This window comes from Oryctolagus cuniculus, chromosome 21 (genome assembly GCF_051225735.1).
Source record: "Oryctolagus cuniculus isolate XC-2025 breed Fujian yellow rabbit chromosome 21, ASM5122573v1, whole genome shotgun sequence".
Taxonomy (NCBI): Eukaryota; Metazoa; Chordata; class Mammalia; order Lagomorpha; family Leporidae; genus Oryctolagus; species Oryctolagus cuniculus.
The window spans coordinates 24,946,336-25,230,680 of NC_142887.1; positions in this window are offsets into that span (position 1 = coordinate 24,946,336).

Below are 284,345 nucleotides of genomic sequence, written 5' to 3' on the forward strand. Positions count from 1 at the left end.
CGGGGTGCACGGGGCCACAGATGCCGGGGACTTGGAGGATACATGCCCCCAGCTACCCAGGAGCACACCCCACGGAGCTTCCCAGGGCTCCGCAGCTGGAATGAGCACTCGTTTCCAGGAGAAGCTGCCTGTTCATCAACATTGCCCTGGACTGGGTTCTGCCCCTGCCCACTCCCCGGCGTCTCCTGAGTCCACCTCCTGGCTTTTCCCAGGGGAGCCCAAACTCAGAGAGACATCTAAAAGCAACCAGGACTGCCCACATGTATCTCCTGGTGTCCAAGGCCCCCTGGCCAGATGCTTCTTCGGGACAGAGTCACTGGAAGGTGGCGGAAGTCCTGCCCAGGACACGGTGCTGATACCCCTCCCATTTCACAGGCAAAGAATGGAACAGAGAGGCTGAGGAACCGGCCCAAGACCACCCAACCAGGCAGGGTCACAGCTTCCCAGCTGGAGGCAGGAGCGGCAGCAGGGATCCCACCTGCTCATCTGCCCCCCACCCCCCGCCACCCCCTGGGTAATGACAGGTCCCTCTGGGGCTCAGCTCTGGGATGCCGTGGACGACATCTGGACAGGCACTCAAGGCGCACAGTGAGAGAGGTCTAAGCCCTTGTCCCCAGCAAGAACCGTGAGGCCTTTGCTCCCAGAATTGACAGGAGGGTGAGGGAGACCCAGGCACTGTCGGGCTTGGGAAACCCCATTCCACCCTCCGTGCCCACACTCCCCAGACACCCTGATTGCATCTGATGAAGCCGCCTGGGGGCAGGAACAGAGCCAGAGGCGTCTGGAGCCACATTCGACCCCCAAGGAGCCGTGTGCCCCCCACCCCAGGAGCCTTGGGCCCCCTTCCCCATTTGCAAAATGGGGCAGACAGCAGGGGTGTGAGCAGAGTACCTGCTGAGTCGGCGACGAGAGCCTGGTCATCACTACTCTACTAAGGACCCAGGACGCAGCTTTAAAAAGCAATACATCGGGGCCGGCGCCGTGGCTCACTTGGCTCATCCTCCGCCTGCAGTGCCGGCATCCCATATGGGCGCTGGGTTCTAGTCCCGGTTGCTCCTCTTCCAGTCCTGCTCTCTGCTCTGTGCAGTGGAGGATGGCCCAAGTGCTTGGGTCCCTGAACCCGCATGGGAGACCAGGAGAAGCACCTGGCTCCTGGCTTCAGATCGGCACAGCTCCGGCAGTGGCAGCCATTTGGGGAGTGAACCAACGGAAGGAAGACCTTTCTCTCTGTCTCTCTCAGTGTCTAACTCTATCTGTCAAATAATTTTAAAAAAAGCAATGCATCTATTTATGTATGAGTGTATTTGAGAGAGAGGAGACAGATCGACAAGAGCTACCAGGGGTGCTCATTCACTAAGTGTTCACCGTGCACACAGCCGGATCAGGATGAAGCCAGGAGCCTGGGACCCCACCCAGGTCTCCCATGCGGGTGGCAGGGACCCAAGCACTGGCGCCTTCACTGTTGCCTCCCAGGGTGCACGTCAGTAGGGAGCTGGATTGGAAGTGGAGTTGGGGCTCAAACCCAGCACTTGGATGTGGGATGCGAGTGTCCCAAGAAGCATCTTTGCCAACGAGCCAAATGCCCACCACCCCTGCCACCGCCGGGTCCCCACTTTTGCTGGGTTGAACCTCACCGGGTGCCGTGAGTCTCAGCAGAGACGCGGAGACATGGAGAGACACGGAGACACGGGACTCAGGGACGGCGGGGCTTCCACACCAAGTGAGGCCAGGAAAGTAAAATCAAGCAAGGACGTGCGGGGACATAATGGCTGCTCAGGAAACACTGAGCTGGTTTTTTTTTTGTTTTGTTTTGTTGTTGTTGTTGTTGTTGTTGTTTTTGACAGGCAGAGTGGACAGTGAGAGAGAGAGAGACAGAGATAAAGGTCTTCCTTTTCCGTTGGTTCACCCCCCACAATGGCTGCTGTGGCTGGCGCGCTGCAGCCGGCGCACTGCGCTGATCCGAAGCCAGGAGCCAGGTGCTTCTCCTGGTCTCCCATGGGGTGCAGGGCCCAAGCACTTGGGCCATCCTCCACTGCACTCCCTGGCCACAGCAGAGAGCTGGACAGGAAGAGGAGTGACTGGGACAGAATCCGGTGTCCCGACTGGGACTAGAATCCGGCGTGCTGGCGCCACTAGGCGGAGGATAGCCTGTTGAGCCACGGTGCCAGCTTGAGCTGGGTTTTATAAATATTTACGTATTTATCTGAAAGCCACAGTTATGGGGGGGGGGGGTGGGAGATCTTCCATCCACTAGTTCTCACTCCCCAGATGGCCTGATGTAGGGACCAAAGCACTTGGACCATCTTCCACTGCCTTAGCAAGGAGCTGAATTGGAAGAGTAGGATGCTGGCATAGCAGGTGGCAGTTCACCCTGCGGGGCCACAGCACTGACCCCAATATGTGCTAAACGCTGCCTGTGCTCTCTTTGCCCCACAACATGGGATTCATCACTCTTCTTTCTTTTTTTAAAAAAGATTTATTTATTTATTTGAAAGTCAGAGTTACACAGAGAGAGGAGAGGCAGAGAGAGAGAGAGATAGGTCTCTCATCCAATGGTTCACTCTCCAGTTGGCCGCAATAGCCAGAGCTGTGCTGATCCAAAGCCAGGAGCTTCCTCCGGGTCTCCCACATGGGTGCAGTGTCCCAAGGACTTGGGACATCTTCTACTGCTTTCCCAGGCCATAGCAGAGAGCTGGATTGGAAGTGGAGCAGCCGGGACTTGAACCAACGCCCATATGGGATGCCGGCACTTCAGGCCAGGGCGTTAGCCCGCTGCACCACAGTGCCAGCCCTCGTCACTCCTCTGAAACTCGCATCACACTAGGTGCCCTGGGTTTATATTGGCTAAATCTGGCAACCCCAAGGACAGCTCATTTGACAAATGATGAAGAAAACGGAGATGCACAGAGCCGCAGCAACTAGCCCAAGGCACAAAGAGGCAGACCCCAGGCCTTCTCGGATGTTGGGGGGCCCCGGGGTTCATTCACCTTGCTGTGTTGCCTGGGCCTAGTACGGCCATGGTCACTAAGCTCTCCTGGGAGCCGTGGTGGCTCAGAGTCTGCTGCCGTCCTCAGGGGCCTGCTCTCATGTCTCTCACTTCTGCTGGAGAGCCCAGGAGACTCCAGCACCCCTGGGTGCCCCGGTGCACGGCGCTGGCTCAGTGGCTCCCGGGCAGGGCACGTGCTCTGTGCACAGCCTGGGCTGGGTTCCTTGAGTCCACACTGCCGAGGGAACAGGATCAAATTCAATGCTGGCCGGTGTCAGGCAACCCTGCAGGAAACAAACAAACCCAAGGGGGACGGCGCGGGAGTGGGAATCCACAGATGAGTTCATGCTTGCCTGCCGTCCAAGGCTGTCGCCTCGTGTGAACTGAGCTCCGAGACCTGGCGGGGAGAGCGAGACGGAGCAGGCACTGGGAGACTTTTCCTACACACAGCGGGACGGGATTGCACCTTGCAGACCTAGGGGGTGCCCTGGGCAGCCCTTGTCACACACATCTTGAGGTCGACAGCCAAGGTCAAGTTCGGGAACTGGGCCCACCTGGAGATGCGACTCAGGGCTCCCTGGAATGCCCTCCCCAGCCCCAGTCCCAGCCCCCTTCCCACCTGCCTGGGTCCAGCTCTCTCGTCTGGGCTTGGAAGGCGTCCCGGACCCCACCCAGGACACAGGCACTCGGGCCATGGTGTCTGGATGCAGCCACTGTGCAGGCAGCCAGAGTGAGGCCCCCGGGGTGGGGGGAACAGGGTTTCCCCAAGGTCTCTGGACTCCAAGGCCACAAAGCGCCACCCAGAGGGAGGGCGCCGGGGTCCCGGCTTTCTCAGGAGCCTCTCAGCGCGGTTGTCTTACGTTCCGGTCTCCAGAGCAGAGTGTGCAGCCTGTGCGGCTCCAGTCGAGAGCCCCCCTGGACAAGCCCAGCCCTGCTGCTCTCCTGAGAAGGCTCTGGCAGGAAACGGGGTGCACGGACCCCACCCATGCCGTGCGTGAAGCCAGAGCACACCTTGTCAACCCCAGAGTGGAGCGGAAGCACACGGTGACGGAGGCAGTCTGGAAGAGGCTCCCCGTCCTGCCTGCCAGCCGCGGGGGCCTCTGACTCAGTGTACGGCAAAACAGAAACCAGCTCCGGTTTCCCTCGCACCGGTTCTGGGCGGAGTCCTGGGCCTGCTCCCCTGCCGACTCAGACGCAGGCTCACGCAGTCCAGGCACCCGAGCCGCCCCTGTCTTGTCCCCGGCGACAGACAGCCTGCCAAGTGTTTTCTATGTTCCACTCTACAAGGGCAGGGGGTGGGGTTCAGAGACGTGAAGCAAACTGCCCGGGGTCACACAGCACAGGGCCCAGCAGGCCTGGCTTAAACCTGAGCCACAGCAGGTTCTTGGCTAAAAGACTTTGAACTTGCATTTGACTCTGCAAACCTGAGGGGGGGGGGGTATTTAACGATGTTGAATTCAGTTCCCTGATGGAGCTCAGACAAGAATTCTACCCCTGACCTCAACCTCCAACAACCTGGAGCCCACGAAGTCTATTCAGAGAGGGCTGCTCGAGGCAGTGGAGCCCCTGGTGGCCTGGTGTCTGGGGGACAGGACACACAGAGGGCATCGGCACTGACCCCTGGCTCCCGCTCCCACTCGCAGCACTTGGCAGTTTATGAAGCTACTGCCTCGCTCCTTCCACACGGGGACACTGCACGAGGAGCTCTGACGCTATTCTCCCCACTGCCCAGAAGGGGACATTGAGACTCCCGGAGGGGGGCAGAGCCAGCGAAGGTGCCAGGATCCGGCACCGTGTTCCCCCTGCTACTGCTGCAGCCCTCAGGGACATCGTCCTCAGCTGGGGATCCGCCCTCACCGTCTCCGGGCAATCACCTGCATGGGTGGCGGCGGGTCTGTCTCCTCCTCGCCCCGATCCCAGAGCCTGGCACGGCACCTGCAGAGAAAGCACTCTTGGGAATATTTGGGGGTTTGAAGTGCAATGGACGTTTAGTAAATTAATAACTTAAGAATACATAGTAGGCCGGTGCCGCGGCTCACTAGGCTAATCCTCCGCCTAGCGGCGCCGGCACACCGGGTTCTAGTCCCGGTTGGGGTGCAGGATTCTGTCCCGGTTGCTCCTCTTCCAGGCCAGCTCTCTGCTGTGGCCAGGGAGTGCAGTGGAGGATGGCCCAGGTGCTTGGGCCCTGCACCCCATGGGAGACCAGGAAAAGCACCTGGCTCCTGGCTCCTGCCATCGGATCAGCGCAGTGCGCCGGCCGCAGCGCGCCGGCAGCGGCAGCCATTGGAGGGTGAACCAACGGCAAAGGAAGACCTTTCTCTCTGTCTCTCTCTCTCTCACTGTCCACTCTGCCTGTCAAAAAATAAAAAAAAATAAAAAATAAAAAAGAATACATAGTAAATAGGCCGGCACCGCTGCTCACTAGGCTAATCCTCTGCCTGCGGCACCAGCACTCTGGGTTCTAGTCCCGGTTGGGGCGCCGGATTCTGTCCCGGTTGCTCCTCTTCCAGTCCAGCTCCCTGCTATGTCCTGGGAGTACAGTGGAGGATGGCCCAAGTGCTTGGGCCCTGCACCCCATGGGAGACCAGGAGAAGCACCTGGCTCCCGGCTTCGGATCAGCGCAGTGCACTGGCCATAGCGCGCCAGCCACAGCGGCCATTGGGGGGTGTGAACCAACAGAAAAGGAAGACCTTTCTCTCTGTCTCTCTCTCTCTCACTGTCCACTCTGCCTGTCAAAAGTAATAAAATAAAATAAAAAAGAATACATAGTAAATAGACAAGTGGTTAAGTGAATAGGTTCATCAATGAAGGGCACGCATATGTTTGGATGAAATAAAAGAATACAGATAGATAATAGATGGAAATAGGATGGGTGTGGGAATTGATAAATGGGAGGATGGCTGGATGGCTGGCTGGATGGATGGGTGGATGGATGGATGGATGGATGGGTTAATGGGTTAATTAATCATTAGAAAAATAGGTAATAACCGAGTATGGATATAAATGGATAAGTAGAAAGTAGAGAATTAATGGCTGGCCGGGAAGAAGGGTGGACACTGGACTCAAATAGGTGCTGGTTAACGTGGGGGGGGGTGGTCTGAGGGCATTCCCTGGCTCCCCCAGACAGCGGGGATGCCTCAGCCCACAGCACCCCCTCCGTCGGACTCCCTCACTCAGGCTATTTCTGCCCCTCCGGCAAAGCGGAGCTGTTGTTTGGACGTAGCTGGTTAGAGGAGAAAGCACCCGAGCCGAGCCCTCCCTCCACCAGGTGCCTCTTGAGCCGCACAAACCCACCTCCCGCCGGGCAGCCAGGGATAAAACCAAATCGAAAGCTAAAGAAAGCACCAGCAACTATGCGGGCAAAGACAGAAGAGGGCGCTGGGCCAGCTTTCCTGCTCTGTCTCGGGGAGGCTGTGGACCCCCGTCCACCCCCACCAGAATCACAGGCTGTGGGCGCACAAGGGAAGCTCTCACAGTAGGGGCCACTGTCCCACCAGGGGGAGCGAGGAAGCAGGAAGCCAAAACAGGGCATGGCACCCGAGAAAAGGCGTGAGGGCTGTGCTGTTTGTCTATGGCTGCAAGACGGGTTCCCTAATGCATAGCGGACCAGGCGCTGGGAGCCAAGAACTCCACCCACCGCACTGCTGTGGTTCAAGGTCACCTATGAGGTGGCAGCCAAGGTGGTGACCAGGGCTGTGGTCTTGTCTGAAGGCTCAGCTGTGGCTGCAGCACCCACCTCTCAGGGGCTCACACACACTCCTGGGGTCCGACGCTGGCTGCTGGCAGGGACCTCACTCCTCCCCATGCCTGTGCCCCTGGGAGGCTGCCTCAGGTGGCAGCTGGCCTTCTCCAAGGACAGTGACCCAAGGGAATGCGAGGGGGACTCCCAGCCAGTCACAGAGCCCTGCTCCCAGTCCCGGGGACGGGGTGGAAGCCTTCACAGACTCGGGTCCAATGTCCTGAATGTTGTGATGTGTGGGGGCCATCAGTGCCTTCAGGTCTGGTTTTCAGGGATAGGATCGGCCAGGACCAAGGCCTGGGTGGCTGCAAGCTTGTTATGGTAGGGAATAAGGAGCCCGTGGACTTGGACCACAGAAGGATCCACAGAGGGCAGAAGCACCGCCTTGTAGAGCAAGGTGTGCAAGGGTTTCTTGTGCGCCTGCCTTGCGTAGATTCCACCGAGAGGCTTGGGCAGGAGATGCTGTGGTCAGCCCGCAGTAGCCATGAGGACCTAGAGGACCAGAGAGAGACACACTCAAGGTCTCACATCAGCCAGTGTACACCGGGGCGAGCCAGCCGCCATGGCCGCAGTCCCTACAGCGCGAGCAGGTGACGCCCTGTACAGGTAACATTGCCTCTCCAGGGCATCTGGATGGGGAAAGAGTGGGGGAGAAGGGGGAGACACAGGAGCAAGATGAATGGGAAAGCTGTGGGCACCCAGGCACAAAGTGGTGGAGAGAAAACCAAGCAAGCAACAGAGGGTGGCGGGGGACCCAGGGGGTGAGCAGACACACCCATGGGGGCAAGCAGCTGCGGCAATGGTGTGTGTGTGTGTGTGTGTGTGTGCAAACATGTGGGTGTGTACCTGTGTGTGCATGTGTATACCTGTATGTGTGCATTCGTGTGTGTGCATGTATGCATTGCGATCATGTGGGTGTGTGCACACATGGGTGTGTGCATTCTTGTGTGTGTGCACGCATGGGTTGGGCAGTACCAGGGCTGCAGTAATTCAGTCCATCCCTCGCTCTCCTGTTTCCTATCAGCAGCAGAGCTGGGGGAGGGAGCTGACACCAGACAGCGGGATTCCAGTAAATTCCAGATGAAATAAGTCAGAAGGCTTGCCAGGAAGTTGAGGCGGGATGGCCAAGGCGAGGCGGGGGAGACTGTCCGGAGAAAGTTTAGCACAGAGCTTGGCCGTTCCTCACTCCATTGCCTTAGGCTGCCGTAGGTGTGTGGTGGGGGGCTGAAAGGGGGTTATCTGAAAGGGCAGCCTGTAGCCATCACTGGGGGGGGGGCCTGCCTCCATCAGCTCACCCAGGGCAAGGGCTCAAAGAGTGACTGACAGACAGCAGCTTCGGACCTGGTGGCCCAGCCATGCCCGGGGCAGTGGGATGGTCTGAGCTCCCCTGGGCACCTGCTGCATGTGACGGGTCCTCGGCTGGTACAGGAGCTGCCTGACCCCACTCCCTGCAGCAGTAGAGGCTCAGCGGTGACCTCGTTAGCAGGTGAAGGGTGTGGGGCTCACCGGCAGTCACTCACCAGCCTGCCCTCACTCCCAGCTGCAAAGCAGCAGAGACTGTGCCGCTGGCCCTGCACCACCAAGCAAAGCTGCTCCCAGTGTCTGAGCCCCTTAAATTCTAGCAATGGAGAGATCCGACACCAGCCCTCCAACACCCAAGGGGACACCAGTTGTGAGAACGGCTCTCGTCTTTCCCCCACTTAGACCCATTGCCTGTTCTCACAGCGCCAGGACTGCCTTTTCTTTTGTCTCTTCTTCCTCTGCCTCCATCTCTCTTCCTCTCCATTTTAAAGTTTGTCAGGGGCCGGCACTGTGGCGTAGTGGATAGAGCCCTGCCTGCAGTACCAGCATCCCATATGGGCGCCGGCTTGAGTCCTGGCTGCTCCACTTCTGATCCAGCTTTCTGCTATGGCCTGGGAAAGCAGTAGAAGATGGCCCAAGTCCTTGGGCCCCTGCACCCACATGGGAGACCCGGAAGAAACTCCTGGCTTCAGTTCGGCACAGCTCTGGCTGTTTCAACCATTTAGGGAGCAAACCAGCGGATGGAAAACCTCTTCTCTCTCTCTCTCTCTCCTTTTTGCTCCCTCTCTGTAACTCCACCTTTCAAATAAATAAAAAAGATACTGCTGCTCTCGAAAGAAAGGAAGAAATAAATAGGAAGGGAGGGAGGGAGGGAAGGTGGAATAGTCCAAGTACTCCACGATGCGTGTGGTACCAAATTCTAAGGCTCCACCATATAAAATAAAGTCCTATTATCACACCACTACCGACACAGGAATGACCATGGTGGGACCTCATGCTGTCTTTGTTTAGAAACAGGGGTCTACCCCGGAGCAGCCATGGCACGGGCTTTCATGCCTCTCTCTCCTTTATCCGCAGCAGCCAACCCCTGCTTCCTTCCTTTGGTGACACTGACACGTTGGAAGCGCCCAGACCAGCAGTGTTTCGAAGGCTTCCCCACCGGGGTTCGTCACACCCTTCCTGTCAGACTCCTGGCCAACCTGGCAGGCAGGCTCGGGGCGGAGGGGGATGCGCCTCATCACATCTCTTCAGCAGACGCCTTTGGGGGCCCAACTGGGGGCAACGGGTCCATCGGCCAAGATGGGATCCATCTGGTCCCTCCATCGTCCGGGGTCCTTTTCCGGAACCAGAGTTTGGCCCAGCAGTTGGGATGCCCATGTCCCACATCAGCGTGCCTGGGTTCGAGTCCCTGCTCTGGAAGACCCTGGGAAGCAGGGCGGATGGCTCGGGCCACGGGGTCCCTGTCACCCCCATGGGAAAACCCAGACTGGGTTCTCAGGTCCTGGCTTCCTTCCCAGAGCAGCCTTGGCCCTTGTGGGCATTTAGGAAGTAACCCAGCAGATGGAAGATCTCCCTCTCCCCTCTCTCCCTCTTTCCTCTCTCTCTCTTTCTCCCTCTTTCCTCTCTCTCTCTCTCTCTCTCTCTCTCTCTCTCTCTCTCTCTCTTTCATATATAACTTTTATGTAAAGAACCCCTTTCAGAGTTCACATAATACGCACCGCATGCAGTGACACACTTGGGGAGTGTCTATGCAGCCTGTTGCCTGCCATGCTGTCAGCCAGCAGCTCCTGACCCATGACCGGTCCTTGCTGGAATGAAACACTACAGGGCTGGTTGCAGCGCGAGGGCTTCTAAATGTATCACTGTCTGCACTTCTTAGCCAACGCGCTTGGAAGAGAAGAAGTTCCCGTTGTCCACACTGACTTATCTCACGTGTTAGCCATCCACATTTTTTTTTCCCTCTCGCTCAACTTGGCCCCGATTGGGCTGATGGGAGCCCCTCCAAGCCGGCCCCTGCCGCCTCTGGCATGCGTCTTCCTCAGGGAGGGAGTGTGAGAGCTTCCTGAACTGTCTGACATGATAGAATGTTCTGGGCTCATCGCTTATTTTCCTTGCTTTAAGCCTGGAAACAGCTAGCTCTGCCAAACATCCGGGTTCTTCCCAGAGGGGAATGGTACTCATTCCCGTTTCAGTATGTGTGCTGCCGGAGCGAGCACGGGAGAACAGTGTTCCAAAGCTAGGACCGGAGTCACCCATATGCTTGTGGCCGTCTGGGTGTCCAGCACCTGCCATTCCACCCCAGCCCCGCGAGGTTCTTCCTTGTCACCCCCACTGTTACTCATCTCTGACCCCACAGAAGGCGCCGCGGTTCCCCCAGACATTGCTGTTGCAAACAGCAGGGATCACGTCGCCCCTGAAGGTCAAGGTTGCATTGGCATCACTGCTGCCCTGGGAGCACGCTTGGCTGGAGGGGGGAGGGGGACAGCCAGAGGACCGCACTCTAACAGCACTGGAGCGCATTCCTTGTCTCTGTGGTTCTAGTGGTACGAAGGGGCTTTTACAAGCTCAGAGGAAAATGGGTGCTGTGTGTGCACCTGGGAAGCCCCAAGCTGGTTCGCGGAGTTGGGTCTCGGCCACCCACGTGGGAGACCTGGACCGAGCTCCAGGCTTCAGACCGGCCCAGCCGCCAGCCACGACAGACTCTCGGGAAGAGAACCAGAAGAGAGCATCTCTCTCTCTCTCTCTCTCTCTCTCTCTCTCTCTCCCACTGTCTCCCTCCTCTCTTGCACACACTCTCTCTCTCTCTGTATCTCTCTCTCCCAAATAAATAAAATAAATTTCAAAGAAGAAATTACATATTACAAAAATCTACAGGTGAATTTCACAATATTTTCACAACAAAATAAACATAGCTCTTAATTCCATTTTTTCCATGAATGTTTTTTTAAAGATTTATTTATTTATGTGAAAGGGAGAGAGAGAGAGAGAGAGAGAGAGAGAGAGAGATCTTCCATTTGTTGGTTCCCTCCCCAAATGCCCACAACAGCAGGGCTGGGCCAGGCCACAGCTGGGAGCCAGGAGCTCCACGTGTGTCTCCCCCTGTGCAGCAGGGAGCCACGTTCTTGAACTATTACCCGCTGCTTCCCAGGTGTGTTAGAGGGAGCTGGATTGGAAGCAGAGCAGCCAGGACTCAAACCGATGCCCCAGATATGGGGACATGGGTACCCCGAGCGCAAGCTTCACCTGCTGTGTCCCAGTACCCCTCCTCCGTGAACCTCTTCACATCCCTTCTTGTCCGATGCTGCTTAACAAGCCTCCCCAAAACAAACTGCCGTCTCTCAGCTTTGGGGCATCCGGGTGCGACTCACCTGGAGCGTCTGCCCCAGGGGCTCTCAGAGGCTTCAGTGGAGTTCCAGCAGAACCAGGGTCCCTCTGGGAGCTGGCTAGAGGGTGCTGCTCCCACCTCCCAACACACACACACGGTTGCTGGCAGGATCCCAGTCCCTGTGGGCTGCTGAACTGCGGGCCCAGCCCCGCACTGGCCATGGTCAGGAGCTAGCTTCATGCCGACCGCTGCCCCAACCACACCAGGGCATGAGAAGAACCAGAAAGGGAAGACGCCAGCCCGGTGCACGGTCCTAGCTCTCCCCAGATTCTGTCCATCGGGAGCCAGCTGCTGGGCCCAGCCCACGGTCGCAGGGAGACCATTCTGCGAGGCATGAAGAAGTGAGGCTCCCTGGGGCCAGTGCTGGGGCGCAGCGGGTGGAGCCTCCGCCTGCAACGCCAGCTCCCAACTCAGAGCCCTGGTTGGAGTCCCGACTGCTCCGCTTCCCAGCCAGCTTCCTGCGAATGTGCCTGGGAAAGCAGCAGAGGATGGCCCAAGAGTTTGGGTCCCTGCCACCCACATGGGAGACCTGGAGGAAGCTCCTGGCTCCTGGATTCAGCCTGGCCCAGCCATGGCTACTGTGACTATTTGGGGAGTGAACTAGCTGCTGGAATACATTCTCTCTCTCCTCTCTCTCTCATTCTCTCTCCCTTTCAAATAAATCATTTTAAAAAATAAAAGATAAATGAGAAGGCCTCCTTTGTGTCAGAGAAAGACAACAAGCGCACAAGCCTCGCCGCAGGTGCACCTGAGACCCAGGGCAGCTGATGAGCTCCGACAGCGACGGGCAGCGCCCCGCCCCCCAGGCTCATCCCCGGCCTCCCGAGCCCGTCCCTCGAGAGCATGGCGCCTGTCTTCAGGTGCCATCTGTCCCCAGCTCCTTCAAAGAAGAGCAGGAGCGACGCCCCCAGCGGACTTGTGAGCGCGTGCGGCGATGCGTGCGGTTCGGTACGTGGCCTCCGCGGGGGGCTCATGGGTTCCGTGGCTCTGCCCTGAGCGGGGGCGCTTCCGTCTGCAGCTTCAGAGGAGACGGGACTCTGAGCTCCGGGGCTTTCACACTGCAAGGAAATAAAGTCCGCGGTGGAATTAAAGGATCAGAGCAGAGGAGACAAAAATGGATGTGCGTGAGGCGGAAACCTCGGTCTGCATTCTCCCCGTGCCCAGCTGCTGGAAACAAGCGATGCCGCGTCACGCCCGCGAGCCTGGCCCTGCCCGCAACTCGGAGAGAGGGGATTTGGGCCGATGAAGAGGGATCTCCAGATGCAGCCTCTTCCCACGCCCCCACCCCCGCCCCAGCCTAGAGAGGATGCTCACTGGATGACCACAGCGAAGCCGCAGCCTCCCGCCCAAGCGCCTCTGGCTGCACCGAGCGTGTTTTACCCCCACGGGCACCCAGGGAGCAGCCGGGTTCCTGGGCTGCCAGCGCCTTCCTCGCACCCTCCAGTCTTAGCAACCCAAGTGCTGTCTGCAGTGGAGAATTCACCCTGGCCCTGCCTCCGTGGGCTCCTGTCGGGGCACTGCTGAGAGCAGAAGCGAGAGACACAGGAGCAGGCTCTGTGGGGTTAGACGGACCGGCGAGCTTTGAGTGCCAGGGCCAGGGCCTCGGGGAGCCTCTGTCTGCTCATCTGCACACTGGGATCCCAGAGTTGTTCGCTCTTGTAAGGCTGCCAGGAGAACCCAACGAGTCGGGCTACGCTGCCGATGCCAACTCAATTCGGTTGCCTACGTGGGTGACGGGGACCCAGCTGCGTGACCCATCACCTGCTGCCTCCCTGGGTGCAGGTTGGCAGGAGGCTGGGTGGAAAGTGGAGTCAGGCCTGGAACCAGGCACTCCGCTGCACCGCGTGGGCATCCCAGCTGGCACCAAGTGCTGGCCCTATGTAAGCACCTTTTTTAAAAGATGTATTTATTTATTTGAAAGAGTTACGGGGGCGGGGGGGAGACAGAGATAGATCTTCCGTCAGCTGATTCATCCCCCAGATGGCCACAATGGCCAGGGCTAGGCTAGGCCAAAGTCAGGAGCTGGGAGTTTCTTCCTGGTCTCCCATGTGGGTGCAGGGGCCCAAGCACTTGGGCCATCTTCCTCTGCTTTCCCAAGTGCGTTAGCAGAGAGCTGGACTGGGACTGGAGCAGCAGGGCTGGAACTGGTGTCCATATGGGATGCTGGCCCACAGGTAACAGCTTTACCTCCTATGCCACGGCACCGGCCCGTATGTAAGGGTCTTAATCCTTTTTCTAAGGTATAATAGTTGGAAAACAAGCAGGATGGATGAATTGGAAAGAGGCCAGCATTTCAGTGTAGAAGGTTATGCCATTGCCTGTGACACCAGCATCCCATTATGGGAGCACGGGTTCAAGTCCCAGCTGCTCTACTTCTGATCCTGCTGCCTCCTTTTGAGCCTGGGCCCCTGCCACCCACATGGGAAATGAGGATAGAATTCCAGGCTCCTGACTGCCTGGCCCAGCCTCAGCTGGTGTGGCCATTTGGGGAGTGACCCAGCGGACCGCAGATGTCTCTCTCTGTGTCTCTCCCTCTCTCTCTCTCTAACTCTGCCTTTTGAATAAGTAAATAAATCTTTAGAAAAAATAAAATAAAATGAAGAATTGGAAAATAGCATTTACCAAGTCCTCCTAATATGTTAGACATTCAGAAAAAAAAAATTTCCTAAGACGCTCATGTGAATATCCTATGAGATGAGGGTGTGCGACAGAGGCAGAAAAAGACAAAGCCTCTGAGGTCCGGCCAACGCCGCGGGGACAGGACCACCAACCCTCAGCCTAGCCGCCAGTGCCAGCACGCGTGCGGCTGCCCAGCCCCAAACTTCTCCTGCAGCAGGGATCCCAGAGCCAGAGCGAGCCCCCATTCCAGGCTGCTGCCTGCCTTTTCTGAATGGGTTTTCCTGCACCACAGCCACGCCCACTCATTTGCATATCCCCTGTGGCCTGGGGGCTATGGCAGAGCTGAGTGGTTGCCACCCTGACCACCAGGTCTCAGCAGCTGAAAATATTTGCTCAAGAGCCCTAACTCACAGGCTTCCAGGACCAGGCATTGTCACACCACTGATGTCACTCCTTGATGATGTCAAAAAGAAAAGTGCAGGGCATGAACTGGGGAGCTGTGTGGGGTGGGGGAAGACTTGAACCCAGGTCCAGCCTGGCTCCAAAGCTCCCATTTAATCCTTGGCAGGAGACTCAAGGACGGAGAGTCTGGGCTCCACCTCCTTAAGGATGCTCAGTGACTGGTCCCAGCTGTGCCTCCCTCTGCAGCGTCACCTGGGGACTGGTTAAAAGCCAGGGTCCCCCTGCTGTGGCCAGGGTGACATAAACTGGTCTGGCGTTGGGCAAATATTTTTGGCAGCTCCCAAGGTGACTGTATGCCACTGCAAAGAGTGGGGGACAGAAATGTGGCTCGTGGCCCAAACCTCAGCATGGAAGGGGGGATGCTTACCTGAGCCGGGTCCCTGCCCCGCGGCACAGCCTGCCCTGAATGGTCGCAGACTGCAGACATCGAATGTGGGAGGGAATACACCGGTCCCGAGTGGGACAGCCCCTGAGGTAGTGAGCCTGAAGCTCAAGGCCGCCCTGACTGGGCTGTGGGAACAGAGCCGCAGAATTCGCCCAGACACTACCCCAGGGGGACCCAGAACCGCCCCTCTCTGCAGTGGTAGTGGGGGGATCTCTGGGCCGGCCACAGGGCTGGGCACCCTGCACCCTCTGTCTCATTTAATCCCCACAGCCGCTCCAGGAGGGAGATTCCGTTCCTTGCCATGCTTGACAAACGGGGAAACTGAGGCCCAGCAAGGGGAAGGCAACAGATTCCAAGTCTCCCGGCTGTGAATGGAGACTGTGGACCACGGCGCTCCCGTCCCAACCCGAGCCCATTCCTCCAGGAGGGGCCTCTCTCTGAGATCCCCACGCAGCCTGGCCTTGGCCCCTGAAGATCCTTGCTCTGGATAATAATAGACATGGGCATTCTGTCCCTGCTCCCCCCCACCCCCTGCCTTCTCGGGGCCTCGGCATTCCAGATGGCGCAAGAACCGAGCGATCGGGAGAAGGTTACACAGCGGCGAGGCCTCGCTCTCGCTGCCACAGGTCTAATAAAACAAAACCCCAGCCAAATGAGGGGCATATTTCATCGGGCAGGAGGAAATCTATGTGACATCTCTGCCTGGCGGTTGACCTGCTGCATTTATGCGCACGGAGAGGGTCCGATCCATCACAGGGCCGTTATGTGCCACTTAAGTGGCCTCTCGGGTGGAGGTACCAGAAAGAAAAATCTCGAGGTTCTCTCCGGCTTCCTGCGCACGCTTCCACTGCCTCGCGCCTGGGGCTGGCGCGTCAGAGCGAGGCTCTGAGGCTGGGGATTGATCCACGGCTCAGCTGAAGCCTGGGCCAGTCCCTGCGGGGGCACTCGCCAGCTGGGTGCCCTGGGGCCAGCCTCAGTTTCCCCACCTGGGAGTAAAGAGCGTGGTGTGGGGGGGCGGTAGAAGGTTGGCAGGGGGGAGACAGCGGATAAGCCCCCCACTCCCAACCCGGAACGAGCCAGCTCCTCCAAGGCTTTGCCGTTTCTGCCTGGGTCACTCACAGGTGGCCAGACCATTGGAACCGTCCTCCTAGTCAGTCTGAGGACACCGTGGAACATCCATGGAGAATCCAGTTGCAAGTTTATTTTCGTGCACAAGAAGATTTGAAACGCAAACCCGGCTTTGCTCGTCGCATTCGCTTCCATGAAGAACTCGCTTAGGCATGGATTTTGCACCAAAATCCACGTATCTTTTAAACCCATTCCTGCAGCCCCTGGAAGACGCCTCGTGCACCCCCCCACAGGCGCACACCTTGCACGCAATCGCTGTTAAGTGCATATTCACGCACATACATGGTGGGCTTGCTCTGCTGCCTTCATGGGTCACGGACGGCGTGAACAGACCCCAAAGCTGGAGTCTTTACAGAAAGAATAGAATCCTATCAACATGCAAACGCGCCCTCCCACCCCGGGGACTGCCGGTCTGCCTGGTTCGCCTCCCCTCGCCTCTCTCTGTGTGCTTCGCCCCCTGCGCAGGTGCCAGAGCGTGTTATTCACATTCCAGGGCAGCTCTGAGCTGGGAGATGGCAGGGGGCGAGGTGTGTGCACCCCGGGTCTGCAGATCTGGGGTTCCCCTGTCCTGCAGCCCACCCCCCCAACCAGGGAGGGCGTCTCCAGCAGCTTCCTGTGAGAGCAGGAAGCCAGGACAAGCACATTAGGAGAACACGCCGGGGGCTGCCCACGGAATAATCTGGAAACATTTCACCACTCGTGGGTTCTGTCGGAAGCTGCCTGTGGGTGATGGCGTTCATCCCTGAGAAGAGGTGAGTGGTACGTGCACCTGCGCTTGAGCGAGAGAGCGAGGATCGCCGCCCGCCGCCCGCCAGGCACAGTCGGATCCGCCGTCTCCTCCAATCCTCGTGACCACGGAACAAGGTAGGTCTTACTAATATTCCCATTATAGAGAGGAGAAAACTGAGGCAAGTCGCCCGGCCAGGGAGTCCGAACTCCAGCCCAGGCCTGTCCGACTCCATGCCGTTCCCCTGCTGTGGCCTTGCTCAGTGGACACGAGCAAGACCAGCGCTCGGCGCCCCTGGCCCAGTGTGTATGTGGGGGGCCGGGGGGGTCCCCATGTCTGCAAGGTTGAGGTACTGCACTCCAGGATTTGGCTGGGGGCCAGGCTCTGTGCGGACTGCGCCTGGAGCAGCAGGAACTAAGCCATGGATGTCGGGCGCGTGCAGGGAGAGGTGTGAGTGCAGCCCTGCCCAGGGACGCTTCGGGGGAGGCAGCTGCGTGGAGCACGCCCACGGGCCCTTCTCCCTCTGCCCTCACCCTCCCTGCTGGCTGTGGTCTCTTTGGGACCCCCAAAGGCACCCGTGTCCCCTTGCTGCCAAGGCAACGACCACCTGGGCTTCAGGCATGCAGCCTGTTGCCCCCAGGAGACAGGAGCCCCCTGAGCCCCCTGAGCCCCCTTGAGCCCCCCTGAGTGGGAGGTGTTTCCTGCCCACCCCCTGCTGTCCCCTGGAAGAGAAGGCCGCCCCCATCCTCAGCCTGACCTCCGTGCCGCAGTCTCTCTCAAGCCCTCCTCAGTCCAGAGCCTTCCACGGCTCTCTGCTGCCCTGAGTCCCAGCCCCTTTTGGACTGGAAGGTTCTGGCTTCTTCCTTTGCAACCCTCCAGCTCCTCGCTCCCCTCACACTCGCTCACTCACCCCACCTTGCTTCTACCTGTCAGTTCCATGAGCATGGGCGTGGTCCTCGTGTGCTCTGCCCATGCCCAGCCCTCCACCTCCTGACCACATCTCTTCTACCTGCCAGGCCTCTCCTCCAGGAAGCCGGCCTTGATTTCACCCTACCCTGGGATTGGCTCAGGCACCTGCTCGGGGCAGCTCAGGGTAGAATTCTCCGCTTCCTCGCCTGTCTCCCCGTTAGGCTGTGGACACGCTGGGGGCAGAGTGGGTGTCCAGTGAGCACTTGGGGTTGGCACCGGGTGGCAGAGAGCTCACCCAATTGGGCATCCTTGGTGACAAGTCCACAGCACACCCAGGCTATGACCAACCTAGACGTGGTGGTGGCGGCGTGCATGGCTTAGGCTGAGTTCTAGGCCTGGCCGCGCAGTCACAGCCTCCATCCCCACTCTGTGAGGCAGGTGCTGTCATCAGCCCGGCTTACAGACCTCAGCCGACCTCAGCCAAGGTCACACAGCCCCCGCCGGGCAGGTTCCAGAGCCCCTGCCTTCCCCACCCAGCGTGAGACCAAGTTCTCAGTGATGGGCGGATACGAGGGTGGGGCCTTAGGAACCAGACAGCCAATCTGACTCTGTGCCCAGCCCAGGCAGTCACAGGAACCACCAGCCACCACCCCAGTCCGGGAGCTCCCCGAGGGTCCTGTGTGCCCTCCCAGTGTCCGGCTCACAGCCTGGCTCCCCCGGTCCTGGAGGGAACTTGACTCTGCCCTCCCCTGGGCAGCCACAGTACACACGGGGCAGCTGTGTGACCTGGGGCACGTTGCTTAACCTCTCTGAGGTCCAGAGTCTTCCTTTGTGGTGGGGAGAAGAGCAGTCCTGGCAGCTGAGGGTGGAGTCTGTGAGTGACTCCTTACATCGGCGTAGAGCGAGCCTCCAGGACTGCTGGCCACGGCTGTGCCCCTCCCTTCCCAGGGCGGCTCCTGCCACACGGTCCAATGTCTCCCATGGCCCAGGGAGTTACCTCCCTCCTGGGAGGAGTTGGGATCCCAGCCCTGTCCCCATCTTGCTGTGTGGCCTTACCCCAGTGGCTTGCTATCTCTGGGCCATAAACAAAAGAGAGGAGTGGCCCTCAGAGGCTCCTCCCAGCTCTGCCTGAGCCCCTGACCCGCCCGTGAGGTCCCCAGGGAGCAGGCCCTCGGCCGGGAGCCGGCAGCACCGGGCCCCCGCATCAGCAGGGCTGCTTCTCTTGCCAGCGACCTGGGACTTTTTGGGCTCAGCTGGCACGGAGCCAATGCCAGGGGCAGGCAGCCCAGGGCTGCAGCTGCCTCCAGCCCCCGGCTCCACACTGGGCTTTATGAGGCCTGACCGGCTCCCACAGGGGCTCATTAGCCTGGCAGCCAGCTGGGGTCCCCGGCAGCTCCATTTGCCCCAGGCCCTGGGGAAGGCCATGGCTCAGCACCTTCCCCACACCAGGAGGTGACTCAGGGCCATCAAACTCATCCTGCTCTGGGGGGTTGGGAGCAGGCGGGCTGTGGGTGGCCCTAGGGGAGGACGCACACACGCCCAGGGCTCCACACCTCGTGCTTGGGGTCCTGCTGGCCTCCTGTCCCCACGTGCCACCCCTTAACCCTCTCACCCTTTCCCTATCAGCTCAGCATCCCTGACGGCAGGAGCCTGGGCACAGGTTTGTTCCTGGCTCTGCCACTTGCGTGCTGAGGCTCCCTAGGCACACGTCTATCCCTCTCTGAGCCTCAGTTTCTCCATCTGTAAAATGGGTGTGCTAACTCCTGCCCTGCAGGTTCCCTTAGAGGGAGAAAAGCTATGACCGTGGAGTCCCTGTTTGCCTTGGGACTGGAGGGAGGCCCTTCTTTTTCTTCCTTGCTTCTTATCCATGAACTCACTGCTACCATGATGGGCCACACTGTCCACCCCATGCAAGCTCGTGGCTAGCAATGTCCTCACTGTCGCCCAAGCAGCCACGTGGGACAGGGCACCTCTGGAGGGCAGGTCTGCAGAGGCTTCTGGGAGAGGAGGGCTCAGGGATGCGAGGAGAGGGGCAGAGCAGGTGCAGAGGTCGGGGTGGGGGTGGGGCGAGCCCAGGAGAGGCCACTCTGAGCAAGAGCTGGAGAGCCACAGAGAGGGCCTCTCCCTGGGGAGAGCATCCCTGAGCGTCCCCACCCCCACCCGGGCGGCCTCCCGAGGCTGGCCCCGCTCGGTCTGCACAAGCCGTGCCACTGAGGTTTCTTTGCCAAGATCCAAAGTCACTGTAGCCCCGCAGCTCTCAGAGGTCCATCTGCGACACGGGCACAGGCACATGTGCCTCTGGGTGCTCCCCAGAGACTACAGCGCATGCAAAGATGCACCATCTCTGTGGGCGCTCACGCTCAGCCAACCGTGGTCACCGTAACATACAGAAGCTGGACGCCAGCATGGCCCAGGGGTCGCCCCACCCAAGTCCAAGGCCAAAGGCAGACGGACACCACAATCGGGATCTGAGATGGATAGAGATAGATCTCTCTGCTTCTCAGCTTCCATTCCACTCAGGCTCCTGAGGGACTGCCCCTGGCTCCGCCCCCGTGGAGGCGGGCCATCTGCTTTATTGGGTCTTGCGAGTGTCAATCTTTCAGCAGGTGTTTGGCGCAGGGGTTAAGATGCTGCAGAGTGCCTGAGGTCGAGTCCCAGCTCTGCCTGTGATGCCTGCTCCCTGCTCCTGCGCACCCTGGGAGGCAGCGGATCTGACTCAAGCACCCAGGCCCTGCCCCCCACACGGGAGACCTGGACTGAGTTCCTGCCTCCTGGTTTCCACCCAGGCCACAGCAGAGAGCTGGATCAGAAGTGGAGCAGCCAGGACTCGAACCAGCACCCATATGGGATGCCGGCACTGCAGACTGGGGCTTTAACCCGCCGCACCACAGTGCCAGCCTCTCTGTGTGTCTTTCCAACAATTGTCAACATCATCCCCAACCGTCCTTGCAGACACATCCAGACATAATGGCCACCCCAACGGCCCAGTCAAGTTGACACAAAACCAGCCAGGAGGCCAGCAGCAGGTGCTAAGCGGTATATGACCTGAACAGTCAGCAACCCACAGCGTGAGGGCCAAATCTGGCTAGGTTTCCGTGTTTTGTAAATAAAGTTTTATTGAAACAGGCCCCCCTCCAGCATTTACATACAATGGACTGTAGCTGTTGAGAGATGGCTGCTGAGCTCGGACGACCTCAATAACCTTGAAGCCCAGTATGCTCATTGCCTGGCCTTTTGGAGAGGGGTCATGGTTGGATGCACCAGCAGGGAGCTTTGGAATTTGCTTCCCTGAGCTCATCAGGAAATAGAGCCCCGCCCCCCAGGAGGGCGAGGGGAGGGCCCTTCCTGGAAGGACATTGAGGGGGGCGGAGTCAGGCTGGGTGGCCATCATCATCTGTGTGATTTGGACTCAGCCTCTGGAGGCAAAAGGGTTTTGCCAAAGGCTCTCCGTGGTCCAGCGCCTCCATGACCCGGGGCCGTGTGGACCGAGTCACCTCCGACGTGCATTTACGATTGAGGGGAGCTGGACCAGGGGGAGCTGGCGACAAGGGAACTGGAGAATGTTCCCAGAAGGCACTGGGGTCTCCGCAGCAGATAGATGCACCTGTACCTCTGGGGAGGGGCTGTGCCGAGTCAGGATCAGCCCACACCTCAGTGGGGGTCTGGGCCGTGTAGCAGGGCGGCAGTGGCCCAAGCTCTGGGCGCACACAGCCTTGCGTTCTCATCCTGTCTGGGAGAAATGGGGAACCACTTTGCTCCCGAGTCTGTTCCTACTCCCACTTCTCCCCCTTTTATTTCACCCAGTACTTCAGTGAATGCCTGCCGGGCAGCAGGAGACTTTCTGGGTACTGGGGAGCCAGCAGGGGGCCAAAGGACAAAGCCTCTGTCCACAGGTGACAGATAAATAAGAGAATAAGTAGTGACAATAGTGCAACACCTACTAGGGGGGAAATGAGAGCAGGGGAGGTGGACTGAGCGGAAAGGGGCTGCTGCATCAGACGTGCTGGTCGGGAGAGGCGACTTTGCAGAAAACCGGCCACGATGGGGGCAAATCAACCCCAGCTCCAGGAGGCTGCCGGACAAGAAGCAGATGGTGGGGCAAGGCTCTTGTCATGCTGTCCAGCACATAGCAGGTAGGTGTGCGGGTCGGATGGCAGAGAGCTGGCTGCATGGGTGGATGGATGGACATATGGATGGATGTGGGGGGATGGACAGATGGACATACGGATGGATGTGGGGGGATGGGCAGATGGACATACGGATGGATGTGGGGGGACGGACGGATGGATGGATGGACATATAGATGAATGTGGGGGGATGGACGGATGGACATACGGATGGATGTGGGGGGATGGACGGATGGATGGATGGACATATAGATGGATGTGGGGGGATGGACAGATGGATATATGGATGGATGTGGGGGGACGGACTGATGGCTGGATAGAGGGATGGATAACTGGACATATAAATGGATGAATGGTTGGATGGACATGGATGGATGGATGAGAAGATGCACAGATGGATAAATACTTAGGGATGAGTGGATGGATGCATTGATGAGTGGGTGGGTAAATGTGTGGGTGATGGACACATTACAGGCCCAGTGAGAAATAAGTGACACCCTCAAATGTTTCTCTGAAGAGATGTTAATGTGTCAACTATGCACAGAGGTACGGGCAAGGTCTAGGAAACCAACAAGAAGCCACACAGGGACTAGCAACAGGGCAAGGTGTCAGCCCACTGGCGCTGAAGGGCAGAGGGAGGGTAAGTGTTCCAGAATCTTCTTCCTGATAGGCACCTCCAAGGGGCTATGACTGGGGGTGGACAAGCCAGCCACCGACAAGACAAGGGCCCAGTGCGGGGAGGGAGCCCCCAGCGCTGCAGGCTCACTCCCCTCCACTCTCATTCTCAGCTCAGCTGCGAGTGAGGAGGGGATGGAGCCGAGGCCTCGCAGCCCACACAGCTGAGCCAGTGCTGGGGGGCTGGGGTGGGAGGAGGGGTGTGCGGGGCAATGAGAACACAACCAGCTGAGGCTGAGGTCATTCAACCAGCAGAGAATCCTTCCCCTCTCAGGGCAAGAGCGTCCTTGCCTGTATTATCCTCATTAGTGGGGGGGAGGACTTAATTTCAATTAAAAAGAATAGATCCTTAATAACAACACAATTAACACCTATTTCTCAGTCACACCACAGTCCGATGCCAGTCGACTGCCACCCTCCAGGAGACACCATAAGGAAGAGACAGAGAGGGAGAGAGAGAGAAAAAGGGAGAGACAGAGGGGGAGAGGGGGAGAGGGAGAGAGAGGGAAAGAGGGAGAGAGAGAGCACACTGGGGATGCACCTGGCTTTTAACTGCCTCAACCAGGAAGTAAGCCATCACTTCCTCCCGCATTCTATTGGCCAGAACTAATCACATGACTAGCCACTGAGCTGCAAAGGATGCTGGGAAATGCCATTGTCTTCTGCACTCCATGACTGTCATGCTAATTGCAGAGCAGCCGGGCCTGTCTGATCCCTGGTGTACCAGGATGCCCGGCTGCCAGGCACCCGCTCCTATCCCAGCTGACAAGATGTAGGAAAGAGGATGAAAGCCTGGAGTTTGGGAGTCGTGCGGATCTGGGCTTGAATCTAGCTCGAGACCCTGCTGACGGTGCTAGACCTCACTCGGGGATGAGCGCCTGTCTGGTGGAGAATGACCATGGCATTGAATTATGAAGCACAGAACAGGTATTTGAAGGTTCGTTGAGTGACTTGAAGAGTATCGAGATGAAGACTGAAGACGAGGAGCTCAGTGAAGCCCCTCCCACCAGGCGGGACACGGGGTGCCCTCCGCTAAGTGGACACTGTCCCCTAAGCCATAGGCTGCCTGGGGTCAGGGTCAGCCCAGCTGAGGTGAGACGCTGCTAACAGCCGTGGAAGGAAGGCTATCCTCCTGCTGAGACCACAGCCGACGACACAAAATAAGGAGGAGAGCTAGCACCCTGATTTGTGGATTTCTTTATGTGCAACATCTTACACGGGCATAAAACCGACATTGCATTCCGTTATTCATTTCTCAAATGGCCTTTATCGAAAAGAACGTGAGTGTATGGCGGACTGTCAGCAACGGACTCTGTCGCTGAGGGAGACTCCGTCCTACCTGCCAGCTCCCCCTTGGGACACAGGCTGTGCTGGGACCCCGGCCCCAGATGAAGATACTTAAGCGGGGGCAACAGGTGGTGGTCTGGAAGAATTGGGAGGTTCTGGTCCATACTCCCATTCCCCAGCTGTGTGGTTCTGGAGATGTTATTTGCCACTCTGTGCCTCAGTGTGCCCAGCAATAAGATGGACACGAGCGCGGAACTGACCTCACTGGACGGTTGACAGAATGATGAAGAGCTGGCACACGTGAGCACCTGGAAAGCAGGAGGGGTGCTTATTGTTACAAGAAGATGAGATGGCTGGCGCCGCGGCTCACTAGGCTAATCCTCTGCCTGCAGCGCCGGCACACCGGGTTCTAGTCCCAGTTGGGGCGCCGGATTCTGTCCCAGTTGCCCCTCTTCCAGGCCAGCTCTCTGCTGTGGCCAGGGAGTGCAGTGGAGGATGGCCCAGGTCCTTGGGCCCTGCACCCCATGGGAGACCAGGAGAAGCACCTGGCTCCTGGCTTTGGATCAGTGTGGTGCACCGGCCACAGTGGCCATTGGGGAGTGAACCAAAGGAAAAGGAAGACCTTTCTCTCTGTCTCTCTCTCTCACTGTCCACTCTGCCTGCAAAAAAAAAAAAAAAAAAAAAAAAAAAAAAAAAAAAAAAGAGGATGAGTCCAGGGGTTGAACATCCCTTCAGCACGCAAGTATCGGACACTCGCTAGGTGCAGGCTACCAGGCGGAACAAGACAGGTGTGGCTCCTGAGTGCGCAACCTGGACACACGGCGGGATGCAGGGAGGACAGCTACCGGCCCACAGCCCTCCCTCGGCAACCCCGAGAACTGGCAGGTCACACCCTTACCAGGTTCCCACCGTGGGGTCCATGACGACCCCGATTTGCTAACTTCGGTTGGTGCCGGGTAGATAGAATTGGCTGAGTCAGCTCCACCACGCAGGAAGCAGGGAGCATCCAAGAAGTGCCGTGGGGAAGGGGTTTTGACGCCATGATTGACACTGCTTGGGATGCCAGCATCCTGCATTTGACTGCCTGGGTTTGAGGCCAGGCTCCACTCCCCATCCGGCTTCCTGCTGATGCGTGCCACGGGAGGCAGCAGGTAATGGCTTAAGTGCTTGGGTCCCCACCACCCACACGGGAAACTGAGATGCAGTTGGCTCTGGCTTTCGCCTAGCCCAGCCCTGGCTGTTGCAAGCGTTTGGGAAGTGAGCCAGCAGATGGAAGACCTCTGCTTGCTCTCCCTCTCTCTAAAAAAAAAAGCTGGGCTGCATTCTCACCTGGAGCACTGCCTGCCTCCAAGTTCACTGAGCCGGTTGGGAGAAGCCAGCGCTGTGATGGCTGGAGCGTCAAGGTGCATGCTTTTTGTACCCGATTAGCCAGACGTGACCCCTGGGTCTCAGAGGCTATTACCTACAGTTCCTCACCTCATTGGGCCAGGAAGGAGGCCAGGGACCAGGCCCTCATGGGAGGGCTTTTCCCTGAGGAAACCAGGTCCCCCAGAATCCCAGCCCCTCGGCGAGTCAGAGTGATGTCATCGCTTCCCTAGTTAGAGGCTAGATGAAGCCACAGATCACCATGCACACTCGGGAAGGGGCTTGAATGAAGGCAGGTGTTCCAGGAGCAGGGAAAGCTGGAGGTCCGCCTCCAAGGAAGGGCTTTCGGAAGAGACGGGTGTTGAGCAAAAGCCTGCATAACCAGGACCCCACCCTGCAAAGACACGGGAAAGCAGCAAGTGCCAAGAGCCAGAGAACCTGAGTTTGCAGAAAGAAAGTAGAAGGTGCTACAGGGAGCCCCGAGGCCCTCAGACCGAGGGGTGGGGTGGGGACATGGCAGGTGCGAGTATAGGCAGCAGGGCAGGGGATCATGGTAAGTGTGAGTACAGGCAGTAGGGCAGGGGGACATGGCAAGTGTGAGTACAGGCAGCAGGATGGGGGATCATGGCGAGTGTGAGTACAGGTGGCAGGGAGGGGACGTGGCGAGTGTGAGTACAGGTGGCAGGGCAGGGGGACATGGCAAGTGAATACAGGCAGCAGGGCGGGGAGACATGGCGAGTGTGAGTACAGGCAGCAGGATGGGGGATCGTGGTGAGTGTGAGTACAGGCAGCAGGATGGGGGACGTGGTGAGTATAATTATAGGTGGCAGGGTGGGGGAATGTGGCGAGTGTGATTGCAGGCAGCAGGGTGGGGGACGTGGTGAGTATGAGTACAGGTGGTAGGGTGGGGGGATGTGGCGAGTGTGATTACAGGCAGCAGGATGGGGGACATGGTGGGTGTGAGTACAGGCAGCAGGATGGGGGAACATGATGGGTGTGAGTACAGGTAGGGCGGGGGGATGTGGCGAGTATGATTACAGGTGGCAGGGCGGGGGATGTGGCAAGTGTGAGTACAAGCAGGACCGCCAGAGCCAGGGCTGCAGAAACAGCAGTCAGGGTGCTTGGCCAGAAATCCCAGGCCAGCTCTCACCTCACAGGGCCGCCCTGCACCGCTCCCATCTTCCTCCTCCTCGGTGGACTGCAGGGATCATGTCCAAGGACACAGAGGCCCTTTCTAGCTTGAGCGACCCTGAGTCTCAGATACATCCAGCTAAGCAGCCAATGATGCAAAATGAATTAAAGTGATTATGCCAACCCTGTGGGATCCCGTGGCAGCAAAGAGCATGAGGAAGACCCAGGGGCGGGGTGGGAGTGGAGCCTCTCAGCCCCTAGCCCCCAGCTCCAGCACATCATACCCCTGACTCGCGTTGAGAGGCACGCACACCATGGTGCAGCTTCAGTCAGTCACTGAGCCTCTGGGGAGGATGCTTAGCCCAGCGCCCAGCCCCCATCTGGCAAGCCGCACAGGGTCAGCCTGTCAGGTCAAGCACCAGGCTCCAGTCCCTATGCTCATCCTGGCTGCTCAAGAACAGAGGTACTATGGTGGTTGGGGGTCTTTCTGGGAAACCAGGCTACTCCCCACCCCCAAGCCCCCACCATGAAGAGGGCAGGAAGGAGGAACTTTTAGTTACTAAACATTCCATTGTCTTGGCTGCGGGGTGACCCCAAAGGCTTGGGGCTCAACGAGGAGCCCGAGCGAGCGGGAGGAGTGAGTGTAACCACTGGGAATGGAGATTTGGACATGTGAGTTGGGTGGTGGGTGGGGCACTGTCCAGCCATGGGTACCACGGTCCTGACAGCCCTCCCCCACAGGAGCTGGACAAAGGAATAGAGTCCCAGTGTGTGTATGGGGGGGTGGCTATTGTTTCTGGGAATGGCTTTCTTTGTTCATTTTTGGTTTTGGGGTAAAACTGATACTTTCCAGATGGGAGGGAGGAAGGTCAGGCAGATGTGGAAAAGTACCAGGAAGAAAGGAAAAGTCATCCTTTCCTACGCCCCTTAGACTGACACTGCTGGAGGAGGGGGACTGTGGTGTGGCCCACTTGTAGCCCAGGGTCTCTGTTAAGCAGGAAAATGCACCTGCAGGGAAAGGCACAAAGCTCCTGAGGATGCTCCCAGGAGGGTCACCAACCACCCCTCAGCCGTACCCAGTTAGCCGGGAACCAGGCCTCAGCACAGAGAGGGGGGAACGGCCTGGGCGTGCCCACCACCGCCACACCTGTAGAGCCAGTGCTGACCCCTGAGGTTGTGGACTTGTGACTATGTCTGTGTTCTCTTCCCATAGTCCTGGGGCAGCCAGCGGGCTGCCAGGGGCTCTGGTTTTCAATCATGCTTGGTGCAAGCAGCTGCCACTTGCTCCTGGTACCTCAAGAGGCAAGAGGCATCTGGCATCTGGGTGTCCAGCTAGGGGGTGCTTGCTTCTCTCGGATGATATTAGCCTCATTGAAATCAGTGCTGCTGGCTGCACAGGGCTGAGCCGTGCAATGGCAGCAGAGTCACCCCAGGTCTCCCTGATGTGTCTGAGGGCTTGTCCACCCCCATTGTCAGTACTGAGAGGACTGAGGTCCTGGGAGCTGAGGGGATGCCCACACCTGAGGGTCCTGGCATGAAGACCTGCTCTTTCCTCTTCAGTTTCATTTCCACTGTTCCTCCTTGGGGCTCTGCTCAGCCTTGGTTTTGAACTATGTATGTCTCACCTCCTCTATGCTCATCTCCAGGCTGCTGCCCATGCTGTTTCCTCTCTTTGCAAGCTCTTTCTCCTTTCTGGCAAGTTCCAACATGCATCTGTGGACCTCGTTCAGATGCCCTGCAGGTTAGCTTCCCTCAAAGTAAAGAAGCCATTTCCTTCTTCCTACACTAGAATTATGCCTTTTACATTTATTGTTGTAATCTCCTGATATGGCCTCTGGTTACCCTGGTACGCTGTGGGCAGTGGCTGCGTCCTAATCAGCTCTGTTCACCAGAGCCTCACACAGGAAAACGTCTACTGAACAAATGAATTGGAATGTGCAAGCATTCTCCTTGGAACTGCCCATTAAAATAACAACTGTCACAGTGAGCTGCCTCGCTGTGCACCAGGCACAAATACTAGACACATGAGTGTTTACTATCTTGTCACAGTGGTGCACAGCTGAAGGATTCCAGACTGCAGCACTCTTAATTCTCTTCCAGTGTTCGGTGATGCCCCTTTAAGCAGACGGGAAGTTGTTGGAATCCACACGTGTTGGAACCCTGCCACCTCCAGGCAAGGGATGCACCTTCTCTTTCTTTCTCGGGTTGTCACCAGCAGCATGATGGAGATGATGGTTTCTTGTGATATCTTTTATAGCTGAGATATCAATTATAAATATTTCTCCTAATTTTCTAATGAAATGCCCTTGTCTCAGGGCCCATCAACCTTAGAGCCCGGAGAAGATTGAGGTGATAAATAGGCAAGAATGCCTAGAAATTGCTCAGAGGATTCAAGGATGTTGGCCTGCAGCCAACCTATGCTGATGGTTGTCTTCACAGCCCGTGACTCACAGGGTCACCTTGAACACACCAATTACCTCCTCCAGGCCACCATCTCCAAACCTGTAACGGGGAAGTCCAAGCACCGGCTCCTTCACAGGCTGCAATGAGCGGGTGTCACACAGGGCTGTGCATGGCCAAATGGGAGTGGTTATTATTATTATTATTATTATCATTGTTACAGCAGCTGGAGGACCTCAGACAAGTCACCTGTAATAGTTCCTGCTTCACAGGAGTGCGGTGACGAGTGAGCAAGATAATTACACATAAACTCATGTGGGGAGTGCGTGGGGAGCGAGCCACAGCTATTGTTGGAGTTACTGTTGCCTTTATTATCTTCTTGACAATTTATTTGCGGGGAGGGAGAGGGACTTAGAAGCAAAATTCGGAACCCAAAGGAAACCCCAGAGGTCTTAGAAAGATGGTTTTCGCATTTCTCAGCTGGGTAGATGGAGGACCGAAGGCTTAAACCACGTTTCTGGTGTGCAGGAAGCCCGAATGAAAGCAAAGCCCTGGCGGTGGCCAGCTCGCACTCCTGAGCTCGCAGTGGAAGGCGGCGGCGGCGGCGGAGGGGGGCGGGGGTACAGGTGGAGTCAGCCGAAGTGGGGGTCTGCTGAACGCCAGGGTCTCACCAGGAGCCCCGGATCCGGTCTGTTGCTTGGTTACGGGGACTTGGCTCAGTGGAGGAGCCACTCCTTCCTCTGGTGTGCAAGCTCACTGAGCGACTGGGACAAGTCACCAGGCCCAGGGAAGAATCCACATGGAGGCTGACTTCAAATCTGAACCCCGAACCTCCCTGGACTCTTCCTCCCCAGGAGATAAGGGCGAGGAGAGGGTCCTAGGGAGCACCCAACCCCCAGCCACTCCAGGGAGCCCTCTGTCTGTGGCAGGAGAGTGAAGGCAGAAGCAAGGCCCCAGCGCACTCACCTGCCACAGCCTGGCAACCCCTGCCCTCCCAGGGCTGCTACAGACACGCGGACAAGGAGGTCGTGGAGGACTGGGGCCTCTGAGGACCCTGCCCACAGCGCCTCGGGGCTTCCCCGCGGTGGGCGCTCCAGAACTCCCAAGGTGAACCTGTAGACCGGCCTTTGTCCCCAGCCTCCATGCTCCCTCCTGTCCCTGCCACATGATGACCGCTGCGTGCGGGCAGACCCCGCACCCTCAGCCGGCCCTCTTCCCATCTGCGCCCTGGACTCCGAGGGCTCGCTCAGCCTTGCGGATTCCGGCGTCCTGTGTCTGACATGGACGGCTGTGATAGCAACACCGACCTCACGGGTGAGTGGGATCATGGAGGGACAGGTACACAGCGGCGCTCCCAGGTGGCAGCCACGGTTGGTCCCACTCCCCTTTGCTGTACTTGGCTGCCTGTTTCTTCTATTCTCTCCTGCGCCCTATACCTCCTCCTCTTCCTACTCGTCCTTTCTCTGCTGTCCTCTCCTCTCAATCTTTCTCTTCCTTCTCGCCTCTTCCTCCTCCCCCAGGAAAATTCCAGAACAGATTTTACCAGTGCAGAGCTAATAATGTAAATGCCAGAGCCAGGTGCTGTGGTGTAGCTGGTTAAGCTGCCACCTGCGATGCCAACATCCCACATGGGCGCCAGTTCTAGTCCTGGCTGCTCCACTTCCAATACAGCTTCCTGCTAATGCGCCTGGGAAAGCAGTGGAAGATGGCCCATGCCCAGGGTCCCCTGCAACCACATGGGAGACTTGGAAGAAGCTTCTGACTCCTGGCTTCAGATGGGTCCAGCTCCAGCTGTTGTGGCCATTTGGGGAGTGAACCAGTGAATGGAAAACTCTCTCTTTCTCTGTGTGTGTGTGTCTCCCCTCTCTCTCTCCCTCTATAAATGCCTTTCAAATAAATCATTTTTAAATAGAATGTGAATGCCTGGTAGCCCCAAACAAGAACCTGCTCTGTCCACAAGAGCAGAGCGGGAAAGCTGGGCTTCCCGGTGGCAGGTGCACAAAAAGCCAGAGCTCCTCCCCGTGTCCCGGGCTCAGTCAGCGCGGTCTGCGGCCCACATGGTTCTCCCTTTTCTCCATCCTCCTGCAAGAGAAAGGCACCGTGGCCATGTTGTGGCAATGTGGGCGGGGCTTGGGGGTGGTCTCCATAGCCGGGAACAAAGGTATATGGCTTCTAACTTATTTGAGCAGTTTTCACACTATAATTTTCAGTTCCTTGGGTTACCGAAAACATATTTTCCCCCCTTTATTCTCACTGGAAGACCAGGCTGTGCTGGGGTGCTGGTGGTTTGGTTTGATGTAGATATAGATATAGATATAGATATAGATACACACACACGCACACACACATCCACGCTAATTTCTCCATGCTGTGGAGAATTTGTCACACGCGCAGGTCTGTTTGATTTCATTAAACAGAATATTTAAGCATAAAAATTGTTTAATCGCCTTGTGTCATTATGAGATGAATTTCATTTTGCATACATTTGCATATTTCATCAGAATTAAGGCTGCTAATATGCAAATGAGGGACAGGTTGCGGCTGAGGTGTTTATTGTAATAGCTGCAGGCTGTTCCACTTGGACAGCTTTCTAGGTGGTGGGGAAGCCGGGGGAGGGAGGACTTGGGGTGACTGGGAATGCTGGCTCCCTCAGAGAAGTGGCCCTGGGGCGCTGGCCCGTGGGGAGGGGAGGGGAGGGGAGGGGCGTGGCCCTGGTGCACCTTGCTGCCCCCCCAGGGATGGGGGGACTGGCCAATCAGAGCGGACGGCACTGGGGGGGCGGGAGCCAGCCCAGCCCTCTGCCCCCAGAGGCTCCTGGAAGCCGGTGGATGCTGGGAGGGCCCAGGGCCAGGCAGGGCTCCCCCTTAGGAGGCGCGACAGCCTGCGGTCCTCGGTCGGGAGGCCGCCCCAGCTGCCCCTGCCCTGTTCCTGCGTCTGCTTCTCCCTGCGCGTCCCCTTTGTTTCTTCCTGGCTTTGTGTTTTCTTTGCCTGCTTCTTCCCGGGCCTCCCAAAGGGGCCTGCATCGCGGTCTTCTGCACCCTGTCCGCCCTGCTCTGGCCTCAGCTCCCTGGGCCGTCCTCCTGCTCCTGGGCCCGCCACCCTGGAGGGCCGGACGGGCGGACAGACCCCGGCCGGCCGCCCCCCCCCCCCCCGCCCCATCTCGAGTCCTTGATTAATCCCTGTCCTCCCGCGAAGGTCAGAGATTAGATACATATCATCTTCCTCCCAGGGGCCAAGCTGCCGTCCCGGGAGAGCCAGCTCCGAGCTGGCCCCCGGGCACAGACAGCCGAGAGAGGGTAATGAGCCGGCTGGGAGGAGGTGGAGCCGCCGATTTCAAAAGAAGGCAGGGGCGCGAGCTGCCCCTCATCTGTGCTGGGCGCTCCCGCGAGGGCGGAGCGGGAGGATTCGCAAAACGCTCCTTTGCACGGAGCAGAGTTGAAAGCGGGCGGCGGAGGCGCGGGCCAGCCTCCGGCCCCTTCCGAGGTCTCAGTTCCCCCCCATCTCTGTCCCGCGGGTCCCTGAGGCTTCTGGACAGGAGCAAGCAGGACATGACAAGGAAAGGGCAGACCGTGGTGTTCATAGAATCAACCACTACTTACTGAGCGCCTGCTGTATGCCTGCGCTGGATGGCTATGGTCCGCAACAAGGCAAACGCGGGGCGCCTTGAGCGGAGAACTATGAGGGTGGTGGGCGTGGCTTCGTCCTGGGCCCACTTTCTGGGCCACACCCCCAACAACCATGCCCCCCCCCCCCCCCCGTCCCTCCAGGACCCCCGAGGGTGTTGCTCAGAATCAGGGTTTTGTTTGTTATTTATTTTTTTCTGACTCTCTGAGCCTCTCCCCCGAGCTGCTGGGGCAGCATCTGCCAGGCTAACCGCCCACCGCCAGATTAGCTGTGGAGGCCTGCGTCTGAGAGTCTGGGCAATTAAAGCAGAATTAATTGGCTGGCCGGCGGTCACCTTCCGGTCCTCGCTGGAGGGGGCCGGCGGGCCTGTTTTGCTGAGTCGACAAGCCCCGCTCCATCGGCATCGACCCGCGCAGGGTGGGGCCGAGTGGGGAGCAAGGCAAGCTGGTGGGAGTCACAGGCCATCCCCCACCCCGCCCTGCCTCTAGACTCCCACCCAGGTGACCCCCAGAGCCTGGGTGCCTCTGCGGGGAAACCCAGCTCCCCACAGTGGCGTGGAACCCCCTAGAATAGAACTGTGCCTTCAACGACTTCTGAAACACCCGACACTGGGATTTTGTTTTTAAAGGGATTTAAGTTTTAATCTCTTTATTCTCTTCCCAATCGCCCAAGCAATACATTTTCTATTGATTTTTAGAAATCAAATATGGCATGCGGGCACCGTGGCTCACTAGGCTAATCCTCTGCCTGCAGCGCCGGCACCCCAGGTTCTAGTCCCGGTTGGGGCACCAGATTCTGTCCCAGTCGCTCCTCTTCCAGTCCAGCTTTCTGCTGTGGCCCTGGAGGGCAGTGGAGGATGACCCAAGTGCTTGGGCCCTGCACCCCATGGGAGACCAGGAGGAAGCACCTGGCTCCTGGCTTCGGATTGGCACGGAGTGCCAGCCATAGCAGCCATTTGGGGGGTGAACCAATGGAAGGAAGACTTTTCTCTCTGTCTCTCTCTCTCACTGTCTAACTCTGCCTGTCAAAAAAAAAAAAAATCAAATATGGCAAATATGTGCAGCATGGGTATATGCACTGGGTGGGGAGAGAGAGCGGCCATGGCATACAGCAAGCTGTCCACAGAAGCTGGCGCTGGGGCGCATGTGTGCAGGGGGCGTACGGATGGGTTGCTTCCCTGTAATGCATCCGAAGGGAAACTGGGAAGGCACCAGCGCGCATCCTGCCATCGGCTCCTCGGGTTCTTTCCGAAGAGGCTGCTGTAACGTTAAAGCATGTTCACGGTGAAGGGGAAGACAAAACAGAAGCAGGGAGAAGACCCCTGGACCCCGGCCCCTGCTCCCACCAGGCGCCAGCCAGGACGAGCGTGGCTCTGTGGCTGGAAGCAGGCTTCTCCAGGTCGCTCACCCACTCGGCCTCAGTCTCTTCATCTGTAAATTGGGGCAAAGACACAGGCCCTCGTTCAGCCTCCTTAGAGAATGCTACAAGCCGCGCCTGCCATGGGGCGAGGATCCTGGCCATGGCCTGCCAACCCGTGCCGGCACGACACTGGCCGCAGCCACTCAGCCTCCTGGGGCTTTCAGCGGTGAGCGGGGCAGCTCAGACACCGGCGGCCCTCAGCCCAGGGCCCGGGTGAGTCCCAGCTGGGGCTCCTCACTCCAGCCTCCCACCAGCCCAGAAGGCAGCAGCGAGGGATCCAGGCGCTGCCCTCCTGCCGCCCTTGCAGGAGACTCAGATGGAGCTCGGGGCTCCAGTGCAGGCCCCGCCCTGGCTGCGGCAGGTGGGAGCTGTATGTGTGTGTGTCTGCCTCTCAGAGAAGGGAGGCAGGCAGGTGGGTGGGCTAGAGCTGTGGCTTAGCCGGGTCAGCCTCGGCCAGTGACACCGCATCCCATAGGGGTGACAGTTTGAGTCCTGGCTGCTCCACTTCCGATCCGGCTCCCTGCTAATGCACCTGGGAAACCAGCGGAGGATGGCCCAAGTGCTTGGGCCCCTGCACCCACATGGGAGACCAGAAAGAGGCTCCTAGCCCCTGGCTGTGGCCTGGTCCGGTCCTGGCCGTTGCAGCCTTTTGGACAGTGAACCAGCAGAGGGAATATCTCTCTCTCCCCCTCCCCGGTTCTCTCTCTCCCCCCCCACCCCGGTTCTCTCTCTCTCTCTTTCTCTCTCTCTCTCTCTCGTTCTGTCTCTCCCCCCTCTCTCTGTAACTCTGCCTTTCAAAATAAAGAAACCTTTAAAAAAAAAAAAAAAAGGCAGGAAGGAAGGGAGGGAGACAGATTTTTACAATTTTTAAAGGCTTTGTAGGCTGCCAGGGCCGGGACACCTCCGTCCCGCCCGCGCCGACACGGGTGGGCTGCCACTTCTGCCCTCCCTCCGGCAATCTAACTGCCTGGTGGTTCAAGAGGGGGCAGGAAGACCCCAAAAGAGCAGCTAGTCCGGCCCAGCCCAGAACCCAGGCTGGCAGAGGAGCGGGAGGGAGGCCCAAGACTGAGCCGTGCAGGCAGACGCCCCCGCACCCCCCGGCCCCCACCTTCTAAGCGGGCGCCTCCCTCACCCTCTCTAGGGCTCAGTTTCCCCGGAGCCACTGGCATGGATTCGTTGAAGGAAAAAAATCTTTTGAATTTGCGTGGTTTTATTTTTCTTTTGATAAATTTGCAAACTGGAGGGGTTGTGGCGGGGGCGGGGCGTGGGCAGCCGCCCTGGGAATGGGACGCGCTCAGCGGCTCGGGCCCTGGAACGCAGGCCCCCAGAGGGCTCAGAGGCTCCCATCTGCACGCTGCCGGCCGGCCGAGCCTCCCGCGAGCAAAATTGCTCAGGAAGCACCAAGCTCGAGGGTGGGTGTTTGTGTAGGGAGCGGGGCGGGGGCGTGGCGGGGCGGCCCGGAAACCTGAGCGCGCCGAGCCCGCAGTCAGCCGGGGTCACCAAACCCAGACTAAATAGTCTGCAGGCCGCGCGCGGAGCTGTCTGGAACCCGATCCGGGAGGGAGGGAGGGGGCGGCCGGGGCCGCAGGCGCGCACGGAGGCCGTGAATGAGCCGTGTGTGCTGTGCGTGTTTTCTCATTTCGGTTTCCGCTTCAGAACCCGAAAGGGGCAGAGGGAGGGAGGAAGGGAGGCTGGCGGGCCGCGTCCGTCCCCAGCCCCTCCTCCCTCCGCCTGCCCCTGCCTGGCCGCTGGCTGAGACCCTAGGCCTGGAGCCCAGTCCTCAAGCGCTAGGGGGTCCCAGGCGTGCGCTGTGGCTCTGGGCAGGTCACTGGGCCGCTCTGTGCCTTGGCCTCCCTTACGTGGCCATTAGGGGCGAGCCCGGGGTCGCAGGACACAGCCGCCTTTGTGTGAGGGGACAAAGGGACCGCCCCGCCCCCTCCCGGGGCCGATGCTGCCCCCTGGGCTCAGGTGGGTAAGTTGCCTACCTGGACAGGTGGCTTTGGACAGTGAACAGCATTTGTGACTTCACAGAGCCGTCGTGGGCAGGAGCATGAGGATGGACCAAATAGGTGACTGAGCCGCTGTCTCAGGCCTCGACACTCAAAACCTTTTGAAAGGCAGAGAGAAGAGAGAGAGAGGGAGAGAGAGAGAGAGAGAGAGAGAACCTTCCATCCGCTGATGCATTCCCCAAATGTCTGCAATAGCCAGGGCTGGGCCAACCTGCAGCCAGAGCCAGGGCCTCCATCCGGGTCTCCCACGCGGGTGCAGGGTCCATCTCCCACTGCTCTCCCAGGCACATCAGCAGGGAGCTGGGTCAGAGGCAGAGGCGCCAGGATTTGACCTCAGGCACTGCCCTAGGAGATGCATGCCGCCACAACTGGCGGAGCCCGCTGCACCACTACTGTGCCCACCTGTTCTTCCTCTTCTTAGAGACGAGGGGATGTGGGCTCAGAGAAGCCGAGCAACTCCCCTGCGGTCACACAGCAGGCAGGCGATAGTGCCCAGCTTTGAGTACGGGCCCACCACCGCCTTCCGCCCAGCACGAGTGCGAACGTGTTCTGACTGTGAGAGCAGCAACCCAGACGGCCGTCTTGGGAGAAGTGGATAAACAGCACATGGCATAGACGTACAATGGGAATAATCCACCCCTGGAGACGGAGGGAATTTAGATGCCTGCTACAGGCTGTGTGACCCCCACCCAGGACGTGATGCGGCGTGGGACCAGCCACTCCCCAAGGGACACGTGTTCCCCGATTGCACACGCATGAGGCCACTGGGCAGGTCCAAGTTACAAAGGGGAAGTGGTGTGGGGGCGGGGCTGGGGAGCTGCTGTCTGACAGGTGCAGGGCCCCTGCCTTGTGGGAGCTGTGGGGGTGGGTGGGGCCTGGTGGGCGGAGCCGGGTGGCCAATGACCTGGCCTTGAGAAAAGGGGATGAGAAGTTGATTTGGGTGTAGTTTTTGAGGTCCACGCATGGCTCTTTGCATAGCTTCTCATGACGTGTTCGAAGACCCCCATGGATGCATGGATTTTAAAATTTCACTGCATGCAAACCGATCATTCCGTCCATTTTCTGTGAAGGTTCTCCGCTTCTCTCGGATGATTACACAGGGTGAAGCGGTATCTGTGATTCCCCAGTCCCCCCCCCCTTCCTCAGGCACGGCCGCACCTGAGGGTGCCCCTGCGCCCTCCTTCCCACCCCCCAGCCCTGTGCATCAGGCTTCTTCTCAAGAGCCGGAGAAGACAGACCTCGTGTGCTTCCTACCACGACCCCAGCGCAGGCCCACCCTGCACCGTTGCGGGAAGTCGCCCTGAGCCCATCACTCCTGCTACACACGAGCAGTGTCGCGGTTCAGTTCAACCTAACTGATGAGAAACGAACGTGTTTTGGGGGGCGTATAGAAATCTGGCTTGAGGAACCGCACCAAAGACACCCCAGCCTGGAGGCCGGCGCCGTGGCATGGCAGATTAAACCGCCTGCGACACCAGCATCCCATAACAGAGTGTGGATTCGAGTCCCGGCTGCTCCACTTCCGATCCAGCTCCCTGCTAACACGCCTGGGAAAGCAGCGGAGGATGGCCCAAGTGCACCCAAATAAATACAATGAAAATATTTTAAAACCAGAGGTTTCCCCCTGCTCTCTGAGCTGTGGCGCAAGGGCGTGGCTCTCGCGGCCAGCATCCCTAAGGCTGAAGCCCAGCTCTGCTGTCCTCAGCAGTTGCCTCTGGGCATAATCAAGTCTCCGCAGCCGGGGCTGTAACTCAGGCAGAGTAAGCCCCATCTCCCGGGCAGCTGGCACACAGTAGGTGTGCAGTTAATAAAAGTGAATGACAGGGCCGGCGCTGCGGCTCAATAGGCTAATCCTCTGCCTAGCAGCGCCGGCACACCGGGTTCTAGTCCCACTCGGGGCGCTGGATTCTGTCCCGGTTGCCCCTCTTCCAGGCCAGCTCTCTGCTGTGGCCCGGGAGTGCAGTGGAGGATGGCCCAGGTCCTTGGGCCCTGCACTCACATGGGAGACCAGGAGAAGCACCTGGCTCCGGCCTTTGGATCAGCACGGTGTGCTGGCCGCGGCAGCCATTGGAGGGTGAACCAACGGCAAAGGAAGACCTTTCTCTCTGTCTCTCTCACTGTCCACTCTAACTGTATAAAAAAAAAAAAGTGAATGACAGGAAGGCCGACGGGAGCCATGGCATCTCCTCTGAGCACAACTCAGATGATGTGCACAGTGGGTGCTTTATAGACACAGTAAAGCCCTGTTCACATACACACACAGCCCCGGAGGCCAGCCATCAGGGAGCAGAGACCCCAAACACACACACCCGACGGTCACTTCAGGGTAGCTGGTTGGACAAGGGGTGACGTCGCTGCCTCCAGGGTGCCAGTTCAAGTCCCGAGGCTGCTCTGCTTCCAATCCAGCTCCCTGCCGATGCACCTGGAAAAGCAGTGGAGAATGGCCCAGGTGCTTGGGCCCCTGCACCCATGCAGAAGACCCGGATGGAGTTCTGCTCCCGGCTTCAGCCTGGCCCAGCCGTGGCTGTCACAGCCATTCGGGGAGTGAAGCCTCAAAAGGAAGTTCTCTCTCTCTAACTCTCCCTCCCTCCCTCCCTCCCTCTCAAATAAGTAAAATAAATACTACAATAAGAAGGTGGTTGGCTGTGCGGCTCCCGCACGTTGGAATCGGAGACGCCCATGAGTTAGCCCCGGCCTTGGTCGGGGCCAGCATGGCAGCTTCATGGCTCCCGGGGCTCCAGCCCTGTGCACGCGCAGCCTGCATGCAATTCTTCCCGAGTCCTGGTAGTGTTTAATGATGGTGCTTTGCCCTGCTCGTAAACCACACATGGTAAGCCCGGCTGGGCTTACTCCCTGGGAGCAGGGGCAGGGGGTGGGGAGACTTGAACAAGCTCGTAGGCGGGGCTGGGGGCCCCCTCCCTTCCCTATCTATTGAATCTGCTCCGTGCTGACTTGGTTACAGCCTGCGATTCCAGTTTATGATTCAATAACCCGTTTGAAAGCTTGTAAATAGCACAGTGCTGCGCTCTGCGCCTTTTTCCCCCGAGGGGTTGCCACGCAGGAGGGAGGCGGAGTTGGCTCGCTCGTTCTCCACGCTGGCTGGGTGGACCCCTAAGTGGCTCCCGAGTGCATGAACGGGGCCTCGGGTGAGATCTTGGCCATGGGACCCGGTGGCCCCTGCCTCAAGCATCCCCTGGACAGCGGGGACCATGTCTGGGGGTTCCTGTTCCTCCCAGCAGAACCGGGGCTGAGGATGGCACGGGCACGAGACTCGGCGGACCCCTGTGAGTCCTCGCACCCACACTTCATCTGCTACAGCCCCCTCTCCACACTGCTCCCCAATCTGCTCCTAACCCGCCAGCCTGCTGGTCCCCGGAGGAGGAGGGGAAGGAGGAAGAGGTGGGGGAAGGAGAGCTCTGTGGAGCAGGAGCCAGCCCCAGACAAGCCCAGTGGAGCCAGGAGACCCCGAGGAGCTGCAGGTGCAGGAGTGAGCCCAGGCAAATGGGACACCAGGTGCCCCTGGATGCGAGTCTCTAAGTTGGCGAGGGTTTGTTGAACAGCGGTAACTAACAGATACGCATCTCTGGGAGGTTTTCCAGCTTGTTAACCAGCTGATCGCGGGAACTTGAGTTGGCCAGGTCTTAGCCGTGGGATCCATGCTGCTGGGGACCTGGAGGGGAACTGGAGGGCGTGACTCCCTCCAGGGAACTTTCTATACTGAACACTTCACGCTCATCTAGCTTTTTATTGTTTGAGAAGCAGAGAGACAGACAGACAGACAGACACAAGGTCCCATCCGCTGGTTCACTCTTCCGATGCCCAGAACAGTCAAGACTGAGCCCGACTGAAGCCAAAAGCTGGGAATTCAATCCAGGTCTCCCACATGGGCAGCAAGGACCCAACTACTTGAACCATCACTGCTGCCCCCGGAAGGTGTGCCTTAGCCAGGGGTCCCATTTCCTGATCTGGAACCAGTCTCAGTGAGGCTGCGGTTCGGCTGCACTCTGGGCTCTGCTCCCTGCAGACCTGGGGCGGGGAGGGCTTGATGGACACCTTTTCAGTACCTAGGGTTTGCCAGGCTCTCAGCCAAGAGGGGAGATGCTTAAAGAAGAGTCCCCCAGGGCTGGCGCTGTGGCGTAGCAGGTAAAAGCCCCAGTCTGCAGTGCCAGCATCCCATGTGGGCGCTGGTTCGAGTCCCAGCTGCTCCTCTTCCAGTCCAGCTTTCTGCTATGGCCTGGGAAAGCAGCAGAAGATGGCCCAAGTGCTTGGGCCCCTGCATCCGTGTGGGAGACCCAGAAGAAGCTCCTGGCTCCTGGCTTTGGATCCGCACAGCTGTGGCCATTGAGGTCATCTGGGGAGTGAACCAGCAGATGGAAGACCTCTCTCTCTGGCTCTACCTCTCTCTGTAACTCTTTCAAATAAATGAAATAAATCTTTAAAAAACAAAAACAAACAAAAAAGGAGTGTCTCCCAGTCCAATGACCACAGCAGCCCAAATACAGCTCCTGGACGCCCTTTATCCAAGGCCCACAGTCAGTGCCACTTAGCACTGAGGGCCCATGAAGGTGTCATCTTGGTGCCAACCCCAGTCAATTTCTCATGCCTGCCTGGAGCCTCCAGTGCTCAGAAGGAAAGGGTACAGTGATTGATTAGTAATGTCTGCTACGTGCACAGCTAGGAGAATCCTGGTCTGTGTGCTAACTATCTGCTGCCCTTAATGCATGACCCTCTTATAGGTGCAGCAGCCCGGCCAGTCAGCAGGGAATGACGGGCCATTGAGAATGAGCCTGGTCCACATGCAGCCACGTGCTTTAGGGGAGGGAGGGGCTCCAGCTCTGAGGGGAATCTGGATGGCTTCCAGAGGGGCCAACAATGGGGGCTGAACTTGAAGGAAGGGAAAATGTCAACATCTGTCTGCATCTGGACCCAGCGGGCATATGCTGAGCACCCACCGAGTCCTGTGGGTCTTCCAGCTGGAGGAGAGGCTTGGGAGACCCTCTGGGAAGTCACATCGGCCACAGCAAAGCTGCAAGGGACACCAAGTCTCAAAGGCAGCTGGGGAGGGGGCCCAGAGGAAGCAGCGTGAGGGCAGGCTCGGGAGGGTCCCGTTCTGAGTCTGGCTTCCGTCGCCACAGGGGTCCTGGGAGCAATGGGAGCGTTGCCCTAAGAGCCCTTGCCGTGGGGGCCCCTGAGGAGTCTTCTCCCAGGACCATGCTCCAGCCTCGGCAAGGACCTACTGCTACTTTAAGCGCCTGCCAGCAGCCTGCCTGCCTCCCTCGCCGCCACCTCCACATGCGGCTCCTGACAGCGAGCCTGGTGACACCCCGACACTCAGCAGCAGACACACACCTGGCCAGGTGCCAGCTGGGGGGGGGTCCCTGAGCCCCCTGCCCACTCAGTGCCTGGTGGTGCTCCAGCAGGCTGCTCAGCGCAGACACTGGGCAGGCAGACCCGGGAGCCAGCTCCCCGTCTCCTGCTCAGGTACCTCCCTCTTAGGGCCTCATCTGTGAAATGGGTATGAGGGTGCAATAACTGAATGTACTTCAAAGACAGCCGGGGGGCTCTTTGTGAGACCCAGTGTGCGGCGTGGGGCACAGGGCCTGGCGTGAGTGACCCGGCTGACAGCAGGAGGGTCCCTGCCAAATGCTGTGCCCACCATCTCCCTCCCTCCCTCTCCCCTCCCCCTGCCCTCCTCCTCCCCCTGCAAAGCATTTCTTCCAACCGATAAGCGTTCATTCATTCATTCACCAGAGTCCCTACTATATGCCAAACCCTGTGTGAGGCTCCCTGTGTGACAGCAAGGCTGGCTGGGGCAGGCCCTGGGAGACAGCCGGGTGAAGCCAACAGCTTGGGGTGCCCGGGTCCCACACCGGAGAGCCTGGGTTTCAGTCCTGGCTGTTTCCGCTGTTTCTGCTCCAGCTTCCTGCTAATGTGCACCCTGGGAGGCAGCAGCTGAGGGCTCCCTTACTTGGAGCCTGCCGCCCAGGTGGGAGACGTGCATGAAGTTCCCGGCTCCGGGCTTTGGCCTGGGCCAGCCCTGGCTGTGCGGCTGGAACCTTGCTCTCTTGCACTCTCTTTTCTAAGTCTCTCTGCCTTTCAAACGAAACGAGATAAATAAGCCTGACCAAACAGGTGAGATGTGGGATCGTTCATAAAGCGTGAACAGCTTGGTCTGCATTTCCCGCCCTGACCACAGCCAGCCAGGAAGGAGGGGACCCGAGGATCCTGGGAGCCACCAGCCCGCTCAGGGCGGGGGGTGACAGCCGAAAGCCAGGCACTGTCCCGGCCCCCACGGGAGCCTGGGACCACTTGGCCCGCTGGGACACGCTCAGCAACGCCGCCGGCAGGCTGCACGTCACACGTCAGTCTAGTCAAGGACCAGGGAGTATGCTGTGACCACACAGGCGGCCCAGAGGGCGAGCGAGCAAGCCCGCACGCCAGGAGGGCGGGATGCGGTGACAGTTGCCCTCCCCAGGCAGCTCCAGGCCCTCGGCGGCGCTTCCGGCCCGGCCCAGCCGCCACCTAGACCCTGGCCAGCTACATCCCTCCGACGTCAGCAAGATGGCGGCTGCGTTCCCAGCCCAGGGGCACTGGCCCGAGATGGCCGGTGGGCGGGGTTTAGCCCCCACTTGTCACGTGAGTAGCGTCGGCCAATGGGCAATTCGCAGAGGTCGCAGTGGCCCTTGCACTTCCGCCATCCGGGGCCTTGGAAGGTGACACGCGGAAGGGATGTGACAGGAGGCCTCCATCCTGCGAGCGGGCGGGCAGTGGAGCACCGCCGCGTCCCACACTGCCCGAGGTCCGGGAGGGGGAAGAGACACAGGCTCCCCGGTGCACAGAGGCATCGTGGTACCCGCTGCCTCCAGGTCGAGCGCCCCCAGGCCCCCCAGCCCCGCGGTGGGCTCTGCACCCTGGCCCCTGCGTGATTTTCAGAAGGGAGCAGGAAGAAGCGTTCAGTGTGTTCTTGGCTACGTTTTCCCCTGCCGCCAGTCCCAGAGGCCCTGCTTACAAACCGAATCAGTTATCAGCTAGTTAGGCTGGCGGTCCCCGGAGGTGCCGTGCGAATACAGATAGGGACCCATGCATTATTCAGTGTGAATAGAAGTGAGCAGCCCGGCCAGAGCGAGAACAGCAGCGGCAGTAAGGGAATAATTAGCGAGCTGTCACTTGTCCCTGTCACCGCTTCCTCCCCTAACGCAGGAGGGAAAATAAAAAAATAAATTAAAAAAAAGAGAGAGAGAGGGAGGCGGTGGGGGGAGGCAGGGCGGATCTTCTCGCTTCTGAAGGCAACGGGAGGGTTCAAGAGTGACATGAAAGACGCCAGGAGCCAGGGCTGCGGCTCAGCCCTCACAGGCCGGGGCCTGGGGACCTGGAGACCCCCGCCCCCACCCCCACTCCCACCCGCAAGGGCCCTTCCCGTCCGAGAGCCGCCCCCAGCCTCTCCACACATTGCCATAGCACTGGAGAATTCATTTCTGCCCTCCAAGGCGGGGTCCCAGGAGGAGCCGTGGGGGCGTGCACGGGAGGGCAGAGCCGCGGGCTGCAGCCATGCGAGGTGACCTTGCAGGAGGAAGCCGCAGTGATGCTGGGGGGAGCCGGGCCGCCTTGCGCGGGGACCTTGCGCTTTGGTGATGCCTGAGTTTCCTCGCACAGAAAGCAGGCGTTTGGCTGCGTGGCTCCTTGGTGACTCCGGGAGGGAGGGCTGTTTTGGTTTATCTATTAATGTCTGCTTAGAATTTTTGTGGGTTTTTTGGTGGTAGGTGGCTGGTTTGCCACTGGGCAGGGTGGCGGGGAGCTGAGGTCTGGGTGTGCTGAGGGGGAGTCAGGCTCGGTGGGGGCTTCCCTTTGCAAACAGCAGGGCTGGGGGAGGCAGGGTGGGGGATGTTTGCCTTTTGGATTCGTGCCTCTGCTTCCCCTTGGAAGCGGTCAGGTTACCTTTGGGTAAAAACGTTGCTTTCTGTGGTTCTGAGTGGGGGACACTCGACTCACCGGAGGGGGCAAGGCACTGCCTAAGAACAGCCGGAGAGAAGCCGGGAGAGAGAAGGGACTCTGCAGAGATATTCCGAGGAGCTTCCCAGAATTAGAGTCCTGGTTTTCCATGGGTGGCTCCACACTGGTAAACAAGTCTCAGTCTCTCTCTCTCTCTCTCTCTCTCTCTCTCTCTCTCTCTCTTTCTCTCTTCCTCTCTCTGTTTTGTACAAAACCTTGGCTTCCTTATTGCATAATGAGGGTCACTCAAGGATAGAATATTCTGCTCTGAGAGCCCAGAGATAAATGAAATTCTTTTGAAGTTCCTAACCCAGACCCAAGGAGGCATGGCAAGCATGCCCATGCTGCAAGACCCACTGCCCAAGGCAGACATCACTAATCAATCCCAGGGCACTCAATGCCAGTATAGCCAGCCAGGTTTAGTAGGCAGCCACCACTTGGCAACCAGATTTGCCCCCTTGGAACTGGGGTAGTGGGGATGTTTAACACGTTCCTGGATGTGAGACAGTGATGGATCCTTAAAGGGGGAGAGCAAAAGCCAGGAATCACAGAGTCACCTGTACAAGTATATCCCAAAACGTTTCTGGAAGTGGAATTTGAAGATAAATTTATTTTTATGCAAAAAAAATGTTTGCAGTACATGCATATTTCTCATAATACACATTCTCCATGGCGTTTGGTGAGAAGCCCTTCAAAAATTGTTGCACCAAAATAAACTTTTTTTTTTCAGTTCCATTTTTCCATGCACTTTCTGAAGTCCCTTTGTACCCTGCTGAAAGGATCACCAGATCCGGATCAGAGAAACAAAGAGCGTGGACCCTCCTTGGGAGCCATGGAGGCCACGTGCTCTCAGGCGGGCTCCTTCGTGGCTGTGGCCTCAGTGTTGACATCTAGCAGATGGGTTTCAATGACTGACTCACTGAGTGTTGGACGACACGCAGGGCACACGACACGGAGCGTGCTGTCCCAGCCGTGCCTCTGACCTGCCACCCCTGAGTCTTGACCATCTTCACACCTGGCATTCCTTCACCTTGAACGTCCCTTCTGCCCCTGCAAATGGCCACCCAGGCCAAGTGCCCTCTGCCCCTGGCACCTGCAGACATTAACCCTCCCACGTCCCTGCAGGCTGTGTATCTCTCCCCCTACCCCACCCTCAAATCTCTCTGCCTTGTTTTCACATTTGCTGTGTGTGTTCAGAAACAAATGGCCAGTCCCTCACTGGACTGAAAGTCTACTGGGAGATTTGGCCCCCAGTGGCCAGCACAGAGATCAACCACATGGAAGGAAGCTGCCAAAGGTTTGTTGACAGAAAGAATGATTTTGTGTGTGTCCTTGGGCAAACCCAGCCCCTCTCTGATGTCTCCGGTGCCTGATGCCTGCCAGTCATCCCAGGCTCAGAAGTGGAGGTGAGCAGACTGTGTGCAGGGAGGCTGCAGAAGGACAAAGGTTGGGGGACACCAGTCAGCAGCTTCCTCCTTGGCTCTGCTCCCAGGGCCCCGTGCACAGCAGGTGCTGGGGAAGAGCTTGGACGATAAGGAGAGTGGCCTTTGCCTGGGATCACCAGCCGAGGCAGGGCTGGGATCTGTCATCAAGAGGAGAACGCCGGCGAGTTAGGGATAGAACTTTCCAGATCAAAGCCCTCATGTCGCAGGCCCTCTCCCTCGCCCAGAGGTCTCGGGTCTGCAGAACCTGTACATGTTGCCTGGGAAGTGGGAAGGGCTTTGTGGACGTGGTTCAGTGAAGCCTTGAGAGACAAAGAGGTTATCATGGGTGGGCCAAGGGGGTCCCAAAGCCCATCCCCAGGGAGGTCCCCGGAGGGAGAGCCACGCCCACAGAGGAGGCAGGGCCGTGTGATGTGGAGGCAGCCACAGACCAGGGGAGACTGGCAGCGGCCAGGCGGATGTGGCCCTGATGTGGCCCTGCCAGGCCTCACTGTTGGCCCCACTGAACTGAGGGAGAACACACGTCTGTCATTTTAAGCCACCGAGTTTGTAGCAAATGGACATGAGGTTGGTGGTAGAGAGAAAGGGGGAGGGGAGAGGGCTGGGCTTTTGGGAAGCATGGTCTCTTCTCCTCCAGGGGTCAGAGGGCATGGGAGCAACGTCCCACGGCCACTGGTGGCGTCATCCCTTCCAGAGCCCCATGTCCCTCAGTGGAGGGGGAGACAATGGATCCATCCGGCACAAAGGGAAGAACATTCGCCTCATCAAACCTCAGTTTTCTCACCTGTAAAATGGGAACACTAAATGCACCTACTCCACGTGGTTGTTGTGAAAAGCAGATGACTGGCACCCAGTAGTGCTCACTAAGATGTTAGCTTTACCAATTATTTACTCTGCGTACATCTGTGTGCACCTGACAAGTGCCAGAGACACGGAACCCCGCCATCGTCTCTATCTGTTGGGGAATCTGCCCTCAGTGGTCTCTTGGTTGATCTTCCGATCAGGATACAGACAGGAATGGTTTCGCGATGGGGCTGGATGCTGAGAAATGTGTCTGTAGGTGGTTTCGTCATTGTGCAGACGTCATCGAATGCACCTGCACCAGCTCAGTGGCTGTGACCTCACTCAGCAGAGACTCTCGTGGGGCCGCTGGTGGCTGAGGTCTGCCATTCACCTGTCAGATCGCCGCTCGGCTCAGGACCGTGTTTGCCTCGAGGGGAATTCGGGTTCTCATTTGATCTTGGTGATTCGGTTGGTTCATTTGACACTGCATGTGTTCAATGGATCAAGGTCTGTCACGTCTAAAAATCTGCCCCCTCCATCCTCATGATACCTACCACGTAGGTGTTTTTATGCTCCTTTTTTTAAAGATTTATTTATTTATTTGAAAGTCAGAGTTAGAGAGAGAGAGAGAGAGAGAGAGAGAGCGCTTCTGTCCACTGGTTCACTCCCCAATTGACCACAATGGCCGGAGCTCTACCAGTGCGAAGCTGGGAGCCAGGAGCTTCTCCTGGTCTCCCACGAGGGTGCAGGGGCCCCAGGACTCGGGCCGTCCTCCACTGCACTCCCGGCCGTTTTATGCTCCTGTTGGAACTGGAGAAAGAGAGGCTCCGAAGGAGTGAATGCTCTGGGGACCGGGGCACAGATTCATCACCACCTCGGCCACAGGTGTCTCTGGGACCGTGGGGAGGGCTCCCCGTCTCCAGGTCTTGGCTTTCCCATCTGTGGAATGAGGGGAAGGATGAAGTCAGGGCAGTCCCATGGGGTCACTCACCTAAGGTCCTTTCCTCTCTATTCCGTGCGCCCTGGGGCCACACACTCAACCAAGTGCCACAAGAAACACTTGTCCTCTCTCCCTCCTGCCATCCCCAGCGCCCTGGAGACACGTGGAGACCTTGAACTTGGTAGGGGCCCATCTGGCCTCCCATCATATGGGAGCGTACTCCCTCCCCCCATGGCTCCCGGCACGGCAGAGGTGGCCTGCTGGGGGCCGAGCTTTGTGTCATGGGTGGGTTTTAACAATTCTTAACCTTTATTTGCACCGTGGTCTGTTACTGTTGCGTGGCCAATGAGTGTAGGGGATGGTCTCAGTCTCTGTGTGCATCTTCAAAAAGTTATAGTGAGGAGGTCATGGGTTCCAGAAAAATCTCTGCACTGGCTCGCTCTGCCTCTGCCTCTCCCTCCTCTGTCATGGCCTCCGTCTGTTTCTGTCCCCTGTCTTGCCCATGCGCTCTCCTGCTCGCTCTCTCGCTCGCTCGCTCTCTCTCAATCTCTCTCACACACACTCATGCACCCCCAAGACCCCAGGTGTGAAGGGTGAAGGTTTCTCTAACCACCCACCTACACACACCTATACACACCCACACACATACCTACACACACACACCTACACACACATGCACACACACCTACACACACATGCACACATACACACACCTACACACACATTAACAACCTACACATACCTACACATACCTACACACATACACACCCACCTATACACAGACCTACACACACATGCACACACACACCTACACACACATTAACACACCTACACACACATATACACACCTACACACCTATGTACACACACACCTAACACATACACCTACACACACATCTACACACACCTACACACCCACCACCTACATCCACACTTACACACACAACCTACACCCACCCACCTACACCCACCCCTACACCCACCCACCCCTACAAACACACCTACACACACATCTACACATACCTACACATACCTACACACATATGCACACACATACACACCCACCTATACACAAACCTACACACACACCCACACACTCACCTACACTCACACCTACACACACATCTACACATACCAACACACATCCACACACATGTACACACACCTACATACCTACCTACACACACCCACCTACACATAACCTACACACATGTACACACACACCTACACACCCACCTACACACACACACACCTACACACATCTACATATACCTACACACACACCTACACACAATCTACACATACCTACACACACATATACACACATGCACACCTACATCCACACACATCTACACACACACCTACCCACACACCTGCACACACCTACACACACATCTACCCATACCTACACACACATACACACACATGCACACCCATGTACACACACCTACACACACCCATGTACACCCACCTACACACACCCACACCCACACCTACACACACCTATACTCACACCTATACACACACCCATACACCCACATACATATACCTACACACACATACACACACACCTACACACCCATGTACACACACACCTACACACATCTATACACACCTATACACATACCTACACACACATCTACACATGCCTTCAGACACCTACACATACATACACACACATTTATGCATACCCACACACACATACACACAGCTACACAACCCATCTATACCCACACCTACACACATCTACACATACCTACACCCACACCTACACACACCACACACACCCACATGCACACACACACCCCTACACACACACGCACACCTACGCACACACACACATCCCTGCTGGGCAGCTTCCTCCAGAGGTGCACGTGCAGCTATCACGTCTCCCACCCCGTCTTCCCTCTCTTTCCTCTGCCTTTCCAGCCACAGGGCTCAGCGAAGGAGAGATTTTTCTCTCAAGTACCAAAGTCTGCTTGAGGCTCGGCTTTGTAGCTGGAGGGCAGACCAGGCAGGAGCGGGCGTCCTGAGGGGTGCGGCGGGAGGCAGCTGGCAGCTGATAAGTCAGGCGCATGGCTGGCGACTGGCAGAGCCTCTCACACAAGTGCTGGCAGCCAGGGCTCCCTGTGCAGCCCGAGACGACTTAGCAGGACCAGGGACAGGACGTGGATGTGGCCAGTTCTTCCGCTGGGCAGTCGTGGCTGTGGGTGCACCATGCCTCAACTTCCACTGCATTTATCAGTGCATCCCTCGGCCCGGCCCCGTGTGCAGAGCCCTGGGTGACTGCGTGCCTGTGATCACTGGGTCTTTAACAACTGAAGACACTTTCTGGAGGAGTAGCAGATAGAATCGAGGGCCAACAGGCAGTGAACGACTCAGCTTCGTGTTTCTATGCAGAGAACAAGCGAGGAGACAGGAGCCCAGGGCCGGGGCTGGGAGATGCTTCCTGGGGTGCTAAGAGGACAGGACCCCATGTGCTGAGTGCGGCTGGTGAGAAGGGGCAGACCCACTGATGGGTTTTCATGTAGAATCGGCCGGAACCTGGGGACCAATCAGAGACAGGAAGGGGGTGAGGGCGGTTTGCCACAATCACCAGCTGTTAGTTTTCAAAGCGTAAACCCAAGAGAGCCAGGAGGAAGGAGGGGTCCATGGAACTGAAGACTTGGGTCCACCCCTGGTCTCCAAGTTCAGGATTGTTTCAAATGCCCCAGGCTGGACCCCCACCTCCACCCACCCCTGCCGGAGGTGGCCGTCTCCTTCCACGGGCACCCCCACTCCCGGCCTGGCATGTGGGGAGCCACTGCTGAAGGCCCGTGCATCCTGCCTGCATCTGTCCCTTCCAGAACACGTTGGGGTGCACTTCCTGCAGCCCCCGTACCCCTGCCTGGGGCCTGGGGCCCGCGGAGAGCTCTGGACCTCGAGCTGGGAGCAGAACTAGGGTGAGTCCACTGCGGGTAGATTTTAGAGCCAAGGCAACGCCCGTCACACCCCGCTTCTCCCTGTGGCCCTGTGACAAGCCACTTCTGAGAGGGTGACGGCGATCCCTTAGCCTGCAAACCCAAGTGGCCGTGAGATACTCAGCCTGCGATAAAACACAGCACCCACAAGAAACACCCGCGTTGCTTCAAGCCCCTGGGGTTTGCGTGTCACGTGTCTGCAGGGAGACCCGCTCTACCCCAACTGGGATGCCCACGGCTCATGTCTCTTCCACGGAGCCCCAGATCAGGCCCCCCACACTGGGGCTGTGGGGTTGTTGAGAACTTCACTCACGGTCCCTGTGGGCAGAGGGGAGCCAAACTCCCATGGAAAAGGGGAATTGGGGGGGCAAGGCTGTACTGTCCCTGGACCAGAGGGTCTTAGATGGAAGTGAATGGCAGTAGCCAATCTCTCCATTGTAGCAGCCCCACTTCAATACCCAACAGCCACAGGAAGCTGGGGGCTACAGTGCTACCACGGTGGACAACACAGGTGTAGAAGACTTCCATGGACCCAGAGAGTTCTCTTGGGGACGTGTGGGTCTAGAGTCTTGGAAGCTGAACCCAGCATCCTAGGGATGAGGAATGGGGGACTTGTAGAAATACAGGGTGCAGAGTCTTAGAATGTTGACTCCCAGCATGGACTTGGTCACACAGTGGGACAGCACGTCCCCCTCATCACCTTGAAATGACAAATGCCACCTCCAGACCGCAGCTACCTGCAGGAGGGACCCAGGAGTCACAGCATCCCAGCTTCGGACCCAACAGGGTCCCTTCCACCCCCGTCCACCAGGGGTGCCCAGAGCTGGCCAGGAAATCCTTGCCAGGCTTGGGAGGAGCAATGGAGAGGAAGCTCATGTGGGGAGCTATGGTTGAGGTCAAGGGTCATCTTACCAACAGGGTACTCTGCTGCCAGCTAGTCACTGGGTCAGTACCACTGGGTGACCTTGAGAGAGCTGCGGCATCACCAAGAGCCTCGGGGGCCCCATCTGCAAGGTGATAAAAATAGTTTGCTCGCTCGCTCACTCTCTCTCCCTCCCTCCCGGCCTCTCAGTGATCAGCTCTGTCTTCCCCAGTTGAATGTGAACTTCGGGGAGGCAGGTTCATCCCTGAGTCCCAGGCACCGGGCAGAAAGCAGATAACCAGAGAAGCGTTCATCTTCTCTCCTTTGGGGGTGGGCATGAGAACGGATGCTGAGTCTGAGTCAAGGCCAAGTTCTTCCCTCTTTCAAGGTGGATGCTGGGGAGCCAGGAATTCTATCTGGGTTCCCCAAGTAGGTGGCCAGAACCCCCAGCCTCCCAGGCACAAGAACAGGGAGCTGGAGCAGAAACAGAGTGGTGGGGACTTAGTGACATCATGAGTTTCTGGTCCCAGCCCCACCTGATAGGAGAAGCCTCTAGCTGTCTGCTACAGGAGCCCAGCCCCTTGCTTTTTATTTTTTTATTTTTTGACAGGCAGAGTGGACAATGAGAGAGAGAGAGAGACAGAGAGAAAGATCTTCCTTTTGCCGTTGGTTCACCCTCTAATGGCCGCCACGGCCGGCGCGCTGCGGCCAGCGCAACCCACTGATCCAATGGCAGGAGCCAGGTACTTATCCTGGTCTCCCATGGGGTGCAGGGCCCAAGCACTTGGGCCACCCTCCACTGCACTCCCGGGCCACAGCAGAGAGCTGGCCTGGAAGAGGGGCAACCGGGACAGAATCCGGCGCCCCGACTGGGACTAGAACCCGGTGTGTCAGCGCCGCAAGGCGAGGGATTAGCCTAGTGAGCCGCGGGGCCGGCCGCCCCTTGCCTTTTAGCTGACTTCCAGCAGGTGGGCGTTCCTGGCACCTGACAGCGTCCTAATGGGTCCAAGGCAGTATCTTTCTCAGCTCATCTTGCCCCAGCATCCGGAGACATGCGAGTGCCCTGTCCAAGCCCCAGAGAAGTAAGGGACGTGTCCACGTGCCCTGAGGAAGTCCCTGGCAGCTCCTGGCTGCTGCCGGGGAGCCGTGCTGGGTGTGAGCTCACATTGAGACAGAGAGCGAAAAAGAGGGAGAGGGGATGCTCCTTTTATCGCTGGCTCCCTGCAGCGTGAGCACATGCAAATTTATTCAGAGCAGCTCTGCATGGCATGGGCAGATAGAAGCAAAGGAGGCAGGAATTCATCTCCGTGGCAGGATTTTGCCTCCGTTAGGGGTGCCTGGTGATGTCTGGGAAACCATCACTAGCTCGCTTCCTCGCGCTCCGATTGGTCCCTGAGTTCCGGCTGATTCTATTTAAAAACCCGTCTCTGGAGTCCGCCCCTTCTCACCAGCCCAACTCTGGTACATGGGTCCTGTCTCTGTTGCTCTCCAGGAAGGGTTCTCCGGCCCCTGCCCTGGGCTCCTGCCTCCCTACCTGTTCTCTGCACACCAGAGCTTCCCAAGGTGTCCATCAGATCAAAGGCTTCCTATCATCACGCAAAGCCCAGCCTCCACACCCCCATAGCCAAGGTCTTCTAGGTCTACTTCACTGGGCGTGCTGCCCCCTCCCCGCCCCTTCTGTCTCCTGGGAGCCCTCGCTCCAACTACACGCCACCCACCTTCTGCAACCTTCGGACTGCTGGTCAAGGTGATGGCTCTGCTGGCTCTGCTATGCCAGAGGCTCCTGGGGCAAACCCAGCCCCGGAATCCCCGCTCAGAAGCCGTTGCTTCCCTATCAGGCTTCACTTCCCGCCTTCAGCAGCCCAGCTCTTTCCTCCTTGGCCCCTGTCGTTGGTGGAGCAGCCGTAAGAGTGAGCAGGCGTGTAGCAAGGGCTTGCCTTGACTTCAACGCCCTGCCCAACACGTTAGATGCCTTCCATCACCCAGTTCTCCCAACAGCCCTGCCAGGCAGGCAGGCTGACTGCTGTTCTAGCTCCTTCCATTTCACAGATGAGAAGACTAAGGCTTGGCGACATAGGGAAGCAGGCTGGCGGGGAGTCCAGGCTCTAAGCCGTTACATACTCCACGTGCGTGTCATAATTTAGAGGAACTTGTAGGTTGGAAAGCAACATCATTTACATGAATCTGGCTTCACAGTGATTCCAAAATGCATGAGTTTGTCTTCCTTTATTTAACCACAAGCTTTGTGAGGGCCATGTCAGTTTCCTGGCCACCCCTAATTCTGTTGCATGAAATCCAAAGATCTGAGTTGGATGGGTGGATAATTGGATAGGTGGAGGGATGGGTGAGTGGATGGGTGGCTGGGCAGATGGGTGGGTGGGTGGGTGGATAATTGGATAGGTAGATGGATGGGTGAGTGGATGGGTGGGTGAGTGGGTGGGTAGGTGGGTGGGTACATGGAAGTATGGATGGATAATTGGATAGTTGAACAGGTTGATGGATAGATGGATGAGTGGAGGGACAGCTAGCACATGGATGGATGGATGGATAAATAGTAAGTGGGTGGATTGGCGAATAGATAGGGGGCTAAGTGTATGGGAGAACAGTCAGACAGATGGGTGAATGAAGGAAGTATGGCGGGCAGACGGGTGGAAGAATGAAGGGATGGTTACAAGAGTGGATCAGTGAGGAAGTGGTCAGACAGATGAAGCGGAAAACCCCAGTAAACTCCTCACTGTCGAGTCCAACACTCCCTTAATCCAGGCATTGCATCAGCAACTGGTGCTCCATGGATGAGCCCAGCGACACACGTCCAGCACATCCCCTCTGTCTCTGTAATATCCTCCACCCCAGTCCCTGCTCAGTGCAGAGCCGCGAGTATACGCCTTTCTCCAAACCATCTCCACTCATCTCGTCAGACCTGCCACCCCAGTGCCTTTGCACAAGCTGGGGCCCTGGATTCCCCAAAGGTGAAACTCAAGCCGGAGACCTGGGGCTGGCTTGGCTAACAGACACCCCACGCTACGCGGCTCCCCCACAGCCTTCCCGACCGCCGCTGTCTGCTTCCTAAATAAACCCTGAGACAGAGCCGTGTGGGGTTATAAATCAGCCGGAAAACAAATGCTAACATGTAAATAAATTGCAAATCAGCTGAGAAATTGGTTTCATTTTGAGACGATAAAGCAGATTTCTCCTGGTCTGATTTTGTAAGGCGCCCCTTAAGAATTGTAATATTTCTGTGTGGTAATGATAAACATTAGCGAGTTGCTTTAGAAATGAAAAAATAGACAGCCTCTAGGGATGTGAAGAACATATGCACTTCAAATTTGAAAATCCAATTTAACTGTCCATTATAAGGAGAATAAAAAGGTAAGGATAGGATAATTTTGCAGTTACACAGCATTTGACTAAATCTGATTCCGCGATGACAGGCACACTTTAAAAGCTACAAGTCTGAATGCAAGGAGACAGCAAATCATTTATTTATGATTGTAATCTAGCTCCTGTCTAACAAGTTAGCGACCGCGCCGCTCGCTCCCCGCCTGCAGACGGCAACGGTGTACACTTGTCAGTTAGCACTCTTAAAAACACCCCGCACCGCGTTCCCGCGTTTGCAAGGGGGAAGAAGCAGAGGAGAGAGAAGACAAAAGGGAGAACCCGTGTCGGATCTGCCCGCACGCAGAGACGCCGACGTCTGGGAAGTCGGGCAGGAAGTCACCCGCGTCTGTAGTTTTCCGACAAGGCAGGAGTGTGCAGGCGCCCGTGCACACGCACGCGGACGCGCTGAGCACACGCGCATGCGCCACCCGCGCCTTCATCTGCAGCCAGCGAAGGTCACCGGGCAGAACCTCAGCGCACCGCGCCGGTGCGGGCGTCTCTCTGCCTGGATGCCGGTACCCACGACAGCCCTGCTGCTGGCAAGCAGGTTAAAGATGCCAGGGTTTCCCCAGACACAGGCTTGGAAAGGACTGGATGGCTGATGTGGGAAGAGTCAGAAGAACTGCAGCCACCGTGGTCTCCGAGTCCTCACACCGGGAAGCCACCGGGCAGAGCCCGGGGCTCCAGAGAGGCCACGGTCCCCTGATGTGCGGCAGGGCGCCGAGCATCCCAGAGAGTCCTGGCAGCTCCGCCTCCGAGCCAGCCGGGACCTGTAGCCAGACGAGGGCTCTCAAGACCTTAAAATCTAAAACATATTCCCTTGTTTGGGGGATAGGGACGGAGGCCTTGTGGCTGGTTAAGCCTCCATTTGTAACACAGACAACCCATGTAAGCGCCAGTTCGAGTCCCGGCTGCTCCACTTCCAATTCAGCTCCCCGCTGGTGCACCTGGGAAAGCAGCAGAAGATGGCCCAAGTGCTTGGGCCCCTGCACCCACGCGGGAGACCCGAGTGGAGCTCCTGGCTCCTGGCTTTGGCCTGGCTTAGCCCTAGTGGTTGTGGCCACTTGGGGCAATGAACCAATGGATGGAAAATCTCTCTCTCTCTCTCTCTCTCTCTCTCTCTGTCATTCTGCCTGTCAAATAAATAAGTAAATCTTTCTCTAAAAATAAGTTCATGGAAAATGCATGTTGCGATAAAACTACACATAAATTTTAATTTTTATACCAAAATACCTTATCTTGTAATTACACTTTCCATGAACTTTTTGAAATCTCCTGAGACACTGCTCTCCCCCGCGGCAGGTCTGGGGTTACAGACCCTCCAGGATGGAGAGAGCGAGATAAACCCAATGCAGATGCAGCTCCTTGGCGTTAAACTTCGTCCGCCCCCTATTCGAATCCTGTGCCTGCCCTGTGTGTAGCTGCATTAATTCCTTTGTTTCCATCAGATAGATCTTTATTGAGCACCTGCTGTATACCACAGGTGGGAAGGACACAGCAGTAGCTAAGCCAGTCCAAATCCTGCCTTGGCGGGTGGAGACAAACAGGAAGCCAGATGGGAAATGACGTCATTTGCAGCAGAGCCCGCTGGTGTAGGGGGACTACTGCAGACAGTGGGTCAGGAAGGCTGGAGGAGGAGGTGTCCAGTCACAGGTCGCAGCTCCTTGAAGACCTGGGGGGCGGGGCTTCCTGGCAGACAGAACAGCAGGTGTTCCTACCCTGAGGCGGAATGCCCTGGGTTTGTTCAGGCAGCAGCGGGCGGGGCGTCCAGGGCAGGGAGAGGGGTGCGGCTCTGCCCAGAGCCCCTAGAATGTTTGAAGTGAGAGAACCGCAGGTCTGATTCCACTCGCTCCTGCCTGAGCCGAGCAGCCACACGGAGTCAAAGCGACACCATAATTATTGGCATAAACTGGGCAGCGTAGCAGAAGGCGGGCCCAGATCCTGCCACCAGAGAGGGATTTTCTCCACCACGCACAACTTAGCATTCCTGATTTCGCGCCCACGCCACGACGTTTGCTCCAGGATGACACTCAGTCATCGGGGTGCCGGGGGGCGGCGGGGCGCGTCTCACCCTCGCTAAAGGCCAGGCGTGGGAGAATCCCACCAGGGGCCCAGTGCGCATGCGGGAGGCCGGGGGCTTCTTTCTGGGGTGGTCAGGTTGGAAGCCATGCGCGGCAGCGCTCCGGCGAGCTCCTTTGAGCAGCGCCCAGGAAATGGGCTTCCAAGCAGCTCCTCGCCTGCGAGCCTTGAAAATCACGGGAAGCGTGGTCGTGCCGGAAACTGATGACGCCAACTGTTACTGGCGGAAGTCGCCTGAGCCACCGCCCGCGCGGCAGACCCTGGACCACGGCTCCGATAACCCGTGCGTCGCTCGGGCAAGAACGCATGGATCCAGGGTGGGCGTTTGGCACGGTGCAGGAGACCCAGCTTCCCCATTCAAAGAGCCTGGCTTCGGTCCGGGGTTCTCGACTTTAGACCCAGCTCCCTGCTCCCGCACAGCCTGGGAGGCAGCAGGTGGAGGCCCAAGTCCTCGGGTCCCTGCCACCCATGTGGGAGACCCGGACTGACTTCTCAGCTCATAGCTTTGACCTGGCCCATCCCTGGCTGTTGCAGGCAGTTGGGGGAGTAAAATAGTGGATGGAAGATCTCTCTCTCTCTCTCTCTCTCTCTCTCTCTCTCTCTCTCTCTGCCTTTTGAGTAAAATAAAAAAATGACTATAAAAAGCAAAAGAACACACGCATCCCAAACAGCTGCTCTTGGGTTCACACCCAGACTGGCATCGTTCTCCCTCCCCCTCCCTGACCCTGCTCGGCTCTGACGCGGGGAGCGGCATCACTCTAAATATCTAAATACAGGTGCACTTGTGGGGCGCGTCTGGCTGCCCAAGACGCCATCTCCCTTGCCCAGCTGGCGCTGGCTGTGAGCATCCGGCACTGACCCGCTGGCCTCGGTGGGGTCTGGGGGCGGGTTCGAGCTGGGTCCCCGGGCTCCCTCCGGGCTCCGCTGTCACCTGGGGGTGGGGGGCAGTTACGAGAGATTTGATCCTGCCTTCCACCGAAGCAGGCAGCGCCTGTCAGATGAAATAATTTGTCAGTGATGATTGTGTGAATTCGTAAATATTTATGAATTCACAAGTTATAAATGTGCAGCTTTCGGGAGGGTGGGAGTGGAGGCGCACGGAGTCACAGATTACAATGAATATTTACAGAAACCCCAATCTGCTAATATTAGTTCTTTGTGCTCTCGGTGGGATTGTAACCCTTTCGGGATATGGCAGTTCAGGGAGAAGGAGGATGGCTATCAGGCTGATCTCCCCATCTCCCCCTCTGACCCCCAATAAAAATCATAATAAAATCACAATCTGCCCCCCCCCCCACACACACACACTGCATTCAGAGAACGTTCCTGGTCCTAGGCTGCCTCTTGCCAGCCACGGGAGAGTGGTTGAGCGGGTTTGGGGCAGAATTGGATGGAAAAGGATCTGGGCGGCAGGTGGCTCGTTAGTCCGTGCTGAGCCACCTGCCTGTCCCGAGACCTGGAACATGTCCCTGGGTTCCCCCCAGAAGCTGTGTCTGCCAGGGGCGGCCGTCCCCAGGCTCAGCCCTTGGCTGGGTTCGCTGCCGGTGAAACACTCCGTGCTGGGGAGGCGCTGAGCCGCAGGGCTGCTGTCCCTTTGTTACAAAACACAAGCAAGCATGGGGGACGTGTTCAGGACAGGGTGTCTGGGCGCGGAGACTTCCTCCTGGGAGAAGGCGGAAGAAAACGCAGGAGCAATGCGAGCGGAGAGACGCCGGGTGGCACCGCGTGGTGCGTGGGGTTAGGAGCTTCATGTGACCTTGACCAAGCACTTGACCTTCTCGGCCTCAGTTACTGCATCTGGGAAGTGGGGGCCACCGCAGTGCCCTCCCTAAAGGTGGCTCCTCAGGGTGAGAGGTGGGGACAGCCCCTAGACTTGGCAGGTGACAAGTGTTCTGTGTTTGTGACTCAAGTGCATGAGCGCTTAAATGTGCCCTCCTCCCCCTCCCAAGACTGTGCTGACTTAGGCAGGTGTCAGGAGAAGCCCCCACCCCCAGCGTGGAAGTCAAGGATCTCTGCCCTCACGGAGCTGCCAGGAGGTGGGGGGCAGCCGATGACCTTGCCTGTACCTCTGGGGTCTTTGCAGCAGCCTGGGTCCAGCCCCTGGGTCGGGGTCTTTGGGGAAGCCTGGGTCCAGCACCTGGGCGGGCAGCGGCCCCTCCCATGCAGAGTCCACAGCAGGGCTGTTTGGGTGTTGCCTGCACCCCTGCCAGGGTTCCTGTGAGGTCTGGCAGAGGCCCCGGGGGGTCATGCACTGACCTCCCTGTGGTGTGGGGAGGCGACTAGGGGTGGACAAATCCATCCCGGTGGTCACTCCTTGATGGGCTCCTAGTGGCTTTCTAACAAGAGAGAGATAGACTGGAGACACACACACACACACGCACACATACATGCATGCATGTAAGCACACCCATGCCTACACAGACATGTACACACATGCACTCAGGTGCATATAGGCACACCCATGCACTCATGCACACACACACATGCACACACGGGGAAAACACGCACACGCATGCATGCACATATGCACACCCATACTCACACAGACATGCACACACGTGTATGCACGTGCACATAGGCACACACATGCAAACACGCGTGAGCCCATGCACATGGGCACACACGTGTGGACACACATGTGGATCCATGCACATATTGCACATGTGTGCACGCTCATGTGAACCCATGCACATGGGCACACGTGTACACACATGAACACATGTGGGCTCATGCACATAGGCACACACGTGTACACACATGCAGACCTATGCACATAAGCACACACACGTGTTAATCCATGCATATATGCACATACACACACACATGCACATACACCAGGGGCACATGAACACATGCATGCACCACCCACGTAAGCACACCCATGCATACGCTGACATGCACACACATGCACTCAGGTGCACATGGGCACAGACATACACACATGCACACACACACATGCACACTCGGAGGAACACATGCACTTGTGCATGCACGTGCACATAGACACACGTGCACACACATGCGAACCCCTGCACATAGGCACATGCACACGCATGTGGACCCATGCACATAGACACATTCACACACACGTGTGCACACACATGTGGACCCATGCACATAGGCACACACGTGTGCATACACATTTGAACCCATGCACATAGGCACACACGTGTGCACACACATGTGGACCCATGCACATAGGCACACACTGTGCATACACATGTGGACCCATGCACATAGGCACACACGTGTGCATACACATGTGGACCCATGCACATAGGCATACACGTACACACACGCACACACATGTGAATCCATACACATAGGCACACATGTGTGCATACACATGTGGACTCAGGCACACAGGCACATGCACACATGTGTACACACATGTGGACCGTGCACATAGGCACACGCACACACACGTGTGCACACGCATGTAGACCCATGCACATAGGCACATGCACACACACACTCCCCATCTCTTGACAATGCCATGGCCTCCGCCACCCTGAGACTCTGTCAGCAAGAAGGCCATCCCAGGTGTGGGCCCTCGAAACCCCAGAGCCATGAACCACACACTATCCCTCTCCTGGGTTTTTTTGGTTGGTTTGTTTTAATTTGTTTGAAAGGCAGCACCGCAGCGAGAGAGACAGAGAAACAGAGTGAGGTCTTCCATCCTGTGCTCACTCCACAAATGGCTGCAATGGCTGGGGCTGGGCCAGGCCGAAGTCAGAAGCTTGGAGCTCCATCCGGGTCTCCTGTGTGTGTCAGGGGCCACTGTCTCCCCAGACACAGCCGCTACTCCAACACGGGACTCACTGTGCCAGGATGCCGGCCCTTGCTCCCCGTGTCTCACACCCCATTCCCCTGCAAAGCCAAACCCAGTCCCACAGAGCTCTCGGGAAGGTGGTGACGGGAATTAAAGGCCCCTGGTCCCTAGGAGGAAGCCGTCCTCCGTGAGAGCCCGGGTTGTGGAAAGAGAGACGCTCCCTGGTCAACCTCCTCTCCAAGCTAGAATTTTCTCAGAGCTCAGAGCCCAGTGACTCTGCTGTGAGGTCTGGAGCCTTGGCTTCCCCATCCATATCCATGGCTGGCATCATCCTCCTGTGCCACAGTGGCTAAGACGCCACTGGGGAGGGGGCCGCGTTGTGGCGTAGCGGGTAAAGCCACCGCCTGCAGTGTCGGCATCCCATATGGGCGCCGGTTCGAGTCCCAGCGGCTCCACTTCCGACCCAGCTCTCCGCTATGGCCTGGGAAGATGGCCATTTAGAGAGTGAACCAGCAGATAGAAGGCCTCCCCCTTTCTCTGCCTCTGCCTCTCTGTAACTCTGCCTTTCAAATAAATAAATATATCTTAAAAAAGAAAAAAAGATGCTACTGGCGATGCCCACAGAGCACCTGGGGCTCAGTCCTTTTTCCGGCTCCCTGGTACTGTGCACCTGGGAGGCAGCAGGAGATGGGTACTCAAGTCCTTGGGTCCCTGCCACCCACCAGGGAGACCCAGGCTGAGTTTCTGGCCCTGGGCTTCGGTCCGGCCCAGCCTTGGCTGTGGTGGGCATTTGGGGAGTGAACCCACAGCTGGGAGATCTCCAGGTCTCTGCCTCTCTGCCTTCCCCGGCCCTTCCCCCACTGACATGGTCGCCCTCAGGGCTCAGCTGCGGAGCCCCACCCCTCTGGAGAAGCTCTACCCAGCCAGCCTTCCTCTGTGAGCAGCAGGTGGGGGTTGACAAGAGATGCGGACAAGCCTGGACGGTTCATCTGCTGTCCCAAAGCATGAAGGCAGAAGGTTATTCACGAAATGATCTCTGAAACACTTACCACGCCTTTTCCACAGGTCTCCATTTCATCCATGTTACTGCCCCATTTTGCAGATGGAGAAACTGAGGCTGAATGGCCCCAGATACCAGGAAGAAGCCAGATCTTGGAAGCCCTGGCGGCCAGGGCCTTCCCATGGTGTGTGCATCACATGGCCTGCCACCCGCCTTGCCTTGAACCCAGTACATTAGGGTCAGGCGCAGGTGGCCTCTGAGGTCCAGAGAGGCTGAGTGAGTGGCTCGGGGACACACAGCTGGAAAGAGGAGAGGCCAGCCCCCAGACCGCAGGTCCACGTGGCTCGAGAGTGCACCCAGGCGTGTGAGCCTCACGTCCACCCCACAGCCTGACCCGCAGCTGTGCACCTGCTGGGTGTCTGTCAGGTGGAGCTCCTGGAATGGCACCCGTCTCCCTGGGCCTTAAAAGTCTCCGTGTATAAACAGCTATGTCAGGGAGCAATTATTCACATTACTCACGATGTCTCCATTTTATAAAAAGGATTTATATCAGGGTTGCTTTAAATAGCAAGTTCCCCTAGCATACTTAAAAATATGATTCAATTTATAGCTCGGGATTACACACGCGCGTTTAGGAGGCCGCGCTAGCACGCACGTCACTCATTCATCCTGCTTTTCATTTTTCTAAAATAATTTTTTTAATTTGGAAATAGTGTTAAATTGACAGAACAAAAGTTATAAATTAGTATGAGGAGTTCCCACTACTCTGCATGTAGATTGCCCATGGTTATCGATTTTTAAAGATTTCTTTAGTTTAAAGAGAAACAGGGCGGGGTGGGGAGAGAGAGAGAGAGAGAAAGCAAGAGCGCTTCTCTCTTCTGGTTCACGCCTCCCCCCTCCATTGGCCACAGGGCTGGGCCAGGCTGAAGTTGGCAGCCAGGAGCTCCATCCAGCTCTCCCATTGGGTGCAGGTGCACAAGTACTTGGGCCATCTTCCGCTGCTTTCCCAGGTGCATCAGCAGGGAGCTGGATGGGAAGTGGAACAGCCGGGACTCGAACCAGTGCTCCGATTTGGGATGCCGGTGTTGCCGGTGGTGGCTCAACCTGCTTGCCCTATGAGGGACATCTCCTATTAGCACGATATCTGGTCACAATACATGAACCTTTGCTCGACTTCTGAAATTAGTTTCATTTTTTTTTTTTTTTGACAAGCAGAGTTAGACAGTGAGAGAGAGAGAGATGCAGAGAGAAAGATCTTCCTTTTTCCGTTGGTTTGCCCCCCAAGTGGCCGCTACGGCCGGCACGTTGTGGCCGGTGCACTGGCCGATCCGAAGCCAGGAGCCAGGTGCTTCTCCTGGTCTTCCACTCGGCCCAAGCACTTGGGCCATCCTCCTCTGCACTCCCGGGCCACAGCAGAGAGCTGAACTGGAAGAGGAGCAACCCGGACTAGAACCCAGGGTGCTGGCACCAGTCAGAGGATTAGCCTAGTGAGCCGCGGCCCGGCCAGTTTCACATTTTCAACAAGCCTGCAAGGACCCTGAGATGCAGCGAGAAACATCCCAGCTCCCACCAGCTGGGGGCACCTGCCGTGGTGTGGCAGTGAGATTGTGAACAGGTGAGTTCTCCAACTGGGGAAGGCAGTAATGATTTAGGGAAACAGAGGCTTCCCTCCAGCGGTGTCGGGTGGAGAGACTTCCCTGGAGAAGGGAAATATGAGCCGGGCTTTGTGAGTACGTAGGAGTCCACCCGTGAGAAATCCCACGAGTGCCGGAGAAGCTTCCCAGGATCACGACATGACGTGTACGCACGAGGATTTTCCCTTCACCCACTTCCACACGCAGTTCTGCCTGGCTCTCGTGCTCTTGGCACACTCGGAACTTCGGCAAATATTTCCACACCGTCTCTCTCAATTGGTTCTTAAAGCAGTATTGTGAGGTGAGAACGGTATGGAGGGGCCGGCACTGTGGTGCAGTGGGCTAAGCCTCCACCTGCAGTGCCGGCATCCCGTATGGGCACCGGTTCAAGTCCCGGCTGCTCCACTTCCCATGCAGCTCTCTGCTGTGGCCTGGGAAAGCGGTGGAAGATGACCCAAGTCCTTGGGCCCCTGCACCCGCGTGGGAGACCCGGAAGGAGCTCCTGGCTTTGGCCTGGGCATAGTCCTGGTTGTTGTGGCCATGTGGAGAGTGAACCAGCAGATGGAAGACCTCTCTCTCTCTCCATCCCTCCCTGTCTGTCTGTAACTCTACCTCTCAAATAAATAAATAAATTTTTAAAAATAAATAACATGCACAGACTGTGAAACACGCAGGCAGGCAAGACGTGGGTACCTCCGTGACTCCTCCCACTGCGGTCCCCAGGGCAGGCGGCTCAGCCCCTCCCCTCCCGGCTTTCAGAGAGCACCAAGTGCTTGCTTGCAAAACAAGTGTGTGTTGGTTCATGATTTGCCGGCTCTTTCAACAGTGAGCCGGGGACACAGGGACAACGCCTATCCATGCGTCCTGTGCGTTTCCGGTACTCCCCCCAACCCGGCATTTTATTTAGCCAATCCCCCCATGTCGGCTGAGGAGGTTGCCTCCCGCTGCCTCGGACAGCTTGGTCCCATTCCTGTCCGTTTCCTCCCCCCACTGCACAATCCCCCACCCCATCCCATCCAGAGACCAAAGAGCAGGCAATGGGGAAGGCTCCCAGAAAGAAAACCGGGGCTCTGCAAGCCGGAGCGATACTCCCACCCGACCCTTCTTCCGCACTCATGGCCCGCCTAGATGTCCTCAACAGCGGAGAAAAACCGAGCCCCCCCCGATCCACCGCCTCTCCAGATCTAGGGGGGCCGGGAGCCTTGGGCAGGGACGGAAGGGGAGAGGAGTTGATGCCCAGTGGTTTTGTCTTCCACGCTGGTCCTGCCTCGCGGGGAGCTTGCCCAGAGGGAGGGGGTCCCCGCGGCGGCCCCAGCTCCCCACCCGGCGGTCCCTTCCCAGGCATCGGACCTGCAGGGCTTCTGCAATGCTCGTGCTGGGAGGAGGCACAGCCGGCCCCGCAGAAGACCAGGTCCCAGGCGGGCGCCCCCCGAGATCTGGCAGTAGGGCTGGGCAGTGACTCTAGGATCTGCACTAAGACCTCCCGCTCCTGGAACAAGGAATAGAAATCTGTTGGGTCGCAGCTGGACAGTCTGGGGGTGCAGCTTTCTGGGCAAGGTTCGGTCCCGACAAGAGACTGTGGGGTCCCCTGCTGTGTGCTGGGCCCACTCCTGGTGCAGACGTTGGCCTCTGTCCCCCAGGAGCCCAGATCCCACCGCTAAAGCAGTGGTTGTGCAAGTTCATTCCCAGCGCTCGCATGGTAAAGACTCATGGGTGGGGGCACTTTGGGTTGAGTCACGGCTCCAGATGTGGGCGCCCCAAGGCCCGCCTTTAGGATGAGACAGTGTGGTCATTGACCGGGGGGCTGGGGGCCGGTGGGGGCCTGTGTCCCTTTGGGCTTCACTTGGGAATCAACAGGGCAATTCAAGAATGGTGGTGTCTGAGCTACAGCCCAGGGTATCCGATGCCGCTTGGGCTGGGCTGGAACCTGAACATCAATAGCATTTGTAAAACACTCCCCAGAAAGGTGGAACGTGCACCCAGGGGCCAGAACAGGAACAACATTTCAGGCCGAAGGAAGAGCAAGTGCAGAGGCCCAGAGGCGAGGAAGAGTGCGGCTTTTGTTCCTGCAACAGGAAGGCGTGCAGGGGGCAGGGCTGAGGCACACTGCACACCCCAGAGGCTGGAGCTCAGTAGGGGCCAGATGTCCACACGGAGCCAGTGGAGACAGAGGGGAGTCCATTTGCAGGCTGCCCATAAAACAAAGGGGCCTCAGTCTTCTCGCTAGGAAAATGGGCCAATAGTGTCCCCTACAACCCAGCCCCCCCACCGAGACCTATGGGAGGTGCAAGGAGGAGGTTCCGGTCATGGGTACTTGAGGAGACAAGTGTCGTACTGGTAGGGACAGGGTCTGTCCCATCACATGCATGAGCAAGTGGGTGCCCAACAGACATCTGTCGAATAGAAGAGACGGAATGAAGGGAAGGAGGGAGGAAGACAGGGAGGATGAAGGAAGGAAAGAAGGAAATGGATGGATGGAGGCAGGGAGAAATGATGGATGGGTGGGAGGGTCAGTGGATGGGTGGATTCTAAATGTCAGACCACATCTCATGAATCTGCCGATCTGACGCTTTGGCTCTTCCGCAGTCGTCCCCTGCTTGGCTGTGGGCTTTCATAAGAGTGGAGTAGTTTGTGTGTTTTGTGTATTTCTGCATCTTCAGATGATGGTGTGAGCAATCTGATAGGTAGGAGGTGCCCAGTGAAGGATCCCTGAATGTAAGGAAGAGGGGAGGGAGGGAGGGAGCAAAAGGAAGAATTGTATTAAGGATGGATGGGTGGATGGGTGGATGGATGGGTGGGGTGGATGGGTGGATGGATGGATGGGTGGATGGGTGGGTGGATGGATGGGTGGATGGATGCATGGAAGGATGGATGGATGGATGGATGGGTGGATGGATGGGTGGGGTGGATGGATGGGTGGGGTGGATGGGTAGATGGATGGATGGGTGGATGGGTGGGTGGATGGATGGGTGGATGGATGGGTGGATGGATGGATGGATGGATGGGTGGGTAGATGGATGGGTGGATGGATGGGTGGATGGATGCATGGAAGGATGGATGGATGGATGGATGGATGGGTGGATGGATGGGTGGGGTGGATGGGTAGATGGATGGATGGGTGGATGGGTGGGTGGATGGATGGGTGGGGTGGATGGGTGGATGGATGGATGGGTGGATGGGTGGGTGGATGGATGGGTGGATGGATGCATGGAAGGATGGATGGGTGGATGGGTGGATGGGTGGGTGGATGGATGGGTGGGGTGGATGGGTGGGTGGATGGATGGGTGGATGGATGCATGGAAGGATGGATGGGTGGGTGGGTGGATGGATGGATGGGTGGATGGGTGGGTGGATGGATGGGTAGATGGATGCATGGAAGGATGGATGGGTGGATGGCTGGGTGGATGGATGGGTGGGGTGGATGGGTGGATGGGTGGGTGGATGGATGGGTGGATGGGTGGATGGATGGATGGGTGGGTGGATGGATGGGTGGGTGGATGGATGGAAAGATGGATGGGTGGGTGGATGGATGGATGGGTGGGTGAGTGGGAGGGTGGATGGATGGATGGATGGACAGAGGGATGGAAGGAAGGAAGGAGTGGGAGAGATGAGATGAACTCACAGTTTCCTGAACTCAGTTGGCCCCAGAACTTTCTTTTCTATTGACACAGGATTGTAACACAAGGACTGCACCTTGGGAAAGCAGGCAAAGCCTATTGGTGGCATGACCCATCACCAGGACACGGGCCAGGCACTGCCCCCAGGGAACCTGCAACTCTGACCCACACACCCCTTTCCCATTGACTCACTTGGGACAGCGACAACTTGGTCCCACACAGGCACCAGGCACCACACCGCTGCGCGTCCTCCCTTCGCTGGCCCGGCTGAGCCCAGGGTTGGCTGTGGGGCCCTGGGGGGGCAGCCACTCAGGCTCCTCACAGCCGAGGGTCCTGGAAGTCCCTCTCAGGCAAAGTAGCCCAACTGAGCCTGGAAAGGAACAGGCCGGTGAAGGGAAGCGGGGGGATCTGAGAGGAGTGGGCGCCTGTCTCTGTCACAAGCAGCAAACCCTCCCCTTGCTGCCTTCTCCAAGGGTGCTGCGCACCACGCAGGGTGCAGGCTGTGGCTCCCTGCTCACCTGCTTCCTGATGGCCCAGAAATAACGCACCCCGCCCCCGCCCCGGAGCAAACAAGCCGCCACCTTCCTTCCTCGCTGGGTCTTGACGCCTGCTCTTCCCTGTGAAGGAGTCGTGTTTGCTTTCTGTTCCTCTGGTTCTGCAAGAGGTGTGTGTGCCGTGCAGATCAAACGCCTCTCCTCCCAGATGCTGGTGGGCGCCTGTGTTCTGGATCTTGCCTGTGCCTCAGTGGGGGGTCGGGGACGTGGTCAGGCTGGGAGATGGCAGGACCAGCGTTCATTCATCCACTCACCCCTTCATTCACCGGCACCCGCCTCTCCAGGAGCTCCACTCATTCCTTCCTTCAGGGCTCCTACCAGAACCCCAGACCCCAGACCCCAGACCCAAGTCCTGGGGACAGAGCTCCATGCTGGCTGCCCCAGGCTCTGAGCCCAGTGCCCAGCAGTGCGGATCCTGCCCGGCCCCCACCGGGGTCGGCGAGCTCCCAGGTGAGGAAGCTCCGTCAGCAAAGATCATCACAAGGAAAAGCCTCATCCCATGGAGAAAGCCTGGAGCAGGAGGTGGGGGTGGGGAGGGAGAAGCACCCTGCAGGTTTACAAAGCTCTCGGTCCCACTGTAGGAGCAGACCCCATGTGCCCATTTTACAGAACTAGCTGATGGGAAGACTGAGGCTGGGAGAAAAGGGGCAGAGAGAGCTCAGGACCGCAGCAGTCACGTGAGAGTCCCGTGCTGGGTGAGGGGTGCAGGAGGAGGCCCCCAGCTCCACCTCCTTTTAAGGCCCCCATGGGGAGAGTTGGGGGGTTTCTCAGGGTCCCTGTGTTGTGGGGGAGGAGACAGCGGCTCTGAGAGGCCATGAGTTCCTTCGAGGGCTCACTAGCAAAAAACCAGGACAGAGCTCCAAGCTGGCTGCCCCAGGCTCCGCTCCCAGTGCCCAGCAGGGCGGATCCTGCCTGACCCCCACCGGGGTCGGCGCGCTCCCTGGATCCCTTGGAGAAAAACAAACAGAAAGTCGGAGCCCGACTGGGGCGGGGCGGCGCAGGGCCAAGGAGAGGGGGAGGAGCCCGGGCTGGGGGAGGGGCCCTGAGCCCTCGCCCTCGCCTGGCCCTGGGATCCCGCGACCAGCCTCCGTGCGCTGTCCCCACTGTCGCGGCGTCCCCCTGCTCCTCCTCCACCTGCGACGTTATTTTTGTTTTAAATGGAGATTATGAGCCTGCAAACAGAAACACTGCCTCCCAATTTGGAGTCAGCGGATAATGAGGCCACTCCAGCAATTCCACACTGATGACAAGACAAACAGCCGGTGACTGATTGACAGCTTCCAGGAGGAAGCAGCGCTCCGCTCCCCCCTCCTGGAAGCCCCCGCCGAGCCGGGCAGGCGGGGGGCGGGGCCGAGGCCTGGCTGGAGCTCCGTGGGGGGAGGGGGAAGGAGGCCCCGGTGGCCCTGGCCCCCGCCCGCCCCCAATCTGTGGGGTCCGCACCACCTCGTCAGACATTCGAGCTGACAACTGTGCGAAATTGAAATTGTGCAGTTGATTAAATGATGTATTTAAGGCTTAGCGAAAGGAGGAGGCGGGGGAGGGGGAGAGGAGGAGAGGGAGAGAGGGATGGGGGGAGACCGACTGGGAGGGGGAGGAGGGGGAGGAGGAGGAGGGAGGGGGAAGCAGGGGTAGAGACAGAGATGGGCGAGAGAGAATGAGAGATAGAGAGATGGGGAGGGGGAGAGGCTCTTAGAGTTGGGGGAAGGGGGTGGTTGGAGGGGGAGGGAGGGGGGAGGGAGGAGGGTGCAGAAAGGGGAGATGAGGAGGGAGCCTAGGGGTGGGCAGAAGCCAGGGAGGAGGAGGATGGGAGGAGAGCCAGGGACGCACCTGGGAGGGGAGAGAGGGGATCGGAGAGGAAGGGAGGGAAGGGGTGCGGGGGGCGGGCTGGGCAGGGAGAGGCAGAGCAGGAGCAGCCGGACTGGCCCCCCTGTCCTGTGGGGAGGGTTTATCTCACCAGGAGCAGCAGGCTCACTCACTGATCTAATCAAATTATTCAGCATTAAAAGACTGCCAAGACATTCCAGGACTCCAGCTCCCGGAGCCCCAGCTGGGATCAAATGCTAATCAGCAGCAACGTGGTATTTATTCCCACTGTCAGGCTGCTGCGTGTTTGTTTTCCGAGGCTTGAATACTAAACCACAGGGGCGAGATGGCTGGGCCGGGGGCTGGGGGGCCAGCCGGGGGCTTGGGGGCTGGGGAACCGGGACTGCGGCCAGAGGGCGGCCGCCAGGTGGGCAGGCAGGGGGGCTGGGGCTGGGCACGGGGCCCCCAGAGTGCCCAGAATCCTTCCCCAAGCGGCCTTCTCCCCTTCTCTGCTCTCTCTGGTCCTAAAGTAGCCATGGGGCTGCTACTTGGGACTAGGAAAGATTTAACCTTGGAACTCAGGCTCTGGGCCCCTGGGTCGGTAGCTCACCCGTTCTGCCCCTGCCCACTGTGCCAGCTTGCTGTGGACTCGGTGAGAGGCTGGTGATGACCAAAGCAGGTCTGAGCCCTGCTGTGTGACTTCCTGTGAGTTACTCACCCTCTCTGTGCCTCCACGCACCCCCGCAGTGACACGGAGGGGCCGAGTTCCATGGGGGGATCTGTCTCCATGTTTACCTGCATTAATATGCGGAAGCATGATGGGGTGCTCCCCAACGTTCATAAAACAAATGGACTTAGAAGACGAGTTGGGGCAGGTGCTTGACAGAGTCCCATATTGTACTGCATGGGTTCCAGTCCAGGCTCTGCTGAAGACGCCAGTGCCCTGGTCACTGCACCCTGCGAGGCAGCAGGTGATGGACCAAGTACTGGAGCCCCTGCCACCCACGTGGGAGACCCAGATGGAGCTCCTGGCTCCTGGCTGTGGCCTGGTCCAGCTCCAGCTGTTGTGGCAACGATAAGTGAACCACAGAATGAGAGATCTCTCTCGCGTGTGCTCTCTCTCTCGCTCTCACTCTCTCTTCCTGCCTTTCAAACCAATAAAGTTTTCATCTAAGAAGTTAATGCTGGTACAAAAAACACATAAAGCTCACGTACACAAGGGGTCTTCAAAGTGTTCATGGAAAACAAAAATCCTTCCAAAAATAAAAAGTTTCAGCACCAAAATAAGCTTTTCTTGACGTTCCGCCTTTCCATGAACTTTGAAAGTCTGCTCGTGCCCTGAGTGCTGAGCCTGTGTTAGGGATGATGGAGTTCTCGCAGGCTTGCTGGGCAGCGTGGGCGGTGCGCAGCAGGGGCCCTGGGACACAGGCCATCTGATGGTGATGACGATCAGGGTCGCAAGGCATCAGTGGCTGTGGCAGCCTCGTGCCCCAGCCACGGTGAAGGTGCCGCCTGGGACGCCCGCCTCCCGGATCACGGCATCTGCTCTGAGTCCCAGCTCCACGTCCCGATCTGGCTCCCTGCTGATGCACACCCTGCACAGGGCAGCAGGTGGAGACGGTCGGTCCCTGCTGCCGGAAGGTGGGAGACCTGGGTGGAGCTCCAGGCTTGCACCTGCTCCAGCCCAGCCCCAGGCTGCAGTGGACCATTTGGGGAGGGGACCAGAGGATCTCTGAGCCTCTCTCTTTCTAATAAATAAAAAAAGTTTTAAGATAATGGGGTCTCATGCCTCTCAATGTCACCTCTCAATGTCCCCCTGGGACACCCATGCAGGCTTCTCCGGGACAAAGATAAAGGGACACCCCCCGGGCGGCCCCCCATGCCCATTCCTGCCCTGGGAGGGTGGGGCAGGAGCCCGCAGAAGGCACCAGCCCAGACTGGCCCCGACCGACCAGGGCGCCCCCTTCTCCTGGGATCCCAACCACCCCTGAAGGTCACAGCCCCCAGAGGGGCACTAATTAATTTCCTTTGTTTTTCAGAGTTTCATGGTTTTTTTTTTTTTAAATTACAGCCTTCCCTCCTCTCTAATAAATACTCAACAATTAAAGCTTTTTTTCTCAAAGTGTGATTTCAACATCTCAGTGTCCCTCCCCTCCTGTCACCTTGGCTGCCATAAACAGATTCGTAAGAAGTGCGTTTGACGCCCCAGCTGCCATTAGCCACTTAAAATCCCGTAATTATCATCCTATCACGGGCCTGTTAACGAGCAGTAAAAATAAGGCCATTGAATATGGTAATTTATTCGTAAATTAGCCTAATGAGAATAGGTTTCAGACACTGTTTACCAGGGGCTGCCTATGCCTGGCCGAGGCGGAGAGACAGGAGCCGAGCCTGGGAGGGCGGCTGCCCGCTGAGGGGGGGTGTGCCCCTTCCCATGGCTCTGCGCCCACCACAGCGACAGCTACGCTCTCCCAGGCACTGTGCCTGGGACAGGTGACAGTGCCCGCCCCGGCTAGGCTCCAGGGAGTCGGACACCAGGGACCAAGTCCAAGGTCACTGGGTGACCTTGGGCGTGGCCCTCGGTTTTCTCATCTGCTCAATGGGGTTCACGGGCACTAGTTGAAGATTTGCTAAGATCATCCACTCCCAGCACACAGTAGATGCTTTTCCCCGGGGTGTGCTGCCCCCCATAGGAGTCTTGGGATGTGCCCCCCGCACAGCTCTGGCTGGCACCCTCAGAACCTGTCCTGTTGACCCTGGCTGAGTCACGTCTCCTTGGCCAAAAGCCACGTCCCCCCAGGACTCCGGAATGGGGTTGCCTTGGAACTCGGGGTCTCCACGGCTGTCATGGTGACACCCTTGCACACAGGAGCAGCGTCTCCAAGCCGGATGGGGGAGAGGGAGGGGAGGCAGGCCAGGGGACAGAGTTGCCTCCACCAGTCAAGGGGTGCCTGGGGGTCTCCCAGCAGAGGCAGGAGGCCAGGAAGGGAGACGCGGGAGCACCCGGGTCGTTGATCTGCGGAGACCTGGCTTGGCTGGAACGTGGGGCTGGAGCCTGTCAGGCTGGGCCCCGACACACGAACTTTTGAGGGCCCCTGGAGCACACATTTTATACTTTTTTTGTCCCTAAAGAAACTTTTCTTTGGCTTCCGTTTCCCAGGGACATTCTGAGCTGTCCCGATGGCTGGCCGGGATCCTCAAGGCTCGGCAGCTTGGAGGCGTCCTGACTTCTCGACATCGTTGTCCCCCCACCGGCTCCATCTCTTCCTCCTCCTCCTGGTCCTGCCCTCTCCCCCACACACACCCAATATCACGCTCCCTGACTCAAGGTCAAGGATGCAGTGGCTGTTCTGAGGTCACGCAGCCCAGGACACACGGGACCCCGCCCAGGGGTGGCCCTCGTGCTGTAGCTGTTGGGAAGAGAATCACCCAAGGGGTGGGCACATCCTTGGGCCATCTGGCCCCTGCTGGGGTCCGTCCCAGGCCATGACGGGGGCTGGGCTCCATCTCTGGCTTCTATCTGCTGCTCAGGGTGCACACTGCAAAGGGGGCGCTGGTGAGGCTGGCGCTGCAGAAGCAGAGCCTGGATGAGTTCTTTCTGCCTGAACCCGGGGGGGGGGGTGGGGAGGGGGGCGGCTCAAGGTCTCCCCTCCCCCCATGCATGGTGCAAACGGCCCTGGATTCAGATTCAGCTCCGGCTCCAGGGGACAGGTGAGGCCCACAAGCAGCCATTGTGAAAACTCACTTGGCCTCTTCTCGGGGCAGCCCCCCGGGGCCGTCCTCTCATGGACCCATGGCCTTGACCTCTGCTGGGCCCCGGGCCTCTTTCCTCCACCCCCCAGGGAGAGAGAGGCTATGAGTTTCCATGGGCAATGGCCATGAGGTTTGCAGCTGAATTTTGACCGAACGGATTTCCGAGCGCACTTGGCAAGGATGTTGGCTTCCCAAGCCTTGGATGGTGAAGAAGGAGGGGTGGGTTGGGGGTGGCTGACTTACCCAGGAGCCCAGCTGGCTCTTGGAGGGGGGAAGGAGTCTTTGAACATTCATTCACTCTCTTTCTCGGGGTGCAAATAAACCAGCCCCTCCCCCCAAATTCCTTCAGCCTCTCGTCCCTTCCAGGCCCTTTGGAGGCAGCTTAGTGTCGGCTCTCAGTAGACATGGCAGCAGCAGGGTGGGCTGGGGCTGGGCGGGGGGCTCTCCAGGAAGCTGGGGTCCTGGCAGCCGTGGCCTGCAGTAGCCACAAGACACGGCAAAGGAGTTGATTTTGGGGGGAACTTAAAGAGGCATGGAATTGGGGGAACCTCCAGGTGGGCCTGGCTGATGTGAGCCCTTCCATCCCCAGTAAATGACAAAGTCAAGGTGAAGTCAGGGTCAAGGTCAAGAGCTGAACAGTGCATACTGGGCCAGAGTTATAGAGAGAGGGGCAGAGAGAGAGAGGGGTCTTCCATCCATTGGTTCACTCCCCAAACAGTGGAGCCAGGAACTTCCTCCGAGTCCCCCATGAAGGTGCAGGGGCCCAAGCACTTGAGCCCTCCTCTGCTGCTTTCCCAGGCCATAGCAGAGAGCTGGATCAGAAGAGGTGCAGCCGGGATGTGAACCAGCGTCCATATGGGATGCCGACACTGCAGGTTGAGGCTTGGCCTACTACACTACAGCGCCGGCCCCTAGAGCTGGCTCTTAACTGGGTAGCATTAAGTAAGTTCCTTCATTTCTTCATGCCTCAGTTTCTTGACCTGTAAAGTGGGAGTGAAAACAGCGCCTGCCTCATTGGGTTGATACACGAGTGAAATGTGAACTCGCAAGGTACTTCAAACAGTATCTAGCATTAGTGGTACTGATGATACATGCTAATGCAGGAAACAAAGATTGAAAATAAAATCCTTTTAGGGGCCGGCACTGTGGCATAGCTGGTAAGGTTGCTACCTGCGGCACCAGCATCCCACATGGGTACCAGTTCGAATCCCGGCTGTTCCACCTCCGATCCAGCTCTCTGCTATGGCCTGCGAAAGCAGTAGAAGATGGCCCATGTCCTTGGGCCCCTGAACCCACATGGGAGACCCAGAAAGAAGCTCCTGGCTCCTGGCTTTGACCTGGCCCAGCCCTGGCCATTGTGGCCATCTCGGGAGTGACCTGGCCAATGGAAGACCCTTCTTTCTCCCTGCCTCTCTCACTAACCCTGACTTTCAAATAAGTAAATAAGTCTTTAAAATAAAATAAAATCATTTTCCAACCAGATTGCTTTTCCCACGTACTGGGTGCCTTGTGTTTTCAACAAATAACCATAGGAGATCTTTTTATGAGAGGCAGGGATTTGGGTAACCACACACTGAATTTGCTTAACTTGAGATAATCATGTCATCCTCTTCTGACAGTGGTTGGAAGGGAGTTTGGCCAGGAAGCTTGCAATTATAATGAAGTACCCTCTCAGAAGGATCCAGAAGTTTCTAGAACTCCCCCTTCCCCTCAGTGATGATCTGTTTTCTTTCTTTCCTTTGTTCTCTCTACACCAGGAGACGCAAAAGTGTTTTACCCAGGAACTAGTAGGGGACACATCCCACCATTTTAACATCGCAGGATGGCAAATAGCAAGAACCTCTGTAAATCTACAAACAACCATTGCTCTGAAAAATGGCTTTCTTGTACAACTCTCTCCACTTCCTGTCCAAACAGGAAGTGGCAGCCTCCCATCTTCTGGGCACTGGAGCCCAGGAGCTGTACCCAACATCGCCTGAGTCATCAGAGCCATGGGCGTGGCCCCCACCACGTCTCCCACCCAGTGACCCAGGGCCACCTCTGGGCGCCGGGGCCCAGCCGATGATCTCAAGCTTTTCCCCATCATTTCAGGTGTCAACGGGGCTGGAAACAACCCCAGGGGCTGTGCTGAGACGCAGCCGTCAAGACCTAATTCTGCTCCCCGGCGCTGCTGGCCAACGATGATGTCAGCTGCATCTGTTCCCATTCAACGGCGGGTGCGGCTCCATCTCCCCCTCTCCTCTTCCTGAAATGGGGCCCTCGCTGCTCAGACCCGGGGCGGGCGAGGCCAGCGCCCGGCGTCCTCAGTCCTCGCAGGGGCAGCCTGCGGCATCTGCCACCTTCAAGGGTTCTGGCGCTGTCTGTTTGCAGCTGTGCCTCCCACAGCGTGCTCCCGCCTCTGGGCATCTGCCTGCCCCTGCCCACGGACCCGTTTATTTTCATCACGGTGAACATTTCTTCTGGGAACGCAAAGCTGGCTGAGACAGGGCTCTGTCTCATGGAGAGCGCAGCCGCAGCACAGGGTGGAGGGAAGTGGGCAAGGAGGAAGGCGGCTAAGCCCGGGGCATTTGGGATGCAGCTGCACCAAAGCCTAGAAGATTCCACGAGCAGACGGTGTACAGACCGAGAGACAGTTACCCTTATTGATTCCGTCTGCTCAATTGAAGGTACCTTTGGGCCACAGGGATTGCACGGAGAAGATGGGGAGAGCAAGTGTTGCTCTCGCTCGGGGCCACCCTGCAACCTCCAGCAGTTTCCAGAGTCCCTGTTCGGTGCGCCCAGCCTGCTGCACCTGCGACGGACTGCCAGGCAGAGACACAGACACAGAAAGAGCACCCATCTGCTGCTCCTCTCTCCCCCAGATGCTGGCAACAGCCAGGGCTGGGCCGGGGCAAAGCCAGGAGTCAGGGACTCAACCCAGGTTTCCCTGGAGTTGGCAGAAACCCGATTCCTTAAGCCACTACCTCCTAAGATCCACAGGCAACTGGGGTCAGGATCCAGAGCCAGGGAGCAAACTTGGATGTGGGACAAGGGCACCCTGACCCAGCCAAGTGCCCAACCTATGGCTTCTTGTAAAGGTTCAAGGACAGCCTAGACCAGCCGGATGCTCCCCGGGGCTGGGTCCAGCCCAGCCCAGCTTGCAAAGAAGGGTGAGGGCTGGATGGCCTGGCTGTGTCCCACGGGGCCACTCCCCTCCTTCTCTAAGCCACGCCCCCACACCTGCAGATTCTGCTGGCTGAAACCCTGGGAGTCAAAGGCTACAGGACTCACCACAGTCACTCTATCGTCACAGGGTGGAAGCAGGATTTAGAGCCGGCGGACCCAGCCCCCAGGTCCTTGGCCTGCTGCGTCACCCAGGACTGTCAAGGCGGGGCGAGGGCTGTGGGCGGGGCCACACAGGGAATGGCGACCTACCCCGGAATGATCCTGAGAGTTTGCTAAAGGCTGCTTTACGTGGCCCTGGTGCACCTCGTGACTGGAGAAAAGGAATTAACAGGTAATAGGAAGAAAGAGGAGGTGGAGGGAGGGAGAGAGAGAGGGAGCCAGGAGGGAAGGAGGGGAGAGGGAGGGAGGGCAAGGCGGTCTTCAGGGAGAAGGAGGGCCAGGTGAAACCTGATTTCCACCCTGGTTCCAGTGGTCAAGAGCTTAAGCGCCTCCGTGTTCCTATTTGCTGGTGCGAATCTACTTCTCCCATTCCTGTACTGTGTTCTAACAACCCCACCAGCACGGACGCCAAAGAGCCTGACGCAGAGCTGGCTGGGTGCGGGCCCTGTCCTAAGTACTCCACCACCTTGTTGCTGGTCCAACCCCCCCCTCCCTTCCGGAGGGGGAAACGGGGACCCTGGGTGCCATCCGGTCACGTGGCCAGGGCCACCACGCAAGACAGCGGCAGCGCTGGGACACGGACGCGGGGTCCCACTGTAGCCACCTGGCTGCACGGCCTCCGCCCTCAGACCGGACTTTGTGCTGATGCGCCCATCAGCGCTGCACAGGAGGGAGAACATTGGCACGTGGCGCGGAGGATACAGGAGGTGCCCCGGGGAACCTGCCCCTTGCTGCTCTGTCGCCTCAGCCCCCCAAGGTCCACCCTCCCCCTGAAATTGACCAGCACCCTGCCAGCACTAGGAAGCCCACTCCCTCGAAGGCCGGGCCCTGGGCCAGCCCGGGGGGAAGGAGGGAGCCCAGCACCCCATCATCCTCCTGCCGCCTCCCAGCGCAAATTCTAAGCACTTGGTGCCCAGCCTCTCCCGTGCCAGCAGCCGTGCGGCAGGAGAGCGATTGAGGTCAGGGGAGGCAGACGGGCTGCCCACCACGCCCACCGCGGCCATTTCTCACGCGGTGACATGCAATCTGCGCTCAGGGTCACCTCCGGGGAAGCGATTCCTTCAAGCCCAGCGCAAGCACCAAATGGCGCCTTTGCCCCATCCCGGCGTGGAGCTCAGTGGACGCAGCCTCCTCGGGGACGTACGTGCGGCTAACGCTGCCGCCTTCCTGAACAGGGGCGCAGGGACTGAACAAATTCATGCGCACGGGGCCCCGGAGCCCGCCGGGCAGTCTGCAGAGGGCACCTCCCAGCCAGCCCAGGAGCCAGACCAGGGAAGAGGCTCGCGGTGCCGGAAGGGGACACGCGCTGCCCCTCGCGGTCACTTCCGTGTGCCGTGCAACGCGGGGGTACAGACCGCTCCGGAGAGCAACCCCAGCTGCTCCTGCACCAAGCCTGCCTGTGAGGACTCCTGGAGGTAGGGCCGGTGAGGGAGGAGAGGGCAGGGGAGGGGAACAGGAGGGGGATGGGGGGCAGAGGAATGGCAACAGACAGAAATGAGAACGAGAGGCAGGGAAGACTGTGGAGCTCCTTTGACGCCGGAAAGCAAGAGAGAGCAGAGGGGAGCAGCCCAGGAAGCAGACCTGGGGGAGCAGGGGGCCCAGGGCCCGCGGGAGGGGCCCAGAGGGCACGAGCCAGGCTTTGTTTCCACTGGGAAGGAAAAACCCTCTTTGTTACCAAAAGCCTTGAGTGACACGAGCGGCTCCCCCCGCACTGCTTTCTAGTAGCACCCAGATTCGTGTGCACACACACACACTCCAGCACACGGGCACTCACAGGCATGCACACTCATACACGCTCATACACACTCCAGCACGTATGTGAACTCACAGGCACGCATGCTCACACACAATCCAGCACGTATATGAACTCACAGGCACACACACTCATACACACTCCAGCACGTATGTGAACTCACAGGCACGCACGCTCATACAACACTCTAGCCCACGTGCAAACACATGCATGCACATTCACACACTCCACTGCACACACACTCACACCCAGTCACATGCATCTGTACCCACACACTGCACACGCACATACGTGCACAATTGCACACATACATCTTCATATGTCCATGCACACATACTCAGACATGCACATGTCTTCACCTATATGCACATACATGTACAGTCACACACACACACCCACACTCATCTGTGCACACACGCTCACTTGCATACACAAGTGTGCACTCTCATGTGTGCACACACTCACACGTGCACATACACACAGCCATGTGTGCATACATGCCGTCATGTGCACATACCCATAAGTGCACACACTCACGTGCACGCACACAACCATTCCCTTCCCCCAACCCTGGACACAGCTCAACCCCAGAGTGGAGACAGCAACATGTGGCCTAGGCCAAAGGCAACAGACCCAAGCCAGACTGGGCTGCTGGGGGCAGCAAGGAGGAGGAAGGAGGAGGCAGAAGGTGGCCCAGATTGGGAGCTCCAGGAGCCCCAGAGATCCTACCGGGAGGAGCCATGGCGCCCTCCGTGGAGCCGCAGCCCCCAGGCCTGCCCTCCACCTCCACCCACTCCCACCCCACCACACCAGCATCAGAGTCCACTCTGCCTCTGGCCATGGCCTCAGCTATCTAGGGAGCCAGCCAGACACAGCTTCAAGGCTGGGGACCCCTCGGCAGAGAGTGGCTGGTTTCTGCCACCCCTGCGTCCGCTCCTCCCTCTGCAGGAGTGGGCAGTTCCCGGCCAGCCTGGCTCCCAGTGATTTGCCAACATCACCCCATGACGGCAGTGCATCCAATTGGCCCCCACGTCTTGTCTGCACGCACGAGCGTCTCCATCTCACCGGCTCACCTGTGCCCGTGCTGAGTGTGTGTAGAGTGTGGTTTGTTGTGATTGAGCGTGCCAGGGCGCTCACCAGCACAGACACACCAAAGTCGATAAAGGGGCCATTCATCCTGCACAAGAAAATGCAAGTGGGCGGGAGACGCTGGATGCTCTGTTCACGGACATCGCTGAGACGCGTCCTTCCTCGACAGCCGCGTCTCCTGTGAACGGCTGGGAAAATAGTCAAACACAGACACCATTGACAACGCCAGACTGCAGCCACTCGGACGCTCACAGGCTGTGCTGTCGGGGTATGCTACACGTCCGGTGCTGGGCTGGTGCCCAGAGGAAGCCACAGGGTGTGGGGGACATGGATGTCCTGGCCTCCGGGTCATCCAAGCTCTGCAGAAGTCACTCATTGTCTTGAAGCCTCAGTTTACTCATCTGCAAAATGGAAGACGAAACTCCCGGGGCAGGTGGGGGGGGGGGCACCAGGATTCCTGAGAGACATGGGTATCCAGGGCTGAGCTGAGCGCCAGCCCATGTGAGTACTTCCGAAAGTTCCCGAAGATGCGCAATGAAAAGATAAGTTTGTGGTGGGCATGCAGACTACTGTTAAGCTGTCCCGGCTGCTCCACTTCCGATCCAGCTCCCTGCTAATGCGCCTGGGAAAAGCAGTAGAAGATGGTCCCAGTCCTTGGGCCCCTGCACCCATGTGGGAGACCCCAACAAAGCTCCTGGCTCCCTGGCTTCAGCCTGGCTCAGCCCTGCTGTTGTGGCCATCTGGGGAGTGAACCAGTGGATGGATGATCTCTCTCTCTCTCTCCCTCCCTCCCTCCCTCTCTCAAATAATTTTCACCAACAAAAGGTAAGCTTACTTTGGTGCCAAAAAATCGCCCATCATTTTTCATAGTAAGCAATTTCCTGTGAACTTGTTGAAAATCTCCCAAGTGCTCGGATTTCGAGAATTCTCTGCATCCAATGATACAGCCTCGGAATTCCGTTTTCCCCGATTACGCTGATTTTTCCTGGTGGTGGGAGATCAAGAGCCACCTGGCTCCTTGTTGGCCCCTGCACAGGCAGAGCACCTGCTCCAGGCCAGGTGGTGGCTGGGTGCGGAGGGCGCAGGGATGAGAGAGGCAGACAAGTTCCAGACCAGTGGAGACGACGGGAGACAGCCTCAACACTGACAACTGTGCATGTCCTGCAGGAATGAGTGACGGAACCATGGAGGGAGGCGTGGAGGACTGTGCCAGGCGATGGCCGGGGCAGCAGGGCTTCTGCTGGCCGCGGTCAGCTGACTGGAGCTGAGACCCATGTGGGGTGAGCAATGAGTCTCGCCCACTTCTTTCTCTGCTCTGGATTGAACACGCCTTGCCTCCCAAACTCCCACAGGAGTTTAAGCCCCATGGTCCCAGGCTAGCAATATTAGCAGAGGGCAGAGACTTAGCCCCCGCGGTGTTTAGGCTACGAGGGCGGCACCTTTGTGACGGAATCCTGGTGGCCTTGTGAGGTCAGAGACAGACAGGTGGACACGTGCATCCTGGCCTCCCGCGGTGCGCTGCCTGGGGGATGGCCAGAGGCTGGGCCACTTTGCCTGTCACTCTGGACCGCCTGTTCTAAAGGGGAAATGCGCATCAGACCACCTGGCGCCCCTGCTGGGAACTCCCTGCTCTCAGAGCCAAAGCCCACAGTTCTCATCTCCCCGACCCCCACCTCACTGGTGTGGCAGCCGCAGGGCCTCTGCCTCCCCTGTCCCTCTCTGCACCTGCAGTGCTCCTCCCCCACCTCATCCAGGTGTCTGGGCTGCTCCAGCAGGCAGGGAGCCTGCTCAGTGCCACAGCCCCACTCCCATCCCGGCCCCTGCTCTGTGTGTGCTTCCTTGCAGTGCTTGGTCCCTTCTAATGCCATCCTATACCCGGCCCCTGTCTCTGTCTCTGTCTATTATCTCTCTCTCTGTCTCTCTCTGTGCCTCTCTCTGTCTCTCTGTCTGTCTCTCTGTCTCTCTCTGTGTCTCTCCCTGTCTCTCTCTCTGTCTCTCTCTGTCTCCCTGTCTCTCTGTCTCTCTCTCTCTGTCTGTCTCTCTGTCTCTCTCTCTGTGTCTCACTCTGTCTCTCTCTCTGTCTCTCTCTGTCTCTCTGTCTGTCTCTCTCCCTAAGTATGCTAGCTCCTCCTGGCCAGGCCCTTTGTTTGGGGCTGCGGAGACGCTCCGGGAACACTCATCGAACATCGAACGGGTGGCTTCTGTGATTCAAGCAACAATTAAATCAGTGACTGTTTGACCTTCGGAAGATGCCAGAAGAGGAAGAGGAAGAAGAAGGAGGAGGAGAAGGATTTATTTATTTGAAAAGTAGAGTGACACGGGGTGGGGTGGGGGAGATGGAAACTTCCATCCAAAGGTTCACTTCCTAATTGACCACAGAGCCAGGTCTGCACTAGGGGCCAATCTAGGAGCCTGGAGCTCCATCCAGGTCTCCCACATGGGTGGCAGGGACTCCAGTATTTGGACCATCTTCTGCTGCCTTCCCAGGCGCGTCAGCAGGGAGCAGCCGGGACGGGAACCAGCCCTCTGATATGGGATGCGGGTGTTGCGAGTGGTGACCTAACCGGCTGGGCCACAACGCCTGTGCCCAAGGGTGGCCTTCCAGTGAGAGCCAGAGCACCCCAGCCACAAGACCTGGCCCTGCACCTCGAGCGAGAGTCTGCCACTGTCCCAGGGTGCCTAGGAGTCGGCCAGAGAGAAGGAAGTGCTGTGGACATGAGCTGCTGGAATCCTGGATCTTCACACACAGCCAGACCCTCCCCGCTTGCCCTCTGCATGCTCGCCAGGTGGGACTGCACCGACCCCGGGGCCCCAGGGGGAGCTGTGGCAGCCCCAGCTCCAGGGCACCAGACTGGGGTGAAGTCACCCCAGGGGAGGGTGGAGCCCCAATCCAAGGGTGCCAGCCTCCTAAGGAGGAAGAGATTCAGGGGTGGAGGCTGCTGTCTGCGATGCCAGCGTCCCATATGGGAGCTGGTTCCGGTTCCAGCTGCTCCATTTCCCATCCAGCTCCCTGCTAAGGCGCCTGGAAAAAGTATCAGATCATCATCTGATATGTGAGGACGCCGCCCTCAAGTGGGAGACCCCGATGGAGCTCCAGGCTCCTGGTTTCAACCTGGCCCAGCTCCAGCTGTTGTAGCCATCAGGGGAGTGAACCAGCAGATGGAAGATCTCTCTTTCTCTCTCTCTCTCTCTCTCTCTCTCTCTCTCTCTCTCCCCCTCTCTCTCTCTTTCTCTCTGTCTCCCCCTCCCTTCTGTAACTCTGCCTTTCAACTAAATAAATAAATAAATCTTAAAAAAAAAAAAAAGAAAAACAGGAGGAACTCTGGACAGGGACACACCGACCAAAGGAAAGAACCGCTTGCAAGGACAGAGTGACGCAGCCCCAGGACAAGGAGCAGCTGGGGCTTCCACCCCAACCCTGGGAGCCTCCAGAGTGGGGCTCAGCCCTGCCCTCACCTTGGGCTTGGACTTCTGGCTTCCAGGAGGAGGTGAGATGCCATCCCATTGTCCACTGGGTCCTTTTGCTCTCATTTGCTGCATTAGCCCCGGGGCGTGTCCCCTGAGTTCTGCTGGCTGTACAGGAGTCCCGGGCTTAATGGGCACCCGGAGGAATTGCTGGGGCTCGTGGGACCTGCTGGGAGCCACTGCTGCGGCCTCTGTGTGCCTGTGTGCCTGTGGCTGAGCCTGCGATCTGGCCACAGAGACCTGGGTGCGGGAGGAGCCCTTGGAGTCGCTCCCTCCCGCCTGTGCGGGGCCCACAAGTGCCAGTCAACAGCGACCAGTTAGAGCTCTCAAATCGCCACTTAAGCCTCGGAGCAGCCAGTCTCCTCTCCTCACCGCACCCCTGCAGAAACGCCCTCTCCTCTCCCCCTCCCCCGCCACTGGATTCTTCTAAAGCAGCAGAATCCATTGCCCCCACCGCCGCTGCCCGCCTCCCGCCTCCCCTTCCCGCCGGCCTCGTGCCCCTGCGCGCTGACACCGGGACCCAGGAGCTAATTGTAGGAGCCGCGTCTCGGAAGGAAACCACAAACAGGCGCTCGCCCACGGTTTACGACTTTATAACTCACCAAATAAACCTGATTCCTATAACCATAAAACAAAGCCGAAATGAATTGGACTTGGACCAGGGAAGAGCAGCGGGAGGGGGAGGCTCGCCGGAGGGGGCTCTCAGCCGCTGAGCCCGCCGCGCGCTCTGGGGTGGATTTCGGCGGCGCCGCAGCCTTGCAGAAACTTAATATTCCAATCAGCACCCAAGCAAGGCATTAGGAGCGAGGGAGTGCATGAGTGCCCCCATGGCTGGGGGAATATTACTCACCAGGTCATGGTCGGCTGCGTGAAATACAACCCTCATATATCATTATAACTGCCAGCTCGAGACAGTTATAATTGAGACGGCAATAACTAGGAGAGAGTTCTTTAATTTAACATCCAATTATTACAAGTTATCACTTCTTAATAAATGTAATATAACAGACAATCAATGTTGCATGCGACGGCCCAGACTGCGATGGGATGGGAAATTTATATCCCAGGGAAAAAAAAAATAGACTCCGTGCAGAGGGTATGCGTGTGCGTGTGCGTGTGTGTGCGTGCATGCATGCATGCGTGTGTGTGTGTGTGTGTGTTCCAGCTTTCTCCAGTGTGCATCGGCTGTGATAAGTGTTGCAAGACTCCTGCTATAAATAGCCGACTTTGCCTCAATAGCTGACATCGCTGTATTTGCATATGTACAATAGCTCTAGGCCTAGGAAGAAGAGACATGAAAAATGGAAAATAAATAAATAAATAAAGAGTTCTTCTGCCTGGTGCAGGCTCTGAGGAGCAGTGAGGGGTGGGGGGAAGGAAGCCCCCAGGCCCAGCTGTCCCTGGGGGCTCCGCTATGGAAATCACTCCCAACCCCATCTTTTTTTTTTTTTAATAAAAAAATAGTTTGCTATGAGCATAGATGGAGGAGAGCGATGCATCAGCCGTGTGCAGTTTGTTGCCTGGTTGCACCGTGGACAGCTCCAAGATGCAATGCCCAGGTGATTAAACAGAGAAGGGGACCCCCAAACCTGTCCTCTGTCCCCTCTTCCCCCACCAAGCCCTCTCTGATTTCTGCCTCCATCAGCCACACTTGCTTGATTTTGAACTTGACGTCCACGGGGTCCCACGTGTGTTCCCTTTTGTGGCAGGCATCTTTCGCTCCCTGTTATTTGGCAAGGTGCAGCCCTGTTGTACTCGGTGGGAACGGCCGGTTCTTTTTCTATTTCCGGGTGGTATATAACTGTGCGAGTGAACACGCCTTCACAGATGGACCTGTTCAGCCACTGATGCTCCGGGGGCGGGGGGGGGGGGGGTTGGCTTCAGGATGGAGCCCCAGAAACGCTGCTGTGCGCGTCCTTGTGCCCGTCTTGGGTGAATCCAGGTGGGTGTTCCCGCGGGGGGAGTCCCTCCGTATGGAACTGCTGGGGTCTGAGGATGGTGTGTGTGCTCTGCTAGACCAGGCACTGCCGAACAGGTCTCTGCAGCAGGTGCATCGAGATGGGCTGCCCGTGTCTTCGAGGACACTTGTTATTATCAGCTGTGCTGATCATAGCCACGCTGGCGGCTGCGGAGGGGGTCTTGGCGTGTGTTAAGTTGCGTTTCTGAGTTTGCACACGTTCTCCCGTGCCGGCTGCCCGTGTGCATGCCGCCTTTGGGGAAGCGACTGTTACATGCTTGTTCTCTCAGGGGCTTGGTTCTCTGTCTCCCTCAGGATCCTGAGCTTTGTCCGCTGCTTGCATAGTCAGGGTTTTTGCCTCCCTCTGCGGCTTGCCTCTTCCCTTTCTGTTGCTGAAGAGACATTTTTAGATTTTAACATATTCCTGTTTGCAAGCCTTTACTTTTATGGTTGTTATTATTCTGTGCAATACCGAATTTTGATCATTTTTAAGCTTTATTTTATTTACGAGCGAGGTCTTCCATCTGCTGGTTCACTCCCCAAATGACAACAATGGGCAGGGCTGGACCAGCCTGAGGCCATAAGCCAGGAACTTAATCCAGGTCTCCCACATGGGTGGCAGAGACCTAAGCACTTGGACTGATTTCTGTTGTTTTCCCAGGCACATTAGTAGGGAGCTGGATAGGAAGTGGAGCAGCTGGGACTTGCACCGGTGCCTATAAGGGATACTGAAGTCACTTGTGGTAGCTTAACCTGCTGCATCATGACACCAGCCCCCTGGTCATTTTTTAAAAAAAGAGCAATGAACTCAAGACGGGTCTTAGCTAAGCTTCCAGGAAGACAAACCCTTGGGTAGTTTTGTGTTTACATTTCTTTTTGACCAAGCCGGTCACCCTCCACAAGACGCATAGGGGTTCAACAGGAGGAGAGTGGGGTAAGTTATTCATTTGCTGCTTGCTCGTCCACCCACCCATCCACCCCTCCACCCACCCATCCATCCATCCAACCACCCATCTACCCATCCATCCATCCACCCACCCACCCATCCGCCCATCCATCCATCCTTCCATCCATCCATCCACCCACCCACCCATCCATCCATCCACCCATCCATCCATCCATCCACCCGCCCACTCATCCACCCATCCACCCACCCATCCACCTATCCATCCACCCACCCATCCACCCATCTATCCATCCACCCGCCCACCCATTCATCCACCCACCCATCCACCCACCCATCCATCCACCCACCCATCCATTTATCCACCCATCTACCCACCCATCCATCCGCCCACCCACCCATCCACCCATCCACCCACCCACCCATCCACCCATCCACTCATCCACCCATCCATCCACCCATCCATCCACCCACCCACCCATCCACCCGTCCGCCCATTCATGGAGACGCTCATGCTAAGCTCTCTGCCAAGAACTAGAGTCACAGAGATGAATGCAGCAGCACTGCCCGTGACCTCAGGAAATACAAACCTCCCGGAAGAAATCATGGAAGAAAGTGCTGAGTCACAAGTAAGCAGTTTTGCTTCGCAAAAGAGTTGTTAAGAAAGATTGGGAAGGAGTGGGCCTTTAGCCTAGTGGTTAAGGTCCCTGCCCTCCACATCAGAGTCTCGGTGTTTGATTCCTGGCTCTGGCTCCTGCCTCCTGCTGGTGCAGACCCTGGGAGGCAGCAGGGATGCTCAAGTCATTGGGTTCCTGCCACCCACATGGGAGCCTGGGTTGGGGTCCCAGCTTCTGGCTTTGGCCCTGACTCAGTCCTAGCTGTTGTGGGCATTTGGAAAGCAAACCAGCAGATGAGAGTGCTCTCGCTCGCTCTCTCTCTCTCTCAAATAAAATTTTACAAAATAAGATTTAAAAAAAGAAAGACAGCAAAGAGCAAGGCAGTGAGGAAGGGCAGTGTTGGTCCTGGAGCTGCAGACGTGACACCACAGTCCCTGACCTCTTTCACAGCCATCCTTCCCGTGTGCACCTGCTCCATATTCACTGAGCACATGGTACACGCCAGGGATCGCACTGGCTCCTGGGGAGCCCCTGTGCCTTCAAGAAGCCCAAAGTGTGAGCAGACACAGCGCAGGATGTCACGTGACCAGGGCTGCTGAGGAGAAAGGGGCTGGGGGGGTGCCAGAGGGCGTCCTCCAGGGGGCGCTGTTTTAGCTTCGCTCTGAAGGACGAGTAGCGGAAGGGAGCTAAGGGTGTGGAAGCAGGAGAGGAGGCAGCAGGTTCCGGAACTGGAAGTCACTTCCTGGTCAGGTGCAGCGTGAAGGGGCGGCCCAGGAGGGGGTGTGCAGAGCAGGCAGCTGCGTCTACTTCTCCAAGGGCTCTGAGAGCCCCGACCTGGATTTTCAGCAGCCAGGGGATATGGAAGATAGCAACACCCTCGCACGGGCTGGCGTGCGTCCCGCTGCACACAGGAACAGGAGCTATCTCAGGATGGGAACTTGGAGTGCTGCGGGCAGGTGTACAAGCAGAACCACGATGGTCCCTGGCCTCTCATCCGTCAAATGGGAGCCATCGTGATAATGGACACTCACGGATGGCCCACACTGACCCAGCACCACCGTAGGCCCCCTCTGAGTACTACGTCATTCGGCACTCCTGCTCTTCCTGTGAAGTGGATTAACCCACTCTTCCCATTGTACAGATGAGAAGACAGAGGTCACTCAGCTGGGAAGGGTCAAAGCCAGGCTTTCCGACCATTGCCTGATGCTTTCTGATGGTGGCGCTGGTCTCCTGGGGTTGCCTTGGGGACGGATGAAGGCCTCGCACCTTAACAGCTGACCCAAGCTCAAAGCAGACTTGAGGCTCCCTAAGTGCTGGTGGCCACTGAGAAGCAGCCCGGGGCCAGCTGGAGGCCATGAAGGGCTCCCGTGACAAAACACTGCAGGGCGGAGTCTGCAACAGCAGAGCTGTATCTTCCACAGCTCTGGAAGGTGCAAGTCCAAGGTCAAGTTCACATTCTGATGCGGACCCTGCCCCCGGCTTGTGGACAGCTGCCTGCTTGCTCTGTGTTCATGGGGGCAGGGACAGAGGCAGAGACGTCTCTGGGGTCTCGCCCTCTTCCCACAAGGACACCAGTTCTACGGGACAAGGTCCTCATGGCTTGGACCACCCCACAGTCTCTGCCATTCCTCCCCTGAAGGCCCCATCTCCAGACAGAGTCACACTGGGGCTTAAGGGACTCAGCCGGTGAATCCAGCTCCCAACCCGAGATAACGAAAGGACGAGGAAATGAGGGAGGGAGGGAAGAGAAGGGAAAGGGGGGAGCCAGGGACATGCCTGGGGGGGCCACTGGGTGTGTTCTGTCGCCCCCACGCACACGTAACTTCTGGGGGGAGGGATGTCTTTGCTGTCAGGCTTCTTTCCAGCAGGTATGGGACCCCAAAGCCTGAGAAGACAGTGACCACGGTGTCTCCTCCATCCCCACCTTCCCCTCCCGTCCTGGGTGGGTGGAGGAGCAGCCCCTTGGCCTGGAGGGACGCCGATGCCCCCCAGACAGAAGGGTCCATGTGGCTTCCAAACCCCATAAACCTGGGGCATTGGTTCCCGCCGCTCAGGCGCCCACGGCTGAGCCCACCCTCCTCCTGGGGAGGCGAGCGGTGGAGGGGCTTGGGCTCAGCAGGCGGCTGGGCAGACTGAGGGGCTCCCTGCCAAGGGAGGTGTGATCCCCCCCCCCCCGGCTCAGCGTCCTGGAGTGCGAACTGCAGACGCCCGATTTCCAACATTTGGTCACATTTTTTTTTTCGTTCCCCCAAAGCCAATCTGGTTCCAATGCAGGTTCTGGGCGCCTGGCTGGGCTGCAGCTGGCGATCTGTGGAGTGAGAGTGGCTGCTCACACTGGGGTGTTTGAGAGGAAAGGGGGAGTGGAAGATGGACGTGCCGGGGAGCTATTTGCCATGTGTCCAATTTGGGAAAAGGTCAGTGACATGGGTGGACGGGTGGATGGATGGATGGATGGATGAGTGGGTGGATGGATGGATGGATGGGTGGGTGGGAGATACATACTCATTCAATGAATTTGACTATGGGCATGGGTTTGTGTCCAGCCCTTCGCTGGTCTTGGGTCATAGAGACAAATGAATTCTAACCTCTTGCCTCTAAAGAGCTCGCACTTGAGCTGAAGGCAGGCACATGTGGGCATCATAACAAAACAATAGGATGGAGAGAAGGAGCAGAGGAAGGAGAAAACATTTGTCAAGAGCATTGGATAGGGGCCAGTGCTGTGGTACAGCAGGTTAACACCCTGGCCTGAGGCACCGGCATCCCATATGGGCACCGGTTCGAGACCCAGGTGCTCCACTTTCGATCCAGCTCTCTGCTATGATCTGGGAAAGCAGCAGAAGATGGCCCATGTCCTTGTGCCCCTGCACCCGTGTGGGAGACCTGGAAGAAGCTCCTGGCTCCTGGCTTTGGATTGGAGCAGCTTTAGCCATTGTGGCCAATTGGGAAGTGAACCATCCGACGGAAGACCTCTCTCTTTCTCTCTCTGCCTCTCCTCCCTCTGTGTAACTCTGACTTTCAAATAAATAAATAAATCTTAAAAAAAAGAACATCAGATAAGAAGAACGCGATAAAAGCAGAGAAGTAGATAGAATGCAAGATAGTACGGCAGAAAGATATGTGAAAGACAGAGGCAGATGGACAGTGGATGGTGGGTGGGGGGATGCACGGATGGTGGGATGGACTGATAGATCGTTACGTTGATCAGTGGATGGATTGATGGAGAATTAATCTCACCCCTCGAAGGTAAAAATTGCCTTGCATGTAGCGAAGGCTTAATTACATGTTGAATGAATAAATCAATGGATGTAATATGTTCTAGTTTCTCTAGCATGTCTGATAGCAAAAATAATCAAGCAAGGATCTTAAATATTTCGGTGCACTTTAATCGAATCGTCTTCCTGCCGAGACTCAGCCTGGAGAGGTAGCCCAGGGCTCGGCAAGTTTTCGCCGTGACTTGAGAGCAGCCTGGCAGAGGTTGGGGACAACCCTTCAAAATAGCAACGGGAGATTGTGCTGCGCGCCCGTGGGAACACTGGGACCAAGCACGACAGGCAGAAGGTGTTTTTAATGATGTGAGAAGGTGTTTCGGATGGAAAGTGTGGAAAAAATAAAATAATTAGCATATAAAATATGTAGACGATGTAAACTCACGAATCCTTGTTTTGCTTTAAATATGTGGAAAGAAGAGTGGGAAAAAAATTATGCCATGACATCTGCGACTTTCCCTAAGTGGTAGCTCTTTTTTTTCCCCCCTACTTGGTGACATCTTCGTCGTTAACTAACCACTCCACAATGACAATATCGTACTGTAGTTACCAGATTTTTTTTTTAGAAGGCCATTTCTGCTTCGCCAGCTTCAAAGAAAAAGAAAGAGGGAATTGGTTCTGGAAGGCGATGATGACATCAGGGACGTGGCCGTGACAATGAGCTATAAAAGTGGCTGCTTTTCGCTGCTCATGAACTCACGAGCCTGTCCAAGCAAAGCTGCATGGCAAGGCTCAGCCAGGGCAGATCCACCCGGGCTTCCGTAAGGTCTCATTGTTCACCCCACACTTGCTCAGGGAGCTCCTGCTCTGAGCCAGGGAGGCCGGAGAGCCGCAAGAGAAGTCCTTGGCAGGTGCAAGTGTCTTAGTGGATGGCCAAGTCCCAGCTTGCTGGCGGCCACGCCTCCCCGCCCAAGCAGGGGATGGGAACATGACCGAAGCCAACAGAACCCTCGCCGCACACCAGAGACCCTGCAGGCATCGAGACTCTTTCGCTTCCCAACCTGAGAGAGGAGCATCCTCTGTGTGGCACGGGTGAGGATGCTGAGGCTGGGAGAGGCCAGGCCACGTGCTCAAAGACACACAGCAAGGGTGTGGCAGAGCCAGAACCTGTGGCTCCAATCGCAAGGCCACCGTGTCTCTGTGACCAGCCCCAATCCATGGACGTAAACCAAGCAGAGGGAGAGGACAGTCATCAGGAACAAGATGATGGGGGCCGGTGCTGTGGCATAGTGGGTAAAGCTGCCACCTGCAGTGTCAGCATTCCATATGGACACAAGTTCGAGTCCCAGCTGTTCCACTTCTGATCCAGCTCTCTGCTATGGCCTGGGAAAGCAGTAGAAGATGGCCCAAGTGCTTGGGCCCCTGCACCCACGTGGGAGACCCAGAAGAAGCTCCTGGCTCCTGGCTTCAGATCAGCCCCACTCCAACCATTGCAACAATTTGGGGAGTGAACCAGCTGATAGAAGACCTCTCTCTGTATGTGTGTGTGTGTATGTATGTATGTATGTACATGTGTAACTCGAGTTTTCAGATAAATTACTAAATCAGGAAGGAAAGAATGGAGGGAGGGAGGCAAGAAGAGAAAAGAGAACCCAGGGGTCCCTGTAAGACACTGCCACTCCCCCCACCACAAAGAAAGCCCAGAAGCCAATCTCCCAGGACAAGGGGTGCTCTGGGAAGACCCTTGTCTCCCTGCGCAGATGGCAAGAGAGAGACCCTCGTGGAGAGCCAGCTCCTCCCCGCCTTCTTCATGTGTTCCCCACTGCATTAAGCCCCTACTTCAATTTAAATTAAGGGGATTAAAAAAATAAAATATCTCCAACATTGAAATATCATTAGTAATTACATTTCATTTTATTTCTAGCTACATGGAGACATTTCATTTCTAATTGGGTGCATCTGTTTGTTAACATCCGGTTTACCAAACAGGAAGACCTGGATGAGATGAACGAGGGAAGGGGTAGGGGCTTGAGCAGGGTCCTGGGGGTGGGGGCTGCGCAGAGATCTGAAAGCTCCCCCTGGCGCCATCCTGGCTGCCACTTCTCCAAACCTCACAGCTCAGCACCCGGCGCCTCCTCCACCTTGATCATTACAGAAGCCTTGGAGATAATGCAGAACTGGACGATGGACCACAGCGCTGAGAACTGGGCGCGAGGCACTGGGTTCCTGGAAAGCCCCCTGCAGACGGCGGTCCTGATATGCCATGTGGGCGCTGTACTGGGGGCCTGGATCCGCTTGGAGCCCCACAAAACACTTCTGCCAGCTGAGCTGATCCCTCTCCTCGCCGATCCAGAAAGCTCGAAACTCCAAAGGTTTTCACGACGCCTTTGGAAGCAAAGCCTGACCTGGCCCAGCGGTCAGGGTCCCAGGGAGTGGAGGCAGGCACAGCCCCCTGCAGCATGATGAGGTGGGGAATGGGGGTGGGGGGAACACAGTGTAGGGGGAGGGGCTCTCTGTAATCCAAGAGTGCTGCCCCTGAGAGATTTGCTTGAGGGGCCATGGACCCGGGTTACTGCTCCACCTCTTTTACAGGTGAGGAAAGAGGTCGACAGGGAAACAACTCAGGTCAAGGTCAAGGTCACACAGTTGCAGAGCGTGTTTGACCCCATGTCTTTCTGGCCAAAGGCCAGAAATCAGTGCTGGAGACCTCCATCCACGTTTATTCCCCCACCTCTCCATCCTGGAGCAAGTAGGACTGGAACCCAGGGCCCTGCTCCATGCTGCACGCTGACTGGCCACAGTGTTTGCTGACTGGCTCAGTGATCACGCTCACCCTCTTCACCCTGCAGGGATGGGTTTAGAGTTGGCTAATGACTGGGGCCGGAATGAGGTGCAGCAGGTGGCACCTCTGGCATCCCACATGGGCAACAGTTTGAGTTCCGGCTGCTCCGCTTCTGATCCGGCTCCCTGCTAAAGTCCCTGGGAAAGCAGTGGAAGATAGCCCAAGTCCTTGGGCCCCTGCAGCCCCGTGGAATTCCAGGCACCTGGATGGAGTTCCAGGCACCTGCTGCTCTCTGTCTGAGCCGCATTTCCCTTCTATAAAGTGGGAAGGAGGCAGTGGCGGCAGCATGGCGCAGTCGGTTAAGCAGCTGCCAGCAATAGCAGCATCTCGTATCAGAGCACCAATGTGAGTCCTGGCCGCTCTGCTTCCAATCCAGAGCCCTGCTAACGCACCTGGGAAAGCAGTGGAAGATGGCCCAAGTGCTCGGGCCCCTGCACCCATGTGGGAGACTTGGGAGAAGTTCCTGGCTCCTGGCTTCAGCCTGGCCCAGCCCCAGCCCCAGCCCCAGCCCCAGCCCCAGCCCCAGCCAATGCAGCCAGCTGGGGAGTGAACCAGCAGATGAAAGATCTCCCTCTGTCTCCGTCTTTACCTCTTTCTCCGTCACTCTGCCTTTCAAATCAAATAAATAATTGTTGGCTAATTACCGAACCAAAGTAGACCTCAGATGTTATAGAAATTTGGGAAAGGTTTTCCTATAAAATGAAGACATCTGAGCCAGCCCCAATTTGTGAGATAAGAATCCCAGGAACCTGCGTGCTCAATACCCTCTCCCGTGGCGATCTAATGGTGCACAAGTCAGCTTCTGGGCTGGAGTTTATTTCCCCTTCACCACCACCTGTTGTATGAATCTCCCTTCCCCCTGCCTTGCCAGAGAGATACCTGGTCTGCTGTGTTTGCTTACCTCCAATGACGGGGAGCTCACTCATTCTCATAGCTGTGAGACCAAAACCTAACCTCAGGGAAGACGCCATGCGGATCCCTGCAGCCCTGCAGCGGGGCACCGGCTTCTGCACTGGGTGACCTCACTGGGGGCAGGTCAGGGGGTTGTGTGTGCGCGTGGGCAGGGCCTGGAGAGGAGGCCGGGGCAGCACCACCAGCAGGTGTAACCCATTAGTCAGTGCGTGGCACTGGAGAACAGCCGGGCTGCAGTCCCTCCTTGTGGCCAGGGCTTGGATGGCATTGGCCGGCAGGCCACATGCAGGGCCAGGAGACTCCTACTCTGCCTGTAACTTCTTTGTGACCGCATGCAATGGACACATGTTCCTGACCCTCAATTTCACCACCTGAGTGGACACACAGACAGAAGCCCTGCAGGAAAGAGATGGCAGATTCCAAATGGGGGGATGGGGGAGGGGAAGGCTCCTGAGATGGGGCAGCACCTGGGGGGCTGGTGACAGTGGGAGCATCAGTGCCTGGAGATGAGAGAGAGACAGACAGAGAGAGAGAGAGAGGGAGTGAGAGAAAGAGAAAGAGAGAGGGAGGGAGGGAGAGAGAGAGAGGGAGAGGGAGAGAAGGAGCAAGAGAGAGAGGGAAAGAGGGAGCAAGAGAGAGAGAAAGAGGGAGAGAGGGAGAGAAAGAACGAGAGGGAGGGAGTGAGAGAGGGAACAAGAGAGAGAGGAGAGAGAGAGGGAGTGAGAGAGAGGGAGAGGGAGAAAGGGAGGGAGAGGGAGAGAGGGAGAGAGAGAGAGGGAGAGAAGGAGCAAGAGAGAGAGGGAGAGAGAGAGAGAGAGAGAAAGAGGGAGAGAGGGAGCAAGAGAGGGATAGAGAAAGAGAGGGAGAGAGGGAGGCAGGGAGAGAGAGGTGCCCAGCAAGAATTACTGAGGCCCAGCTTGCAGCCAGGAATATGAGAGAATAAAAAACCCATCTCGCTCTTGTCGCACCCTCAGGACTCCAGCTGGGGATCCCTAATAGCGGAAACCGGCCAGGCCCTGGAGGTTAAGGGAGACTTCCAGGGGCTGATGCCTGCACTGAAGCAGCCCCCTGGGTGCCTGGGTGAGGGGAGCAGGGCGCAGAGAGGGTGTTCAGGCCCTGGCAGGTGCTAGCTCGCTGGAGAGACGTCCCCTCGGGCTGCCCCCATCCCCACTGCCCTTGGCCTTGACCCAAACAGAGCACCCAGCTGGAGGCCCCTCGGAGAGCAGGGATCCAGCCAGCGGCCAGCCCTGGGCACAGCACGGATGCAGGGCATGGCTTCGCCCACGGGGCTGTTTGTGAAATGCCGGCTACACACGGAGGCTCAGGGGGCTGACGTTTCACACGCAGCAGCTTCCTGTGATGGATAAATATGCAACGCAGCACGACCCACAGGCCTGAGTAAATATCTATTAGTCTCCAGGACGGAGGCTGCAGGCTCGGGGAGATGCTGTCCTAATTGTTCACCCTCCTCGTAATATTAAATAAGCATCTTGCTGGGCTTCAGCCGTGGGCAGGGCCTGCTTCCCAACCTCTCTCTCTCTCTCTCTCTTACTCTCCCCCACCCCCTCCTGATCTTGCGTGATGTCTCTCATTCTCTTTATTTTCATCATATAAGGTTGAACCCTTTTGCACCATGCATTTCCAGAGCTTTCCTTCGAAGACGAGAAGAGGAGACCCCAGCAAGGGTGCCATTCAGCCCCCGCCTTCCCAGGCACCGGTGGCTGTCCGGGAGCCTCCCCCTGCCGCTCCCCATCAGAGCACCTGAGGTCAGTTCAGTCCCAGCTCCACCCCGATTCCGACTTCCTGCTCCTGTGTACCCTGGGAGGCAGCAGGGATGGCTCAGGTAGTTGGGTCCCTGCCACCCACGTAGGAGACCTGGATGGAGCCTAGCCCAAGCCATCGCATTTGAGGAGTGAACCCATGGATGGGAGCACTCTCTCCTCTCTCTCTCTGTCTCTGCCTTTCAAAATTAATTAATTAATTAAAAATAAAAGATGAAGGCCAAAGAGGAAGGTGATGGCAAAGCAGTCCCCCACCTAGGGAGGCCAAGTCTATGCACACGGTAGCCCCTGAGACCAGCACAGTCCCCACACACCTCCCTCGGAATAGAGCATGCACAAGCCACCACTAGCCCCTGGGAGTCATCGCTGGACCGCCCTTTTAGGGGATGACGGCAAGAAAAACGCCCCTATGTGCTCAGCACACACGCAGTTTCTGTCAAATATTTTTGAGCTGCAGTTGGTTGACTCCATGGACAGAGAATCCCTGGATATGGAGCACCAGAGTGTGTGAGTGTGAGTGTGAGAGTGTGTGTGAGTGAGTGTGAGAGTGTGTGAGTGTGAGAGTGTGTGAGTGTGAGAGTCAAAGTGAGAATGTGAGTGTGAGCATGTGTGAGTGTGAGTGTGAGAGTGAGTGTGAGAGTATGTGAGTGTGAGAGTGAGAGTGTGTGAGTGTGAGAGTAAAAGTGAGAGTGTGAGAATGTGAGTGTGAGTGTGTGTGAGTGTGAGTATGTGAGTGTGTGAGCATGTGTGAGTGTGAAACTGAAAGTGAGTGAGAGTGTGAGTGTGTGAGTGTGAGAGTGTATGAGTGTGAGAGTGAAAGTGAGAGGAGTCTGAGTGTGAGAGTGTGTGTGTGCATGTGTGAGTGTGTGAGAGTGTATGTGTGTGAGAGTGTGCATGTGAGTGTGTGTGAGTATGTGAGTGTGAGAGTGAGAGTGTGTTCATGAGTGTGAGACTGTGCATGAGTGTGAGAGTATGTGTGTGAGTGAGTGTGAGAATGTGAATGTGAGAGTGAGAGTGTGAGTGTGAAAGCGTGAGTGTGAGAGTGTGCATGTGTGTGAATGTGAGTGTCCATGTGTGAGTGTGTGAGTATGAGTGTGTCTGAGTGTGTGTTCATAAGTGTGAGACTGTGCATGAGTGGAGTGTGTGTGTGAGAGTGTGTGTGGGTGTATGTGTGAGTGGGTGTGGGTGTGTGTCAGTGTGAAAGTGTGATTGTGAGAGTGTGTGTTGTTTTACCTGCTGTGCAGTGTAGTCTGTGATCTGCTGTATGCATTGTGTTATCCACTCTGTGACAAATCTACTGCGTGGTATGTGGTGTGGGAGGTCACACACATACATGTACTCACACATACACATGCCACACACACACTCATACACCCATACATGCATTCACATTAGCTCCCTGCTAACGCACCTGGGAAGGCAGCAGACAATGGCCCAAGTGCTTGGGCTCCGGCACCCACATGGGAGACCTGAATGGAGCTCCTGGCTCCCGGCTTCTGCCTGGCCTAGTCCCGCTCATTGCAGTCATTTGGGGAATGAACCAGCAGAACAATATATCTGTGTGAGTGTGAGTGTGAGTGTGTGTGTGTGTGTGTGTGTAATTCTGTCTTTCAAATAAATAGATCTTTGGCTCTCAGACTTAGGATCCCCCACTTCCTGTGGGACCTTCAGCAGGTGACTCAACATCCCCCAGGCCCACACTGTCACCTGGAACACACAAGTGACGCCGGCGGTGTCTCCCTCCTGGAGCTGCTGCGATGACCCAAGCACACGCTTGAGCGGTGCTACTTATTATTATTATTATTACTGCTGTTCTCGCCGTCGTTGTTGGTGGTGGGCAGAGGGCATGTGCTTTCCCAACACCGACTCCCTCATCTGATCCCCTGGAGCTCCACCCCTTTGGCCAGGGGGGTGGGGAGGAGCTTGTCCCAGGAGCACCTTTAGAAACAGGGACCCATGCATGAGAGGGGTTTCCAGGGAGAATCCAGGGAGCCCAACAAGGTAATGGCAGCCCCTCCCCGGTGCCGGCTTGCCATCTTCCCTGCTGGAAGAAAAGCAAGCCCAGGGAGGGGGTGACAGGAGCCCCGAGCCAGGCTGGGGATGAGCTGGGGACCTGGCGCTCACGCGGAGACCCCGCAGCGTCAGGGAGGAGGCCCATGCCCGAGCCACACCTCCACCCGCCGGCCCTCCGGTCTGCAGCACTGGGGTGCGTCTGCTGGCCCTGTATCTTTCCTGCCCCTAACAAGCGCTCAGTTCCCATGCAGCTTCACTTCAATGTTAGCTCTGGCCTTGGAAGATCTCTCTCTCTCTCTCTCTCTCTCTCTCTCTCTCTCATCAGAAATCCTTAACCGTGCAAGGTTAAGCGTGGATGGCAGGGCGCATGGGACACGATTCAGTGGGCACGGTCCTGAAGTCATCTGTCACCTTGTAGTCCGCCAAGGGCCTCTGACCTTTTCTCTCCTTCAAAGTCTTGCTTTGTGCTCTGCCTTCCCGCCCATCCCCCTCCCGCCCATTCCCCCCCCCCAAAAAAAAACCAGGCAAGTCCCCCAACGGGTGAGCAGAATCAACCTTCTTCCAAATGTCCATACCGACCGAGTTATCTCAGCCTCCCTGCAGCCGTGCACAGGGCGGCCGCAGGAGCCCCTGCTGGGATTCTAGACAAATCCGTGGCACCGTGGTACCTGCTGTGTCAGTTATCTGCTCACTTAGGGCTGCTATGGCGCACTGTGGCAGGCTTGTGTGGCTCGTGAATCCCGGGTGGAGAGCCAGGGGCGCGGCTGCTCCTCCCCATTCACTCCCCCAGGGCTCGGCCGCCTGTGGGCTGCGCCGGGCTGGGATGCTTGGGGCATCTCTGCTCCACACACCTCTCATTCTCCAGGCCACCCTGGGCCTGCACTTCTCATGGCAATGGCAGGGGGGCAGCTGAAGCAAGCCTGGCCTCACCTAGGCTGACATCATTGGCAGAAGGGCGCCAGGTAGGGGTTCTGGAGCCAGCATGGGAGGGCACTGCAGGGTCAGGTGGTAAAAGACCCAGTCCCAGGGTGGAATGCCATGGCTCCACCAGGGCTCAGGGCTCAGGCCATCCTTCTAAGAGGCAAGGCGGAGCAAGCACAGCCCAACAAAGTGGACTCTGTGCCGGGAAGTCAGGGGTGCCACTCAGCAGGACGCTGGGTGTCTTTGTCTTATCTCTGTCTGTCCCATCAGCAGGATGCTTTTTGTGCTAAGCGGTGACTGGTAGTGGACAGAGGTGTGTGCAAGGCTGCCTCTCCTGGCCAGAGACTGCACACCGAGATGGCAGTGGGTGAGACAGCAGTGAGTCAGTGACAGGACCCGTGAGTCACGGCCGGAAGGAAGGCACAGGGGACATCAAAGGAAAGGTGCCACGCCCTAGAAAACAGTAACTGACCTGGAAGAAAGAAAGAAGGCAGGAGGCAGCGGGGAGGAATGGAGACTGTGAAGGAGACGACAACGGTTAAAGAAGGAGAGCTGGGATGAGGATTATGATGTGACGCAAAATGTGGGGAGCAACTGGGAGCAACTCGGACTAGACTAAGTTACTGGAATTAAGACTTATTCTATGCATCTGCTTTCCCACAATATGGCGCTGGGAGAGGAGAAAACAGCTTCTACACAGCTGCCTCTTGCCAACTTGAGTGATGACCTCCAGGAGCTGATCCTGCTCCTGATTGGAGGAGAGCAGCGTACTCGGCATGTGGGCAGCCGAGTTGGGATTGGCAGAAGAGGACTATAAAGGAGGAGAGAGACGGCATGCACCAGGAACATCTAAGGGGAACATCTATCTGAAGGAACACCTGTGCAGCCCCCGAGAGAGCCGGCCGGCGGTGTGCCGCTCCCCCGCGGAAGTGGGGAATGTGGCTAGGGGGAACCACCCTTCCACGGAGGTGGAAGGGTCGGTAGCCAACCCGGGAAGAACCAGCAGCAAACCCGGGGAGGGCCGAGCAGACAAAAGAACAGCGCAGGGTCCTGTGTCGTTCCTCCACGAAGAGGGGGAGCGACAGCGGAAGAGGGTACCAGGCACAGGGAGCAGCACGTGCAAAGGCCCCGTGCACAGGGAATCCTGACATCACTGCTTCTGCCACCAGCCGTCCCCACCCAGCTCTCTCCTCCAGCCCTTCCCAGCCCTCTCCCCTCACACCTCCCTCACCCCCACCTGCCCCAGGTGACAACTCTCCCTCCCCACTCTCCCATGAGTCACACGGGCTTGCACAGCTGCAGAATTGGATTCCAGGACTGTCCCCAGATTTCTCCAGGTGCAGGCTGATGCTAAGAGGTCACACTGGCTGCCCAGGAGTGGTTGCATCTTGCAGAGACCAGTCAGCCGAGTGTGAGAGCAGAGGGGCTGCAGGTACACGGGCCTGGGTCTCGGCTCTCTGAAAGCCATGAGTCTGTGTTCCTGATGGATGCCTGTACATGGGATGGGAGGCAGCCTGGGATGGGGCAGCTTCATGGGGCCCCCAAGCTGCACCCACCCGGCCCCGCCCCTTAGCTCCCTGAGCCCCTGTAAATGAGAACAAGGCTGAGGCCAGTAAGAACACAGTTAACAGGTAAAGCCACCAGCTGCAACACCACCGGTGTCCTGGATGAGCAGTGGTTCGAGTCCCGGCTGTTCCACTTCCGATCCAGCCCCCTGCTGGTGAGCCTTGGTCGGCGGTGGAAGACCTTGCATTCTGCAACTAAACTAAACTTGCTTGTTAGTTCAGGTAGCTGTAGTGCAGATACCATAAGACTTTCTACAAAGATCATATTGTTTGCCCATAAATCTGGATTCCCCCTCCCTCCTTCCTTCCTCTCCCCCTCCCCCCTCCCTTTTCCTTCTTTCTCCTGCTTTAGGGCACGGCTGGAACTTCCAGAACAATGTTGAATGGAAGTGCCAATACCAGACATCTTTGCTTTGGTCTTGATCTTACAGGGAAAGTTCTAGTATGTCCCCTCGCAGTATAACGGCAACTGTCAGTTTTTCAGCAATGACCTTTATCAGGTGAGAAATTCTACTCCACGGAAGTTGCTTAATTTCTTGGCGTAAACTGTCTCCCGGTCTCCCTTGTTCTCCTTGTAACATCTGCACAATCTGTACTACTACATCTCAATTATTCTTGATTTTGATAATCTCTCTCTCTCTCTCTCTCTTCTCTCTCTCTCTCCCCTTGCACATCAGTTATAATCATTTACCAAAGATTTATCACTTAATTTCTGGCCCACTGGATTTTTAAAAATATTTTCAGTTTCATGGATTTGAGAGATTTCTGCTTCGCCAGCGCTGATCTCCAGTGCTAACTACTAGCTGATCCCACAAATTTCACCATGTGACGTGTGAATTTTTATTCTGTTACGATTTTCAGTTTCCCCTTGATTTCTGCTTTGAGCTGTGGATGATGGATAAGTGCGTCACTTTATTTCTAAGTGAGTGAAGATTTCTCCAGATGTATTTCTGTTGCTAATATCTAATTTAACTGCAGTGGAATCAGAAAATACACACGAATGATTTGAGTACTCTTAAATTGACTGTTGTATGGCCCAGTATAATCCTCTTGTCACCTCTTGTGTCTTTACATTTAAAGTCAATTTCCTGTGAGTAGCATCGAGCTAAGTCTAAGAACGTCTCTCTCTTAATTGGGTTTCTAAGTAATCTATGTTTAATGTGACCATGGCTATGGATGGCTTTGCCTATCATCTTGTTACTTTATGCTTGCACATTTTTATTATTTATTTATTTATGTATGTATGTATTTATTTATTTCAGTCTTCTTTTGGATTTACTGAGTGTTCTGTAGGATTCGGCTTTATCCCTTTGTTGACTTGTCTTCTATAACTCTGTTATGTTAACATAATGGTTTCCTTTGGGTTTCCAGAGTGCAACTTTAATTTTTTGCAGGCTGCTGTCAAATGAGACTCTACCACCTCGTGCATGGTGTGGGAACCTAGCAACAGCCAGCGTCCGCCTCTGCCCAGCCAGAATGGTGCCGTTGCTGCTCCACTGCCCTGACATGCATGCTATGAACCTCATGGCACCCTGTGGTTGCCCTGCCCCCACCTGCGCGCACTTAGCTGTCAGGAAGGAGCAGTTTCTACACAGCGCCTGCTCTGCCTCCCTGTGCCTGGCACCTCCTGCTGCCCCATCCAACATTTCCTACACAGGGCTCCTTTCTCCTCTTACCTACACTGTGGAGAAATCATTCGTTTGCTTTGTTTTAGAAAAAAAAATATTTTCCCTAAATAGATCGATCTCAACACTTTTTCCCTTGCATACTTGAAAATGACTGAATGAAGAATCTCCCAGTGTGCACTATTTCCAGTGCACTATTTCCAGCTAGAAACCTGCTACAATACTTACCTTTTTTTCTTGTCCTGCTTTTCTGTTGGATACTTTTTGAGTGTTTTGGTCCCTGCTTTATATATTTGGAAACTTTCGTCTTAGAGGAGTTTTGTTCATTTGATTCTTGTGCTTGGAGTCTGTTGAGCTTTCTGAATCTGAGTTTCTACCAAACATGAAGTGCATTCGGTCACAGTTTCTTCAAACGTTTGTTCTGTTCCCTTCCTTCCTCCAGATCCTCCAATCACATGGATTTTAGGCTGAAACTGTCCACAGTTCACAAGTTTAATTTTTAATTATTTTTTTCTGTGTGTGATAGGGTTAGTTTCTATGTCGAGACCTTCATGTTCACCGATCTTCTCTTTAGCAGTGTTTAATCTTCTGCTAATGTCAATTAGTGTAATCTACGCTATGTCTCCATAAATACAGCCCCCCTTCCATGTGGGCGGACTTGATCTGTGGATTCAGCTGACTGTGGGTCCAAACTGGTGCCTGAACACACACTTTGCGTTCCTGCACAACACAGGGTGACTGGGAGGTGGCTCCCTGGCACTCCCATCCTCTGTGGTGTGCAAGGCCATCTAGAGGTGATCTCAGGTGCATGACAGGATGCACACAGGTCCTAGGCAAACACCGTGCCACTTGCAGCTGGAGACAATTATGCTTGGCCAAGAGACCAGGACTGCATGTGTGCTCTGATTCGTGGTAGTTAACAACACAATGGCAAAGGATAGAAACAAAGACTTGAGCACCTGCAGATGTCCATGACCTGGGTAACCAGGGGCCCCAGGTCCGAGCTGTGTGGGAGACAGCCTCTGCATCATGGGTGCGGACTCCTTGAGCTATAGCTGAATCTAGGTCTTGTCCCTGTTAAAATGTTACTGTTACCTTTACAGTGAATCCGTGGTCAGTGTAGACAAAAAGTGTGTACGTCCATTAAAAAGCTGGAGGAACCTAAGAATCCCCGTAAACCTGGCATCCAGAAGCGAGCATTTGCATCCTCCTGCTGACTAGTGGGTGCGTAACAACCGTGAACCTCGGAGCTTGTTCTTACAATTCCAGTATCAGCGAACCCTCGTGTCCAACATCTGGGAGTGGGAGTGATGAGTCAGAATCCAAGCCAGAGAGGTCATTTCTGGGAGCTTTTGGGACAGTTGCTCTTTGTTGTTGTTGCGGTTAAAGATTTATTTATTCATTTATTTGAAAGTCAGAGTTACACAGAGAGAGAAGGAGAGGCAGAGAGAGAGACAGACAGACAGACAGAGGTCTTCCATCTGTTGGTTCACTCCCCCAGATGGTTATAATGGCTGGAGCTGCGCCAATCCGAAGCCAAGAGCCAGGAGCTTCTTCCGGGTCTCCCATGCAGGTTCAGGGGCCCAAGGACTTGGGCCATCTTCTACTGCTTTCCCAGGCCATAGCAGAGAGCTGGATCAGAAGTGGAAGCCAGGACTAGAACCAGCACCCATATGGGATGCCGGCAGGGGCTTTACCCACTATGCCATAGCACCAGCCCCATGGGGCATTCATTCTTTAACTTTCTGCTACTGTGTGTGTGTCTGTGTCTGTGTGTGATATGTGTGTGTGTGTGTATATATATATATATATATATACACTGAATATCATAATCTGAGAGTACTTCAAAAAGCTTATTGGAAAGGAAATGAAATAAGTTTATTTTGCTGCCAAAAAAATTGAAATCTATGGCTTGTCTTAGCAGAATAAACATTTCCATGAACTTTTTGAATATCCTATAGGCACGGACTTGCAACATTTTTGGCACTGAAATAAACCTGCTACACCCACGTTCCATAAACTTTCTGAAGTGCCCACTTATATATATACACATACATTATATATATATTATATATATATATATATATATATACACACACACACACACAAACAAGGATGAAATTGACATGGGAGCGTTCAGGAATTCCAGGCAGAGAACAAGAGGCTGAGCCGGCCATTGTCACCAGATTTGACTACCACTCAAGCAATCTGTCTTTCCAGTTTAAAAAGAGAAGAAAAAACTCCCCACTGCTAGCCTCAAATATTCCAAAACTGATTTATCCGCTTCTTGAGTCAGAACAGCAGTTCTTTGAGGCTCAGCTTTTGGGGACCCAGCACAGCCATGTGGCTGCACTCCTCCCCCCAAGTGCCCCAGCACAGCCCCCATGCAAACACTGCCACCATCGCTGCCAGGGGTGTGTGTGTGACAGGTGCACAGATCCTAATCTCCTAAAATGTGCTGCATCGTGGAGAATGGAGTTAAAAGATAAGTTAATTTTGGTGCAAAAAAAAAAGAAAGAAAAAAGAAAAATCTAAACCTGAATGGCAGTGTTTCAGGGCCATCAATGTGACCGACAGCAGAGAGTCTGGGGGTAAGAAGGTTGGTTTGGGATTCTCAGAGATACAGAGACAGACAGGCAGGCAGAGAGACAGAGCACAGACCTCCCATCCACTCCCCAAATGACTGCACCGGCCAGCGCTGGGCAGGGACCAAAGCCAGCAGCCGGGAGCTCAACCCAGGTCTCCCGCATGGGTGTCAGGAACCCAGTACCATCCCTGCTGCCTCCCAGGGTCTGCGTCAGCAGGAAGCCGGAGCTGGTGGCCAGAACCGGGGGATTCAAACCCGGGCTCGCGAGCAGCATCTTAACTGCGAGGCCAAACCCTGCCCCCTAAGTAGGACCTGGGACCCCTGCCAGTCTCGGTGGGCATCCAGCAATCGCCCAGAAAACCTCCATAATCCCTGGGCCTCAGTGCCGAGACTGTTCTAGAAATCACTGAACCCTAATTGAATTTTATCTTAAAGGGATACAAAGGTGTTTGGCTGCCATGAGCTTGCAGACAATCTCCGTTATATGGACAAATTTGGCTCGGTAGAGAGGTTGGGACAATGGGCAGGAAATTTTTGCACTGGGGTTGTGGTTGCTGGTTTAAGAATCTCACACACCACTGCTTCCCAGGCAGCTGTAAGTAACCCTGGCCCCAGGAACCAAGCAGACCTTGTGCAAATCCCTGCCTAGCATTCTGATTTCCATGGGAAGAGTGTAAAGTTACTGCCCGCCTCTGGCATTGGACGGGGTACCTGCTGCTCTGCCCCTGTTGGCAGCAAATCGACTTGCAACACGGCAGTGCAGCCAAGAGCTGTATCGGAACACGGCATGCTGTATCGGATTCTGCATGTGCTCCTTTCTCTCCAGGGTGCTGTGGCTGCGAGACGTACTCTTGTAGTTGAAACCCTCTGAGAAAGAATGCGAAACCACCAGCTCTCTGTAAAACCCCATCCACTGGAAATCACAGCCCAATTTCTAAGTTGCTGAAATGTATCTTTGCAAAGAGAAGGGAGTGGGAATTGGGCAGAGCAGTGAAGCCCCAGTGGAGGCACCAGCATCCCATGTCTGAGTGCCCGGTGCAGTCCCTGGCTGAGGCTCCTGACTCAGAGCTCCTTGCTAATGCAGACCCTGGGAGGCAGTGGTGATGAGTCAGCTGCTCAGGTCTCTGCCACCCACATGGGAGACCTGGCTCCACTTGTGAATCCTTTTATTCTTGGCCAAATGATAAACTTCCTGATTTACCAGGTTACATAAATTAGCTTTTGCAATACATATATTTACAGAAATCAAGTGGACCCATTTAAAGAAACATCCTAAGTAAATTACAGCTGCACGAGTACTGAGCCTGCCGATGGCTTCTACACACCTGAACTTGGGGAGATCCCGCTATGGCTGATGTGATGAGCCTGGGTTCCATGTCATCTCTGAGCCTTCCTTAAAACCTGGGTACAGTCCCCAAAACATTCATGGAAAATAGAATCAAAAAGTAAGTTCAGGGGCTGGTGTTGTGGCATAGCTGGTAAAGCTGCCACCTGCAAGTCCAGAATCCTATTTGAGCACCTGTTTGTAACCTGGCAGCTCCACTTCCAATGCAGCTTCCTGCCAATAGTGCCAATAGCCTGGGGACAGCAGCGGAGGGTGGCCCAAGTGTTTGGGCCCCTGCTGCCCACATGGGAGACCTGGATGAAGTCCTGGCTTGGGCTTGGTCCAGCCTAGACTGTTGCAGCCATCTGGCGAGTGAACCAGCAGATAAAAGAGCTCTCTCTCTCTTTCTCTCTCAAGTAAATAAATAAATATCTTTAAAAGAGAGACATTCATGCATTTGGATAGAAAAATTTTGAAATGTGTGCCATACAATGGGTCTTCAAAACATTCAGGGGAAAATGAATATTATGAAAAGCTACGTCTGAACCTCAACATTTTTTGCACCAAAATAAGCTTATCTTTTACTCCCATTTTTCCATGAACCTTTTGAAGTCCCCTTGTATCTGGAGCTCCATTTCTCCTTTGATGTTAGGGATACTGAGCTCAGAGAGATGGAGGAATGCGGCATCAGTTCTTCACTGAGCTTAAACTAAGCCTCGAAGCCCAGCTGGACCGTGCGGGTCGAGCCCCAAGCTACTGCTTGAAGAAAGGGCGGCTGGGGCATCAGTGTGGGCAGCATTCCTTGTAATACCTCCTCCTCTCCCCTTTCCAGGAAAGAAATTTCTTTCTCAAATTTAAGCCACACTGTTCACTCTGTTCTTCAGCTGGTCTCTTGCTGGGTCCAAGCCAAGACATAGTTCATGTGTAAGTCCATTCTCACCACTGTTCAGTCATTCTTGAGTTTTGCATTTTGATTTGTTCATTTGTTGGCTGCAGTACATCCTCAAGTAATTTTCTCAAGATGGGTGTCCAGAGGCCAGCACTGTGGCACAGTGGGTTAAGCCATCACCTGCAATGCAGCATCCCCTACAAGTGCCAATTCAAGTTCCCAGGGCTCCACTTTTAATCCAGCTCCCTGCTAATGCACCTGGGAAGGCAGCAGAAGGTGGCCTGGGTGCTTGGGCCCCTGCCACCCACATGGGAGACCAGGATGGAGTTCCAGATTTCTGAATTCAGCCTGGCACAGCCTTGGCCATTAAGGCCATTTGGGGAGTGAAGCAGGAGATGAAAGATCTCTATCACTCTGCCTTTCAAATAAATAAGTAAAACTTTTTTAAAACAAAAAAAGTATACAAAAAATATGCTTTGTTCAATCCCTCGATGGGTAAGTATTTTTCCTTCCATGTCTTTTTACATTAAAGACAGTTTGGCTGGGTATAAAATCCTGTATTTCTTGTCATAGCCCTTTTTGGGGGATTTATTATTGCAGAGGTGAAATCTTAGTTTCTGAAGGTAAAACGGTTCTTTTGCTGTTTGCTATCATTTTCTGTCTGAATCCTTTGGAGGTTTTTAATTTATCTTTGGGATTCAAAGCCAGAATTATTCATCTTTTCAGGGTCGTGTTTTCGCTATTTTGTTTACAACGTACTGGTGTTTTCCGAGGCACATTATGAAGACTTTTTAAACTCTGGAGGGTTTCTTTCCACTGTGTCTTTGATCAAAGCTGGGGCTACAATGCCTGCCTCTCCAGATGGTTGTCACCATTCACTGGGTTTCTCCCATCAAACAACCAGGGTGGTGCCTGGCTCTCACTAAGCACTTGACAATCTTAGTTCCCTTTCCTGTCCCCCCCCCTAAAAGTCACTTTCTGGGTGTCTGGGCTTCTTGTGTGAGCAGGTCTGTATTTGTGGGGGTGGTTACTTCCCTGTAAGCCCAACCCAACTGAACAACACCTGGCGTGGAAGATGCACCCAGCACACCTGACATTCAGAACACCATTGCTTAGCAACACAGCAGTGCAGAGCACAGGTGCTGGCCCTTGGGGTGGCAGTGCTGACCCAAGCTCTGACTGCCACCACCCAGCATCATGAGAGCATCTCCCATGCCCACAGCTGGCTCAGGAGAAGACTGGATCTCAAACCTCAGATTCTACCGGACGGCTGCTGCCTTCACGTCACAAAGATGGAAATCCTCAAGTTGAACCATGGTGAGACCGACTGTATCCAGAAATCAGTGTTGCTCACTGTTATTTTCATCAGACCCCTATATCAGGTCCCCGACACAATGCTCTCTGGTCTTGAAACTCGAGACACCCCCACCCAATGAAAGACGCTCTGAAAGCGTGGACGTTTGGCCTTGTGGTTAAGACACCTGGGTTTGATATCTCACTCCCACTCCCGACTCCAGCTTCTTGCCAGTGCTGACTCTGGGGACAGCAGATGAAGTCACAAGCAGTGGTCCCATTGCCACCCAACCCATGAGAGATTAGGGCTGAGGTCCCAGCTTCTGCCCCGGCCCAGCCCTGGTCATTGCAGGTATTTGGGGAGTGGCCAAATGGGTGAGATTCTCTCTCTCTCTCTCTCTCTCTCTCTCTCTCTCATCTCATCTAAATAATTTTTTAAATGAGGTTTTGATATATGTCCCAAATCTTTAGGAGAAAAATGGTCTTTGATTTCATCCAAGCCACCAGTAAACTCTCCTGGACGCTTTGTACATAGAGATGTACATATGAACTTTCAGTTAGTAGAAAAGCTCAAAAATTCAGCCACTAATAAATTCTTCCTATAAGTGCAATTAGGTTGGCTAAGCAAACGTAAACAGGATAAGAGAGTATCTCTTAAAAGAGGAAGAACTTTCCTCAAGCAGTTATTAAAGACCTATCTACAAATTGACTCGATGTTAATTATAAATCAAGTACTCTAGAAACACCCATGGGTAAGTGATTTTCATGCAAATTATAAATCATTGACGAGATCTCATTCACAAGCTGATCAGCGCAGTAATTACAAATCAAGTAACTTAAGCGTGCGCTCACACACAACTGGTCTATATGCTAATTACAAAAGGCATTTTAGAGACTACTGTTTACAAATCGAACACGTGCTCATTGGCCACTAAATCCTTGAGAAAATTCTATGTGCGATCATTTTCACACAACTCCCACAGCAAATCATTTGAAACGTATATTTGCAAGTGACTCATGTGCTAATTACACAACACTTCAAAACCACTAATGTCAAAATGACCTATGTGCTAATGCTGTACCAAACACACTAGAAATCCCCAAATACAAGTGATTTATGAGTGACAACACAACCACACTTCAGGAATGCCTATGTGCAAAGGATACATGTGCTAATTACACCAGAGCTTCCTTTGAAAATTGCTAACAACATGTCTGTATACTAATCCTGCATCCAAGCACGTGCATTGATTTACGCTCCAGTGATGAGCTGTCTTTACCTGTTCCCTTCAGCAGCTCACTGTCCTGAACAGGTGGCCAGCTTTCTTCTGCTGGCACTTGCTGTGAATTTAAAGAAAGCAGCCACGTCCATAGTGAGAAGGGTTTGGAATTTACCCTAACCCTCCTGCCCCTTCCTCAGCCCTGCCTAGGTGTCAGAGCCTAGGAGTCCGGGGAGCCCTCCCTCAGCGCCATCTGGGGAAGAACCTTCTGTGGGCTCAACGGCCTACCTTCATGTTGAATGAAAAGGGGTGGGCAATTGGCCTAGGGGTTTTGATGCCGATGAAGACATGCTACTCCTCGTTGGGAGTTCCCCAACTTGATTCCTAGCTGTGACGCCTGGCTCCAGCTTCCAGCTAAGGCGGACCCTGGGGGGGCAGCAGTGACAGCTGCCACAGCCGTGTTTCTGAGACCCCCGTGGGAGATCTGGATGGAGACCTCGCTCCAGCCCCGGGGCAGGGCTGCTGCCGGCAACTGGGAGCTGATGCACTGGACAAGAATTCGTTCTCTCTGTCTCTGAAATAAATTAATGAAGCCAAATGCTTTGAACTTGGATCGATTAATGACATATATGTGCTTATGAGCCACTTGGCTATGTAGCAATCTTGCATCTGCGCCAGCCTCAATACCTACCCATAAATTTGCATAAAGTCCATCATTTGCTCTCTCGTGGCCAGTGCCACTTCCTCTCCAGCATGGGACAGCCTACAAGGCTGCCATGCCCATTCTCCTACCAAGCCCACATCTCAGAAAAGAGGCGGGAGTCAGGAGTAGGGATGAAAGGGATGGGTGCTTGGTGCAGGGGTTCAGTCGCCTCTTGGGGTTCCCACGTTGCTTATTGAAGGACCCGGGTTCAAGGCCTAGCTCCATTCCTGACCCCAGAGTCCTGCTGATGTTCACCCTGGGAGGCAGCAGTGACAGCTCAAGTCTGTGGGTCCCTGTCACCCACATGGGAGGCCCCGGGTGGGGTTTCCGGCTCCTGTCTTCAGCCAGGTCTAGTCCTGGCTGTTATAGGCATTTGGGGAGTGAACCAGCAGATGGAAGAAATCTCCTCTCCTCTTCTCTCTCTCTCTCTTTCTCCCTCCCCCAACCCCACCTTTCAAATACATTTTTGAAAAAAATTTTTTAAAAAAGGCTTTAATCATTTAGAAAGCAGAAGAGAGGCGAAAGGTTGCCATGTTGCAGGTGAGAGTAGCAACGCCCATATTTCTGCGGCCAGACACAACTCCAAAGTCAGCAAAACCAGAGGGCCAGCGGTCCTTCTTCCTCCCCATCCCCAGAGAACCGGCGCCATTCCTCCCCGCGAGCAGTCCCCAGACGGAGGGCACTCACCACCCCCACCTGCGGGCTCTGCCCTCTCCTGCTCCCAGGGTCTGCAGGTGCCTCCCCAGCTCCCGCAGGTGCCTGGCCTCACACTCCACACCACGCCCACACCTCCCACCCAGACCCGGGACTCCCTTCCCCTTTCCCGGTCCCTGGCACGCTTCTCACCTCTTTAAGAGTGAAAATGGATCTCCCAGAGATGGCGGCTTAATCGACTGATTAATATCAGGAAGCGTAATTGAATACTGCCGGCTTGTGTGTAGGATGCCTTTTATGATGGAGCCTTGGGAATAAATACGCAGCGCCCGCACCTGCGGTCCGAGCCAGCCTGGTTATTCCAGAAGCTGCTCCCTTGGCCCTGTTGGAGCCCACTCCCGCCAGCGTCCCCTGGAACCCGCATCCCAGCCCGCCCCGTCTGGGAAACATGCAAATGTCAGCAGAGCCCGCTAGCGCCAGCGCCCACTCCCCGTCATTATTTGTTCTCCCCGCCAGTAAATATTCATGAGCTGCTATTGTGTGGTCTGTGAAGACGGCGACATGGGGCCCTTGGAGGGGACATGTCACTCAGCATCAACACCCCTGCCGCCGCGGGGGGCGAGGAAGGGAGCCGCCGTGGTGCCTCTGAGCCAGGCCCGCAGCTCCACACGGGTCCTTCCTCCCTTCCCGTCCACCGCCGCCCGACGGCCTCACGGCAGATCTCAAGGTGCTCGGAAAGCGGTGCTCTGGGTAGGGCCCAGCAGCGAGTCCCGGCGGGCGCACACACAATCAGCCCGACGCTGTGGTATCGAGGGGCCGGCCCTGCAGCCTGCAGGCTGCAAGCCCAAGCCTGGGTCCCTCCGGGCGGAGAGGTGCTGGCAGGAGGCCTGTCCCGCAGGCCAGACGCCCAGCGCCTCGTGCTGTCTGTCCTCCCAGCGTCTCCTCCCCGGCTGGGTGCTCCCATCTCAGCTTTCTGGGCACTCATGGGTCCCCAAGCACGTTACCAGGGCCTGGTTTTTTAAAAGATCTTTAAAATTTGACTTGAAAGGCAGTGACACACGGAAGGGGAGAGAGAGAGAGAGAGAGAGAGAGAAGTCTTCCATCCATTGGTTCACTCCCCAAATGCCTGCAGCAGCCAATTCTGGCCGAGGCTGAAGCCGGGAGCCTGGAACCGCGCCCCGATCTCCCGCCTGGGTGACAGGAACCCAGGCACGTGGGCCATCTTCCACCACCTTCCCAGGAGCAGTAATGGCTTCATTGTAACTAAGGCCCTCGAGAGGCTGCAAGTTACGGCTTCAACCCACAAGGGTTTTTCAAAAAGTTCCTGGAAAAATGGGATGCAAAGATCCATTTTGTCCCCAAAATGTGCAAAGCCCCTGTGTCTGAGGGTCTTCAGAAACATCATGGAAAGCACTGCAAAACCGACTTCTTCATGCCATCTGCCCGTGAATTTGCACACTGCCCTCCTGGGGTGGGTCTGGGGGTGGGGCCGGGGGGCGCCATCCATCTCATAGCAGCACCTCCACTCCGTGCCTCCAGATGCACCCTCATGACCCAGGGCCTCTGCCCAGGCCCGGTCTCTGTTGGGCTCTCCTGTCTAGTAGATGTCACCAGCTCCAGCCGGAGGCCTTGACCCTGGCCCAGCCCTTCTCGGACACCTGCCCCTGACTCACCCCACCCCAGATCCCACATCCACAGAGGGCTCCCCTGGGTCTGCACTCCAGCTCCCGGGGGTTTTTTAGCCTTGCACCTGCTCCGGCACCTCCTCCTGCCCCTCCCCTCCCCAGCCCTGCCGCCTGTCTGCTAGGCTCAGCCCCTAGACGCCAATGCTCTTACAACTCAGTCCTGTCCCTGTCCCTTCTTGCCACACGCCTCCCTGCCAGCCTCATTCCCTGCCAACACCCAAAGGCGCCCATGGGTGACTCCTAGAGAATCCCCCAAATCCCAAGCATCCCAGCACCTTTCAAGTGTAGAGGTCCGATGTGTGACGGCCCCAGACCCCCAGGGCTTCTCAGTGAGTGAGCGTGAATTGTACTGTGGGTGGGGCAGGGATGCACCTTGTTTCCAGACTAGGGAGGTCCTGGGGGGAGGAGGGAGGACAACAAATACCCCTTGGTGGAGTCCGGCCCCGGTTGTAGCCCCCACAGTAACTTCTGGGTGCTGGGGACAAGTGCCAGCCTGGAAAAGGGGGCGGCCTCCAGCTGCAGCTCCCTCTCCTGGCCGCCTCTGAAACACAGCGGGGAGGTCAGTGGCTGCCGCTAAAAGACCAGCTGAGGCCTTGAGCCCCGAACAGCTGTTTCTGGAACTCAGGACTCAAAGCCCAGGCAAGGGCTGCACGGCCCTGCGCCAGGCACGCTTTCAACAGCGCCACCGTGTGGAGGCTGAGCGTCAGGTCTTGACAGCTTTCTGGTGAGGCCCTAGTTGGTTCTCTGCCTGAGGGGCTGGTGCATTGGCCTTGGCGGCTAAGCTGCTGACATCCCAAGTGGACACCGGTTCGAGTCCCGGCTGCTCCACTTTGGATCCAGCTCCCTGTTAATGCACCTGGGAAAGCAACGGAAGATGGCCCAAGTGCTTGGACACCTGTACCCACATGGGACACCCTGAAGAAGCTCCTGGCTCCTGGCTTCAGCCTGGCCCAGCCCTGGCCATTGCAAGCATTTGGGGAATGAAACAGCAGATGGAAGACCCCTCTTTCTGTCTGTAACTCTGCCTCTCAAGTAAATAAATAAAATATTCGAAGAAGGAGGAGGAGGAGGAAAAACCTTGACCTGGTGCCTCTCAACTCTCAACAGGCAGCTTTCTGGACACTTTGCTGGCCAAGGAAGAGGCCGGGAGAGAGAAATTTGGCACGTGGAGTTGTGAACAGAGAGTGTGGCATATTTAAGAGAGAGAGACTTTGGTTTCACTAAATCGTGTTTTAAAAAATGATATTCTCAAGACGTGGAGTGAGTGGAAGGCCCCTTCCCACCGGTGGCCCCACAGAGGCGCCGTCCACGCCGGGAAGCTGACACCTGCTCCCAGAGCTGGACGCACAGGCTGCCACCACTCCCTTCACACACCAGTGTCCAGATCCTTCCACCCAGATTCCTCCACAAGGATCCTCACGGCGGGAATCTAAAAATAACAACGCCCCCTCCAGGTGCCCCACCTGGGAAAGCTGGAACAAGCACGGATCGAGGAGCCAGCAAGGCCGTCTGCGAGCTGGAAGTAGAGCCCTCCCCAAACCCTCGCCTGCCAAGCCTCCACCCTGGACTTGCAAGCCCCGGCCCTGTGGGAACATCGATGTCCATGGCTGAGTCTCCCCCTCTGACGTGGCAACCTGCGCAGACTAACACAGGTGCGGACTAACGCAGGTGCAGGCTAACGCAGGTGCACACATGCCCAACACTCCAGCGAGCACGATGTGCCGGCCCTCCAAGTCGCTCCTGGATTCAGACCCCAGCCCACGAGGGAGCGGGGCCACGACCTCCTTTTGAATCTCCCACGCTGGGGAGCAGGCGAGGCAGGTTCCTCCCTCCTGTTGGGCCCCTGTGTTTGACAGGCAGAGAGGATCTGTGAGCCGAGGTGAGCTCTGTGGCTGCGCAGTGCAGCCCCAGCATGGGGGCCCAGCCCCGTGGGGGCCAGGCTGTGTCTGCAACCTTCCACCGTGGTGGGGTCCCCAGGGGCCACCCCGCACTGGACAGGATGGAAGCGGATTGCTAACAGGATCGCTAAGCCCCGCCCCTTTCAGCGTGTGACCCGGTGCCGCCCAGGGTGTGGGCAATGGGGGTCTCATCGCAGGACAGGGTCCCCGAGGAGCTGGCGTGGGGATTTGGGGGATTCTCTAGGAGTCACCCATGGGCGCCTTTGGGTGTTGGCAGGGAATGAGGCTGGCAGGGAGGCGTGTGGCAAGAAGGGACAGGGACAGGACTGAGTTGTAAGAGCATCGGCATCTAGGGGCTGAGTATAGCAGACAGGCGGCAGGGCTGGGGAGGGGAGGGGCAGGAGGAGGTGCCGGAGCAGGTGCACCTCCTGCTGCTGCCCGCAGGAGGAAGGAGGTCTGGACCTCCTCCCCGGCAGTGAGCTCCCGCGGACAAGCAGGAGCTGTGTCACCAAGCCAGAGCCAGGCCCCGAGCCAGCCTCGGCCCTCCTGTCCCAAGCCAGGGGCCCTGCGCCAGCACCCAGGCCGTGCTCTCAAGCCTCTCCTAAGCGGGGAACCACAGAGGCCTTCTGATCCTCCTCGAGGCCCACCAGGGTGGACAGCCGCCCACAGAGTCCGGGACAGCGCACCTGGGCTGCACCAGTGCTGCTCTGAATAAGCCAGAGGCCTGGGGCAGCCACCCACCTCCTACAAACCCGCCCCGTCCTTTGAAGCTCCCAACCCAGGTAAGCAGGTGCCAGGGGATCCTGCACACGCAGCACGCCTGCCCCCCCCCCCCACCAACAGGTGCCCGAGCCTATGATCAGGCAATTAGAGCCGCTGATTGGAAAATGGGCCTCTCACCTGCAACAGAGGCCAGAGGCGGGCTTCCCAGCTCCCAGGCCCCGGACAAAGCTGCTAATTACCTGCTAGGTAGCGGGGCTGTCGCCTGCTGGGCCTTTGAGCCCGGTTAATAAGGCAATTTGCCGGGCTCTTTGTTGTGACTTCTTGGCTGACACGGGTTTTACACAACAGGAAAAGTTACACCAGGACGGCTTAAGCCTGAGATCAGTCTTCGGGGCTTCCCGGGTTTCTCAGCAGGTCAAGGGCAGGACCACGGCCACTGAATGGGGTTCCTGAGATGAGGTGTGGCCCGCCTGCTCTTGAGTCCATAGGTCCAGCAGGGGGCGCGAATACTTGCACGCGGGTTGTGGGTTATCCTAAGAACTAGTTGAAAGGACAGCATGGAAGCAGAAGGGGCTTCATTCATTAAATGATAGCAATGATTTTCTTGGGCTAGAATTGAATTGGGGCCATATTTATTTCAAAGCACGAGTGTTCTCACCTGTAAGATGTCCCTCATTGCAGCCTGCCTGGGGTCCAGGGCTTTCAATGCTAAACAGGACATGCTGGCCCCTGCTGGAAAGTGGGCACTGGGGATCCAGCCACGAGCAAGACCCAAGGCCCTGCCCTCGTGCAGCACAGGGTCTACCGGAGACAAAAGGAAAGAAATGAGTCAGCAAAAGAAAGTTACCAGGAGTCAGTGTCTGGCTGGAAACAGACAGAAGTGCAGCCCGGTGAGTCAGAGAACAGGTGGGGAGTTTCAACCACCCGAAGAGGCGTGTGTGGTGGCCGGGGAGAGAGGGAGGGAGGGGATTGCAAGAGGATGCAGCAGCAGGTGCAAAGGTCCTGGGGCAGGGCAGGACTTGGTGTGTGTAAGAAGTCAAAAGGAAGAGTGTGTGTGTGTGTGCACCTGTTGGGGAGCACTGAGCAGAGGTACGGCTGGGGTTGAAGAGCCCAGCAAGGTTCAGGCCATGCAGAAGTCACAGGCCAGGCCCGGAAGGGATAGCCCTTGCCATCTTCTCCCTGACTTCTGAAGTCAAACACGACCTGGCTCACTGCTCTGCAAGTGCCCTTCTCTTGTGCCAAGTTCAACTTTCCTGTCTGCACAGCTCCTGCACCCACCTGGGCACCTTCCTTGGAGCAGTGCCTGTTAAGGTCTCCAGCCCGCCTTTTAATCCGGCTGCTTGTTTTCTTATTGCTGAGTTACGAGGGTGCTTTGTGTAACTTTGGCTAAGAGTCCTTTATCAGATACGTCTGTTGCGAGTGTCTTTCCCCCAGTCTGTGGCTTGTCAACTCCGTCTCCTGACAGCCCCTTTCAAGGAGCAGAGCTTTTAATTTTAATGAAGTCTGGCTGTCAGTTATTTCTTTCCCAGAAGGCACCTTTGATGACGTAGCTAGGAAGTCACCGCCAAGCCCAAGGTCATCTGGACTTGCCCCCGTGGTGTTATCCAGGTCCAGTGCAGTTTTGCATGTTATACAGGTAGGTCTGTGTCCTGTTTTGAGTTCATTTCTGTGACTAGTGTAAGATTTTGGTCTCCGTTCACTTTTTTCTGCAAGTGTCCGTTATTCTAGCAGTTTATTGAAAAGATCATCTCTGCACCTTTGTCAAAGGTAAGTCGCATATAAGGAGATACGACCAGCCGGTGCCGCGGCTCACTAGGCTAATCCTCCGCCTTGCGGCACTGGCACACCGGGTTCTAGTCCTGGTCGGGGCGCCGGATTCTGTCCCGGTTGCCCCTCTTCCAGGCCAGCTCTCTGCTGTGGCCAGGGAGTGCAGTGGAGGATGGCCCAAGTGCTTGGGCCCTGCACCCCATGGGAGACCAGGAGAAGCACCTGGCTCCTGCCATCGGATCAGCGCGGTGCGCTGGCTGCAGCGTGCCAGCCCTGGCGGCCATTGGAGGGTGAGCCAACGGCAAAAAAGGAAGACCTTTCTCTCTGTCTCTCTCTCTCACTGTCCACTCTGCCTGTCAAAAAAAAAAAATTAAAAGGAGATACGACCTGAGCCCGGGACCTCTAGCCTGTTCTGTCGATGGATCACCTGTGCTCTCTTCAACGCCACAGAAGCTCCATTGCTGTCTGCTTTGTAGTCAGTCTGGGAGACAGGCCATAGAGTCCTCTCCCTTCCCATGCCGTGTGGATTGTTCTGAGTCTCCTCTCTCTCCATAAGAACTGTGTAGTCATCAGTCAGTCTCCACACAGTCCCTTAAAGTTTTCCATTGGAATTGCACCAAGTTTAGAGCCCAGGTTGAAAGGCACTAGCATCCCAGCCCTGCAGGGTCTTCCTATCCTTGAATATGGGCTACCTTCCCCTCCTCTCCCTTTCTCCATTTCTTCTTAAGAGCTCTCATGGCCTTGTCATTTTCTTCCTGTATTGTGTTAGATTTGTGCCTAAGCATTGCATTTTTAATACGCTGGCCACGTGTTCTTAGTGTCAAATGACACTTGTTCATGCTGGTGCATAAGAAAGCAATTGGCTTTGGTGGACTAACATTTTCTCTTGATGATTGGTTTCAGGAAATTTGTTGTTGTTGATTCTCTTCGATTTTCTACATATGAGTACATTGTCTGCTAAAAACAGGCAGTTCGACTTCTTCCTTCCCAATCTGTCCACATTTTATTTCATTTTTCTCCAGCGCAAGGTTAAAAGGCAGGAATGAGCAGAACCACCCTAGCCTTCATCCTGATCTCAGAAGGAAGCTTCGAGCTCCTCTCCACTATGCATGGCACTGCCTTTTGGACTGTCCCACATGTGCTCTGGAGCACTGACCAGCTGTGGGCACTGGATTGTCACATGCCTGTGGTGCACCTGCTGATGCAACCAGGCGATGCCGTGTCTTTGGTTCGTGAGAGATATGGTTGTGTGTTTTCCTTCTAAGGCTTCTGTCCCCTATTGGCATTAAAGCCAGGCTGACCTCAGAGGATGAGTTTCGATCTCCTGAACCAAGTATCAGAGAATCTTCGATGTCTTTCTTAGGTGCTTGGGGGATTGGGCCGGGGAGTCTGTTGTGCCTGGTGCTTCCTGGTTTGGAAGGTCCATCACCAGTTCAACATCATTGGTAGATGTAGGCCTATTCAGAGCACCCCTTGTGACTTTCAGGAAACTGTCCACCGGCCCAGGGCCCCTTTCTTCCTGTGTGTTTCTCCTTGTTGCGATGAGAACAGATACCCCCTGCCCGTCTCACCATGACAGCGTGGCCACGCAGCTGTCCAAGTCGCAATGGGAGTAGAAATTTGCCTGATGATGAACTTGCACCTTGCTTCTCGCCCACGTCTGCTGTAGGCAATGCTCAGATGAGACTCCACCTGAGACCTCAGAGCTGATGCTGCAGCAAACCCAGACGTCGGGGCTGTGGGAAGGGAACGGCTTTGTTCTGAGCGTGAGAAGAACCAGAGTCCAGTACAGACAGGGCGGAGGAGGCGACGAGGTGAGCGGCTGTGTGCCGCCATGGTGTGCTTTGAAGCTGGGTCCCCACCACGCTGGTATTGAGAGGGGGTCTTTGGGAAAGCCCTCAGGTATGGGGTTGGTGACCTTGAAAAGGTCATCTTGTCTGTTGATCCCACGTGGTAGTCTGTATACAATAGGAGCTAACAGTTGCTCTCTCGTGTGTCTCACTTCGCACCATGTCTGCAGCTCCCCAGTGCCCTATGCATGCTTGCAGAGCCCTCGCCGTATCATCGTCTGGAGTTCCAGCAGGTGAATGGTTAACAACGGATGCACCCATTCTAGGACCCCACTGGTGGGCCCCAGGTGGCCATGAGGGATCACAGGAGGCACACGTGCATTGGCGCTGAGTGTTTGCACTGCAGTGGCGCCACCAGGTCCCAGGTCAGTGCGCATCCGCGCTGCCGGCACAGGTCTGCGTGCCACCCTTGATTGTGCTGCCTTTCCAATAAATAAATAAATCTTTTTAAAAAGAAGGAAAGAAAAACCGGGGCAGATGGAAGTAAAAGGGAGGGAGGGAGAGAAGAGAGAGAGGGAGAGAGAGAGAGGGAGAGAGAGAGAGAGAGAGAGAGAGAGAGAGAGAGAGAGAGAAGAGAGAGAGTGACAAGGTAAGAGGTGGGGGGATGAACCAGCCCAGAGAGGGAGAAAGGGCAGGGATGGGGCAGGATGAGAGGAACCTGCAGGCAGGAGGAGGGATGGGACTTGGGGACAGCCCCGCTCTGGGGCGGCCTCCATGCCGGCCACTGTCAAGTGGACCGGGAAAGCCTGAGATGCCCGCACACGGGGAATGCCCAGGCCCTGGGGAATTTGCCCTCGTTGCCCTCTGGATGAAATCAACACAACCAGAAATGTGGCTGAAAATCCATTCTGAGCTTCCTGGCAGCCCCAGAGAGGAGCCAACGCAGCAGGCGAGCAGGTGGACTGGGGCCACACCCTCCATGAGCTAAGACCCCGCTCAGCCTGTGTGTGCCCTCTGCCCCCTTTCTCTGGGCTCGGCTGAAGCCAAGGTCACCCGCGCACCCAGTCCTGGGACAGCCAGCAGTGTTTACATTCTGTGCCACAAGAATTTCACGTTCTTTCAAGGACACGGGAAACCCCCACTGGGGGACTTGATCCTTGGGATAGAGTCTGCTCCACTCCCCAAATGGCCACAATGGCCAGGGCTGGACCAGGCTGAAGCCAAGAGCCTGGAACCCCATCTGGGTCTCCCATGTGGGTTTAAGGGCTCAAGCACTTGGGTCATCTTCCACTGCTTTCCCACGCACATTAGCAGGGAGCTGGATCAGAAGTGGAGCAGCCAGGACTCAAACCCGTGCCAACTTTTCTACCTCGGAATCTTTTGAAGCCCCCTTGTATATGATATATGTTTCATTTTGTAGGCATTCATCTCTTATTGTCTGTGGGAGATGAATATTATTTTTTAAAGATTTATTTTATTTATTTGAGAGAGTTATAGTAGAGGTAGAGACAGGTTTTCCATCTGCTGGCTCACTCCCCAGATGGCCGTAACAGCCAGAGCTGCGCCAATCCGGAGCCAGGAGCCAGGAGCTTCTTCCGGGTCTCCCATGCAGGTGCAGGGGCCCAAGGACTCGGGCCATCTTCCACTGCTTTCCCAGGCCATAGCAGAGAGCTGGATCAGAAGTGGAGCAGCCAGGACTTGAACCAGTGCCCATATAGGATGCTGGCATTGCAGGCCGCGGCTTTACCTGCCATGCCACAGCACTGGCCCCACGAATATTATTTTAAAAAGCAGAGGACAATGAGAAAGGTTGCTCTTGGCTTTCAGTGCTCAGCGGTTGGTATTTTTGGCTTCATCCAACTTGCTTAGAGACTGATGGCAAGGAGACCGCAGGCCCAGCAGGATTCCTCTGGGCTTTCCTCTCTAAATGACACAGTGTAACAACTCCTTCCCTGGCGTATACATTGTGTCGTTATTGCAACTCATCCAGAGATGAGAACAGGCTACAGTGCCAGCGCTTAGGAGATAGCCCCACAGCCCTGCCACTGGGCACAAGGGCAACCAGCATCCTTGGATCTGGGTACCCACATGGGGGTCCTGGAAAAAATCCCCCACAGAAGCCCGGAGACGAATGAACAGAAGATAAAAATTGTATCATAGCTGAGGGGCTTTCAGAATGTCCATGGGGAAAAAAAAAAAAGTGGATATTATAAAAAACATTTGCCTGCGTGGATTTTAAATCTTTTTGCACCAAAATAAACTTCCCTTGGGATTCTTTTTCTCACCAACTTGTTGAAGCTCCCTCAAGTAATAAAAGATGTGTGTGCACAGGTGTGCACATATGTACCAATGTCCTGGTAGACATGTGCGTGTATTGTGTTCTGTGAAGTTGCAACGGCTTTTTCCTTACCACGAACTCAATTTTAAGAAAAAAAAAAAGAATTTAACGGAAAAGCATCTTAAGCCACCCTTTCCCAATACACGATAGCAAAGATCCTCTCCTCGCGGTGCCACCGGCCCTGCGGAAATCTATTCGGCCACCTCCAACAGGTGTCTCCGCCTTAACGGCTGCTCCGAGCAATCACTCAGGAATCAGCCCAAGCCTTTTTTTTTTTCAGACTCTGTATACCTTTAGCTTTTACCCAACTGGGGGAGCAGGAGAGGGAGGAGCAAAAACGAAATGGAGTTTTTCGTCTCCTATGAGATTTATGTTGTGTCTTAACACGACCTGGAGGGAGGCAGAGTGGGCTGGTGGCAAATTGTGGCTGTCTCAGGCCCACGCAGTGCGGGCACCATGCTGGTGGCTTTAGAAACAGCCTCTCGTGGGGGCCCTGGGAACACCCCTAAGGGTAGAGACCCCTGAAACCTTTCATGGCGGCCACCACGGGTCCCTGGCCCTGCACACAGAGGGTGGCACCTGCTCTGTTTGCCCTCAAAGCCCGTGGCTTTGTTGCTCCACCCCCGCTCCAGTCTGGGTGCCACGGCTAACAGCCTCAAGGGTCTCAGCCGTCTACTCTAAAGGGTACCTCTCCCATCAGCGCCCGCCCAGGGGCCCTGCCCAGCCCCCCAGAATCCCCCAAGCCAGCCTTCCTGCAGAGCAGGGTGGGGCCGCGGGGTCTCCCCGCCGCGAGAGTCGGCGGACTCCTAGAAAAGGCAATTTCTGCGGCACGCAGCGGGGATAAAAACCATGATATTTTCCCATTCTTTTTCTTCGGGATTTGATGAAAACATGAGACCATCCACAGGCAGGAAGCAGAAAATGATCATTTCACAGCAGGGGGCCCCGCGCCAGTACACAGCACGCTGAGGAGAGGGCGGGCCGGGGGCGGGGGCGAGGGCGAGGGCCGGGGCGGGCTCCCGGCTGGCGCCTGTGCGAGGGGGCGTCTTCCCCGCGGCCCGGCCAGGGCCCCTCCTCACGGGAGCCCTGGGAGTCTCTGCAATCCACTCTCTCTAGTGCTCGTCTTCTCTAGGTTCCCTGGGTCAAGTGTAGGGCCCAGGGCAGCCTTGCACTTGGCCATGGCCATGGGCGTTCCAGAGGTCAAAGGCGACTCTGAGGGGCATGGGCACGCCAGCCGGGCACACGCAGGAAGTGGGCGTGGGCACGCCTGCTGGGCCCCAGCGTCTCTGTCTCTCCCCAGCGTCTCACCACGAGTCTCACTCAGGTTTGATGTCACCAGGCCCACAAGGGCTGCATCTGTGCCCGACATGCACACGGCTCCCTACACAGCACAACAACCGCTGACCTGGCGTGGACTCGGCCTGGGGCAGGGGGCCTCATCCAGAGATGACTGACAGGCTGTGGAGGGCGTGCCTAGGTTCTGGGCAGAGATTACATTGTTTTGTACCAGGGACTTGGTATCTTCAGGGGGCTCCTGGGACTGGTTGTTAGCTGAGCACCTGCTATGCGCCAGGCACCGTGCTAAGCTCTGTGCAGCCAGCGGCGAACAAAACAGGTGCAGCCTTGACCTTCCAGGAGCTCACGGCCCAGACAGGGAGACAGAAAATCCGCCAGGAAGCAGGCAGGGGCCCCAGGTGATGTCAGATGGTGATGAGGGCTCCAAGCTGCCTCAGGGAACAGGGACACGTAGGGGGACTCCGTGCAAGCAAGGGCTGCCTCCTTCCCACGCACACACCTCTCTTTACTAGCCAGAGCCAGAGATCTCGACTTGGGAAAGAATCTTCTGGAAATTTCCTGATGATTCCTTAACAACTCTCCACTGCCTGGAGAAGGCGTTGAGGTTTCCATGCCTCCAGGAAGACAAGCAACTCCTTCCAAAAAAATAATGACCCCAGACAGAGCCCCACGACCAGGAGTTCTGGGACCCCAATGCAACAGCTCACGAGCGGGGAAAACAAATAGGAAAGGAAGCGAACAAATTATCCTGATAATTTGTTTCAGAAGGGGGAGAAAGTCACCCAAGAAAAATGACGTCCAACAAGACAGCGGCTTTCTAATGAATGTGCGGGTAATGAAATAAACCCGCTTAGGCCGCTCGGCCCCGGTCTTCGCAGGCCCAGATTAAAAAATGGAACATCTGTGATGATTTAATTTACATCTTAATAACAAACAGGCCTCCAGAAACCCGCGGATAAATGCCTTTTATTGCCGGCGTATCTTTTCCGCTGCAGCTTGAATGAAAACTCTAGTAATTAATTGTTTTAAGCGATTCTATTAAAACGTGCGGGCGAGCGCGGCGTGCCGAATGCTGATGGGGCCAGCCGGCGGCAGGGACGCACAGCAGCACAGCCGGCAGCCCCGAGCCGGCCGCCACCTTCTCTGCCTTCCTTGCACAGCCATCGCCTTAAAGACTTTTATTATCTTTTTTTTTCCCCAAAAGAGATAGACAGCAAGCCCTGCTCATGTCTCTTCCCTGCTTTTTGGGGTTTCTTTTTCTTTTCTTTTCTTTTCTTTTCTTTTCTTTTCTTTTCTTTTCTTTTCTTTTCTTTTCTTTCTTTCTTTCTTTTTTTTTTTTTTCACATCTTAATTGTCAGCCTTGAGATTGGTAAATGGGTTTTTCGTTCTCTTCCCTAAAGTTTGCTTAATGCTCTCCTCCAACCCAGGCTAGGGATCCCATTGCACCGGCTTCCTGTCTTCAGGCCTCTGCTTCCACATCTGGGAGATGGGAACGAGACTGTGACCTGTCCATCATCTGTTCTAGCCATTTGGCACTGCCAAAGTGTCCCAGGTGCTGACCCAGAATCCGTGGTGGCCCAGCTGTCTGAGAGACTTGAAAAGTTTATAGAGGGAGAACTTCCAAGATGGCAGAGTAGGGAGGGAGATTGCTGCTCCAGTCTGGGAGAGAGTACAGTCTCAGGGAGGAGTTAGAGAGAAGACAGCAGAGGAAACTCTATGCAAATTGAAGGGACACAGTGGACCTACATGGAGGGTGTGGACACCCACAACTCAGGACCCCAGCAGCCAAGAGCCTCTGCACCAGCACTGGAGAGTGAGGTGAGACCAGACTGTAACAGCCCAAGACACTGGCTAAAAAGCTTCAGGAAGAGCCTAGAGGGAACCCAGTCTAGAGCCCCGTCAGGGATAGTGTACCTGCCAAACTAGAGGAGAGAAAACAGAGGGGGATCACATTTCTCTCTCCCCAATCACCCTGAAGTGGTGTCCTGTAATAAGCTGATAGAGAGCAGATGCTGTTTTGGACATACATAACAGCTGCACCAGCTCATGCCTGCGCCCAGCAAGCAGCCAAGTGGAGACTCCTGAGTCTGGTGGGGAGAACAGACAGGGTGCTGGTGCTCATGACTGTAGCATGTGTGTAGCATGACTGTAGTGTGCCAGGATTGTGAAAATGCTGAGGCTGCGTGGGGGCACTCAGGGTATGGCCGGGACTTTGGGCAGTCACTGTGGGAGGCTCCACACGCACAGGGCTCCCTGGTTATCTGGTAAAGGACATTGCTAGGGAATCTGAGCGTACACTGAGGGTGGCATAGACCCCTTATGGGGTCTTTGTGGCAGAGCAGATGAATAATATACTCACTCAGGCTAGTGCCCAGGCACTGGTCTCCTTTGAGGAGAGGAGCTCAGCTGAGCAGAATAACCCTCCTTTCTGATAAAATAAAAAGAGGGTGTGTCCCCTAGACTCACCCTTCACCCTGGATAACTGAACAGAGCTTCTTGGCCACATCCACACGACTAGTCATACCACATGGCTCTGGGTATTCACTGACAGCAGACGATCCACTAATCTACAGAGCGCAGTACAAAGATAAAAGCCACCACAGTGGAAAAACAAAGAAGGAACCAACAAGTATCTCCACAAATGCCGAATAATAAATGCACCAATTCAAGAAACAAGAATAAGGAAGACACATGACATCCCCAAAAGAACACCACACTGCAATACTAGATTGTGAAGATGATGAGATGGCAGAAATGGAATTTAAAACATTGATCATAAGATGACACAGAAGTAATCAGAAGTAAATGCACAAACTACTGAAATGCACACAGGACAGGAAAGAAAATTTCTCCCATGAAAATGAGATCTTAAAGAGAAATAAAAATGAAATGAAGAATTCAATATAACAAATAAAAAAATACAGTGGAGAGCCTTAACAACAGAATTGGTTAAACGGGAGAAAGAAAATTGGACTTAGAAGACAAAGCACATGAAATTATACAGTCAGACCAAAGGCAAGAAGAGGAAATTAGAAAACTGAAAAACACTGTTGGAATCTACAGTGTACAACAGAATGGCCCAACATACAGGTTCTAGGAGTACCTGAAGGTGTAAAAACAGAAAGGACTAGAAGGTCTTTTTAGTGAAATAATAATAGAAAACTACTCTAGTTTGGAGAAATAAAGGGACATCCAAGTACAGGAAGCACATTGAACTCCTAACAGACATGACCAGAAAAGATCCTCACCACAGCACATTGTGGTCAAACTCTCCATGGTAAAACATAAAGAGAAGATCCTAAAATGTGAATGAGAGAAATGTCAGATTACTTTCAGAAGATCTCCAATTAGACTCACAGTGGACTTCTCATCAGAAACCCTACAGGTTAGGAGAGATTGGTGAGATATATTTCAAGTCTTAAGAGAAAAAAAAACTTGTTATATCAGAATATTATACCCTGCAAGGCTCTCATTTATAAATGAAGGTGAAATAAAGACCTTCCATGACAAACAGAATTGAAAGAATTTGTCCCCACCTATCGAGCCCTGCAGAAGATGTTTAAGGATGTGCTGCGCACAGAAACATGGTCATCATTATGAAAGAAGTAAAGGACGAAAATCTCCCAGTAAAAGTACAAACAAAATTCAAAGTAAAAAATAGGAATACTTTTGGGAAAATGGCAGGGTTAAGTTGTTATTTAGCAATAATCACCTTGAATGTAAATGGCCTCAACTCCCCAGTTAAAAGGCACAGACTGGCTGAATGGATTAAAACACAAAACCCATCTATTTGCTGGCTACAAGAACCACACCTCACCAACAAGGATGCATGCAGACTGAAAGTGAAAGGTTGGAAAAAGATATTCCATGCCAACAGAAAACAAAAAAGAGCTGGTGTAGCCATCCTAATATCAGACAAAATAGACTTTAACACAAAAACTGTTAAAAGAGTCAACGAAGGACATTATGTAATGATTAAGGGATCAATTCAACAGGAAGATGTAATGATTATAAACGTATATGCACCTAACTACAGAGCACATGGCTATTTAAAATAAATGTTAAGGGACTTAAAGGGAGACTTAGACTCCAATACAATGGTATTAGTATTGGGGGACTTCAATACTTTACTTTCATCAATGGACAGATCAACCAGACAGAAAATCAACAAGGAAACAGAAGATTTGATCGACACTATAGACCAATAGACCTAACAGATATCTACAGAACTTTTCACCCTCCAGTTGCAGAATACACATTCTTCTCAGCAGTGCATGGAACTTTCTCTAGGATTGACCACGTACTAAGCCATAAAGCAAGTCTCAGCAAATTCAAAAGAATCAAAATCACACCATGCATCTTCTCTGACCACAATGGAACAAAGCTGTAAATTAGCAACTCAGGAATCCCTAGAGCATATGCAAACATGTGGAGCCTGAACAACATGCTCCTGAATGAACAGTTGGTCACAGAAGAAATCAAAAGAGAAATCAAAAACTTTCTGGAAGCAAATGAATATAACAGCACAGCATATCAAAACTTATGGGATACAGCAAAAGTTAAGAGGAAAGTTTATAGCAATAGGTGCCCACATCAAGAAACTGGAAAGGCACCAAATAAATGAGCTTTCAATGCATCTCAAGGACCTAGGAAAACAACAGCAAACCAAACCCAAAACTAGGAGGAGAAAAGAAATAATTAAAATTAGAGCAGTAATTGACAAAATTGAATCCAAAAAAAAACACAAAAGATCAGCGAAACCAAGAGTTGGTTTTTTGAAAAAATAAACAAAATTGACACACCATTGGCCCAACTAACCAAAAAAAAGGAGAGAGAAGACCCAAATCAATAAAATTAGAGATGAAAAAGGGAATGTAACAACAGACACCACAGAAATAAAGAGTCATCAGAAATTACTACAAAGAGTTGTATGCCAACAAACTGGGAAACATAGAATAAATGGACAGATTTCTGGACACATACAGCCTACCTAAATTAAACTATGAAGACACAGAAAACCTAAACAGACCCATAACCAAGTCAGAAATTGAATCAGTAATAAAGGCCCTCCAACAGAGAAAAGCCCAGGACCAGATGGATTCGCTGCTGAATTCTACCAGACATATAAAGAAGAAATAACTCCAATTCTTCTCAAACTATTCAGAACAACTGAAAGAGAAGGAATCCTCCCAAATTCTTTCTATGAAACCAGCATCACCTAAACCCGTAAAAGATGCAGCAGAGAAAGAGAATCACAGACCAATTGCTCTGATGAACATAGACGCAAAAATTCTCAGTAAAATTCTGGCCAATAGAATTCAAGAACACATCAGAAAGATTATCCACACAGACCAAGTGGGATTTATCCCTGATACGCAGGGATGGTTCAATGTTCACAAATCAATCTGATACACCACATAAACAAACTGCAGAAGAAAAACCATATGATTATCTCAATATATGCAGAGAAAGCATTTGATAAACTACAACATCCTTTCAGATGAAAACTCTAAGCAAACTGGGTATAGAAGGAACATTGCTCAACGTATTCAAGTCAATTTATGACAAACTCACGGCCAGCATCATATTCAATAGGGAAAAGTTAGAAGCATTTCCATTGAGATCTGGTACCAGACAGGGATGCCCACTCTCATCGTTGCTATTCAATATAGTACTGGAAATTTTAGCCAAGCCATTAGGCAAGAAAAAGAAATCAAAGGGATACAAATTGGGAAGCAAGAAGTCAAACTATCCCTCTTTGCAGACGATATGATTATTTAGGGGATCCAAAAGACTCCACAAAGAGACTATTGGAACTCATAAAAGAGTTTGGTAAAGTAGCAGGATACAAAGCCAATACACAGAAATCAACAGTCTTTGTGTACACAGACAATGCCACAGCTGAAAAAGAACTTCTAAGATCAATCCCATTCACAATAGCCACAAAAAAATCGAATACCTTGGAATAAACTTAACCAAGGATGTCAAAGATCTCTACGATGAGAATTACAAAACCTTAAAGAAAGAAATGGAAGGTAAAAAAATGGAAAAAATCTTCCATGTTCATGGATTGGAAGAATCAATATCATCAAAATGTCCATTCCTCCAATAGCAATTTATAGATTCAGTGTGATACCAATCAAAATACCAGAGACATTCTTCTCAGAACTGGAAAAAAAATGATGCTGAAATCCATAAGAAGGAACAGAAGACCTTGAATAAACTAAAGCAATCTTGTACAACAAAAACAGAGCTGGAGACATCACAATACCAGATTTGAAGACATACTACAGGGCAGTTATAATCAAAACAGCCTGGTACTGGTACAAAAACAGATGGATAGACCAATAGAACAGAATAGCAATGCCAGAAATCAATCCAAACATCTACAACCAACTTATATTCAATCAAGGAGCTAAAATCACTTCCTGGAGCAAGGACAGTCTATTCAACAAATGGTGCTGGAAAAATGGGATTTCCACATGCAGAAGCATGAAGCAAGAACCCTACCTTACGTGTTACACAAAAATCCACTCAACATGGATTAAAGATCAAAATCTATGACCCAACACCATCATATTACTAGAGAACATCAAATAAACATTGCAAGATACAGGCACAGGCAAAGACTTCTCGGAAAAGACCCCAGAGGCACTGGGCAGTCAAAGCTAAAATTAACACATGGGATTTTATCAAATTAGGAAGTTTCTTACTGCAAAAGAAACAGTAAAGTGAAGAGGCAACTGACAGAATGGGAGAAATTATTTACAAACTTTGCAACTGATTAAGGGTTAATAACCAGAATCTACAAAGAGATCAAGAAACTCCACAACAACAAAGCAAACAACCCACTTAAGAGATGGGCCAAGGACCTAAATAGAAATTTTTCAAAAGAGGAAATCCAAACAGCCAACAGACACAAGAAAAAATGTTCAGGATCACTAGCCATCAGGGAAATGCAAATCAAAACCACAACGAGGTTTCACCTCACCCCAGTTAGAATGTCTTACATACAGAAATCAACTAACAACAGATGCTGGTGAGGATATGGGGGAAAAGCACACTAATTCACTGTTGGTGGGAATGCAAACTGGTAAAGCCACTATGGAAGATAGTTTGGAGATTCCTCAGAAACCTGAATATAGCCTTACCACATGACCCAGCCATCCCACTCCTTGGAATTTATCCAAGGGAAATTAAATTGGTACATAAAAGAGCAATCTGCACCTCTGCATTTATTGCAGCTCAATTCACAATAGCTAAGACATGGAATCAACCTAAATGTCCATCAAATAAGGTTGGATAAAGAAATTATGGGATATATACTCTATGGAGTACTACACAGTGGAAAAAAAATGAAATCCAGTCATTTGCAACAGAATGGATGAATCTGTAAAACAGCTTACTTAGTGACATAAGCCAGTCCCAAAGGGACAAATGCCATGTGTTCTCCCTGACCTGTGCCAACTAATAGAGCACCTAAAAGGAAACCTGTAGATGTGTAATTGACACTCCGAGGAAGGATGACCTGAGCTGCCCTTGTCTCGACTGTCGAGGAACAGTGTCAGGTTTTTTTTTTTTCTTCATACTATTTGTTGAACTCTTTACTTACCATAGAGTTAATCATATGTGTATAAAGTCAATTGAAAATAGATCTCAGTAAAAAATAAAAGTAGGAATAAGAGAGGGAGGAGGAAGTTTGTAACTGTAAAGCTGTGTAGTTCTGTGTACAGTCCTACAGACAGGGAACAGTTTAAAATCTTGCCATGGATCCCCAAATCCCATTAAGCCAGGTGGTAAAAATGCCACCTTAAGTGTTAAAGTGACCATATTAAATGTTAAAGTGATTATACAGATAAGATTAGGTGTTGAAGTGATCATATAAATAGGATCAAGTGTCTGATAATAATAATAATAATAATAATAATAATAATAGATAGATAGAATTAAAAAGGAGAGAATGTCCAACATGGGGAGCATCCACACAGCAAACTCATAGAGTGACAATTGCCTTAAGTAACACTCTGACCTCAGAATCAGCCCTTAAGTTTTCCTAGTCTGGCTGAAAAGCCTGTAAGAGCATTTCAGGCATGGAAATCCAAGACGCTGTGGCAAAAAAAGAAAAAATGTCCTACATGAAGGATCTCCGAGTGAGACCCCAGAGGAAAGAAGTGGTCATCAAAGAAGGAGGTACTTTTCTCTGAAGGGAGGAGAGAACTTCCACTTTGCTTATGGTCTTGTTTAAATACTGACAGAGTTTGTGGACTCAAAAGGCTTCCATAACCTAGGCAACTCATGTCAAGAGCTCAGTGATCACTGACATCATACATAAGAGTGTTAATTGTTAAATTAACAACAGTAGTCACTGTGCACTAACTCCCCATGCAGGATCTCTGTCCTCAATGAGTTGTATATGAGAGTTAACAGTAAAACTTGTTCTCAGTTGTGTGTGTATGTGCAAATTGTTGAAATCTTTACTTAGTACAGAGTTGGTCTTCTGTGTACAAAGTTAATTAAAAATGAATCTTAATGGAGACTGGGCCTGGGAAGGGGAGAGGGAGGAGGAAGAGGAGGAGGAGGAGGGGTGGGAGTGTGGGCGGGAGGGCAGGTGGTGGGAAGAATCACTATATTCCTAAACTTGTACTTAACAAAAGTTGTAGTCTTTAAAAAATTAATTAATTAATTTGAAAAAGTTTATAGAGAGGCAGCCATAGAGGAGGAGAGGAGGAAGGAGGAGGAGGAGACCGGGATGGAGGCCCTCACGGGGCCCAGTGATGGGGGACCACGGTAGCCCAGGGCTGCAGCAGGGCTGAGGTGGGGCCATGGCTGGATTGGACCCAGCTGGATGGGACTGGAGGATGCAGGAAGGAGACAGCTCACGGCGCACTGAGCAGCGGGCGGCCAGGAGTAGCTGCTTCCAGCGAGGCTGGGAGACTGAGCTTCCCCGAGGTGCTTCCCCCACCTTCCGTGCAGCCCAAGCCTGGCGGGGCTCCAATGTCTATGTCTGGAGCCATCCCATAATGAGCATGCCCTCAGCTCTGTGGGGCGACCCCTGCTCCTATTGGAGTCTCCCGGGCCCTGGGGGCCTTGGGTGTTGGAGGAGCGAGTGTGGCCAGCCTGATGCAACCCCAGGACAAGCTCGGGGTCTGTGACTGGGTTCCTGGTCTCTGTCTTTTCTCACTGCTGAATATTTTTCAAGTTCTAGTTGGACTCCAAGGCTATTCTTCCTATAAACAAACTCATTGCGAAAGTGGAAACGGATCTAACACAGATGGGGAAAAGCTCCACGTAGGAATCAGAGACAAAGAAATTCAAGAAAAGAGCTGCCATTTTCACGTCATTCAAAAACAAAGCTTCAGGGTCCGGCACTGTGGTGCAGTGGGTTAAACCAACACCCAGGACGGCAACATCCCACGTGAACACAGGTTCGAGTCCCAGCTGCTCCTCTTCCAATCCAGCTCCCTGCTCATGCGCCTGGGAAAGCAGCAGAAGATGACCCCAGAGGTGGGGTCCCTGCACCCACATGGGAGACCTGGATGGAGTTCCAAGCTCCTGGCTTCAACCAGCCCCTGGAGTGAACCAGCAGATGGAAAATCAATCTCTCTCTGTCTTCCTCTCTCTCTCTCCCCATTCCCTACATCTCTCTGTCACTCTGCCTTTCAAAATGACGAAAAAAATCTGAACAAAATAAAAATGAAGCTTGGCATGGCCATATTGCCTAGTGGTCAAGACCCCCGCATCCCTTACCACTCGGACCTGGGTGCGAGTCCTCACTCTGCTCCCAATTCCAGGCTCTCACGAGGAGGCAGCACGTGAGGGCTCAGGTGCTTGGGAGATCTGGATTGAAATCCAGGCTCCTGGCTTCAGCCTGACCTAGCCCAGCTGTCACGGGATCTGGGGAATAACCCAGCGAATGGGCGGTCTCTCCATCCAACTCTCTCCCTCTCTCTCTCTCGTTCTTTGTCTCGTGAATGAATGAATGAATGAATGGCTCTTTGCTGCTGTGGATAAGGTGGTCAGCCGGGGAAGCCAGGCTGTGGGGAGAAGGCCCCTCGGGCGCTGTGTCTCTGTGTCTCACAACTCACGGGGGCTTCAGCCCCACCCCTTCCCCTATAGTCCTAGGTCACCAACATGGCGTCTTTAAAAAAAAAGATTTGTTAGTTAATTAATTAATTAATTTCTTTATCTGAAATAAGAGGGAGTCTTCCATCTGCTGGTTCACTCCCCAAATGGCTGCAACAGGCTGGAGCTGGGCCAGGCCAAAGCCAGAAGCCAGGAGTTTTTCCAGGTCTCCCAGGTAGGTGCAGGGGCCCGAAGACTTGGGCCTTCTTCCACTGCTTTCCCAGGCCACAGCAGAGAGCTGGATTGGAAGAGGAGCGGCCGGGACTAGAACCAGTACCCATATGGGATGCCAGCGCTGCTGGCCAGGGCATTAACCTGCTATGCCACAGCGCCAGCCCCTTGTTCACTTTCCAAATGCCAAGGAGCCAAACTCCATCCAGGTCTCCCACATGGGTGGCAGGGAGCCCAGTACGTGAGCCATCACCACTGCTTCCCAGGCTGTGTGTAGCAGGAAGCGGAGACAGGACTCGAACCCAGGCACCCCAACATGGAGTGTGGGCATCTTAACCGCTAAACACCCACCGTCAGAGCCAGGATTTGAACCCACGTCTCCCCAGACTCCGTGCTGAGAACCCTCTTGGCTTAGCTTGGCTTTTTCCCCCAGCACCGACCCCAGCCATGGCACACTGGGCCCTGGAGTCTTGGGCGGGCGGAGCCGGGTTTCCTGGCTTCCCCCCCCCCCTGCCCCACAGGCTCACCTAGGCTGCCCCTCCCTGAGCGAAGCCACCTCCCGGGCACCCCCAGGGCATCCCTGCAGCTGCCACAGCTGTGGCCACCCCGCCCCCAGCCTGAGCCAGCGGCCAGACCCACGCCTGTGTGTTGGGCAAGGCTACGGCGAGTGGATTCATCGCTCAGCAAATCACCGTGCCCGTCTCCTGGGGAGAGTGGGACCGTGGGCGTGACCAGCCAGCTTTCTCTCCTGGGTCCAGACCTGCAGGAGAGAAATGGTTTTCCCTGCGTCGCTCGGAGACAGCAGTGAGCAGGAGAAGCAGAAAAAAAATGAAACGCAGAACGCATCCATCAGCCGCAGCGTGCGTGTGCGTGTGCGTGTCTGTGTGCACGCATGTGCGTGTGTGTGCAAGCATGTGCGTGTGTGCTTCCTGCAGCCACTGGCTGTCTCCTGGAAGTTTGTTTCCACTAGTTGGTGCAATTAAAACCTCAAGGAGAACGCGACTACAAATCAAATTTCCTTTCGATGTCACGGGAAAAGATGGCCCATTGCCGGCTGTGGCTCAGATATGTGGTCCCCTTTGGCGGGAGAGGCAGAGATAAGCAATTTAGGCTCTTAAAAGATAAAAGATAATAAAAGTAATTAAGATAATTAACCAGCCTGAAGAGAGAAGAATTTACTGCTGTAAATTTTGTATTTGGTTTCGCCTGGCAATATCACAGATGTCAGTCTGCTTAATATATGGCACACCCAGAGCCAGAGTCGCTGGCTGTTGGAAAAAGCCACAAGCAATAGAAGAGTTCCAGAGAAAAGGAAGGGCGGGGCTTCCTTGCCGCTGTTTTACAAACCGGGGCCGGCGCTGTGGCATAGCAGGTATGGGCGCCAGTTCGAGTCCCAGCTGCTCCACTTCCCATCCAGCTCCCTGCTAATGTGCCTGGGAAAGCAGTAGAAGATGGCCCAAGTGCTTGAGCCCCTGCACCTGTGTGGGAGACCTGGAAGAAGCTGCCAGGTCCTGGCTTTGGATCAGCTCAGCTCTGGCCGTTGAGGTCATCTGGGGAGTGAACCAGCAGGTAGCAGACCTCTCTCTCTCTCTCTCTCTCTCTCTCTGGCTTTCAAATACATAAATTAAAAAAAAAAAACACCTAGCCAGCGCCGCGGCTCACTAGGCTAATCCTCCGCCTTGCGGCGCCGGCACACCGGGTTCTAGTCCCGGTCGGGGTGCCGGATTCTGTCCCGGTTGCCCCTCTTCCAGGCCAGCTCTCTGCTGTGGCCCGGGAGGGCAGTGGAGGATGGCCCAAGTGCTTGGGTCCTGCACCTGCATGGGAGACCAGGAGAAGCACCTGGCTCCTGCCTTTGGATCAGCGCGGTGCGCCGGCTGCAGCGGCCATTGGAGGGTGAACCAACGGCAAAGGAAGACCTTTCTCTCTGTCTCTCTCTCTCACTGTCCACTCTGCCTGAAACACACACACACACACACACACACACACCTACCTCATAGCACTGGGAGCCAGGTGGGCCCCACAATTAGGGGGCTAGGGCACCCCTGTGCCTTTTGAGTTCGAGACCGGTCTCTACAGTCCCAGAGAAAACTCATCTGCGGAAGCCGGCATTCACTGCGCAGTTAAGGTGCCACGCGGGACGCCGGCTTCCCGTGTCGACGGCCTGGGTTCCAGTCCCTGCGCTGCTCCCAGTTCCAGCTTCCTGCTAACGGCTCCCTGGGAGGCAGCAGGTGGCGGCACTACCCAGGTGGGAGACTTGGGCAGAGCTCCCGGCTCCTGGCTTTCCCAGCTGCTGCAGGCATTTGGGGAGTGAACCAGTGGATGGAAGATGTGTGTGTGTGTGTGTGTGTGTGTGTGTGTGTCACTCTGCCTTTCAAGTCAATCAAATATAATCAATAAAACTTTCAAGAGAGAAAGGTCATCTGCGGCCCACAGCCCTCCCTAGTCCCCGGGGTCACCAGCCCTCTTGTCTCCCTCTGCGACGGTTGTCCACCCTGTCTCCTGCGCACCCTGCATAGTGCACACAGCTACATCTCAGCTCAGCCCAGGACCTCGGGAGCAAACGCCAGCTCCCAGCCTGGCACCTGAGGCTCTGCAGCCCTGAGAGGGGGCCCCTGCCTCAGCCCAGATAACACTGGGGCCTCTCCGTGGGACTCCTCCCCCGCCCCTCCCCAACCATCGGCCACACTCTTGCCCGTCCCGTACCACTCACGTCCCGGCTTGAAGATCCTCCGCCCCCTCCCAGAAAGCCTGCCCTCCTGTAGCGCCTGCGTGGTGATGCTCGCCTCGTTCCCACGCGTGATCTGTCTGCGGCCCCCACCCCTCCATCCCTGCAGGGAGCCGCTGCTACTGCATCTGTGTGGGTTGGAGAGGTACATTCAGGGCACCGACACGGAGCCCAGTGGGGAAGGCAGCCACCTCCCGCATCCGGGTACCTGGGCCGGGTTCCTGGCTCCAGCCGCGGGGTACGGGGTCCCTTCCAGCATGGGCCCTGGTAGACGGCGCTTGGGTTCCTGCCACCCACGTGGGAGACCTGGATTGAGTCCCCAGCTCCTGGCTTCAACCCCAGCAGCCATGGTGCACATTTGGGGAATGAACCAGCGAACGGCAGCTCTCTATATATGTCCATCCATCCATCTACCTGTCGATTTGTCCACCATCCATCTGTCCATGCATCCATCCGTCCATCCACCATCTTCCTGTCAGTTTGTCTATCTTCCCTTTCAGATATTTTTAAATGTATTCACCCCACAGCGCCAGGTTTATTAAACACTCCTTACATTCCAGCCACCGTCCCAGACACAGAAAACACAGCTGGGAAAGAAAGAGACAAAACACCTGCCCCAGGCAGTTGGAATTCTAGTGGGAGGGGGGAGGAGCCGCAGACAGTCCAGGAAGAAACAGCGCAGCTCTTGGGGGGGGGGGGCCAGGGAGGGGTGCTGAAAAGAAAGCCCGGATGGAGCGTTAGCATCAGCAGCAACGGCACAGAGGAGGGAGCCGGGCCAGGCGGGCATTCACCTGGGAGCCTGGCAGAGACAAAGGTGCTTACCTAGCAGTGCAAAGGCCCTGGGGTAGGGTGAGTCTGGAGTGGGGGAGGACCTTGTGGAACATTCTAGAGCTCTGGCTTCTCACAGGGAAGGTGAGGGGTGACCTGGTCTCTGCTGCTCTCTGGGGGCACTCCCTGGGCTGCCATGTTGGGGGGCCGGGGGGGGGTTCCATGCAGGAGCTGGAGAGGAGAACGGGAGAGACCATGGAGGGTGTGGCTGCCACCCCCAGGTCCCAGGAGAGTGACCTGCAGGGGATGCTAAATGCTCTGAGTATCTGACACCCTGCCGGGGCAGGAGACACTTTCAGTGTGTGTGTGTGTGCACATGTGTGTGCGTGTGTGCACAGGCATACACACGAGCGTGCACACGCATGCACGCACGTGTACCCCAACATCCTGGAGCTCAAGTAGTGAGCAAGGCAAGGTCCCATGGCGTTGAAAGAGCACAGCTGGGTTTGTACAACAGAGCCGCATTATGCGCCAGCTGTTTGCCACGCGCAGGGCTGAGCAGGGGTGTCCTCGTCGCATCCTGCCGCCACCGCCCTGATGCAGGAACAGTCGGGGGCGGAGAGAACCCGGAGCAGACAGACAGACAGACACGAGGCAACAGCCCTCAGCCACATTGGCGACATGGCCGCGGGGCTCGCGCGGCCGCTGCAGGAACCCACCGGAGAAACGGGCGCCCCCAGCCCGCACCTGCGCCCCGCTGCCGTCCCCATGGAGACGCCTGCCCAGTCCCGCGTAAATCTGGATCCAAATGAGACGGGTGCCTCGGATTCCTCCTTAATTAGACACCGAGTGGCCCCCGTAACTCAGCTGTTAATTACTCTCCGCGCGGCCGCCCACTTGCCCGGCCCATAAAAATCCCGCAGGGCGCAAGGATTCGCCACATGCATTTGCTGGGCCTGGGAGAAATACACCTGGCGCCCAGGGGCCTCGGGCCACAGGGACATAATAATTTCGCGATGCGGGAGCATGCCCAGGCTTCTGCTCTCACAGGCGGCAGAAAAGACGCCTCGGGTAAGCTGGGGGGGGGGGGGGGTTAAGCTGGGGCCGGCCAGGGTGTGCTGGCCCGGAAACAGCGCAAGGTCTGCAAAGCCCCTCCCCTCCCCCAGCCCCCAGTTCCACTCTCCCAGCGTGTTCGTCCCACCCCTGGACCTTTGCACCTGCTGCCCCACTGCCTGAGGCTCTGTGCCCTGCACCCTGCGGGAGGCTGCTTCAGCTCGCCCATGCGTTCCTTCCCACCTCTTCCTGGAGGCCACCCCTGCTTACCTTTCTAACCCCACTCCATGGCCAAACGTGCTGCTCCCTCACCTGCTTCTAGCTCCACCAACGTTTTCCGAACAGCGCACCTATTCAGGGACTGCACAGCACTTCATCTCTGTCACCTCTGTGATCCTAATGCGTAGCCCTGGGCCGGGCTCCTAGCAGGAGCTCAGTGCACCCTGCGTTTGTTGAGCGAATAAACAACCACACTTCGCAGAAGCAGACGGAAGCCCCTGGGCTCGTGTTCAGTCCTCCTCTGCTGCCAGGAGCGACTTTTCCAGTTAGTTTAAAACAGCACTAGCTTATCAGACCTCACAACAGCCCAGGGAGGTCCGAGACTCACTCATTCCCACTTTACGGGTTGGCAAACTGAGGTTCCAAGGGGTTGAGGAACTTCCCAGTGGTTGTTTGTGGGAGGCATTGCGCTGGAAGCTGAGCCAGGAGCCACTGTCACCACTCCTGCTGTGTCAGCCCTTGCACAATCGGCGCTGGCTCCGACGGCCACAGACTTCCACACCGTGAGGTCTGATCTCCTGACATGAGCTGAATGGAGGCCACGCACATGCTACGTGTGACAGGTCACCCGATCCGGCCCCTTCGGAGCAGGTGCCCACTGACTGCCCCGGCCAGGCCAGGCCTGCGCCGAGCACCTCACAGGGCAGCTCATACCAGACGCCCTCACAGGTTCAAGTTCACAGGGAGGAAACCACACCCATGCCCTAGCAGCTTGCCTGGGGCCGCACAGCCGGCCAATGGTGGAACCAGAATTGAAGCCTGGCTCCATCTAACCTCGGAAGCCCAGGTGCTGTCACTCCCCCTGGAATGGTGGTTTTCCCATCCATAAAATGGGAAGAGCCAGGCCACAGGGCATCTGGCAAACAGTCGCCGTGGACTGGGAAGACAGCCAGGATAGGGCGTGGATGGGTCAGAGTGTGATGTGTGGGTGGACGGTGGGTGGATGGACAGGTAGACAGGTGGATGGACAGGTAGACAGGTGGATGGACAGGAAGATGAGTGGATGGACAGGTAGACGGGTGGATGGACAGGTAGACGGGTGGATGGACAGGTAGATGGGTGGATGGACAGGTAGTTGGATAAAGGGTTGGGGGGTGGAAGAGGGGATGGATAGGCAGGAGAGTAGGGGGCAGAGTGAACAGGTGGATGTGTGGGTTATACAGGGGGATGGGTGGGTGGGTGGATGGATGGATGAGTGGACAGGAGAGTGGACAGATGAGTGAGGAGACGGGGTGGGTGGGGGGAAGGATGGAAGGAGGTAGATGAGCCTTGAGATACCGCCTTCAGGGCGGAAGTGCTTCTCCCTGGGAACGGCCATCCCTGTCTCTGCACTGCAACTGTCACCTCTCGTCCCTGGGTCCGCCACAGACACGCGAATCAAGGCAGATTCTCCAGACTCCTGCTGAGGTTCTCTGCACACACACACACAAACTACACACACATAGAGCGCACATCACACACACACATATGCCAAACACATATGCCACACACACAGCACACACAGTAGTCACAGCACACACACAGAGCTTGCACACAGAACACACATAAACACACACAGAGCTCACAGCACACACATAAATACACATACCCATGTGCATGCACATAGAACATACACATACACACATGAACATGTGTGTGCAGAGGGCACATGTGTGCACACACATGCATGCACACAAAGCACATACATGCATACACAGAGCACATGTGCATGCACACCCATGAACATGTGTATACACAGAGCACACACATGCACACACAAAGGCAGCTCCGCGTGTCTGGAGCAAGGCCACCCCGCAGGTGGTCTCTCCCGGCTTCTCCTGTTCACAGAGCAGCGAGGCCCCGGGAGCCGAGAGACTCGGAGACCTGGATTTGCGAACAAACGACTCCCCGAGCTGCTCCCAAGCAGCCTCAGTGCTGTGCACCTGGCGCTGGCCCACCCTGAGCCCAGCCTGCCAGCCACCAGGCACCTCCCAGGGCGAGAGGCTGGGTCTGTGCCACCGGGCGAGAGCTGGCCCCTTGCTGGAGTTTCTCTGAGATCAGACACATCTGGACTCGGCATGTTACAGGGGTCGCGGGGTGGGCCAGCTCGGCTGTTGTAAGACCATCTCCCCGAAATCTCATGCATTGGCTCACTCCCCAGATGGCCACAATGGCTAAGGCTGGGCCGGGCTGAGGTCAACAGGCAAGAACTCGGTCCAGGGCCGCCCTGTGGGGGGCAGGAACCCCCGCTCGGGCCATCGGCGCTGCCTCCCAGGGTCTGCTCAGCAGGAAGCCGCAGCTGGAGCCAGGAAGGAACCCAGGTGCCGCAGTGAGTCCTGCTGGCGCCTGATCCACCAGCCCTGCTGCCCGTGAACTTGGACCTGGCAGGAAAAATCGGCACAGCCCTGGGTCTTACTCCCCTTCTCCTTCTTACCCGCAGAGTGAATGAGCACACAGGGGCTCACTCTCCCTCTCTTCCCTCTCTCTCTCTCTCCCCCTCCCTCCTTCCCTCTCACTCACTCTCTCTCTCTTGCTCTCTCTGCCTCTCAAATAAAAAGAACATAAAATGAGTTTTTCTTAAAAACAGCAGTAGATGAAACACAAAATAAGGGAATGGCTGTGTTCCAATAAAAATTTAATTATGGACACTGAAATTTGAATTTCATATAATTTTTCACTTGTCACAGAATATTATTCTTCTTTGATTTTTTTTAAGATTTGTTTACTTGGAAGGCAGAGTAAGAGAGAGAGAGAGATGGAGAGAGAGAGAGAGAGAGAGAGAGAATCTTCCACCCGCTGGTTCACTCCCCAAATGGTTGCACTGACCAGAGAGAGAGAGAGGGAATCTTCCACCCACTGGTTCTCTCCCCGAATGGTTGCAATGACCAGGGCTGGGCCAGGCTGCAGCCAAGGGCTTGGATCTCCACCTGGGTCTCCATCACACGTGGCAGGGACTCACATACCTGCGCCACCGCCATTGGTTTCCCAGGCTGCAGGTTAGCAGGGAGCTGGACAGGAAACGCAGCCCAGCCTGGACCCAGCACCACAGGAGCGGACGGTAGCATCGCACGTGGCGCCTTAACCCGCTGTGCCGTAGCGCCGGCCCCTCTGAGTTCCTCGGTGATTTAGAAACGCGAAGTTGTCACCCGCAGGTGCTGGGAGCGCCAGCGTGGCCGGGGTCTGCTGCCGTCTGCACCTGGCACATGGGCTCCCTGTGAACTCATGTTCCCTGCGGCCACCTGTCTGATGCCAACTCCTCCTCCGCCAGCCCCTGCCGGCCGGCTGGCTGCTGGCTTTCGGCATATCCGTCTTCAGGCGGGTGGGGTCCTTGCTTTCAGCCCCCAGACCCCCAGTCATTCTCCGTGTTCTGGGCAATGGCTCTGAACAGAACTCCCAGAGAACGAGTTTTCTTGCTTTACAATTTTTATCTCCCTAAACGCTCACAACGCCCCGTCCTCATCGCCCCGATCTTCAGATGAGAAAAAAGTGAGGCCAGAAACCTGTAATCAGCCTCCCCGAGCTCTGCAGGGGGCCCCAGGCCAGGCCGGACACAGTAACGGGGCTCCATGGTGGCCAAGCTCCTTCCCCTTCTGCCGGTCCCCAAATCCTCCCCTCTCCCAGAGACGCCACCTCCAGGTGGCCCTCAGTGACTCCCACTCCCCAGGATTCTGTAACAGCATCCTCCCTGCAGGGCAGTGTTAGGAGGGGCGGCAGCGTGGGGGTGCAGAGGCAGGAGAGAAACCAGCACGGAAACAGTGACATCAGGCTGGGGAAACGCACGTGGGGCTGCTGCTCCGTCCCGGGAATACAGGGGCCAGCTCAGCTCCTGGAACCCCAGTGGGGCACAGGGGGAGCAGAGGCCACAGCCGGTGATCACCATTGTCTCCCCCGGCAGGCAAGTGTGGGCGGCTCTGCACAGATGTCCCCCGGGGCAGCCGCGATGGCAACAGCAACACCCGCGTTTGTTTGGGGGGGGGTGGGTTTAAGATAGGATGGACGCAGCTGCTTCCCCCCTCTGCTGCTCTGTCTTTGTGCAGCCTCAGAGAAGCGCAGCCCCTAGTCCGCGCCTCCCTCCCTGACAGCGGGCGAGCAAGCAGGGAGGAGGCGACCAGCGCATCTCCTTTGGCAAAAGAACACATCAGACTCTGTCTTTTATCATCACACACGATCAGGACAAACTTACTGCATGGGAGGCGTGACAGGCAAAGGTCCAGTCTCTCTCCCCGGAAGTAGGAATTCCTTACAAGGGACAAGGGTGTGCTGACCGCCTACTGTGCGCCGGGCAGTCTCGAGCACTGACTATGTCTTCAGCTCCAGGGATAGAGAAGGGAGAGGGACAGCAGAGTCCCTGGCCCGGGTCCTCTCCCCAGAGGCAATCACTGTGAAGTGTTCCTTCTGTCCTTGGCATTGTCTTTCCAGAAAGTGCTTGTGCATAATCTCCCTCACACACAACACACACACACACACACGCACACACACACATGCATACACACGCAGGCCTTTTAAAAATAAATTAGAGGGGCTGGCAGAGTGGGCTAAGGCACTGCCTGCAATGCAGTCATCCCATCTGGGCACCGGTTCAAGTCCCGGCTGCTCCACTTCCGATCCAGCTCCCTGCTGTGGCCTGGAAAAGCAGTAGAAGATGGCCCAAGCCCTTGGGCCCCTGCACCCGCGTGGGAGACCTGCATGGAGGTCTAGGCTCCTTGCTTCCCGCTGGTCCAGCCCTGGTTATTGTAGGCATTTAGGGAGTGAATCAGTGGATGGAAAGTCTTTTTTTCTCTCTCTCCCTCTGTCTGTCACTCTGCCTTTCAAATACATTTTTAAAAAACTCTTTAAAAATATATTAAAAATTAGAAGGGCAGGTGTTTGGCTAAGCAGTTAAGAAGTGCTCATTACATGTGGACGTGTCTGGGTTCAAAGCCCCACTCCTGCTCCCAATTCCAGCCCCCTGCTCAAGACCCCGGGAGGCAGCAGGTGGCCGGCCAGATACCAAGGTCCCTGCCACCCATGTGGAACCTGGGTGGAGTGCAAAGCTCTTGACTTCAGCGGGCCCAGCCCTGACCGCTGTGAGCATTTGGAGAATGAACCAGCACCCAGGGAACATTCTCTCTCTCTCTCTCGCTCGCTCTCACTCTCGCTCTCTGTGTGAGCGCCGCTCCAATAAATAAAATAGAATTAATGGGTAATTCCATGTTACATGAATTTCACTTCAATTTTTAAAGAAATTAACAACCCAATAAGGCAGCAGGTGCAGTGGCTGCCGGTGCGGTGGGGGCCGGGCAGGTGTCCAGGGCGATGTCCCTCCCCCAGGCCTCCTGCGGAGACTAAGGTCCAGGGAGGCAATACAGGAGCAATCAGGGAGGCGGGAGAAACCCCATGGGGAACCCCAGCGGGAGGGGGGGTGAGAAGCCCCACAGGGAGACCCAGTGAGGGGGGACGAAGCCTCACGGGGAGACCAAGCCTCACGGGGAGACCCAGCTGGGGGGGGCCATAGGGAACCCCAGCGCGGGATAGAAGCAGTCCCGAGCCAACTTGGGGGGTGGAGGCAGGCGGAAGAGAGCACAGGGGTCCGGGAAGGGCCAAGTCCCCCCCAGGAGGGCCCGAATCCCCCCACCTGCCCCACTCTGGGCCACGAGGGAAGAAGGAACCGAGAAACGCGCCGCGGAACCCGGGCCTTCATCTCTATCCGCGGACAGAGACGCGGCTGCAGGCCTGCGCGCTTTGGTGCGGGGGCGGATGGAGCCCCCCCCCGTCGGGGCCCCTGCCTGGGGCCTGGGCACAGTGCAGGGGACGGTGTGGGTGGCGGCCGGCGCCCCGGGCTGCGTGTGCTTGGCTACGGCCTCCCCTCTCTGAGCGCCACTCGGCTCCCTGCAGTGGGAGCCACGCGTGTTTCCCAGAAGTGACGGTGGCGAGGTTCCGGAAGCTTCCGACACGCGGAGGCAGCAGCGGTCTTTTTCTGAGGCCGGGTGGGAGCCATGGAGGCCGGGTGGATCGGCGAGCAGGGCAAAGCGGCTTCCTCCTGGCTCTGTGCTGGGACGTGGGCGGCGGTCTCAGCCCCCAGCCCCCATCCCTCACCGGCCCCAGGGCCCAGCCCCCGGCCCCCAGTCCCTGCTGGCCCCAGGCCCTGGTGCACAGCAGCCCTAGAGCCGCCCCTCCCCCGCCGCCCCCCCACCCCCACCCCCACCCCCGCCGGGCGCAGTTCCCAGATCTTTGAGAATAATTAGCTTTCAGTGAAATGCATCATTAATGATGGTGTCTGTGGTTGATTTTAGAACTGTGCCTTTTTTAAAGATGTATTTATTTATTTGAAAGGCAGAGTGACACAGGGGGAGAGAGAAAGAGCGAGAGAGCAGAGCGAGAGGGGAGGGGTCTTCCATCTGCTGGTTCACTCCCCAGACGGCCGCATTGGCCGGGGCTGTGCCGATCAGAAGCCAGGAGCCAGGAGCTTCCTCTGGGTCTCCCATGTGGATGCAGGGGCCTGGGCACGTGGACCACCTTCTACTGCTTTCCCAGGCCACAGCAGAGAGCTGGATCGGAAGTGGAGCAGCCAGGGCTCCCTATGGGGTACCGGTTTCACAAGCTGCAGCTGACTCCCACGCCCCAGGGCCCCCGCTGTGTTTTTCTGAGCGCTAAGTGGGGGCTGTGCAGGGACAGGCGGACAGGTGGCGGGGGGCATCTGCCTGCACTTGAACTTGACCCTCACCTTGGCCTGGCCTCCTCCAGGACCCTGAGGACATAAACATCTGATGTCAAGGGCTGTGTTGCTCTATCTCTGCTCTCCTAGCAGATGGATGGAATTATTAAGCCCATCTTCCAGATGGCAAAACAAAGATCCAAGAGTTGCGCCTCCCAGGCTGCACAGCCAGCCAGCCACAGAGTGGGTCTGGGGCCTCCCTGCCACTCTGCCGGAGATGCCGACCATAGAACCTCACCCTCCCCTACCACCCCTGCCGGCTGCATCCAGGGCAGACATTACCAGTACATCCCAGAGTGCTTTCACCTGGCAGGCATTACCAGTACATCCCAGAGTGCTTTCACCTGGCCCAGATGTGACCACGAGTCTTTCACTAGCCAGGAAGTCCCACAAGTGGCCCAGCCATGCTGGCTGGAGGGAGACGTTCCTAGGCACAGCTGTCCTGTTTGGGTTGGGAGCGGGGATCTTGAACGCTCTGTCCTGGTGTGACGCTGACCTCAGCCAGGCCAGCATTGGGCCACCAAAGCAGAAAGCAGTGACCAATAGAATCCTGAAACAAAAGCAAAGAAAAACACAACCTCCTCCCAGCTCAGCGCTCAGCGTTTGGGCCAAGCAGCTGCGGAGCCTCAGGGACCCCCAGGCTGACCCTGCACACCCAGCAAGACCCGAGCCAGCCCCTCTGCAGCCACAGCTCCATGTAATCTCCCTGTAGGGGCCCGAGCGTGGGTCCTCTCTCTGCTATGCCTGGTGCTTGTCTCAGAAGCTGGGAACACCTCCCACACACGGACCGCCATGCTTACTGGGGTCTGGGTTCCCACCTCTTGCTGCTCTGCCACAGTGCCTTTGCACAGGCTGCTCCCCCAGTCTCCACCTCCTGCAGACCACCCCCCAAGCTTCCTCCATGCTTCTGTGTGAATGCCACCTCCCCCAGGCCACCCGCCCCCACCTTCCCACCGCTGCCCCGTCCCGGCACATCAGTTCTGTCTGAGCACCATTGTTCTGAGGGCAGCCCGAGCTCCTTGCTACAAAGTGCTGAGAATGTTCCCGCTCACGTCCCTCCTGCGAGCTGGTCCTGGCCACTGCGCAGGGCGAGGGCCGGCCCGGGACGCCTCCCTCCGTGGCCACCAGTTCCTGGCACCCTCACCGTTGTCGCAGCATGTCCCGAGCCCCACTCAGAGCCGGTACCCTGCAGCCGAGACCCAGAGAGAGCGCTACTCCTCCGAGACCACCCAGCAAACGTGAGGCAGCCTCCCCCAGGGCCCCGGGCTCCCCTCCCCACACGAGGCTGTGCCCCCCTGGACAGCTCCCCTGACCTTGTTGCTGTAGCCCAAAGAATGGGTCTGGGGGCTCTCACGGGGTCAGAGAGGTCAGGTACTCCCCCCGCCCCCAAGCCTGCCCCACGGTGACCCAGGTGTCCACTTGGTGGCACTGTGGAGTCGCCACCAATGCCACAAGCCCAGGCTGGTCCAGCGGTGCCAGAAGACGGCCCGGCCGAGGGGGCTGGCACAGGGTGAAGGGAAGGGGCCCACGCACTGTCTCCCACTGATCACGGGAAGCGGCCTCCCTGTTGTCCTTGGCAGCAATACGGGGTGGGCACCACTCGCTGAGGGCAGTGCGTGGGGACAGCGCCACACCCACTGCTCCAAGACGTGGACGACTACTGTTGACCCATTTTACAGAGATGCAAACCAAGGCTCAGGGAGGGGAAAGCCGTTTACGGAGACCACACAGCTGGGAAGCACTGTGGCCAGGCCATGTTCCTGCCTGGAGGGAATCGACCCGATTCCTGGCCTCTCCCCCTGCCACCAGCCTCAGGGTACCCCCAGCCTCAGGCCCCAGTGCCTTCTCAGAGCCCATAGGCGCTTCCTGCCGGCCTCGGGCATGGCCTGGGGTCCCCTTAGGATCCAGGGGTGCAGAGGGGTCCCTGGCCCTGCCTCTTCCAGGAGGAAGCTGCAGAGCCCAGCAGGCACAGGGGTGGGGGGGCACAGAGCTGGCGAGGAGCCCACGCCAAGGGGACCTGGGCAAGTGCTCAGGGGGTCTGGCAGGGGAGGGAGGAGGAGAAGGAGAGTGGAGGCCAAGGCAGCAGAATGGTGGTGGGGTCAGGGGTCCCCGCACCCTGGGGACCCTGGCTGGCTGGTCAGTAGGGAGCTAGGGGCCCTGTCCACCCCTGCTCCACACCCCGGGGTCTCTGCTCCCAGCAGGAGCCCTGGGGAGGCGCCTTCCTCGCCCACGCAGCAGGCCCAGGCCCGGCTCCTGCAGGAGATGCTAATGCGCCCTGCTATTTTTGCCTCTCCTGGATGGTGATTTACATGCATTTGCATACCCTGGGAGAATTAAGCTGGGATCATGGAAATGAGCCCATGGGCCTGGGGACCAGAGCGGGGACTCAGGGGCTCCCTGCCTTACAGCAGGCTGTGCTGGCCCTGGCCTCCCCCAGGGGACCCCCACCCCAAGGCTTCTGTCCAACCTGTGGTTGGGGTAGCTACAGGGAGTTTGCAGAAATCAGGGCAGGAACCTGTCAAATCCTCCTCTTACGCCTTCTATGGCTCCTTGAGTCTTAGAACAAAGGAATAAGCTGCACCGTAGCCACACCCACCCGTCCCTACAAGGCCCCACCCCCTACCCTCCACCGCAGTGCAACTCCCTCCTCTCAGGGCCCCGCAGGCCACAGGACCTTTGCACAGGCTGCCCCACTAGCTGCAGCATCTTCCCTCCTCTTCTTCACTCCCTGAATTCATTGTTCAGACTCCAGAGCTGGTGCCACTTCTCAGGGAAGCCCCCCCATCATCTCTGCTCTCAGCCCCCATTAGGGACTCCTGGTGGCCCATGGACAGCTGGGAACCTGTGTGTGGCCAGCATGCGAGACTGGTCCCGGCATACGAGCATGGTCCCGGCCCCAGGGGCTGCCATATGCAGCTCTGGGTGGACGTGAAGGGGATGGCTGCTCCCCAGAGGCAGGGCGTGGGTGGGTGCCAGGGCCTCCTGGACCAAGGCGGCCACAGGGAGGGGAAGACACGAGGACCAGATTCCTCTCAACACCAAGCCCCTCCCGCGCACCTGGGGTGACAGCGCCACAGCGGGTCCCAGGCAGGAACTGCGGCAGGTGCAAAGGCCCTGAGGCAGGGGCGGGCTAGCAAATTCAAACCAGGGAGGAGGCTGGCTGGTGGGTGCCCAGGTGAGGGCCTCTGCGAGACTGGCGAGAGAGGCCATTTATGGAGCACAGGGATACTTTGAAAAGTTCATGGGAAATGCACAGTAACTTTTTAAGATTTACTTATTTATTCGAAGGCAGAAATTGACAGAGAGGAAGGGGGTGGGGGAGAGGTCTTCCATCCACTGGTTCACTCTGCAAATGACCACAACACCCAGGGCTCAGCCAGGCGAAACCAGGAGCTTGGTGCTTCTTCCAGGTCTCCCACGCAGGTGCAGGGGCCCAAGGACTTGGGCCATCTTCTACTGCTTTCCCAGGCCATAGCAGAGAGCTGGATCGAAAGAGGAGCAGCCGGGACTCAAACCCAGCACCCCTACGGGAAGCTGGTGTGGCAGGGGCAGCCCCACCCCACACCACGGAGCCGGCCCGGTGTGGATCGCGCCGCAGAGCCCAGGTCCACGTGGCTCGGGGCCGGGGCAGGAGGATGTGACCTTGGGAAAACCAGGCTGGGGGAGGCCTGGACACCGTCTGGAGAGCCGGTCCGCACGCAGGCTCTCGGGGTTGCCCATGCGTGTCTTCCAAGGCACCCGCAATAAGCAGAACCCGGCAGGCGCCATCCCTGTGTGCGACCAGGGTCACGGCAGTACAGCCTCGCGGGAGACGCCCTGGCAGTGCCGGCCATGGCCACTGACCACAATGCGCTGACCACAGGGCACACTAACCGTAGCCTTCCGCTTCCTGGCCCGGCGCCTCTAACGTCCCCAGGATCAGCCTCACTGCAGGCGCCACCAGGACTAGGAAGTCACCGCGGGAAGTCCTGTGCCTGGGGGGCCTCGGAGGAGAGCGCCTGATGGGTGATGACGGAAAGAACTGGGGGTCCCCTGTGCAGACAGGAGGCAGCCCGGAGGAGGGGGCAGGGGCTGTGGTCAGCTCCCCAGAGGCTCCCAGCGGGCGGCAGCCTGGATGCAGAGTGGGAAGCCGTCCGAAGCTGTCTGGGCAGGAGGTGAGATCTCCATCCCCAGAGGTATGCAAGCAGCAAGACGACTGCACAGAGCCTCCGGAAGTCGGCTCCTCGGATCCTGGGGCCCCCCAGGGGTGAAGCCGCTCCACCCAGCCCCCGGCCGCGCCGAGCCCCTCGCTGCTCTCCACGCGGGCCAGGGAAGCCGGGCATGTCACATCCATCTGCCGTTAGGAAAATTCTTATGAATAAAATAGTTCCTATAAAAGCTGTATGAGCTCGCTGCGGCCCATCTCATGCCGACAGTCAGAAAGCCGAGCCCGGACTCCAGCGCCCGCTCGCCCTCTGCGCAGGGAATCGCTCATTTTACGAAGTCTAAAAAGAAAAGTAATTTACAGCCTATTAACATTTTACAAAGCGGGTCCGTGAGGAGGGGGAATCCATCACCGGCTCCGCGAGGGACCCCCGGCACCTGCAGGGCACTTGCCCTGAGAAGAAGGCAGGCAGGGGGCATGGGGGCAGCCGGGTGGGCGGGGCAGGAGGCTTGGGGGCAGCAGGGTGGGCATGGGGGCGGCAGGGGGGGGCGAAGGGGGCGTGGGGGCAGCCGGGTGGGCCAGGGGCCCGTGGGGTTGGGGGCGGCCAGGTGGGCGAGGGTAGAGCTGAGTTCCTCCCAGGCCAGCCCGGCTGCTCCAGGCTCTCCTAGGAACCCTGGGGCCTCTCAGTGGGCGAGGAGTCCCAACCTCAGAGCGAGAGTGTAAGGCCATGGAGGCCGCTGGGCCCCCAGGTGGCTGCCCGCAGTGGGTCCTCTGCCTGCCCTCACCCCCCTTCCCCCTCATCTGGGCGGCTCCTCCCTGCCCCCCGCTGTGCTCCCAGCCCCCAGCCAGAGTGGGGAGCAGGGGTCCAGCCCGAGCCTGGGTGGCCGCGGGAACACTCAGGGAAGCTGCACTTGCAGGAATGCTGCCGGCGGCGGGGAGAGGGGCCCGGGCGGTGCCAGGGGCAGGGGCACCCGAGCGGGGGTGGGGGCCCCAGGGCTCTGGCAGGAGCTGAAACCTGACTTGAGCGCTTACCTGCCATGACATCACAAGTGAGCCCTCCCCTTGCTAGCAGGGACACACAGACACACACGTGCACAACACACTCCCATGCACACATTGCACAACACACATGTATGTGCAGAACACCATGTGCACATATGCACTTGCACATGCAAGTCTGTCCAGCGCATGCATGCACGCATATACATACAGATGCACATACACGTGTGTGCACACGTACGCATGTACACGTGCATGTGCACATCACACCACATGCACACACACGTGTGCACGCCCTGGTGCCCACACAGCCACAGGCCAACACAATGTCACCCGTGTCCCCGTATGTGACACACACACAATCACAGCCGCCTGCGGGTGCACACAGTGTGACATCTGCTCCTGAGCCCCTGGGGACACGCACGTGTGTCTTCCTTCATCATCACACATGCCCCCTTCACGTGCACTCACATGTGCGTGTCCACACATGCACACTCGCAGCCACTTGCATTACACAGGGGTCAGCCGAGAATGTCCGTGCTCATGTCAACACACACATGCTCACGGAAACACACAGGCATGCACGCACACCTAGCACATGCACACACACGCACACAGGCATGCATACACACCCAGCACACACAAACACACAGGCGTGTACACACACCTAGCACATGCACACACATGCACACAGGCGTGCATACACACCCAGCACACACAAACACACAGGCGTATACACACACCTAGCACATGCACACTCAAACACACAGGTGTATACACACACCCATAGAAACACACAGGCATGCACGCACACCTAGCACATGCACACACACGCACACAGGCATGCATACACACCCAGCACACACAAACACACAGGCGTGTACACACACCTAGCACATGCACACACACGCACACAGGAGTATACACACACGCCCATGGAAACACACAGGCGTGCACGCACACACACACGCCCACTCCTGCAGCAGCCTCCCGCCCCTGTTTGCACAGCTGCTCCGTCTCCCTCACGTGTGGGGCGCGGGCAGGAAGAGCCGTGTGGGGGAGGGGCATGGTTGGCCCTAATCAAGAATTTTGCACACACCCCGCACCCACCCACCAGGGCTGGCATAGCCTCCCACACTGGGCTGGGGGCAGCCCAACACTAGGTCTGCTACAGCCCCACTGCGGGACTCCCAGCCCGGCCCCAGGCCCGCCAGACCTGGGGCACCCAGAGGTCCTCTGCCGGCTCCCCCAGGGGGTGCCCAGTGCAGGCCACACCGGGGGGAGGTGGGGCATGGCTGTGGGCCCCAGTGAGCCCACCAGCCCCTTCTCGGCCCAGGCTGTTCCCCTACCATGGTGCCTATGAGCCCTACTCTTGCAAGCCCACTGTGGCTGCCTCCTCCAGGAAGCCCTCCCTGACTGCCTCCCCTCCCACCACCACCACCACCACCACCAGGCAGGCTGCCAGCTCCTCCCCTACTAGGTTGCCGACCCTTGGCTTTACTTGCTGTGTTCTGGACGGGGCTTCCCCAGATGGCACAGGCCTGGCCCAGGGCGGGTGCTAGTTGGGGTGAGGTGAGGAGGACCCTGAGCCGTGCCTGCTGTCCCCAGGTCTGGTGGAATGAACGAGGCCCCTGATGCTAAGGCAGGAATTAAACACCCTGCACATAGAGCACCAGCATTAGGAGCACTGCCCCAGCTCAGTCAGTACCCAGAGAGCTTTGGCTTCCAGACGCTAATTATGCAGGTGAGTAATGAGATTAGCATATCCATCAGCGCCCTCCCTGCTCATTAGGGAAGGGCCCCGGCCCCCCTGCCCTGCTCTCAGGGAGGGGAATCCATGCCCTGCACACACACCCTCCCCCTGACCTGGAGGCTTCTGGGAGCCATGACCACACCTCCTTGAGTGGGAGGCCGTGTCCTATCAGCCTTCGCCTGCATCAGATGGGGTGGGTGGGAAAGGGGTGTGGGACCCCCCAGAGTCTGGGGTCCCCCCACAGGGCCTCTCGGAGGCTTCCCTAGTGTGGGCAGCCAGGCGTGCACACAGCTTGGCCGGCTGGGAGCCCTGGCTCCTCCGGTGAGCTGCTTCTGTCTCATGGGAATAATCAGAGCCACGGGAGTTCTTGGGGGAACCCACCCCGAGACAGCTGTCCACCCCAGGCCTGCGGGCCACTCCCGTGGGAGTGGAGATGCAACCAGGGAGTCCACGGGGGTCGCCCCGCCTCTCCGCCTGTGGGGCTGCCCCCAGCCACGCCAGAGGTTGCCAGAGCCGGTGGTGGTGGCTAGCTCGCTCCCGATCCTGCACTCACACTTCCACGCGGGATTCACTACACACAACCTGAGAGGTGATGGAAGCCAAGGAGGCCTGGTGCACAGCGTCCCCGTGCAGCTGCGGGGGTCACCGTGCGCTGGGGACTTCCACTGGGACACTGAGACCGACCCCGCCGCCTTCAGCGCTGAGCTCCTCAGCCTGATGGCTCTGACGGAGAGCCAGCTGCTGTGCCCATTTCACAGATTGGGGACGGAGGGGGATCGGGGGCCCTCCCCCGTCTGCACGCTGACCCTGGCCCGGTCACAGGCACTCTCCGAGGCGCTGGCCGCGTGGTGGACGCGGTGGCTGAGATTTGGCTCACGCGGGAACGCCCGCGAGGGAACAGGGGGTCTCCTCGCTGCCATTTCCGTGGACGGGGTCTGCAGATGTGGGGGCAGCGGGCCACGCCTCCAGACCACTGGCCTCACCCAGCTCCCAGGGAGCTCTTGGCTCTGGATACAGGCTCTGGGCTGCACCGGCCTGACCACAGGGGCCTGAGCGGCTGCACTGCCCCAGTCCCCACCGGTCCACACTGCCTCTCTGCAGACCAGCTGCATTCTTTCGGGCTGGCTGCTTTTCCCGGAGAAGGGAAAGCTCGGTCCGGACCATCCTTTTCTGTGAAATCCACCAAGAAAAAAACCGCGTGTCCCCTTCGCCGCGGGATGGAGCGGAACCAGACGGAAACGAGGATCGGCACCGCGGTGAACGTGGGCCCCTCGCCCCGCTCCGCTGCCGGGGCCCAGCCTGGGGGTCCAGACTCCCCCTGCACGCCCAAGCCAGCCTCCCACCCACGCACGCCCCCCAGTGGGCAATGCCCCCCGCAGGGAGGAGGAGGAGGAGGGTGCGGGGGCGTGGAGGAAGCTCCACCGTGCAGCCCGGCCCCTTGGCTTGCACTGGGCCCGCGGTAATTGGATGATGGCAGGGTCGGGGTTGGGGGGCTCAGCTTTCAGCCCCGGGTCCTCCCCCCTTCCCCCTCCCCTGCCCCGACGGCCCTCGCCTGACATTCCTGAGCTCGGCCTCCGTGCCAAAGCAAACGCGCGCGAGGCTTGTGTTGGCCCTGGCTCAAGCCCGCGCCTCGCGGGGGAAGCGGCAACATTTACACAGCTGGGCCCGCGCCGCCCGCTGCTCCGCGGGGCTCCCCAAGCCTCGGCACACTCGGGGGGCGCTTCTGAAGGGGCCTGTGTTCCCCGGCCCCCCGGCCAGCCAGACGAGAAACGCCACGGCCACCCCCCCCTCCCCGGGTGGGGCGAGAGAAAGTGCTGGAACACAGGGGCCTGGGAGGCGGGGGGGGGGGGGATCCCCGCCCCCGCAAGTGCAGCCGCGTCTGTATGCAGCGCCCTGGCCAGCTCAGCACCCCCACGCGTGCGTGCCAGCCCCGCATGGCGGCCCGGTGCTGACAGCTCCCGGTGCGGCCTTTCGCCACTCTCCCCCGCACTCCAGACCCTCGGCCTCAGCCCCTGGCCGCCCTCCCGGGGTTCACCGCGGCCCTCCACGGCCTGGCTCCTGCCCGGCACCCCTGGTGCAACCCGTCTGCCCCTCAGCTCCGGATGCCAGGGCTGCGGTCAGGAGGGTCTGGCTCGGGCAGCTCCAACGCGTCCCAAATGAACTGCTAAGTGCCCTGCGAATCCCTCTGGGTCTCTGCCCCTGCGGCTCCCTCCGCAGGCCATGCTGCCCCCCACACCCCGCCCCCGCACCTGCCCCCAAAACGTGCTCGGGGGGGCCAAAGCCAGGGCAGCCTTCGTTTTCTGTTCATCGCAAAACAGGCGGTCACCACTCCGGGGAGGGGACACATGCTTGTTCTTTTAAACAAATATCTAAGTATTTATTCAAAAGGCAGAGTGAGAGAGAGCTCCTGCCTCCACTGGTTCACACCCGGCTGCGATGCATGGAGCTGGGCCAGACCAAAGCAAGGAGCTTCTTCCGAGTCTCCTCCGTGGATGGCAGGGGTCCAAGGACTTGGGCCAACTTCAGCTGCTTTCCCAGGTGCATGAGCAGGGAGCTGGATCAGAAAAGGAGCAGCCGGGACGCGAACCGGCACCCCATGGGATGCCAGCACTGCAGGTGGTGGTTTCACCCACTATGCCACGGTGCCAGCCAGAAGGGACCCATCCCAGGAATTGCATTCTTCCCAGTTGTGATGTGATGTCACAGGATTTGCCTGCACAAACCCAGGCATGGACAGCCCACACCTAGGCTCCAACCCACTGCTTTGGGACTGTGACGGACAAATCACCAGGGACGTTGAGTGGCGCACGAGAGAAAAAACACAATACTTAGATCCGCGACGCCGGCAGCTGCTGGCATTCACAGGAATGTCTTACAGAACAGGAGAAGGAGCACACTTTAAAACAGCGGAAAGAAAGCATGCCGGCAGACACAGGGACCAGTAAGGGCTGTGCACTGTCACGGTCAAGTTCTCAGGACGGGGTGGGGGTGGGGGCCAGCTGCCGCGCTGGCCACACGGTCCCGGCCACTGGCCACCCAGTCATGGCCAGGAGAGTGTGCGTACTGAGCTTGGAATGCAGAGGTTCACACAATTTCATTTCTTAAGATTTATTTTGTCTACTTGCAAAAGTGAGAGAGAGAGAGAAGGGGGTGGGGGGGATCTTCCACCTGCTGGTTCACTCCCCGAATGGCCACAACAGTCAGGGCTGGGCCAGGCTGAGGCCGGGAGCCAGGAGCTTCATCCGGGTCTCCCACGTGGGTGTAGGGACCCATCTCCTTCGGCCACCGCCTGGGGCCTCTCCGGGTGCGCACTGGCAGGCAGCCCGCGTCTGCAGCAGCACCAGGACGCCAACCCAGCTGCTCTGAAACAGGATGCAGGTGTCCCAAATGGTGGCGTAACCACCGCCCCGACGCCCACCCCGGGATGCAGAGCAGTCTTACCTTCCGATGCCTGAGTTGCTGACCACTAGCGGGATTTACACTCAGCAGCAGGTGCCGGAGTCCAGCCCAAGGTCAGGGCCTCGAAGTCATGGTTTTCTTGCAAGAGTTGGCAGAGCCATCAGTGTTACCACCTGTCCCATGTCCACCAGGACAGCAGAGCCTCGCCACCACCAGGCACCGTGCCCTGGGGGGCATGAGCTGGGGCTGGAAGGTGTGGGCCTGGAGGTCCGGGCATGGCCATTTCTGCTTCCTGTCCTGCTGTGCAGCCTTGAACCCGACCCTCACCACACCTAGGCTTTCTGCTTGTCCATCTGCAAATGGCAGCCTGAAGACCCCGGACTCCCCAGCGGCCCCCGTCTGGCGCTCTGCCCCCATCTGTCGTCATTTTGCTGGGCCAGGAAGATTGAAGATGGGTGACTAGGGGCTTGAGGGTGGCCTGCGTCCAAGGGGGTGGTGGGTTGGGGCGGGTGGGGGGTTGTCAGGACAAAATGTGTAGCAGTGGAGGGGCCCTGAGTGACCTTAGAGAGAAGAGAGCGGTGAGCTGGGGCCGGCGCTGTGGTGTAGCAGGTAAAGCCGCCGCCTGCAGTGCCGGCATCCCATATGGGCGTAGTTTGAGTCCCGACTGCTCCTCTTCTGATCCAGCTCTCTGCTCTGGCCTGGGAAAGCAGTAGAAGATGGACCAAGTCCTTGGGTCCCTGCACCCATGTGGGAGACCCGGAAGAAGCATCTGACTTAGGATCGGTGCAACTCCGGCCATTGTGGCCAACTGGGGAGTGAACCAACCAATGGAAGACCTCTCTCTGTGTCTCTACCTCTCTCTGTAACTCTGTCTTTCAAATAAAAACAATAAATCTCTGAGAGAGAGAGAGAGAGAGAGAGAGCGAGCAGTGAGGTCGAGGGGGACGAGTTGCCCAGGGGGATTGAAAAGAGAAATGCCAACCCTGATCAGGTCCCTCGGTGCCAACCCCTCCTCATCCTCAGCGCACCCCCCTGGGAGCCACCAGAGGCAGGTAGTGCATGCGCCTTAATTCAATCTAACTCACACACGCACACATGCACACACACACATATCCTCCCCAGCCAGGTTGCACAATGTGTGCACATGCATATTCGGGGGGGGATGCACACCACTTCATGCATAATTAATGATCCTCAATGAATATGCAGATTGGCAATCACCAATTGATTGCTCCGATCTGATTCCTGAGCCTTGGCTAATTGGCAGGCTGCCCGTGATCACCAGCAAACGTGTCCTGGTGCGGAGTGCCCGGGCCCTGTTGGCCCTAAGCAGCTGAAGTGGATGCCGCCTTTGGAACCCGGTCCGCGGCTACAGGTCAAGGCCCCTTGGCCATGGGCCTGAGCAGCCCGGGCACCACGCAGTTGTCCCTGGGAGGTGGGTACAACCGTTGTGTGCATGCTTAGCTAGCGGCTGGGGGGGAGCATTGTGCACCCACCAGAGGGTGTGGGACCTCCTGGAGCTGAGGGGGCAGAGATTCACCTACCTCCCCCTGGGCATGAGCCCTGGGCAGACACCACAGGGAACCAAACGCTGCCCACGCTCCAAGGGGCTGTGCTCTGGCACAGCCCGTCCCGAGAGACCCACCACGGTATGAGCAGCCCCTCCCATGCCCACACGGAAAATTGCTTGCTGGGGGCCGGCAGCTGTTAAACCACCACTCAGGATGCCCACGTCCAAGTCCCGGCTCCGCTCTCTGTTCCAGCTTCCTGCTAACATGCATCTTGGCGAGCAGCAGGTGCTGGACCACGTGCTTGGGTCCCTGCCACCCATGTGGGAGACCCGGATGGAGCTCCCGGCTCCTGGCTTCAGCCTGGTCCAGCCCTGGCTGTTGCAGGCATTTGGGGAGTGAACCAGCGGAGAACTCTCTGTGTGTGTGTCTCTCTCTCTCCCTCTCCCTCTCTCTCTCTCTCTTTCTCTCTCTGCCTTTCAAATACATACAGTTTTTTTAAAGAAATTTAATTGTCATTGTAACATTATTAAGAGGCAGTACTTTTAAGAGTGATGGGGCCGGTGCTGTGGCATAGCAGGTGAAGCCGCCGCCTGCAGTGCCAGCATCCCACATGGGCGCCGGTTCTAGTCCCGGCTGCTCCTCTTCTGATCCAGCTCCCTGCTATGGTCTGGGAAAGCAGTAGAAGATGGCCCAAGCCCTTGGGTCCCTGCACCCGAAGGAAGCATCCACACACGCATATACACCTGTCAGTCACACACACGACCAGGCGGCTTCCAAAAGCACCCTGCGCACACCCCCAGAGCAGCACCCTGGAGAGAGGCCGGCGCGCAGCAGCCCCAGGCCCACATACTGGACGAACAAACGGACTGGCATGGGGCTGGTTGCCCTTCAGACCCCTGCCCACTCAGTATCCAAGCAGTGGGAACGGGTGGGTATACTTTGGGGTGGAGGGGGCTCACCTCCCTCCGACACCCCCTACTCCCTCTTCCAGGGGGCAGCTCCCGGCCTACGAGGGCGGCAACCTCTGGACCCCAGCATCAAAGGCAGGCTTGAGTGTGGGCTCCAGGTTCAGGTTTAGCTCCGCCCCTTCCTCAAGAAGGTTCCTTCCTACCAGCAAGCCTCAGTGTCCTCACCCACAAAATGGGCACAGCAAGTGAAAGCCGCGGGGAGGGCAGTGTGGCAGCCGGAGACCCCAGAGGCTTGCGGGGGGCACTTAGCAACAGGGCCGGCCAGCAGCTTGGTGACATGGCCGGGGTCCCCCCTGCTCATCGCACAGCCGCAGCTGAGCCTGGCACCATCCCACTGCACAGCCGCGGGCTGCCACCTCGGCAGGCACAGCAAGGTGGTCGGGAGCCCCGCGCCCGGCCGGCTCCTGAGGACTGTCCTTCAGCACGGCCTAGGACACGATGAAAGCGGCCACTGATTCGCCATAAATAATAAATCAATACCCATCGGGGAGGCAGCCTCTCTCTTCAACCGGGTTTAAAACAAAAAATTAAATATAGAACAAAGGGAACTATAAAGGAAACACACGGAGCGGCGGGAGAGAGATTTTCCTGCTGTTTCTTAAAAAAAAAAAAAAATCTCCCCTCCGAGGGCCCCCTTCTGGGCTGTGGAGGAGGCTGGGTGGCTCCATGGGGGGTCTTCCTGCCTGTGCCCCTCGCTGAGCCGCCCCCTCCCAGTCCCAGGCGCCCACAGAAAAGCCACCCAGATGTGGGGGGGACGCTCCGGGGACAGTTGAGCTGCGGGAGCCCTGGGCTGGACCCCACGTCTGGTCCACTCCACCGGCCTAAGCACCCTGATTTTTCACTTTATGTTTTTTGGTAGAGGCAAAGTGACAGCGAGAGAGAGACAGAGTCAGAGAGAGAGAGAGAGAGAGAGAGAGAGAGAGAGAAAGGCGGAGTGAGAGAGGTCCTCCATCCACCGATTCACTCCCCAAATGGCTCCAATGGCCTGGGATGAATCAGGCCAAAGCCAGGAGCCAGGAGCTCCATCCAGGTCTCCCACGCAGGTGCAGGGGCCCAGGCACTTGGGCCATCATCCGCTGCCTCCCAGGCGCATCAGCAGGGAGCTGGACCGGAAGCAGAGCAAGGACTCAAACCGGGGGCATTTAACCACTGAGCCACAGGCCTCTCTTGGGTTGCAGCTTCCGCTGTCAAGGTCCCAGTGTCCGGGGGCATCTAAGATCCATAAAGGCCCACCGAGTCTCCCCCGCCCCCAACCACAGAGCAGGGGAGAGGCAGGCTTGCAGAGGCTCAGGGCTTGCCCAGGGCCATGAGGTTGTGGCCCTAGGGGGAGCAGCCTCAGGCCTCCCCCATCCCCTCTCCCCCTCTCCCTCCTGTCTCCTCCCAGCGGGGGCCACTGACCCCTGTCCCTGCGGCCGCATTAGATTACAGATAAAGCCCAGCCAGCCAGGCAGGGCCCCTCCTCCACCCCTGACCTCTGCCAGGGGACGCATGGGGGCCGGAGGCAGAGGCAGAGGGGGGCGCCGGGGCGTGGAGTGGCCGCCAGGGCTGTGAGCTGCACGATGCTCCTGGGCGCCCCCCGCTGGAAGCCTGAGGCCCCTGCCATGCCCCCCTGACTCTCAGGGACCACCTGGGCACAGGGCTCCTGCTCCAGGGCTCCCCTGGTGACCTCATGCCATGCAGGTGTTGGGGGGGGCGGCTCATTTGTCTTCTCCGCAAACAGCAAAGACGGGCGACTTTGGCACCCCTAGCCCCATTTCACAGCAGGAGAAACTGAGACCCTGTGCATTGCACCATAGTCTTGCAGAGACACTGGAGGAGCCTGGTGTCTCCAGTTCGGGATCCACACGGCCGTCCTCAGACCCTGAGGTGGGGCAGGGGCCTAGCGGGAGGGCGCCCATGCGTGTTGGCACCAGAGGTGAGTGAGACCCGTGTGGGCCGTGCCTTCAGGAGCTCACAGGACACAGGTGTCAGAGGCTTTGAGTCAGACTCCCCGGGGCACTGCTGCACCCATTTCCTGGATAGGGCAAAGTTATTCAGTGCTGGGGCAGCCACAAGGGCCCCAGCCCTGCACTCCCGTCTCCACCTCCTGGGTGCCATGGAGACTGGGAGCAAGGGCGGCGAGGCTGGCAGGGGCGAACACAGGGCACGTGCGTGCTCACACATGCACACACGCCCCGTCACACCAGCCCCGAGCTGCTCCATTTCACAGATAGGCAGCCTGAGGTCCGGCGGGGGGGGAGAGCGCGTGGAAAACTCCGGGCCCCTGTGCTCAGCTTGGAGAAAAGCAGCGTGGCAGCGTTTGATTCTTCACGCTCCGTTCTCTCTGAGTTTGGCACAGAGGTTGAGACATCGCTTGGGCGACCCCATGCCCTAGCGGAATGCGGGGGTTCCGGTCCCAGCTCTGTTTCCGATCCGGCTCCCTGCCGATGGCACCCTGGGAGGGCAGCGGGCAGGGTGGGTGGGGCTCAGAGGCTTGGGCCCCTGCCACTCACATGGGAGACCCGGATGGCGTCCTTGGCTCCTGGCTTCAGCCCGGCCCAACCGTGGCTCTGTGGAGTAAACCAGCCTGTCTCTGTCTCTCTCTCTCTCTCTCTCTCTCTCTCTCTCTCTCTCTCTTTCTGCCTCTCTGTGGGTCTCTGTCTTTCAGCAAAGTGCTAATAAATAAACATCTTTAAAGCTTCCCCCTCTCCTGATTCCCCCTCTTGGGTCTCTTCTGGTCCCACCCCCCCCCACTCCATCACCCACCTCTCCGTCTTCCCTTCTCCCCCTGGCCCCCTGCCCTCTCCCCTTCTTCTCCTAGCAGCCCTGCAAGCCCACCAGCATCTCTCCTCCCCTGGCGGGGGTGAGGTGGGGGGCGGGGTGCCCCCGGCCAGGGACTACAGGCCAGGCCATGGCTGTGGCTGCCCGGGAGTGGGAGGGCAGGCACCTGGTGAGAGCCGGCCCGCGGCCCTGGTGAGAGCGGGCTGGTTCACATTACACCGGCGGCCGGGGCGCCTGGCTCGGGGCTGACAGCTGGACCCACTTTCCCGGGGCGCGGGCGCGGGCGGCCGGACAACCCCGTAATGGCTTTCGCATGCAGAGCGAAGCCGACTTCGCCAGCCTCCTGGGCCGATTTTCCTGTCAAGAGATTTTTGGATTCCAAAAAAAAAAAAAAAGACAAATTATAATCACAAAGGCAAGAGCTTTGGAGTTCCGCACAAAAGAGCCAGGGTCTGTGAAGTCACACTGTGAAATGGATGGGGACCCCAGACAATGGGGGCTCCCGGAGGGCACAGGACGGACCTCAGCCCGCCCAGCCCCCAGCGCCACCCCCTCCCCAGGTCCCCCAGCCTCGCGGCTGAGCTCCGGGTTCTGCATGGCAGCCTTAGAGCACAGCACACACTCACTCCCCCTCCCCTCCCCTCCGTCCTGCCTCCTCAGGGCTCAGTTTGCCAGTCTGCTAAATGGGCGGACTCTGCGCTCTGCCCCTTGCACCCTCCTGTTCTCTGACGGCCCCCAAATTCTCGTTCACAGAGGGGCACTGGGGTCCCCCCCTCTGCCCCTCCTCCTGCTCCCCGGCCTAGGATGCTCTATCCTCTCACCAGCAGGCCCCGGGGGAGGATGACCCCTCCTCCAGGAAGTCCCCTCTGACCCCGGCAGGACAGACTGCACACAGTCAGCCAAGACCATCCACCGCTTTATAATGGAGATGCATCCACTGTCTTCCGGCGCCTCCTGGACCACAGCTGCCGGAGGAACCCGGAACAGCCACAGCCCTGCGCACCACGGGGCGTGTCTGATGACTGACAGGGAGGCCGAGCCACAGAGCAGGTGACGTGAGCCAGGCCCCTGGACTCAACAGTGAATGAGCACAGGCACGGGTGGGGGATGGGGGGATGGGGGGATGGGTGGGTGGGTAGGGGGGTGGATGGATGGGTGCCTGGACAGCCGGAAGAATGACGGCACGGTGGAGCGGGCGAGCCCAAGCCTCCACAGCACTCCTCTGCGCCAGGTGGGCGCCAAGCCCTTGGTGGGAACCAGCACCTCGGATCCCCACATGGACACGAGAAGGCAACTGCCGTCCTCTGCCCTGTGCTCTCACGACTCAGGCTCGAGATTCCACCCCAGGCAAGCTGGGGGCAGGGTCAAGGGCTCAGCCCCTTGGCCAGACTGCCCCATGGGAGGGGACCGTGAGCAGTGTGGGGCCTGGGGCTGGCATTCGGAACAAAACCTGGGGGCGGCAGGGCCTGGGCGGCCTGGGTGTGGCTGCGGGTCCTCTGTGGGCCAGGGCGGCCCCAGCTGACCCCTGGGAGACCCGGCTCTGGGTCCTCCCTGCCCTGTCTTCCACCTGCGCCCCCTGGTGACCCTGTACTTGCTGTGTGCCCTTGGGCAGGACGCTGAACCTCTCTGAGCCTGCTCATCTGGACAGTGAAAAGGATAAGAATCCACACCCCGTACACACACACACACGCACGCACGCACACCGCCCCCAGCCTGGAGCCCCCGCCAGGGACGGCGCCCGCAGCTCCGAGCCCCGCAGCTGGGGAGGAATCCGAGTCTCCCTGGCCCAGCTGGCTTCTGGCCCGGGGCCAGCCTGGCCGCGGCCACCGCTCCTCCCGGCTTCATCTCCTTGGCGGCCAAGCTGGATTCAGCCGCCTCTCGAGAGGGGAACTTTATTTATACGGCGATGCCAGTCGCGCTCCTGCTATTAGAAATTTCATCGGCTCCTTTGATTTAGGGCTTGCCACGAGCTGCCAATCGCGGCCGCCTGCCGGCCCGGCCAGCCCTGTTCCGGCTCACAGCGGCAGAAAGGAACATTATTTAATTTCCCGCCAGCCGGCAGCGAGAGCCCCAGCCCCCCGCCCCCACCCCCGCCCGCCCGCTGGACAGATTTATTTAATCCTTTTTGGAGACGGTGTCTGGGGACGGAGCTCCCTGCCCCGGCCGGGCCACGAGGGCCCTGGGGGCCACACGTGGTGGGGGCACGGCCCTAGCAGGGTTCCCAGGAGACCCCAACCTGCGGGTTGCAGAGCCATCGGCCCCCGCAGCGAGCATTCCAGGGCTTGCTGATGTGGGAGGGGATCCCGGGCAGCACGCGCAGACATCCGGGGATGCGGTGGGAAGGGGCTGGCGGCCGAGCCCAGCTGCAGTGAATTCCCCCCCGCGCCTGAGCCCCCTGGGGGCCCCGTGGGAGACTTTGCAGAAGCCACCACTCACCCAAAGGCCCGGAGAGCCGGGGTGACTGCTCCAACAACCACCCGACACACGGCTGCTGCCCCCAAGCCAGGGCAACCCACGTACAGCCAGCCTCCCAGGCACCTAGAAACTCTTCCTTGTCCTCGGGCCTCTGCTCACAGAACACCTCTTCCAGGAAGCCCTCCTTGATTCCTCTGGGAAAGAGAATTCCACCCGTCACCACCCTGCCTGCCACGCCGCTCTTTCTTTTCTGACATCTATCATCAGAGCCGGGGTTTTCCGTTTACTTTATGCCCACCGTCTGCATGGGCCCGGGAGCCCCCCTGAGACCCAGGGTCAGGTCTGTGCCCAGGTGAGCGCACAGTAGGGGCGCAGCTGCCATGTCTGGAGCAGGCAGCGGATGCCCGGTTCGTCGGTTATCCGGGCACTGTGCCGCTGCCACAGGGCTGGGCACCAGGCCAGGTCTTCTAGGAAGTGGTTGGCACGCCCACTTGACACATGGAAGGTGAATGCGCACAACACCCGCCTCTCGGTCCAGACCAAAGGAGCCACAGAGAGCAGGTGGGAAGGTTTTGTGGTCTTCACTGAACAGCTGTGCGAGCTGAGGACCGCCAGGCGAGCCCAGCAGGAAGCCCGCAGGGGTCCCTGCCCCCCGGGGAGCCCACAGGGCCCCAAGTACTGGAGGGCAGCCATGGAGAAAAGTGTCAGAAATGGGCAAAGCAATCAGGGAGTGCTCCCTGGAAGAGGTGACTTTTTCTTCCTCCTACAAACAGTAAAACCAGAGAGAGAGAGAAAAAAAATCAGTCCCTTTGGGGAAGTAGGAACTTCAGTGTGCTGAACGCCCCATTCGTAGCATGGAACAGAAAAGACATCTCCCAGGTAGCCATGTTTTATAGGCCCTGTAATGTATGTATAGTCTCCATACGGAATGATTTCAAATTGCCCAAAGTGGGAGATGAAATACAGAGAGCTAAAAATAAAGGAGGAAGTGGAGGGAGCCCAGGCCAGGAGTCGGGGTGGGAGGACAGGGTGGGAGGCGCTGTTGTTCCCGGGCCCGGGGCCAGCCCAGGCATCTGCCTGTGGGCCGCGTGGTGGCCGTGGCCGTGGCCATGGCTGCAGCCTGGGGCGGGGGCTCCCTGTCCCTGAGTTCTAATAGGCGTAATATTCTCAAGTGCTACACGTGCCTTAATTAAGTAACACTGCATTTAGCTCCAAATCATGCAGAAGACGCCCGTGCGGGGTTCGTGGCGGCGTCAACACCCAGCAGTCAGCTCCGGTTCCTCTCTGCCGGAGGGAGGCTGGGGAGGGCCGGGAGGTGGTGGGGCCAGGATGGGGTGGAGGGGGCGGGGGAAAACCTCCCCGCCCCCCACCCCCCAGGACAGGCCGCACCCGGGACTGGGAAGGCAGAAGCAGGTGTGGGTCCCCACCCTGTGCCTCCTCGGGGTGCCGGGCGGCGGCACAGGACGCCCCTCCCCCGCAAGGACCGGAGACGAGGGCTTAGCGCGAGAGGCCCCATCCCGTGTAGGGTGCGGGCGGCCAGGCTGCTGGAGCCCCCGCCGTCTCCTCCCGTGACCACCGGAGAGCCGGCAGCTCCATCGCCAAACAGCGCCTCCATCCGACAGGTGCGGCCAGAGAGAGGTGTGCGGAGCAGGAGTAGGGGGGCGTCCTGGGGGCGGGGCCGTGGCGCCCACCCATCCCCCTGCCTCCCATTCAGTGCGTCCCCCACACCGCACTGCGCCTGCTTGGCCACCGGCAGCCTCGCCGCACCCTGGCTGTTCTCCCTGTCTGCAGATGGGAAGAGTGAGGCTGAGACGAAGAACCGCGCCTTTGCTCAAGGCCTGCGCGCCGCCGTTTGGATGACCGGGTCCTCCCGGGCCCAGCAGGTGCAGCCGCGGCTCCACCTCGGCCGGGAGCCCCGGGGCTGCCTGCGGCTGTGGTCGGCACCACCATCACCATCGCCCTGGGCTTTGGTTTTTGTGTTTGTGTTTGTGTGTGTGTTTTTCCCCCTCTTTCTTTTAAGGGCTCGGGAGTCAGGAAAGCCAAGTTGACGTGCATAATTTGGTAATTATTTCGTGTTCATCCTCACGGCCGTGCCTGCATACAGATATTGGAATTTGCATAAAACAATCTTGCCAGCCGTCCTGCGGCTTCCTGGGGGAGGCAGGCGCCCAGGTGGGGGTGGGGGGAGGTCTCAGGTTGGACCCACCTGTCCTCGGCCACAAAGGGAAATCAAGGCAGGGCCCGGGGAGGGGAGGGGAGGGTGCCCAGCCAGGGGGATGGGGGTGGGGGGCGGGAAGGCAGGAGCCCAGGTGGGGGAGGTGGGGGCGGCTGCGGGCAGAAAGCCCCACCCCGCGGCAGCCCCGAGCCCAAGTGATTAGTATTCAGCGTGAGTCGCACTCAGGAAGGATTAATGGAGTCGGATGCTTAATATCCAGGAGAACAATTAATTTACCCACAGTTTTGTCATGGCTGAGAGTCCAACAGTGGAAAAGATCAATGCCCGCGCGGTACACCCGAGCCCAGACACCCTCAGCAGGGGCAGGATCCTGACGCCGCCGTCCTGTGCCCTGCTCGGCCACCCTCGGACAGTTCTCAATGCCGCTTCCGGGGTGGCCGGCATCGCCTCCACGGGCTGGAAGGCAGGAGCCCCCCGACCCCGGACCCCGCTGCCGGCTGAGAGCCGGCCACCGGCCCTCCCCAGCCGGACTCTCCTCCCCCAGGGGCCCCTGACTCCTGGACGTAGTCGCCGGGACACCCACGCGCCGGGGCGGGGCGTGGCTGGGTTTGGTTGGCTTGTTTGCCGTGTGCTTGTTGCCTGCCGTTGGCTTGGCCAGGAAATCCCAGCGAGAAGCTGGCCTGGGGACTCCGGGGATGCCTCGTGCTGGCACGAGCACCCCAGGCTATGTGTGGAAATCCAATCCAGGTGTGCTGCATGGAGGGGGTGACTGTAGTGATTTGATCCCAGAGAGGCGGAGGGCACGGGTGGGAGGACGGCAGCCGGGAACAGAGGGGAGGAGGTGGGGAGACTGAGTCCCAGCCTGGCCACCTTCACGCGGCATGCTGAGGGCCCGGGCCCAAACCTCCTGGCCCAGCCAGAGAATTGAAGCCTCCCTAGGCTGGTCATTTCGAGCCCAACTCCCAGGGGGCTGGCGGCACCAATCTCACCTGCGGCTGGTGGGGGACTCAGAGCCCCAGGCCAGTCTTGGGGGTGGGCACCTGCGACACCTTTTTCCAGGCACCCAGAGATGCATGGAGTGTTCTAGAATGTTCTCCTGTTGCCATCTTGGGGTTCTTCTGGCTGGTCGTGTTTGCACATGGCACCGGCCGGTTCTGGACTTGAACACAAGTGTGGAGGGATCCCTGTGGACATGCGGGTGGTGCATTTGAAATCCCATGCACCTCCTCACTGGGAGAGAGGAGAGCTGGCCAGCGTCACCCTCGGGCAGGACCCTAACAGAGGCCGCTGGGCTCTGAGACCCGCACCGGGGGCAGAGGCCAGGGCTGCCCCAGGCTGGCTACAGTGTCCATGGCTTCGGAGGAGAGGGGGGTTCCCAGTTTGCAAATTCAGTGAGCCGCTTTGCTGGACGGGACCCCGGTGCCGAGGCTACCACCCCATAGCCCCCTGGCCCTGCAGTGTTACCCTCAGCCCCCACCCCACCTCTGCCACCCCCACCCTCGTACCCACCACCGGGCCCCTGGGCTGCACCTCAAGGCCAGGAACCCCCTCCAAGCAGACTTAGCAGCGGCAAATCCCTCACTCCCCCCATTTCCCAGGTGGGAAAGCAGAGACCCAGAAAGAGGAAGAGGAGGGAGAGGAAGCGCGGGGGGGGGGGCAGGGAGCGTGCTTCCCTCACTGCGCTCCACCCCCACCCCCCACAAAGGCCACGGGAGACCCCAGCCCCGTGCTGCGTGGGAGGAGATTGAGGTCACCTGGCTGGAGATGGACACAGCTGGCGCCGGCTCAGCCCTGGCTGCCGCACCTGCTCCCAACATGGCGCCGGGGGCGGAGGCTGCCTCCCCGGGGTGGGATCCGCCATTGTAACAATGGCCCCTGCCCGTTCACTCGGCACAGACCCTGCACTGTGCAGAGCCCCGTGCAACCCAAGAGGCAGGCGCCATCGTGAGACCCATTTCACGGATGGAGGCGCCGTGGTACGTGGAGCGGAAGTCCCTGGTGGAAAGCTGAGCAGGGGGCAGGCGTCGCTTCCTGGGCTGGAGAAAACCAGAGGAGGACCAGCGGGTCTGACCGCTCCGTCCCTTTTTAAAGCGCTTTTGTTATAGCTTCATCTAAGAGGCAGAGAAATAGACAGAGCTCCCATCTGCCAGCTCACTCCCCAAATGCCCACCGTGGCTGAGGCTGGCTGAGGCTGACGCTAGGAGCCATCAGCTCCATCCGGGTCTCCCAGGTGGGTGGCAGGGACCCATTCACTAGAGCCTGCGCCTGTGGCCTCCCGGGGTCTGGATGAGCAGGAAGCTGGAGACTGGGACTCCAACCCAGGCGCTCCGATGTGGCGCAGGTGCCAATGTCTTAGACACTAGGCCAGCCGCCAGCTCCACACAGCGGAGAGGACTGAGGCTCAGAGAGGGTGAGCACCTGCCCCAGTCACACAGCCCCTCGGCTGCAACCTCCTGCCCGCCCGGGGGAAGCCAGCCCCAAAGTGGGCCCAGGGCCTGGGGAGGCCGGAAGGTGGATCCAGGGGGCTCCTGCACACCCCGCCCTGCACAGAGCCCTGCCTGGCCCACCCCGACCCCAGGCTGAACCTCGTCACCTGAACGGCCCCTCGGGGTCAGCCCGGGAGGCCTGTGGCTTCCAGGGCCAAGCTGGGACCTGCTACTCGGACACGGAACATCTGGCCACCGGCTTCCGTGGACGCACAAGGGGCCGCGGGGAGAGGCCTCCAGGGAGCGCCTGGGTCTGGTCTTCCCTGGTGGCTCCCAGCCAGTGTCCACCCCCACAACGCAAGGAAAAATGGGGAGGGGACCTGGACAAAGTGAGTGAGCTTCCCCCCAAGTGAGGGAAGGCTGGGCTGGGGGCCGGTGGGGGGGGGCTCCCCTCTTCCCCAGGGACCTTTGGGGACCACAGGAAGTGGCCACAAGCTCATATCCTGCTGCCACCTGGCACAGGGTCGGCACTCAGTACAGCAGCCATCGGCACGGTTCCCGCCTGTACCTGACAGTACCTCCCGGAGCCACCGCCCTGCATGGCCGCCACTCCACTCCTAGCACAGAGGGGCTGAGGCCAAAGACAAACATGGAAGACAGAGCGCTGGGCCCCTGATCACATTCCAGCTAAGGACACTCAAAACTGAGACTCGCTTTCCCCGTCTGTGAAATGGGCGCAGCCACAGAGTTGGACCAGGCCACTGTCCTTCATTGTCCTGGCTTGACTGTGAGAATACCGGGGACCTGTGCCTGGGCCACGTTTTCCTGGGATTTTGTTTCCTCCAAATCGTTTTGGGGGAGGCCGAAGGGGGGGGCGGGCTCTGTGCGGTCAGAGCCGGGGCTGGGCATGGCAGGGGAAGCCTAGACACCCTCCGTGCACCTCTGCACACCTACCCGGTTCTTAGCACCCGGAAGGGGCTGTGGCAGTGCATGGCACCTGCAGCTGCCTCCCACCCTGGCCCTCCGAGCCACGCCCTCTGGGGGGAGAACCAGGGCGGAGCAGGCACAGGGGAGCCTGGGGGAGCCTCTGGACAGTGGGCATCCTGCCGAGCGGCCTCGCCCTCCGATCCTCAGTTTGCTCATCTGTGAAAGAGGCGCGCGGTAAAGGTGAACGCAGCAGCTGGGTCTGTGCTTAGGAGACGGCTGAGGACACGCCCACTGCCACTTCCCCCTTTCGTGGAGAAACCGAGGCAGGCCCAGTCCTGGTGCCCTTGGCTCAGGGAGTCGCCCTGGTTCTGGCTGAGATTTCCTAGAACAGGCGCCACCCTGAGTCCCTGCCCTCCCCTGTCCCTGCGGCTCAGATCAGTGCCAGCAGCGGCCGGCCAGCTCCCTGTGTCTTCCCCTAATTCTACTTTGATATCCACCTCTCAGAGGGTCCAGTCCACTGGGCCCTCAGAGACGTCCAAGCCCCACACCCTGTGAGTGGGTATCGCCTCCCGTGGCTGAGTGGATCTTGCCCGTGGCATCAAGCCAGGGAACTTGAGATGGGAAGGTTGCCCAGGGTGACGCAAGTGGCCCCAAGATCGTCACAGGGGTCCTGACCAGAGGGCGGGGGGAAGATTCAAGGGGAGAGGGAGGAGATGCAGTGACGGGGGCCAAGGCTGCAGTGAGGGGCTTCAGCGATGCAGGAGCCTGGGCAGGTTCTAGAGGCCGGGGAGAATGAGGAAGCCAGCCCCTCCCAGAGCAGGCGCAGAGGGAACGAAGTGTGGGAGCCACGTGGGCATCTGGCTTCCAGGGCTGTCAGAGGGGAAATTGCTGGTGATTGGTGCCACGAAGGTGGCGGAGAGTGGTTAGAGAAGCCACCGAGACTCACGCAGAGGGCCACGCTCCGGCTCACGCTGTCCCCAACCTCGAAGGGCAGCGAGCACACTCTGGGCTTGGCAGAGCAGACCCTGGCTCCAGACGGAGAGGGTTCCAGACGGAGCCAGCTCGGCGCCAGGCACCAGGATCCGGATCGGTGCTGTTGGGATCTTCTGCTCATCAGGGCCCCGTTGCGTGAGCTCCCAGCATGGCCTCAGCACCTGGCGTGGCCACTCCTTCCATTCTGCCCTTTTCCAACAGAGCCCCTGGCCGCCTGCATTCTCCCTCAGATGCAGGCCGTGCAGCTGCTATGGAGCAGGCCAGCAACGAAGGAGACATAGCGCCCTCCCAACATGAGTGGGAAATTGCAATCCAGAGCCAACAGGAAGATGGCTGCAGACAGCTCCCCGGGCAGCTGCACCAGGATAGGAATTCAGTGATACATGGAAGTGGCCCAGGTGACAAGGGGTGAAGGAGGGTCCCAGGCAAGGATACACATTCAGGAAGTCTGTCGGAAAGCAGAGGCCGTGCGGTCCTGCTCTGGGCTGCTAGGCAGATGAGGGGATGGGTGGATGGACATGGGTGGGTGATGGATGAGTGGCTGGGTGAGTGGAAGGATGGATGTGTTGATGGGGAGATGGGGAGAGGCCGGCTGGGTGGACTGGTGGGTCCGGAGCGGATGGATTAGTGGACAGGTGGGTGAGGGTGCACGGACAGGAAGGTGAGCTAGTGGCTGGGTGGTGGGTGGGGGTGGGAGTGAGAATGGGCACTGGGTAGGATGGGTATTTAGGGAGGTGGATAGGTGACTGGTGGGTGAAAAAACAAATAGGTGAGTGGATAAGTGGTTAGAAGGGACGTGAAACAAAGAAACCACTAAGTGAATGAATTGAGAGCCCAAGGATTTGCAGGTGGGAGAGCTACCTCTTCTCTCCAAATCTCCAAAAAGCTAGCCAAGCCCTGGCACTCTTCCGAGGGGCTCCAGGATGGCTACGGTGTGGGCGAGCCTGGCTCCTGCCCTCCTGGTCTGCTGCCCAACAGGCCGGGAAGCTCCTAGTAGCTTTCTCCCAGCCTCTAGCCTCGATGTCACTCAGCGGCATGGAAGGGAGAGCCAGCTGGGGGGGATTCTCCCAAGCACTTCAAAGGCAGGATGGAGCGCTTGGCAGCACCTGTAGCTGACTGCCGTCTTGGGAGACAGGCTTCAAAAACAAGCAGCCTGGCACTGGGTTCTGGGGTGCAACCCAAACAGTCTCAACCACAGATGTGTCAGGGATGCCCTAGAGCAGCTGCTCATCCAACCCACAACACATCCTCTCGGCCAGTTGTCCATCCACCTGTCCAACATCTGTCCACCCACCCATCCACCCACCCACCCACCCACCTACCCATCCCCCATCCACCCACCCACCCATCCACCCACCCATCCACCCATCCACCCATCCACACACCCATCCACCCACCCACCCACCCATCCATCCACCCACCCATCCATCCACCAACCCACCCATCCATCCACCCATCCACCCACCCACCCATCCATCCACCCACCCATCCACCCATCCAACCACCCACCCATCCACACACGCACCCATCCACCCATCCACCCACCCACCCACCCATCCACCCATCCATCCACCCATCCATCCACCCATCCACCCATCCACCCACCCATCCATCCATCCACCCATCCATCCATCCACCCACCCACCCATCCACCCACCCACTCATCCACCCACCCATCCACCCACCCACCCATCCACCCATCCATCCACCCACCCACCCATCCACCCATCCATCCACCCATCCATCCACCCACCCATCCACCCACCTATCCATCCACCCACCCATCCACCCACCCACCCATTCACCCACACATCCACCCACCCATCCATCCACCCATCCATCCACCCATCCACCTACCCATCCATCCACCCACCCACCCATCCACCCACCCATCCACCCACCCATCCACCCACCCATCCATCCACCCATCCATCCACCCATCCACCCATCCACCCACCTTCCTTTCCCTATAACTCAGCTGTCCATCACTCCTACCCTCCCTCCCTCCTCCCTCCACGTTCTTTGTCCGTTCACCCTTCATTCCTTGCTTCCATCCAGTCTTCCCTCCTTCCTTCCTTCCACTCATCCGCCCGTCCATTTACTTGGTGTCTATTTGGTATCCAACACAGACCAGGGCATGTGCTAGGTGCCAGACACCATAGAAACTCCCCTGGGACCCCCTACATGCCAAGTCCCTAAGGACTCCTAGCCCAACTTGCCAACAACACAAACTGGGAAAGCCAGGCCCTGAAACGGAAAGGGAGCATGGTCCCCAGTTCTTCCATCCCCTCTGGTCTCCGCCCTGGCCAGTTAGGGAAGAGCTTGAGACCAGATGTCAGTGGAGGGGGAGATGCCAGGATGGGGAGGGAGCTCCCTGGATCCCCTTTGTGCAGCCACCTGAGTCTGGACTGAGTACAGAGTCCCCTGTCCTGTTGGGGTCTGTTGGCTCCAGCCCTGGCCACGTGGCGCCATGCCAATGGGCCGACACCACATCCATCCTGCTCTGCACACAGGGGCTGCTCCCAAGGCCAAGGCCAGGCCACCATGCTCTCTCCACTGCCACCAATCAGCAGTGCACACGCAAGGCCTCCTTCCCGCCCCCTCACCCAGAACCCAGGTGGCCTCAGCAGGAAAGGCAGGGGCAGAGGGGATGCGAGAGCTTCCAGCAGCTGCTATGCGTGCGGCTGTGTGCGGTCACCGCCACGGAGGTAACCTTGCTGATCCCGCAGAATGGCTGTGGGGGTCAGGACCTTGAGCCCCCCTGGGCTGCGTGGAGGCTGAGGTCGCTGGGTCCCGGGGACACAGCAAGTCAGGGATAGCCAGCACAGGCCAGCGCGCCTTCTGCCACCTGGACAACCTCAGTGGCGCAGTCTCTGCTCCCCCTGCACCACGCAGGGCCAGGGTGAGCTTCCCAAGTTGTACATCTGGGGTCCTCACCCTCAGCTCTCCAGGGGCTCCCTTTCTGCCGAGGTGCTTAGAGACCCCAGGGTCTGCGTGGGGTCCCTCCTTGTCCTGCTCAGGTCACCTGATCTATGTCAACAGTCAATGGCACCACACGCTTGCCTGCCTCTGGGCCTGTGCACGTGCCCATTCCGCTTCTAAAATGCTCTTTCCTCCCCCACACTGTTCTTCTGCTTGCTTCATGCCTTCTCAGCTCTCGACTTCCATCTCACTTCCTCCAGGTAGCCCATCCTGACCACTCGGCCAGCCCAGCTCCCTGCTGGACCATGTAGGAGCTGTCCATGGTGCCACCCGCCACACCCTCTTGACACAGGGATTCCAAGGTGGCAGTGGTGGATGCCTCCTTGCCTGTGCCTCGGGGTTCTCACTGTTCCTTCCAAGGGTCCAGAGGCACCGAGTCCTAGCTGCCCACGTTGGCGGTCACTGGGGGTTGCTCCTCCACTGGAATCCTCCTCCTCCTCTTCCTTCTGCTTCTCTCTCTTTCTCTCTCTCTCTCTCTCTCTCTCTCTCTCTCTCCCCCCTACCCCCACCTTACCACCTACCAATAAATGTCCCCACACCTGTGTCCCAGGCCAGCTCTGGGGGAGGACCCAAGCTGAGACATGTTACAAGAGAGATTTTTCTCCCCGGCCACATGTCTTAGATCCTTGAGGGCAGAGCCTGGGTGCACTTGGGTCCCCACAGCATCCCACACCAGGGATTCAGCTGGAAGCCAGCAAACATTCCGGGAGGGAGAGAAGGAGGGAAGGGACCAGAGAGAAACACCCAGCTCTGTCTCGTTCCACTGCTCTGCCACGGCCGGGTGCACCCCTCCTACCACCTGTGTAGCCGACAGAAGCCCCTTTGTGGACTCCGTCCCCGCTACCTGCCCCCACCAGCCTCACAGGCAATGAGTTATAAGCTCTGGAGGACCTGCCCGGGTATAAAAAAGTCCATGATAGAAAGCTGGAGCAGCCGTCTCTCTGCCGTTTTGTGCCCATGAGCAGGTGCACAATGCAATGGCCCTGATTTTCAAGATCTGATTAAACTGTCAGAGACGTGGCTCCAGCGCCATAACTCCTCCCCACCTGGATGGGGCCGAGCACTCACAGGCCAGTGCGCACCACACACGCCAGCGATAGGGCTCTGTCGGCGTGTCCGTTCCTGCATCCCGTCTGTGGGATTTGTTTATGTAAATCAGATGGATTGGGTGTGCAGGGGAGTGGAGGGGGGAGGCATCCCCCACGTGCTGCCCCTTTGATGCCATGCTTGTCTCAGGCGAGGCCAGCAGGGGACGGCGGAGGGCAGAGCCCTAGTGACTTCTTAGAGATCCCACTTCTCAGCAGTGCTCCGTGGCTGTTAGCTTTCCGTGGGAGTGTGGGAGGTGCCAGTGTCCATGCCTGAGGGCGTGGTGAGCTTAGCCACTGGTAGTGATGCCACACCCCTCCACGTGTCAGAGCGCTGATCCCAGCTGATCCCAGCTGATCCCAGCTGATCCCAGCTGCTCTGCTTCCGATCCAGCTCCCTGCTACTGTGCCTGGGAAAGCAGCAGAGGATGGGCCAAGTGCTTGGGCCCCTGCACCCACGCAGGAGACCTGGAGGAGGCTCCTGGCTGCAGCATAGCCCAGCCCTTTGGGGAGTGAACCCGTGCCCCTGCCCCACCTGCCTTCCACACACACACAGCAGAGACAGAGATCTGGAGGCACTGAAGCCCTCCCGGTTCGGGGTCTGCACTGCCTGGACTCCACCCCTGTGGCTGAAGCAACAGCAGTGAGGGTCTTGGCGTCCCTGCAGGTCGGGGCTGGGCTCACCTGGAACCCCGGGCTCCAGGCTCTGTCGCACGAGGGCCTGGCTGGGGCTGCGGGCTCAGGTCTAGGTCCAGCAGGGGTGGGATGTGCTTCTGTCACTGGCAGAATTCAGATCCCAGCAGGGCAAAGCAGGCAGGGGCATTGTCCACGTGGACCACGTGGACATTGTCAACCGCACAGCTTGCTCCTCCAAGGGTGCAAGCTGAGAAAAGAGAGAGAGGGAGGGAGGGAGAGGGAGAGAGAGAGAGTCTTGGGAAGAGTCTTGGGAAGTGGCCGGGCATCACCTGGACAGCGGTCTGTTTTTTGGAAGCAGGTGCCTGGGGCCGGCAGCTGTGGACGGCAGCAGGTGCATCAGCAGCCAGGGCTCTCCTGCCGCTACTGCCCCTCCCCAAAAGAAGATCCAGACCGAGCGGGGGCTGCCAGGGGTGAGGCTACTTCCTGCCACCTGACCGCCCTCCTGCAGAGAGCAGGAACGGAAGGACCCGGAAGGGAAAGCAGGTCAGCTCCTGCAGCCGAGGGGAGCGCCTGGGCTGGCGCTGGACGGGGCGGGAGCTACATCCCCCGCTGACCCGCGGACATTTCCCCACTTTTGCCAGCACCTGCGCGTGGGCGCTCGGGGCCAGGAAGGCGTCAGAGGCGAGCAGGCTGTGGAGACTTGCCCCAGGCCGGCTGCCCCGTGCCCTCGGCCTCTGGCTGACAGTGCGCCTGCCCGTGGCTGAGGGAATAGATGCGACAGAAGCAAGGCAGCCGTGTTGGCAGGAGGATGGAGTGACCTCTTAGCCCTGTTGTTCCTGAGAACTCAGGGCCAGGACCACAGATGCAGGATGAGAAAGGCCTAAGCCCCTCTCTGGATTCCTGTCTCCCTGTGTGCCCAGGGCTTTGCTATCAACCTGGAGGACTTGCTGTAAACTTCTACTCACCCCTCAAGACCCCAACTAAGAGCCCTTCCCTGTTTGACCCCAGGCCGGATGCGGTGGCTCCCTTGTCCTGAGACTCGCCTTGCCCAGGGGCTTGGTCCTCGAGGCTGTGTTGTTCCCACCGATGCTGCACCCAGGAGAAGGAGCTGGTGCGAGGGACGGAGCCCTGTGGCTTATAGCTCTCCCGAGTCCCCCACACACTCCCTCCCACCCTCGGACCCCCGAGCCCAGCAGAGCCCCCTTGCTGGGGGGTGGGGGCAGAAGGTGGGGAGAAGGAAGAGGGGGCAGACACGGGGTGGAAGAGACAGAGCCACACTCTGGAGAGAGAGATGGCGGCAGGTGCAGGGGGGACAGACAAGGGGACACAGGGACAGAGAGGTCTTGAAGCCTAGAGCGGCTTGGGGAGAGCCTGGCCACCACCCCCAGGGAGTGGCCAGGCAGGCTTGGGTTGGGGAGCCCGGCCCCGGCCCCGCCTCCTCCTGGGCGCAAACCGCCCCCCCACCCCCGCTTTGTTGGGCAGGCAAAGCCAGGCGCAGGGCGCGCAGGGCTCTGCATGTTGCCATGCAGAGGGCAAACCCCACCTAAATAAGTCCCCATTTCCCCTGCCCCGCACCGTCGGGCAGGGGCGGGGCGGCCCGGGAGGGGTGCGGGGACACCCCCCACCCCGCACCCACAAAGGCAGGGCCGCCCCTCGTCTCCCTCGGCCTCTCTCTGCCCCTTATCACAGCCCAGCCCGTCGCCGCCATCCCAGGCAATTTGTTTCCTTATTGAAGGAAAACAAGTCTTGGGAGACGAGGTGACCCGGCCGCGATAAGCGGCGGCTTCACCTGAGTCCTCTTATCAGCGCGCGGCCGCCCGGCCTCAGATTTCTCATTTCGATGAGGAGCGGGCAGAATTGGATGAGGCCCAGCGGCGCGCCCCCGACCCCACCGCCTGGAGCGGGGGCTGGGGGGAGGGGGCAGAGGCCAGGGGAGGGGGCAGAGGCCAGGGGAGGCAGCCTCCGTGCCGGGAGCCCCCAGCCCCCAGTTTCACCAGGGGTATGGGGGAGGCTGAGGCTGGGGTGAGTTTCCCAGAGCAGCTTCCTCTCTCGCGTTTTCTGGCTTCCTCTCTTTCTGGGCTTTGTCTTTTTAAAAGATTTGCTTATTTATTTGAGATGCAGAGTCAGAGAGAGAGAGAGGTCTTCCATCCACTGGTTCACTCCCCATATGGCAGCAAGGGCCAGAGTGCAGGGGTCCAAGGACTTGGGCCATCTTCTACTGCTTTCCCAGGCCATAGCAGAGAGCTGGATCAGAAGTGGAGCAGCTGGGTCTTGAACTGGCGCCCACATGGGATGGCGGCACCGCAGGTGGCGGCTTTGCCCTCTGCACCACAGCGCCGCCCACCCCCAGGCTTCCTGTCTCACCCGGCACAGCCCCAGCTGTTGCAGCCGTTTGTGGAGTGAACCAGTGGTTGGCAGATTTCCCCCACCCCCAGCCTATAACTCTACCTGCCAAATCAATCCATCAATCTTGAAAAATGAAAAAAGGAATCTGTGGACAGACCCAGGAGCTCCAAGCTCCGAGGCCGCTCTCGGCCGTGTCCCGGGGTGGGGGGGATGGTGGCACCTATGTCTGCCCATGGCGTCCCCACCTCCTGCTTGGGCTGTGTCTTCTCTCCCCATAGCCCAGTCTACAACTTTGAGTGCTCCCAGTGATGGGGAGCTCATCCCCTTACCAAGCACCCACTTACCAGGCCACCCGCACCAGGGACGTGGCTGTACCTCTCCGTGCCTCAGTGTGCATATCGAGAGTGGGCTCGTGGCAGTGGCCACCAAACCTGGCGTGGCAGAGAGGGATAAGGGGTGTGGCCGGTCTGTGGCCGGTCTATGGATTTCAAAGCCCCGGCCAGCTTAGGAGTCGAGGGAGGAGGAAGCAAGTTTGTCGATCAGACAGACCTGGGCTTGGATCTCCGTCCGCCGCTCTCTGAGCTGGGGCCTGGGCGAGTCACTTCCCCCTCTGAGACTCGGTTTCCCCGTCTGGAAATGGGGCTGTTCCAAGCTGACCTCTGACACTTGTGAGGCTTCAGCCTCGCTGGGCGGGGCAGCCACTGCTCCAGGAGGCGGGACATCTGAGAGTGACTGTTCTCCAGGGCTGCTTCCCTGAAGCCAGCGAGCCCCTTCTAGTCCGGGCAATGGAGCCACGGGGGACGGAGCCACGGGAGACCAGAGCCACAGGAGATAGAGCCACAGGCGATGGAGCCACAGGCGATGGAGCCACAGGCGATGGAGCCACGGACAGAGCTACAGGGGACGGAGCCATGGGAGACAGAGCCATGGGGGATGGGCCACAGTGGATGGAGCCACGGGGGATGGGCCACAGGGCCTGTATGTCTGCAACAGCTGCCTCACTCTACCCATGAGGGTCTCCGGGCCTCACCCAGCCCAGCCAGCTTCCTGCAGGGGGAACGGTCGCTGGCCCCAGGGCCTTGGCTTCTCCCAGGGAGCTGGGCCTGGGGCATGCAGGACAGCACTGCTGGGTGGGAACTCCGTCCAGTGTGGCTCCCAGCCTCAGTTTCCCCATCTCCCCTCCCCCCAGAGGGACGTGAGCAGACCAACCCCAGCCAGCACTGGCTGCACCACACCCTAATCCGAGTCCACCAACCCGGGACGCCACAGACAACGGAGGTCCAGAAAGGGCAGGCCCCTGGCCCCACGTCACACAGCACGCACGGCCCAGCCCCTGCTGGCTTCTCCTTCCCCATCCCACACATGGACAGGGACGCCCCCCCATTTCCATGCTCACCCCCCCATACACACACACACGGAGCCCACAGGGGTGTCAGGCTTACTCCTCCTTTCGCCAATGAGCCCTGACGGAAAACTGCTCCAGGGACACGGAAAAATATTTCCCCAAAACCTATTTACTCGCAGATCCCCGTTGCTATAACAACTCGACACAACTGGTTCCGCGGCGTCTCCACCTTCCAAGTCCCGCCGAGCTGCGTGCGCCGTGTGGAGACGTCCGCTCGGCCTTCTCAATAACAACACATTTTTTCAATCAGTTGGAGCCTGGGATCTTTTGTTTTTTGTTTTTTTCTCTATAAACACACGTAAAATATGTCGCTTCAAAGCTCCCAGGGAGACACCGCTGGTTTAGAGCCCCGAATTTTCCTCTGATCAGCCCCACGAGATGTTTTCCCAAAGCAAGACGATGCCAACAGCGGCCGCCCGGCTTGCGGGTTTGCTAAACCCTCTTGCAGTGTCTGCTCCTCGCCGTCCGCAGTCTTGGGGTCCTTGGTGAGGATCCGTGAGCCCCGATTTGGCTTGGTCCCCTGGCCCTGACAGGCTGTGTGTCCTTGGGAAAGTTAATACACATCTCTGAGCTAGAGAGAGATGCGAATTGGTCCATCCGGGCCCCTTGGTCTCCAAGGCACCTTAAGATCACAGCCCTAGGGGCTGGTGCTGTAGCCTAGTGGGTAAAGCCATCGCCTGCAGTGCTGACATTCCACATGGGTGCCGGTTCGAGTCCCGGCTGCTCCATTTCCGATCCCGCTCTCTGCTGTAGCCTGGGAAAGCAGTAGAGGATGGCCCAAGCCCTTGGGCCCCTGCACCTGCATGGGAGACTTGGAATAAGCTCCTGGCTCCTGGCTTCAGCCTGATCCAGCCTTAGCCATTGCAGTCATCCAGGGAGTGAACCAGCAGATAGAAGATGTCTGTCTGTCTCTCTGTCTCTCTGTGGTTCTGCCTTTCAGATAAATAAATAACTCTTTGAAGACCGCAGCCACCATATGTTTGGATTTCTGAGACAGTTCCTGTTTCAGATTTTCTGTCCCAGGCTCCCCGAGAGCCTGCATCCAAGCTGGAATCGGCCCCTTGTCAGCCGGTCCAGCTCACACCGAGGGCCAGCCCCTGGCGCTCAGCGCTCTGCCTGGAATGTTTGATGATTTGCAAACAGAGGCCCAGAGAGGCATTCCGGAGTGTTCCGGAGTGTTCCTTTCGCAACCGGCTTTGCAAATCCTGCAGCACTCCGGGCCGGTCTCTACTCTAGGAAGCGTCCATCTGCTGCTGGGTCCCCGGCCACCCTCTAGGTGCGCACTGGTGTGATGGCCCATTTCACAGATGAGAACACACTCCCAGGGGCCGGAGGGTTAATCTCAGCCATTGCCCACAAGGCCCTGCCCCTGGCGTCTCCCTCTGTCACCTCAGCTGTTCCCATGAGCTGGAAACTATCACACAGAGAGGTTAGGTAACTTGTCCGAGGTCACACAGACAGCAAGAGGAGTGGCAGAATCTTCCAAAAAGGCAGGATGCCGGCCTTGGCTTCCCCTAGGGCTCTGAGCCCCCCAGCATGGCGGCCAGGACCAGCCCCGCCCCCTTCCCCCAACTGCGAAGCCCCCTGGGGCTCCCAGGGCTCTCTCCTCCCTAATCATTGAGACCCTCTGTGATGCGACCTCTGCCAGCTGCCCGCCCCCTGGCACGTGGCGCCCTTGATCCTCCACGCACACGAGCCCACCTGCTTCTCGACCGCTCAGGCCAGGAAACCCTGGCTCCCCCTGGAGTGTCTGGCACCTGCCGGCCTGAAGCACCCCACCCGGCGGGAGCCCAGGAGGGCAGCGCCCAGGCCGCACCGGGCACTCCCACGGCCAGTATGCCAGCTCCTCCACGTCCCTCCCATCCAGGCCCCCGGCCAACCCTGCCTCGGCACTGCCGCACTTCCTCCAGCTGTCCCGTCTTCCAGTCAATTCTCCAGACCTCAGCGGGAGGGAGCTTTGAAAACACAAATCTAATCATTCTACTCTCCCTTGAGCACTCGTCATTCTTAAAGCGAATCTAAAGCCACCGCATCTGACCCGGTGACCGCACCAGCCATGTCTCCGCACCGCACACCCGCACGCACACGTCAGACCTCTGCCGCCCTGTAGCTCGTTCCTCCTGGCCTGCTCTTCTCCCTTCCCTCTCAGTAACACAGCTCTTCCTCCGGGAAGCCCTCCCTTATTCCTCCCCCCAGCGAAGTCAGGCTCCTTCTATGTGCCTACAGTCCCCTGCCCTTCCCCCCCACACCTCAAAATACACAGCACACATAGCAGGCCCCGCACACACGGCTCCTTCCTGCAGCCCCCTTGAGAGCAGAGGCCACACTGTGGTTCTCCTTGGACTTTACGTACTTAGAACAGAGAGCTCCATAACTGAATGCATGGCGGGTATGGGGGTGGGTGGGAGGTGAAGAGATGGGTGGACGGGCAGCTGCTGGAGAGGTGGGTGGGTAGGTGAGTAGGTGCTTGGGCTGCTGTGTGGATGCATGGATGGAAGAGCAGATGGATGGGCAGTTGGGTAGAAGTGTGGATGGGTGGGTGGATGGATGGATGGATGGACAAATGGATGGGTGGGTAGATGGATGGGTGAGTGGATGGATGGATGGACTGATGGACAGATGGATTATGGATGGATGGATGATGGATGGATGGACAGATAGGTGAATGGGTGGATGAATGGATGGATGGGTGGATAGATGGATAGATGGATGGATGGATGGATGGGTGGATGGATGGATGGATGGATGGGTGGATGGATGGATGGATGGGTGGATGGATGGATGGATGGATGGGTGGATGGATGGATGGGTGGATAGATGGGTGGATGGATGGATGGATGGACAAATGGATGGGTGGGTAGATGTATGGGTGAGTGGATGGATGGATGGACTGATGGACAGATGGATTATGGATGGATGGATGATGGATGGAGGGACAGATAGGTGAATGGGTGGATGGATGGATGGACGGATGGACAAATGGATAGGTGGGTAGATGGATGGATGGGTGGGTGGATGGATGGGTGAGTGGATGAGTGGACGGACAGATGGACGGATAGGAGGATGAATGATGGATGGATGGATGGATGGGTGGATGGATGGATGATGGATAGATGATGGATGATGGATGAGTATATGGGCAGCTACATGACTAGATGGGTGGTAGGTGTGTAGATGGATGATGGTGGTGAGTGACATGGGGACACATGGATGTATGGACAGACAGATGGATGGATGTATGGATCAATCAATTGAATGGATAACAAAGTATGGGGTGAATAGGTAGATGGGTATATGCCTAGATGGATGGGTAGGTAAACAGGTGTGTTAGCAGGTAGATGGGTGGATGTGTGAGTGGCTATGTGGCTGGCTGAATGGCTGGCTGGCTGGATGGACAGATGAGTGGACAGACGGATGGAGTGGATGATGGATGAATGGGTAAGTGGGTAGGTGGATGAAATGTTGGATGGCTGGGTGGTGAATGGATGAGTGGTTAACATACAGGCAGAGGGAAGGAAATCGCAAGGACCACCATACAGTAATTGAGATTTGAGTGCTAAGTTATTCACGGTCCCTAACACACAGCAAGTCCATCACACACAGTCCCTGAGCCAGTGGTTAAAGGAAAGTCACCGCACAGCCGGTCTCGGGCTTCCACAAGCACCTGTCGTTCCTCGTGGCACGTCCTGTGTCTGCCACCTCACCCGCTTCCATCGCCCGGCCTCCCACAGCTTCCTGTGGTTGCCATGTGCCTCTCGGTGGCCAAGCTGCCCGGGTTCCAGCCTGCACATTCATTATTGAGTGATATAATCCGAATTTGTCTAATGAATTAATAATCAACCACAGGGTGTTTTAATAATGAAAAACTTAGCATTGAGTTTGGATAATCACACTGGGCTTTCAGAATGACATTACTTCCTGTGAGAACAAGATCAGAATCAATTAGATGGAGATCAGTGGCACCCCCAGGCGCCCTCCCCCAGGCCACCGGAGGACCCACAGGGACCAGATCAACTTCTCTGTGAGTGGGCTGGCGTCCAAGGGGTCAGCACCTTCACAGGGTTTTAGAGCTAGGGGGTATCCTGGGAGGGAAAAGGAGGGGGCACCCCTGACTTGCGCTGAGGGTTGGAGACAGAAGCACCTCGTGGGACAAGGGAACACACCTCCGCACCTGCAGCTGGAAAGACCAAGGTTCAGCGAGAAGCCGTCAGTGAGGAAGTGCCTCTCTGGAGCAGCAGAGCCTAGCCGTGTCTCTGGGCTCCTTGTCCAGCGCCAGCCCTGGATTGCTCATGCGACCTCCTTCGCCCACTGCAAGTTGCTTGCAGGGCTGAGTCCTGGCCGTGTCTCCCATCTCAGCCTTGCAAACCCCAACGCACACACACAACTCAGTCATGACTTTAGCTGATTCCCTGCCTCTCTGCCTTTGCCTCTGTGGCACCTTCTGCCCAAGACACTGTCCCTCTCCCCCTTCTACCTCCTGACAGTTGCTGGTGAATTCCTCCCAGCAGGGATGGATACCCTCCATCCCTTCCTGCCCCCAGGGTCCCCGCTACATGAGGACATCTGGTCTACCTGTCTCTCTTAAAAAGACTGGCAGCCTGCTAAAGGCAAGGATGACTCCCATGGATCCTGTCTCCTTGGGGCCTGACAGATGTGGATGTACAGAACGGGGTGATTCAAGGCCAGCTGGGTGGAGGAGGGTGCTAGGGTTTGAATGCCTCCCTCCCAGCTCAGCTGTTGAAAACGTAACCCCAAGGCAACTGTGTAGAGATGGGGACTTGAACAGGGGATGAGGCGGTGAGGGCTGAGCCCCCACGAACCCATTATTGCTGCTTTCATGCGAGTGGTTCGTTACTGTGAGACTGGGTTCCGTGTAGTCATCCACCCATGACCTGCTCACACACTCATCATCCATTCTGCTGATTGAGCGATTGAGCCTTCCTTCCATCCGCGCATCCACGTAGCCACTCACCCATTCACCCCTGTACCCACCTAGGCATCCATTTATCCATCCACCCATCCACTCATCCATCCATCCACTCACCCACCCACCCATCCACCCATCCACTCACCCGTTCACCCCTGTACCCACCTAGGCATCCATTTACCCATCCACCCATCCACTCATCCACCCATCCACTCATCCACCCACCCACCCACCCATCCACCCATCCACTCATCCACCCATCCACTCGTCCATCCATCCACTCACCCATTCACCCCTGTACCCACCTAGGCATCCATTTACCCATCCACCCATCCACTCATCCACCCATCCATCCATCCACTCACCCATTCACCCCTGTACCCACCTAGGCATCCATTTATCCATCCATCCATCCACTCATCCATCCCTCCACTCACCCACCCATCCACCCCTCCACTCACCCACCCATCCACCCCTCCACTCACCCACCCATCCACCCATCCACTCATCCGCCCACCCACCCACCCACTCATCCACCCATCTACCCATCCACCCCTCCACATCCGCCCATCCACCCCTCCACTCATCCACCCCTCCACTCACCCACCCACCCACTCACCCACCCATCCACCCATCCACCCATCCACCCGTCCACTCATCCACCCCTCCACCCACCCACTCACCCACCCCTCCACCCACCCACTCACCCACCCATCCACCCATCCACCCATCCACCCATCCACCCATCCACCCATCCACCCATCCACTCATCCACCCATCCACCCCTCCACTCATCCGCCCATCCATCCATCCACCCATCCACCCATCCTCCAGTCAGGTGACCTGTGACAGCAGCACATAACAGACTAAGACGGGGGAGAGAGAGGGAAAAGGAAGGAAGGGAAAGAAATATGGGAGTTTGGCTCTGAATTTATTTCCAAGGCCACCAGAAAGACATGTTGGTTTAAAAGCACTGATCTGGGGACATCTCACGGGGATATATTTAAACAACAATAAAATTAGATATATTAAAGCGAGAGAAATCTTTGCAGGAGGGCAAAGAATGATAACGAAGGTGGATTGGTGGACTGGTAGATTCTAAACCAGCACAGTGTGCACGGGCGCACACACACACACACACACACACACAGAGCCCTTGCTGGGAAGCCTACGTTGTTGACCCCAAGGTCCTCCAAGAAGTGTCCTGAAGAAGGCACTTGAGCTAGTGGCTGCGGCCGCCCCAAGTGGGCCCCCGTGCAGGGCTGACAAGAGGCAGCTGGCGCTGCAGCCGGTGCACTGACGATTTGTTTCTGCGAGCTCTGGTCTCACCACTTGTGAGCACAGACCCAAGGTCAAGTGCAGGTGCCAGCCGCATTTGGCTGTCCTCACCGTCTGGTAGGTGACAGTCGCCTGAGAGCAGGAGGCATTTGGTGAAGTGAACGCGCTCCCTCTCCCTCTCCTCCACCCCAGAGCAGGATCTCGGGGTCTCAGCTCCAGACCCTACGGTGAGAAGCAGGGGAGCGCTGCAGACTCAGCAGCCAGGCTTCTGGGGTTCAAACACCAGCGCGGACAAGCTGTGTGACTTTGGATGCGTCTCCTGGTTTCCCTGTCCCTCACGGTTGTCCGGAGGATGAATGAGTTGATTTGCTTAAAACGCCACGTTAGGGGACATCATCTCTTCTTCCCTCCTCTGCTAAGAGCATCTTTTATTTATTGAAAGATTTGTTCATTTATTTGAAAGGCAGAGAGAGAGAGAGAGAGAGAGAGAGAGAGAGAGAGGTCTTCCATCCATTGGTTTACTCCCCAGTTGGCCACAACAGCCGGAGCTGTGCTGATCCAAAGCCAGGAGCCAGGAGCTTCTTCTGGGTCCCCAACATGGGTGCTGGGGGCCAAGGACTTGAGCCATCTTCCACTGCTTTCCCAGGCCACAGCAGAGTACTGTATTGGAAGTGGAGCAGCCGGGACTTGAACCGGCACCAATATGAAATGTCCCGGATGCAAGTAGAAGCTTCACCCGCTGTACCACAGCATAGGCCTTACCTTTCATTTCTTTACCTGGCCCATAGAAGGTTCTGGAAAGCCAATGGAGTCAGGTGTCCATGGCGCTCCAGACAAGGTGGCAGCGATGATTAAGGTGCCCCTGACTGCCTCCCGAGGTGACCACTGCCACCTGTCTGTCTCCAGCCATGCTGGGCTCCTAGGGCACCAACGGGTCCGGCCATCATCCTGTCCTCAGCACACGGCGGGGACTAGACCCAGAGTGGGAGGGGTGAAGGAACGCAGGGAGGGAGAGACACAGGGAACCCCCAGCCTCAGTGACCCTGCCAAGTCCCGCTGCTCTTCAGATGCAACGCACCAGGAACAGCAGGCAGAAGATGCACTCAAGCTCCTTACAGACACAGAGCCCAGAGAGGGCCGGCTACCTGCCCAGGGTCACCCAGCAAGTGCTCCCCCTCCCCCAGGGCCTCTTCCTGCCAACGCCACCCTCTTCCTCCCTCCTCCCCTCCCCAGCCAGGTGCTGTCAGCTCCCTCTCCGTGTCTCCTCCCGACATGGGCTGGGCTCCCCTTCTGGAAAACACCCTGGGGCCTGCAGGCTGGCAACAGTGAGGTGACTCAGGGCCAGGTGGGAGAAGCTGGGGGAGCCGGGAGGAGGCGGGGTGCCGGGAGGCCTCTGTGGGTCAGGAAAACAACGCCGAGGAAGTCTTGGCCCGGGCTCAAGAATGCAGGAAGTGAACGCTCCTCTCCCGCGACAGAGCCGGCAGGCCCAAAGCCCCTCGCGGTGGGGGCTTGGCCCACCTGCCGCCCGCCCGCCCGCCCGCCCGCCCGCCTTGCGGCCTTCTCCCTGTCCCTCCTGGCTGTCCCCCATCACCCCCATCACCCGGTCTGCCCGCCCCAGGCCCTCGCTGTTGGGGTGCGGGAGGACAGAGGAACACGCGGGTCAGGGCTCACGGGAGCTGCCCCCTCCCGCCAGTGGACAGGGCTGGGGGCTGAGACTAGAAGCCAGCGCAGGGGATGCTGGGGCAGCAAGGCAGAGCAAGGGGCACCGCCTCCTGGGAACCGCCCCAGGCCTAGGCAGTGTCCGGTCTGGGAGCGAGGGGGCTGGGGGGCTTATACACCTGCCACGGCATGGCCCAGGAGCCAACTTGCTGTCATTTGATCAGATTGGAAGCCGTGGGGTAGACCTGCATGGGGATGGTGGGAGCCCAGGGGCAGTGGGTGAGCCCCCACAGCGTGATCTGCACCCACGGAGCTCCACCACTGACACAGCCCTACCCACCTCCCCCGCCCCCACGAGCCCCTAGCATTATCTGCAAGCAGCAGAGCTGTCCCCATATCACAGATGAGCAAGTTGAGGCCTTGGCCAGGAAGCTGCTTCAGTGACAAAAGGCAAACAGGGGAGGTCACGGGGCACGTGTTGGGGACAGGGAGCTGAGCCACACCTCTTGGGACTCCCACATCCCACAGAGGGGAGCCCAGGATGAAGTCAGCCTCCACTTCCGATCCAGCTCCCCACAAATGCACTCCCTGGGAGCAGCGGGGGATGGCTCAGGTGCTTGGGTCCCTGCTGCTCACATGGGAGACCCGGATGGAGTCCCAAGTTCCTGGCTTCAGGAACTTGTGTGGATTTGGGGAGCGACCCAGCAGTTGGAAGATCTCTCTGTCTTCTCTCTGTCTCTCTGTGTCACTCTGCCCTTCAGTTAAATAAAAATAGACAAATCCATACCTTGGTCTCTCAAGCCAAGCGAATCTGCTCTGCTGTTAGCCCAGGCCGTGGGTTCAAAAACTTGTCTGCCTTCTCTTGGCTGCAGGACTAAGCCTTCACAGCCCTTCAGCCTCAATAGTCTCACCTGCAAAGTGGGCACAGGCCCTCCCCAACCCAGCAGAGCCGATGTAAAAACACAGACAGAGTGCGAGAGCTGAGGTGCCCTGGGCCCGGGTCCCCAAGTCCCTGCGCCTCCATCTGCCGTCGTGTCCCTCGGGGACTTTGGGCCACTTCACCTGTCAATGCGGCCAATGCTGACAGCGAGGCAGAATGGGCGCTGGGACAGTGTGTGCACAGGGCAGGCCCATGGCAGATCCCCAGCAGTCGGCAGCCGTCTGCCTCCGTGGGCTCTGCACCTGTGGATTCCAGCAAGCACCAATCCAAGATACTCTGATCAGCAAACAGCGTCAACACCAAACGTGCACACACGGTGTCTTCATTATCCCCCACACAATAGAATAGAGCCACTGTTTTTAAGATTGTTTCTGTTTTATTTGAAAGAGAGAGAAAGAGAGGGAGAGAGGGCTTCCATCCACAGGTTCACTCCCCAAATGACTGCAACAGCCAGGGCTGGGCCAGGCCCAAGCAGAGAGCCAAGAACTCTATCCGGGTCTCCCACATGGGTTGCAGGGACCCAAGGACTTGAGTCATCAACCGCTGTCTCCCAGAGGCGCTGGCGGGAAGCTGGACCGGAAGCAGAGCAGCCAGGACTCAAATCCCACAAAGTGGGATGCCAGCAGTGCAGGTGGCAGCCTAACCCGCTGCGCCACCACGCCAGCTCCAAGCATAGCAATTCTTTGGGCTGCAGAAGGTGTTACAAGGCATCTGGAGTTGATTGACAGTCCCCAGGAGGATGTGCCCAACCCAAATGCTATCCACTGTGCACACAGGACTTGGCACCCATGGCGTCCTGGAACAAATGCCTGGCAGAGACTGAGGGACACTGGGTGGGGGGGATGCCCAGAGATGGGGGCTTGGGGACAACCAAATGCGGCTGCCCTCAGGGAGGGTCAGCAGGAGAGGAGGGGGCAGGGGCAGACCAGGGGAGCGAGGGCATGTGCACCGAGGACAGCCAGGCCTGGGCCAGGGGCAGTGGGGTGGGCAGAGGGGGCACAGCACCTGGGGCCTTGGTCAGTGGGTCCAGAGGGGTCAAGGTCGACCTGCACTTCGGAGGGGCTGGGTCCAGCCCAGCGTGGGACCTGCAGGTACATCCTGGGATGCAACAGCCTCTGCCCTCCCAGCCAGGGCTGTCCCTGCCCCGAAGCTGCCATAGGCCTCGCCCCTGCCACCCCTCAGGGCCCCTGCCAGCCCTGTGGAAGACCCCGATTGTGTCCCTGGCTCTCAGTTTCTGGTTGGCCCAACCTTGACCATTACAGAATCTCTGTCCCTCCTTCCTTCTGTGTCTCTCAAATAAATAAGTTTCAAACATCAAATGCAAAGAGCAACCTCACGGGGGGAATCCCCCCGTGGGAGACAGGGGAGACAGGCACAGGTGCTGGGGCCACAGAGAAGGGAGCATGGACACCCAGCCCCGCCCCCCATGTCTTTCTGTCTCTTCTTCCTCTCCATAACCTGGGTATACATTTCCCCTTCTGCAGACACTCCTGCGGTCCTGGCTCTGCCCGGAGCATCGGCTGACACTGTATTTTCTTTTAAGATTTTATTTATTTACTCAACAGGCAGAGTTACAGAGCGAGAGACAGAAAGATCTTCCATCCGCTGGTTCACTCCCCAAATGGCCACAGTGGCTGGAGCTGAGCCAGTCTGAAGCCAGGAGCCAGGAGCCTCTTCCGGGTCTCCCACATGGGTGCAGGGGCCCAAGGACTTGGGCCATCCTCTACTGCTTTCCCAGGCCATAGCAGAGAGCTGGATCAGAAGAGGAGCAGCTGGGACTCGAACTGGCGCCCATATGGGATGCCAACACTGCAGGCGGAGGATTAATTACTGTGCCACAGCGCCGGCCCCTGAGATTGTATTTTTAAATAGTAGCTCCAACACAGCAGCACTGAGATACAATAATTCCCGCGCTCGTGCCCTGGCGGGGCACACTACAACTGCTCTTCTGGTAGCCACAGATCGGGACTCCCAAGCATGCCAGGGCCAAGTTGCACGCGCAGCCGTCAACCCGAAAAGCCGCGGACCCTTGCCCCTCCCCCGGCCGCCCTCTGAGCCCCATGCGTCCATCCCCGGTCTCTGCGGGTCCGCACATGCACAGACTCAGCCACGTGCGGCGTCTTGGGGCGGCACGAGGTTTCCCGGGGTTCACGGAGCTTGTCGCCGGCAGGCGTGGCGCGGTGCTGACCCAGGGCCTGTTCCGTCGCCTGCTCCTACACAGCCTGATGACCTGTCATGCGCTCTGCCTGGGGTGGACGCCAATGCCCGGAACGCTCCGCGGCCGGCTCCGAGCACAGACGTGTTTTCATTTCCCGGGACTGACTCGGTGTTGAATCACCTGGGGACCTGCCAGGTGGCTCTGCCCTTCTTGCTTCCTGTTTGCACACGCACACACACACACACACTCTACCTTGCATTTTCCAAGGTAACCATAGCCCGAGCCAGCAGTTCACATTCATCTGGTTTGAATCTCGCCCCACAGCTTCTGGGACCGGCAGGCACCGCAATCACCCCATCTCACAGATAGCAAAACTGAGGCTCCCAAACCTCCTGCCCCGCTCCCTCAGCCACTGGCCCAGGATTGCCACAAGCAGCTGCCTGGCTCCCGAGCGCTTCACCATGCACCCTGCAGGCCAGATGAAACTCGCAGACCACCGTCGGCAAGGAAGGGACCCTGGCCACCCCCGACAGGTGATCCGGGCAGCAGGGACACTTGCCCGGGGGGCTCAGCCGGCCACCAGGGAGTGTCCTCAGGGGCTGTAACTGGAGAGGCTGGGTCTTGGGGCTCCTTGCCGAGAAGCAGGAAAGGTACAAAGGGCCCTTTGTCGGGCGCGCGCATTGTCTGGCCTCACAGCCGGCTTTGCAGAGGGCCACGCTGTGTCTGCCGAGCAGCTGGGCTGGCTCAGGTTCTCCGGGGGCCCCCCGGGGCTAGGCCTGTGGCTGCCTGTGGGGGAGAGGGGATGTTGGAAAATGTCTGGGTTGGGGGGGGCTTCATAGACACTTAACCCGGGGAAGTCAGCCCCTGGGTTTTTAAGCTACTTTCTAGTCCTTGGTTACAAAGTCACCACACGGGCTTAAAAGCGTGGAGTGGTCCCAAGGCTGTGTGAGCTCCTCCCACACAGAGCCCAGCAGCCAGGGCTCTGCCTCCTGTGTGTCTTCCCCAAAACCTGGCTCCCGCCTTGATTATGAAAATGTACGTGCAGGGGCTGGCGCTTGTTGCACAAGGGTTCACCCGCCACCTGTGACCCCCGGCATCCCATATCACAGTCCTGGCTGCTCCGCTTCCAATCCAGCTCCCTGCTAATGCGCCTGGGAAGGCCGCTGAGGACAGCCAAGTGCTCCGGACTCTGCCACCCATGTGGGAGACCTGGATGGAGTTCCAGGAACCTGACTTCAGCCTGGCTCAGTCATGGCTGTTATAGCCATTGGGGGAGTGAACCAATAGATGGAAGATCTCTCTCTCCTTCCCTCTCTCTCTCTCTCTCATTCTTTCTCTCAAATAAATAAATCTTTAAAAAAGAGAGAAGTCTAGCGTTTCCCAACATTAAAGGGATGGAAATGATCAGCCCAGAATGGATGTTTTACCTCGTGCACCTGCAGTGAATTAACGCACTGTGCTCCATGGGCATGCACACTTGGCACGCTTCAATTAAAAACCGAGAGAGAAGAATCAGTTTTTTTAAACGCTCACGCCTTTCCCCGTCTGCACGGGCCACGCCATTGCAAAGTGCACTCCAGAAAAGGCAGCAAACGACGGGTTCTGGAGGTGGGCATTCGACCTAGTGATGAACGCACTCGTGTTCCGTGTTCCGTGTCAGAGGAGCTGAATCCCAGTCCCAGCCCCACCCCGGCCCCAGCACCCTGCTGCCGCCCCACCCTGGGTGCCAACAGGTAATGGCCCAAGGACCTGGGTCCCTGCCTCCCTGGTGGGAGACCTGGATCGGGTTCCTGGCTTCCGGCTTTGGCCTGACCCAGCCCCCTGGGGGGGGCAGCAGTTGGAAGGTCTGTCTGTATGACTCTTTCTCTACCTCTGCTCTGTTTCTCTGCTGGCTTCCCTGCTTCAGGTGCCCCCTGAATGCCCCCCGCCCCGGATGTGCAGCCGCGAGCTCGGCCCCCTGGAGGATTTTCCCCGACACGGGCAGGGTGGGGGCCGCTGCACTGTCGAAAGACTATGGGCTCTGAGGCTGAGCGATGTTGCCCAGAACGCTTACAGACATAACGGAATTGCTCAAACACAATCAATTAGGCGCCGTATTAACATATTTCTCATTGTAATCCAGCCGCGAAGAGGAGATCCTAGAGACTGTTTATGGCTGTGGTGAGCTAATATTTGTTAAGGTGATTAATATGTTTTCCAAAGGCCTGCGACGGGCACGGCAGGCATTGTTCATCTGCACCAGCGGCAGCCTGAGGGTGAGGGCTTGGGGGGCCTCCATCCTCACCACCCCTTCTCCTGATCTGGCCCCTTCACACTCAGACACCCCCACCCTCACAGCCACAAACCCCCCAACTCCTCCTCCTTGCTTCCCTCCCCCGCCAAACTCCCCACAAGCAGCCTTAACCTCCCGTCTTCCTGTGCTCACCTTCCAGTCCCAGCTATTTTAAACATCATTATAGAAATTTCTAGAACTTTCTAGAACAGCATCATCCAAAAGAACCTTCGCGAAGTGTGGTGAATGCCCTGGCGTTCACACTCCATCGCTCCTCTGTCCCGCACGCTCAGGTTGAGCTGAGAGCGACCACACCCCCATCACTTTTATGATGGTGGACCACTGCGATTGTTCCGTCTTGTCATCAACGCTTGTTCCTAAGCTGACGTCAGGGACTGACCCTATCGTAGGTGCAGGTGCACAGGGGAACTCCCAGGAGATGCCGGAGGCCACCCATCCCCCAGGGGGCTCGGCACATCACCCCTCCAGATGAGGGGACCTCTGCACGGCCCAGGCAGAGCCAGCCGCACCTGCTGCCCCGGCCTGCTACCCCGGGAGCACCTGTCACTCACTGACACACTCAGCCGTCGGCTCAGGTGGCATGGGCCGGGGAACGCTCCAACATGGCTGTGCCAACCCATGTTCCCCCCAGCAGGCAGGGCTCAGGGTCGCCGAGTGTCCTCCCAGTTTACAACTGCAATCCCATGGTGGCATCACCTGGGCTTTCTCAGGTTCTACTTCCTGTTTATGACTGAGGTCCACCAGTCTCCAGGAGCATTGGTCATGTGAGTTTTCTCTACTGCAAATTGGTCACATTCGTCGTCTATTTGTCTGTGGGGTGGCGGGGATTCTTCTTGATTTGCAAGAGCTCTTTACATATTATACATTGAATCCTTTCTCAATTAAACGTGTTCAGATATCTTTTTGTAGTCTTTCTCTTGTGATTTATTTATAATGATTTATTTATAATGACTTTGGTTGAAAAGAAGTTGTAATTTTAACATAACCAATATAATTCATTTTTCTTTATGATTTATTTGTGCTGTGATTAAGAAATCTTCTACCCCAGGGTTGTAAAGACGCCCTATATCTCCACCCAGAATGTTCAAAAGTTTCTATTAAATAATAAAGCTCAAATTTATTTGTATGAATGTCTGAGCTACGAGTCTGGGATCGACTATAATGTTGTGTACATTACTTGCTTATGCTGCGTAACGAAGTACCCCAAGTTTGGCTGGTGAAAGCAATGTGCCCAGCTTCCTGGTCATGCACACCAGGGGTCGCTCGTGGCCCCTGCACCCACATGGGACACCTGTTTGAATTGCTGCCTCCTGGCTTCAGCCTCAGCCCCGCCCTGGGCACCACAGGCATCTGGGGAGTACACCAGGAGACGGGAGCTCTCTCTCTGACTCTCCAATAAAGAAATACTGCTTTAATGGCCCCGTGGTTGCTGTGCACAGGGAGCTGGAGCCTCACTTGGGCTGTGACCGCGCCAGCGCGGGCGTGGCAGGGGCTGGGCTCTCATCAGAGACCTGACTGGGGCAGGATCTGCTCCCAGGCCCTTTAGGCGTCAGCAGGAGGCGCTCTCTGCGGCCGCGGGTTCACGGGAGCCTGGTCCCTCCACGCCGGCCACAGGGAGAGAGAGAGAAAGGCTGTTCTATGTGGAAGTGACAAGTGACACTGTCCCCTCTGCCATCCCGAGCCGACTAAAAGCAAGTCATGGGTTCCGCCCACACTCAAGGGAAGGGGGACACACAGGGACGAGGACGCCAAGGGGTAGGGATCCTGGTGCCACCTCCGAGCCGGCCTGCCGGGGTCACTTCCTGGCAGGTGTGTAGGTGGTCCTGCCCTGCCCCAGTGCCGGACACCACCTCCACCACCGCCCACAGACCTTCCACAGGCACGGACGTCTGCTCCTGGCTCCTTTGTCACTGTGACGTGCATCCGTTCGCGCTCTGTGACTGTCACCAAATACCTGAGGCCGGCTAACTCGGGGACCTCACAGCTCAAAGTCCTTGGCTGGCCTCCCCCTCCCCCACCACCTTGGCCGTGCCCCTCCTGGCCGGCCGCAATACAGGAGGACGATCCCTGGGAGACCCCAGAAGCCAGAGAGAGACTCAGGAGAATCACCCTGAGTCCTTGGGGGGCACAGCCCCCACCTTCAACCTAAGGGCCGCCCACCACCAGGCCCCCTCCCAACACAGAGGCCCACGCTCCTGGGAAACACGGACACTTAAGCCAGGACAGTGCTCCTGCGGGGGTCACCGGTGCCTGCGTGGTGCCCAATGCCCTGGGGTCTTTCAGCCAGCACCCCCCAACCCGCCAGGCCCCCCCTCTCTGGACCCTCACTCTCCAGATGGAGACCCTGCCCCAGCACAGCTCTCCTCTGCGCGGGCTGGGGCCTGCCCGGCTCTCCTGGGAGCTCCTGTCACCTCCAAGGCACCACCTGATCGCACCCCCCCCATCCTTACACCCCTCCCCCCCAGCCACGGCCTCCTCTCCACTCCCCAGGCTTCCCCCTTGCCCAAGATCCCGCCCCTCCCCCTCCCCCGCTCTCCGGGACTGGTGGGGGGGGTCTCCAGCAACCACCCACGCCCACCCTGCCCTCCCCAGGGCGGTCAGAGCGACAGTTTTAAAAACACAAATCATCTCACATCAGGGCCCCGCGGTCCTCCGGCCCTCTGCTTCCCACTGCTTCGGGAACAGGATCCACATGGCTCGCCCAGCCCTGTCTCCACCCGCCCCGCCCCGCCCGCTGGACCCCTCGGATTATCTGATCATTTCCCTAAGTGGGAGACCCAAGTGCTCTGGAGGGGGAGAGGTGCCAAGACCCCCCCCCCCCGTCTGAGTGGCAGGGCCCGCAGCCACTGTGTCCGGAGGCGGCGGTGTGGACTTTCGTGCTCTCGGTGGCCAGAGTGCGTCGTGAACAAGCTCTCCATTCCCGAGGTGGCGCAGGGCAGCTCCCCAACCGCAGGGTCTGCTGACACAGGGGGCTGTGCGCCCCCGCCTCCTGCGCCCTGAGCTGACGGGGGCCGGGTCTGGGCAGCTCGGGCTGGTGGCAGCGCACCTGGCCCGGGTCCTGTTCTACCTGCCCACCATCGTTGCTCCCCTCCCAGAAGCGCAGTGGCATCAGCTTTTCCACTGGCCCTGCTGGGGGCCGGGGGGAGTCGGGAGGACCGGGGAGGGCCGGGGAGGGCGGGGAGGACACATCAGAGACCGCGGCCCCCAGTGAGCGGGGAGGGACCCAGGCCCCGTGCCCAGGCCGGCAGGCAGCCAGACGCCACCCAAGGAAGGCGGCCGAGGGAGGTCGGGAGGCATTTAGCTTGGTTTTGCTGCTGGCTGGGGATCATTGTGGGGGGGGGCTGCACTCAGGGGCTCCCTGCACAGCCTGCTGGGCCTTAGTTTCCCCGTCTGCCCGTGAGCACAGGCAGTGATGAGAGGCAGATGGAGGCAGAACCCTGGATGTGTTGTTGCTGCTGCTGTAACCTGAGGCGCAGAGGGCCTGGGGCTGAGCTGGGCCCAGACGAGAGCGGCCTCAGCCCCAAATGCCCCCGACAGTCGAGGATGGAGGCCCGCGTGGGCGGCAGGGGCCGCGGCAGCAGGGGGCCAGAGCCAGGATCTGAACTCAGCGACTCCGCCAGGTAGGGACGCGGGCAGCTCAGCTGCTGGGCCCGAGAGCCGCCCAGCGGGTGGAGGTCAGGGGCCAGGACAAGACGGTGTCCACATGAAACAAAGGAGCTGGTGGCCGTGCGGTGCAGCCGCCGTGAGGCCGCGAGGCGCATTCTCAGCACTTCAGAGGGAGCAGGGATCCTCACCTGGGCTTGGGGTGGGCAGGGCATGGGCGTGGCCTGGAAGGGGGAAGATGAGGGGCCTCTATGGGGGCAGGGCCAGTGTGAAGGTCATGGGAATCTATGTCCACTGGCATCAATTGCACAGAAACACCCCCCACACGTACACATGTACACACACACATATATACACATTACACATGTGTGCATACATGCATACACGTGTACATATATACATGCATGGGCACATACATGCACACATACATATGCACATAAACACACGTGTACACACATATCCAGGCACACACCTATATACATATGCACATGTTGGTATACAAGTGCACATGCAAACACATACATGCACACGCCTGCACATGCACACGTGTTACATGCTGCACACATACACAATGTGTGTACTCATATATGCATGCACACCCATATGTACATGTGCGTATAGATGTATATACAGACTTGCACACACATACACATATGTGTGCACACACCTACATGTGTATGCATGTGCACCTGCACACACATGCACACACGACACATGCATGGACATACACACGTGCACGCCAGCACACACATTTGCACACACCTACACAGGCATGCACCTGCACATGTATACATGTGTGCACACGCACACCTGCATAGGCACATGCACACACATGTATATTCATGCACACATATGTACATATGCACATACATGTAGATGCAGACTTGCACACCTACACGCCTATGCATGTGTACCTCCACACACATGTACACATGACACATGCATGCACACTCATGCATATACATATACACATGCATGCAAGCACACACGAATGCACACATGCATGTATGCGCACACAGTGACTCACGTACAAGCGCTGGCCATGCGGCACCAACCAAAACCTGCCAACGTTGAGGTGCAGGTGCACAGGTGCCGGTGGCCTACAAGGTTCTGCCACAAGTGCATGGAGAACGGGACGATGATTCGAGGGCATTTGACTGCAGGTGGCTCGAGACCCGTGCCTAGTTCTGGGTTCCGGGCTCTCTCCACAAAGTCTGCAGCAAAGTCACTGTTCCTTTGCGTTCCGTTTTCCATCCGGTGTTTGAAGGACGCCCAGGTAAGATGAGGCCCTTGGGGAGGCGAGGGGAGCTACCCAGGAGCCGCCCTCCTGTTGTCCCAAAGGCCTGCCAGTCTCCCAGATACATCTGGATGAAACGTCACGAGCGGAGGAGCGGAGAACAGGAGTCCGGTGCCCCAGGTCACACAGCGGATGGACAGCCGGGGCAGAGCAGTACCCAGGGATCCCGGCAGCCAGGTTCTCTCCGCGCCCGCCCCGAAAGCCGGAGGACAGATGCTGAGCAAGGTCACCTGGCTGAGCGGCTGAGCGAGGCCCAAGAGCAGGAACAGCACAAGCGGCCGTAGTGGAGGCAGCAACCAGTGCCCGGGCCACTCGCATGGCAACGGTGGGGCAGTGGCGATGACAGCTGCTCCACTTTTAAAGATGTATTTATATATTTTTTGAAAGGCAGAGTGACGAGAGAGATAGAGAGAGAGGTCTTCTATCTGCTGGTTCACTCCCCAGACGGCTGCAACAGCAGGGCTGGGCCAGGCTGAGACCCAGCACCAGGAGCCCCATCCTGCTCGCCCACCTGAGCGGCAGGGACCCAAGTCCTTGGCTCTCCCTGGCCGCCCCCAGGCGCGTTGCCAGGGAGCTGGCACTGGGAGCAGGCAGCAGCCAGGACTCCAGGCAGGCACTGGGACGCGGGATGTGGGGCTGATTGCACCGTGCCTCCCGGCCGCCTCCTTAGGGACACACGATGGAGTTTTAATTTCTTTTCAGAATAGAAACACACACACACACACACACACAAATATACCGCAGCCCAGAGCACCAAGCAGTGTCAGTACAAGTCTGTTACTGGGGAAAGGGCCCGGGCAGACAAAGCTCCAGGAGCCCACAGGCCTGGGGGCCGGGACCCCACGTGCGGCAGCAGGCGCAGGCCGCGCACACAGCAGGTGCTCCTGGAACTCCTGAAACAGAAAGCAAGAAGGAATCCGAGGGGGCCTCGGCATATCCCAGAGAGGGCCGGCTCTGCCCAGACCCGGGTTCCAATCCCACAGTTCTTCCTCCTCGTTCTTGGCTGGGGCAGGGCCCCCTGCCCTCCCCAGCACCGCCCCCCATCGGTGCAGTGAGAATCACCATGTTCGTGGCCTTGGTTGTCTGTGTGTTTCTTGGGCTCCAGAGAGACGCATGGCTCTGTCCTGTCCCGCATGGTAGGGGGACCCCAGGACGGCAGTCATCGCCCCGCACCACTGGCCCATGCCCACCGTCTTGCCATCCCCATGGCCTGCGCCCTGTGATCCCGGTGCAGGGGAGAGGCCAAGGCTCCCTCAGGGAAGCAGCCATGCGCAGGCGCTCAGCTGGGAGGCGGCTGCTGCCCTGCTCACAGGCCAGGGGTGGCAGCCGTGGCTGAGGCTGTGAGCTCTGGCGCCGGCGTGGGAAGCTCCGTGGTCCTTCCTGGGACCCGGCTCGTGGCCCACTGCTTGTGCCGCTGGCACCCACTACAAGCACAGGTTCGAGTCCTGGCTGCTCCACTTCTGACCCAGCTCCCTGCTGATGCACCCGGGAAGGTGGCAGAGCATAGTCGGAGCTCGGCCAGGCCGAAGCCAGGAACCCGGAACCCCATCAGCGGATGGCAGGGCCCCCAGCGCTTGGGCCGCCGTCGCCTGCATCCCCAGGCGCTGGATTGGAAGCAGAGCAGCTGGGACCGGGACTGGAGCTCCGATCCCGGATGGCGGCACCCCAGGCGGCCGCTTAACCCAAAGCACCACAGCGCCCACCCCATTGCTGCTGCTTTTTTTATTTATAGATTTTTCTGGGGCAGGATGGACTCTGCTCCAAGTGCCCGGAGCTGCTACCGAAGGCTCCGAACGAATCTGAGATGCGTGGGCAAGGCCTGCGGGTCCCCAAGTCCGCAGCCTGCAAGGCTGGGCCAGGGCTGTTCCCGCGGATGATAGACGTGAAGGGAAGATTCCAGAAAAAACAACATCAGGGGAGAGGACAGGAAGGGCCCGGAGGAGACTCTCCGGGTGTCTGCTGTGTGCGACCAGCCACTCAAGCCTCGCTCGCTGCATTGCGCCGCGTACCGCAGGCTCAGCGCCCGGCCGCTCCCCAGGGCCGCGTGGAAGCGGAAGCTGCGAGGCCTCTGAAGGCGGGAGCAGTCACTTTCACAGCCTTCTATTGGCTGAAATGAGTCACATGACAGAACCCAGCCTCAGAGGCGGGACAAAGTAGATTCCACCTACTTGGGGGCGGAGCAACACATGCGCGCTCGCCCGGGGAGTGGTGGAAAAGATGGCGGCCGGTGTTGGTGGACAGAGAGGGATGTGGTGGGTGGGACAGGGACCTGACACAAGTCTCAGGGAGAGGGCTGAGCCCCTGGGTGGCGGGCTGTGCTATTAGCCGGGAGGGGAAAGGCTGAAGGAGGAGAGGCTGATGGCAGGCAGGGGAATCGGGAGTTGTGTGGGACTGTCTAGGGCTGAGCATTCGTTAGAAGCCTGCAGCAGTAACCGCGAGGGTTGAGGGTGAGGAGCCCAGTGGAGGGCTCAGAGGGGAGGGCTTCCAGCCCCGGTGCGCACGCTGGAAGCATTGCGCTGCTTCCTCTTGCTCATCATGGACCCAAAGGGCAGGCTGGGAAAGACGTGGGGGCGGCGACTGGTGGCCCCGGCGCCAGCCATTGCTTGGTCTGCACCCCCACCAGCCCGCTGCCATTGTCTGCAGTCACAGAGTCGGGCTCGGGGGCTCAGAGGGCAGTGACGGCCCCGCAGACACACGCAAGCCACTCCCTAGGCAGCCCTGCACCCCTCACCCTCCCCTGGGGGCACCAAGGACCTGGGCCTGGACCAGGGCTCAGCATGGGCCAAGTCCAGCCCAGCGCCTGCTTCTGAACGTCAAGTTTTATTGGCACACAGTCCCACTCGGGGGGTTACATCCCGGCTGTGACACTCTCCAGGGCAGAACGCTCATCCTGCCTGCCCGTGATGGCGATGGGGACAGGAACCCAAGGCGGGCCGTTGCCTGAGCCGCACAGTGTGAGACCCTTGGCCCCGACGCTGGATGGGCGCAAGGTCTCATCAAGTCCAAGAGGGGCAGAGCCAGGCCTTCGGGCTACTTTGGCTGCTTTAAAATCTTGCATTTGTTGATTTTATCTGAAGGGCAGAGACAGAGACAGAGAGATCTTCCATCCGCTCGGTCACGCCCCAGATGCCCTGGAGAGCCAGGGCTGGGCCAGGCTGGAGCCAGGAGCTTCACCCGGGCCTCAACTACCTGAGCCGTCGTCCCCTGCTGCCCCCCTCCCGGGACTCAGACCCAGGCCCAGCAGCCAGGCATGTGGCTGTCCTCGGTGGGATTTTAACGGCTGCACCAGCCACCCAGGCCCACCATGACGTTTGGCTGGGCCCCTCCCCTTGGCACGGGCATCGCCTGCCCGCCCACCATCAGTGGGACTCTCCCAGCAGGAAAGAAAAGTCCTCCAAACCCTGCAGAAGTTCAGAAGAATTAAAAAAAAAAAAAAAAAAAACCCTCCTCTCCTCCCTCCCCTTCCCAAACCAAGGCTTCTCAAGCCACACACAGACAGAACCAAGCTCCATTTGTTTCCCGAAGGCCCAGGGGCAGGGCTCCGAACAGGAGGCGGAGGCAGGGTCAGAGGGCACATTCCCATTGCTAAGCTGCATTGACAGGCACCCGGGCCCCCCTCGGCCCTGCCCCAGACCTGGGGGAGCTGGGGGCTGCAAGGCTGCCCGCCTCCCGAACACTCCCCCTGCGGAGGTGAATGGGCCCCTGCTGGGCGCCCACCTCCTGCAGATTCCCCCCACCCCCCAAAAAGGAATTCCCGGGGCTGGGGTCTCTGGAGAGGAAGGTGGAGCCTGGTGCCTTGTTATTTATTTATTTGGGGGATTGCTTTCCCTGCCCCTGGAGTTTTGCCCCGAAATTGGAAACCGGGAAGGGGAGGGGTGAATAATGGACAAAGCTGGGAATTTTCGTGGGTTCTCTGCAAGAAAGGAGCAGACAGGGCCTGGGGGGTGGGGATGCGGCTGGCTCGGCCCTGGAAGGCTGGGTGACCCTAGACAGCTGTCCATCCTCACCTGAGTCCTGGTTTCCTGGGGCAGGGATTGGCCCCACTAAGGGGTCCCCTGGTGGGGAGTAGTATGTGGGTTCAGCTGGCACAAAGACCATGTCCTAAACCTGCGGGGTCACCACGAGGTGGCATTGGGCAAAGGGGTCTGTGGGATGCACCCCTAGGGGGGCAGGGAGGGGCCCTCCCCGGAAGGAGGGGCGCTGCAGTGACCCCGGGCTCCAACCCAAACTTTCTTCATGAGCACAAGATCAAAATCCCCTTGGGGGAGGAGACTGAGGCCCGGGGACTCTCGGAGGGGGTGGGGGCCACACCGGTGGGTGACTTCCTGCTGTCACTCGCCTTCCCTGGGGCACTGGGGACAAGGGCTCCCTCCCGGGGGAATGGGAAGAGAAAGTGCGTGCAGACCCTGGGAGCGGAGGCCTCAGGGGTGACTCCGTGTGACTGCTGTGGGAGACCGGGGTGGAGTTCCTGGCTCCTGTCTGGGGCCCGGCCCAGCCCTGGGCCATCGCAGGCCCTGGGGGAGTGAACCAGAGGATGGGCGGTGTCTGTGTCAGTATTTGACATAACTCATGAAGCAAAGCAGACTCAGGAGGCTGCACAGGGGGTGGGGGTCCCTGGAGGCGAGGATGGCCACAAAAGCTTGGGTCTTGTCAACCCCTGAGAGTGAGACCTGCAGGTGCACCAGGACTAAAGGGTAGGCATCCCCCACCCCCGCCTGGGAATTTGAAAGACACCTGCAGGTGTCTGTGCCTTTGGCTGCTTCCTGCCTGGGGTCACTCCATTGTCCTCTAACCCCCAGGCAGGCTGCCAGGGGGCAGTGAGGGGCGTGTCCTTCCCCAAATGCCAACCGCGGGGACCCAGGTTCTCAAAGGGCAGTAGGTCTCAGAGAGGCCACGCCCACCTCAGCTTCCGCATCTGTGGTCTCCATGCGCCAGCCCCAAAGGTGGCTCTGGGCTGCTGGGCTCCTAAGTCCCAGCCCCGGGATCCTTCCTGGGTGTTTCCCTGTTTCTCACACAGGCCTGGCACCTGGCTCTCGCTCAACGGGCGGTCCCAGGGGTTAGACGGGGAGGCCACGCCCCCAGCTGCCCCCTGGGGTTGGGGTCCTTAAACTCCCGCAAATCTGTCAACCCCTCTGCCTGTGGAAGGCGCCTCCCTCCAGGAATCTGTGTTTCCCCGGGCCCTGGTCAGCTCCCTCCTCTGCAAATCCACCAGGCAGGGCTGCTTCCTAGGCCTCTGTTGGGAGTGGGAGGTGTCGGGGTCCCCCTATAAAGGGCAAGTGGGGGATCCTGTGGCTACAAAGTGGAAGCCGGACGCCCCCTGCAGCGCTACCCCCTCAACCTGCCCTGCCCGGGGTGATTCTGCCCGCAGGCACTGAAAGGGAATGACGGCCCTCGCCTGCGGATGCAAATGAGAGGCAGAGCCCCGCCCCTGGCTCATCCTCATTGTCTGCAAGATGCTTACCCCCAGGAGAGCTCCCTGCCCCGCAGGCCGCCTGGGCTTCTCCTAGCCCCGGGACTGAGGTCAGAGAGGGCCCGGACACAGCCGGAGAGGGCACTGGGGACACACAGGGGCAACTGCGGGCGGCACCAGTGGGGGCCAGGCTGTGCGGGAGCAAACCCAGGCCCCATGGTGAATGGGCGCCATTACCCTGGCAAGCAGCTCCACCCCCTCAACTCCCCTCACCTGTCAAAGGGAGATGCTAGCTAATCAATTCCTAATGAAGGCACTGCCTGTTACTGCTGCCGCTCCTCCTCCTCCTCCCCCTCTTCCTCTGCTTTCCCCTCTCTTTCTCCTTCTCCTCCCAGGCCCTGCGGCCGACCAGCCATGGGACCCTCACTTGCGTCCTTTGCCTTCCAGGCTTGGGGCAGCTCCAGTGTCCAGAATTCCTGCCTCCACACCCAAGGCACAGCCTGCAACGGAGCTAGAAACTGGGGGTGCACAGACACCCCCCTGCAGACTCTCTCTTCTCCCTCCCTTCTCCCTCCCAGGTCTCAGATCTCCCACCTGGCCTATGACCGAGGGTGGGCCCGGCCCTCCCTGAGAAGCACGAGGTGCAGGCTCTGCACCCGGCCTCAGCAGGGACCGGAGCCTGTGCAGCTCTGGGGGAAGCTGAGGGACGGCTTCCACCGCCTGCAGTGTCCCAAGGCCAAGGTCAGAGCCGCGTGGTGTGAAGGGTTAACTCCCCACGGGCTGGGCAAAGGGGCCCCGTGCACTGACCCCGGCTTCCCCCAGGCCCAGCACTGGAGGGGTGAGCCCTGTGTTTGCCTTGGCGGCTGGGCCAGACGGTGGGAGGGACCGTCGCTCAGCAAGGCCTGGAAAAGTCGGCTCATCCTGCAGCTGGGCCAGGCCGGCCTCGCCTGAGTCCCTGCTCCGCCACCCGCCGCCCATTACCTAAGCCCCACACAGGACATGAGCACACGGGCCGGGGTGAGGGGCAGTGGGCAGCCCAAACAGCGCAGCCATTCACTGCGACGGCCCCCAGCTGGGCCCAGATACAGCCCCGAGTGGGGCCTGCAGCCCAGCCATCTGGCCCTCACCCCATGCGGGTGCCAGGCCCAGGTGGACGTGACCAGTGCCCCCTGCTGAGAGGTCATGGGCAGGAGGAGACGGCGGTAGGAGGCCTGGGGTGATTCAGCAACCGGGGGCCCATGGCTGTCTCCCCTGAGCCCAGGGACAGGGTACCAGGCAGCCAGATCCCCCTCAGGGACTCACCCAGGCAAGGGGGCGGCTCGCAAGAGGCCCAGAGGAGAAGCGACTTTTGCCTGGACTATCAGAGGGCAGAGGACGAACAGCTGAGTCTTCAAAGATGGGGCGGGTACTCCAGGGTGGGAGGGCCCGAGAGCCAGGCGTGGTCCTGCCGTGACAGCCACAGCTGTGTTCCGAGCCGCAGACTCCACCCCTGCACCACCTGGGGCATCTTGGCAAGCCGCTTTGTCTGGGGCCTCGGCTTCCTGATCTGCAAAATGGGCGCACGCAACAGGTGGCAGCGGTAAACAGGCCTGACTTCAGCAGGGCCCGGCTTTTTACAATGCAGAGGCCTGGTCCTGCTGCTCTGAGCTGCTCCGCCTGCCTCTCTGGCCTTGGTTTGCGCATCTCTGAAACAGGAACCCAGGAGGCCCCTTTGCCCAGAGACGGGGTCACAGGACCAGGATCGCAGGGTGGGAGTCTAGGCTGAGAGCAGCCTGGGTTCAAGTCCTCGCTGCACCCCGGTCTGCCTCCAGCACCACACCCGCCTCCCAGGGCTGCAGGACCCCACCCCGAGCCCCCTCTCAGAGTTTCCGCCTGTGACAGTGACGTCACACTTGGAGAACCACTCCAGCGCACGCAGAAGGCGTGAGAGGAGAGGAAGCTGGAGGACGCCCCAGGGCCCCAGGCCGGCACCTGCAGCCCGGCTGCTAACCACCCCAGACTGGCTGCAGCCAGTCTGCTCTCAGGCCCCACCCCCCAGCCCAGAGACCTCCAGAAAGAAATCTGGGCTTTCCTATTCCCTTTATCTCCCTTGGCTGCCCTGCTCTGGTGTGACTGCGTGGGGCCAGCCCCTCTCCCCGCCCCCCAGACCCTTCTCTGGAGCCTGGGCATTCCTGCTCCAGTCCAGGGCTAACCTCAGCTTCTTGGGGCTGCACCCCACTCTCTGGGAGAAGACTCATGGCAAACAAGGATGGTGAGCACGCAGAGATCAGAGCTGGAGGCAGTAGGGAGTGGTGGGGACTAGGGCAAAGTAGAGCGTGCAGGCCCTGCCTGGAGGAGGCTGCTGACCCGGAGTCCCCACGCCTTGTTTATTTGAGAGAAGCTGAAAATTCAGGCTTTTTTTTTTTAAGTCTTTATTTTCACTTCACTTGAAAAGCAGGAGAGGGGCTGGTGCTGTGGTGTGGCGGGTCAAGCTTTCACCTACGACACCAGCACCCCATATGGGTGCAGGTTCAAGTCCCGACTGCTCCACTTCCAATCAGCTTCCTGTTAATGCACCTGGGAAAGCACTGGAGGATGGGCCACGTGCTTGGGGCCCTGCATCCATGTGGGAGACCCAGATGGAGCTCCTGGCTTCAGCCTGGCCCAGCTCTAGCCATTGCAGCCATCTGGGGAGTGAACCAGCAGATGGAAGACCTCTCCATCTCTCTTACTCTCTCTCTCTCTCTGTAACTCTCCCTTTCACATAAATAAAATAAATCTCAGAAAAGCAGGAGAGAGACCCAAAGAGAGAGACAGAGATGTCCCATCTGCTGGGCCCCTTCTCCGATGCCTGCCCCGGGCCAGGAGCCTGGGTCTCCATGCAGGCCTCCCATGGGCGCGGCAGAGACGCAGGCACAGGGGCACACAGGCAGCAGCTGGGCGGGCAGCAGAAGCAGGGTTTGAACCAGGCGCTCCTACAAGGCAGCATCCTCACCGGAACGGAGCTCTCTCCCCGGGATGTTTGCTTTTAGCTAAGAGGCTCTGATGGCCTCCTCCAGGCCCCCACTGTGGATCCCCTGATCAATCCTCCCAGGCAACCAGGCCCTCTTAATCCCCCCTGGGAATCCCAGCACTCATTCGCATATTAAAGGCTCTGAAAAGGCCTGCAGGAAAGAGCCCCATTAACTCCGGGAACCCTGGGAAGGCATCAGAGCTGCAGGGAACCTGCCTTGTGACCCAGCGCCCAGGAGGGCTGCGACCCCTGCCACGAGCCCCACCCCCAAGGCTCGCGGTCCCCTGGCCCGCATCTGAGCCCTGAGTCTGGAGCCCTCTTCCATCCGGCAGCCCAAGGAGAATCACACAGCTTCCACGCACACAGCGAGGCCCCGTCAGGCAGAAAGCAGGAGCTCCCGGGGCGCCCCATGGCCTGGGCGCTGTCCCAGCTCCCTCAGGAGCACACGTGGTCAGCACACGTCTGCTGGGCAGTGGTGTGACCAGGGCACAGCCCCCGGTCCAGCTCCAGCCAACGCGGGCCTCGCAGGAGAGCGAGAAGCACAATGGGGCGGGGAGAACAGAGTAAGTCGGATCTCCTACAGGACATGGCAGGAGTACAGCTGGGCAAGGAGGGTCTCTAGGGAGGGAGCCTCCCGGGCCGGGTGCTGGGAGCAGCAGGTGAGACTCTGCGTCCCTCCTACCAGAGGGCCTGGGTTCAAGTCCCGGCTCAGGTCCCATTTCCAGCTTCCTGCCGTTGAGCACCCTGGGAGACAGCAGGGGTGGCTCAGGTCCCCTGCTCCCCACGTGAGAGACCCGGACAGAGTCCCAGGCTCCTGGCTTTGGTCTGGCCTGACCCTGGCTATTGCAGACATTTGAGGAGTGAGCCGGTAGATGGGAGTGCGCTCTCTCTCTCTCTCTCTCTCTCTCTCTCTCTCTCTCTCTCCTAGAAAAAGCTTCCCAGGTGGAAGGCACACACGGGCTAAGGCCCTGAGGCAGGGAAGAGCAAGGGGTAACAAACGACAGGACACAGGATGCGATTGGATACCTGGGAGGGGCACAGCTGGAGCGAGGCCGTGCAGAAGGCGTGCCTGGGTCAGCCATGGCTGCCTAATAACCCCAAGCTGGGTGAGGATTGACCCCAAATCTCAGTGCCGGCAGAGGGCTACGGTCAGCTGGGGCTGCGGTCACCTGCTGGATGAAGTTTTGCTCAGCTGTCTCCCCATCCCCCCGGGAGCAGAGGGCTAGCCTCGGCACGGCCTCCTTGTAGGGAAGACGGACGTGTGAGAGGCAGCTTTTTCTCTGTCTCGACCGAGTCACACACACCTTCAGGGTTAGGGCCTGGAGAGGGGGCGGTGGGCCGGGGGTGGTGACCGTGGCGTAGGGGCAGACCAAGCCAGAAGCAGCCAAAAGGACCAAGGGCGAGGAAGAAGGAGAGGAGCCCCCCACATTTCTCCTGGAGCCGTGTGGGAGGCAGGGTCTGGAAGGCTGGGCCAGCAGGCGTGGGGGGCTGGCCCCGGCTCCCTGCACCCCCAGCCCGAGCCACAGCTCCCTACTCGGCCTCCATCCGCCAAGTGCAGCACGACCCAGCCAAGCCGCCATGATATACAACCTCCCCAGCTCCCCGGCCGGCGGCCGCGGGCGTGATGAGTTGTCACCATCCATCACCCTCCTGACGGGCACCCAGCGCCAGGATTCGGCAGCTGCCCTTCACCGGGACACTTAATTATAAAGGCCTGAAGTCTCCCCTCCCCTCCCTGGGAAATAAAGGCTTTGTTTACCAAAGCCAAGTTGGGAGGCTCCCAGGGGAGACCCATAGATCAGAGGGGGCTTGGCAGAGGCCGGGCAAATCCCAGGGCCTTCTGGGGAGCCAGCTCTGCACTGCCCCCCACACCAGCCGCCGGCCCCGCTCTCCCAGGCGTCCCAGGAGCGGGCTTGGCCACTGCTCTGTGTCATTGTCCCACAGGTGCTGGGAAAAGCCTGCGGGTCTGCAGGGACCTTGGGGCACCCACAGGAGGTCACCGGCCCCACCCTGCCCCGCCCACGCCCCAGGCATCTGGCCTTAGCCAAGGGGGAAGCAGCTCCTGGATGATGGAGGTAGCAAGCAGAGACCTGGATGAAGCTCTTGGCTCCTGGCTTCAGATCGGCCCAGCCTGACAGGCTGTTGTGCCCATCTGGGGAGTGAACCAGCACAGGGAAGATCTTTCTTGGGCCACCTTCCGCTGCCCTCCCAGGCAAACCAGCATGGAGCTGGATCAGAAGTGGAGCAGCTGGGACTCAGACTGGCAACTCCAGAGCCGGGTGCCAGCATTGCAGGTGGCAGCTTAAGCTCGCTGCATCCCCACGCCAGGCCCCCTGCCCCTAACCTAATGTATCAGAGACTTCTGGGTCTCCCACTGGGTGCAGGGGCCCAAGCACTTGCATCATCCTCCACTGCTTCTCCACTGCTTTCCCAGGCACATTAGCAGGGAGCTGGATCGGGAGAGGAGCAGCCGGGACTTGAACCGGCACTCATTCGGGATGCCGGTGCTGCAGGCCGGGGCTTTAACCTGCTGCGCCACAGCGCCGGCCCCTTCATCTCCTTCAGCGCCCAGCTCAGGACATGGCTGCCTTTGTGAAATCTTCAAGTCCCTCTGGGAGATCGGGATCGGCTGTCTTGCAAGCAGCTTTATCGTGTGTGCCAAGCCCGTTCCTCGCTTCCATCCGTTGACCAGACACCATGGCAGCTCCTCACCACACCACAGGACAACCAGACAGCGAGTTCTCTGCAGGCGGAGCCGGGTCCGAGTCCCCCCTGCATCCCCAGTGTCTAGCATGGAGCAAGCACTCAGTGAATTCCATTAAACAAGCCTGGAAATGGACTTGGCACGAGACCTGCAGAATAGCAGCCCTGGAGTAACAGGGGCTCGTCTGCGGGTCTCCCAGGAGGGCGCCCATCTCCCCCGAGGTGCCCCAGACAGCAGCGCCTGCACTGCCTGGAGAGCCCCCAGCTCCAGAGCTGTCTGAAATTAGACCTGCCCCAGCTGTGGCTGAGAGCAGAGGGACATTGTGTTCCCTGATGCCAACAGGTGCCCAGCAGTCGTTCACGGACCAAAATAAATCGGTGGCAGCCTAGGCTGAAAAGCAGCCGAAGCCGATGGCTCTCAGGACAGACTGTGGCCATCTGTGCTCCAGGGAAGACGGAGGGCACCCAGCCCTCGGTGCCTGCAGGCAGGAGATGGAGGGGATTGGTGCAGAGTGAAAGCAGAGCTGGTGCCAAGCCCACACCCAGAGCCTGGCTTGAGTTATGCCACGGGCTGTGCTCCGTGGGCTGGAGCGACCGTGCCCTCCTCCTAAGCCCAGGTTGCAAATGAAATGACAGCCGGACTTTGGGGTCTTTTTAAAAAAGATTTATTTATCTGAAAGGCAGAGAGGGAGAGAGAGGTCTTGCATCCACTGGTTCACTCCCCTGGCGGCCACAATAGCCAGGGCTGGGCCAGGCCAGAGCCAGGAGCCAGGAGAGCTTCATCCGGGTCTCCCACATGAGGGCAGGCACCCAAGCACTCGGGCCATCTGCGGCTGCCTTCCCCGGTGCAAGGGCGGGGAGCTGGATGGGAAGCGGCGCTCTGATAAAAGGCGCCATGCAGGCAAAGCTGGTGTTTTGGGATGTTGCCCAAGTCCCCGGCTTTGCTTCTCGCTGGCTGCCCAAGGCTTATTTCAGGGGGCCCAGACACCCCCACCCCATTTTGGGGAGGCTCTCCAGCCTCCCACGCCAACTCCCTAAGTAGCCTTAGTCCGTGTCACGTGACCTGCCCCGAGCACACTGATTGGACGGAGCGATGGGCATCCACCCTAGCGTGCCCACTCATTGGCTGCCCAGTGACTTCCGGTCTGCCGGGAACGGTGAGCTGAACCAATTCGCTTCCCCTGGAGGACCGTGCGGTTAGCGAGTGACCTAGGGAGAGGATGGAGCCCCGGCAGCTCCCAGCACCACAGTCACGCACAGACGCCAGCCGAGGTCAAGGAGGAGCCGGGCACACTGTGCTGTGGCCTCAACTCAGCCCTGCAGACTTCACCCCATTCCACAGATGAAAACCGAGGACGACAGAGGCCACTGAGCCACCCAAGGAAGTTGAGGTCCCGGGTCCCCAGCTCTTCCCCGCCAGTGTGTGAACAGATGTGTGCACGCGTGTTCACGTGTGTGCAAGCATGAGCACCACACAGGTGGGAAGTGATGATCAGGGGATTCGGCGCAAGCGTGAATGAGATGAATACGGTCCCTGGGGCACCCAGGAAGGCTTCCTGGAAGAAGAGGCATCTGGCTGGGGACTCCTTGGGAGGTTGCCAGAGGAGTCCCCCTCCAGGGTACTCCCAAGGGTGTTTGCTGATTGGCTCTTCGAGGGCACACGCACACCTCGCCTGTGGCCAGGGCAGACACGCAATACCCCCACCCCCTCCCGCAAGAAGGCAGGGTTCCACGGGCCCAGGGACCAGGGACTGATTCGCGAGCAAACAGGAAACGACTCTGAGTGTTCAAGGCTCCCTGGGCAGCCCCGTTCTTTTTCCACACTTCATGGAAACGCGATGGGACGCGAGCAGGGAGCTGCGTCATCCCCCGGCTATTTCCTGCAGAGGCCTGGACCCCGCGCACTTATCTCCTCGCTGGCCAAAGCCAAAACCGCCAGGGGCCGGGCAGGAGGCGCGGAGTTATGCAAGCAGGCCGGGCTGCAGTGGCCTCCCCGGCTCCAGTCCCGACCCCGTGCTGGCTGCCCCCCAGCTACGGGCTGCAGCGGGGACAGGAGTTCAGACCTGGGGATCAGAGCCCTGCGTGAGCGAGGCTGACAGGGGAGCGGCCTGCGCAGCCGGGGAGGAGCGCCTCCCCTCCCCCTCCCCCTCTCTTTCCCCCTCCTCTTTCCCCTCCCCCTCTCTTTCCCCCCTCCCCTCCCCCTCCGCCTCCCCCCTCCTCCCCTTCCCCCTTCCCCTCCCTCCTCTCCCTCTCCCCTGCTTGTGTCTTGGAGTCTCTGGGGCCCCCACAGGCCAGGCTCTTAGAACCTGCCTTTGTGTCCCCCCAGGGTCCCTCATTGCCACACCTCCGCCTCTAACTGCCCTACCTGCTCACTTGTGCGCTCTCTCTCAGTCTCTCTCACTCGCTCTGTTCTTGCTCTCCCTCTCCCTCTCCCCAGTCGCCCTCTGAGTCGAATCTTTTTCTCTCTCTCAGACCAGCAGGAAGGAGCTGGCAGGAAAACCCCAGCTCGCCGAAAGCTGAGCTAAAACAGGAGCTCGTGTTCTGTCACCTCCCGCGGTCCCCTCATCCGGAAGGGTGGGGCGGACGGACGGCGGTGCTAGACTGAGGTGGGGGCGTGTCCTCAGGCGCCACGTGCCACGATGTGGCCGTGGCCAGCGCTGGCCCTCAGACTCCAAGCAAGGTGGGTCCGGGGACTGAGGCGCTCAGGCCTGGGTGAGGATGCGCAGGGAGACCGCAGCACTGCCCACTTTTCAGATTTTTATTTCCTTACTTGAAAGGCAAAGTTTGGGCGCAGCAGGAGAAGCCACCGCCTGTGACACTGGCGTCGTCTATGAGCCCTGGTTCGAGTCCCAGCTGCTGCATTTCCAATCCAGCTTCTTGCTAATGCACCTGCAAAGGCAGCGGAGGATGGGCCAAGTGCTTGGACCCCTGCACCTGTGGGAGACCCCCAGATGGGGTTCCTGGCTCCTGGCTTCAGCAGGAGCCATTTGGGGAGTGAACCAGTGGATGGAAGATCTCTCTTTCTCTCTGTCACTCTGCTTTTCAAATAAATAAATTGATTTAAAAAAAAAAAAAACAGAAAGGCAAAGTGACAGAGAGAGAGAGGGAGAGAGAGAATCTTCCATCCACTGGTTTGCTCCCCAAATGGCCACAACAACCGGGACTGGGCCAGGCTGAAGCCAGGAGCCTGGAACTCCATCTGGGTCTCCCACATGGGTGCAGGGGCCCAAATACTTGGGTTGTCTTCTGCCGCTTTCCCAGGTGCATTAGCAGGGCGCTGGATCGGAAGTGGGGCAGGCGGGACTCGAACCAGCAGCCTCACCGGATGCCGGTGTCAGAGGTGGAGGCTTTAACCCACTGCGCCACAGCCCTGGCCCCTACAGCATGGTTCACACTGTGCTTGTCACAATGAAGAAAGCAGATAGGAGGCAAGGATTCCCCAGGAGGGACAGCTTAGACCACCCCAGGTCCGCGCTGTGGAACATTCTGGAAGTATGAGAGGGCCAGATGTGGATCCCAGGGCTGGGAAGACGTCGGGTGATGAACAAAGCCACCGAGCGAGCGTGCTGAGCAGCGGACGAGGACGCGGGCAATGGCAAAGCCGCCCTGAGCCTCAGCAGCTCGGCAAACGCCTTGGCCTTGGCTCCTCACTCACAGCGCGCCCGAGGCTGCTCTGCTCACTCTGCTGGCCCCGCGTCCACTGCCGGCATCCTGGGGCTCCTCTGCCCCAGTAGGGTCTAGGGACCCCACTCAGACGGGCGGGGAGGCCGCGCAGAAACAGCCGATGCGGGTCTGCACATGCGGGGCAGGAGGGCTGGGGGGGGGGGGGTGGAAAGCGTGCGTCCCAGGGGCGGCGCGAGGAAGGATCTGGAAGGATCTGGAAGGCTCCACCAAGCCCTTGGAAGAATTGAGCTCTGAGGAAGGAGACGGGCTGGGTTGGGCGGGCCAGCGGGGGATGGTGCCTGCTCTCTTCCACTGCTTGAATTTCGCTGAGCAGCTGTGTTGATTAAAAATAAATAAATAGGGGTCGGTCCGTGGCACAGTAGGTTAATCCTCCGCCTGTGGTGCCGGCATCCCATATGGGTGCCAGTTCTAGTCCCAGCTGCCCTTCTTCCCATTCAGCTCTCTGTGGTGGCCTGGGAAAGCAGTAGAAGATGGCCCTAGTTCTTGGGCTCCTGCACCCCCGTGGGAGACCTGGAAGAAGCTCCAGGCTCCTGGCTTCGGATCATCGCAGCTCCGGCCGTTGCAGCCATTTGGGGAGTGAACCAGCGGATGGAAGACCTCTCTCTCTCTCTCTCTCTCTCTCTCTGCCTCTCTAACTCTGCCTTTCAAATAAATAAATCCTTTTTTTTAATTAAATAAAAATAAAAGAGTAAAAGTGGGCAGATTGCCTCTTGCAGCGGATCAACCGCTTGACTTCTTCCTCCTCCCATCCCTCCAGAACTTTATGCTATCCGTCAGGAGGCCTTGGGACCCCGGTGAGGCCCCTGGGGGACCTGGGCAGGGCCAGGGCTGGACAGGACGACCCGGTGCCCAGGCGTGGGCTGAGTCCCTGAAGGCGGCTCTTCCATCAAGAGGTGGGCACGGTCCGGGAAGCCACACGCCCGTGTCCTCCCGGTCCCCAGAGGCAGCGGGAGGTCCTCCAGGAAGGAGCGTGCGCTAAAGGGGGTTCAAGCGCATTCAGCCACGGTACACGGTGGGGGAAGCCGGCGCGGTGTCCCGGCCAGCTCTATTGGATGAGGTGGATTTGCTGCACGCCGGGTCCTGGGTTAAATAAATCCGCGCATCCCAAGGCAAGCAGAAGGCTCACCCCCATTTTGCCAATCAAGTCCTTGTTCCCCTTTGGAAACGCCTGCCGGGCCCTGATTGGCTCGCCCACCCTCTCAGCCATAGTGATTGGGTGCAGGAGCTGCCTGTCATCCCATCAGAGCCAATGAAATAGACGGGCACATTCAGGGCGTTGTCTGCGCTCCCCGGAGTGCGAAAGGTGAGAAAATTCGCAGCTGGAGCCTCAGCGCCATCTTGCCGCCCGGCTTTCTCGCCGTGTGCGCCCGTGATGGAAGCAGGACAGGCAAGGCCACGGCGCTCTCGCGCTCGCCCCTTTGAGCACCTGGGTCAATCCGTGCCTGAAGCTGATCTCAATGACTTCAGCCGAGGCGTTACTCGTCTGCCCTGTCACATTTTGTTCTGCTTATCCTGCTTGGAGGCTGGGTTTCCCATCAGGCCGCACATGGCTGGGCAGGTGGCCCGCGGCAGCCTCGGCGTGCTCCACCACGTGGCGTCCCCAGGAAGCGACCCTGGCCGGGCCAGCGTTGGGGCCCAGCCCGTGAAACTGAGGGCGAGGTGCGGCTGCACTTGTGGCCGTGCCTCCCTCTCCCGCGTCCCTGCTCTGAGCGCAGATAGCGGCAATGGCCGCGGCTCTCCAGCGTCCCTGCCTAGCCGCCACGTGACTGCACAGTGCCCGCCCACGTGGGCTGGACCACGTGATGCGCTGCGGCCAATGAGACAGCAGACAACCGGATGCGGCTCTGTGGCGCTGCTCGCTCCACTGTGATTGGTCTGGGCGAGGGTGATTGACAGTTGAGGCCCTCCCTCCCTCCCCGCAGAGGCAATCCCGGATCCACCCAGAGCCGGGCCATCCCTGGACGCGGAAGCCGCCCAGGCACTGGGCAGAACCGCCACTCCCGGTCTAGCGCACCGCCTGGAAGACTCCCAGGAGATGCCCACGTGCCCCTGTGCTACGGGCTCCCTCCACAAACGCCCACATCAACGCCCTATCCCTGTCCCAGCGCGCCAACGGCTTGCCGTCTCGGGTGCATCCGCAGAGCCGGCGTGGACGTCTTCTGAACGCAGCATCCGCACTGCTGGCCCTGGGGCCGCGGCCCTGGCGGGTCTGACAGCTGGGACGGCTGCCGCGTGGCTGTCGGGGTGGCGCGCACACAGGGCGGACACGCTGGACACAGCGGCCATCCGCGTCCCAGGAGGGCCGGCCAGGGATGCCCTGAGATTTCATAGATTTCAAGCTTAGGAACGGTGTGGTTCTGGAACGTTCCGTGTGCCCGTTCTGGGCTACCGTGCACTGTGAGATCCTGAACCCGCGGATGAGTGCGGGGCGGGGTCAGTGACAAACCCACGCCAGGCGCACCAGGGCGCAGCAGGTGTCATCGCTCGACCCTCCCTGCCCCGGAACCCACGCCTGGAATGTTCCGCTTGCTGCCTGTCCCCATGCGGGAGCCGGAGTCTGGTGGCAGCGGGGACGCCTCCCCATCTCCCTCCCTCACTCCTGGCTTTGACCAGTGCCAGTGTAGGCTGGGCAGGGCCGGGGCGCTGGCTCTGAGCATCCGCTGCCCCCCCCCCCGCTTGTCCCTAGCACCCGCGCTTTCCCCAGCGGCTCCCCCAGCCTTCAGTCCCCTCCCTGGTCTTTGACTTTTAAAATAAGGCTCACGGGCTGGGCGTTGCGTGCAGTGGTAAAGACGCCGCCTGGGGCGCCCACGGCCCATGGCAGAGTGCTGGGTTCGAGTCCTGCTCCCTGCTGCTGTGCACCCTGGGAGGCGGCAGTGATGGCTCACGGGCTTGGGTCCCTGCCACCACCTGGGAGACCTGGGTGGAGTCCTGGGCTCCTGGATGCGGCTTGGCCCAGCCCTGGCTGTCAGGCATTTGGGGAGTGAGCCAGGTATCTCTCTGCTTCTCAAATACAATGAAAATACTAGTACTAGTACTAATACCAGTACTAGTACTACTAGTAATGTTTTCTTGCCTTTGCCTATCTGGTCCTTCTGCCTTCTTTACAAAAGTTTTTCAAAACCACTCAGAAAGAGGACCAGGCAGGGGAGGGGAGGAGTGGGAGCCGGGCTGGGTAGGCACAGTGGGGCCCGTGGGAGCTGGGAGCCAGGCTAGGCAGGCCAGACTCTTCCAGGCTTGCATTTCTGCAGGGATCAGCTTCCCACAGCTCCACCTAAAGAAAACAAAGCAGAACGCGGGGCAGGTAGCCACACCTGGAGAGGTGGGCAGCCGTGCCTGGGGAGCCGCGGTCATCTGAGAGCCCGGGACTCAGTGTGGGGAGCGGCTGGAGACCTGGGGGCGGGGCTGGCTCTGTGGGCATGGGACATTTGTGGATGTATGTGGCCTCGGGCCTCATGGATGCCCTATGGTGGCTGTCCTCAAGTGTTTAGGACATTTGTGAACTTGGAGTCCTGTTTCCACCCCACACTTGGCCGGGCCAGTTATGTAACCTGCCTGCTGCACCCAGGGATGTAGTCACGGCCTTCACCACATGCCTTTGGGTCTGGCACATTCCCCGTCAAGGCCTCAGTGTTCCTAGCTGCAGAATGGGTGAGTCCCACGGGCTCCCTGTGATGGCTTTGTGAATCCCCCCTCAAACTTATTGAAACTACTCAAGAATCTCCAGCATTGTCACCCAGTGTCACCATGCGCACCCTGAGCGACATGCCCCCCCCCCCCGGGAAGTTGATGGAGAGGCACCCTGGGGTCCACCGGGACTTATGAATCAGCTACTCAGAGTATGACTCAGCAGTCTGTGGCATAACAGGCAGAGTATGACTCAGCAGTCTGTGGCGTAACAGGCAGAGTATGACTCAGCAGTCTGTGGCGTAACAGGTGCTCGGGGGGGTTCTGAGGTTCACCGCGGGGACCTTCGCGGGCTCCGCTACATCCTGGGGTCCTGGCCTGGGAGGCGGGGAACCGAGGGCTCCTTTTGGATCTGATCTCTCTAGCGAGTGGCTTCTCTGCTCCGGGTCTCCGGTTCCTCATCTGTGGAATGGGCAGGTCACAGCTCACACCCACCCCGCACTGTGCTCTGAAGGCGACACGCTGGCCGTCAACGCCGTTGCTTTGAAAACACATTAAAACACACACACACACACACACACAAGATTTATTCGTTATTTGAATGAGTTACAGAGAGAGAGAGAGAGAGAGAGAGAGAGAAATCTTCATCTGCTGGTTCACTTCCCAAGTGGCCACAATGGCCAAGACTGAGCCAGGCAGGAGCCAGGAGCTTCTTCCGGGTCTCCCACATGGGTGCAGGGGCCCAAGGACTTGGGCCATCCTCCACTGCTTTCCCAGGCCACAGCAGAGAGCTGGGTCGGAAGTGGAGCAGCCGGGATTCGAACCATCGCCCATATGGGATGCCGGCACTGCAGGTGGTGGCTTTACCCTTGAAAGCACATTGATGACTAAGGGGTGAATGGGTGTGGTCGGGGGTAGTCAGGGTGGGCTGCCTGTCCCCTCTGTGGTTCCGGTGCAGACTGGAGGCTTCTCTGACCCCTAGAAAGGATTATTTGGGGGGAGAGGGGGGCTGGTGAGCGGCCGAAGCGTGGTGGAGAGACCGCTGGCATTTTCCAGCCTCTGTTACTTCTTTAAGAGACAGCAGCCAGACTTACGCGGTAAGTTCTCTGACCCTTGGTTTCCTCATCTGTGAAACGGGGAGAGGGTCGCCAGCTCCTAGGGTGAAACAACGTGCGCAAAGGGCTCGGCCCGGGCACTGGGCATCCATCAGGGGTTCTTGTGACCAATACTAAAAGCGCCGGGGGGCGGGGGACATTGCAGGGCCAGGCCAGTGACAGCCAGAGGGCCTCCCGGTGAGGTGAGAATCTGAGAGTCTGAAGGCGGAGGAGGCGCCCTGACGCTGAGAACCCTGGGGGCTGCCCCCACCCAGGACCCCTGCGAAGCTCCAGGTTGCCGGGGGTGGCTCAGAAGGTGCACGGGCTGCAGACCGGCGCTGTGGGTCTCTGGCACCAGGGAACCAGTGCCTCTGTTGTGGACCCCCCCACACCCTGAGGAGGGGCCCCGCAGCCCCAGAGACACCAAAGAGCCCAGTGCCCCTACCGCGGGGGGACCTGGGGGCTGGGCCAAGGCAGGTCAGCGGGTGGCCGCAGGAGCAGCTGGAGACAGACACCGGAGGAGGAGGCAGGAAGCCAGCCTTGGTAGCCAGGGGCAGGGCTGCAGGAGAGCAGAGGCCTCACAGAGGCAGCCAGGCGGGGGAGGGGGCGAGGGAGGCTGGGGAAGGGGCTTCCCTCGCCCCATGTGGTTTGAGTTCAGGGCTGGCTCTGGCCCTGTTTGCTTTGGGAAGGCCTCCAGTTAACTCCTTCCTGCCGGGCAGGCTGGCCTGGAGCTGGCTGGGGAGCCAGGGGGCCCAGGAGCCTCGCAGGTGCTGGCCAGGCCAGGAGACCTCACTGTTTTCTCCTACCTGGTCCTCCAGGATGTGTGGTCACAGCGGAAGCACAGACCTCCCCGGGGCTGGGGCCTCGGACACCTGGGCAGAGCCAGGGGGCGTCCACTTGGCCCAGGCCCTCTCACCTCCCCCAGTGTTCACACCTGCTGGGTGCTCTCCCTCCACAGGAGTGTGCTGACTCTGCCATCTTTCATCAGGACCCAGCCAGGCAGCCCCCGCCCTCCAGGAGGGGGAAACTGAGGCTCACAGATGGGCCTGCTCTGCTCTGCCACCCGTGCAGGAGAACTGGACGGAATTCCTGGCTCCTGGCTTTAAGTAGGTGAAGTAAACACATATTTAAAAAAGAAAGAAAGAAAGAAAGAAAGAAAGAAAGAAAGAAAGAAAGAAAGAAAGAAAGAAAGAAAGAAAGAAAGAAAGAAAGAAAGAAAGAAAGAAAGAAAGAAAGAAAGAAAGAAAGAAAGAAAGAAAGAAAGAAAGAAACCCTTAGGGGCCGGCGCTGAGGCATGATGGGTAAAGTCACCTCATGCAGGACCGGCATCCCATATGGGCCTGGTTCAAGTCCCGGCTACTCCACTTCCAATCCTGTTCTCTGCTATGTCCTGGGAAAGCAGTAGAAGATGGTCCAAGTGTTTGGGCCCCTGCACCCACGTGAGAGATCCGGAAGAAGCTCCTGGCTCCTGGCTTCAGATCAGCCCAGCTCCGGCCATTGCAGCCATCTAGGGAGTGAACCAGCAGATGGAAGACCTCTCTCTCTCTCTCTCTCTCTCTCTCTCTGCCCTTGCCTCTGCCTCTGCCTCTCTGTAACTCTTCAAATAAATAAATTAATAAACCTTTTTTTAAGGAAAAGAAAGAATGAGAGTATGCTTGGTGAAAGAAGGGAGACAGAAGAGTTCACACTGAATGATTCCTTCTTCACAGGAAAGTCCGAGGCTGGTGTCTCACCCCGGCTCAGACCATCCCAGGCAGGCAATTGACTTCATGAACTCCAATACCCCCATTTGACAGATGGCAAAACTGAGGCCCAGAGAAGCAACCAGACTTGTGCAAGTTCTCAAGGTTAAGAGTTGGAGGCCAAGCTGCAGAGACAGAGAGCAGATGCGTGGGTGCGGGGGGCTGCAGTGTGTGTATGGGGGGTGTGGTGGGGGGTCCACATTGATGGGGAACAGTTTCTTTAGGCCACAATCAAAAATGTTCTCAACTCAGCTGTCCCACACTCTGCCCGGGTGCATGATATGGTGGGCGAGTTACGTCTCCATAAAGCTGTCGCCAGAAAGTGCCTGGGACTGCATAACCGGGAACCTGCAATCCGCGAGAGCCCCCAAGGGCTTTCTTTTGCATCCCTAGAGATAACGGGAACACAGGGGAGGTGGGCGGGGTGCAGGGCCAGGGCCCGGACCCAGTGGAAGAAGGATTCTGCCATTCCCCTGTCCACTCCCACGAGATCAGCCTGCTGCCCCTCCACCAGGAGGGAGCCGGCAAGGCACCGGTGCCTCCACCCCCGACCCCAGCCTCATCCGAGCTGCTGTCGGCGTCAGGATTCCGTCCTTTTTCGCGGCTGACTCGTGCTCTGCTCCACACCCATCGCCCAGGCTTCCCCTGTGCCCCCACCACTGATCCCAGATCCTGGCTGCTGTGCACAGAACCTGGAGGCAGGGCGGGGGACAGAAAACAGGGTCATGAGGGGTCCCCCAAGGCCACCAGGCCTGGGAGGCGTGTGCAGGTGCACAGGCAGCCTTGGGCAGGATGGATGTAAGGATAACCGAGCAAGGCCTTGGTCGTTCTTGGTACGGGGAGCCAGGGAGCTTTGAGCAGAGAGAAGCCACTCTGGCAGGCTCCACGCTCCGCCCCGTAAGTACGTGCCGATGGCTGTGAGCAGCCAGGTTTGTAAAGTTTTTAAAGAAAGTGGATCTGGCAGAAGGAAGAAATGTGGAGGCACAAGGCAGAGCCCTGGGAGCCCAGCCGGTGTCCCCAGCCTGGCTCCACTCCTGGGTCTCAGGATGAGCACCCTCCCCCAGCGCCTGGCTGCGCCCTGCCTGGACCCCGTTGCGGGGGTGGGGAGGTCGGGCCCCTGGCTGTCTGAGGCCTCTGATGTGCTTGGCCAGGCCCTGCCCCACTGCAGCCGGCGGAGGTTTTGCAGGGCCGTGGAGGATGCTGGAAATATCCAAGCAGAGAAGAGCACCCCCACCCCTGCCTTTAGGGGGACCCTTGACCCTGGACTGCCTGGCAAAGTGCCCACTTCCAGCACGGCCAAGGAGGTAACACACTCGCCGGGCAAGTACCAGAAGGTCAGCCGTGCCGCCACGGGGGCTTCCACCCAGGGCCTGCTCCCCACTACCCTCTCCTGGCTCCAGCTGTGGCCTTGGGCTCCCCCAGATCGGATGAGGCCAAGGCCAGGCTGCCTCTGCCTGCTCCCACCCACCCCGCAGCCCTGCACCCCCGGGACCTCCCTTCCTTGTCCAGGCACTGAGTGGGCAGCAGGCGTGTCTGAGGGCTCCAGGGCCTCTGCATCACAAGGCAGAGCCAGTGTGGCTCAACAGACCCTCCCCACCTAAGAGCTCTCCCCACACCTTCCCTCCGCCTGCCCTTCCTGTAAGCAAGCAATGGCGGTGCCCCAGGACAGGAAGCCCTCATTCTCCGGGAACTGCCCCCACCCCGTTTGCAGGAGGAACACTTCCTTCTGCAGCACTGAGTCTGATAACTTGCAAACCACTCTGCCTGACCCCTCTGCATCTCAGTTTCTGCATCTTTAAAATGGGTACAATAGCAGTACCTGCCTTCTGGGGTTTGGGCTAGGCAGCTTGGATCTAGGAAACACTTAGTGCATGGCGGGCTCTGCTCTATGTACTGAGGTTGCATCAGGGAGCAAAACAGACAAATTGGATGCCCGCCCTCCTGGAGCTGGCGCTGTAGCGGGGGCGGGGTGGCAAGCATGCACAGGACAGTGAGTGGGCACCGGGAGACTGTGTAAAGGGGGCGGATGCCCCTCCCCTAATCGGGATGCTGCTCACGGGGTGTGTTCAGTCTGGCAGAGGTGCCAAGCTACCCTGAAGTTGTCAGCGGTTTTTGTTTGTTTGTATGTTTTAACAGGCAGAGTGGACAGTGAGAGAGACAGAGACAGAGAGAAAGGTCTTCCTTTGCCGTTGGTTCACCCTCCAATGGCCGCCGCTGCTGGCGCTCTGCGGCCGGCGCACCACGCTGATCCGATGGCAGGAGCCAGGTACTTATCCTGGTCTCCCATGGGGTGCAGGGCCCAAGCACTTGGGCCATCCTCCACTGCACTCCCTGGCCACAGCAGAGAGCTGGCCTGGAAGAGGGGCAACCGGGACAGAATCCGGCGCCCCAACCGGGACTAGAACCCGGTGTGCCGGCGCCGCTAGGCAGAGGATTAGCCTATTGAGCCGCGGCACCGGCCGTCAGCATTTTTCTAAATTCCCTTTACACCCCAGTATAAGCTTTTGGAAAATATGGTAGAAATTAAATAGTAGGTGTTGGAAAACAAAACAGAGGGGCGGGCATGTGGTGCAGTGCATGAAGCTGCCACTTGGGGCACCAGCGCCCCACAGCCGGCTGCTCTGCCTCGGATCCAGCTCCCTGCTGATGCGCCAGGGAGGCGGCAGGTGGTGGTTCAAGAACTTGGGCCCCTGCACCCACGTGGGAGACCCCGGGGGAGTTGTTGGCTCCTGGCTTTGGTCTGGCTCATCCCTGGCTGTTACGGGCATTGAGGGAGTGAGCCGGCGGATGGAAGATCCGTGTGCGTCTATGTGTTACTCTACCTTTCAAGTAGATGAGAATAAATAAATGACCATTTTTTTTAAAAGCAGAGAACAAAGGTGAGAGACGGTGAGTGCCAGGCAGGCCGACGATTCTGGCTGTGAGCAGGTGGGTCCAGGTGAGACTCCAAGGAAGGTGGCGTTGGCACAGGGGCAAAGCAGGTGGGAAGTGCCCCATTGGCCCCTGAGGGTGGGGCCAGCAGCACGAGGCCGTGGGGGAAGCTGTGAGCTTGCTGGTTCCTGGGTTCTCTGTTTACCCCTTGCTCCAGTAGCAGTGCGAGGCAGTAGAGAGAAATGCCCTCTTTTAAAAAGAGGCCACTGAGATGGAGACAGTGGTGCCCACAGCAGCCGATTGGCGGAGCAGGGACCTGGGTGTGGGTCTTGCCACACTCAGGGCATAACTGAGAGAGAATAACCCCCATCCTCTCCCCATCTCAGGTGTGTGCTCTGTCGCTGGAGTCTTGGGTAAAACATCCCTCTGTCCCCTGCCCTTCCTCTACCCTGCTTTGCAGGTCCTGGGACACACACACACAGAGAGAGAGAGAGAGAGAGAGAGAGAGAGAGAGAGAGAGAGAGAGAGCGCCAGGCTCAGCCCTGGGTCTCATGGAGGCTGTGGCCAATGCTGCCGAAATGGATCAGGTCTCAGTGAGCGACTGTTGGCCAGGCTGGGGTCCGGGGAGGACCTGGGCAGGGCAGGGGGCTGGATGGAGGTGCCGGGGTCGGGGGTGCTGGGGACAGCAATGATGAGAAGCAAAACCTTTCTCCTTAGACGTGATTGGTTCTCTCTAATGGCTGCTGGAACCAGAGGCTTTCATGCTCCAAGTTCAGAAAGGAAAGAGGGAGACAGCTCAGCTGACACACTCCTTGCCAGTGTCTGCATCCCAGATGGGCAGGAGAAAGACGTGCACCTGCAGGGGGCTTAGCCTTGGCCGTGCACCTGCCAGGCTCCAGAGACCCTGCAGGCAGGCAGCAGCCCAAGCAGGGCAGCCCCGGGGCCCTGTTACATTGCATTTGTGTCTCTGCCGTGACTTTCCACCAATGACTGCCATTCTGAGCCTCGATCTCCCCATCCATGAAATGGGCACGACAATAGTTCTTTCCTGACAGGGTGACTGGGAGGGTCAGCGAGGTCACTGGTGCTCAGCCCGGCAAGTGGTGGTGACAGACGTCCAGGAGGTGACTGCTCTAACGGTTGCAGCCACGCTGTGAGGCTGAGCAGTGCCTTCCTTTTCGAGTTGACGGTTAAAGCCCCAGGGAGATCAAGCAAAGGCCCTGGGTCTCACGGCCGCAGGCGGGGCTATGTGACTGGTGGGGCCCAGTGTCAAATGAACACGTGGAGCCCATGTTAGAAAAGCATCAAGAACTGGGCAGGCGTTTGTGGCCACAGCAAAGACACCACATGGGAGGCCCGTATCCTGCATCAGAGGGCCTGAGTTTGAGTCCTGGCTCTGCTCTGATTCCAGCTTCCTGCCAATGTGCACCCTGGGAGGCAGCAGGTGATGGCTCAAGTTCTTGGGTGCCTGCCACCCATGTGGGAGACCCAGGTGGAGATCCAGACTCCTGGCTTTGGCCTGGCCCAGCCCCAGCTGCTGCAGGCATTTGGGGAGTAAACCAGTGGATGGGAGAGATTTCTCTCTCTCTCTCTCTCTCTCTCTCTCTCTCTCTCTCTCATAAATACAAATTTTTTTTAATGATTGAGAATTGCAAGGGACAACAGCAGGGCATTAGGCCAAGTTCAGGGCCCTCGTGAGCACAGGCCACACGTGACCACACGGGGACCCATGAAGACAGCCCTGCTGCCAAGCCAGATTTCACACCCACATCTCCCTGGCCCCTCAACCAGTGCTCAACCTGCTTCTCAACACCACCATGCCGAGAACAGGACCCCACCTGCCCAGCAGTGGCTCTGCTGGGTCCCAGCACGCCTCAAATCTCCCACTACCTCAAAGAGAAAAAAAACAGGTATCTGCAAGTTCAGAGGTCATCCAGAGACTGCTGAGGTTCAAACCAAATCAGGTGGCTCCCCACATCTCCCCCGCCTCCCTCTGCAAGTCCTCCATGATTGGGTGTTCCCTTGCCCCTGAGTCTGCCGACTGAGCCGAGGTACCGAGACTTCCTGTTTGTGGGCTGCATTCACTACCACGCTCATCCCTCAGGCAGGGTTTTAGGGATGTGCACTTGGAGGTGCTCCCTCCCAAGGCTGAGGCCCACCGAGCTGGGGCCGGCCCCACGGCAGCACTCTGTCACAGGCATCGAACTCTGCTTGACTCTGTGTACACACAGAGCACCCAATGGTTTCTCTTCTGGTCCTTTCCAGAAGCCATGTGTGGCTCCTGGGTGGCAGGACAGGGTCACAGCTAAGAACAGGTTAGAGTCCTCGCACGCAGACTATGGCCAGGGGCAGCCGGCATTGGTAAAGCACTGCCTTAGCAGCTGGCAGCCATACCCACCCGGGAGGCCACTGGGCCCTGCCATCACCACTGGGGCTGGGGCTGTTAGTCCTCTGAACAGGCAGAGGCCCAGAGAGACTGACATCAGGTGAGACGACTCACAGCAAGGTCGGAGTTGGAACCTCCACCCTGACCCCAGGACCTGTTCTTGCTCCATGGAAACTTCCTGAAGGCAGAAACCACATGTGCTTTGCTCACTGTTCTATTCACTATGGCTGCTGCAGAGCAAACTCTCAATAAGCACTAGTTGGATGGATGGATGCATGGGTGGATGGATGGATAGATGTATGCATTGACGGATGGATGGACAGGAGGATGCATTTATGGATAGATGCATGGGTGGGTGGATGCATGCATTGACGGATGGATGGATGGATGGATGGATGGATAGGTGGATGTATTAATGGATGGATACATGGATGGGTGGATGGATGCATGCATGCATGCATTGACGGATGGATGGATGGATAGTTAGATGGATGGATGAGCCATTGCAGCACACGGCCTCAAGGGAGCACTCCCCACGATTCTTGTCGCTAAAGGTGATGCCCTTGCATGGCTTCCTCCCTGAGTGCCATCAGGACCACTGACTTGCTTCTACTAAGCAAGCTGGTGGGCTGTGCCTGACGACGTGCCTAAGATGACAGCACGCACCTTGCTGCACCCTCTCAGGCTTTGGAGAAGTGAGCTGCCCCGGTGCAGGCTACCTGTGCTGGGAGATGGTGCTGGCAAGGAAAAGTGGGTAGCGTCCAGGGCCAAAAGCAGGCTCCAGCCAACAGCCAGCAAAAAGCTGAGCCCTCAGCCAACAGCCACCATGAACTGAGTTCTGTCAACCATCTGCAAGGAGCTGGAAGCAGATCCCTGGATGGGCCCCCTCCCCACAAGGTGAGCCTCTGATAAGATAGCTGCTCTTGTTGACACTTTGTAACCTTGGGAAACCCCCCAAGCAAATGACCCAGCTCCAGGCTCCAGAGCCCGAGAAAGTGTGAGAAAATAAATATACATTGTTTCAAGTCACTAAGCCACAGTCATTCCCTCCCAGGAGAAGGAAGCTAAGACAGCCACAGGAAACATCCAGTGGGCCCCACTCTGCTCTTTCACAAACCCACTCCCACTGCATATCCCAATCAAGGGATACTTTACAGAATTCAAGCAGAGAAAAAAAGTAAGAAAAGTACTTGGCGCTGGGGTAAAAAGAAACTGGGAGTTTTTCAAACCTTCCCTGGGATGTGGTTGAACATGAAAATGCACTCTTGCAAGGATTGGCTTGGAAACAGACCCTCCTGCAATTATTTTAAACAAATGCACACAGGGAGAGCATTCCTGCAGGAGCTCACCTGAACTCCGCGGGCAGCCTCGCTCTGTGGGAACGCGACCCGGGCTGCTCCCCGCTCTGCAACCCCGACCTCAGAAGACCCCAGCTGACAGTGAAACAGGATTGAGGCTTTGGCCTGCTCCTCCATGAGGCAGGGGGCAGGTTCCAAACTGCAGCCCACCAGACACGTGCAGGGGACCCAGCGAGGGCTGACACCTCCCTGTGCCTGGCCGAGCTGTGCTGTTAGCTTTGCATTGCACAGAGCCCTGGGATACCTGACAGGGATCCCAGCGGGAAATCCGACCATGCACCAGGAAAGCGGGTGTCCTCTGGAGCAGAGGGCTTCACAGACTGCACACCCTGGGGTTCAAATCCCAGCACCGGGGTTCTCGCTTGGGTGGCCTTGGGTGAATTACATATGCTCTCCATGCACCCACTGCGTCTTCAGAATAGGGAGCACCAGTCTCCGGGGGTTACTGTGGGGGTTACACTGAGTTAACACCCAGGACAGAGCCTGGTCCGCGTGCCGGATGGCTGTGTTCCTGCATCTGTACCCAATGTGGACTTGGACAGGTCGCTCAGCCCTGGCTTCTGAATGTGAACAGAGGGGCAGTGTCAACTCAGGTCTGTGTCACAGGGAGCTGCGAGCATCAGCTGGGGCACAGGTTCGTGAGCAGCACTGTACACACGCAGTCACTTTGGGAAAGTGTGATGCGCCACAGGCACAGCCCCACGTGGAAGGCAGCTTGGCAGCGGGGGAGATGCACAGACCCTCTGACCCAGCACTTACGCCCCCAGGAACAGACCCAAGAAGAATTCCAGCCAGTGTTCCCAGAGTGCTTCACAAATGTTGCTGTGGATTCATTCTGAGAGGAGGAGCATGGTGGGGGCAAGAGGCACAGAGTCACCACACAGACCCCGGGAGTCGGGTGAAAGCAGGCCAGAGGCGGGCAGCCAGCAGACTCGTTTATTTCATTTGGTGCAGCAGCTTATATAGCCAAGGAGCCAATCTGGTCAAGGAGTGGTTTATGCCCTAACCAATCACAGCCTTTTGCCAGGCAGGCTCCATTGCCAAATGGGTTTCAAAGCCATTCCAGAGTAACTGACACTCACTTGCCAGCAGCCATCTTGGTATGGCCTTCTCATTCCACCACACATAAGTTTGTGGGGGAAAATGAATTAAAAGTTAAGCTTATTTTGATGCAAAAAAAAAAAAGCCCAAGTTATGGGTGCTCAGCGCTGGGTTAGGACACCCGCACCCAGTGCCAGAGCACCTGGGCTCAGTCCCTGACTCCGGCTTCCTGTGGATGGAGAACTGAGAGGCAGCAGGTGGTGGCGCACATGGGAGACCTGGATGGGGTTCCTGGCTCCTGGCCCCAGCCTGGCCTGGTGCTGGCCATTCTCTGGGGTGGGAAGCAGCAGGCGGGAGCTGTCTGTCTATCCTGTCTCCTCCGTCTGTCTGCCTCTTAAGTAAATAAATGAGAATTAAGAAAATGGGAGGAGAATGTGTGCACTGTGGGCCTGTGTAGGCTGAGTTCAGGAACAGGCACGCCCTATGGCACACAATCTAGGGACCTTCCGGGGGTCGCAAAGCGCGGACCTTGCACTTGGACATCAGTTTCACAGCAGGCAGGAGCACCTCACAGTCAGTTTCTCACACCGTGCCTACACGGCGGCACATTTACTTGTATTTGTATAAACATCTTGGTCACGGGGCCAGCATTGAGGCACAGTGGGTTAAGCCACCATCTGCAAGGCCCACATCCGCATCCAAGCACTGGCTGATGTCCCGGCTGCACCACTTCCGATCCGGCTCCCTGCTAATGCTCATGGGAGAGATGCAGAAGACGGCCCGAGTGCTAGGGCCCTAGCCACGGCCATTTGAGAAATGAACCAGATGATGGATGATCTCTGTGTGTGTGTCCCTTTCTCTGTGTCACTCTGCCTTTAAAATAAATAAATAAAATCTTTTAAAAGATATCTATTCAGTAAAAATCCAATGTTTTCAAGAGCATGCTCTTTGGAGGCAGAACAGCCTGGGCCAAGTGCTGGCTTTGCCCCTTGGTGGCCAGGTGACCTTGGTGGAGTTGCCTGCAGGCCTCGGTGTCCCTGTAGGAGCTCCCAGGCAGGAGGGTGCTGGGCTCTGCTGCCTTCCCTGGAAGACGCCCTCGGGGCACCTCTGGGTGTCCAGCCTCACGGCCCAGCCAGGTCCTGGCTTCTCCTGCAGGCCTCACGCCATCTGGATTTGGGGCCAAGAAGGGCCGGGGCCCCTGGAGGAGCAGCCACACAGCCCGGCTCGCTCGCTCTGGCCAGTGCAGGCAGGCACAGACCTTGTTGGCAGGAATGGAACATGGAAGTTGTCAGAATCAAAACACAGTCGCCCGAGTCGGCCCTGACAAGGACGTTGCAGAAACAAAGCCAGGAGGTTGTGAGGAAAGGGTTCTTAACACAATCGCCAGACAGAAACCACCCCACACTCACACTCACTCACACACTCACACACACATTCACACACTCACACATACTCACATACACTCTCACCCACATTCACATACTCACACACCCACTCACACCCACACACTGACTCACACACACTCTCACCCACTCACACTCACACACTCTCACCCACATTCACACACACACCCACTCACACACTCTCACACACACTCACACTCACACACTCTCACATACACTCACACGCGCAGGCCAGTGCTGTGGCCCACCATCCCACAGGGGTGCGGGTTCAAGTGCCAGCTGCTCTGCTTCCCATCCAGCTCCCTACTAACCACTGGGAAGGCAGCGGAGGCCGCCCACACAGGAGACCCAGAGGAAGCTCCTGGCGCCTGGCTTTGGCCTGGCCCAGCCCCAGCCATTGCAGCCATTTAGAGAGTGAACCAGTGGATGGAAGACCTCTCTCTCTCTCTCTCTCTCTCTCTCTCTCTCTCTCTCTCTGCCTCTGCCTCTCCCCCTCCATCTGTCACTCTGCCTTGCAAACAAATAAATAAATCTTTAAAAAAAAAAAAAAAAAAAAAAAAAAAAAAAAAAAAAACAAGACTTCTCCTGCCTCAGCCTCTTGGAAGGCGCCTGTGATGCACACGGCCCGCGGGCTCCCGGAGTAAATGCTGCCGGCGGCTCTGATCGGACGACTGCTCGTGTTTATATCATTTCACACCGGCTTGCTTTCCCTCCGGCAGCAAGCTGGTGAGATGCAAACTTGAGTATGCGATGTTCTCAGACAAATCCGCCCCCTTAAACCTCACTCCCAGCCCCGGCTGAGGGCTGAGTCAGGCCTCCTTCACAGCGGAGCCGAGCCCGGGGCCGCCTTCCCACCGTGACACTGTGGTCACTCCGAGCGATTTCATTCTGCTTGCTCCGTGGCCACACAAAGCCTCAGAGCCAAGACAGGCAAACCTGGCTGCCACCGGTCCGCTGGTCCGTCTCTTGCCATCCGTGCTCACCTCCATGCCCCCCCACTCCCCTCTCCGCCCAGGTCAGAGGCTTGCCTGGGCAGCCTCGCAGCCCTTGGAATCAGCCCATGTCTTTTTATCCCCTGCTTCCAGCTCTCTAAACACTCAGTGTGAACAGAAAATAAAATAAGTATGAATATAACTCAGGGGCTTGTAGGTGCGGGGCTGTGCCTTGTTAAGCGGCGTGGTAAGAGTGTTTGGGGCTCCAATCCCTTTCCGCTGCCCTAGCCGAGCAGGCTGACCCCAATAGCCCCTCCCCCACCCAAACACAGCCCCTTCCTTCCGGCCACCCAGGGACGCCCAGGGTCACAGGGACCGCATGAAATCCGCTCCCCCAGTTCGGATCCATGGGGCTCTGAGATCCCAGACAGCCAGAGCTGGCTGGCTGGCTGGCAGCGGGCCCGCTGGTCACCACAGCTGAACATGGCGTGCGGGGGTGGGGGATTCTTGTGGTGCCGCCCTCTGAATTGGTAACAGCCCCAGTACCGCAGAGGGCCTACAGGTCTGGGTGTGAGGGCTCACCGTCTCCAATGCCGTCTAGGGCGGTTGCGACTGGGTGCCTGGGATGCTCACAGGTGTCTTGTGGGGGAGGAAAGACCATGCTACCCATTACTCAGATGAGGAGACTGAGGCCCCGAGCAGTTCGACTCCCCCCGTCCAGGGGTTCTCATGCGGTCCAGTGCAGAGTGAGTTGCACCTTGCGCCATAGCCAGAGTCCACCACAGCATGGTGGCATCACAAGGCCCTGGCTGGAACTCTTCCAAGTCAGCTGTGAAAGGCTTGGCCCCCAGCGGCATCCCAAGCCAGTTTCCTTGCCTAGAGAATTCCATGATTCCCAGCCAAGGCCCACTCCCCACACAGCTCTGCCAGGACGCCAGTGCCTGCCACCCCAGGCCTTGTGACAGCAGATACGGGGCAGGCGTGGGGCCCCGGGGTGGGGGGTCACGCGGCTGCTTGGGAGGCCACACCCAGTGCCAGAGCTGGTTCAAGTCCTGGCTACTCTGGGCTTCTGGTCCAGCTCCCTGCTAACGGGCATGCTGGGAGGCAGCAGGTGATGGCTCAAGTCCTTGGGCCCCTGCCACCCACGTGGGAGACCCAGATGGAGCTTCAGGCTCCTGGCTTCCACCTGGCCCAGCCCCAGCTGTGGTGGCCATCTGGGAAGGGAACCAGTGGATGGAAGATCTCTCTCTCTCTCTCTCTCTCTCTCTCTCTCTGTGTGTGTATATACCTTTCAAATAAATAAATCTTAAAAAAAAAAAAGGGCTGAAAATAATGCATAGACACCCTGCCCACACTCCACCCCATGCCCCCATCCATCGTCACCACTGCCTTTGGGACCATCCGGGTTCTCCTGCGCGGGGCTTTGTGGGAACATCCAGGCGGCCATGTTAGTTTTGATTCTTGGGCAGGCCAAGGGGCCGCTGGGCAGAAGCCAGAAGTTTCAGGTGCTGGCGACTTGACCTCTTTCGCCAGAGTCAGCCCAGCTCGCGGATGGGGAAGGGAGGCGGGGGCGGGGCTGCCTTCAGCTGGCGGGACATCAAGACCCACACAAAACGCTTCCAGGTGGTGCCAGCCCGCGGCCCGCGGCCTTCACGTCGGATTGATCCTTGGGCTGCCCCAGCAGACGTGTCCTCACAGCTCTGCTTTCATGTCTGCCCACAATTTGAATGTCATCACACAAAATCAAGGCTAATTGTGAACAGACCTGCCCCTCCCCCGCCCCGCCCGGCAGCCCCGCCCCCAGCCACATCTGGATCCCACACCCTCCCCTCCGGGGGCCTCCGAGACCTGCTCCGGCTGTGAGCTCTCAGAATCCGACTGGATTTCCCCTTCCCTTCTCCTGGCCCCCTAAATATAGATCCTGGAATGTCCTTTTCATTCCACTGCTGTGGGCTTTGCCACGGCCAAGACCGCCCCTCGCACGCCCTGCCTCTCTGGGCTCTCCCCAGGTGATCTCAGCAGCTACCTGCTTTCTGTCCCCACCCCCATCCCACCTGCCAGCCACATCCCACCCTCAGGACACCTACCCCCACCACACCCAGGGAGTGACCCATCGCCCACAACAGAGGGAGCTGGGTGGGCTTGCTAAGACCCCTGGGTGCAGGAGAAGCAGGGTGCTGGCTGTCCTTCCTGGGGAACCCCAAGGAAGGTCTTCGAAGTTTGAAGGGGAGTCAGAGAGAAGCTGTGGGGAGTCTCGGGGTGCAGAGAGACCCTCAGGGTGCCCCCGGGGCGGTGTGTGGGAGGACAGGGAGTCGGGGGCAGGAGGGTCCCCTGCACCGGCAAAGGTCAACTCTGTGGTCAAAGCACCCCCAAAAGGGAGTCTTGGGTTGCAGTGGCTCCCTTCCTCTATGCTCACAAAGTCGTAGAGTCTGGGGGCTGAGAGACCTCTTTAGAGCCCCTTGCACGGGGCCCGGGGAGGAGACAGAGGCTCGCCCAAGGTGGAGGAGGAAGCCGGTTTGGGTGAGGAGGGCTGGGCCCCACACTGGCTGTTGAAACAGAAAGTGATGAGCGCCCCTATGCTGGCTGCCAGGGGTCCCAGAAAAAGAGACCCCACCCTGGAGAAGCCCAAATGGGCTCACAGAACCGGAGCTGGGGTCTGCCCTCAGCAAGCGCCCCTCCACCGTGGAGTCTGCAGCCCAGGGCCGGTCACCAGGCCCAGGGGACAGGCGTGTGGCTTAAGGGTTAGCAGAAGAGCAGGGCTAACGCAGGACAGAAGGTTCTAGCATCCCAGCCCCTGTCCTTCGCAGGCTCACGCTGTGACTGTGAGCGGCCCCTGCCCACCTCCCCCCCCCACACCAGCCCCTTCCTGGGGGCGCTTGCCTCGTGCTGGGGAGTGAAGGAAGTGTCTGTACCTGCACCGTGATCATTGCCACAGTCCAGGACCACAAACCAAGCCTCCCCTGTGCTGGATACACAGGAAGTCAGGGCTCAAATTCAGAACCCAAGTGGGGGCCGGGGCCCGTGCCGAACTTGAGAGCTCTCAGGATGCCTGCACCCCGTGTCAGAGGGCCCAGCTCACTTCCAGTCCTGGCTTCTCCTGCATGTGTGCCCTGGGAGGCAGCAGGGGACGCCCAAGCCCCCGGACCCCGGCCACCCACTTAGGAGACCTGGATGAAGCTCCTTGTCCTGCTGCAGCCTGGCCCCGCCCCAGCTATTGCCAGCATGTGGGGAGTGAACCCGTGCTCTGAACATCTCCATTCCTGTCTCTCTGCTTTTCAAACACAGTGAAACTAACTAAATAAAATATAAAAACCAAAGTGATGGAGCTGGCACTGTGGCACAGCAGGTAAAGACGCCGCCTGCAGTGCCAGCATCCCATATGGGTGCCAGTTGGAGTCCTGGCTGCTCCACTTCCAATCCAGCTCTCTGCTAATGCTCCTGGGAAAGCAGTGGACAATGGTCTAAGTGCTTGGGCCCCTGCCACCCACATGGGAGACTCAGAAGAAGCTCCTGGCTCCTGGCTTCAGCCTGGCTGTTCCAGCCATTTAGGGAGTGAACCAGCAAATGGAGGACCCTCTCTCCCCTCTCTCTCTAGGACTCTTTCAAATAAACCAATACATCTTTAAAAATCAATAAACAATAAAAACCAAAGACGTCAGAGGAATGATTCCAGGACCATGGGATCTACTTAATAAGGCAATTGATGATAAAAAAAAAATGAGCAGGTAAATAAATGAAAAGTTGTCCCCCCGCCCTGGGGGGGGGGGGGGACTCCAGAGCCCGTGTTCCCGGCTCTGTCTCCCAGCGCTGCTGAAGAAGGGAAGTTCACGGACGCACCCTCGGCGTGGGCCAAGATCGAGGCCGGAGCTGCTGGGACAAATGACATTCTGACAGCACCTGTCAGAGCCGGCGAGCGCAGCCACCAGCTTCCCAGGGACAACAGCGCGCCCCTGCCCCTCCCACCCACCCCCCTGCCCCAGCAACTCTCCTTCTGACCTCTGGTGGGCTCCAAAGCCCCCTCTCGGGTAAACATCCTCAGAGTTTATCTTCTTGAGAGTGCCTGTCACGGAGACACAGTTAATTTGCAATGGTTTCTGGCTGGCCAGGGCGGGTCGGCCGTGAGCGCTCCCTGTGGGCACTGCGGGCCTCTGGCTCCTGCTCAGTCCCTGGGACAGACAGACAGATGGACAGACTGACGGGGAACCCAGCGCTGTTTGATGAAGCTCTCAGAGGCATGAGGGCAACTTCAGCCAGCGCGGGACATGACCCCGAACACGTTCCAGGGCCCGGGCCTCTTCGTCCTGAGGTTCAAAGAGCAACAGGCAGGTGGCCGTGAACTTGTGGTCACCCAGTGCACGGGCAGGCGGGTCAGGCGCTGTCTCCTCCCTGCAGAGGCCATGCGCACTCTGTCACAGCGGAACCCCCAGGGCCTCCGACCCCAGCTGGGCAGAGGCTGCGAGGACAGCCAGACCTGGGCGCAGAGCCTGGATCCACTGCTCATTCACGGGAAGGCTTTGAAGGTCGCACAGCTTGGCCCACGGCACCACCACCCCCGACACATGGTGCCCGGCCCCGAGGAGCCCACACCTCAGTGTGAGTCCCCTCCTGCCGGGTCTCACCCTGCGACATCTCCCCTCCTTGTGTCCAGGCCTGGGCCTCCCTGCCGCCCAGCCCCAGACCTCGAGGCTGGGGCTGGCCCAGAGGCATTGGGCCGTGTTGATGGTGGCCACAAAAGCAGGCAGGTGCTGGCAATTTAGCTAATCAGGTACCACAGTGGCTCCAGACGCCCGCCCACCGCCTGCCTGCCGGAGCCTGCAATTAGCCCTAGCCCGGTCCCCCAGCCACGCACACAGCTCAGGTTACAGCTACAGAAGGGACAGATGGCCCAATGGGCAGTGCGTTTGTGGTCCAAGATCAGTGATATGGGTCTGAGAGAGAGAGAGAGAGAGAATCTTCCATCCACTGGTTCACACCCCAAATACCTGCAGTGGCCAGGGCTGGGCCAGGCCAAGCCCAGAGCCGGGAGCTCCATCCAGGTGCCCCTGGTGGGCGGCAGGGACCCACGTATTTGAGCCATCATGGCTGCCCCCCAGGGTGTAACCCAGTAGGAAGCTGGAATCCAGAGCCAGGGCTGGGAATTGAACCCAAGTGCTCCAGGGTGGGGTGTGGGGGAGGGTTCACTTGGCCACATGCCTGCCCCCAGGCATAGAGTTAAAAAAAATCCAACAATGCTAAGAGGTTGTTATTATTATTATTATTATTATGCCTAAACAAGGGCTCCCAGCCCAGCCCCCAGGGCAGCAACTTCCCGGAAAGTTTAGATCTTCCTGAACTCAACATTCATGAAAAATGTGCCTATTGGATTGCATAGTTTACCATTTTAATAACGACATAAAAATCATTTGTGGCTTTGGGTTTTTGTTTCTTGCTCTAACTTGGCTGCCCTGCGGCTGTGCCATCCTCGCCTCCTTTCTTGACCTCTCTGAGCCTCAGTTTCCCATGCTGTAAAATGGGGGTGACATTGCCTGTGCGGTTCCGTTCCAGGGTTGAAAGGACGTGACCTCAGGGCCGGCGCTGTGGTGCAGTGGGTAAAGCCAACACCTGAAGTGCCGGCATCCCATATGGGCGCCGGTTCGTGTCCCAGCTGCTCCACTTCTGATCCAGCTCTCTGCTATGGCCTGGGAAAGCTATAGAAGATGGCCCAAGTCCTTGGGCCCCTGCACCTTCATGGGAGACCCGGAAGCTCCTGGCTCCTGGCTTTGGATTGGTATAGCTCCAGCCATTGCGGCCAATGGGGAGTGAACCAGTGGATGGAAGACCTCTCTCTCTCTCTTTCTCTCTGCCTCTACCTCTCTGCAACTCTGCATTTCAAATAAATAAATAAATATTTAAAAAGATAAAGAAATGAGGTGGCCACGTGAGGCGGGGCTTAGGCAGCGGTTTACATGAGGGCCCTTCAAAGAGTGCATGGAACAGGGAATTAGAAGATTTGTTTATTTTGCTGCAAAGAACACTGAAACCAATGCATGCAAAAGGTCTTCAAAATGCTCACAGGGCCGAAACCGCGGCTCACTAGGCTAATCCTCTGCCTTGCGGCGCCGGCACACCGGGTTCTAGTCCCGGTCGGGGCGCCGGATTCTGTCCCAGTTGCCCCTCTTCCAGGCCAGCTCTCTGCTGTGGCCCGGGAGTGCAGTGGAGGATGGCCCAAGTGCTTGGGCCCTGCACTCCATGGGAGACCAGGAGAAGCACCTGACTCCTGGCTACGGATCGGCGCAGCATGCCAGCCATAGCGGCCATTTGAGGAATGAACTAATGGAAGGAAGACCTTTCTCTCTGTCTCTCTCTCTCTCTGTCTAACTCTGCCTGTCAAAAAAAAAAAAAATGCTCACAGGAAGTGTGTGCTCCGCAAAGACTCTGCAGGGATTGCCATCCTTCTCAAGTCCACTGTTTCCACGCTCGGCTGCAGGTGTCCGTGTTCTTGTCTCAGACCTCAGCTAAGCGCTGGGACCTGCGGACCCGGAAGAGCTCAGGGGCCATTGTTGTGGCGCAGCGGGTTGAGCCACAGCCTGCAGCAAGCATCCCCTGCGAGAGCCAGTTCAAGTCCCGGCTGCTGCACTTCCCATCCAGCTCCCTGTTGAGTGTCCAGGGAAAGCAGTGGAGGCTGGCCCGAGGGCGTGGGCCCCTGCCACTCATGCGGGAGACCCAGATGGAGTTCCTGACTCCTAGCTTTGGTGTGGACCAGCCCCGACAGTCACGGCCACTTGGGGAGTGAACCAATGGATGGACGATCTCTCTCCCTGTCTTTCAAATAAATCAAACAAGTCATTTAAAACAAAAGGAACAGCCCAGTGCCTGGTACTTAGCAGGTGGCACAGCGTCACTTCCTTCCGTGGAACACAGGGGAGCTGAGAGGTGGAGGAGCCAGGAGCCCGAGTTCCGGGTGCAGCGCTCAGGGCCCCAACCTCCGGCAGCCCCCTCTCCCCGCCTGCTGTATACATTGCATCTTAATGTGCCCTCCTGCGCAGATCCCCAATTCACTGGACAAACAGCTGCCTTTGACCTTGCCCTGAGCCCCTCCGAGGGCACCCGGCCTGGAGATCCCCGTGCCCTCCCCTCCTGCTGCAGTACGGACCGCCCTGTCTCGTGTCTGCTTGCCCCAGCCCTAGGAGCCCTAACTGGTATTCCCGAGAGAGTGAGCACCTAGTAGGGCCACACACAGTAGGAGCGTGCAGCAGGAGCATGTGGTGGGAAGGCTCCCATGAGGCCCTTCTGAGCCCTGGACTCCTCCCTGCCTGCATTCCCTGGGCAGCCGGGTGTTTGTCCACTGAGCACCCGCTGGGTACTGGGCACTGCTCGGGGGCCGAGGAGCACAGAGCAGTTCTTTCTGTCTTTGTCCAGACACAAACATCTCCGCGCGGGTGCCAGGCTGGCCCCGCACACCGGGTGCCCGTGCTCCCGGAGACGCAGGCGATCACATTAGGCGAGCACCAGACACAGAGCTGGAAGCCCCTACCTGAGCTAGGACAGAGTCCTGCTTCCTGCCTGGTGCTAGGCCGAGCCAGGCAGTGGCTTTCCCTGAGCGCAGGTGCGCGCCCAGACCAGAGCTGGACCTACCGAGATGGGCCACGCCCTCTCCTTTCACAGGGAGAAGCCTCCAAGAAGCGGGGTGCCCCAGGCGGCCCAGGCAGACAGGAGGCACAGAGTGAGCCCCGCCCCCCACCCCGGGTGTAGGCTCCTCCCCGCAGGTCACCTGTGACTCCGTCTCTGGATCGGGAAGTTCTCAGCGGCTTAGGTGAACTCCCAGGAGGAAAGGAGCTTGAGAGCTTCCCCCCGTAAAAGGGGTCAGAGGTCATGACGAGGCAGCACCAGGTCGGCCACAGTGATGGGCACCCACCTGGCCATGGGGGTGCCAGCAGCGGCAGGACATGCAGTGGCCTGAACCTGAGCCAGGCGGACAGCAAGGGTGGCCTCGGAGACGCCACCGACAACAGAGGTGCAGACAGATGGAACGCACTGGCCGGTCTGGCAGTGAGCCTCCCGTCGCAGTGGGTATCCAAGCATGTGGCAAAAATCCCGGGGTAGGGGCTGGCGTTGTAGAGAGGCAGGTCAAGCTGCGGGCGTCTGTGACACCGGCATCCCCTATGGGCGCTGGGTCTCGTCCCAGCTGCTCCACTTCTGATCCAGCTCCCTGCTGCTGACCTGGGAAAGCAGTGGAGACAGCCCAAGCCCTGGGGCCCCTGCCACCCGCGTGGGACACGCGGATGAAGCTCCCAGCTCCTGGCTTTGGCCTTGTTCAGCATCTGGGGAGTGAACCAGCAGATGGAAGATTCTCCCGCCTCTCTCTGTCTCCTTCCCTGGCTTTCAAAATAAATAAATAAATCTGGGGAAAAAATGTATCGGAGTGCGATTCCCGCGTTGTGAGTGGGACCCGCAGAGGCAGCCTGGAGCAGGAACGGTGAGGAACGGCCCCTGTGAGGCGAGGCCAAGCAGCCAAGCAGGCGTTGAGTGGGGACGCAGCGACTCAGCAGGGGCCCAGCTGTCTGGCTCCCATCCCGCGCTCCCAGCCCTCTGCGACCCTGGACCAGGACGTCTCCGCCCACCCTGATGTCTCCACCCACCCAGATGTCTCCTCCTACCCTGAAGTCTCCGCCTACCCAGACATCTCCGCCCACCCTGATGTCTCCACCCACTCTGATGTCTCTGCCCACCCAGATGGCTCTGCCCACCCCAACATCTCCGCCCACTGTGACTTCTTGGCCCACCCCAACACCTGCTAAGGGTGGGGACAAGGATCTCAAGTTCAAGAGGCACTGAGCAGAGAGCACCCGGAGGACGCTGGGCCGCAGGCCCTCGGAGAAGCCCGGCGGGCAGAGCCCAAGGGTCACGACCCCCGGAGCCCACCCAGCTCAAGGTGGACTCTGCAGGTCGCGCCCACCCCACCCCTGCCCCGCTGCTGGGTACCTGTGGGGGCTGCGGCTCCCCACCTGGGAGAGGCCTCAGAGGGCACCGGCCTCCCCGCTGCCCGCCTAACATTTTCTATTTAAATGCAAATTTTGACTTTTCACTTGGCAGCTAGCAAAAGTTTTTTGCACCAGAATGAGGGTCACGATAATAATTTATCCACGGGCCTTTTTCTCACAATTATTATTTGTTCAAGGGAGCAGAGGCCCCAGAGTCGCGAGCAGTGCTCGGGCCAGGAACCGCACACGCATCAGCCCGCAGGCGTCAGGGTAGGGGTCCTGGCCGCGGTGCGGGGTACAAGGTGAGTGAGGAGAGCCCGCCCCCACGCAGAGGCGTGCCCAGGGGAGACTGGTATTTGCTCAACTCTGAGCCCTGTGCAGGGGGTTGGGGGGGGCTGCACACTCTAAGTCCCTCACAAGCTGGGTCTGAGCTCACGTCTCTGGGAGCTCCCGCCCGATGGCAGGGGACAACCCCGGGCGGCACATGCTCTGCTCAGCACAAGGCTCCCGACCAGACTCCTGAGTCAGCTGAGAAGAAGTCTGGGAAGGCTTCCTGGAGGAGGTGACGGCTGTTGGTGATCTTCAAATGCGCGCCGCCAGGGAGAGCGTCCATCAGCGCAAGGGGCAGGGGTGGGAAAGTCGGGGTGCCCATGGCGCCACATAGGCCCGGGGTTGGGGGGCAGCAGGCAGGCGAGCACCTCCAACACTCCAGCCAAGGAAGGGGGCCCGGCCGGGGAGGAGCAGTGCGGTGTTTCACGCCTGCGTCTCTGTCCCCTGTGGATTTGCGTGCCTGGGATCCACTGGGAACCTAGATCTAAACCACCCTGAAGGCTGTCCACGCCCTCTCGGGAAGATGGCGAGAGAGTCCCAGGCAGAGGCCCGGAACCTGCAGAGAGAATGGCTGGGGGCTGGGGGCTGGCTGGGGGGGGTCTGTCACCCACGCCACCTTGCTCATGGTTCACAGCCCGGCCTCCTTCCTGTCCCTGAAACAATCCGCCCCGTCCCCTGCCTCAGGCCTCCGTGCCTGCTGTTCCCTCTCTCTGGACGGCTGTTCCCGCAGCTCAGCCGACGGCTCCCCCTGCCCCCCCTCACGCTGTGCAGTCAGCTGCAGCTGCGTTGCTAGGAGCTGGGGGGGGCTCGGCCTTGGGGCTCAGTGCACCTGCTCCCTGCGCCCGGTGCCTCTCACTGCCAGTCCACTGGCCCGGGCTTACTCTCAAGGTGGTGGCAGAGGGGTCCCAAGAGGGCCAACGAGGAGGCCAGAGCTGCTGGGGTCTTCTGTTGGAGCCAGGTCCAGGCCAAGGCCAAAGTCACAAGGTCAGGTCCAGATTCAAGAGATGGGATTGGCCTCTGCATCCGCAGGGTGCTGAGCTGCAAGGGGCAGCGGCTGTGGGAGGGGGATGGGCCGGGGACAGCTTCCCAATCAACCAACCCCAGCTTCCCGAGCGCCCTCCCTGAGCAGCGCCCGCCAGCTCCGTCACTCGGCCGCTCCGGGGTTCTTGCCCAAGCGCACTTTGCTGAAACGTGTGTCCCTTTATTTCATTCAAGAATCCAAGGATAGGGGAAGAAAAGGAGGTGGCGACAGACACAGGGCGATCTTTCATCGGCTGGTTCACTCCCCAGATGCCTGCAGCAGCCAGGGCCAGGGGTCCATGCACATGAGCCCTTGAGCCGCCACCCGCTGCCCTCCGGGGTGCACATGAGCAGGAAGCCGGACCTGGGAGCAGAGCTGAGGCTGAAGCCAGGAGGCGGGGGTCCCAAGGGGCGGTTTCAAACGCTGGCCCTGCTTACCCCCTTGGTCTTCCTCGCCACGTTCCTCCAGGGTTATCATCGTCTTTAGTTCCTGCTGGCCCCGTGGGACTGGAAGCTCCCGAGGGAGGGGTTCAGAAAGCACGGTGGTCTCCGCTCCTCCAGACCCCTCCCTTCTCCCCCCACCCCCGCCCTGCACCAACAAACTCAGCCAGATGCACCCCAGGGGAGGTGGCGGGGCTGCTGTGCCCCGTCTGGAAGCTTCCTCTTCGCAGCAAGGGGTCTGGGGGCTCGGCCCAGCCAGGACCACTCTGCCAGCCCTCAGAGGGCCCCTGAGCCCTGAGCATGGGGCAGGCCCCCAACCTGCACCCCCACCCCCCCCACCCCCGATTCCTGGGACCGCTCCGAGGGGGCTGCTGTTTGTCTCATAATTGCATCCGAATGCAAATGGCTCTGCCAGTGTGAATATGTTAAAGCCTGTGTGATCAGCAACCACGGCGCAAGGGAGGGGCGGGAGGGGCTGTGAGGACCCTGGGGACACCAGGAGCTCACCAAGAAGGGCGTGTCCCCCCCTCCCCGGGGCCAAGAGAAGGCAGAGGCTGTGGGGTCTGCCGGGGGGCACTCTCCAAGCCAGTCACCTGCCAGGTGGGGCTGGCTGTGGGGGGTGGGGTGGAGAAGAGGCGGGGCCCGGGACTCCAGGGGGCTGGGGTGTGTGGGGGTGGGGTGGGAGGGTGCTCACACCTCCCCACACCCACCCCTTCCTGCTTTCCTTCTCTGGACACTAAATCCTCTCCTTAAGACACAGCCACCCCGTGGGGCCGTGGCAAGTTCTGGGCCCACAAGGGGGAACCCAAGGTATGAGTCAAGTGTCCCTCAGTCCCGGGGGGCCCAAGGGACGGGGAGGGGACAGGAAGGCCAGCAAGGTGCAGCAGGTAAGCCCCATGGCTCCGGCTGTTTCAAAGGCAGGGCTGCCTGGATAGGTGAGGAGTGGAGAGAGGAGAGGATGGGGGATGGAGGCTGAGTGCCAGGACCCACGGGGAGCTCACGGAGGACAAGCAGCCAGCAGGACTAGGGCTGGGGCTGGGGCCACACAGGTCAGTGTCTACACAGCTCCCACAACCCCAGAGCACCAGCCCTGCGTGCCCCTAACTCCGCAGCCATCAGCTCTGCCCGCAGCCCTGTGACAGCTTGGGTGGGGGGGCGGTCCACAGCCAGGGACGGGATTGGTGGCCACAAAGCCAAATCCTCTCGGCTTGTCTGCGCTCTCCCCCCACCAAGCAGCCCCCACGTGAGCTCCACGGAGCCTGGTGTTGGGAGAGGTAACCCAGGCCAGGCGCAGCCTGGCAGGTGCACACCACTGTCCAGGTTCAAGACCCAACTTCAGCCCTGCTTCGGGATCTGCCAGCCCCAGCTCAGACAGACTCAGGGGAGGTCATGTTGTCCAGCCCCCTGCCTCCCTGCAGGCAGGAAGAGAGGGGAGCAAGAAACCCCAGACATCCTTGCAGACGTCGACACAGCCCACCGATGTGCGGACCTCACCACGTGGCTCTGGCCCCCTCCCTCTGTCTGGGGGGCACCTGGAGAAGCGACTTGGGGTCCAAGGTACAAGACATCTGAGAGGGACCCTGTGCTGGCCTCCCCTGGCACCCGGAGCAACCTGGCTCAGAGTTCAGCCCCGGTGCCGAGCCCCTCGGCACACAGTAGGTGCTCCATGGACTTTATCCGGTGTGTGTGCAAAGCACTGGGTCATCCCCAAGTGCGGGGAGATGGCCCAGCTCCCCCTCTTACATCCATACGTAAATGTTGAAATTTTAAAAACTGCTCCCTCCGTCCCGTCCCTGGGTCTCCCTTGCAAGGGCCGAGGACCGGGCGGCTGTGCCAAGCGCAGCCCCACTGTGAGCCGCTGATAAGACGGCCTGGGGCTGGGGAATGCAGGCGGCTTGTCCATCAGCCCATTAAACACCATTCTTACAAGGTTTGCTTATCCACCCCCCCTTTCATTAATACGCAGGGTGAATAGAACGCGGAATAAAACCCAGCCTTTCCCGCACAATCGCCAATTGAAAGGTAACTGTCAACAGAAAGATCCAGGCAACAAAGGAGCCGAGGCAGCGCTTAGCAAATGATTTTCGGCTTGTCATCTCCATGGGCCGTGTTTCCCAGAGATTGTGGGCTAGGGGGTGTGTGCTCTCGCCCCCTCCTCCTTTGAATAGCATTTATTACCATGCTTTAAAAAAAAAGTGTGTGTGTGTCTTGTTTTTTCCCCAAGTTCTCCTGGGTCTCCCCAGCTGCGTTCCCTAAACATTAAATGAGATCAAATAAGATGCTGCACAGATCAGAGAGGCCAGAGAGGGGGAGACGCGAGGTGCAAGGGGCAGGACCTGGGGCTCAGCACAGGGGAGGTGGCGGCCACAGCTCTTGCTCTGGGGGCGGAGATGAGTGACAAGTCCTTGGCTCAGGGCGTGCCTCTCCCCCGCTGCCCTCAGGGGTCAGTGTCCAGCCTCCTCCAGCTCTCTGGGCCCCGAGCAGTCACACAAGGGGGCTTCAGGTCTGCAAAGCTGGGGCGCCCACTTGTTAGGGAGCAGGGCCCATGCAGCTGAGTCACGCGGTGACAGCTCATCCCTCGATGGCTCCAAGGGGGAAAGGGACCCGGAATGAAGGGGCGGAGCCGCCAAGCACCTGCGTGTCAGTTGCGGCATCAGCACACATGTGTCAGCTGAGGCGTCAGCTCTCGCTGTCCACTTCCCCCGGTGGAAGGACTCGCCCTTGGAGGGAGCACTTGCTCCCCCGTCCTCTCAGAGGCGATGCACATCACCAGCAGGCAAGGTGACCCCTGGGAGACTCAGCTACAGCGAGGCAGGCCTCATTTCTCTCATCTCTCCCCTCACTGTAACTCTACCTCTCAAATAAATAAGTAAATAATCTTTTAAAAAGTTATTTAAAAAAAGAGTTACACAGAGAAGGAGAGGCAGAGAGAGAGAGAGAGAGAGAGAGGGAGGGAGAGAGAGGTCTTCCATCCGCTGGTTCACTCCCCAATTGGCTGCAATGGCCAGAGCTGCGCCAATCCCAAGCCAGGAGCCAGGAGCTTTCTCTGGGTCCCACGCGCAGATGCAGGGGCCCAATGACTTGGGCCATCTTCCACTGCTTTCCCAGGCCACAGCAGAGAGCTGGATTGGAAGAAAGTAGGGTCAGGCTCTGTGGCGTAGTGGGCTAAGCCTCTGCCTGCGGCACCAGCATCCCATATGGGCACCTGTTCATGTCCCTGCTGCTCCTCTTCTGATCCAGCTCCCTGCTGACAGCCTGGGAAAGAAGTGGAAGATGACCCAAGTACCTGGGCCCCTGCACCCATGTGGGAGACCCAGATGGAGTCTGGCTTAACCTAGCTTTGGCCTGGCCCTACCCCAGCTGCTATGATCTTAGGGGGGAGTGGACCAGAGGATGGAAGACCTCTCTCTCTTGCAAATACACTGAAAATAAATGAATGGATGACTTTAAAAAAAAAAAAAAAGCAAACACAATCACATACCCCAGCAACCGCCACCCCTCCCCGGCCTCTGTCTTGGAGAAACGAAGACTGGTGCCCACGTGACAGCCCAGATGCAAGCCATCATGGGAGTTTCCCGGGCCATGGCCGAGAGCTGGGAGCCACCCAGCTGGCCTGCACAGGTGACCGGGTCAGCAGCAGCCCGTGGGGAGCGTCCACAGAGTCGGAGATGCACAGCGGCCCCGGGGGGAGGTCCCTGGAAAACCAGGCAGGCCCACAAGCACGCAAAGCCCAGGCAGTTCCGCCCGGCCCAGTTCCATTTCCACAGCACCCCTGAAATAGCAGTGAACGAGGGGGGCGGGGTCAGCAGGCACTCAGGAGCCAGGAGTGACCCGGGAGGAGACGGCAAGGCTTTGCAAGTTGACGGTGTCCTTGTCAACACTCAGGTTGTCACACGGGTCTATGGTTTTGCGGGCTACGCCCACGTGGAAGCAGCCGCTGCCCTCCGGTCTGAGTACCCCACCCCACCCCACCCCTGCTCATGACGGCGGAGCTTGACCGAGATGGGCAAAGAGGCACAGGGGCCCCCAGGACACCGGGCAGAGGCAGCGGCCACCACCACGCAGTGGCCAGGCCCCCGCCTCAGCCTCTGGCTCCTGGGCGTCTGTCACTCTCGGCCCAGTGGAGGCCCCAGGCATGGGGGCCTTGTCCAGAACCACAGTCCCTCTGTCAGGACGAAGCATTCCCAGTCCGCAGGGGGAGGCAGCACACAGGTCCCTGCTGAGACTGTTGCCCTGTGATGCCGCGTGTCCCAGGATGGAGGGCAGATGGGGGGGGGGGTGCGCTCTGGGGTGTGGCTTCACACACCAGTACAGGGGCCACGTGGCTTGCTCCAGCCAGCCTGGGCACAGGAGGAGCCGCTGCCCCGAGGCCATCACCCATGGCTGTGTCCTCTCTGCCCAGGCACCATGCAAAGGGCATTAGGCTCCACCTGTCATTCACCCCTGCAGGGCGAGAGCCGTCACAGCCTGGGCCCCGCCCCACTGCAAGGGCACCAGGACGTGGGCACTGCTATTATTCCTGGTTTGCAGTGGGGGAAACTGAGGCACTGAGCCCCAGGTCACACAGTTGGGACACAGACCACAGCTCTGGCACCTGCGCCCCCCACCCCACCCCAGGCCACCAGCTGCCCGCTGACACTGGCTGATGGACACACACTATGAGCAGGTGCCATGGGTGGTGGGACAGACCCTCAGCAGGGACAGAGGTCAAGACATGGCTTCAGACACCCACATCCCACACCGGAGGTCCTGGGTTCGAGTCCCAGCCCTGCTCCGGATCCCAGCCCCCTGGAGGCAGCAGGGCATGGCTCAAGTAGTCAGATCTCTGCCACTCACACGGAAAATCCAGTTTTTTTTGTTTTGTGCCTGCTGGCTCCAGCTTGGCCCAGCCCTGATCTCTGTCCGCCTTTCAAATAAATATAAAGAAATTTCAAAATGATCTAAAGTCTCAGCGGGCTGGCTGCTCCACGCAGAGAACAAGAAGCTGACGTCAGCCATTGTCCTCCACCCACACTCAGGTGAGTAAACTGAGGCACACAGAGAGGAAAACCTGAGACTGGACTCCAGCGCCCTGGGCACGCGGGTCAGCCCCTACCCGGGTCTCTGTCCACAGGCCAGGAGCCTCTGAGGGCACCGACAGGAGGGCCACGGACCTCCCTCGGACCTCCGCGCCCCAGCCCCTGCCCGGCTGGGCCCACCTGGTGCCTCTGACTCCGGGGCCAGCAGCCCCTGGCCACTACAGGGGTCTCCGGGTCCCCGCATCCCGGAGGCCCCGCCCCCGGCGCCCTATACGCCAATCCCTTGGCCCCGAGGCTCCACCTGCCCACCCACTTCCTGGGAGGCTCAGCCAATGGGAGGTTCCGAGGGTGGCTGGGGGCGGGATAAAGGGAGGAGCTCTCCACAGTCTTCCGTGGGTCTCCGGCGGCCCTGTTTGCGTCTCACGAGGGGCTCCGGGCCTTCCTTTGACTGCCAGTAACTGTCCGTCTGCGGCGGCCTCGGCTCCTCCGCCCTCCCTGGAAGAAGAGCCTGCCGTTAAACCCCTTCGCTTGGCGTTGCGGGTGAGGGCTCTGCTCTCCCGAGTCGGGGCCTGTGTCTGGCCCCTGGCCCCTCGGGCGCTGACACCCAGGCCCCAGGTCACTCACGGCCGCCGTCCTGGTTCCGTGCACGTCAGATTGTTGGGCCCCGGTGGGTGCGTCCGCGAGGGTGTTCCCGGGAGAGATGGGCCCTGGGATCCTGGGATGGGTGGCCCCGGGGAAGCAGCGGCCAGTCCACCGGGAGCGAGGCTGGCAAGAGACGATGGCGCAGGACTGGACTTTGCCTGCCCTAGGGGCTCCCTGGGACCGAATCCTCTGCCGCCCCCTCGCCCCGGCTCCGTCTGCAGGCCCTCAGCCCTGGCTCCGGCGTTCCTGGGCCTCCGGCGCTGGCGTGGCAGATCCTGGACCTCTCCAGCTCCCTAGTCACGTGGGCCAAAGCCTTTCCGTCCATCTCCTTGATAGATGACAGATAGGTGATAGACAAGTCAGCAAGTGGATGGATGGATGGATGGATGGAGAAATAGGCAGATTCGTAGGTAGATAAATGGATGGATGCACAGCTAGATACACACATAGATGGTAAATACTAGGTAGAGAAAAGTGGTAGATGACCGGTGGACAGACCAGTAGATGGATCCGCAGGTCGGTAGGTGGAGAAATGGATGGCCGAGGGGATATCTGTGATCGGCTGCTGTGCGAACATCCAGTGACTTCGGCAAAGCCGGGTGATGCGGTGTCTCAATGCCGTCAAATGCTGCCCCCCTCGGTCCCTGCAGGACGTGTGAAGCTGCCACGGCCTGCACAGTGCGGTGCCCTGCCTCTCTGCACCTGCTTCTCTTCCCAAGTGCATGCGCTCCAAACTCACAGCGGGAGCTGGGCTGGGGTCAGTCCACGCCGGCGACGCTGCCGTGTGTGGCCATCACCGAGCGCTCTGCACTGGACGGAGCTGCACCGGCCCAAGTGTCCTCTCACCCCACAGCCACCGCAGACACACGGGCAAGCCACGGCCTGTCGGCAGCCGGGGAGCCACTGCCTCTGGTTTCAGGGACCGCTGTCCCGTGCCAGGCCTGCTGTCCCATGGCCATGGCTGTGTAGCCTGGTGGCTTTTTCTCCGGAGAACCCTGACCAGTGCACCTGCCTTCCTGGTCCGAGGTGCGTGTTGGCTCCTCAGCTCCGGACACGGAGTTCTAGGAGTTTCCACTTCATCCTGGGGACGACAAGAGGCAAAGCCAAGCCTCATCCTACCCTCCCGGCTCTGGGGGACACCAGGGGCCCGTCCAAGCCCCTCGCTGAAATCCCAGGGACCCCTGACTCGCCAGTAATCAGCACTGTCATTGATTGAGTGCCTACTGTATGCCCTGTGTGCTAAGTGGCCCCCAGGCCTGGCCTCACTGAGTTCTCCCCACCCGCTCTTGATGCAGGCGCAGTTAGCATCCGCGCTGCTCAGCCCAGGTCACAGGAACCCCGAAACTGACTCGCTTGCCCCTGGAATTTGATGTCATGCCTGCAAGACCCTGAATCTGTTTCCCTAACCACCTCCCTCCCCAGTGATCAGTCACACAGATTTGGGAAAGAGGTGTTGCAGTCCTACTGGGTGTTGAGCAGTGAACACACAGCTGCAGCTCTGTGGCCTCGGTGGCTTGGATGTGGGGGCTGGAGGAGCAGAGGAGTGAAGGCGGGCAGTGTCCCGGGGCCAAGGGAGGCCGGGAAAGGTGGGGGAGGGATCCTGAGCAGCTGTGTGAGCGGTGACCATGGCAAAGCAGGGAGCGGACAGAGGCGGCACTGGGCGGTGGCAAAGAGGCCCCTCGGGATGCCACGGCCAGGTCCACTCAGGTCCCGGTCCCGCTTCCGACCCAGCTCCCTGCTGGTGCGCACCCTGGGAGGCAGCAGGTGGTGGCGCAAGTCCTGCCCCCCACGTGGGGGACCTGGATTTTGTCCTGGGCTCCCGACTTGAACTTGTTGGACTGTTGGACGCTTTTGAGGAGTGAACCAGCAAATGGAACCTCTCTTCTCCCACCTCTGTCCCTTTGCCTTTCAAATAAAAATACTTTTTTAATAAAAAATAAATAAATAAAAGAGGGAAGGTAAGGAAGATGGCGGTACAGACTGGTCCAGGCAGAAGGGCAGCAGAGCGGAGGCTGAGGGCGGGGCCGAGGTGAGGACTAGAGGTGGGCAGAGGGAGTCCCAGGTGCTGCGGTGGAGGCAGGGGCAGGGGGTGAGGGCAGGGCGGGGTGGCACTGACCGAGGGAAGATGGAGCTCTGGAGAGGGTGGCAGACATGGCCACGTGCCCACTTGTGGTCAGACATGACCACATGCCCACTCGTGTTCCAGGATTCCTCTGGCTGTCTTCCCGGACAGCCCCTCCCACCCCCACAGTGCCCCAAAGCAGAGTCCACGCAGGAGCTGAGGCCCGGACAGGTAGGGTGCCTCAGTCTTCTCCTCTGTACAATGGGTTCAGTGTCGTCCGCTCTCCCCAACACGTCATGGGGACGAGGATCACCAAGGGCCGGGCCAGGACTTGGGGCAGGGGAAGCATCCAACGAGGAGAAGCCCCAGGGAGGCGGAGGCAGGGGCTCTGGCCAGGAACACCCGCAGCCACCGGAAGCCCAAGGAAGACCCCACCCCCAGCCCAGCACCTTAAAGCAAGCCCGGCCCTGCCGGCGTTTCGAGGCACCGTTTGTGGTCGGGTTTTACAGCAGCTACAGGAAACGCGCGCCGATCGGCTTCTCGTGATCGTCCTGCATCACCGTGAGCCAGCTGGGGCTGCCTGCCCACCTCTCTCCCCTCCCGGAGTGCGAGGGCCGTGCAGGGAGACCGTGCCCCGCCGCCCTGCCCCCGCCGCCCTGCACAGCGGACAAGCAGTGCCTGCTGGGCCACCTGGAAGGGATTTCAGCAGCGTCGGAACAGTCTCCAGGTCTCAAGGCCGGCGAGTGGCAGAGCCCGGCCCACGTGTCCCAGCCCCGGGGTCCCACGGTGGCTCTTGGGAGCCTGTCACAGCTCACGCCAAGGGGACACTTGGACCACAGAGGGCAGGCTTTCCGCCAGCATGGGTGACAAGTCAGACAGAGAGAGCGCTGAGGAGCACCACTGATTTCTAGCTCATTCCATCAAGGCTCTGAGAGACTGCATTTCCTTAGCCGCAGGAATTGAGTGCTGTGACTCACGGGATGGGAAGAATTGGCTCAGTGCCCCATGAGCTTGGACAGGTGAGCTGGAGTTCAGGGCTGGCGCAGAGAGCCCGCCCGCAGGCTTCCCCGGAGCCTGCCTCACCCACCCCATGCGTGGCACCTCCCAGGCAGGCCCCCTGGAGTCCCGGCTCCAGCACCCATGTCGGGTGGGAGACAAGCCACAGCCTCCTTCCTCCTGCTGACAAAGCTTAGCCTCAGGCCTCCGGTATGGTCCAGGCATCCAATCTCGACTACTGTGGTCGGACCCAAGATGGGGTGGTCCTGGGAATGCCTGGGGTTCCCCCAAGTATCATTCATAATGAAGATAGGTGGTTATGGCCTGACATGTGTTTACCATTGGATGGATGTGTGGATGGATGGATGGATGGGTGGATGGGTGGGTGGATGGGTGGGTGGATGATCGAGTGATCAAATCCCTGCAGACCCAGGTCCTTCCTCCTCCACTCCCTGACCTGTGTGACTCCACCCCCAGCCCTCTCTGATCGGGAGGAGGCGGAGCTGCAGGACAGAAGCTAGCAGGTGCACCCACCTTCTCCAGGGCCCCGGGGAGGGGTTCCCACCCCGCCCACCAGGGAAGGGGACATTTGCGAGTCTGGGGAATTTTTCTGCTGGGCCGTGTCTGCTCGCAGAGGGCCTGTGCTTCCCAGGGAGGCCATGGGCACGGTCACGGCTCAAGCACCCGAGTCCCAGGTCCACGTGGGAGACAGGATTGAACTTTAGTTCCCAACTTCAGCCCAGCCCTGTCCTGGCTGCTGCAGGCATTCAGGGGAGTGAACCAGAGGATGGAAGATCTCTCTCGATCCCTCTCTCCCTTTCTCCCTCTCTCCCTCTCTGCCTCTCTCCCTCTCTCCCTCTTTCTCTCTCCCTCCCTTCCTCCTTCCCCCCACGAACAGATTAAAAAAAAAAAAACTTACTCTACCTGTGCACGACGCCACACATGGCCCAGGTCCTCAGGCAGAACCGGCATCGCTAGAGTCCACTGAGTCCTCTGCCAGTGACTGTGAAATGACAGGGGCCAGCACACACCAGCACACTCACAGGGTGGCCGGGGGCCCTCACAAAAGATCACACCAACTGTCGCGTATCAAAGAGACGCAAGCCGCGGCCAGCGGGCCACTGAGTCGGGCAGGAAATTCTCCACCCGTCACCCGGGACACGAGCGCCCGTGTGAACCACAGAGGTCAGGAGCCTGGACCTGGGCGATGAAAAGCGAGGCGTGGAACCATTGTTGCCAGCTCCGCGCCTGCTCCAGCAGGTGTCAGAGGCTCTGCCAGGGCTCGCGACTCCCTGAGGGCTGCCCCCCACTCCCCATGCCTGTCCCAGCGCCTCCTTCCTGATCTGAGCTTCCAGGAGCAAGCCAGAGAGAACCCTGTGCTCTCTGCAGACGCGGCGTGGAACAGGGGCCCCAGCCAGGGGCTCTTGGAATAATTGAATAATCCGGGACGAGCAGCGCGGGTGAGGGGCGTGGAGGAGGAGCCGTAGGTGAAATTTATTGCTATCAGCTGGTGTTCCCTCTCCCCATACCATTTCCTTGTATACAGATAAGGAGTTATCTTAAATGACCATGTCTTTTTCAATTTGTACTTAACAGTCAATCCCATTTTCCTTATATGATGCTATCGCAGCTGGATAAAAAATGCATTCAATAATCCCTCGGGATCTTCATATATCAATATCAAATGGTCTGAAATTGACCTGTTATAAAACCTAGTCCTTCAAGCCGGCCGGAGACGAAATCAAAAAGAAGCAAATTGTAGCACTCCCGGTGTTTGGTGTGCACCGAAGTCCCCAGCACTGAAGCCCTAGGTTTTTTTTTTTTTTTTTTCCTCACCCCCCAGGGCGTTAATGAGAACAAATTCCTGCACAGCCCTTCAGGAAGGGAAGATTACCCGGAGGATGTACCTGGATCACTGATACGCCTGCCTGCTGAGTGCGGCTTCTCCCACGCCGGGCCCGGCAGGGATGCCAGTGAGCGGAGAGGGTCCCAGTCGCAAGATCCACCCACGGGGTGCTTAGGAGCCCGAGGGGGGAGCCCAGGAGAGAGGAGCCGGTGCACGGCTCACAGCGTTGTCCGCCTGTCTGCCCTGCTGCCGCCTCACAGGCTGGGCACCCGGTCCAAGTGCATCTGCTGACACAGTAGGCACGCAGGCACTGTTCACAGCTCTTTGTCCACTCTTAGCAAGCCATCAGAAGCTGTACTGGGGGAGGCGAGCTGCTCCTCACCATAGCTGCTGCCCGCTAAGTCTCCCAGGTTCACTCTATGTAGACTTGACAACGGAGGGCAGCCTGATACTGGATTCCATCCTCGGGGTGACCGCTGACGCTGGAGATGCAGACACAGAACCTCGGGGCAGGAAAGGGGGCCACGCATCCAGTGACAGAGCTGAGTGCAAGCCTGGACTCCCTGAACTCAAGGAGCTACTGCACGGTTCACCCAGTAGGTGCCACTCGGGGTGGGGGGGAGAATGCCACAAGCAGTCTGGGCTCTTTGAGGTCAGAGAGAGGTGGGTGGGTGAGGTTCCCGCGATTGGGGTAATCCTAGCAGGCTTCCTGTAAGAGGTGGACTAACCAGGGTCCCCAAGGGAGTGGACGCTGGACTTGGCTTTGTTGACTGCCCTTCTGCCACACCCTTCCTCCTCCTTCAACCACAGGCAGGAAGCTGTAGGGAACCAGGATGGGGAAGATGTGGGCCCAGAGCACAGGGTGACCAGGTCAGGGATTGGGCCACCACAAAGGAGAGAGAGAAGGGCCACTTCTGCTTTGGACCGAGCCTTCAGTGGCAGGGTAAACGGGCTGGGTCCAAACCCCAGCGAGCCCAGCCTGCAGCCCGAGGCCTTGGGCAGACCGACTGTACCTCCCCAAACCTCACCTGTTGGAGCCCCCCGGGCTCCAGACAACCCCCTCTGGGGAATACGTCCTGTATCCTGGTCCCTGAGAAGCGACTCCTCTTCTAGTCTCAGCCAGGGAAGCAGCCCCAGGGGGCCGCAGCTCCTCAGCCAGCGTCTGAGGTCTCAGCACCTGGGCCCAGGCAGCCGCGAGTCCCCTCCGGGGTCCCCACCATGCAGAGGGGAGACTATGAGGGTGAGGAGCCGAAAGCCGCAGCCAGGTGTCAAACTACACACCCCCAGCCCACAGGGCAGGTGGGTATGCTGCTGGGGAAGTCCTGGGGGGCATGGCCAGGCCAGGGGCGTGGCTACAGCGAAGGGCATAAGCACCATCCCCAAAGCTTTCATTCAACAAATGGTATCTTCTGGGGCTGGCCTCGTGGCTCAGCATCTGGCATCGGAGCGTGGGTTCGAGTCCCGGCCACACAGCCGCCAGCGGCCACACCACTGGGAAGGAACAGCCGGGGATGGGAAATGGCAGAGGCTCAGGTCTCCCGCCCCAGCCTTGCGAGCCAGGATCTCCTGGCTTTGGGCCTTGGGGCCTGGGCCTCCCACCAGCTAGCCCCAGGGGGGTTCTGAGCACAGCTGGGGAGGGGTGACTTTCACTGGAGCCTGACCAAGCCAGGCACCGCACTGCCCACGACCCATCTGGTGTCCCCTGGCCCTCTCCGTCCTGGAGCACAGCCCCTCCCCCCTCCCCAGGGTCATCGGTTCCCCCAGCAAATCCTCCCCTGTTGCAGCAGAAGGGCCTGGGCTGCCCCGGCCCCAGGCACCTGCCAAGGCAGGGCTGCAGGATCTACAGACGCACGGCCAGCAGCGCTCACCCCACCTGGGGGCGGCTGCGTGTCTGAATTTTGGAGCCATTTGGAGCTGTGTAACCCAGACATGTGCCTGTTCACAAAAACATCAGCTTGCTGCTTCTGCCACCATCCTGGGTGGGGGAGGGGAGACCAGCCTCCTGTGCTCACTGCGCCCCGCCCCGCCCGCCCCCGCGGACCAGCGGCCAGATCTGTTTGAGGGAGGCCCCCGCCGGAGCTGCAGGAACAGCCGATCTGCCAGCTCGGGTCTGGCCCTGACACCCCAAGGCAGCAGCGAGAGAAATCCCCAAACGGAACCATCCGGCCCACAGAGCGCTGTGGTCCTCGGACACAGAATCCTGGGTGGATTGGTCCTACGGGGGCAGGAAACTGACACCCAGTGAGTGACAGGGCTAAGGGCGCCCTGGGAGCTTGTGCAGAGGTGCAGCTGGTGTCAGGGGTCTGGTCTGAGTCCCCCCTGCTCTGCCTCCACCTGGCTCTCTGCTAACGAGGCCCTGGGAAGGTGGCAGTGGGCGGCTCAAGGCCTTGGGCCCCTGCCACCCACATGGGAGACCAGGAGGGAGCTCTTGGCTCCTGGCTTCAGATCGGCACAGCTCCTACTGTTGCAGCCAACTAGGAAGTAAACCAGCGGATGGAAGACTCTCTCTCTCTCTCTCTCTCTCTCTCTAACTCTCAAATAAATAAAATCTTGGAGGAAAAAAAATACACAGACACACATAAAAGCCAGGCACAGATTTCCAAGTCTTTGCACCTAAAGAAACGCAACCTTTTAATTCCACAACCATTGTGAGGTCCCTGGCGAGTACTTAGGATAAATAGTCTGGGCCGCCTCCTGTTCCCTGCACCCCGCTACTCTGCTCAGCACAGCCCCAGGGCAGCCTCAGCCTCCAGCTAGGAGGCAGGGATCAGGAGGAGGCTGGTTCCCCGGAGGAGGATGGCAGGTCTCGGAGAGGCAGGGACCCGTCCAGCGTCCAGTGTCTGGGCAGAGGCAGGGACCCATCCAGCGTCCAGCGTCTCGGGAGAGGCAGGGACCCGTCCAGGGTCTCGGAGAGGCAGGGACCCGTCCAGCATCCAGTGTTTCGGAGAGGCAGGGACCCGTCCAGCGTCCAGTGTCTCCAGAGAGGCAGGGACCCGTCCAGTGTCCAGTGTCTGGGCAGAGGCAGGGACCCATCCAGCGTCCGGCGTCTCAGAGAGGTAGGGACCCGTCCAGCATCCAGTGTCTCAGCCCAGCCGGCACCCGCCAGGCCTATCTGCAGTTGCAACGTCAACAGGCGTCCTTATTATCATTCGGATCACTGTTCCCATTTTCCTTCCTTTTTCATTTATTTGAAAGGCAGAGAGATGGAACCTGACTGCGGGGGGGGGGGGGGGCTGGGTCGGGAGAGCCAGGAGCCCCATCTGGGTCTCCTATGGGGTGGCAGGGACTGGAGAATGGAGTGCGCATTAGCAACAGGAGCACAGAGCAGGGGCTGGCACCCAGGCGCTCTGACCCAGGATGCAGGCCAGCCTGGAGGACACTCAGCCCGCCCCAACTGGGGTCATTTTAATGGTGCCTCCCGTGGGAGATCATCCCGGGGCTCCCCAATCCTCCATGGCAAATCAGGCAACCCCCGGGGCTCTGAGAGCTGCAGGGACAGCTGCAGGTGACTGTAGGGGGAGGGGAGGAGGAGGCAGGGAGACAGGTGCGGGGGTGGGGGTGGGGGGGCGCCCTGGAGCGGCCTGGCCAGGCCCAGCCCCATCTGCAGCCTTCTGGGGCTGCAGGGGTTAAAGAGAAAAAATCTCTCCGTCCGTGTTGGAGCCTGCGAAAAAGGCAAAATGATTGTAAATTCCGCCAGGGGAATTTCACAGCCGGGAATCCGGCTCACCTTTCGTGGACTGCCCTCCCCCCACCCCCCAGCCCGCCCCCGCCCCGCCCCGCCCCGCCGGAGAGCAGAGCGTAACTGACCTTTGGAGGCAGATAATGAAAAGAAGAAATTCCTTGGAGAAAATAATGTGTCCGGGCCCGGTAATGAGATCGGCCCCTTTTACGTTGCCATGGCGACGACAGTCCTCTTCTCGTAGGAAATCCATGAATGGGCGCGGGCAGCAAGGCCTCCCCAGCCGGCTGGGGTGGGGGGCGGCCGGGGCCGGGGGTCGCAGGAGAGGCAGGCGTGGCGGCGGCCGTCCCAGGCTGGGGGCCTTTCTGTGGCTGTGCCACTGGGCAGCCTGGGGAGAGACGCGCTGTGGCTCCATTTCACAGATGAGGAAACTGAGGCTCGTCCCAGGCCGGGCAGCGTCTCATTGCAGTCAGGACTGCAGTCCAGGCACGGCGGGGGCCGTGGTTTTGGGGTGCAGGTGGGGGACCGGTGGTGTCCCCCTGGGAGCCTGGCACACAGGGGCCTTTCACGGGGTTCTGTGAGGGGCGGAGGCTGTGTGTTACGTGGGCGTGGACCTGCCAGCCTAGGCCTCTGCACCTGGTGGTGATGGCCATGGCTAGGGGCTGGCGTTGTGGCACCGCCTAAGTCACTACGGGAGCTGTCCACGTGCCCGGGCTCAGGTCCCGCCTCCGCTTCCGGTCCAGCTTCCTGCTAGGGCGCAGCAGGTGACCGCCCAGGCACTGGGCCCCTGCATCCACGTGACGGACCCGATGGAGTTCCCGGCTCCAGCTCCAGGCTGGCCCAGCCCTGGCTGTGCCTATGGAGGGCATGCGGGGAGAGAACCAGCAAATGACAGTGTTCTCTCTCTCTCTCTCTCTCTCACTCTCTTTCTCTAGATCCTGCTCTGCCTTTCAAATCAATAAATAAACTCTTAAATATACAAGGTGTGTGTGCCTCCTCCCCGGGGGATGCATGAGCGGGCTTTTCCAGGCCTCGCACCTGGAACAGACCTGGTTCAGGCCTCTCTCGGTCTCCCCTCTCACACACAAATGCCTCGCACGTGGATCTATGAGGGGGCTCAGCTGTCACGGGCTCCCTGCAGCTGGGTGCCCTGGATGACCACAGGAAGAGCAGGGAGCAAGGAGACTTCTGGGGAAAGAACCAGGAGAGAGGAGGAAAGGGGAAGTGGGGAGGGGGAGGAGCTGGGGGAGGGGGAGGCTGTGTGGCCTTGGGAAACGCCTTGGCCCTCTCTGAGCCACAACTTTGCTGTGGGGAGCGATTACCTAGGAGAGAGGGAGGAGGGAAGAGCCAGGAGGGGTAGGGAGGCCCCCCTTAGAGTGTAAGAGTGTAGCCAGGACCCCCACCCAGGGCGGGGGCTGCCACCCTCTGTCTAGGCCCTTGCCCTGAGAACCAGCTCCGCCACCAGCTGTGGGAACAGCGGGCCAGTGCCAGCAGAGCCCCCTAGTAGATCCGCATGCGAGGCGTTTGTGTCTGAGAGGGGAGACCGAGAGAGGCCTGAACCAGGTCTGCTCCAGGTGTGAGGCCTGGAAGAGCCCGCTCACGCATCCCCCGGGGCCGGGGGCTGGCCCAGAGCCAGCCCTAAGCTGGGACCCAGGCGGGGCGCACCTGCTGCCCCTGGGCTGCGTCACACCCACCCCTTCCTGTCCCTGCGCCCGAGGCTGCCCTGCTGAGCCTGCCACGCCTGCTTTCCCCTCTTTCTCCTCGTGCTATGGGCTCGTCCCCATTTTACACATGAGCTAACTGAGGCTGAGAGAGGTTCCCCAAGTCAAGCAGCTGGTGAGGAGCCCTGGCCGGATGGAGCCCTGGACGCGTGCTGGGCTCTCTCCTTTGCTGCCTCTTCAGGATGAGCAGCGCGGCCCCTCACCCAGCCTCCGGCCAGGTCCACGGGCCTTAATGCCCTCAACCCCAAGCCGACCCCGGAGGCTGGCGTGAAACGGCTCCAGGCCGGGCAGTGCTCCCTGAGGCGTGAGCACGGACAGCCCTGTCCCCAAGAAGCACGATGCCCGTCCGCGGGCTCTTCATTCCCGCGCACGTGGCCCTAGCAGGGGCTGCCCACCTGCCGGGAGCGAGCTGGCTGGGGTCTCCCAGCCCTGTGGAGCCAGCCTGCTGGCCTGATGGTGGGCGGTCCTTATGACGCCCCTCAGTTCTAGGCGGGGACAGCCCCGGTGAGGTGCTCCTGGGGCCAAGCTGGCCCTGTCCCCTCCTGGGCACAATGTGGAGACTGAGGCCCGGCCCCACGCCTCTCAATGGCTCCCAGCTGGGCTCAGCCTGTGCCGGGCGGGGGGGGGTGGGGAACACGGTGGTTCTGCTGGGGGACAAAACCCAGCCCCTCTCCGGCCTGCACCGCAGCAGTGCTGCGTGGTTGGAGTGCGGGGGCCTCGCCTGGCGGCGCCTCCCTCCTCCCCTCGGTGTCTGGCTCCTCCCGGGCTGGGGCTGGCCAGTGTGGCAGAGACATCTGGGGGCGGTCTGGCCACCCCCTCCGCCTGTGAGTTCCGGAGGCATCCCGGGGCGTCAGCACATCTGGCGGGTTGGCCGGAGTCAGGCGGCGGCCAGCATCTGGGGGCGGCAGGGGCGGAAGGAAGCCGAAGCTCCCAGCATGGAGGACGGCAGCACGCTGGCCCCGCTCCCGCCAGCCAGGTGAGCACTCTGCTCACGGGTCTCGGAGCACACGTGGAGTCTATGCCTCCCTGTTGCACACGCGGGCTGTGTTGTGTGTGCACACATGCGGTCTGCGTGGATCTGTGCGTGTCCAGGTGTGCACGGCAGAGGGACAGGAATGCCAGCCAGGCCACTTCCTGGCTGTGTGACCTTGGGGCAGGTGCTCTGCATCTCTGAGCTCCTGGGAGATGATGGGCAGCCGACAATAGCACCGTCCTCAGGGAGATGGAGACGGATTACGCCTGTGCGCCACGAGAGCGCCATCTCAGGGGGCCGCGATGGCACTTCCTTCTCCCTGCATCTGTGCCTCTGAATTCCGCAAGCAGTCAGCCGCCTGGCCGGCCCACCCGCCCGCCGCCCCCTGCCGCCCCCCGGCCTGCGGGAATCGCCCGCGTCGCCATATTTCTATCATCTCCCAGACAGCGCTGGCCTTCTCGGAGCTGTTTGCCTTTGGCTCGCCGCCAGGTTTAAGAGTTTTACGAAAATTCCCAAGACCTTTAGCCGTCTCGCCTTGAGAAGAGGGGGCTGACGGGGCGGGGGGCGGGAGAGGCTACCGAAGGCAGGAAGCGAGCTACATTCCTGGTCCCGAGGAGGTAGGGCTGGCGGGCGGGAGGCGGGAGGCGCACAGGGCCCCCCCGGCCTGTTTTCTCCAAGTTAAAAATATGCGGCCGCGGCCTCTGCACTTGAGATCTGTTCCAGAAAGCACAGAGGTACAGCGGCGCTGACGTCTGGGCCAGGAGGAAGAGGTGGCTCGGCCTCCAGCTGGCCCAAGGCCATCCCTCCTCCTCTTCACCGCAGGCCGGCTTCGGGGTCACGTGGCGAGGTCCACGTGCTCCGGACCTCAGCGCACCTCCCCCCCGCCCCAGCTCACTGCTGTGTGTCTCCTGGACAGCGGCTGGCCCTCCCTGAACCCCCAGTGCAACGTGGACATGGGACCTGGAGGCCTTTGAGGATAGAGCCGGTCTCCCTCCAGGGCCAGGCAGGGCCAGCCCCCAACATATGAACACACACACACACACACACACACACACGTGGGAAGGGCACGGGACCCCGGAGTTGGGTCTGCTGTGTGGCTTTAGGCAAATCACTGCACCTCTCTGTGCCCACGTGCCACGACCCAAGACGCTCGAACTGGATGGGCCGCGTCTGTCGGTTTCCTGTCGCTGTCATACGATACTTGAGGCCAGGTAGTTTATGGAGACCAGGAGTGTGCTTGGCTCGTGGCTCTGGAAGGCCTTCTGTGTTCCGGGCAGCAGAGAGGCCCAGAGCCAGAGACCAAGAGAGAGCTCCTGTCCGCTGTTTCTCTCCCCAGATACCAGCGATGGCTCTCACTGGGGCCGAAGCTGGGAGCCAGGAACTCAAACCAGGTTTCCCATGTGGGTGGAAGGAGCCCAGTCACGTGGCCATCCCTGGCAAGAAGCAGGGGTCTGGGGTAGGGGCTGGGGACGGAACGTGGGTATCTCAGCCATCAAGCCAAACGCCGGCCCCTGGCCAGGACCTTCATGCTGCGACAACACACGGTAACACAACGAGCGTGCTGGTGGGAGCCTCTCTTCCTCCTGTCCTCGCCTAGCCCTGCCTCCCCCCCCCCCCCGCCCCGGCCTGCCCGCACCAGCCCCGCCAGCTCTGGGGCGAGCGTCTAGGGGCGCAGTCCACCGCAGCGAGCAGCTTCCCTGCCCCACCCAACAAGCTTTACATTTTAAGATTTATTTTATTTATTTGAAAGGCAGAATGAGAGAGAGAGGGAGAGGGAGAGAGGTCTTCCAGCCACTGGTTCACTCCCCAAATGGCCGCAATGGCCAGGGCTGGCCCAGACTGAAGCCAGGAGCATGGACCTCCATCAGGGTCTCTGGTGAGTGGCAGGAGCCCAAGCACTTGGACCATCTTCCACTGCTTTCCCAGGTGCATCGGCAGGGAGCTGGATCGGAAGTGGAGCAGCCGGGACTTGAACCGGTGCCCATGTGGGATGCCGGCACTGCAGGCAGCAGCTTTACTTGCTACACCACAGCGGCTGCCCCAGCTAAGATCTTTTTTTTAAGTGAGTTAAAGGGAAGAGGATTTTAGCAACAGCACTGGATACAATGGGACAAAGGTGGGGGGATAGCGCCCAGAAAAGGCGTGTTCAAACCCTGGCTTTTTCCTGTGCTAGTGTAGGAGCTGTGAGTCCTGGCATCTCTGGGCTTCAGTGAAGTGGGGGTGAAGGAAGTGCACAGGGAGGGTTCGAGGAGGAGGCTTCCTGAGCACTCGACTGGCCACCTGGCATACAGCAGGTGCGGACGGACGCCTGACATTGCCGAAGTGACATCACAGCCTGAGTAACCAGCCCCCAGCGTCCTCGGCCACTCCCCTCATTGTCCCAACCACTCCACAGAGCACAGCACCGGGGAGCACCTGTTAAGAACTATTGCATAACAGCTCCTGAACAGACTCGTGTTTTGTTCATTTAATCCTCAAACGAGCAACAGTGGATGTTTAATGACTTCCTTCATCAAAGATGGGGCCGGGGCTGTGACACCGGCATCCCATATCAGCACAGATTGGAATCCTGGCTGCTCCACTTCTGATCCAGCTGCCTGCTGATGTGCCTGGGAAAGCAGTGGAAGATGGCCCAGGTCCTTGGGCCCCCGCACCCACGTGGGAGACCTGGAAGGAGTTCCAGGCTCCTGGTTTCAGCCTGGCTCAGCCTGGCTGTTGCACCATTCGGGGAGTGAACCAGTAGATGAAAGCACTCTCTCTCTCTCTCTCTCTCTTGCTCTCGCTCTTGCTCTCCCCCCCCACCCTAACTCTCCCTTTCAAATGAACAAATAAACCTTTTTTTTTTTTTTTTTTTTTTTTTAAGAAAAGAGATACAGAAGATTCCAGAGTTAGAGAGACGGGGAAGCTCCACCCCAGTGCCTTCCGTGATCCCAGGAGCACTCTTCATCTGCATCTGACAGCTGAGTCAGACACAGGGAGGACGTGAGCTCACACCCCCTGGATAACTAAGGCGGTGCCCCCCAGGGCTCCCCTGGGGCAGGAGCACCCTGCAGGTATACAGTCAGGAGGGCCCCGGCCCCACCCTCACCCCCAGCAGTGGTGAAGGCCATTGTCCTCCCCCTCCCCCCTCCCGGCCACGTGAAGCTGGAGCCGCAGGGACTCAAATGTTCTGTAGCCTCCATCGCCTCCTTCCAGGCAACTCCCACAGCCCCAGCTGCCTGCCCCTGCAAACAGAGCCCAGAGTGAGCCAGTGCCTGAGCCCTCGGGGTCCAGTAGCCTCATCCAGCCCCACCCCCCCAAGACATCAGGCTGCACAGGGAGCGGCGGGAGGGAGAGAATGCGGAAAGTGCCAGCTCCCTCCCCTCCCCCACCAGCGTCCCCACGTGTGACAGCAGTGCGAACGCAGAGATGGAGCAACAGCTGGTCCCCGCCCCACTCCAGATGTGGGAGAGATGGTTTCTCCCCAAAATAGTCTCATTGCGAAGGCAGGAGCCTGCCCAGTACAAACAAAATGCGCTTCGTGGGAATGGGGGGGCAGTGCACGTGGCTGCCAGAGCTGCACCTGCTCCCGGGAGCTCCTGCCGCCCCCATTCGCGTCAGCTCTGTTAAAACGTGAATCCGCGGGGCAGGCGTGTGACCCACACTCAACACGCTGCCTGCGACGCCTGCACTGATGTCGGAACGGAGCCCTGGGTTCTGGTCCCAGTCGTGTTCCTTATCCCAGCTCCCTGCTAAGGTGCGACTTGGGAGGCAGCAGGTGATGCCCAAGGACTTGGGTCCCTGCCGCCCATGTGGGAGACCCGGATGGAATTCCAGGCTCCTGGCTTCAGCCTGGCCCAGCCCTGGCCATTGCAGGCTTTTTGGGAAGTGAACCAGTGGATGAACAATGACTCTTTCTCTGTTGCTCCGCATTTCAAATTATGCCAAATAATGAGATAAACCTTTCGAGAAGAAAAACCTAACAGATCCCCTGGGCTGACACTGGGCTCTGTCCCTCGTCCCCCAGCCCATCTAGGCTCCTGAGAGAGGCCAGAGCTGTGTACCATCCCCATGGACATGGAGAGGATTTAGACTCGCTGGCTGAACGCCCAGGCAGGGTGAAGGCTCAGAGCAGGATTCGAACTCAGCCCCACTGCAGAGCCAGCTTCTAACTCCCCACTTCCCAACCAGGAGGCCGATCCCAGCTGCAGCCAGAGGTGAAACCAGCAGCTCCAGTGTGCTCGCCATGCTAGGAAACACTCTCATTGTGGGGTTTCCACCCAAGGGACCCGTGCAGACGGGAGACAGGAGCAGCTGCCACCCCCTAAAGGCATGAACCAGACCAGAAGTCGGGCTCAGACGAGGGCGTGGAGCCAGGGTCACCTGGGCAACCACAGACAGTGGCCTCAGAAACTGGACGGCGTAGGAGGAGGCAGGCAGGCAGGGGGATGGCTCCTGGCCCCAGACTTGAGGGGGGTGCCCAGCAGAACCTGACACATCCAGTGATGCAGGCTTGGGAGTGAGGAAGCTGAAGCCATCAGGTCGGGGCAGTTCCATGGGACAGGATCCCGGCCAGTGCCCAGCCCGCAGCCAGGGACACCTGGAGCCGGGTGGGGCCTTAAGAGTCCCCAGGCTCAACCCTCTCACGGATGCCCAGAGCCCCATCAAGGAGTTATCTCGTGTCTGCTTGCATGCCTCCAGCAACAGGGAGCTCACTCCCCACGTCAGAGCAGGCTAAGGCATTAAGGGGCTCACTCATCCCCCCGCATTCATCTACCCCTTGGACCACACCCACCAAAGGCAGAAAAATGCCCGGATCCCATTCATAAATTTCGTACCTGTTGATGGCTTTGGTAGAAGCATCAATTTCATGAGCACCATCTGAGTGCTTAATTGCTATTTGCCAGTTTCTAACAGTGCCTGGGGCACGAAGCCCCTCCACAGATGCATATGGACTGAATGAATCAAGGAATGAATGAATGAATGAATGATCTGGGCCGAACGTCCAGCCAGATTCATTCCTCCCTTAGGCGTTTAAGCCAAAGTTCCCAGGCTGGGCTGGTTGGGGGCAGCCAAAGGCAAGGTCAAGGTTAAAACCAGGACAACAAGAGCTTACACTGTCAGCAGGTGGAGCGGAGGGGAGCTGAGTGCTCGCGCCAGGAGGAAGGCTGGGGTGAAGCAGGGGGTCAGAGCCTCGAGGTGACAGCCTGGGCCGTTGTGGACAGGACCCCAGCCCTGAAAGCAGGAGCGACCCTGGGGGGAGGGGAGCTGTCTCTCCAAAGCACGCAGCTCCCTGTGGGTTCCTCACGGCATGCTCCCGGGAAGCTGGAAACCCAGTCTGCTGAGGAGGGCGCCAGGCTGGGCAGTGCAGAGCAGACCCAGGAGTGTGCCTTTTCTCCCCACGGCCGCCTCTGCCCCGCTACGGGGCAGGCAGAGGCCAGAGGGGAAGGGCAGGGGTGCCGCTCGCTCTGCGGGGCTGGGAAGGCCCCGCCCAGGCCTCTGAGAAGGAGCACAGAGCAGCAAAGAAAGCAGCTGCTGGGACTGGACCAGAGCCTCCCTGCCTCACTGTGTGGCCACTCCAACCGTCCACCCACCCACCCATCCATCCTCCATCCAACTATCCACCCGTCCATCCACCCACTCACCCTCTCACCCACCCACCCATCCATCCAACTATTCACCCGTCCATCCACCCAGTCACCCACCCACCCACCTGCCTATGTATCCATCCATCCTTCCTTCCATTCACCTTTCTACTCATCCACCCGCCTACCCACCCAGCAATCCTCAGCCATTCACACACACACGCATACACACACACACACATACACACACACATACACACACACATACACACACATACACACATACACACACATACACACATATACACACACATACACACATATACACATGCACACACATACGCACATACACACCCACATACACAGACACACATACACACACACGCACATACACACACGTGCACCCCTCCTTCAGTCCCAGCCCTTTCACCGAGCACCTGCTCTGTAGAAGACTGTATGACAGGTAGTGGAGGACCTGGGGAAGACTAGACAGACAAGTCTCTACCCTTGGGGCGCTCAGGCTGGCGGGCAGGGGTGAGGGCTGGGGAATATGGACATCAACAAATTATCAATGAGCTACGGGCATCTTGCCCTCCCATGCATTCCCCACCCTGAAGCCAGCGAGAGCCTTGGGAAAACCCAAATTGCTGACTCTGCTTGGGCTGGAAGCAATGCCCCGCCCCCCTAGTCTGGGAAGAAAGCACCCTCTCTGGGTCACTGCTGCAAGACTTGTAAAGTGTCAGGGCCTTTTACGAAAGCAATCGTGTGGGGCCGGCACTGTGGCGTAGCAGGTTAAGCCGCTGCCTGAGAGGCCAGTGTCCCACTTCCACATGGGTGCCAGTTCAAGACCCAGCTGTTCCACTTCCGATCCAGCTCTCTGCTAATGCACCAGGGAAAGCATAGGAGGATGGCCCAAGTGCTTGGGCCCCTGCACCTGCCTGGGAGACCCGGAAGAAGCTCCTGGCTCCTGGCTTAAGTCTGGCCCAGCCCCAGCCATTGCGGCCATTTGGGGAGTGAACCAGTGAATGGAAAGACCCTCCGTGTGTGTGTTTGGGGGGGGTGTCTGTCTGTCTCCCCCTCTATCTCTCTGCCTTTCAAATAAATAAATTTTAAAAAAAATGAAGTGAAGCTTTTACGAGGTGTGAGCTCCCAGGTGGACTAAGGCTGCTCCCGCAGGCGCCGCTCATCCAGCAAGCCCTGCCCCTGGGCTCCCGTGTGGGGTCCCCCTGCTTCTCGGCCACGCTCCGACACAGCACAGCGGGCCTTGCCGGGGGTGAATGCCACACCCTCGAACTCCACGCCTCCAGAGCCACGCGCCAAACAGACGTGGCTGCCTCTCAGTGACCCAGGCCACAGGGCATCACATGATAGCCGCAGAGGACAGACACAGACGGCACTGGCGGAAGCCAGAGGGAAAGAAAGTGAAGCGGGGGACGTGACGTTCGTGCACTTGGGCTTCTGAGAGGCGGAGCCACAGCGCTTGCTTAGCCTTAGTGAGCACTGGGAAGTCAGGCTCTGGTCCCCACGTCTGGCCACCTCCCTCCCCACTCCATGCTGCTCCTGGAGACAGACAAGACTTCAATTTGGTTCAGGCGACACAGGTGGAGTGGCTCCCTCCTCTGCCAGACAGGTGGTCCCTCCTCTGCCCGACAGGTTCATTCCCCAGAGGGCTGACGGGAATTACAGCAGCAGCCACAGGGCCCCAGACCTCAGCGTCTGCAGCTGGGAAAACCTCAGCCAGGCTCCCAGCCGAGAGACCTAATGTTTACCCACTTCATTAGACACCTTCTCCCCAGGCCCCTCCTGGCCCTGGCCTCCGTGCTGAGCAAGGGTAAACACAGCCCTCAGGGCCGGCACAGAAATCAGCCGGCTTTGGCAGGAGACCTACAACGTCCCTCCACCACCACCCCCGCCCCGGGGGACAGCGGCCCAGCCCTGCCAGGTTTTGGTCAGGTGCTCCTGGTGTTGGGCTGGGCCTGGACATTGACACCAGAAGATCCCCCAGGATTTGCGGGTAGAATCTGCCTTAGCGGCAGCTCATCACTCAGGGCCTCAGGAGAACAGTCAGGCCCAGAGCCCCATCGCACGGTCCACTGACATCTCCAAGTGGACTGGATCAGGACCAGAGCCAGGGAGGGCTTTGTCTGAGGCTACACTGTAATTCAATCAAAGGACCTGGCATTAGGAGGTGACAACCTAAGAGCAAAAATGATCACTACCATCCCCATCACCACCACTACCATCACCATCACCACCACCACCACCATCACTACCACCATCACCACCATCACCATCACCATGACCACCACCATCATCATCACCACCACCATCACTGCTATCACCATCACCATCACCATCATCACCATCACCATCACCACCACCACCACCACCAGCATCACCATTGTCATCACCATCATCACCACTACCACCATCACCATGACCACCACCATCATCATCACCATAACCATCACCACTATCACCATCACCATCACCATCATCATCACCATCATCATCACCACCACCATCACCGCTATCACCATCACCATCATCACCATCACCATCACCACCACCACCACCACCACCAGCATCACCATTGTCATCACCACCACCATCATCACCACTACCACCATCACCATGACCACCACCATCATCATCACCATAACCATCACCGCTATCACCATCACCATCACTACCACCATCACCACCATAACCATCACCTTCATCACTACCACCATCACCATCGTCATCACCTTCACCATCACCACCACCATCACCATCATCACCACCACCACCATCACCACCATCACTTTAATCACTTTCACCACCACCACCACCATCACCACCCTCACCCTCACCTTCATCACCACCCTCACCCTCATCCTCATCATGCTGACCCTCACCACCTAACCTTCCACAACCCTGAGGGGTGCAGTTCACACGACACCCTTTGGAAATACGGGGACAATGAGGCCCGGAGGGTGAACGCATCCACCCCACGCCGCACAGAGAGGAAGCGGCAGAGCCGGGATTCACACATCTCACATGCTGGCCAGCCCGGGGCACAGGGCGGTGGGCGTGGCATGAGGTTGCGGGTCTGTGAGCGTGCACAGGTATCCGAGCGCCGTACATGTGTGTGCCTGAGCCCTCAGGAGTGTGTGTGGCCTGCCGGCGTGTGCATAGACATGCAAGAAAGTACCGCATGTCTGCAGACGTGTGGTATGAACATGTAGGCCTGTGTCGGCATGCCTGCTGTGTGTACTAACACGTGTGTGTGCAAATGTGCCCATGCACTACGGCCGTGCACTGGCAGGGATACTCACGAGTGTGACCGGGGGCCTCCGTGCCCACGTGTGGATGTGCTTGCATGTGCACACATGTGCCCCTGCACTGAGGCTGGTGTGCATGCCCGACACATGGGTGTCACACACGCGTGCATCTCCTGCATCCCCACACAGCCCTGGCCACAACCCCCAGGCAGAAGCCACACAGATGCCTCCCCTCCAACCCGAGGCCTCTCAAGTCAGTGGCCCGACTCCACCAAGGCCAGGAGGGCCGGAGGATTTTGGGTGGTGATTTGCACAGCAGCTTCAGACATGAGGCCGAGGCCGCGGCCATCACAACCCAGGGGTTGGACACGCACAGCGGCTTGTGCCAGTGCGGACGGCACATGTTTGCTTGGGGTCAGGCTGGGAGGAACTGTTATGTGAGTGCAGCCTCGGTGGTCACTGAATTGCAGTCCCCTAAGTGGTGGCTCAACCCCAGGTTCTAGACAGATGGAGGGCGGGGCTCAAGGCAGGGAGAGGCCCTGGCTGCTGTCTTAGCCCAGCTGCTCCCTGCTGTGTGGCTTTGGGAGGGTTGTTCACCCTCTCTGAGCTTCAGTCTGTTTAGTCTGTAAATTGGGCGCATTGATCATATGTCACTGGGGTGCAACAGGATTGGACAGGATAAGCAGGCCAGGGACAGGACAGCCAGCCCCACGGTCATATCGGCCATCCCTCTGCCTCCATGTGCTCCTGAATGCATCACAGCTGGAGGCGGGTCTAGTGCAGTGTGGGGTACAGTGCAAGTGAAGCAGAATTCCTATTTCCCCTTTAACCTCAGTTTCCCCATCTGTAAAGTGGGTGTGACTAAAGCACCGCCTCTTAGGCGTGCTGTCTGGACTTTATTGTCAGTTTGTTTAAAAGGTAGAGAGACAGACAGAGACTCTCACCCGCTGGTTCACCCCTCTAATGTCCACACAGCCAGGGCTGAACCACACAGAAGCTGGGAGCCAAGAACTCCATCCAGGCTCCCCATGTGGCTGGCAGGGACCCAGGTACTTGAGCCACCACTGCTGCCTCCCAGGGTCTGCCGGCAGGAAGCTGCAGTCAGATGTAGAGCCGCACCTGGCCTTGAACCTGGGCCCTCGGACACGGAGGCAGCCAACAGCCGCCCAGCCGCCCTGAGTTCCTTCCCATCCCACCCGGAGCCCCCGGGGTCTGTGGTGACTACTTTGCACTGCTTCTCCTGGGGACCTCAGTCGAGGCAGCCAAACTGTTCCCTCTCCGCCTCCCCGCCTTCCCTCTCACCTTTCCCCTTGTACACACTCCTGGCCACAGATTCCCACAGGCTTCACCCAAAACTGGCTGCTTCCCAGACAAGCCCTGGGTCCCAATCCCACCTCCTCCTCTTCTTCACCTCTCTGGGAACACGATAATGAAAGCCTCGACTTTGTCGATTTGTCGAGAGAATTTAAGCTGAGAGCCCCCTAAGCACTTAGTGTGGCGTCCGCACATAGTAGGCACACAAGTCATGTTCACAGCTAAGGCTGCTACAGCTGGGGCAGGGAGAGTTGGGAAAACGTGGGCTGGTGCTGTGGCACAGCGGGGAAAGTCACCACCTGCGACACCGGCACCCCACATGGGAGCGTTCATTCAAGTCCCGGCTTCTCTTCTTCCAATCCAGCTCTCTGCTATGGCCTGGGAAAGCAGCAGAAGATGGCCCAAGTCCTTGGGCCCTGCACCCATGGGGGGTGGGGGGGCGGACCAGAGAAGCTCCTGGCTCCTGGCTTCGGATCGGCACAGCTCCGGCCATTGTGGCCATTTGAGGAGTGAACCAGCAGATGGAAGCGCTCTCTCTCTCACTCTCTCTCTCTCCCTTTCTCTGTTACTCTCCCTTTCGAATAAATACAATCAATGTTCACCAACAAAAGCTGGAGAAAGTTTACACACAAAACAGGAGCAGCATTTGCCCACAACAGCGCAACCAGGCCCACAGGGCTGCCTTGGGGGAAGGGGCTCTCAGGAAAGAAGCCGCCGGGCCCTGGAGCTGGTCGGGGTTTCAATCTCTCCCTAGCGGCAGCCCCCCCACCCCGTGGGGCGGGGGAAGCTCGCTTTCTCCTGGGAACCAGGGCCAGCGCCCGTAAATCACGCAGGGAAACGGAGCAGCCACGCCCTCCCCACCCGTCCCACGTCCAGCCGCCGCCTCCCAGGCCCCCTCCTCAAAATAGCGCTCGGATTCCAGCGCTGGGAATGGCGGGGCCCAGGCAGCGCTGGAATGCGGGCCGCGGGGACCTGGGATTCCTCCACAGCCCAAGGTCTGCCCCTCACTTCCTCCCAGAGCCGCCAGGAGAGATGCGTTTCCCACCCAGTCTGCCCTGTTCCCAGCAATCAGCCCTGCGTGGGGCCGCCCAGGGCCTGCCAGCTCCCGCCCAGCTCTTCGCGACCACCCTCCCACGGCCAGGAGACTCCCCCACCCCACCCCACCAGCCTCCAGCCACCCCAGGGCCTCCCACCAGGCTTCCCGACCCCCAGGCCACATGCACCTGCTGCCACTTCGGCCTGGAGGCCCTGTCTCCGGAAGACGCCTACGAGGCCTGCAAAGCCCACTCCGAACGCTGCCTTCGAGGTCAAATTGGCCGCGACTCAGCGCAGGCACCTCGGACATGCACGCGCGCCTGCGCACACCCCTCCGGCCGCGGCCAGCGCCCCTGGGGGCGGCGGGTGTTGGACCCAGCGGCTAGGGTGCCAGTTGGGGCGCCCACACTCAGACATCCGCAGTGCCTGGGCTCAAGTCCTGGCTCTGCTCCGGGTCCCAGCACCCTGCTTCTGTGCCCGGGGGGCCGCGGGGATGGCGCAAGTGATGCGGTGTGGGCCCCCCTCCCCCGACCAGGGTTTGGCTCCCAGGGTCCCAGGTCCCAGCGGCTCACAGACGGGGACCTGCCCAGCGGGGCAGAGCGGGCTCCCCGAGCCGCCAGGCCAAAGCTCCAGGCTCCCTGCGTCCCCGCTCAGCTGCCCCCCCAAAGGCGGGCGGGGGCAAGCCCGGTCCCCTTGCCGCGGGCTCCCTGGAGCCCCCTCCCCAGGGTGGGCTGGGAGGATGTGTCCGTTGTCGGTCTGCTCATCTCGCGAAGTGAATGTTTCACGTTTCTCCTCCAGTTTGCAAACTTTTAAAAAATTAATCCCATCACTTCAACAAGTGTAACAACTAAATTATCATCTTTCCGCGATGAAGGAGCCGCCGCGTCTCTCTCTTGGCAAACACTGCACGCACATAATTTTACTAAATGTAATAAACCAACCATAGAACTATTAATTTTGCCATGGTATTCATAACAATTAGAAACGCCTGAACCTCACAGTGAGAAACACCGAGCGCAATACCGGAATCGGAGGAAGTCCCCGCTGCTTCTGCTGGGCGCTGGACGCGGTGTCGCCGGAGGCGGGTGGGGTCCAGGGACGGAAGCCGGATGTCATTTGCCCCTCGGTCCCCTCACTGTCTGCCTGTGAGACAGAGCTGAGCGGGAGCCCTGGGAGACACGGCGGAGCTCTGCCCCACACCCAGCCCTCGATGAGAGGCGAGGAATCAGGATCAAAAGTCGCTGCCCCTTCGGGCCTTGGAGAGCCTCTAGTCCTCCAAGAACAGATAACACAGCGGAGGAGGCGCCACGGCGACTGCTGCGCCCAGGGCAGACATTATCAGTTGATCACAGCACTCTTTCCTGCAGAGCTCAGCGCACGGCCTCCAGGCAGGCACTACCAATCAATCACGAGCTGCCCAGCCTGCAGGATCCAGGGGGAGAGGCGGGGCTGCAGATCCGAGCCGCGCTGAGGGCAGAGCTGGGAGGCCGGGAGACAGCCCTGCTAGTGGGAAAGGCTCCTCCGTGACCCTCTCCTCTGGCCCCGGCCCCCGCCTGGGTTCTGGCCTGCGGCATCAGCGGAGCGACACGCTGGCACCTTTTCTTCTAGACTGCGATCTGGCCGTTTACATCAAAAGCTCAGAATTTTTGGAGTTATCCCCAAAATATAAATGGACAAATGCCGGAAAAAGAACGTGCCTCGTGGCATGGCTTCAGATGAGATCGGATCTAGTGCAACCGACTCATTTAAATTATTCTTAAAATATTTAAAAGTGAGGTATTTAAAAGGTGGTCTCTTTTTTTTTTTTTGCCAAGAAATGTATTTTTCCAACGAGACATGTAGTTTAGTTTCATTTCTAGAAAGAATAAACTTCAATAGACATAAACACACCCAAGGCTGCCATCCACAGTTGCCCAGGCTGCGCACTGAACAACAGCAGTCACTCAAAATACCATTGGACATAGCTTAAAAGATAGGGGAGTTTATTTAGCAAAATAGTGATAGCAGCTATGAGGGGAGGGAGTGATTGTTTTAAACCCTCGTCTTGCTTTTCTAGTATTTCTATAATGAAATGGCTCATTTGTATAAAACATGAACTAGTAGCCCTCACAAAGCCCCTTCCAGTGTGTAACACACTTAGTGCACGGCCTGGCTTTCTCTGGCATGTGTATGATGCACACGCGTGTTTATGTGACTCCATCAGACAGGTGTGAACCGAGATCCTGGCTGCGCTGTCTTAGCGAGTTTCAAATCCAGCGAAGGGACTGGCACCAGCAGATGGCCTTCCCACTGCCACTGGCCAGAGCTGCGAGGGAGGGGGTGGCTGTGGCCACAGCAGGACGCGGCCGGCGACGTCCTGTGACATCAGCACCGCCCAGCAATGTCCTGTGAGGTCATCAGAGCCTCCCACCTCCCTGGTGGACCTGCGCCTGGGGTCACTCTGCCTCGCCCACGTCTGTCCATCATAAGACTCAGCTGCCCATACCCAGGGCAGCGGGTGCTGCGCCGCTGGTTCCCACGGTGCACCTGTGGGCAGAACGTTCGGCCACTGTCCTCAGCCCGTCTGTGACCGGCAGAGTTCAACGCCATGGAGCTTTAAAAGCTGGGCTCGAATCCAGACCGCAGCCGGACCTCTGCTTCCTCATCTGTGAAATGGGGAGAACCAGGGGTCCCTGACTCTTGAGCCCCTCTGGACGGGGCTGGGCCTCGCCGAGCTGGCCATGGACTGCGGGGGTGGCCCGGGGGGCTGGCCGCGGAAGTGATCCAGGCGTTTGTGGGGTGCCCCCCCATCACGTCCGCTGTGCCGACCTGCAGGCAGCCCTGGCTTGCTCTTCTGGTCATCGTGGGCTGTGCACCCCAACACCTGACACTCGGCACTTCCCTCCCTCGGTCCCCAAACTCTTCCTCCTGTGCCAAGGATCTCCCAGTCCTGCCCCACCCCCGAGACAGAGGAGCCGGCCTCCGAGTCAGAAGCCCTGGCTGTCATCCCCAGCCCTGCGGTGTGGTCGCGGGAGACCCCTCACCCTGGCTTCGGTTTCCCCGTCTGTAGACAGAAGACGGCAGGTGCTTCCAGCTGCAGGGGTCTCAGCCTTCCAAACCAAGACTCAGCCCACCCCGGGGCCCAGCTCCCAGGTGGGAAATCCCCCTTTGGCCCCGAGCCCCTGCGGCCATCTGCAGGCACCAGAGTGGCTGCCAGGCCTAGGCAGATCTGCAGCCCCCCGAGGTCCAGCCTGCACCTCAGCAGGCCCCCGGTGCCTGAGATACCTCCTCTTGCAGGCACCATGGACCAATGAGGGGATGGGGGTCGCGCACCCACACAGGGCACGTGCACCCAGCCTGCGGCGGTGCCTGGGTCTGCAGCGGTTGCTAATTGAGGAAAGCACGCCCCCTTCTCCAGGGGCGCGAGAGGGGCAGAAGTCTTGTCAGTCCAGAGGCAGAAAGGGCAGCATGTACAGGTTGAAGTTCAGCAGAGAGAAGAGAACACTGGGAAAACAGGTGGCTGGGTCATGAGGCTTGGACAGACGGGGGTGGGGCCTGGAAGGGGGTGGGGCTGAGTGGGTGGGGCCTGGAGGGAGGGAAGGAGGGCCAGTGGGTGGGTGAGACTAGGAGAGGGGGCGTGGCTGGTGGACGGGGCTGGCAGGTGGGAGGTGGATCCTACTGGGACCCTGAGAAGGTAGCCGCCAGGCTCAGGCGCATTAGGGTTTCAGACAGGGTGCAAGGTGCTGTGGGGGTGAGCATGGATTCGGGGAGGCCCCTGCAGTGGCTGGGAGGAGAGAAGAGGGGGACCCCCCCCTTGGGCAGCGGCCGTGGGGGTGGGGAGAGTGGCTGGACGCAAGAGAGATTTGAGGGAAAGATTCTCAAACCCAGGGAGGTGGTTGTGCCGCCGGCGTCGAGGGGGCGGCAGGGTGGAAGGGTGCTCCAGCAAAGACCCAGGGGAGACAGTGGCGCCATGGGACAGCCGGGCGGGGGCTGGGGCTCTGAGCATAGACGGCAGGGGTGGACGTGGGGGCCAACAGTGAAGATGCGCCTCGGGGCACCTGCATCCCTCATGGGCGTACCTGAGCTAGAGTCTGGCTCCTCTTCTGACTCCAGCTTCCTACAGGTGTGCACCTGGGAAGCCGCAGGTGATGGATGGCTCCGGTGCTTGGTCCCTGCCACTCACGTGGGAGGCCCAGATGGAGCTCCAGGCTTCTGGCTTCTGTTGTGGGCATTTGGGAAGTGACCCAGCAGATGGAAGAGTTGAATCGCCTTTCAGAAGACTGGTCAGGATGACCTCACTCCCCCTGAGACTGCTCCCTTCCAGAAAGTTCCGGGACAGGACAACCGACACAGCTGGGCCTGCTGCAGACAGATGGTGTCGCCTTGGGCAGGCCCCTTGAGCTCTCCCAGCCTCGGGGGGGCACCCTGGGGATCAGGAACCAGGGCTGTGAGCATGTCAGAGATGGAGGCAGAGGCCGGCAGCCGGGGAAAGGAGGGTCCCCGGGGAGTCGCGCCAGGTGTGCGGGAGCCTAGTTTACCCTGAATGCCAGCCCCGCCCAGCAGCCAGCCAAGCCTCCCCGCTTCCTGCCTGGGAGGTGTCTCGTCCTCCCCTGGCTCAGGAACTGGAGGAAAAGCGATGCAAACATGGCCGGGACTGGATGGCACCTCTTATCCGGCGGTCTGCTCTCTGAGTGAGCATCAGCTATGCTGTAAACCCAGGATGTCTTTCTGTTCAGCACAAAACTCCACATTTTTCCTCTTTAGAAAAACGTCACCGGCGTTCCTATGTGTCATTACTCTCGGTGGCGGCTGCTCCAGCCACGGGGCAGTCGCTGGTGGAGGGAGGCTTCCTGGGCCCCCCCCACCCCCGCCATGCCCAGACCGGCCCCCGCTGCCCGTGGCCCCAGGCTGCGTTTGCCTGCACTGCGATCCCTCCCTGGCTGGCACCCCCCCAGCTCACCCCCTGCAGAAACTCCTCCCTCCTCTGGACAAGCCTGGCTGGAGCCCCCAAGGCCAGGTGGACGTCAGCTGTCCCTCCACCAGGCCCAGTCCAGGTCACACCAAGCCTGTCTGTGTCCCCCTGGCCTCTCCCTGCCTCTGCCTCTCCTTGACATGATCACAAACACTTACTGAGCACCTACTCTGTGCCAAGTCCTGTGTTCTTAGAAGCTGGAGCTACAGCGCTGAAGAAAACAAGGCCCCCAGGCAATTCTTTTTTTCAGATTTATTTATTTATTGGAGAGACAGAGTTACAGAGAGAAAGAGAGAGACACAGGAAGATCTTCCGTCCACTGCCTTAGTCCCCAGGTGGTCGCAACAGCCAGGGCTACGTAAGGCTCCATCCGGGTCTCCCACCTGAGAGGCAGGGAACCAGGCACTTGGGCCACCTTCCACTGCTTTCCCAGGCAGGGAGCTGGATCGGAAGTGGAGCAGCCAGGACTTGAACCAGGGCTCTTATGGGATGCCAGCGTCACAGGTGACAGCTTAGCCCGCTGGGCTACCACACCGGCTCCATCCCTGAGCTCATGAGACAGCCAGGAGAGAAAGAAACAAAAAGACGTATGCAGTAAATCACGTTGACACCAGCACCTCCTATGTCTCATGCCCAAGAGGCGGAGCCCTTGGCCCCAGCTCCTGGAACCAGAGCAGGCTTCCAAGGCTGTGTGCCTCCACCTTGCTCTCTCCCCCAGGGGTGGGCAGCCTTTTCTCTGCCCAGGGCCATTTTTTTTTTAACATCCACCGCACGTCATACAAAAGGATCAACTTCAACAGCAGCTGTGGGTTTACTGAGTTGCAAGTCCCGCCCAAGGTTCCCTTGATGGCACCAGACCACATGCTTTCCCTGGGCAACCGTGTGACCCGTGAAAGGGCAGCCTCCATGGTAGCAGGAAGCCCAAGCAAAGGAAGAGAAGTTCTCCCCAGCAGCCAAGCGAGGGAGCCATCTTGAAAGTGCTTCGGCTGGGACCAGCACTGGCTCGAGTCCTGGCTGCTCCTCTTCCGATCCCCCTCTCTGCTATGGCCTGGGAAAGCAGTGGAGGATGGCCCAAGTCCTTGGGCCCCTGCACCCACGTGGGAGGCCTGGAAGAAGCTCCTGGTTCCTGGCTTCGGATCAGCCCAACTCTGGCCATTGCTGCCATTTGGGGAGTGAACCAGGGGATGGAAGACCTCTCTCTCTCTCTCTCTCTCCCCCCCCCTTTCCCTCTCTCTCTCCCCCTCTCCCCCTCTCTCTGTCTCTCTGTAACTCTGTCTTTCAAATAAAATCTTTACAAAGCAAAAAGTGCTCTGCTCAAGGTCACTTGGCTGAGGCCCCATTCACCTTCTGGATCTGGGAGCCCCACCAATGACTGTGGCTGCTTTAAGCCACGCCCTCGATGGATAACTGGATCAGCATGCAGAATAATAAGGCGTGCTGGGAAGAAAAATCAAGCCAGGTGCAGGGGGCAAGGGCAGCCAAGGTGGGAGCAGGGCAGATGGAGAGAGCCTGGCACAGATGGGCCTTCCACTCTGCCTGGCTCCGTCCTGCTACTCGAGCTGTGTTCCCCAACTCCAAGAGCAGGCTGAGAACCTGTCGGGTCAAAGAGAAGGCTTCAGAAATGCCAACCTCGAGGCTTAGGCTTGCATACCTCCCACAACAGGGACCTGTCTCCCTGATCGGTAGCTCTGGCTTCCACTCAGGGAGGCCATGCCTCTGGATGCCACCTCCAGCCCTCCCACACCCATGGTGGTCCTTAGAGAAAGGAATCAGCCAGGTCCCTCCAGAAGAGGGGTGGAGTGAGTCTGGGGTGGGCGGGGGCAGTGGAGGAGGAGCACCTGTCCTTGTACAAGGCTGGGGACTGTGGGGACCACAGGGACAGAGGACACAGAAGAGAACGCTGAGCCCTGGTCATCAAACCTCTGACACTCTGGCCAAATGAGCACCCGGCTTCTCACCCAAGGGGTCTCCATGCCACGCCAGCCCAACATGTTAACAACCCCTCAAATCAAAGCACAAGTTTCAGGGCCACCAAGAACTGAGGTTCCATCTTGTTGGGGGGTAACCAACTTGCTGTGTGACCCTGGGCGAGCTGCCGCCCCTCTCTGAGCCCCAGAGTCAAATCACCACGGATGTGCTGGCGTCCCCCCCGACCCCTCTGCCATGCCTTGGGCTTCGGGGTGGGATCAGCCACATGGGATTCTTCTCTAGACCGGCCCCCTCTTTTCACTTCACACACTTGTTGCAGGAAAAAAAAGCACATTCGTTGAAAAACGTTTTCTCACCAGTGTCCCAGGGGAACCAGCTGCAGCTGCCATAAACCAAAGGAAAACAGAAAAATGTGATGCAGGGAGTCCAGCAGCCACCTGCAGTGCCAGCATCGCATATGGACGCTGGTTCTAGTCCCGGCTGCTCCACTTCCGATCCAGCTCTCTGCTGTGGCCTGGGAAAGCAGTGGAAGATGGCCCAGGTTCCTGGGCCCCTGCACCTGTGTGGGAGACCCGGAAGAAGCTCCCAACTCTGGCTATGGCCTGGCTCAGCCCCGGCCATGGCAACCATCTAGGGAGTGAACCAGAGGATGGAAGACCTCTTGTCTCTCTGTCTGTCTGTTTCTCTCTCTGTAACTCTGTCTTTCACATAAATACATAAGTCTTTAAAAAGAAAAGAAGAAAGAACCACACTGCCAGCTTATTTAGAGACAAACTCCACAGCCACCCGCCCCCGGCTTCCTGCAACACAGAGGCTTTGCAGCACTGGGCTAGTGGGCGTGGAGACAGGTGTCCGGGACACGTTAGCGCCCGCGGAGACACTCTCCCCGGTGTTGCAGGAAGGGTGACGGGCACGGGTGGGAGGGGACGCTCCACACCGAGGTCCCAGCAGCTCAGACACCCAAGCATGGCTCTTGGCTCCAGCCTCCCACAGAACAGGGCGGGGGACGAACTGCCCACAATGCAGAGACAGGGGGTCGGAGGCCTCCAAGCCCGCTTCTGGGGGCAGTAGAGGGTCTCAGCGCGCAGACCACCACGGGTGAGGGAGGGCTTTGGAGAAGCATCCGACGAGCTCCACACACTCACCCTGGGCCACACCTCTTAACTCAGCTCCCACCCCCTGCCTCAGTTTCCCTTCTGTCCAGAGCCGACTTAGCCACCAAGCGCGCACACACACACACACACACACTGGTTCACTCCCACAATGGGCGGGGCTGGGCTTGGGGCCAGAACCAGGACCCAGCGTCCTAATCCAGGTCTCCCACATGGGCAGCAGAAGTTCAACCTTATCAGGAAACTGGAGTCAGGAGCCGGAGCTGGAACTTGAACCTGGGTCCTCCCGTGCAGGGGCATCTTAGCCAGTACCTCACCCACGAGGACGGATGTCGCCCTTCTTTAATGTCTCAGTTCCCAGGCAGCCCCAGTTCACACAGCTGTCATTGGCCATCTCTGATAAGCATGTACACACACACACATTCACACGCACGCACACACTCACACTCACACACACACACCCTGCCTGGGGCCGGCAAGGTGCCTGCTGGAGACGGTTTGTGGCTACCGCTTCCAGAGCCCCTATTCTGTGCCTCACGCTGTTCCAGGCCCTGGGATGGAGCAGATTAAGTCAATGCATGGGGGGGGGGTGGAGCCAGGGAAAGGCTGGGGAGGGGGCAAGGAAACCTCTCTGAAGGTTAAGTCCAGAGGGGTCAGAAAGTCCCTCTAAAAATCAGGGGAGTCTGAGGACCAGGAGGGGAGGGGAGGGAAGGGCGCCCCAGCAGGTGGAATGGAATGTGTAAAGGTTCAGGCCTTTCCAACCTCAGGAGGGAAATCATCCCCATTGCTCAGGTGGGAAAACTGAGACTCAGAGTAGCCACATGGCTGATCAGCATCAGACATCAGAACTAGGCCTGCCTGGCTCCCAACTCTGTTCCTGGCACCAGGCTCTGCCACCCAGTAGGAGGGGTTTTAGGGACCCCATGGAGGCTGTCACTCCGACTCCAGTGGCAGTCCTGGGATGCCCACGGCCATCACCCACAGACATGCCTCTCCCACAGGGCTGGGGGAAACTGAGGCTGGGGCTGGGCCGGGCTTGGCCCAAGGTCACCGGGTGGCCAGGGGCCAGGGGCCAGGGGCAGCTCCTGCAGGGCAGCCCCGAGCCCCAGTGCGGTCCCGGGCGGGAGGCCCCTCCCAGCCCCTCCGCCCTTCTCCCGGGACAATGAGGCCTTTCAGGGACAGACAAAGGGGAGAGTTTAAAAGGCGAGAATTCTGCTCCCACCGTGGAGCAGGGGGCGGGCCAGGCTGCTGGGGAGGAGCCGCCGCCGCCACGCCGCAGACCGCGCCACTGTGTATTTATTCATGTCTGACACTACACAATTTGATTTTCCACATAAAAGATCAAATAATATTTCAGTTACAGTTAATTACACACCCCAAAAGCACTTCAAAGGGCCGTCGGCAGCCGCCCGGCCCTCGCTCGGCACTCTGCGTGCGCTCGGATTTCACGCCCGGCTTCGGCTCCCGCATCCACGCCCAGGCGGGCCTTTGAGGCAGGACCCAGGGGCCAGGGTGCCTCCTGGGCCCCCAGGCCAGCTTTGGTTCCCACCTGATGCCTGGCCCTCTCCCCTCCCCAAGACAGTAGCCCTGCTGTCTCCCCAGGGGCGTGGAAAATCTTCCCAGCTCCTCCAGCAGGCGCCAGCGGACGGACCAAGGTGGGCATCAGCTACCCATTTGCTGGATGCAAACACTGAGGCCGGCAAGGCCATGGTGACCCGGCCAAATCCCCCGGCCAGAAGAGACGGAGCAGAGAATCCCCGCCAGCTTGGATGATCCCACAGCACTGATGTGAAACCCACACCCTCTCAGGGTGCACCCAGGCACCTGTGTGGGTGGATTCTGTGTTGCAGTTTGTTGAATGAATACAAGATTGCCTAAAGCAGCCAAGGGTGGAGAAAGCCAGCATGAAGCCGGAGGAAAGGCATTTCCAGTCGGCCTCCAGCGGGGGGCGCTGTCTCTCGGGCGCCTGGCTGGTTGACAAGCTACACCTGTGCACAAGGTGGAGAAAGTTCGGGAAAGACAGAATCTGAGTCGCACAGAGCCCTAGAATCAGAATACTCATGAGATAAACTCGCAGAGCTGAGGGTGGTGGAATCTGAAACGCAAACCAGGACATTCCGGGGTGAGAAGTGACTCCTCATTCATGTCCTTTTTATTTTTGAAAAAAGATTTGTATTTATTTGAAAGGCAGCATTGCAGAGACACAGGGGCTCAGAGAGAGAGACAGAGAGAGGGTTCTTCCATCCACTGGTTCACTCCCCAAATGACTGCAACGGTCGGAGCTGGACTGATCCGAAGCCAGGAGCCAGGAGCTTCTTCTGGATCTCCTACTTGGGTGCAGGTGCACAAGCACTTGGGCCAGCCTCTACTGCTTTCCCAGGCCATAGCAGAGAGCTGGATCAGAAGTGGAGCAGCCGGGACTTGAACCCATGCCCGTGTGGGAAGCTGGAATCGCAGACAGCGGCTTCACCCGCTGCGCCACAGCGCCGGGCCCCTCATGCATGCTCTTCCCAGCACTGAGACCCAGAGAGGGAGTGAGCTCTGCCCAAGGTCACACAGCCAGCAAGGCTGAGTGTCCCCGATGCCAGGCCCCAAGCAGAGGTGCCGGCAGCCCCCTCACTTCCGCCCTGGCACTTCAGTGGGTGGTGGGTGAGAGGTCATGGTTAGGGTCGCGGCACACTGGCCAGGATTACCAAGAAAAGGAAAGCCGGTACCTGCTCAGACACCCGCTCACCTGGAGGGACCCCCCCACCATGGAGGCTTCCTCTTCCTTTCCACCAGGTCCTGCAGGGGCCCTGGGCCAGCAGCTGGAAGCGGGATTTTGGCCCAGGGTCACCATGTCCCTGCAGGGTCACGCCACACCCACCACTTCCCCCTCTGAGCACCCCTTTTCCCTTCTGTGGGCTCAGAGGAAGCAGCTGGCCGGGGTGTGGGGGGGGAGCGGTCCCAGCTGTGGGCTCTGGGAAGGAGAGGTTGGGTGGGGGGGCAGGGCCCCAGGGAGAGCGAGCAAGTGTTCTGGAGCCCCCTCCCCCTCCGCACCCGTGCACCCAGGGCTCGGGCAGCAAACGACCATCCTGTTTGCCAAGCAGAGATGTTTCCTGTGCACAGCCCGCCTGGGGCCAACCACAAGCCCTTCCCAGAAGCCCCCGCTCCTCGGTCGCCTGGGGACAGGTCCCCCCACACACCCCACCCAGCCCCTGCCGTGCCCCACGGCCGCCCCATGCCACCAGCCTCACTTCTGTATTTCCAAGCAAGACTCGAAAACACTCCCATCTCCCCAGACTGAGATGGCCCACGCATTAGTCCAACTGGGTAAGGCCCAGCACATAAGTAGGTTCCTGGTGGCGATTTCTGAGTGACGCATCTCACGGTGTGTGCCCCACATGACAGGGGCACGGGGAGCAAGTGGAGGTGAGGAGCGCTGTCCTGTCGCTGTTTATGCCCTGCCCCCAGTGTCCGTCACGCTGGGCGCACAGTGGGGCCCCAACACAGAGGCTGGGGCTATCTCAGGGTTGGCACCATCTGCTGAGCCCCCATGGGAGCTGTGCTTCATTCGCCTCTTACAGGGCGAATTTGATCATTTGATCATCTGTGCCTCACAACTGTGCATTGAGTGGGGGTTGGGTGGATGGATGGGTGGATGGGTGGATGGATAGATGGGTGGGTGGATGGATGGATGGGTGGATGGGTGGATGGATAGATGGGTGGGTGGATGGATGGATGGGTGGATGGATGGGTAAGTGAGTGGATGATGGATGGGTGGATGGATGGATGGGTAAGTGAGTGGATGGATGGGTGGATGGACAGATGGATGGATGGGTAAGTGAGTGGATGGATGGGTGGATGGATGGGTGGATGGACAGATGGATGGATGGATGGATGGACAGATGGATGGATGGATGAATGGATGGACAGATGGATGGGTGGATGGATGGGTAAGTGAGTGGATGGATGGGTGGATGGACAGATGGATGGATGGATGGATGGGTGGATGGACAGGCGGATGGACAGACGGATGGATGGATGGATGGACAGATGGATGGATGGACAGATGGATGGATGGATGGATGGACAGATGGATGGGTGGATGGATGGGTGGATGGGTGGATGGGTAGATGGATGGATGGACAGATGGATGGATGGATGGATGGATGGATGGATGGATGGATGGGTAAGTGAGTGGATGGATGGGTGGATGGATGGACAGATGGATGGATGGATGGATGGATGGATGGATGGATGGGTGGATGGGTGGATGGACAGGCGGATGGACAGACGGATGGATGGATGGGTGGATGGACAGATGGATGGGTGGATGGATGGGTGGATGGGTGGATGGGTGGATGGGTGGATGGATGGATGGACAGATGGATGGGTGGATGGATGGGTGGATGGGTGGATGGATGGATGAATGGGTGGATGGATGGATGGGTAAGTGAGTAGATGGGTGGATGGATGGATGGGTGGATGGATGGGTGGAAGGGTAGATGGATGGACAGACAGATGGATGGGTGGGAGGGTGGATGGATTGATGGATGGGAGGGTGAACGGGTGGGTGTGTGGATGGGTAAGTAGAAAGAACTCTGGGTAGAAGAGGAAATTGGTGAGTGGACAAATTTTTTAAAAAGACAGAAGAAGCAAAAGACGAGAAAGCATTATTTTACTGCGAGACTCAGACAGACATCCTAGGTTCAAGTTTGCCAGCTCAGTGCGATCTGCTGTGCAACCTTGGTCAGCCAGCTCACCCTCTCTGACCCAGCTCCCCATGAGTCAAATGAGCACAGCAACTCGGTCCTGCCAGCTCCCTGGGCGGTGGGGCATCTGGGAGGTTCCTGGGAAGCTGGCTGGAGTGACGATGTCCTCAACTTTGCAGGGCTCCGCCCTGGGCAGGTGGTGCCAGGCTGGAGTGGAGCAGCCTGGCCAGTGATGGAGGCGCTGAGAGCCGCCACCCTGCCCGGCTCTGACTCTGGGAGGCTGCCCCGATGGGTAGCAGTGTTCGCTCTGTAAAACTTCCTGGCCTCTGGGAGCACCAGAAAGCTGCCAAGAGCAAGTGCCGGAGATTCACGGCCGGCCTGCCCCTCATTTCCCTGACCCAGGCCACTGCACTGGGCCCTGGGGACCTGAGCCCCTCTGAAGATGGAGGGGCTCGATGAAGCCTTCACGTGGGAGTCAGAGTAGAGGTGGGGCTGGAGCTTGCATGGCCCTTGCTTGCTAAGAGGGACTGAGCTGCATTCTGCAATATGGATACGAAATGGCACGTTCTCTGCAGGGAAGCCAGGGAGTATGGCCCAAGCAGCCACCATCGTCTCTTTCGTTCCCCAAGTTCACCTATGCCCTCCCACCACAGGGCCTTTGCACACACTGTCTGCCGTACCAAGTGCACCTTCTGCCCAAGCTGTGACTTGCGTGGGTAACCTGGATGCACACATGCACCTGACCCTTGCAGACACATGGATGCGTGTTGCATAGATGAGCGCATGTGAACTTTCCAGTACAGGAAAACTAGGCGGCGGCTGTGGACAGGCTGAGGATTGGGTGTGGCCACAGATGGGTGGAGCTCCAGATACAGGGAGAGTGAGAGAAAGGAGGAGCCAGTGGGACCAAGAGAGCCCTGGGCGCCCCCAGCTGACTTGGGCAGGCGGCGGCCTGTAGGCAGCAGCCGCCACCGGGCTGATTTACGGGGCTCGGCGTCTGCCGTGCGCCGGCCATCAGCCACGGCCGGCCAGATCTATTGTCAATGAACTTCTCCAGCCTTGCTAATTGACTGTGCGCACCCACGCCGGGCGCTGTGGCAGTGCCGGCTGAATTACGGCCTGGGGCGCCCCAGCCCGTGCCCTTGCACGGCCCAGTGGCGCGGGCCACACGCCCGCCGGGACCCCCAGCAGCCCCACGTGTGACCTGGGCCAAGTGGCTTCACCCCTCTGGGCCTCACCAGATGGCCGACCAGCCCGGGTACAGACCTGAGCCTGTGCAGCCGTCTTGGGCCCCTCCTGAGGTCCGGGCCCCTGCCCCCAATCCATTTCCTGCCTTCATGCGGGGCGGGGGGGGGGGGGTGTTTGACCTCTTCGACCCTGGGAGGTGGGGCTGGGAGGAGCTCTGGGGTGGGACTTCCTGCCTCCTTCCCCGCTGTCATCCCAGGGTGTTCTTCTGGGTTGAGCCCAAGCCTCAGGGGCTCAGAGCAGAGGCACAGCTGGGAATCCAGGCTGGTGCCACACTGAGAGTCTGCCAGAGGTTAGGAAGGCCTCAATTTCAATAAGAAGTCTAGGAAGGCTTCCTGGAGGCAGCAGAAGCAGAGACGGGCAGTATCAGGCAAGGCGTGCCGGGTGTGTTCCAGGAGCAGGGCCAACTCTGCTGTGGGAAAGGCTGTGGGCAGGATGCGAAAGGCCAGCATGCAGGTGGGACCCCACCCCTGTGAGGGGTGCAGGCCGGAGGTGAGACTCGGAGGCAGGCCAGGGGTCTGATGCGTCCAGAGTTGCCCTGTTCCCAGCCCCTGCACCAGCCTGGCCAGGACGATTCAGCAGCCACCCCTTATGCTGGGGCTTCTCTCCACGGCCGGAACCACAAGCTTGGTCTGTCTCCTACCCTGCCCCCACCCCACCCCACCCCATCCTACCCCACCAGCCTCTGGAAGAGGAAGGAGAAACCCTGAGTGCCAAGACCTCAAGCCGTCAGCTCAGAGAGGGCAAGTCACCTGCCCAAGGCCACACAGCTGTCCCTGGCGCAGGTGCAGGGCTAGGGATGCACCTCTCCCTCCAGGGGCCTTCTCCTGGGCGTCCCGCCCTCTGAGCACCTGGCAGGTAGAGGGGTGGTCTTCCCGCTCCTGGCGTAAGAAGCTGGGCTCAGAGAAGCCGGGCTCAGAGGAACCAGGAGGAGGGACAAGTGAAAAGTCGAACAGGGAATCTGATTGAGCCGCACAAGAGAACAGAGTATCCGTTTGTGTCAAAGCTGTCTGATTGCCCTAGGAGATTTCCTCCCTACCTCTCACTCAGTGCTACAATGTTTACTTTGTGTGTTCAAAGCAGGTTTTGGAGCAGCAGCTGCCTGCATCCTTGTCCCAGCTATTTTCTCCTATTGGAAGCAAAGGGAAACAAAGAAACAGGCAGGAAGAGGCAGACAGAGACCAAGAAGCAGAGAGCGGGAGATGGACTGAGCCAGCCGGGACAGGGCGGCGGCAGCCAGAGGGCAAGGGGTAAAGAGGGGTGCAAGGCGGAGCTGAAAGCTGAGAAGGGGGGGTGGGGTCCTGCAGGCCGTGGCTTTGAAGGACCCCAGGATCGCATTGGAAGTCCCCCCACCTTCTCCCTAGAGCATCTTCTGGGAGAGACAATGGAGCCCTGGGTGGCAGTGACCTTGGCAAAGGCCCCCTTGCTGCCCCCAAGTCCAGCCCCATGGCAGGAGCAGGAAGGCCATGATCACCCCCGGCCCCGCCCTGGCTCCCTGAGGCGGATCCCATGACTCAGTTGGTGCACAGGTGCCGTCCCCGTCTCTGAAGACTCGGGAGCGCAGAGCTGAGTCTGCACAGGTGGGCAGGGCTCAGGCACCCCCCACCCCACTGGGATCACAGCTCCGCGTCCAGTCATACTTCTGGTCTACCCACCCTGCCTCCTCAGCCTCAGCACAGACGCACACAGGCCCAGGCCAGCGCTGGGCTACAGGCTGTGCCGCCGCCTGCCTGCGATGCCGGCATCCCACTGGGCTGCTCCACTTCTGATCCAGCTCCCTGCTAATGCACCTGGGGAAGCAGTGGACGATGGCACAGGTCCCTGCACCCCCAGGAGGGTCCCCGGTGGAGCTCCTGGCTTTGGCCTTGTGGCCATCTGGGGAGTGAGCCAGCAGCTGGAAGATGCCCCTCTCTGTCACTCTGCCTTTCACATACATAACATTCTCTGTGTTGTCTCTCGTTAATCGGTCTTTTGGTCCGGGTCTCAGCCACAAACCTTGCGGGGGTGGGAAACAGAATTCTTCCCTCCCCTGCAGGGAGGATCTCACCCCCAGCTCCTCCCTGTCCCTGGGGGTCTCCCCACCATTGGGTGGACAGGGGGCTGGAGAACTGGGTTCCCTGAGGCCCTGCGTGCTTGGTGCATTCTCTGCCCACCTTGGCCAGTCCTGCTGGGGTCAGGGGTGCAGGTCCCTGCCGACCCGGTTGTGACTCGCTAGAACAAGCCCAGGGAGCAAGGGACCCAGGACAAAATGGCTTCTGCAGAGTTGATGGGGTGACCCCAGATGCTGTGTGGCCCTGGAGGAGTTGCTGGTGTCTCTGGACTCCCAACTGTGCTCTGAAGTCAGGCAGAGCTCTCCAAAGGGGTGGGTAGGAAGGGTCCCGTGTTTGGTGGTGCTGCTGTTTGCCAAGAAGGCTGAACGCTCAGAGCTTAGGCTCACAGTCTGGTAGCCAACACAGATCTGGGTTCCAATCCCGGCCAGAGCTGCCCCGTCCCAGCCCCGTGGCCTGGAGCAGATGCCTTCCTGTCTCAGTTTCCCCAACTGTAAAATGCCCAGCTCAGGGCTGGCGCACAAATGGGTACACTGTAGGCGCTCAGTCATGCTGCATTGCTCTTTGCACTGCATCCTGAAAAGCAGGCACATCTGGCCTCCTGCTGAGCACCCCCATTCCCCCTCCTCCCTCCAGAAAACACCTGTGCAGACCCCTTTCCGGCCTCCTGGAATGAAAGTCACGCAGAGGCCCCTGCAGACAAAAACCCCAAGAAGAGGAAACATTCCACTGTGCCCCAGGAGGCGGCCAGAGGCTCCAGCGAGGCTGCGGCGGCTGCGGCCCCTCCCCTGGGCCTGCGGGTCTGGCCGGCTGGGATCCAGGCTGGCCGTGCTCGCTGCTGCCTGCCAGCCCGAGTCAGCAAGCCCATTTGCCAGAGGGGAAGACTGAGGCCCTCTAGGGTGCGGAGCTGGGAGCAAGCTGAGCACCTTGCTGGGAGTCCACCAGGCACAGGCAGGAGCCGCGGAAGGAGTGTGAGCGTTCACAGCCGTGGGGCAAACGCCGCTGACCATCTGAATCTTGCAGCCAGAGGGAGCCCCCCAGGCCAGCCAGGGCAGCCTGCTGGGCTGTTGGGACACCTGCGTCTCCCACACGGCAGCGATTTTTCCTGGCCGGCTGGCTTTCCATTCCAAATACCAGCAGGAAGTTGTGTGTGGGAATAATAAGGCGGTCCCTTTAAATACACATGCAGTCAGCAAACACAGGGCCGTGGAGGTGTGGGCCAAGGGAAAGTGGTTTGAGAATCACCTTGCTTCCCCATCTCCACAGATCATAGGTTTTCAGGCCCTCCCGCAAAGGGTGCCCCACCCGTGCCCATCCCCCAACCTCTGCTTCCCTTTGGTGGGGACCTGCTCACCCGTGCGGGGCTGGCTGCCTGCAATGCAGCCGCAGCAGCCAACACGGAAACAGAGAAACCAACATGGGAGAGCCTCACAGAGCAGCATTCGTGTTGAGGCCCCCAAGTTGGGCCGGAGAAAATCACAGGACGAGGTAAGACTGGGCCGGTGGGGAGAGTACACAGGGACGGCTTCCTGGAGGAGGTGCCCCATGTAAGCTGGGCCCAAGGGAAGAGGAGGAAGCGCCAGCCATGTCCAGAGCAGGGCAACGGCAGGTGCAAAGGCCCTGAGGCAGGACAGGGCTGCCACGTGGGAGAACCACAGGGAGAAGGGGCCGGACAGCAGTAAACGAGGCCAAGGTGGGAGCCTGCAAGTCCTGGGGAGCAGGCGTTGTCTTTGTCGTGTTTGGTTTTCCTTGGTTTGGTTATTCAATCAGGAGAGTGGCTTCCTCTAATTCGAGTTGTTTTTAATTTATCTGAAAGGCAGAGTGACAGAGCGGGAGGGGGGGAGAATGAGAGAGAAAGAGAGAGAGCTTCCCTCTGCTGGTTCACTCCCCAAATGGCCACAGCGGCTCCCAGGAGCTTCTTCCAGGTCTCCCACATGGGTGCAGGGGCCCAAGCACTTTGGGCCATCTTCTACCGCTTTCCCAGGTGCATTAGCAGGGAGCTGGATCAGAAGTGGAGCAGCCGGGACTCGAACCAGTGCTCATGTGTGATATCAGTGTTGCAGGTGGTGGCTATACCCGCTGTGCCACAATGCTGGTCCCCCAATCAGAGCTCTAAGAAGACGCCTCTGGCAACTGCCTGGACTGGCAATTGAAAGGGCCCCTATGGAGAAAGGGTACTGCAGGATGAGATGGGTTTCACAGGGCTGGGGCGGGGGTGGGGGGTGTGGGCAGGGGCAGGGGAGCAGGCGGGAGGGGCTGAGCTCAGATAGGGGAAGGAGGGAAGGGGGGCAGGGGACTTGCTGATGCGTTTCCCGGGTTGGTTATGAAGCACCTACCATGTGCAGTACAGAGAGAGAAGCCTTGTTCTCACGGGCCGACTGGCTAGGGGCACACACGTGACACGACACGTGTGCACACCTGCACGAGCCTGCTGGCAGCCCCCACACACATGCACACACACACGTGCACCTACGCAGGCCTGCTCACCCTTGTGCATGCACGCGCACACAGACGCACGCCCCGGCTGGGCCTGTAAAGACAGCCCCCGCGGCTGCCCCGCGTCAGGACTGGCGTTGCCAGGGAACGGCGGAGACCCCCGGCTCCCGCTCCAGGTGACTCAGGGAGATCGCGCCGCCCTCGCCTTCGCCCACCGCGGCTGCGAGCGCTCAGAACCCCTTTCTTTCATTGTCGCGCATGACATTTGAATTCATTTTCCTCCCCATTATGCGCTGAGACAGCGGAGACGGAGTGCTTATTACCCGCCTGCCATTATGTAACGTGACAGAAATCCGACACGGCTGGCGGCTGTCCCAGCGCCTCGGGCTGCCCGGGGACCCTCCGGGCCACGGGGCTCAGCCCGGCCGTCGGTGGCGGTGGGGGGGTGGGGCGGGCACCGCGTGACTGCGGCGCCAGGACCTCGGTATTCTCATCTGCTAAATGGGGGCGCCAGGCACCCTCTTGCGTCCGCTGCCGGTCTCCTCCGGGGCGTCCTCTCTCGGGGACACAAGGGCTGGGTGTGGACTTTGAGAGCCTGAGCGAGTGGGGGGGGGGGAGCATCTGCCCGCCGTGTTCCAGGGACCGAGTGGGACAAAGTCTCTGCTTGCTGCCCAGACAAGGACGACAGACAGGTCCGCAAGAAGTCCATGAAAAATGCATATTTGGAAAGCAGAATGCGCGAATTTCACAAACTTTTGCACCAAAATTAACTCATCTTTTTAGATGTGAACTTCTGTATTTGTTTGAGAGGCAGAGATAGAGAGGAGATAGACATGATAGAGACAGAGATGGAGACATAGAGATAGAGGAAGAGAGAAAGAGATAGAGGCAAAAATGAGAGAGAGAGAGAGAGAGAGAGAGAGAGAGAGAGCACGCGCGCAAGTGAGCTGGCCATGTAGGAGACCCACACCAAGTTCCTGCTCCTGGCTTCAGCCGGACTCGTCCCCTGCTGTTGCTGGGAGTGAACCAGCGGATGGAAGATCTGTCTCTCCCACTCTCTCTGTAACTCTGCCCTTCAAATCAATCCATCTTAAAAACAGAAAGCACCCAGAAGCAGCAGCACCCTGGGCTGGAGGACCCAGTGCCCCAAGGGGACCTTCGCAGAAGCCCCTGGGCGGCCTCCCTGGGCCAGGTCTCCGCCCCCCTAGTCCAGCCCCCTATGGGGCTGCGCCTTGTCCTGGCCTCTCACCTGCCCTGGGCCACCTGCTTGGGAAACCCTGCTCCCAGCCACACCCCAGGCCGGGCCAGATCTGGGAACCGGAGCTCCTGCTGTGTCTCCTTCAGGGTAGCTACTGATTACGGGGCCTTCCCTGGCCGGTGCTCAGCCTGGGGGCCTGGCTGGTTGCTCCTCCCCGTGGCCTCCTCTGCGCACCACCGTGGAGGGCTGGAAGAACCTGGCCTGGTCCGCCCTGATGACATCGGCCCCCGCCTGGGGCCCCCGGGGCTCCCACATCCCCGAAGCACAGCTGTCTCTCGCTCACCAGTGGGGGCAATTGTCCTGTGCGTGGCACTCGGTCCCCAGTGCTTAAAGCAGCCCAGTCCGGGGGACCTGTGCGCTCCCCGCCTCCACACACAGAGTCAGACCCAGTCAGGTGCCTGAGGAATCCCAGGCTGGCCTCTCCCAAGTCCCCACCCCCCCACCCCAGCCCGGCACGGCCACCTGGGCTGGCTGACGCCTGCCCCCACCGCCAGGCCCCTGCACAAGCCTTCCCATGGCCCACCTGATTGAGGCCCCAAGCCTCGTGTCCCCAGGCAGGAAGGCGGTAGGGGCCGGCTTAGGGCTTTGCAGCCCCTTCCCCTGAGACACCAAGAAAGGAATCCCAGCCCAGCCCGGCCCAGCCAGCACCGATTCGGCACGGGGTTGGGGGTGGGGTTGGGGGTGGGAGCCTTCTCCCCTGGTCCTCTGGGTCAGCAGCAGCCTGAGCGCAATGGCAGTACCCACGGCGACCAAATGACAGGACTCCAAATACGTGCGCTCCCCCGTACCTTCACCCCAAGAAGATTCCAGAAACTTCTGGAAGATTCCGGAGCGGGAGAGGCAGTGGCCGAAGCTCTGCATCACCAGTGCTAAGAGTGGGCCTCCAACCCACCTCAAGTGCACCTCTCTTAACCCCTGGACGTCGCACCCTCCTCCTGGCAACAAGCGCTTGGCCCAAGTCCAAGCAGCCACTGTGTAATGAGTGGCGCCGCCCTCTGTGACCCAGGGCCCACAGGCTAATGAGGGTCGGCCCAGCCGCTTGTCACCAGGCCACCGTGTAGGCGTGAGAGACCAGGGGCTTGCATGCAGCCCCGGTCCCACTCCAGGCTGGCTTCTGGCATCCCGAGTGTCGTACTAAGACACTCGGGAAATCCAGGGAGGGCGCCGTGAGGAGCGGCGGAGTCCAGCCTGAGCCTGTGTCCATCTCCACACCCTCACCTCCCGCGGAGGGAGGAACAGGCAATTGTGGGAGTAGGCCCATTTCTGTTGTTGTTGTTGTTATTGACAGGCAGAGTTAGACAGTGAGAG